This window comes from Antechinus flavipes, chromosome 2, assembly GCF_016432865.1.
Source record: "Antechinus flavipes isolate AdamAnt ecotype Samford, QLD, Australia chromosome 2, AdamAnt_v2, whole genome shotgun sequence".
NCBI lineage: Eukaryota > Metazoa > Chordata > Mammalia > Dasyuromorphia > Dasyuridae > Antechinus > Antechinus flavipes.
This window is the reverse complement of record NC_067399.1, coordinates 101,683,209-101,928,339: the sequence shown is the minus strand read 5'-3', so window position 1 is coordinate 101,928,339 and position 245,131 is coordinate 101,683,209. Positions and strand designations below refer to the sequence as shown.

At 34.6% G+C, this 245,131-nt stretch overlaps 3 protein-coding genes across 6 annotated transcripts; 1 reads left to right on the top strand and 2 right to left on the bottom strand.

The window, feature by feature from the left end:
• Window positions 1–39,083: 39,083 nt before the first annotated feature.
• On the bottom strand, window positions 39,084–76,558 carry ERLEC1 (endoplasmic reticulum lectin 1). Of its 3 annotated transcripts, none has more exons than XM_051975264.1 (14): window positions 76,213–76,555; window positions 69,505–69,609; window positions 69,085–69,165; window positions 66,297–66,374; window positions 65,616–65,679; window positions 64,938–64,984; window positions 59,639–59,862; window positions 59,413–59,542; window positions 55,712–55,873; window positions 54,688–54,747; window positions 49,991–50,115; window positions 47,077–47,154; window positions 45,346–45,421; window positions 39,084–39,716 (listed from the first exon to the last, which is right to left on the bottom strand). In XM_051975264.1, exons 1-14 carry the CDS (start codon window positions 76,456–76,458, stop codon window positions 39,645–39,647), a joined length of 1,548 nt encoding a protein of 515 aa, XP_051831224.1. In that variant the 5' UTR covers window positions 76,459–76,555; the 3' UTR covers window positions 39,084–39,644. The 3 variants fall into 3 exon arrangements, with proteins under 3 accessions (XP_051831224.1, XP_051831226.1, XP_051831225.1); XM_051975266.1 differs by lacking the exon at window positions 76,213–76,555 and adding an exon at window positions 70,053–70,109; XM_051975265.1 differs by lacking the exon at window positions 47,077–47,154 and having other exon boundaries at window positions 76,213–76,558.
• Window positions 76,559–76,666: 108 nt separating this feature from the next.
• On the top strand, window positions 76,667–172,820 carry ASB3 (ankyrin repeat and SOCS box containing 3). The gene is made up of 10 exons (XM_051975263.1): window positions 76,667–76,838; window positions 110,277–110,486; window positions 119,874–120,032; window positions 136,150–136,262; window positions 136,862–136,997; window positions 141,163–141,340; window positions 145,177–145,374; window positions 155,153–155,410; window positions 166,047–166,180; window positions 170,866–172,820. The coding sequence occupies exons 2-10, from the start codon at window positions 110,291–110,293 to the stop codon at window positions 171,069–171,071; spliced, it is 1,578 nt and encodes a 525-aa protein (XP_051831223.1). The 5' UTR covers window positions 76,667–76,838; window positions 110,277–110,290; the 3' UTR covers window positions 171,072–172,820.
• On the bottom strand, window positions 81,496–95,698 carry CHAC2 (ChaC glutathione specific gamma-glutamylcyclotransferase 2). Of its 2 annotated transcripts, XM_051975267.1 has the most exons (3): window positions 95,472–95,697; window positions 88,036–88,071; window positions 81,496–85,697 (listed from the first exon to the last, which is right to left on the bottom strand). In XM_051975267.1, exons 1-3 carry the CDS (start codon window positions 95,604–95,606, stop codon window positions 85,314–85,316), a joined length of 555 nt encoding a protein of 184 aa, XP_051831227.1. In that variant the 5' UTR covers window positions 95,607–95,697; the 3' UTR covers window positions 81,496–85,313. The 2 variants fall into 2 exon arrangements, with proteins under 2 accessions (XP_051831227.1, XP_051831228.1); XM_051975268.1 differs by lacking the exon at window positions 88,036–88,071 and having other exon boundaries at window positions 95,472–95,698.
• Window positions 172,821–245,131: the final 72,311 nt, after the last annotated feature.

Here is a 245,131-nt window from a genome sequence, read left to right as displayed (position 1 = left end):
GGATGAGATTTCTGAGCAGATTATGCAGTTAGACCAAAGCAGGCAAACCCCAAACTTTTAGAGGCCTGATATCAACTGCAAGATCCTTTTAAATATGCTGAAATACTAATTAAGGACCTGGGGTAACAGGAATGGAGAAACAGATCAGAGAGACTGCCAGTCCCAAGACAGGTATCTGATTTTTGGTTGTTTCTAAAAAAATAATCCCCAAAACTGAGTCTGCCAGGGCAATTCCAACAGAATAAGGGATTTCAAAGTTAAAGCATAACTAGCAAATCATAGTCCAGTAAATTTAAGCAAGGAGTAAAAAATGAAAAGGACTGTTTAAAGGACTTCCAATTAAATCTGAAATAGTAGGATAAGGGGTAGGGCAGAAGTGCCTAAGAAAATACACCAGTTTCCCCAATTTCTTATTTTTTCATGCCTTTTTTTTTTCTCAGAAAGGAATTATCAAATAACCATCCCACATATAAATCATATACATATGCACATACATAACAGACTAAAAGTCCTTCAAACATAACAGCAATAGTTATATAAGTTAACAATTTCCATCCCAAGTCTTAAACACAGTAATACAGTTAAAATTTTAACAATTCAACCACTTTCCCACTCCCCCATATCAGTCTAAATTACATCAGAAAAAGGGGCGATAATTCTCAAAAGCTGCTTCCTGCTGAAAATGGACAAAGATGCTCAGTCCAGGGAGGGGGATGGGTGTGTGCTGATAATTAAAGCTTGATCTAGGTCCCAGAAGCAAGTCAATATATCTGTAATTTGAGCAAATCTAGAAATAAAAACAAAACTAACAAAGAAAAGTTAGAACGGTCTGAGATAGAAAGACTGGTCCACAAGAACTGCTACAAGATGTGATTTCTCATTAGTTATAAACCTTAAAAAAATTTGAATATCCAGACACAATATCTAGTAACCGATAAATGACCAGACTAAATACTTATTTGCTCAAGTATTTAGAATGTAATAGGATAACCAGATTGGAAACAGCAAGGTATGACATAATTGAATTAACAATTTCTTATTGACCATTACTCTGATTATAGAAATCAGTTACAGGAGGGAAAAAAATGCAGTGACATATTAACTACAAACCCAAGAAATTTTTATATTAATATTTAGCCATTCCCTGGTTGATGACACCCATTAAATCTTTTAGATGCATAGATAGTTTCACCCTTGCAAAACCTTGTGTTCCAAATTTTTTTCTCTGATTCTTTCTCCCATCCCCACTCCTAGAGGGCAAGTAATTTGTTATATGTTCAACATGTGCAATTCCATAATTATACTGCATGATTAAAATCAGATCAAAAAGGAAAAAAGAAAAGAACAAAATGCAAGCAAACAACAATAAAGAAGTGAAAATATTATGTTGTGATCCACACTTGGTCCCCACAGTCTCTCTCTGGGTGTAGATAGCTCTCTTTGACAGTGGACCCCAATTAAAATCAGACTCAGAGTAAGAAAAGCAAAAAAGAGTATTATAATCTCACAAGAAAGGGCAATTCTCAATGGACAAGGTATTAGTAGAGAAGTACAAAGCACAAACTGCAAAACATTATATTGACCAGAAGCACCCTCCCCCTTGTTCTTTTCTCCCATTGTCTAGCAGGGGTCCTCAAACTTTTAAAACAGGGGGCCAGTTCATTGTCCCTCAGACTGTTGGAGAGCCAGACTATAGTTAAAAACAAAAACTTTGTTTTGTGGGCCTTTAAATAAAGAAACTTTATAGCCCTGGCTGAGGGGGATAATCGTCCTCAGTTGCCACATCTGGCCCGGGGTCCATAGTTTGAGGATCTCTGGGGGTCCGGGCTTACATTCCAAATGTAGAACTCTATCCCAGAATCAAAAGGAATAAATTGCCTTTAAAAAAGAGTATTTAAATGCTAATTAAAAGATGGTGGGAAACAAGAGGGGAATGTTCATCCAAGACAATCAAACATCTGCAACTTTTTAGTTGTACCTCAATTTGATGTTGCAAAGTCTCAAGTCACAATTAGGGCATAGGTAGAAGCCATAGCCTTATGAGAGGTCATCACTCAGTTTATCCCAATTTACATCTGGGTCCTTTTCTCTTTATTTATTATCCTTTGAAGACCTCTCACATCATTGTTGATATATTTCCTTAACCATCTGGTTCTCAATCTCCATTCCCTCTGGACCTGTTTTGTCCTTGGTGTCTGCTGGAGTCCATCCTTGTCTAACTGGATTTCCTTCTCCAGGTTGTTCAGTCTTTACCATCCTGACTAATAATTTCTGTACTAACTTTGTGAAAAGCTGTGTCACAAAGTGGAGGCAGGGAGTGGTATGATTCCACTTAAAGCTATCAGCAGGAATCAATGAACTTGTTTCCACCAGCTTCTTCCAGACTAATATCACCAAGAAGGTGATCATGTCTGGTACATGGGCTAGTTTTCTGATGTCTTGGGTAAGTTTCTTCACTACCTGCCCATTATTATAAGCCAATAAATAGTGTAATACTAATCTATACTGGAGTACTGCTTCTCTAGTCTGAGTGGCCTTGCTAACAAGTTTAGTGCTTTTGTGGTCTGGTCAACCATGGTCTGGAGTCTAATAAGCCTGTTCAGACAAATTGGGGTTCTGTATCCCCAATTCCCCATCTGGGACCATCTATCATCAGAACCATTTATGTCCCCAGTAATTAGAGCAGATAATCTTTCACAAATAAATATGCTTATCACAAAAGTCAGCAACAACAAAAATGCTAAAACAAGAAACAAACAGATATCTGCATCTAGCAAGATAGATGCTTAGGCCAAATACTTACTTATTTAGGATATAATGGCCACATATTATCAGATAGGAAACTGCAAGATTTTACATGCTTGTATTGTGCTCATAGCTTCTACTGAATACTTGCCCCGATTATAGAAATTTGCTCTAAAAGGAAAACAGCAGGGACATGATTATAATCAAAGACTGGTCCTTCAGGCCCCAGCCTGAGAGCACATACATGACAGGATAAAGTATCCTTAGTTAATTGTATGCAATAACAATTCCACGTTGTAGCCAGGTGGGTTCTTATTCAAAGGAACACCACTGGGAAACTGAGTCAGAAGGAGACTACCTTAAGCAGAGACCAAGGTTGTCATCCCAACCCTTGACCAGATACTAACCTCTATCAGTAACAATTCAGGATCACATTTCTCTGACTAGCTTGTGGCATATTCCTTTCAGATGGTGGATTATTGGCTTGATGATCCATCAGACAATTACATCTCCAATTCAAAACTCAATCCAAAGAGATTTTATCTCAAATAGCAAGTCTCATTAATCAAAGCTTCAGGTGATTTTAGCTCTCAAGGATCACATATCCTAAATAAGTTTTGACTATAATCTTACATTGATAACAGAGCTTCATCCTAGAAAGTTTACAGCTTATTTTCATATCTAAATAGATGGGTTTTAAATTCAACATTACACAAATCGTTTCAATTTAAGATAGTCAATAACCAATCTATATCAAAACATGTTCAGGTATTTATCATGTTGAAAGGGATAGACATAGACCACTGTTCTCAGAATTTCCCTAAACGATCGAATGACCAATTACAACTTACAGAGAACATAGAATATACTGTCCTAATTTCACAGTAAAGAACCCTATCAGAATTGACATTAATTTCTTTATCCTAAAAATGTTCATTCAACTTCCTCTGATCAAGGAGTCCCTATAAAGTTTTCTGGAAATATAAATGACAAGTACAACACCATTATTGTTAAAATTCCTCTAAGCACAAACATTCCACTCTCACCAAAATATTCTTAATTGTAGAGGCAATTTTAAAGATTATAAATTGTCCTTAACAGTCTATTCTGGATGTTTCTCCATAGGTCCTGTAAGCCTGCTATTCTCAGACTGCAGTCTCAGTCATCTGTAATGGGTTCTTCCCACTCTGCATCTTCCAGGATTTTCCTGGAATTGCAGACTCCAAAAATGTGGCTTGGGTTAGCAATCTGTTATGGGCCAGAACTTGAAACAAGGTTCTAAGTGGAATTGAGGAGACAATGGTTAAATCTAGTTTAGCATTATTTTAATCCTACAACAAATAATGGTTTTCTAGGGATATAATGATTGATTTATACTCAGTGTGGGATAGATAAGGAGGAGCTGTCAGGGCCAAAAAAGACAAGCACACTAGAAGCTCTTAGAGGCTGAGACAGATTCATTTCATCTTTTACCTTTGTGGTGGCTGGAGACTGCAACACAAACCTTTGGATTTGGAGAGATTCAGGAAGCTAGAGGCAGAAGCAGAAAAGACAAAGGACTGGTGGCAGGAGCTCAAGCTCTCAGAACCAAGGAGACAGGCCTCTAAGAAAGCTAATGGAGCCCCAGGAAAGGAGAAAAGACTTGGAAAGAGATAATAAAGGACTTGGACTTTAACCCCTGGCTGCACTTGTGGTGATTACTGAACTGAAATGAAGGCTGCTCACGGAGACCCCAAGGAAACCGAACAAAAGAGAACATTACAGCAATCCTGAGTTCCTAAGGGCTAAAATGGATGAGCCAGTATATAATTCCTTAAAAATTTATCCTTTGTTTCAAAAGAGGGTCTTTCCTTTCCCTCATATCCCTGAAATGAAATAAATCAATCTCATATGGGGAAAGTCCCAGATCACTTCTGGGGAACAGTTCTAATTCTTTAACAAAGCAATAAACAAACATTTGGTCCAAAGCAATTTAGTCTCTAACATCAATTTAGTAAACTGTTTCTTAAGGATATGATTCATTCTTTCCACTTTCCCTGATGAGGGCAGATACCCAAGTATATGGAATTGCCACTCAATTAGTAATCCCTCTCCATTATTTCTTATAAAACCTTAGAAATAAAATACGTTCCTTTATCGGAATCAATAGTCTCTACCAATTCATACTTAGGTACAATTTGTTCTAATGTTATTCCACTAACTCCTCTTAAAGCAACAGAGCCCAGGGGAAAGCTTCTGCCCATCCCCTCTGGTGTCATTTCATTAAAATCTAACCAATGCTTGTTTCTTGTTATGCATTTGCTTTTGTAATGTGGATAATATAGAAATGTTTTGCATGATTACACATATATAATCTACATATTATACCTTACCTCTCAAGAAAGGGGGAGGGAAGGAAGGAAGGGAAAGAGGAAGAATATTTGGAATTAAATTAAAACATTGTTAAAATAAAAAAAAAACTAACCAAATATTTTGAGTGCAGGCTCTCTCCCTCCAGAGGGACACCTTCTCAATACCTTCTTATTTATCTTTAGACATACTGTATACTTTTCTGATACAATTTGTTCTGCATTACACATGTCCCTATACACCATATTTTCTTGCTTTTATTTCTTTCTTAAAGGGAGAAAAGCAAGACAAACCTTAATATTAATATTCTAAATAGCTTTGGGCCAGATTTCACAAAATTTATACCACAAATCCAGCTGGGCTGGCAAAATGATAAAGCAGCTCATACAATTTTTACAAATTACCCAATATACAATTTAGAAAACAGCATAGTATAATTAGGAGATACAAACATGTGACCTCTTTAGATAAGTTACCAGAGAACTTTGTTAATGTCTCATATAATTTTAGAATCAGAATTCCAATTTAAATACACAAAATTTAAGGTGGCAGAAAACTGTCCTTTCAAGTCTATCTACAAAGGTTTAAGAAATTGGCGGACTTTAAGACTCTGGGAGAGAGGGTCAGAGAAATTTGGATCCAGTTGTCTGGCTGCAGGTCTATGGCCCAGTGACTAGCCCACCTCCATGCAACAAATGCCAAGGGGGCATGTTGAAGATCTTGGTGTACCAGCACAAACCCCAGAAGAATCCAAGCCATTGAGGGACACCAGCCTAGCCAGGATAGATTCCACAAACCTGAGAAGGTTGGAAAATCGCAGAGGGAACAGTTTTTCCCTTCTGCAGTTTTTCTGTAAACCTCAAGCTCTGGTGCTCAGAAGGTTTTTAATCACGTAAATCAGGCTTAAATCTGTCTCTGTCTCTGTCTCTATCTGTCTCTCTGTCTCTCTGTCTCTCTCTGTGTCTCTGTCTCTCTCTCTCTCTCTCATACACACACACACACACACACACACACACACACACACACACACACATACACACATACACACACACACACAGATACCTATTTATCACCTGTCCATCTCATCTAACCATCTGATGGGATTCTGATTAGCCTGACTATTGCCCCAACAACCTGTCTCCTCGCCCCCCAGCCCAAACCCCAAAGAATTCTTTAATCACTCACTGACAAGTGATACAGGTTAACATGATCTGTAACTACTAATCATCTCATTTAGATATACTAGACATATCACAGAAATCAGCCAATAAAAAAATAGGACCAACCCATTTCCATGCTACTTAACATGCTACTTGTTCAACAAGGGCATTTCTGCAATGTGACAGAAAACTGTGCACTAAAGATCAAGATGGCCTCTGTACTCCCTCTCAGCAGGGTCCCATTCCCTAGCAATTCCCCCTTTTTAATCTTTTAGATAAAAAGTTCTTTTTTGAGCTGCAACCTCCAAAAGGATGATGGAGAAAGATCTATAAAAGCATCCTAATATTACAGGGCAAAACCAAAGCAGTAACAACATAACAACACACAGGGCAATCCATGATTGTAATCTAAACCAATATATGATTTTTTCAGTAGTTTTGTCTGGATTCAAATCTTCATGAGATTTTCCCTTGGTAGATAGATTCCTAAGTATGTTATACTATCAGTAGTTTGTGTCAGCCCTCTTTGTAGTGGCCAGAAACTGGAAGCTGAGTGGATGCCCATCAATTGGAGAATGGCTGAATAAATTGTAGTATATGAATATTATGGAATATTATTGTTTGGTAAGAAATGACCAACAGGATGATTTCAAAAAGGCCTGGAGAGACTTACACAAACTGATGCTGAGTGAAACGAGCAGGCCAGGAGATCATTATATACTTCAATAACAATACTACATGATGATCAGTTCTGATGGACCTGGCCATCTTCAGTAATGAGATGAACCAAATCAGTTCCAATCAAGCAATAATGAACTGAACCACCTATACCCAGCGAAAGAACTCTGGGAGATGACTAAGAACCATTACATTGAATTCCCAATCCCTCTATTTTTGCACACCTGCATTTTGGATTTCCTTCACAGACTAACTGTACGATATTTCAGAATCCAATTCTTTTTGTACAGCAAAATAACGGTTTGGCCATGTATACTTATTGTGTATCCAATTTATACTTTAATATATTTAACATCTACTGGTCATCCTGCCATCTGGGGGAGGGGATGGAGGGAAGGAGGGGAAAAATTGGAACAAGAGGTTTGGCAATTGTCAGTGCTGTAAAGTTACCCATTCATATAACCTGTAAATAAAAGGCTATTAAAATAAAAAAAAAATTACAACACCTCTTAAAAAAAAATCTTCATGAGAAGCTTTCTCTATGTCAGATGCTAATAAACTTTCTATGTCACCTTCAATTGTGTTGAGAAATAAACCATTCAAATGCCTCTTGATACTGTCCCAATCATAATTTTGTACAGCAAAGGGTTACACAAACCTTTGTATATCTATAGTCACATTGTAATTGAGTCTAGAGTTTCAATAACTCTACTGCTCCTATTTGTAATGATACTTCCCTTAAGTTTTGTATTATCTGACACAATTGTTCATCTAGTTCCTCTATAATCTCCCCACGTGAACACATATTTCCCTCCCAGACAAGCCTCAATGTAGACCTGGTATTCAATTCTCGTGCCTTTTGTCCAAGAACCAGGGCCCAAGATGTTTTCCATGTGCCAAACTGCCGGCCCAATTCTGGAGTGACAAGAATGTGTCCCATGGAGGTTTGTGCTTTATAAGGGGCCAACATGATGACCCCTTTATGTGGACACACTGCAACCCTCCCACGTGGGTGAGGGTGTTGCTATGACAGGGTGTCCTCTGTGTGCCCAATATGTTTCGCACATTATCCCCAACCCCCATGAGATAACCCTAGGCCATGATGAGTCCATAACCTACCTTTTGGCCTCTGTTACCAGTCCTGATTGTGTGTAACACAAATCCATATATATAGAGAAAGTACCTTGCTAGTGGTCTTGGAGGTATGTCTTCTCCTCCTTTTTGACAGTTTCCTCTTCCTTCTTTTTCTCTTCTGGTTTATGGACAACTTTGAGATGTCTAATGGAAATCCACTGCTGAGCTACAAGCATATCTTGGCCCCCACATTAGCACTCTACAGGGTCCCTCCCATCCTTCAGGACCCTTTTTCGTTATCATGGCCTCATTCTTAGGGGGCCTTCTTAATGAAGATGGAATGTTGTCTTTTATTAATTCTCTGTCTATGTTCACCAGGGATTATTTCATAGCTTAAATCATTTGAATCAAATTTTTAGTAATTTGTTGTGTGCACTGCTTTATCTATATCTTTTTAAGTGACCTTACCTCCTTCTCCCTCTTTTTTTTTTTTTTTTTTTTTTGATGATTCTCTTCAGGGTCTGATTAGTCCTTTCTACAATTGTCCTGTGGGGTTGTAAGGAATCCCAAAATATGATGTATGTAGAATTCCTGTAAGAACTGTTTTAATATTTTTGAGGTATATGGAGGTCCAGTATCAGTGTTGATGGTGTGTGGGATACCCATAGAGGCAAAACAGTGAAATAAGTTATTTATTACATGTAAAGCAGCTTCCTCTTGTTGAGAGGATGCAGCTACAAAGCCTGAATAAGTGTCAGCTGTAAAACGAATGCATGCTTTTCCCATCTGTGTAACATCCTTTTGCCAAAAGTCATTTGGCCCGTCAGCTCTGGGATTAGTTCCCATCCCTACAGGTCTTTGAGAATAGGGTACAAGCTACACATCCTTTTACTATGCTTATATAATTGCATACAGCTCATTTTATTGTGCAGAGGTATAAGGTGTAGTAAATACATTAGAGATGCTCAATTGTGGGGAATATATGGCTGCTTTATGCAGCTTGGTGGTATCAGTGAATACATTAGGATGTGTTTTTGTTTTTGTGGGATATATCCATTGCCACTGTTCATAGAAATGCCACTGGCCTACTTTTACCTCTCCTAACCCTAACAAAATGGGCCAGGTTTCCTGAGTAGCTGTTAAACAATCTTAATCTATCCTTGTCTATGTTAACCCATATGATTCCTGTTTCTCCTATCAATTGGATAATTCTGAGCAATATTTTCCTTGCTATTTCATCCGTCATGCCCAAATATGGTTCTAGTGACCTTTTTGTCTTTGAGATATATAGAGAACTGACTCAAATTTACAAGAAATTAAGCCATTCTCCAATTGATAAATGGTCAAAGGATATGAACAGACAATTTTCAGAGGATGAAATTGAAACTATTACCACTCATATGAAAGAGTGCTCCAAATCATTATTGATCAGAGAAATGCAAATTAAGACAACTCTGAGATGCCACTACACACCTGTCAGATTGGCTAAGATGACAGGAAAAAATAATGATGAATGTTGGAGGGGATGCGGGAAAACTGGGACACTGATGCATTGTTGGTGGAGTTGTGAACAAATCCAACCATTCTGGAGAGCAATCTGAAATTATGCCCAAAAAATTATCAAATTGTGCATACCCTTTGATCCAGCAGTGTTTCTATTGGGCTTATATCCCAAAGAAATATTAAAGAAAGGAAAGGGACCTGTATGTGCCAAAATGTTTGTAGCAGCCCTGTTTGTAGTGGCTAGAAACTGGAAAATGAATGGATGCCCATCAATTGGAGAATGGCTGGGTAAATTGTGGCATATGAATGTTATGGAATATTATTGTTCTGTAAGAAATGACCAGCAGGATGGATACAGAGAGGACTGGAGAGACTTACATGAACTGATGCTAAGTGAAATGAGCAGAACCAGGAGATCATTATACACTTCGACAACGATATTGTATGAGGACATATTTTGATGGAAGTGGATTTCTTTGACAAAGAGACCTAACTGAGTTTCATTTGATAAATGACGGACAAAAGCAGCTACACCCAAAGAAAGAACACTGGGAAACGAATGTGAACTATCTGCAATTTTGTTTTTCTTCCCTTGTTATTTATACCTTCTGAATCCAATTCTCCCTGTGCAACAAGAGAACTGTTCGGTTCTGCAAACATATATTGTATCTAGGATATACTGCAACATATCCAACATATAAAGGACTGCTTGCCATCTAGGGGAGGGGGTGGAGGGAGGGAGGGGAAAAAAATCGGAACAGAAATGAGTGCAAGGGATAATGTTGTAAAAAAAAATTACCCTGGCATGGATTCTGTCAATATAAAGTAATTATTAAATAAAAATTAAAAAAAAAGAGATATATAGCCATTCATAAATGCCATTCTTTTGATGATCACTCCTATGGATCATACAGAGCTAAAATAACAGAGCCATGTAGCCTTTGTTTGTGGAAGCGCCCTCTGAGTGCTTGCTTTTGCTGTTATTTGTATTATCTGCTTTATACTATCAAGGGCTCCAGGAGTCCATGTCCTGCTGGAATCTAACCAAGGATCTCCCTCAAGCATTTTATACCATTGGTGTATGGTAAGGCTATTTTTCATACCTTGTGGCAATACCTTTCACTGAAATCGCTTCACAGGTCCTTGAAAATTATATGTTGGTACTGAGAAAGCAAATTTATCCCTGTCCTCAGGGTGAAGGGGGATAGAGTAAAAGTAATCCTTAGCATCCATAAGGGCCATTCCTTGGGGATCATATTTGGGGATAGCAAACCTGCCTGTAAAGAACCCATGTCTTCCAGGATTGAGTTTACTTCTCTCAAATCTGTTAACATTCTCCATTTACCAGATTTTTCTTTATAACAAATACATGGGAGTTCCATGGGCTGTTTGTTTCTTCAATGTCTCCTAATTCTAATTGTTGTACTAATTGATGTAAAGAGGCTGTTTTTTGCTTTGGTCAGGGACCATTGCTCCACTTGTACCGGTGTGTTGATAGTCCAAGTCATTTTTGGAGTGGTGGAAGCTGCAGCAACAATCACCCGTTCTAAAAATCTGTGGTGGTTTTCATCCCTAATTGATGTAAAATATCCCTACCCCATAAGTTAATATGTAAGTCATCTGTTATTAAGGGGAAAATGGTTCCCATCTTTCTGTCTTTTTGCCAATTTACAGGTTCAGTGAACATCAAAGCCTCCTTATTGCCTCCTATTCCTGCCACTAAGTTGCTCAAAGTCTAAGTTCATCTTTGCTCCTGGAGCAACCTGAGCAATAGTCAACCATGTTTGTTCTAAAAATTCTGTCATCCAGATTTCATTCTTAGATTTTACATTAGGCGAGCCTTTGAAATTCTGTAAATCCAGATAGACACAAGAGTAAGTCAGGTTGGCCCACCAGAGGTGGTGGAGGCAGGGGAGGCCATTCATTATCATCTTCTTCAGGAAAGAGACATTTACTGCTAAGAAATGGGCCTGTCTATGCTCTGACTGTAAATTTCCTGACCTCCTTTTCTGATTCTGATTTCAGACTTTGTTTAATGAGATTACATATGGTAAAATGCCTTTTTTGTATTTCTCTTGGGCATTGCTTATCATAAATGGTGAGCTGATTATCCATCTCTCACAATTATAACAGCCTTCCTCAGGTAACCATGGAGGAACTTTGTAAGCAATGTCCAGGAATTTCCTAATGTCTTCTAACTGAACTGTGCATCCCTGCTCTTTTATACATTTATATATAGTTCTGACATATGCTTCCCTGCCTGAAGGGAGCAGGGTGCCTACTTTCTGCCCCATTAGGTTACTCAACCATCTCCACCACTCTGTACCTGGTCCAGAACCAGCGCAGCTCGGTGGGCTCTCCCTCTGGAGTCCTCTTGGAGGTTGTCTTGACCATGTGGCAGTGCTTGCCCGCGCAGTGGTTGCTCCAGCAAAAGATTTACAGGCATTGATGGAAAGTGAAATGAGCAGAACCATCACATTATACACAGTAACAACAAGACTGTATAATGATCAATTGTGAATGACGTGGCTATTCTCAACAGTACAATCACTCAAGATAATTACAAAGGACTCATATTGAAAAATACTATCCACTTCCAGAGAAAAAACTAATGGAGTCCAAATACAGATTGAAGTATGCTAATTTCATTGTATTTTTTCCTTCTTTCCCCTTTATTTCTGTGTCTTCTTTCACAGTCTGACTAATATGGAAATATGTTTTACATTAGTGCACATGTACATCCTATATCAATTGCCTACTGTCTCCAGGAGGGGAGAGATGAAGGAAAGAGGGAAAAATTTGGAACTCAAAATTTTATTTAAATGTTAAAAATTGCCTTTTCATGTAATGTCTTACATGCCTTTGCACATATGATAATGAATAGCCAGAAAAGATGAGTGTATTAGCACCATATTTACCCCCACTGATGAAATATTCCTTAAAGAAAACCCCAGATTCTCCTCTGTTCTTTCCCAAATAAACAGTTCTCAATGTGTGTCATAAATCACCTTTCCCTCTTCCATAAACATACTGTTTCTGATAAATTGGACTAATGAAAGGAATCATATCCATCCATGTTAGTCTTCCCCCTTGGACAATGACAATGTGGATTCCTTTTGAACAAGACGGGTACACTCAAATTCTATGATTTTGTGATTCCAATCATTATCAGGATATTCAAATTAAATTCATAGTTGTGCTATGATACATCTCTGGCTAGTGGTATCCAATTCAGCATTTGTCAGGATAACGTTCTGGTTGGTTTTCTGTCGGTCTTTGGACCAGCCTTCATTTCAGCAGAGTAATCACCACCAGAATAGCCAAAGTCCAAAAATCTTTATCGTCTCCTTCACAGTCTGTCTCCTTGCTGGGGCCTGGGCCACCTTTCTGAAAGTCCTCCGGAATGTGTCTTGGTTTCTGTGGGAGAGGGAGGAAGACCACCATGGTCTCTGCCTTGAAGTCTGTCTCAGTTCAGGAGCTTGTGCTACAACCTGTCTTCCTCAAGTCTTTCCCGTCCTATTCGATCCCCCTCTAGGTCTGACTCTGACCTTCTTAAATACTCTATTACAATTAAATCCACTCATCAGACTGTGTATAAGCCAATCTATATCACTAGGGAACCATTATTTGTAGTAAGATTAAATCAATCATATTGAACTTGGAGAACTATTAATCGCCATGCTAAACTAGATAAACATTGTCTTATCAATTCCATTGAGTTAACACCTTGTTGAAATCAATCATACAGAGTTTCAGCCCTCTGCATGTCAGAACATGTCAGTAGATTGATTTCCATCCAGATTTTAGAATTGAGCTAGCTACGGGGTACAGTGTTGAGTTGGAATCAGGAATGTTGAATTAGAATCACAAAGACCTCAGTTCAAATCATGTCTCTGACATGATTGTATTAGTTGTATTCTCCTGGATAAGTCAACTAATTTCTCTCAGTTTCAATTACCTCAATTATAAAATAAAGACAATATTATCTACCTCACATAATTGTTGTCTTGCATAAAGTATTTTGCAAACCTAAAAGTGATATATAAATGCTATCTATTATTATACACATAGTCTTGAAAATGTTCAGTAATAGCCCATCAAGCCCATTTAATTTGTGAATGGGATGATGATTTCACTGTCAGTGCTGCAGTACTAGCAAATATAAGAGAGGTTTCTAGATTAAAATCAGTGTTCAACTTGTCATTGTTCAGGATGCTTCATTTTAGGAAGGATATTGATAAACTGGAGGGCATTCAAGGGGAATACTTTCTAAAGGAGAACAACTAATATGGTTAATGTCCTGAAACTCATATGAGAATCATTTGAAGGCACTGGATTAGCCTAGAGATAAGAAAATTTGAGTAGATAGATGTGATAGCCTTACACTATTTGAGGGATAACATATGAAAGTAGAAATTTGTTCTTTTTGAAATCAGAAAGCAGAAGTAGGAGCAATGGATGAAATATACGGAGACATTTGAGTTTGAGATAAGGAAAAGCTTCCTAAAAATCAAAACTATTCAAAAATGGAATGGTCTGCCTTCAGAGTTGGTAGCTTTCCTCTCGTTGCAGATTTTAAAACAGACGAGACAAAAGATATGTTGACCAATAAATATGGGTTGGATTATATGATATCCTAACTTCAACTCCTATGAAAGTTAGGGTAGGTTTTCTTTTAAAAATAGTGAATCCATTTTCATGATGTAGTTGCCTCAGGGGAGAAAAGACTCTGGCTAGCATCACTTCCTAAATTCTAGATGCTCTTTAATCTTAGCTGGTGGAAATGATGGACTGTTTAAGCAAAGGAGCTTTACTTAGCAAAATTTTCAATCCTTATTAAATATCCTTCCAATATGGCTAAGTAGATATCATCTTGTTAATACTTGAATGACCTGTGAATGTCACATTTTGTTCTGATATTGAACTTAAAGGACCAGGGGACTGGTTTGAGTAAGTTCCTGTGCAGAACAGTGAGTGCAGTCATACAGGATTGGAACATTAATAAGCTTGTTGAATGCAGGATGAACAATGCTGAGAAAATTGAATTAGGATTGGCTTTCTTGCTTCTGGTAGTGCTTTTGATGATGTTTCTGAATATGATGATTGTGAGGGGCCCCCATCTTTTCCTAGGAGATTAGATAATACACTGCCTGTGGCCATTCAGCAAAAGATAATTGTGGTAAAATATCTTTGAGGTCCTTGGCTGTGATGTACTTGGGTCTTCCACTCTAGTAATTTAAACTTTCTTCATATTCTATTAGGAGATCTCCTTAGAATCCAATTTACTCTCAAAGCAGCCTGAGGGGATTTAACTTCAAGAAAAAGATTTTCACAAAATCTTATTGGGGTGAAGGAAGAGGGACAAGTGAAGGAAAGAGATTTTCTCACTTCTAAAGGACAAATTTAGAAGAAAAATGTGTGTTCTACCCTTGTTAGAAATGGATGCTTTAAATTGCCAATAGTAGTCATCACCCAATGGCTTGTCACTTAATGTTGTTTGCCTCAATTCCTGGTCTGTAAAATGAACTGGAGAAGGAAATTGCAAACCACTGCAGTATCTTTGCCAAGAAAACCCCAAATGTGGTCACAGAGAGTCGAACATGACTGAAATGACTCAATAACTGCAATAAGTGAGAAAGAATACACACAGACAGATCCTTGGAATTTCAAAATTGTCTAATAAATATAATAAAGAAACTGTTTTGAGATTTGCTTGTTTTTTTATTTGATATTTGTGTGACATGGACAACTGTGCTGAGGACAGGCAGAGGTATTGCATGTTTTGCATAACATTTTTAATTTTCATTCTTGAGAACTGAGAACTGGAAACTAACTATCTGGAAGTTCTATTGAGGATCCTCTTAGGAGTTCGGGTGCACTTTTGCTCACTCTAGCAGGAAGGTACTGCTTGAGCATAGCAAAGTGAGTACATGTTCTGGCCCGGTGCATGGAATACTCTGCTTTTTGTTTTGCTTTTTTGTTTTGCCTTGTGTCTTTCCCAGAGCACAGATAGCAGTATTATGAGTTCAAGATGTCGTGAGCTCCTGGGACCCTGAGGAGAGGATGACTAGAAATTTCCTGCATTTTGAAGGAATGACTATTGAGAGGATGGATACGTCAAATTGATGAGGTTTAGATTTGAGGAACCTAAATGAAATTAGGGTTTCTGGTGATCAGGGAGTTAAATGAGGTCTAGTGGCGGCACAAGGGTAGGGAGTTCTGGGATTCCTTTCTGGCAGTGCAGTTCTCTGTAAAGGAATTTACAGACTCCAAAACCCAGATTGATAAAAGAGGTTTATTATGGGGATTGGAAGTAACATTAAAGTCTGGTTAAGGAAAGAGGTGAGAGTAAAGAGAAGAGGGCCCTGGAAAAGAATATTCCAGTGGGCAGAAGCTCCTTGGGGAGCCAAACATGGTATGGCTGGCATGTTTGGAACCTCTGCAAAGAGAGGGTTTTAGTTTGGCTCTTTTATAATAGGAGGCTTTGGCTACAAGCTGAAGGGGGCTAGTGGGTAGAGTCCCAAGTTGGCTTCTAGCTGGGTTTCAGCTTCGAGCTGGAATTTGAATTGAATTCAATGGGTTTCAGGACTGAGCTGACCCCACCCAGATAACAAAGATGAAACTGAGTTGAAGGAGATTTTTCTCTTTTAAGGATTTTCAGAGTTTTGGGGTCCCCTCTTCAAAATCCTAACATGATCAGCCAGAATCCTTTTCTTAGAGTTTCCTGATCCATTTCATATGGTAGGTTTTTTTTTTAGACTTCTTGAGTATGGAAGGTGATTAACCAATGACAGCTCTAAAGTTATACAAGTGGTGAAATGTCTTGTAGGAGATATTAAGACTTTACCAACAAAGAACTGAGTGTGTTAGGTCCCAGCTCTTACTTCCATTCAGGTTAGGTTTGCTTCTTTTTTAAGGTATTGAGACCACTTATAAGATTTGGCTGATTCAGATTATTGACATTACTTCCTGGTCAGCTGAGTACACAACAGTCATGAAGAGCTCCTGATATTCTCTGTGCTTAACACTTGGAAAATACAGACATGGGCAACTCAGCTGAATAAACTTCTTGTTGTTCAATCATTTCAAACTCTGTGATCCCATCTGGGGTCTTCTTGGTAAAGATATTGGAGAGGTTTTCCATTTCCTTCTCCAGCTCACCTTACAGATGGGGAAACTGAGGCAAGCAGGGTTAAGTGACTTGCTCAGGGTCATATACCTGGTCATCTGCAGGGTCATTTTGATGGGGGTGAACCCTGAAACTCTCCTCTGACAGAGACCCACCTTCAGGGCAGGTAAGTGGTTTCATTAAGATTAGCCCAGGACCACTCACTCCCAGTAGCTGGAACTCCTAGTTATTGAGTGGTTATTGAGTATTGAGTACTCCTAAGGTAAGTACTTTCTTTTCAACTGGAAATCTAGGCCTGGGGGCATTGACAACATTGAAGGAATCTCATTCAATGGAAGCCCTACCCACAAACTGCCAATAAAAGACAATTCTGAACCCCAAATCTTTGCAGAAGTCCAAAGTAGGATTCTGCTTGCCAATAAAGCTCCCTTCTTGGCCAGGCTGCCTGCCAGGACTCTTGCCCGCTGTGAAGAGACCCTCTTTTCAATGATAATCTTTTTTTATTTCTCTGACAGGACCTTGCCATTCAGAAGTCTGTCTTCCTAGCAAAGCTGGCTTCTCAGTGCCAATAAACTTCCCTTTTGCCAATCAGACTTTTTAGGTTTGTGAATTCTTTCACATTGGACCTGCATCGACCAGAGGAGATTCCCACAACTCTCTGCACCGCCACTAACCGCATCAATCTCATAAGTGTCCAAGGCTGGTTTTGATTATAGGTGTTCATGACTCCAGGGCCAGTGCTCTACCCACTGCACTACCTGAGGTGTTCTCAGTGCCTAGTTTTATTGAATATCCCTGTCCTGCTATGACTAAATATTTTGTTACTTATTGATTTCTGAAGTTCTCATTAATATAAGAAGACACTGCTCTGAGTCAGGTCCCAGGTGATTGGAAGGTTATCATTGTCCTCTCCAACTCTGATATTTGCTGATTCTTTCCATTCATTTAAATTAAGCAAATAGATTAACATGGGGGATTGGGAAAGTACCTTGATTTGCTAGACTGTGGCAACTTACATGGAGCTAAATATGTACTCTGATTTCTTTCTATGGATTATATTCCTAGCTGAAGGACGTTCCTGGGACAACATAGAGACTTATTATTATTCTGGCTTCTGTGACTGGGGAATTTATTAAAGATGATTGATTACTGATCCTGGAAGAACCAATTCCTTGGTAGACTATGAGGGACTCTGACTCTTTGGGACACTTAAGTCAAAAAGCATTTATTATAAATGCCTATTATGTGCTAAGTACTATATCAAGATCTGGGGATGCAAAAAAAAAAAAAAAAAGCACAGGATAGCCCCTTTTTCAAGGAACTTACAATGTAGAGAGGGAGAGAACTTGCAAACAATTAATATATAAACAAGCTACAGACAGAATAAATTGAAAATAATCCACAGAGAGAAGGCACTAGCATTAAAGGGGAATTAGGAAAAGTTTCCTGTGGAAGGTAGGATTTTAGATGAGACTTAAAGCAAGCCAGAAAAAAAACAGAAGACAGAGATGAAGAAGGAAAGAATTCCAGGTGCAGTGATGGAGTTGAAGGATCACAGGCAATGAAAATTCCTGGGGTCTAGAGATGAAGTGTCTTATTCAAGGCATAAAAAGGATCCTTGGATCACAAAGTATGTGGTGGAATAAGGTATAAGAAGACCAGAAAGATAAGAATGGATCAATTATGAAGGACTTTAAAAGTTAAGCAGATTTTATTTTTGATTCTGTAATTGAAATTGGAGATAATGGAAGATGGTGGGGAGTGGAGATGGAACAAGTGCAAGTTGACTTGCACTGAACATCATTTTGACAGTTGAGTGGAGGATGGATTAGAGTGGGCAGAGACTTAAGGCACAGACACCATCCACAAAACATTGCAATAGTCTATATATGCGGTATGAGTAGCTTCACTAGCTTGATAGCAGTGTCAGAGAGGAAGGAGATATGGAAGAAAAGCTATGAAAATTAAATTGACAAAGATTAGATATGGAGGGATGAGAGTATGGATTCAAGGATGACACCTTGGTTGGAAGCCTGGATGACTAAGAAGATGGGGGAACCCTTAATAATAATAGAAAAATATTTCATAAAGTGGTAATTATCCAAAACAACCTGGTACTGGCTAAGAAATAGAGTTGTGGATCAGTGGAATAGATTAGGTACAAATTACATCATAGGATATGACAATATTAATCTAGTATGATAAATCCAGAGATTCAAAAATGCAGATACATAGCAAAAGTAAAAGTGAAATGTCTGTTCTGAGGTTCCACGGACCAAAACATTGTTTTCTAGATCCCAGATCACAAATCATCCATTTAAGAAAATTAAAAATATATAAGCATACCTAAAAAATATTGCAAGTTCAGTTCTAGACCATTGCAATAAAATAAATATTGCAATGTCATGTCACACAATTTTTTTCTTAATGAATAAAAAAATTACATTTACACTATATAGTCTACAATTTACAAATGTAATCTATTAAGTGTTCAAACGCATTATGTCTAAAAAACACCAAAATACTTAATTAGAAATGTGTTATTGCAAATATATGTGTGTGTGTGTGTGTGTGTGTGTGTGTGTGTGTGTGTGTGTGCTAACCATCATCTGAGCCTTTTGCAAATCAATCTTTTTGCTAGTGGTGGGTCTTTCCCCCATGTTGATGGCTGTTGAGTGATTATGGTGGTGGTTGCTGAAGCTTGAGATAGCTGTGGTAATTTCTTAAGATAAGAAAATAATGAATTAATTGACTCTTTTCCTTTCACTTGAAAACTTAAAAGCCATTGTAGAGTTATTAATTGACCTAATTTCAATATTGTTGTGTCTCAGAGAATAAGGAGGCCCAAAGAAAGGGACTAAGACTAAAGCTGCTGATCAGTGGAACAATCAGAACACACACAACATTTATCAATTAATTCTACTGTCTTATATGGGCATGGTTCATGACGCCCTCCAAAATTACATCAAAGATAGGAATCTTTAATTGATGATCATCAATTACTCTAACAAATATAATAATAATGTAAAAGTTTGGAATATTGTAAGAATTACAAAAATGAGATACAGAGACATGATTTGAACACATGTTGTTGGAAAAATGATGCCAGTAGAGTTGCACAAGGCTGTCACTAATTTTCAATTTGTTAAAAAAAAAAATGCAATAAAGCAAAGTACAATGAGATGAGGTATACCTGTATTCAAGTACTTGTTCAATTCCCTCCTCCCTTCTCTAAAAGCCGTGCCCAAGATGGTTAAGAAGTTCAAACTAGGCATGATGGTGGACATCTATAATTTTTATTATCAGGAAGACCTAGCCCAAGGCTGGTGGATATTGTTCTTTTGCTCTTTTTCATGTAGTTACTACTACACACTAACCTACCTTCTCCACACATTAAATAGAAGCCTTTCTTTTTAGTAACTTTGCATAACTGAGCAAAACAAATCAACATATTGGCCACGACTGAGAATGTGTGTCTGATTCTGTACTGGTAGTCTATCACCTTTCTGTTAACATATGGGAGACATGGTTTGTTATTAGTCTTTGGAAGGCATGATTTAGCTCTATAAATTTTCCAATAATTAGCCTAGCTTGTTATTTGTTTCATAATTTGTATTGTAATAAAAATACAATTACAATTGGATTAATTTATCCAACCACAAACCCCTGAAAAGTTTTTTTTTCAAAGTTCATACTTTGAATGAGTTTAATTGATTAATTGATAATTTTATTAAAGCACAAAGAATCTAATACTTGAGGATGAGTCATGACAATTGTTTAAATAAACATTTTAAATAGACAGATCTGGTGATATATTTCTATGTAGACAATCAAGAACTAGTTGATACATGATCTTTTATTTAATTGATCAATTTAGAAGTTTTTTGCTTGTATTCAAGAGGCAAAAATTCCTGTATAAACTTTGCTCTCTTAAAAATAGATACATCTTTTCTCATTGTATGTTTTTAGGATCAAAAGTACAGTGCCTAAAACATATACACACAGAGCTATAATTCTTAGTTTCACTCTTGTCACATATGTAAATGAATTTGGTTCATTTTCTTCATTTCCTAACAAATGGATCAATGGTGTCTTTTAGGACAAACTCTCAGATGGTTCAAGAATAGATTCTGTGTTTCTCTGAGTTCCATTTTAAGTAAGTTTCCTTTCTCAATCCTTGCCTGAACCTTCAGCTTTCTGTAGCATGCTAATGAGCAGGGAAATCTTCCAAATGACCCCCTCATGAAGGAGTCTTTATTTTCATTCAAGTCCTTATGTTCAGCAAAATACAACTCATTCTGATGCCAATAGTACTTTTTACCAAACTGGGCTAGAAAAAGAAAAGATTTACTGGCTATCTTCCAGATAAATAATAAAATTTAAAAATTAAAAAAAGCTCTCTGAATAGCAAATGGCCTAACTTGGAATCTGCTTAAAGTTCTTCAGTTCTAACATCTACACTTTTAAATATATTTTATATTATCAAAGTTTTATAGAAATGAAGTTAGCATTAGTAAAATAAGTCAGGGCAATTGTGAATACTTGTTTTATATACTGTAAAGAAATAGCAAATGGGAGATCATTATTTTACATAGCTGCAATATTAGGACATGAGAATCACAGAATTTTAATTGGCAATATTTTCTTTTTAACCTGGGAGGTCTGGTATTAGGTTATGATATTTCTGTGAATTTTCATTTTGGGATTGTTTTCAGTGAATGATGTTGGATTCTTTCTGCTTCTATTTTACCTTCTTATTCTAGAATATTAGGGCAGTTTTATTCAGCTTTTTAAATTAAAATATGATATCTAAGCTCATTTAAAATTTGATTTTAAAAGTTTTTTTTTTTTATTTTTTTTTTTACCATGGCTTTCAGGTTTCAATAATTTTTAAATGATCTCTCCTGGATCTATTTTTTCAGGTCAGTTATTTTTTAAATAAAATTGTTCATATTTTCTTCTATTTTTCATTCTTTTGATTTTCTTTTATTGCTTCTTGATATCTCATGGAATCATTAGCTTTCTCTTGTCCAAATCTATGTTTCAAGGGATTATTTTCTTCAGAATTCATTTTCTTTCAGTGTGCTTTTCAACTTCCTTTTCTATTTGATAAATTCTATTCTTTAAGAAGTTCTTCAGAGAATTTTTATACTTCTTTTTCCATTTGATCAATTCTGCTTTTTAAGGAGTTTTATTCTTCAATAGTTTTTTTGTGCTTCTTTTACCACTTGATCTATTCTCTTTTTAAAGATGTCTTCAGTATTTTTGGTGTGTGCTTCTTTTATCAAGCTATTGATTCTTCTTTCATAATTATCTTTCATAACTCTCATTTCTTTTCCCAATTTTTCTATACCTCTCTTATTTGAATCTTAAAATCTCTTCCAGGAATTTAATTTTTTTTTTTTAATCTCTTCCAGGAATTCTTTTTGGGCCGGAGAGCAATTCACATTTTCCTTTGAGGCTTTAGATATAACTGTTTTGACTTCATTGTTTACTTCTAAGTTTTGATTTCCATCTTCCCCATACCACATTAACTTTCTATAGTCAGACTCTTCATTTGCTCATTTTCCCATCCTATTTCTTAATTTTTAACTTTATTTTAAAATTGGGCTCTGCTCCTGAGATATAAGGAATATTGCCCCAAACTGGTTTTTCATGCTGCTGTTTTCAGCTCTGGGAGTCTGTAAGTTTTCAGTTCTTTTGTGGTGGCTAGGAGAAATGTGGTTACTGTTCTCACCTGTGCTCTTATGTGTAAGAGACTACAAGCATTCTTCTTTGCCTTCTGAACTAGGTAGTCCCGTTAGTGTTTCTTATTGCCCTGGAACTTGACCTAGAACTATATGTGGGAAATGCAACAGAGACCCGCACCCAGTGCTGGCAGATGGTCCCCTGTAATCTTCTTGTGACCAGTTATCTGACCACTTTACCATCTGTGGTAAAATTCCTGAGAATTTTAGGAGCAAACACTGATTCAGTCATTCTCAAGACCCGTTGCTGGTTTTCTGGTATATGGCTTGTAGTTCACTCACACCCTAATGAATCAGACCTTTCCTGACGATCTTCTAAGTTGTCTTGGGCTGGAAAATCATTTCACTTCCTCTTTTTGTCAGTATTCATTTTGAAGCACTATTTCAGAATTGTTTGGAGAGGGATTTAGGAGAATTCAGGCAATTCCCAATATTTATTCTGCCATTTTGGCTCTGACTCCTCATTCTTAAAATGAGGCAAAAATAAAGTTTGCCACATGATTGACTCTTTCATGAAAGATTTCTCTGTATCATGTGATGCTTTTGATAGCATTTTATCCACAGTAGAGCTTGCAAAATTGGAGTCAATCCTCTCAAACTCTGCAATTAAATTTATGTAATATTTTTTGGCTTTTTTTTTTTTTTTTAATCTCTGGGAATAGAGAACCTGGGATAGAGGGAGAGAGATTGAGAAATGATTGCTCAGTGAAGTAGTCAGAATACACACAACATTTATTAAGTTCACTGTCTTATATGGGTGCAGTTTGTGATACCCCAAATAATTGTAATAAATTATAATAAATACAACATCAAAGATCACTAATCACAGGTCCCCATAACAGATTGTAATCATAATGAAAAAATTTTAAATATTGTAAAGATTATCAAAATATGGCACAGAGACATGTGAGCATATGCTTTTGGAAAAATGGTGCTGATAGACCAGGAAAGGCACAGGATTGCCGCAGATCTTCAATTTGTAAAACAAAAACCAAAAAACAACAAATCCCCAAACCTCCACAGTAGCTGTGAAATGCAATGAATTAAGGTATGTCTGTGTACTGAACATTGAATACTTTCCCATTCTCCCTTCTTGGTTAGATTAAAAAACTAGGCTGGAAGTAACTTACCTTGGGGCAACAAAACAAAATGAAAATAAGGGGGAATATTTAAATATGAAAGTGTATGGGGCTGTGAAGACATTATGGTGGTGATTATTTATAAAATGTCAAAAGATTTTGATGTGGGAAAAACTCTGACCCTTTTTTCCCCCCTGAAATTGGGATTGAGTGACTTGCTCAGGATCACACAGCTAGGAAGTGTTAAGTGTCTGAGGCTGAATTTTGAATTCAGGTCCTCCTGATGTCAGGGTCAGTGCTCTATCCACTGCACCAATTAACTGTGCTCCCTCTTTTTAAAAGATGATCAGGCTCTCCTAGGACTGACCCTTTTAGGAATGTATGGGTCCAGAGCTGAGAAGGTGAGTAATGATCACTAGCATTTATACAGCATTTTTAGGTTTAAAAAGCACATTACAAACATCTCATCTGATATATATAACAATCCTGGAAAGTAGGTGCTATTGATGAGGGGAGCCCCCAAACTTTCTCTCACTCTCTCTCCTGGACTTTGGGGAGAAAGCTTGTGTACCCCCCTGGAGAAGCTCTCTCCTGAGAGACCTCTCCCAGGGAATCAAGAAAAAGTGATTCTATTATCTGGGTGAGACTGGTTGAGTCCAGGACCATTGAATTGGAGATTAGCCCAGAGACACCTATTCAATTCCAAGATTCTCTATTCTGATTCCAGCTCAAACTGCACCCAGCCTCGATAAAGAACTGCTAACCGAGGTTTTTATTATAAAAAGAGCCAACTCTGTAAGGAATGACCAGCAGGATGAATACAGAGAGGCTTGGAGAGACCTACATGGACTGATACTGAGTGAGATGAGCAGAACCAGGAGATCATTATACACTTCGACAACGATATTGTATGAGGATGTATTCTGATGGAAGTGGATTTCTCTGACAAAGAGACTTAACTGAGTTTCATTGGAGAAATGATGGACAGAAACAGCTACACCCAAAGAAGGAATACTGGGAAATGAATGTGAACTATTTGCATTTTTGATTTTCTTCCCGAGTTATTTTTACCTTCTGAATCCAATTCTCCCTGTGCAACAAGAGAACTGTTTGGTTCTGCAAATATGTATTGTATCTAGGATATACTGCAACATATTTAACATATCTAGGACTGCTTGCCATCCTGTGGGGGGGGGGGGGAGGAGGAGGGAGGGGAAAAAACGAAACATAAGTGATTGCAAGGGATAATGTCGTGTAAAAATTATCCTGGCATGGATTCTGTCAATACAAAGTTATTATTAAATAAAATAAAATTAAAAAAAAATAAAAAATAAAAAGAGCCAACTTGGGGCTCAGTCTTTGCAGAGGGTTTAACATGCCAAGCCAAGGACTCTCTCTCTCTCTGGCATAGCAGCAACCCTCTGCCCACTGAAATGAAATTCTCTTCCAGAGCTACCCTCTCTTTATCTTTCTCACCTACTTCCCTAACAAGACTCTGTCAGGATTTCTCTGTTAGAAACTTTACTTTTCTGTTGGGCCCTTGCCACCAAGGTATTCAGTCTTTCTATTCATGCATAGCAAAGGCTGACTTCCCATGCAATAATAAATTTTTTTTTACCAGTCTAGTTTTTCGGGTTCATAAATTCCTTTACGAAGGACCTCTGTGCCGCTAGAAGGGGTTCCCACAACTCCCTGCTATGTGCTAAATCCTAGGGGAACCTAGGGGAGCCAAACCTCTTCATTTGGTTCCCTGAACCCCAAACCTGCCACTAACCTCATCACTATTATTATGCCCATTTTACAAAGAAGAAGATATAAGTTATACAAATGTTAAATTGAGATTGGGAAAGAGACCCCAAAAGTTTGAGGAAACAGAGCAGTGTCGGGAGGTGTCTCAAAAGAATTTGCACACTTGGAGCAGATAGGTGGTGCAGTAGATAGAGCACCAGCCCTGAAGTCAGGGGGACCTGAGTTCAAATGTAGTCTCAGACACTTAATGCGTCCTACCTGTGTGACCCTGGGCAAGTCACTTAACCCCAATTACCTCAGCAAAAAAAAAAAAAAAAAGAATTTGCACACTTGATCCCATTTCCTGGTCAATGAGCAAATTTATTGTAATTGTAACACCATTTTAAGTTGTCTAAATTCCAAAAGAATTTAGGAAAGAAACAGAAGCAAAGAGACACATTTATCTACCGTGTTTCCCCGATAATAAGACACTGTCTTATTATTTTTTTGGACAGAAAAACCCCAGAGGGCTTATTTTCAGGGGAGGGCTTATTTTAATGAACATTGACAGCAATTTTAATAAATAGGTAAATGTGAACAAAAAAAAGTACCTTTATTCAATAATGATCATGTCATCTTCTTCAACAACATCGTCATAAGTGTCCATACCCTGAATTCCATCCTGGATGTCTTGCGCCTCTATTTCCTTCAGAAGAAGTGGGCCCAATCTGTCATGTCCAGCAATATAGCTCTCTTTAAATGAACATGTCTTGTCCAGGTAACCTGCTCGTAGTGCCTTGGCGACACAGCTGTCAGTCATTTTATCCCATGACTTCTTCACCCAAGTCATGACTTCTTGCAGACAGGGCTTCACAAAGTTTCCACGCTGATTTCTTTCCATTCTATTTTCAATGTAGTCATTGACTTCCATGTGCAAATGGTCCTTGAATGGCTTGTTTATTGCAATATCAAGGATCTGGAGATAGGCAGTCATTCCTGCAGGAATCATTACTTGATCTATTCTTCTCTCTGCAAGGAAGTTCTTCCTTTCTTTAGCGCAGTGAGTGCTGGCTGAGTTCTTCTTTTATCCTCCATCATGCTCCCTGAGTGCTCCTATCCTCCATGATGCCCCCTGAGTGCTCCTTCTATCCTCCATGATGCCCCCTGAGTTCTTCTTTTATCCTCCATCATGCCCCCTCACTCCCGCTTACATACCGGGTTTTTATGTTGTCCTGCCTCAGCTCTCCTTCGCGGCACTGATCTCAATGGCGCCAGCAAGCAAATCACTGGGGAAGAACAGGATGACGCGCTCACTGCTGCAGCTCTGATTGGATGCAGCTCGGAGCTCGGCGTGCGTTTCACCCGGGGGAAAGGGGGGACAGTGCATACAGAGGGTACCGTAATGTAGCGTGTAGCACAGGGAATCACCTTCACTACAGTAGCAATCTCAATAGGGCTTATTTTCGGGCTTATTTTAGAGGAAACTTACACAGTAAGGGGAGGGCTTATTTTCGGGATAGGTCTTATTATCGGGGAAACACGGTAGTTGTTCATGGTATAGATAAGCTAATTTTATGGCCTTAAGGAATGGTCTCTGGAATTTGGTTTTCACTGACCAGCAAATTATCACTATTGTCTCAGGAGCCTGATCCATGGGACCATTCCCGAGACCAGAAGACTTCAGAGTCAGAGTGTTATTCTTATATTGGGTGTGGGAGTTTCCTGAGGTAGACTCCAAAGCCAGAGGGCTTAGAATTACTGACTTATTGATAGAACAGAACTCTCTAAGATCAGGGGATCTAAAAATCATTGCTGTCTCCCCTAGAAGCTGTATTCCATCAAAGCGACTTGCCCAGCCACAACAGCTAATATCTAGAGATCTAATCTGAACCCAGATCCTCCCACCTCCAAATCCAGCAGTCTCCATTAATTGCCACCCTAGCTGTCCCTGTCCTTCCCATTTCCTCCACAGCAGAGGTTCCTAAATGTCTATATTTAAACAATATGATGCAAACTATGAGTGAGAACAATAGCCTTATAGAGAAGGAAATGCTTTATGGGGCTAAAGGAACTGGAGCTGGAAAGTTTGAATGGATTTGGAGAAAGGGGAATAAAGAAGGGACTACAAGGAAGACCTGATTAGAAGGGAGGGTTTGCCCTGAGGAGGAGTAATCCAGGACAAGGAATAGAGTGGGAACTGATTACAGGATGTCCCAATTACATACAATTTTTATTAACACTTTCCACATATTTTCTTTGAATCTCAATTATTCTGAGTACAACTTTATCATTCCTAGAATCATGGAATCTCTGAATTAGAAAATGCCTGAAATCATCAAGCCCAACTTAAATAAATAAATAGATAAATGAATGAACACATTAAAAACAACAATAACAAACACTTTGGTAAAAATCTCACTGCTTCTGATGACAAAATGGTCAGCTTTTAGACAACTTGAATTGTTGGATAGTTTACCTATACGTTTAGTTGAAATCGACCTCTTTCCCACTTTTCCCTTATTGCTCTGAGTTGTCATTCAGAATAAGTGTTGTTCCCTCTTCTACAAGGGAATTACTGTGTAGAGCAAAGACCATTTGCTCAAATAAATCAGGAGATTTCAAGGTAGAAGTAGAAAGAAATTTTATTACGATCTTTCTAGAAAGAACATCTCCCACAAGCAATTAGACAAGGAGAGACAAGGTACAGTAAACAGATAATAACTATATAGAGGTCTGGGGTAACACTCCCTATAAGCTAGATCTTTGCCCTGATTAGCCAGAACAAATGACCTCACATCCTGTCATAAATGAGGAAAAACATCTAACCCAACCACATTTTTAGGATTACTAAATTATATGAGAGTTTCAGTGCCAAGGTGAGACTAAAGTCTCACAAAGAAAGGGACTATCTGATTCCATTCTTTGGAAATCATGTGATTTCTGGAGAAAGAAACCTGGCCCTGGCGCACAGTCGACCTTCACTCAGCTTTCAGAACACTGTCTCCATCTTGTGAGACAGCTTTTACAATTCACGTCATTCATTGCAAATAAGTTTAAAAAATTCCAAACTCTTATTACCTTCCTAGGTCCTCTTCCCAAGTTAAACATTAGCTTTCTTAGGTGCTTTCCATCTGCTGATTCATGGTGAGTTAGTAGTCCAGAAAATCCCCGTTTTTTTTTTTTTATGAATTTTTATCCATCTATTCCCTTTTCATCTTGTACTTACGAAATTCATTTTTTTGACCTCTACTGTAAGATTTCACCCTTATTCCTATTGTGTTTTTTAGCTTATTGAATTCAGCCTAGTGTTTTGGGCCAGAGGTATCAAATTTTTAGCCTGCTGACCACTTGAAGTTTTATGAATGATCACCATATAGTATCTTAAATTATTGAAGGCAAGGCAAAAACAAAACAAAACAAAAAACGAGTGAAATGTACTTCAATTGTAACAAGTCAATATAGGAATTTTAAAATTTTTAATTTTTATCAATATTTCATCTAGAACTGTCAGCAAGGGAAAACATCACACAGTAAGATGTACTGGGAAAAACCATTCAGAAGTGTTCAAACTTTCAGCCTGCTAGAAGGTCAGTACCTGGTTATGACAGACCCCCCAGTTTAGGTAGAATGCCCCTTAGGAGCCAAATCAGATACCCTCTAACAACTGGACCCTAACCTTTGTGATTCCCATATATAGTATGTGGAAAGTGTAGGTAAATGCTCATATATAGATGCTTATTTCTTATATCGGGAATGGAAAAACGTGATGTGAAAGGAAATGTACCTGAGGTACAGAATAGACAAAGAATTTATAGGATGAATTTCTAAAGCCTTGAGTCATGGGGAAAATTGTTATTTTGAAGAAATTAGAGAGACAGAGACTTTACAGTGACCACAAAACTAAATATGTCATCTCGCAATTGGCTAAGATCCAATTTTGTATCTTGAAGATTAAGTGAAAGTATTATCTTTCAATTTTTTGTTGATGATATTGAAAGGATTTTTTTCCTTTTTTTTTAAACAACATTTTTAAAAATTACATGTAAAAATAGTTTCAACATTCATTTTTAAAATAAGATTTTGTATCCAAATTTTTCTCCTTTCCTTTTCCTCCTTCCCAAGAAGGTAAACAATCTGTATCCAAATTTTTCTCCCTCCTTCCTTTTCCTATCTCCTCCCCAAGAAGGTAAGCAATCCGATATAGGTTATACATATGCAATAATTTAAAACATTTCTACATTAGTCATGTTATAAAAGAAGAAAAGAACAAAAGGGAAAAAGCACACAAAAGAAATGAAAATAGTATGCTTCCATCTGCATTCAGACTCCATAATCCTTTCTCTGGATGTAGATAGCATTTCTATTAAGAATCTTTTGAAAGTGCCTTGGATCATTATATCGCTGAGAAAAGCTAAGTCTATCATAATTGATCATTGCACAATGTTGCTATTACTGTGTATGATCTCCTGGTTCTGCTCATTTCACTCAGCATTAGTTCATGCAAGTCTTTCCAGGTTTTTTTTTCCTTCGAAAGCATCCTGCTCATCATTTCTTATAGCACAATAGTATTCTATTACATTCATATAATTTATTCTGCTGGTCCCTATTGATGGGTGTTCCCTAAACTTCCAATTCTTTGTCAACACAAAAAGAAGAGCTCTAACAATTTTTGTATATGTAAATCTATCCCTTTTTTTGTAATCTCTTACCTAGACCTAGTAAAAGATTTTTTTGTTTTGTTTTGTTTTTTGCTGAGGCAATTGGGGTTAAATGACTTGCTCAGGGTCACACAGCTAGGAAGTGTGAAGTGTGAAGAGTCTGATGTCAAATTTGAACTCAGGTCCTCCTGACTTCAGAGTCAGGATAGAATCTATCCATTCAACCGCCTAGCTATCCCCTTGCCCCCAGGAGTAGTTTTGCTGAATTAAAGGGTATGTTCAGTTTGATTGTCCTTTGGGTATGGTGTTGAAAGAATTTCTGATAGTCTGCTACAAAAAATTTTCTGGTGTGTCGTCATTTTTTGGTAACAATGAAACTGAAAACATGATTGCTTTCCTGGGTAGTCCTCTCTGCCCTCCCTCTGTCATAGCCATTCCAGATAACAAAGAGCATTTTCAAAGACAAAAAAAGAGGGGGGAAATCAGCATGGCTGATCATTATAGCAAAAAAGTCTAAAAAATGTAATGTACAACATCTGTGCATTTCCCACCTTTGCAAAAAGGATGAGATGGGGATGTTTTTCATCTTACTTCTTTTGAACCATGCTTTGTAGAACCACAAAAAAATAAAAAAGTGAATGTTACAAAAGTTGTATCAATTCATGATGACCTTTCCATGCTTGTATTCATTACATAGACTACTTATAGCATAATATATTTCTTTTTTTTCTTTCTTTTTCTTTTTTTTTTGCTGAGCAATTGGGGTTAAGTGACTTGCCCAGGATCACACAGGAAGTATTAAGTGTCTGAGACCAGATTTGAACTAAGGTCCTCCTGACTTCAGGGCTGGTGCTCTATCTACTGGGTCACCTAACTGCCCCTAGCATAATCTATTTCATTATATTTATTTTCACACAACCCCAGTTGATGAGCATTTATTTTGTCTCCAATTTTAAAAGTGTTGCTATAAAAATTTGGGGGTATATGAAAACTTTTTTTCTTATTATTTCTTCTTAATGGTTTTCTTTGGGCATTTGCCTAATTATGGAACTTAGGTCAAAGGCTATACACATGTTAGTATCATTATGTACTATCCAAGAGTTTAAGTACTGTATATTTATTTTTTATTCCATTCAATAATCTAAAATGCAAGTTTAGGTCATGTAACTTTGGAAGGGAGATAAGATTTCATGGTTCAGTAAGGGTTGAACCATTTTGATTAAATTATAGAATAAGTTATGATAATCTTCACCTCCAGGCAGGAAGGGTCTGAGAGCAATAGGGACAAATGAAATCGTACAGAAAGGAGTCTACAAATTGCAATATGTGTGAAAGAGACTGAAAAAGCTTGGGATTTAAACAACTTTATCTTGGAGTGCCACCTGGTGGCTTCTGCAGATATTGCAACTGCTCAAAACCACTGCTCTTTTTGTTGTTCTATCATTTCTGTCTCTACGACTCTTTGTGACCTTTTTGGGATTTTCTCGGTAAAGACACTGCGTGGTTTTGCTATTTCCTTCTCCATCTCACTTTACAGACAGGTGATAGGGTTAAGTGACTTGCCCAAGATTTCACAGCTAATAAGTATTTGAGGTCAAATTTGAAGTCTTCAAGATGAATCTTTCTAACTTGAGGTTTGGAAGTTTATCCACTTTGCTACCTAGCTGTCCACCCGAGTAGATTAGGGGAAATACTTGCCTTGTTGTACTTGTGCGGAAGCAAAAAGGTTTTATAAAGGTTCCTATGATCTAAAATTGCGCAGGGAGAAAATAACTCAAGAAGAAAGAGAAGCTCTCAATTTAAATAGAGAAACCTAGTAAGATAAAGATAAGATAATCATCTAGTAAGATAAAGCAGAATTATCTAAACCTAGGTAAGTGGAATTTGCTCATTATAAATCAACAGTGTGATATCATAGCCAAAAAAAAAAAAAAAAAAAGTAATCTTAATCTCTATTAAGCAAGGAATAGTGTGCCTTGTGATAATACTAATAAACTTTACCCTGTCAGATCAGGAGGGATATTGATTAGCTGGAGAGCATTCAAAGAAGGGATTCTAAAATAGTGAAGGACTTCCAAGATAATGCCAAATGATGAATGGGATATTTAGCTTGGAGGACTAGGAGAAATATTAAGAAATAGCAAAGCTGCAGATTTCTGTCCAATATAAGGAAAAATTTCCTATCAAAGAATGGAACAAAGTTATGTGGCCAGATGTCCTTTCCAATTCAGATTATGAGATACCTTCTTGGAACTTTTGTGTGTGTGTGTGTGTGTGTGTGTGTGACAATCCTTTACAAAGAATTCTGCCTTAATTACTGTCATAATTAGAAAAATTCCAAAGTTCAAAACTTTGACAGAAGCAGCTTGCCAACTCAATTAAAAATAGCCTTTTAATTTAATTTTTAAAATGAGGCTGATCATTTGAAAGTAGAGATTAAATGTGGCATAGTTAATAACTGGAAAGCTTGAATAGTCCTAGTTTTCAGATTATGTGCATGTAATGATTTGGTCCTGAATTCTCAATTCAATTCAGTGAACATTTATTGTTTACTCTATGTCAGATACTGAATTAAAAAGAGTACCCACTTTCAAGGAGTTCACAATCTAATGGGGGAGACAATATATAAACATATATATGCAAGATAGACAAATTATATACAAGATAAATAGAAATAATTAAAAGAGAAAGTACTGGAATTAAAATTGGGTAGGGAAGGTTTCCTGCTTAAATTTCTGGTTTAGTGAAAGGGAAGCTAAAGTAGCCTAGTACTTAAACTGGATTAAAGAGACTGACATCTTGATAAACTACTTCCTGGTTCTTCAGAAGTATTTTTTTTTTTTTTAAATAGAAGATAAATATTCTTTCTACTTTAAATTATGTCAGTGTTACAAAACTGAATCTGAAAACTTTTATCTTAAAAAATTTTAATGGTGCTCCCATCTTCTCTCTACAGTAGAGACCAATTATTGTCTCTGATTTCCATATGTAACTATGTAGAGAAGTGAAATCAGAATTTGGAACACCAATTCTTGGCTGTTGGTCAAGTTGTTAGAACACTTCATCCTCACTATGACCTTGATCCCTCACTTCTGTCTGGGCCGTCTCTGTTCTAACCCCTCTTTTTTTCTCTCCATCTTGACTGATTGGTGAACCATTTACACTGTCCTCTCTTGAGCCCCTACCATAATATGTCCAGCCTAGCCTTAGCCTTGGATCACTACCACCGTTTGCCAGCTTTTGCCTCTGCACAGGTACTGCTGAACAAAGGTAGAGAAAAACAACAGTTGTGACTGGGTCCACTACAAATTTATTAACTCAACTGTGCCCTGCTGCTAGGCAATGCTTTTTCACAGACTTTGTCAACTAACTTCTGTTAACCATGCTCCATAGCAGCTTTCAAAAGTCTACTCTCAGCCTCTCAGCCCAGAATCTTGCCTCATTTTTACGGGAAAAAAAAAAAAAAATGAGGTTATTGACTTTGAATTCCCCTTTGTCTTCTCTTTCTGATTTTTTTTTCTCTTTCTGATTTTCTATCACTCGGGTGCCTTGTCTTAGCCCCTCAAATAATCTCATTCCATCTTGTCTTCTCCAACACATTGCCACATCTGTCATTCCCATTCTTTCACTTATTTTTGATCTTTCCCTATTGACTCATTTCCTAGTACTTACAAACATTCTCATGTCTTGAAAAAAAACCCATCCTTGATCCTTTCTTCTTTTTTGTCATTTGTAATTAAAGCTCTACAATAGGTATTCCACTTTCTCTCCTCTCATTCTCTTCTTAACCCCTTACAACATCGTTTCTGACCTTATCCTACTGAAACTCTCTAAAATTACTAATGATCTCTGCTGAATCCAGTGCTCTTTCCTCAATTCTCACTCTCCTTGACTTTTTTGTTACAGCCTTTGATACTGTTGATCACTCTCTTCCTTGACATTCTTTTGGGTTTTCAAGAAAACACTTCTTCCTAATTTTCCTCCTACCTATGAGACAGCAATTCTGTCTCCATTCCTGGATCCTTCTCCAGATCATTACCTAATTGTAGGTGTCTTTCAGAGGTCTGCCCTGGGTCTCTTTTTTTTCTTCCCATATACTAATTTCATGGGTGATCTCATCAGTTTTCATGGATTTGATGACTATTTCTATATTCTCCAATCCATCTTTCTGGCCCAAATCTCTCTGCTGACCTCCAATCCTTCATTTCTAACTCCCTTTCAGATACCTTCCTCAAACTGGATGAGCAGTAAACATTTGAGTCCAAAACAGAACTCATTATTTTTCCTCCTAAATCCTCCCTTCCCATCAATTCTACCTTTTCTATTTTTGAGGCAGCAATAGTCCCTCAGATCTAAGTTGTTAAAACCCACCCATTCCCAAATACTTGTCCACATCCAAACACCTATCTTTGGAGTATCTCCTGAACCTAACCCTTCTCTTCTGACACGACTGGTACGCAGCCTCCTCACCCTGATTATTGCCAGAGAGCCGGCGGGGAGGTACCAGCCTCAAGTCTCCCCATTCCAATCTGTTCTCCATAAACTCCAGCGGCCTCCTTGCCAACTTCAGGACAAATACAGAGTCCTCTGTTGGATGTCCAACAGCTTTCATGACTCAGTGCCTCCTCCTCAGTCTTCCTACACCTTACTTTCCAACATACACTCCTTGACCCAGTGGCACTGGGCTCCTGGCTAGTCTATGAACAAGATGGTTCCAGCATTTCTACCCTGCCTGGAACACTTTCTTTTCTTCTCTGACTACTGACTGCCTTGGCTTCCATTTGTCTCAATTAAAATCCCACCTCCTATGGGAAGCCTTTGCCAACTCCTAATTCCAGCACTTTTCCTGTTATTTCCTACTTGGCCCATACATGGCTTGCTTCATATTTGTTACCTTACCGGCAGGTACAATCTTTCGTCTCTTTTTGTATTCCTGGCACTTAGCATAGTGCCTGGCACATGTTTATGGAATAGAACTTAATTCATGTGTTATTTTTCTCTGTTTAATTCTAAGCTCTTCTGGGTTAGATTTTGTTACTCTCAGGTCAATGGTTTTGAGCACATTGGTGTGGGACAGATACACTTTAAAGATTGAAACAATATAAAGCAACTGCTAACTGGTTGTAAAGGTTCTGAAGTAGAGACTTCTCTTGGAGGCAGCAATCACCAATATCAAACAGCAACAAAAACCTCCAAAAAACCATGTTGTTGCTTGCTCTTCATAAATATTGCCATATATTTTCTAATAAATGATCAATGTGGCTTCTTGAAAAGCTAAAACATTTGCAGATGATATGATGGTATACCCAGAGAACCCCAAAGCTTCTACTAAAAAGCTATTAGAAATAATTCATAATTTTAGCAAAATAGCAGGATACACAATAAATCCCCATAAATCCTCAGCATTTTTATACATCACCAACAAAATCCAACAGCAAGAGATACAAAGAGAAATTCCATTTAAAATAACTGTTGATAGCATAAAATATTTGGGAATCTATCTACCAAAGGAAAGTCAGGAATATATGAGCAAAATTACAAAAAAGTTTCCACACAAATAAAGTCAGACTTAAATAATTGGAAAAATATTAAGTGCTCTTGGATAGGCCGAGCGAATATAATAAAGATGACAATACTCCCTAAACTAATCTATTTATTTAGTGCTATACCAATCAGACTTCCAAGAAAATATTTTAATGATCTATGGATCATATGGAACAATAAATAGTCGAGACTCTCAAGGGAATTAATGAAAAAAAACATCAAATGAAGGTGGCCTAGCTGTACCTGATCTAAAATTATATTATAAAGCAGCAGTCACCAAAAACATTTGGTATTGGCTAAGAAATAGATTAGTGGATCAGTGGAAAAGGCTAGGTTCACAAGACAGAATAGTCAACTATAGCAATCTAGTGTTTGACAAACCCAAAGATCCTAACTTTTGGGATAAGAATTTATTATTTGATAAAAACTGCTGGGATAACTGGAAATTAGTATGGCAGAAATTAGGCAAGGACCCACACTTAACACCATAAACCAAGATAAGATCAAAATGGGTCCATGACCTAGGCATAAAGAACGAGATTATAAATAAATTAGAGGAACATAGGATAGTTTATCTCTCAGACTTGTGGAGAAGAAAGAAATTTGTGACCAAAGATGAATTAGAGACCATTACTGATCACAAAATAGAAAATTTTGATTATATCAAATTAAAAAGCCTTTGTACAAACAAAACTAATGCAAACAAGATTAGAAGGGAAGCAACAAACTGGGAAAACATCTTCACAGTTAAAGGTTCTGATAAAGGCCTCATTTCCAAAATATATAGAGAACTGACTCAAATTTATAAGAAATCAAGCCATTCTCCAATTGATAAATGGTCAAAGGATATGAACAGACAATTTTCAGAGGATGAAATTGAAACTATTACCACTCACATGAAAGAGTGCTCCAAATCATTATTGATCAGAGAAATGCAAATTAAGACAACTCTGAGATACCACTACACACCTGTCAGATTGGCTAAGATGACAGGAAAAAATAATGATGAATGTTGGAGGGGATGCGGGAAAACTGGGACACTAATGCATTGTTGGTGGAGTTGTGAACGAATCCAACCATTCTGGAGAGCAATCTGGAATTATGCCCAAAAAATTATCAAATTGTGCATACCCTTTGATCCAGCAGTGTTTCTACTGGGCTTATACCCCAAAGAGATACTAAAGAAGGGAAAGGGACCTGTATGTGCCAATATGTTTGTGGCAGCCCTGTTTGTAGTGGCTAGAAACTGAAAACTGAATGGATGCCCATCAATTGGAGAATGTTTGGGTAAATTGTGGTATATGAATGTTATGGAATATTATTGCTCTGTAAGAAATGACCAGCAGGATGAATACAGAGAGGACTGGCGAGACTTACATGAACTGATGCTAAGTGAAATGAGCATAACCAGGAAATCATTATGTACCTCAACAACGATACTGTATGAGGATGTATTCTGATGGAAGTGGATTTCTTTGACAAAGAGACCTGAGTTTCAATTGATAAATGATGGACAGAAGCAGCTACACCCAAAGAAAGAACACTGGGAAACGAATGCGAACTATTTGCATTTTTGTTTTTCTTCCCGGGTTATTTTTACCTTCTGAATCCAATTCTCCCTGTGCAACAAGAGAACTGTTCGGTTCTGCAAACATATATTGTATCTAGGATATACTGCAACATATCTAACATATATAGGACTGCTTGCCATCTAGGGGAGGGGGTGGAAGGAGGGAGGGGAAAAATCAGAACAGAAGCGAGTGCAAGGGATAATGTTGTAAAAAAAATTACCCTGGCATGGATTCTGTCAATATAAAGTTATTATAAAAAAAAAAAAGCTAAAATATTTTTCCTGCTAATATTGGAGTTTCCAACTTTTTATGGGAAGAAAAGTGATTTCTTTTCCCCCAAGCCTTGAGATAATCTATGTGTGTATGTATGTGTTGCTAAGGATGTTACCAGTTAAGCTTTTAAAAGTTATTGGTTGGAAATCCCTAATTTAGCAAAATCTCAGAACTAAAAGGGAACTCAAGATCTTTTCCTATCTTCTATCAGGATAAGAGCCAATAGCTGAGAAAGATATTTATATCTGTTTTAAAGCCAGTCTTTTGGTGGCCTATTCCAACCTACTTCTGATCTTTAATGACAATTATGATAACACCTCACAACAATCCTGAGGCAGGTTGTTAAGTTCATCATTCTCATTATATAGGTGAGAAAAATGAGCCTCAAAAAGTTGAGGCTGACCCATATTCACACAGGTACTAAGTGAAACGGGATCATAGACATAGCATTTGAATATTTAAGTAATACTTCATGTTAACCTTACAACAAATTTGGAAGGTAGGTGCTGTTATTGTGCCCATTTTACAAATGAGGTAAATGAAGCAAAATAGAAGTTAAATGACTTGCTGAGGTTCACAGAGCTAGTGAGGTGGATTTGAACCCAGGCCTTCTTGACTTGAACATCTAGGACTTTAGCCACTGCACCACCATGCTATGATCTTTTTCCCATGCCACACTGCTGCTTATGAGTTGAAGGTCCCTCCCAGTTTCAAAGTTTTGATTCTAGCTACATAATTCCTTATAGAAGTCCATGTTTATTCATAACAAGAAAACTAGTCTGAGGCAGAATTCTAAATTGCTGTTTCCATTAGTTTTCTCTTTTTCAGGTTATGCTTTAATTCCTTTAACTTTGCCGGTCATTTATTTCTCCATCTCCTTATCATTCTGGCCTCTTTTCTTACCACATGTATACTTCAACAAAGTTCTTTAAATGGTTTCATTTTAACAGCAAAGGTCAGTTTTAGGCCAATATGAATTTAACAGATCCCAGAAAAGCTAAAATAATAAAAAAAAAAGCTGTGATTTCAATTAAAGTGGCTAAAAATTAAATACCTAAATATTGCATAATCTACACTATTAAAAAAAACTAGATGCTATTGTTATTAATCTAGCTCATTAAAATGGTTCCATCAGCTCAGAGCTGGATTGAGTTGGTGTACAAATTAAAATTCTGGCTCTACTGCTTAACTGTTTAAATGTTTAAATGAGGGGATTGGTAATCCCAAGAATCTGAAGTTCCTATCAGCCCTAAATCTATGATCCTATCATCTCACTTCAAGCAAGACACTCAAATGTTACTAAACTGTTTAAACCTCATTATTTTCCGGAAAATATTATTTTAAAATACTAAGACACATTTGTGAATGGTTCTTTGACAAGAACTGAGGAAAGTAGGAAAATAAGTGAATTTCCTATCACTTTTTTTCCACTTATTTCTGACACAGATAGTAAAAGGAATACATCTAAGACATATGAAACTTGTGAAAACAGAAGTAAAGCAATGGAGAATCTCAGTTCTGAATAATTTAGCACTAACTACATGATTTTTGCTGATTGCAAACATTTTATTTAGAAATAAAAGTGCAGTGGCCCTGGAGAAGGTCTAGGTTCAAATCTTGCTTGTGTTGTGTCCTACTTTTGTGGCCTTCCACAAATTATTCCACCTCCCTAAACCACGGTGTCTTAAGTCTAAAACAAGGGGCTTGGACTAGAAAGTGTCTGAAATCCCTTCTGGCTTTACAGCTATGGTCCCACGACAAGAAAATATACAGCTTATAATCATCAAGTACAAGAAAGTCAGAATAAAGTACATTTAGATTAAAACAATAGGAAATACAGCAGAATCCTTGAAAGTGTATGATTTATATTAGAACATGTAATTTGAAGGGGAGAACCAACCACACTAATACACATCTTAAAAATAAGCAATAATTGGTCACAGAAAGCAATGACCTTTTGCAAATCAATATTTTTTGAAGATGATCAAAGGAGGTAAAGTTATCTTTAGTCACAGTGTTCATTTCTGTAACCAGAGCAGGCATCAATAAAATCAGCTTGATTAATCAGTTTAAAAACTTGCTTGGAGCAAAGGTTATGACACTTGGTTAACTTTCTTGGGTAAAATTTATTTTTGAAACCTATTACCTCAGAGAGGGAAAAAACACTTATTTTACAAAACTTCTAATTCACTCACAAATGAATAAGTAAGACAAAACTGTCTGCTTTAAAAGTTTATCAATAACCTCTTATATACACATATATATTCACAAAGTGGTTTAAAGAGTCCCCAAACAGTCCTTCTGTCAAGCTCCATTGGCTGAGAACTCTAATGAGGTCATTGGCCATGGAAAATAGAAATACAGGTGGGCGTTAGTGCTCTTCATTCTTTTGGCTTCACTGATCTTTTAACTGGGGATAGAAAGGAGTCCATTTTCATCAGCTGTATCCAAAATTTTACAGATTACTGGAGATTCTACCTAAAGAACAAAAATAAAGTATTTTTAGTCAATATGCTCTTTAAGACAAAGGGATGGAAACTGTTTCACTGGTCTGGTTCAACAATTCAGTAAAATATTTTTTAATACTACTAATATTCTTTTAAAATTATTAAAACTTGTTTCAACATATCATACAAGTCTCCAGTTGATTCCCAATGAATTTTACCCTTAAACAATTTAAATAACACAAAAAAGTTGAAAATGATAGTATACACAACTTTAAATAGTTCTGTTTGTTAAAAAGATGAACGTCTTACGATCACACAATATTCCAAAATAGTCATATACCATAATTTGTTCAGATATTCCTCAATTTGCAAGCATGATTTATTTCCATGTTTTGCTTTTACAAAGTGTACTATTCTGAATATCTTTGTATCAGTAGGAGTTTTCTTATCAATAATCTCCTTAGGGTATGAACCTAATATTGCCACTACTAGTTCAAAGGTTATCAGCAATTGCAGTTTATTTCACCTGCTGTTTGCTATTGTAGGGGATCCTGCCAACACTTCCATAGGAAAAAACAATAAGCAAAAGCTTTCTGTCTCTGGTTACCTCTCAGCTAAGTGTTATCTTGCTTGATTAGAATTCAAATACCTTGAGGCTAACACTGTCTCTTTTCTTCATATTTCTACTACTAGCACTTAGCATAGTTCCTAGCATATATCAAGTACCTAATAAATGCTCACTTATTCATTCTTTTATTTACAATTTTAAATTGTATTCCTAGTGGTTAAAAAGAGTTACTAGCTTGAAAGTTAGGTGTCATCCTTGATTCCTCACTTTCATTTGTCATATCCACTCAGTGATAAAGCCTTGTTGTTTCTACCTTTGTAGCCATCTTTAATATATGCTCCATTTCTATGTATCAAACCTTTTCCCACACCAAGCCATCCTTCACTCAGCTGTAAAATTAATCCTGACCATTTCATTCTTCTCTTATTCAGTCAATTTCAGTGGCTCTCTATTTTGTCCAGGATCAAATCTAAAGTCATTCATCAGCTTTGCAAATTCTGTGCTGCCTGGCTCTTTCCTACTTTTCCAGTTTCATGGCTTATTTCCTCCCTCTTCCTGCCCTCCTTTTCTAAGGTGCTAGCTTCCTTGTTCTGTTCCTCATGCAAAGACTCCATTCTCCCAACTGGAAGGGTTTTCACTGGTTGAATCTCACACGTGGACTGTTTGCCCTCCTCATCTCCGCTGCCTGCCTTGCCTGTATTCCTTTACATTTTAGCTTAAATGGTCTACTAACATCTTTTCCCAGTCCTACTTAACATCACTGCCTTACCTCTGAGACTAACTCTACATCTCCCCCTCACTTCCCATTTTATGTTTTTTGCATGCAGGTCTTTGTCCATCATCTCCTCTATTAGACCCCAGAGTTCCTTGACACCTGGGACTGACTGGATTTGCTTTTGCTGGCACTTAGCACAATGCCTGGCTCATAGTAGGTGCTTAACAAATGTTAGCTAATTTCATCTCCTGTTAAAATTGTTATTAATATTATTTTTTGCTAATTGTTCTCCTAATTTTAAATCATTTTTGTATTGTATTTCTTCTTAGAATGCAATTTAGGTATAGCCACCCCCACCCCATTCACTAGAGTTACTACTGCTCTATAGTTCTCTCTCTGCTTTATTCTTCCCAGATTTGGGAATGAGGCCCATACAAAGATTTGAGTCTCAGAGTGCCTTCTTTTTCCATATTCAAAAATAAATTATAGGGGCAGCTAGATGGCACAGTGATTAGAATATCTGCCCTGAAGTCAGGAGGACCTGAGTTCAAATCTGGTTCAGACACTTAACACTTCCTACCTGTGTGACCCTGGGCAAGTCGCTTAACCCCAAATGCACCTCAGGGGGAAAAATTATACAGAAGGGCTATTTGTCTTTTTAAGATGTTTGCCAGTAAGATATGAAAATCAAGAAGATGCCCATTAATTGGGGAACATCTGAACAAGCTCTGGTATATGATTGTTGTAGAATGTTGCTGTGCTATTAAAAATGACAAGCAGGATGACTTCAGAAAAATCTGGAAAAATTTACATGAATTGACTGATGCAAAATAAAGTGAACAGAACCAGGAGAACATTATGCATAGCAACGACAATACTGTGTAATTGGCAATACAATGATATAAGACAATTCTAAAGAACTAAAGGTGAGTATGCTGTCTACTTCCAGAGAAAGAACTGTATCATCTGAATATAGATTGAAGCATGCAATCTTTCTTTTTATGTTTTTTGTTGTCTTGTACAAAATGACTAATGTGAAAATATTACATGAGTGCACATGTATAACCTATACTGGATTGCTTACCTTCTCAGGAAGAAGAGAGGGGAAGGAAGAAAGGAAGAATAGAATTAATAACTCAAAACTTAATAAAACCCTCAAATGTTAAAAACATTATTTTAACATGCAAAAAGGGGGAAAATAAACTATTATTTTAAAAAATTAAATATTTGCCAGAAGTCATTTGCAAATGAGGATCTGGAATTTGGAGGCCCGTGGGAGTTCACTAATTGGCTTACTACCTAATTTATTGCCATGATTTTGTAGAAACTCATACATTTTGTGTAAGATTTTTTTTTCCAGTTTTTTGGAAAATTACTTCTCTTGGTACATACTGCTACTTTTCATTTTGATAATGTTGATAATTTTGAGTTTGGTAAATTCTTTTTCTCTTTATAAACCAATATATCAAATGGTTTTTGAAGTCTTAAAAAAAATCTCACTGCTTTATTAGTTTAATTTGTTTATCTTATTTTTAATTTTCAAAATGTCTTCTGTTCTTTTTTGGAATAAAATTATGAAATTCAAGAGTAGAAGAAACATATATTACAAATTCTAAACATGGCTTTGATAATAAATGAACTTAGATATTTATTGCTTTGGTTTTCTAATTATATAGCAAAGTCAATGTATCTCTTAAGGCTGTTGCAGGGATCATGTACGATACTTTTCTATTTTTATTTCTTATTCTCAATAAGGAAAATAAGGGGAATTTTTAGATGTCAAGGGGATAAATGGACAAGAAAATGATTATCTTTTCTACTATAGGTGTTCTAAGAATCAGTACTGCAAAGTTTGCCCAATTCTTTCTGCTATGAAGGAGAATTATAAATGTAATTACGAACTGCCTACTGAATCCATGTTTGCAATATCTCTCTTATATATGCCCTTATCCCTCGAACACACTTACCACTCTGGTACAAATTTTTAATAACTTATATTTGTGGCAAGGAACTGGAAACTGAGTGGATGACTATCAGTTGGAGAATGGCTGAATAAGTTATGGTATATGAATGTTATGGAATATTATTGTTCTATAAGAAACGATCAGCAGAATGATTTCAGAGAGCCCTAGAGAGACTTACAGGAACTGATGCTAAGTGAAGTGAGTAGAACCAAAAGAATACTATACACAGCAACAATGAGATTATGTGATGATCAACTCTGATGGACTTGGCTCTTTTCAACAATGAGGTAATTCAGGCCAGTTCCCATAGACTTGTGATGAAGAGAGTCATCTGCACCCAGAGAGAGAGAGAACTGTGGGGACTGAGTGTGGATCACAATATAGTTTTTTTCACCTTTTTTGTTATTGTTGTTTTTTTCCCCCTCATTTTTTTTGATCTGATTTTTCTTGTGCAGCATGATAATTGTGGAAATATGTACAGAAGAACTGCACATGTTTAACGTATTGGATTACTTGCTGTCTAGGTGAGGGGGAAGAAGGGAGAAAGATATGAAACACAAGATTTTGCAAGTGTGAATACTGAAAACTATTTTTGCATGTATTTTGAAAAATAAAAAAAAGCATTTATTAGAAATAAAAAAAAGAGACAAAGAAGTCAGTGAGATAAAGAGACAGAGAGACAAAGAGACTGAGAGAGAATGTGTATACCAGTGTGATGGATTTGCTTCTCTCTAAGTCATGGCCCCAGAGTGAACTCCTAATTTTATCTGCACTACCTTGAATTATATCTTATTGTTCACAAATGAGAGTTATGGAGAGAGGCAATGACAGGAGCACAATAGCACAATTACTGCCCAGTCAATCAAAACAGAGGCCCTATTGATGGTAGGTTAATGGAATCAAATCACTTCTTTAGATTATGGGTTCCTTTTTTCTTTATAAAGGGGATCTATTTTCTTTTTAAAAATAGAACTGTAGTTTAGCATAATTGTTTTTCATTTGTATTCCTACATATTTGGTTTCATCCAATTAAAAAAAAATATTATGCAAAAGGGAAAAACAAAAAAATTCATGCCCGGACTATTAATAGCCTGATGGTGGGTCTGTCTACCTCAAGTCTCTTCCCATTCCAATCTATTTTGCATTTAGCCACTAAGGTGATTTTCCTAAAGCAGAGCTCTGACCATGTTACCCTCAATTTAATAAATTCCAGTGGCTCTTTATTATCTCCAGAATCATACAAAATGCTCTGCTTGGCATTTAAAGCCTTTCATAACTCAGCCCACTCCTACTTTTCCAGGCTTCTTACATCTGACTCCCTACCACATAAACTCTGATTCAGTGACAGTGACCCCTCTGGGTTCTATGAACTGTTTCACGAACAAGGTGTCTCTCTTTCAGCTCCTGGCATGTTCATTGGCTGTTCCCCATGTTTGGAATTTTCTCCCTCCTTATCTCCTCACTTTTGGCTTCACTGACTTCAAATCCGAACCAAAATCCCATCTTTTATAGGAAGATTCTCAATCCCTCAATTTTAGTGCCTTCCTTTTAAAAATTATTTTCATTTAACTTGCATATGTTTGTCTATGTTATTTTGCTTGTTATCTCCTCCAAAAGGACAGGGAATGTCGTCAGCCTTTATTATTGTTATTTTTTTAATCTTCAAAAGTGAATAAACTGTGGTGCTTGAATGTTTACTGGTGTAATGTTTACTTCTTGAGAATAGGGACTATTACCCTCCATCTCTCTTTCCCCCTTCCCCTGATTTCTTTTCAGAGAAAGGAAAGTTAAAGTAATTTTAGAAGGGTTTCCTATTTAGAATGGGATATAGATATGAGCGAGTATTTTTAAAATTGCGCTGATTTTGGGGAAAAACTGACAGTTAGCTGGTGCTCTAAGTGGAATGGTGGGCTTCTAATTAAATAATCCTGAATTCCTTTCTTAGAATAAAGTAGCTATATAATCCTGGTAAATTACTTAACCTTTCAGATTCAATCAATTAATCAACCAACATTTATTAAGTGCCTATTGTATACTAGTCTCTGCACTCAACAAGCTTGCAGTCTAATGGGGGGGGGGGACAACATGCAAACAAATATAAAACAAGCTATTGTCAGTATAAACAGGAAGTAATTAACAGAGGGAAGAGGCAAGAATTAAGGGAGTTGGGGAAGACTTCTTGTTAAAAAAAGTAGGCAGAGCAGAAGAGAGAATGAACATTCCAGGTATGGAGAAAGCTGGAGAAATTTGTACAATGAGGGAGCCTCTAAGATCTTTTAAGACTGTTATTCTATGAAAAGTTTCTTTTGGAATGAAAATATAGTCTAGATGCTCCTTGTGTAGACAGCCCAAAGATTTGATTTAGATTCTAGACTTGATCCAAGATTGAATTCATGACATCTGTTATACTTACCCCAAGAATGTACTGGCAGGAATGAGGCTCTAACATATATACAGTAACAGCATGAGGTGATTCTGATTCTTTACATCTAAAATAAACACATACAAAATATACTATAAACTATACATTTATGCTTGTTTTAAGCTATAAAATAAACCACAGAGGCAGGTAGGTGGCACAATGGATAGAGCACTAGCCTTTAAGTCAGGAGGACCTGAGTTCAAATTTGGCCTCAGACACTTAACATTTTGTATCTATGTGTCCCTGGGCAAATCACTTAATCCCAATTGCCTCAAAAAAAACCCAAACCAAACCAAACCAAACCCCTCAAAAGGGTTTTAAATTAGGGGGAAAAAAAAAAGGAATGATCTTTCATTTCCAAAATATATAGAGAATTGACTCTAATTTATAAGATATCAAGCCATTCTCCAATTGATAAATGGTCAAAGGATATGAACAGACAATTCTCAGATGAAGAAATTGAAACTATTTCTAGCCATATGAAAAGATGCTCCAAGTCATTATTAATCAGAGAAATGCAAATTAAGACAACTCTGAGATACCACTACACACCTGCCAGATTGGCTAGAATGATAGGGAAAGATAATGCGGAATGTTAGAGGGGATGTGGGAAACAGGGACATTAATACATTGTTGGTGGAATTGTGAATATATCCAACCATTCTGGAGAGTATTTGGACTATGCTCAAAAAGTTATCAAACTGTGCATACCCTTTGATCCAGCAGTGTTTCTACTGGGCTTATATCCCAAAGAGATTTTAAAGAAGGGAAAGAGACCTGTATGTGCCAAAATGTTTGTGGCAGCCCTGTTTGTAGTGGCCAGAAACTGGAAATTGAATGGATGCTCATCAATTGGAGAATGGCTGAATAAATTGTGGTATATGAATGTTATGGAATATTATTGTTCTGTAAGGAATGACCAGGAGGATGATTTCAGAAAGGCCTGGAGAGACTTACATGAACTGATGCTGAGTGAAAATGAGCAGGACCAGGAGATCATTATATACTTCAACAACAATACTATATGATGATCAATTCTGATGGACGTGGCCATCTTCAACAATGGAATCTTCAGTTCCAATAAAGCAGTAATGAATTGTACCAGCTACACCCAGCAAAAGAACTCTGGGAGATGACTACGAACCACTACATAGCATTTCCAATCCCTCTATTTTTGTCCGCCTACATTTTTTATTTCCTTCACAGGCTAATCGTACCCTATTTCAAAGTCCAACTCTTTTTGTACAGCAAATTAACTGTTTGGACATGTATAGATATGTTGTATCTAACTTATACTTTAACATATTTAACATGTATTGGTCAACCTGCCATCTGGGGGAGGGGTGGGGGGAAGGAGGGGAAAAATTGGAACAAAAGGTTTGGCAATTGTCAATGCTATAAAATTATCCATGCATATAACTTGTAACTAAAAAAATATTAAAAAGAAAAAAAAAAATATATATATATGTGAAGGGGGGGATAGCTAAGTAGTGCAGTGGATAGAGCACCAGTACTGAAATCAGGAGGAACCGAGTTCAAATCTGGACTCACTTAACACTTCTTAGCTGTGTGACCCTGGGCAAGTCACATAATCCCAATTGCCTCAGGGGGATACACACACACACACACACACACACACACACACGTGTATGTGTGTGTGTGTGTGTGTGTGTGTGTGTGTGTATAAAAAAATATGGAGGATGACTCAAATGTTAGACTTACTTTAGTTTTACAGTGACGTGTCTTGGTTTGTCAGTTAAATCACAAATATCTCCATTCCCATAAAAATGTGATACCATCCTACCAATAGAGAAGAAAACAAGTGTTGTTAAAGTGAAGGAAAGGAGGACAGTTTTGAACTAGTATAATATTTAGCTTACAAAGTATATTTTAAAAGAAAAAGACTGCCTTATAAAGTGGATTTTAAAAGAAAAAATTAGCATTAGACCAGATTTTTCTGAATTTATCCATTTTGTCATTTCTTAAGGCACAATAACATTCCTTATATATTTTTATCATAACTTGTCTAGCTATTTTCCAATTGATGGGCACTTCCTTAGTTTTCAGTACTTTTCTATACTAAAAATAACTGCTTTACAGAACCAGATCACTGTACATGGCAACATCAATTATTATGCAATGATCAATTGTGATGAACGTGACTCCTTCCAATAATGAGATGATTGAATCGCCCAATTCCAATGATCTTGTGACAAAGAGAGCCATCTACATCCAGAGAGAGGACTGGGGAACTGAGTGTGGATCACAACATAACATTCTCACTCTTTTTAATGTTGTTCGCTTGCATTTTGTTTTCTTACTCATTTTCTTTGCTTTTTGATCTGATTTGTCTTGTGCAATGAGAGAATCATATAAATATAGACATATTGAATTTAAAATCTATTTTAACATGTATAACATATATTGGATTGCTTACCATCTAGGGGAAGGGGTGAGCGAAAGGAGGGGAAAATTCTGAAACAAGGCTGTGCAAGGTTCAATGCTGAAAAAATTATCTGTGCATATGTTTTGAAAATAAAAAACTTTAAACAAAGAAAAAAAGTACTGCTACAAATATTTTTGTACATAGGATTCCTTTTCCATTTTCTTAGGTGTGACCCGGGCAAGTCACTTGAACTCTCCCAGTCTCAGTTTCTGCATCTAAAAAATGGGGATAACAATAGTATCTACCTCACAGGCTTGATGTGAGGATCAAATGAAATATAACTGTAAAGTACTTTACAAATCTAAAAGTACATGAGAAGAGAAAGAGAAATAGTTCCATTCAAAGTGACTACAGATGTACAAATATATGGGAGTCTACCTACAGTGAATCATCTTCAACCTTTGTGCTGGCTGGAGGCTGAAGTACAAACCTTTAGATTCAGAGACATTTGGGAGGAGCTAGAGGCAGAAGCTGGCAGAGGCAAAGGACTAGCAGCAGGAGCTCTTGCCACCAAGGAGAGAGATAGGCCTCTAAGAAAACTAATCAGGCCCAAGGAAGGAGACAAGACTTTGAAAGAGACAATAAAGGATTTTGACTTTAATACCTGCCTGCATTTGGGCTAAGTACACTGAACTGAAACGAAGGCTGTTCCCAGAAGCCCCCCAAGAAACCTGCTCCTAGAGAACATTACACTTTAGAGAAGAACATTACACCCAGCTGTGCACTAACAATCCCCTGGGTATGTTATATGTGTTTTTAGAAAATGTCTGAAGAATGAACTGATCTCCAGTCTTCTTGACTCCAAATCTAGTGTCCTGCTATGCCACCTAAATATACAAAAAGGCTAATGATACTTGTGGGTTTACTTTATATTCTGTTACTTTACAGAAGTTACTTTTTCATTCTGGGGGTGGTTAAATCTCTAGGATTTTCTAAGTAAACCATTGTTTCTGTAAAAATCCTAATTTTTTTCTTCTCTGTTCTCTCAATTTTTTTCTTATGCTATTGGCAGACCTAGTAATTCTATATCAAGTAACTAAATGGTGATAATGGACTTTCTTGCTTTATACCTGATCTTACTGGAAGGGCCACCAGTGTTTCTGCATTGTATTTTAAATAAACATGACTTTTTAAAAAAATAAATATGACTTAGTAATAAAAAGTTCATTTATTTTCAAAGCATTATGGGGCAAAATGCTGAGTTTGAAAAGCTGAACAATCAATGTTCAAATTCTGTCTCTCCAAATAACTAACTACCTGTGACCCTGGACAAGTCATTTAACTTCTCTAGGCAGCTAGGTGACATGGGGATCAAGGGCTGGGCTGGAGCCAGAAAGAGCCGAGTTCAAATCCAGCCTCAGACACTTACTGTGTTAGCCTGGACAAGTCACTTAACCCTGTTTGCTTCAGTTTCCTCATCTGCAAAATGGGGATAATAATAGCACTGATTTACCAGGGTTGTTGTGAGGATCAAAGAAGACAGAAGTTGAAAAAACTTAGCATAACACAAAATAACTAATATAAATTTTAACTGTTATTCTTGCTACTGTTGTTTAATTCACAAAAAAAAGTTTAAGATCTCATATCCTGTTTTTGTTAATTTATATAATATCCTTTTAAAACTTTATTAAGTTTACTTACCAGCTCAAGTTAGACAACAACTTACAATTCAAATCATACATCCATATGAAAAAGAAAAAACAAAAAGGTTTATACTATTATACTTATGACTAAAAAGCCAGATTTCTAACAAGCTAGAAAATGTAGCACTTTCAGAAACCAGAGACTTTCAATCTAATCAACTCCTAGAGCCTAAGAGGCAAAAAAAAGAAAATGCAGTAAAAAAAATTCGATTTCTGCCATATTGTAGCTGGAGACCAACGGGAAGAACAAGTTATGAAATTTGATGATCAAGGGAGATCAGTTAAGGTATAGGACACCCCTATTAAAAGAGGAAAACGTATGGGACCCTCACTATAACACTGCTATTAAGCAGAGAAGTCTTCTGGACACAGTTTAAAGGAATATAGTTAGGAGACACCAGGGCAGCCACATATTAGTCTGTGTTTTGGAGATTCTAATATAACATAAAATCCTAAGTGAGAAATTAGAAATCTTGAGGTTGCAAATGAAAACATTCCTACTTTCAACATCAACCTCTGATTTTCCTTTTTTCTTCTTTGAATTTACCTAACTATTTGTGTACCGTCGTCTCGGAGAAGAAAAGCTCTAGCAGTGTTCTTCTTTGCCCATTCAATATGCTCTTCTTTGTTCCATGTTCCCACAATCACAGATGTTTTTCCACTTTCCTTATCCTAGAATATGGAAAAATGCTTATGATAGGTTTTACATTTGGAAATATCACATTTATATTGATGAGTTGTATCCTTTTTTTCTTACTGGCTTTGATCATTAGTCCTATATTGACAACTATCTATTGAATAAATCCATCAGAGAGCCATTCCTAAAACTTAATACATCCAAAATTTACCATCTTTATTCTGAATTAAATGCCCTTTTCAAATTATTTTTTCATTAATGGTATTACCAGTCTGCTAGTCATCCAGACTATAAACAATTCTCTGACTTCTTGGATACTATCTTCTTCGATGTTTACTAGTATTGTCACTTACTTTGAAACATCATCTCTAAAATCTGCCTCTCCCTCTCCAGTTTTATTGATATGTAAGAAATTGTAATGAAGTGGGGGGAAGCACTGACTTAGGACAATTCACTAAATCCACTAAATGTGTAGCTTCGGGGATATCACTTTACCTATTGGAACAATCTACTTTAAAGTACAGTTTTCAGAGTCCAATGATAGATACAATTAATGTAAAGAGCTCAGTATAAGTACAACTGATTTGAGAATAGTAATTATCTCCTAAGTGGCCCCTCTTCCTTCCAATCCTCCTGTAGATACAATCACAGAATTTTGGAGTTGGAAGGGACCCGAGTGATGTTAAGAGGTCCCCTGAACTTGTCTTCTTGAGTTCCTATATTTTCCAGAAACATTGGTCCTAGAATATGCAGGAGGCCCTGAATGTGTCAAAGACAAAGTCTGCTCTGAGCTGACAAACCCTGTTATTTGCACCCCTCTTGAGATTTCCTTTAAGTCCTTGGGAGTCAAATCAGTTAGAAAGGTTCAGTATGAACCAGACTAAGAAACTTTATGCAGCTGGGATCTTTGTAGATAAGCAAACCATTCTAGCTCCATAGTCTAGTAGTTCCCAAGGGAAAGAATATGACTTTTGCCATAGCCTTTTTCTTCTCTTTTGGGAACGGATTAATCTTTTCCCCACTCCTACTGCTCTTTTCCTCTTCTCATGTCACTTCCATTTAGGAAGAGACTGATGATCTTTTTTATCCCTTTGTTGTAATTTCATAAATAAGCAAGCTTCTGTTTGGACTATGAACCCCTTGCATCTGTATAGGAATTCTACATTCATGTTTATTTCTCTTGTAATAAATCCAGTTGTATGAATGTCTCACAAACTTTTGAGACACACACAGATAAACACACACACAATTAACTAATAGTAGCCAATAGTACAATCCAGATCTAAATAAGAAGCACTCCACTATATACCTAACATGGTCATTCAACACTGACAATCCCAAATGAAGGGGTCGTCCATTAATTCCTGAGGCAGCCTATTTCGCTTTTGGCTATTTAGAATTGTTTGGATACAAAAATATTTACATTGCCAATCTAATATTCTTAAGGTACTTGATTTTATCATGCTGCTTTTCTAGTTAAACATCTTCAATAGTTTTCTAATTCCTAAAGAACAAAGTCCAAATTCCTCAGCCTAAAATTCAAGGCCCTTTATAACTTGGCCCTTTGTAACCTGATATCAGCCAACTTTCCCACTATTATCAACTATTCCTTCAGATACCAGCCAAACTAGTTTCCATATCATTCACTAAACAAATCATACTCATTTGTAACATCAAGTCTTTACTCATATCATTTGCCTTACTCTGGATACCCTTTGTCAAAGTCTTCTTATTTAAATTCTATCTATCCTTGACTTTTTAGCTCTCATCCCATCTCTTCTATAATTCCATGCCTAATTGATCCAATCCACTTTTATATCTCATTCTCTAAACTTTGCTATTATTGTTGATATCACTTTTTGTCACTTAAAGGCTCAATACTCATTAAATACAACTTTGTATTATTTTAGTGCTTTAATCAGCACACACTTGCTAATTTGATGAATAACTCAATAAAAAATAGTAGGTCAATGTTTTATTTGTCTGGGATGGTTTAAATATGGGCCTCTTTAAAGTTAAGGGGATAAGGAATAGGTGGCCTCTATCTCCCCTTCCAAACAAAAAGTTATTCTGAATTTAATATTAAAAAGAGGACTGTACATGAAACTGCAGATCTTCATTATGTACAGCTTGCTTTTCTTAGAAAATATATAATAAACTCACTCTGTAGCCTTCAAAGTCTGTCTATGTTTCTTTCTGGCTTTTGTTCTGCTTTTTTTTTTTTTTTAAGATACTTCAATGAGTCTATGATTTTTCTTCTCTGCTTTTCTCCTTTCATTCCTACCGTAACCATATAATCCCTTGTTCACCCACTCCTCTTCATATAGGATGGGGGAAGGGAATGGATCTTCCTAAAAATTTTAAGACACCTTGCCTAAGCTAGGAAAAGAGCAGACCTAAACTCTAAAAATCCTTCTCCTTCAACCCTGCCTCTGTGAGAGACTGCCCCAGGGAATCAGATAAAGTGGTTTACCTAGGTGGGGCTGGTTGAGTCTAAAGCTAAAGAATTCCAACCCTATTCAAATGTAGATCTTCCATTAAATTCAACTCAAGCAGTACTCAGCCCCATCAAGAGCAACTCCCAGCTGTAGCCAACTAGAGCTGTCCCAGCCCCCACTAAGACATTCAAGATAAAAGAACCAAACTAAAACTCTCTCTTTGCTGAGGTTCCAAACATGCCAGCTCCATGCTTGGGATGCCAAGGAGCCTCGGTCCACTGGAATATTCTTTCCAGTGCCACCCTCTCTTTAACCTCACCTATTTTCCTTAACCAGACTTTATGCCTCTCTGTCAGGATTTATAACTTCACTTCCAATGCCCATAATAAATCTCTTATCAATTTAGGTTTTTGGGTCTACAAATTCTTTTACAGAGAACCTCTGGACCGCCAGAAGGACGTCCTCAAAACTCCCTATCCTTAGGGTTGCAGCAGACCCAAACCTCTCCATTTGGTTCCCTGAACCCCCGGACCTGCCACTAGACCATGTCATTTAACTCTGTGACCACCAGAAATCCTAATCTCACTTTGGTTCCCTAAATCTAAACCTTATCAATTCCACATAAAATTGTTTTTTATCATTAGAGAAGTATTTTCTTCCCTTATCCACACTTTCCTGGATTAATTTAAAAAAAAAAAACTTTTTTATCTTAGTAATACCACAAAAGCCCCAGAAGAGGAAAATACTATATAACACAGAAAAGGTTGAAACATAAAAAGCTGCCATCTTGAATGAAATTTATTTCCCCTGAATACTTACCCCCTAGTTCCTTCTCTCAAATTCCAATGGTTACTTACTGACTATGGGATAAAAATATAAACTCCTCTGTTTAACTTTTAAATCCCTTCACAATCCAGCCCCAATCTATCTTTTTTATCCTCATTATCCATTTATCCTCTATGGTTCTGGCAAGTTATTCTACTCTCTGTGCTTGCACCTCATAAACACTTATAAATATTCTATCAATCAATCAATCTATTTTTCTATTTTGTATTCCCTGATGTAATATAATATAAGCTTTTTGAACAAAGTAATTTTTTTTTTTGGTCATTGTATCTTCAATACTTAATATACTTGGCACAGTGGGTGCTTAACAAAATATAAAATACAATAGAAGGGATAATAACTAATTTAAAAACTTTTCACTTTTTTCAAATGAAATAATGTATATAAAACAATAGCAATTTTAATGGTTTACAAATATAATTATAGTCCAACTATAGTAATTATTGGTATCATGACTTTAATGAATATGATGGCTCTATTTTCAGAGTAAATAGCTTGGTTACCCAGATTAATTAACTATGCTGACATTTTAGCTTCCTATTTCATCTGTTTGCAAAGAGTGTTTACAAATTTACCTCTTTTGGGCCTCATAACAACAGTTAAAGCTAGCTATAATAGCTAACATTTATACAATGCTTACTTATATGCAAAGTCCTGTACTAAGTGCCTACAATTATTATTTCATTTGATCTTTAACATAACATAATAACATAATCCTGAACAGTAGATGCTATTATTATCCACATTTTAAAGATGAGAAAACTAAGGCAAAAAGAGGTTAAGTGGCTTGCCCAAAGTTAAACAGCCAGTAACTATCTATGGCTGCTTTTTGCAAGTGTGATGCAGGTCTTTCTGCCTCTAGGCTTGGTGCTCTATCCACAGTCCCACCTACCTGCCCTTATATGTAAGATGGGTATTATCATTTTTATTTTGTTACTAAGCAAACTAAGCTTAGAGAGAGTGACTTGCCCTTGTCATGTATCCAATCAGAAGCAAAATTTGAAGCCAAGTCCTCTTGGTTCCAACTCCATCCCTTTATCCATTACAATTCAATGCTCAATGGATGATAGTAAGCTTAGACACCAGGTAAACATAAAATTTTCATTCTCACACATAAAATCAATTTTATATGCTTATAGTGATAAATGATGCTAAGAACAAATTTTAAAGTAACTGGCTCAAAATTAAAAGCCAGACCTTCATCTTTCAGACTTTATAGATGATCTAATCAGCTTTTTCCAATGATATCAATTGTTTCATAAAATTAATAAACAAGCAAAAACTCTTTATCTGTGGTATAATAATATAAATACTATTCCATACCTCATGGTATTGATGCACATGTTTTCCATAGCAAAATTCGTATTTCCACCAACCTACACCCTAAGAGATAGTTAAAAAAAAAAAAAAAGTTAATAACAATTCCAAGGTTCTCTCAGTATAGCTGAGAGACAGAATGAAATCAATTCTACTTACACTGTAGAAGAGATGTTCAACAAAATGTTTTTCCATTATGGAAATATGACAATAAAGGATGTGAACACAGACAAGAATATAGTTCATGAAGGAAATATCGACAATATTAAACCAGAATGCATCTTCCTTGTTTTCTTCTCATTTTTAAGTCATTGTGTCAGCAGGAATAAATATAAATAAAATGATTCTATTTTAATCATTAAGTACAAATTAATTTAGGCAATAAATTGGCCTATTTTAGGAAAATAAGTTTAAAAAAGTTAAAATTTTTCACCTTAGTGTACTTTAATGTCTTTTATAGATTTAAAATCAGAGACAATATCAGAGTCTAATAAAATTTACTGCACTTAGGTATAGCTGTTAGTCTGAGCTTTTCCCAGCCCCTTCCCCCCTCTACTGGCCCAGGACACACTGTAGGCTAAGGGGTAGTGGTGGGTGACATGGAGTTTTGGGCTTTATGCCAGGGTTCAAAAAAAGGGTCACCCAGGAGGGCAACAGTTAGTTATGTTTACTTAGTCCTGATTCCCTACTCAAAAATCAGAATTCAAATAAATCTCACAATTTAAATTAAGACAAAAAAAAAACTGATTTGTCAATCATGAAAATTGTTCTGGTTCATATGCAATTTTTCAAAGTAAATGATTTTTGTTTAAGATGAGAGTTAACACACGAATTGACAAAGTATAACATATTTAGGTTACATTGTGGTTATTAGCCAATTTTAATTGAAAAATTCTGGTTGGAAGTTTCTCAGAAAATTCTAAGTTTCCTAAAGACACACAAATATTTCAATTTTTAATCCTGTCAATGTATAGTTAGCAAGTTCTTAGAAAAATTAAATTATTAATTTAAGAGTTTATTCATTCCTCACCCCATGAAAACAGTAAGAACCCCTAAGAAATTCCTTTATAAGTTGGTCATCAGTCAGTTTGGAGATGTGTGTTGTTCCAACAGTGAGAAGTTGATGAGTGCCAAGAGCAACTGGTTTTGGAACGGGGGTTAATTTGTCTTCTTTAGTTGAATGCACTTCTTCCTAAAATTAAGCACATGAATCTTTAAAGGTTCTCAATATACACTTTAAAAATATTACACTGATGCCTTATGCTCCCCTTAACCTCCACAAAGAACTGTCACTCCCCAAATATCATGGCCTCTCAAAGAATCCTCCAGCATAAAGAAGTGTAGGTAAACAAAATCAACTTAAACAATGGTCTTATCTGATAATACATTGCTTATTCTAGACCAGCAACTACCACCTTCTCACTCCCCCTTCAGAGTAATTGGTTCAAGTTTTATTGGATTTATTTATAAGAGATCTTTGTAGTCAGCATCATGAGATAGGCACCAAGGCAAGCAGGCAATACCCATGGTATGGATTCATGTTTTACTGAAATTGTTTAAGCAGTGCTTAGGTTGAAACATTCAAGATATGAGGATATATAAATAGTCAACCAAAATGAAGGTGGATGCTAGCTACACATCATTCTTTTAAAAAATTTTTTTGTCATTTTTAAAATATCACCAAAGTACCTTTTTATTCCTTCTTATTCTCCTCTCAAAGAGCCATCCCTATGACAAACAGTATTTTTTAAAGAAGAAAAAAAAAAAGTGGGCAAAACTGACCAATACATTAAAACGTTAAAAAATATGCGAAATGTTTAACACCCATGACCCTCCCACCTCCATGAAGGGAGAGAGGTTCACCAATTTCTTTCTGGAAGGAAAAAAATATTACCACTAGTCCTACAGTCAAGATTGGTCACTGCTTTGATTTCAAATCTAATGTCTTTTACTACTATTTTCTTTATATATATATATATGCACATGCACATATGCACACGCACACACAATCTTATACAAATACTCTTAGAGAAACACCATGGTACAGTGGGAAAAGAATTTAATTAGAATACTTGGATTCATTTCCTGTCTTTGCCATGTATTCCTTTTGTGACCTTAGCCAAATAACTCAATCTTCTGGGTTTTGGCAGCCTCATTTGCAAAATGAAAATTTAGCTAGCTGTTAAAGTCCCATCAAATTCTAAGTATAAGATGTCATGATCTTGTTGGCTATTTATTTTGTTATTTTCTCAATGATAATTGCATCTCTGAAAAATAATTTAGAAATAAGAGATAGAGGCAAAGAAAAATATTGACACGAAGATTCAAGAGTATTAAAAAAAAAAAAAGAAATCAAATCATTACAGTGATTTGGTTTAAAAAATATTTTTAGAATCTATTCTCTACTTTCCATTTGCAGCTCTGTTTGGTTTGAACTTCTCAGAACATTTAGTCTTAGTTTAAGGTACTCCCTTCCACCTCCCCAGCTTTTCAGCTTCCTTTTGTGTGCTGTCTTCCCCCATTAGATTATAAGCTCCTTGAGGGCAGAGACAGTCTTTTTCTTATTTGTATCTGCAGTATTTGTACAATTCTTGGCACATGGTATTTAAAGCTGAATTTTTATTTTTACTATCAATCTTGTAACTCTGTCATTACCATCTATTTAGATTATAACTGCTTTCCAATTGGTCTTCTGTACTCAACTTTCACTTCTCTTCATTTGCTCTTCATATACCAGATCAATTTTCCTTATGTACAGATTTGATCATGTCAATGATTTGTTTATAATCTTTCAATGTTTTCTAGAACATGAACAAGGATCACTATTGCTCCTTTTGTACAGAAGACAAATTTTAAAATTTTCAAGGAAAACAAGAGTTTTAAACTTGTATTTCTGTAATAATATTTTCACTTTCATAAACTTAAATGTCAAGACCATTTTGTTATTACTAAATATATATGATGTATATTGCCAAATAGCATATAAAAAAAACCTCAAGATGCAAACATAAAACACATTTTTTGCTGAAGGGAAAAAAAGGATAAGAAAAATTGATAGTGGGAGGGAGACTGAGGGAACCTGAATTTTAATTATGTAGATTTAAAGCATGAAGCTGAAAATGAACTTTACCTATTAAAAGTTAGGAAAAGCCATGTATAAACTATACTTATAAAAAATGTCAATAATTCAAGTCAGTTTTAACTATTCATGAAACCTAGAACGCTACTCAACAAATATTCATACTGAGGATTTGTGAAATGTTATAAATGCTAGAAAAAATATTTTCAAAACATTTCCTTGCAAACTTAGTTTTCTGAAATGCAAAGTTTACAATATCAATGCTGCTACTTCCTTGAAAAACACAAGAATACTGTATTTTATTCAGCTATCTTAGTCGAAGTCACCTACTAGTATTAGTAATAATAATAATTACTATATAGTCTATACATGAAGCTAGACAATATCTAATTTAACCTCCCAATTTACATGTAAAGAAATTAAATTCCAGGGGGGGATAGGTCCCAAGGTCACAAAGATAGACGCAGCAAAGCTGGAATTCAACTATATGACTTTTTCAATCTAAATCTAGTACTCTTTCTACTACAGCATACTGGCTGCAGTACTAAGAACATTATCAAGAAAATAGGTTAGGATTTCATTTGAAATGGAAATGTTTAATATAATGTTTCAAAGAATCTATATATTAGATAATACAATTTTTTTTTTCCTCCTTCCATAGTGACACTGTTGGTTACTAGATAAAGAAAGAATAAGTACATTTTCTTTCAAGTTATTTTAGTGTGTGTAAATGATATTTTAATGATTTGTTAAAATCCATCAAATGCTAAGATCAGAAAGCATAGTGAAGCTAAAAATGGAACTGAACTAAATAGGATGTTTGTAAAATTCAAAATACCTTTTAAAGCTCTGTAGTAGTAGAGGAAAGGTAGAAATGAATGGAATATGCAAACAAACCTGAACTCAACAAAAAATTTAACATGTAAGAGCCATCATCAAAGACTGATTTCAAGGTATTCAATAAAGACAAACTATGTTTTATATTTGGAAATATAAACCATATCTTTCAAGACTGTCATTAGTAATTGGGAAGTCCAAAAGAAAGATTGGGGTAGAGCTGAATATGACGTGATTACAAAAAACAAAACTGGGTAGTAAAAGGTAAAAACAGTAATTATATTATAAGAATGAGATACAAGAGAAGAAGTGATATGGAAGAAGAAGGCTGGTAGTTCTGAAATCCTACTTACATAATAAGTAAGATGGGTTAAAGAAGAAACTATACATATATATGGGGGAGGGGAGGAAGGAAGAGGTTAAGAGTAGAATTAAAATAGCAGGGATAGGAAATGAGATATATATGCTTTCTTGAAATGGAAATTTATTGTTACATATTTTGAATCCTCTCATATATTCTGCTTGTACATGACAATTCACTAATCACTAATTCCAAATCACTAATAATAAAATATATGAAAGCTAAAAAACTTTGAGGTTTCAACTTATAGACCAAAAAAAAAAAAAAAAAAAAAGAATGAAATAAAAGGGGGAGGGGGTTGAAATAAGAAAAATAAAAATAAAAAATTAAAATTTCTTTTTAGAAGTCATATAGTTTAGGTCATCAAAGAGAATGAATCATGGTCATATTAAGACAATACTACAAAGCATGGAATAAAACAGCATTAAGTTAACACCAACAGACATTTTTATACCTCTTTAGTTTTTCTAAAAGGGATCTTCATTACTTCTTGTTGTTGCTCCAACTTTACCAGATTGTGAGGCTTAAGGGGTGATCCTGGGAGTGATTGGCAAAATATGTCATTCACTGGGGAAGATCTGAATCTATTCAAACAAGTACAAGGGCATAATAAGCTACATAATAAGTACAAAGAGCAGAGTAAATATTTGGGATTGATGGATGCAATGCTAATACCTTACCTATATTTAGGATGACTGCATAGGAGAGGTGTCAATATGACAACTTCATATTCACAAGTAGTAACTTCAGCTACTGAAAGAATTTCATGTTTTGCCTCAGGATGACAGATATACATCACAGTACTTGATCTCGGGAGGTTTTGTCTCAAACTACAAGGGGTGCCATTTCCCATCCCCACAGGATAGTAGGGAGTCATCTGACCTTCAATATTTTTAGTAGGAATCTTAAAAACAAAAGGAAAAACCCCACCACAAAAGACATTTCTCATAAACTTAAAATAGATGTATAATCTTAAGAGTTCACAAACACATTTTTCAAGCTCTCTTCCAGCTAATTTTTAAATTTATATATCCTTATACAGATAAATATGAATACTGCCAAAGCAAGTTTTACCTGGAATAATGAAATTACCTTAATTGTAATGTTGAATAATTACTTTATTTATAATGTTTAATGTCAAAATGAGTCTGTTTTTAAAGGTACATAATATGCTTGATTATTTTAACTATTTTCCAAATCCCTGCTCTAACCCAAAACTCAGAACATGTGCACATATACAGAATATAAGAAAATGCTAATCAATACATACTATGCTCATTTCCTCTCCCCCCCTTTTCTTCTTTTTCCCCCTCTCTTGTGGTTTTCCCTATTCTGATTTTTTTCTCCCAACATTATTCATGAGGAAATATGTAAAAAAAAGAATGCAGGTGTACAACCAAAAAAAAAAAGTTTTTTTTTTTTTTACATTAACTGGGGAAAATAAAAATTTAAAGAATAATTAAAAAAAAAAAAAAAGAAAATGCCTAACATACATGAAGTATATGTTAAATCTAAGCCATTGGTCATGTTAGGGAAGAACTCGCAATTTCATTTATACTCCTGTTTTCATTTTTATAGTCTATATATTTCATGAAAAATTTCTGTATTTTAAAAGTGTTTATTATATATAAAGTAAACTTTTTTTAAGACAGCCATAGCATGGTAGGGAGAAAGGTTTGGTCTTGAAGTAAGGACGTCTCAGGTTCTGGTCCTATCTCAGAAACAAACTGACCATGTGACCATGATCAAGTCATTTAATTCCTTAGTGTCCCAAGCAATGTTTTAAGATTATTAGTTTCATAACAGTTTCTTATTTGCATAGGTAGATGGATTTTCCTTATCAGGCATTTTCTACAATTCCAACTATAGAATTGCACAGAATGAAATAAATGGATAAGCATACATACACGTGTGTCTTTTTATATTAAGAGAAGTATTATGGTATATAAATAATGGTCTTGAGGCAGAAGTGTATCTGTGAATCTTACTGTGTGTTTTTTTAGATAAGTTATTGAATTTCTGAATCATATAAACTTACTGAAATTGAAAATATTTATTTTTTGAAAAATGTGTTATTTTTAACATTTAAAAAAAAAATGAGCTCTAAATTCTCTTCCTCCTTCTAGCTCCTTTCCAACATACTTTAACAGCAGGCAATATATCAATTATATAAGTGAAATCATGCAAAATATATTTCATATTAATCAAGTTGCTAAAAAAAATCAAGAATAAAGAAAACAAATAAATTATATTCCATTCTTATACACAGAAGTTAATAGTTTTTGCTCTGGAAGTGGACAGCATTTTTCATCATGATCCTTCACTGTTTTGAACCTTTTCATTGATCACGGTGTCTTTCACAATTGATCATTGTTACATTATTGCTGTTACTGTGTATGCTGATCTGATTTTGTATTCACTTCATCTTTGTTAGTTCATATAAGTCTTCCTAAGATTTTTGAGATCATTCCTCTTGTCATTTCTTATAAGCACAATGGTATCCAATCATAATCAAATACCACAACTTGTTTAGTCATTCCCCAATTGATGTGGATTTCCTCAATGAACAATTCTTTGCCACCACAAAAAAAAAAAAAAAAAAAAAAAAAAACCAAACCAAAAAAACAAAAAACTGCTATAAATAATTTTGTACAGATAGGTCCCTTTCCCTTTTCTTTGATTTCTTTGGGATACAGAATTAGTAGCGGTATTGCTGGGTCAAAGAGTATGCACTTTTACAGTTTTTCAGACATAGTTTCAAATTCTCCAGAATGATTGGATCGGTTTACAACTCCATCAACAATTCATTAATATACATATTTTCCCAAGTTCCCTCCAGGACTTGTCATTTCTTATGTAAGATGATAACTCAGAACTGCTTTAATTTGAATTTCTCTAATTAGTGATGATTTAATTTTTTAAAATATAACATAAATGACTGATTTCTTTACTGGTAACTACTTTTTCACATTCAATGACCATTTATCAACTGGGGAACTGCTCCTTTTATAAATTTGATTCAGTTCTCAATATATGTGAGAAATGAAGGCTTTGTGAAAGAAACTTGCTGCAAAACTTTTAAACATTCCTTTACTGTTTGTGGTATCCTTTTAGCAAAATGTTTCCTTGATCATCTCTTTTAATTAGGTCTATTTTTGCTTTTGTTTTGTCTAAGTTCATGACTGCTACCCCTGCTTTTTTTTTTTTCAACTTTAGCTGAAGCATAATAGATTCTGTTCTAGCCCCTTAACTTTAACTCTTTATTGTTTGTTTTTCTGTTTCAAATGTGTCTCAATGTATTTTTGGATCCTAATCAATTTTGCAATCTGCTTCTATTTTATGGATAAATTCTTCTTTTCCCTTCTTCCATTTACCAGTGAACCTAACTCTCCCCCCATTTTTTAGAACAATCAAACACAATTAAATCACTCTTCTCTTTGTAAATGTAGACTCTTCCTAACTGTCCTAATAATGATAGCATTCTTAGGAGTAATATTTATTATCTTTTCACATAGGAATATAAAAGTTTAGCCATATTAAGTCTCTTATGATTTTTCTTTCATGTTTACTTTTTTAGATTTTTCTAATGTCTTTTTGTCTAAATGTCAGATTTTCTTTTCAGTTTTGATCTTTTCATCAGGAATGTTTGAAAGTTCTCTATTTCATTACATATCCATTTTTTTTCCCTTGAAGGATATTGTTCAGTTTTACTGGGTAGGTAATTCTTGGTTGTAATCCTTGCTCCTTTGTCTTTTGGAATATCATATTCTAAACCCTCTGTTCCTTTACTGTGGAACCTGCTAAATCTTGTGTTATCCTAACTGTGGCTTCAAGACATTTAAATTATTTCTTTCTAGCAATTTGCAAAACTTTCTCCTTGATCTGGGAGCTCTTACCTTTAGTTACGATATTCCTGAAAGTTTTCACCTTGGAATCTGTTTCAGGTGATCCACAGAATCTTTCACTTGCTCTTTTACCCTTTGGATTCATGCTATCACAGCAGTTTTCCTTGAGAAATTCTTGAAATATGATGTCTAGGGTTTTTTTTTTTTTGGATTATAACTTTCATATAGTCCAATAATTCTTAAATTTTCTTTCTTTATTTCCCAAGTCAATTGTTTTTCTGATGAGGCATTTCATATTTTCTTCTATTTCTTTGTTTTATTCTTTCTTGATATCTTATGGTATCCTTTGTTTCCACTTGTTCAATTCTAATTTTAAGTAATAATTAAGTAATTAAGTAAGTAATTCTTCAGTGAGTTTTTTGTAACTCTTGTTCTATTTGGCTAATTCTGCTTTTTAAAAAGTTCTTTTCTTCAGTAAACTTTTGTACTTCTTTTCCAGTTAGCCTATTCTGCCATTTAAGGAGGTCTGTTCTTCAATGAATTTTTATGCTTCTTTTATCATTTGACTAATTTTGTTTTTTAAGTCGCTATTTTCTTTCTCTCTGTCTCTGTCTCTCTCTTTTTTTTTTGGTCTCACCAATCTGTAATTTCTCTTTTCATAATTTTCTTGAATCACTCATTTCTGTTCCCAATTTTTCCTTTCAGTTTTATCTCTTTAACACTTCAGGACTGCGTGTTCAGCTTGTGTCCAATTACCATTTTGAAGCTTTATTTGTAGTTGTTTTTATACTGTTGTCACCTTGTGAGTTGGTCTTTCCTGCCCACTGTAGTAACTTTTATGATAAAGTTCTTTGCTCATTTTTTTTTCAGATTTTAATGTTAATTGAATGCTGTTTATATTGGGGTGTGGAACCACTGTCCCACTATTTAGGCCTGTGTTCTGCCATTTTCAGTACTAGTTCTAGAGGTATGCAAGTTTTTGGTGATTATAAAGTAGTATCATCCAAGGAGTTGTGGTTACTGCTTTCCACGTCTATGTAACTAGGAGGGGTTTTTATTCTTCTGTAGCTACAGCTGCTAGAGCTTTTCTTAGCCTTTGAACTCCAACCAGGTCCCTTGTTCCCTTATAACTAACTATCCACAAGAATTCCTCTCTCCCTTGGACCTATTACTCAAAATGCTATTTTGGCAAACAGCATTGCCAAACAGTGCCAGGGGTTGTACCCAAGGCCAGTAAAAGGTCCCATGTAATCTCTTTCTGATGAATTTTCCAATCCCCTTACTGTCTTTGGGCTGAGCTGAAGCTTCTATTGCCACCATCATTTTCAAGACCCACACTCAGCCAGACCTTGCTGTGGTATCAAAAGCTCTTCTAACTTCCCAAGTTGTCTTATGTGGAAAAACATCTTACCTCAATTTTCCTTTGGCTCTGTTGCTCCAAAATTTGATTTGATGCAGTAAGTTATTTGGAGGAAAATATTGGGAGTTTGGCTGGGTTGCTGCCTCCACTCTGCCACCAAACAGTGGGATAGTAAGGAGCTACCCCAGTCCCAAAAATGCCCCTGCCCTTTATTTTAAAGTATTCAATACTTATGGGCCTATTATTTCACAGACTCCGGCCCATCCATGCTTATCCCATTTTGTGCAACTGTTGACTATGTCTTTCTATAAGATTTCCTTATCCTTAAAATGGGAATAATTTTGATATTTGAACTCTCTTCCCTATACAATTATCATGAGGAAAGTGGTCCATGTGATTATTTTAAAATAGCAATAAAGGGGCAGCTAGGTGGTACAAAGGATAGAGCACCAGCCCTGAAGTCAGGAAGACCTGAGTTCAAATCTGGTCTCATATACTTAACACTTCCTAGCTGTGTGACCCTGGGCAAGTCACTTAACCCTAATTGCCTCAGCAAAAACAAACAAACAAAACATAAAACAACAACAACAAAAAATTAACAATAAATTCAATATGAAGACATAAGTCAATGGTTTATATTGTTTTCAGTAATAGTCACAGAAGATATTGCCCTCTTCTAAATATTGGTATGAGAAATATTGTGTAAATCATATTCTTAAATTAGTAGCCTCACTATCAATGAGTAGCAAGAATGAAACAATATTTTTCACTTGCCTCCTTTGAATTCTCTTTGGAATTTTCATTTTCCTTTTCTTCTTTTTCTATGGAGCAATGTAAGAATGAATGAAGTAAGTGCAGCAACTTATAATGTAGTTTATAAATGATACAAAATTTTCAATTAAGTTAGAAACCGAAAATTTGAAATAAATGAATTCTTCCAAACTTCAATGAAGGCTTCCATTTAAATATTTCTGAAAGAAAATTTTAATATAGGACATATATATGTGAGTTTTACTTTTATTGGCTAACATATAGTAATTTTTTTACTTCCTTGAAAAATTCTGTATTTTAAAAAACACTGTCATATAAGACAGCTTTTTGTCTTCAGATGGAAAAATATTGTTTTCACCTATTCAGACTAAAATGAAAATTGATCTTTTGAAATGTTCTGGGTTTCTTCTCCTCTGAATAAAACATTTATTATAAAGAACTTGGCTAAGTTAATTCACAAACTTTCTTCACAATATTTAATACGTGGAGGAAAAAAAAAATCAATATTTACCAAAACAAAATAAAAAAGAAAATGACTTAAGAAATAATTTATAATAATTTTGGGTTTTAGCACTTTCATAATTCAGAGTTTCTAAGATCATCCTAGAAATAATTTCTATTAGAACATATATTTTAAGATAAATTAAAATCTTACTATTAGATTATCATGTAATGACAAACCTGCTTCAGTTAATGTGCTCTTTTTCATCCTGTTCCCAAGGAAGTATTCCTGAATATTTATTTTCTGTATTTAAAAACAAAATTAAAAAAAAAAAAATAAACATTTCTGTACCTAATGAATTAACAAGGATTGTCCTCTCCATCCTTAAACTCCATTTTGGCTATACCATACCCTGCTCATCTTCAATCTGGGTCATCCTATAATCCTTACCATTTGATTTCTACTCCTACTCTCAAATCAATGGATACTGTCATGTAGAAGGGTTAATTAATTTTTTTGTTTGGTTCCAGAAAGAACTGGGACGAACAGATTAAAGTTACTAAGACACATAGAGCTATCTTAGGAAGCAGTGGTTTCTCCTCAATGGAGGTCTTTAGACAAAGGCTGGTGTCATTAGGTACACTGTAGTAAAAATTCTTTTTCAGGTATATGTTGGACTAGAAGGTTACAGGTTCCTTTTAACTTATTTCTGAGAAGCTTTACTATAGGTAATAGCTGAGACAAGGTTTGGAGAAAGGCATGGTATTGTTTCTACACTCAAAGTACTTATAGCTTAGAAGGTGGTTTTGGCACATATTTAAAATATGATAATTGCTTTTGAGAGATTCAAAACGAGAGACTGACATTCCAATTTCATTACCAAAATATGATAGTTTTATCATGCTTTAAGAAAAACATACCTGACCAGTTTCTTTTTCTTCATGATACTGCCGAATGTGTTTTCCATGACATACTTCATAAGTCCAGTAAGATTCAATCTTCAAAAAACATAAAAAAATCCAACATATTTTTAAATTTCTGAAAATTGAAATCTTCTGAATTCCAATTGATACTGAGGAATTTATCAGATGGATAGCTGATGAGTTGGCAACAATATTAATAGTATTTTATTTTTTACAATAACATGGAAAGACAAATTTCCACATTCATTAAAATTTTTTTCCCCAAATGTTGATTCCAACTGTGATTTGAATTCCAAATGTGATATAGAGCATTTTTTCATACGACTACAGATAATTTTGATATCTTCATCAAAAACTCCCTATTTACATCCCTTGACCATTTATCAGTTGTGAAATGACTTGTATTCCTATAAATTTGACTCATTTCTCCATATAGAGATCTAAAATTGCTATTCTCTCTTCATCTTTACTTCTTTTCATTATTTCTCTCAGTATTCTAGATCTTTTGTTTTCCAAATGATTTTTGTTGTATTCAGTGTTATTCTCTATTATGTATGTTATCAATCTCTGTGAACTATTTTCGCACTAAAAGTGTAAAAGAATTTTGGTATATTGGTATGCCTTAGCCATTAACACTATATGTTCCTCCACTATGTAGATTATTCTTTTGTTCTTTAAGAAGAGCTGTGTAAATGAATCTTTTGTATGCTTTGGGAGGCTGATCCCCAGATATTATTTGGAATGGGATTTGTTTCTTTACTGCATCTTATGTTTTGTTTTGTTTTTTGAAGACTAATTTTATACCTGTTACTTTACTGAAGTTATTAATTTCCTCAATTAATATCTTTGCTGATTCCCTGGGGTTTGAGAAATGAGGTCTCTATCTGAAATACTTGCTGTGAAAATTGTTTCCCAGCTTTCTGCCTTTGTTCTAATCTTGGTTGCACTGGTTTTGTCTGTACAAAAACTTTTAAATTAAATATAATCATCATCACTCATTTTATATCCCATAATGCTTTCTTATTTTATCCTAAATTCTTCCCTTTTCCATAGATCTGACAGATAAACTATTCCTTGTGCTTCCAATTTGCTTGTGGTATAAAGGTATTCTGATTATGCTTTATGTCTAAATCATGTGCCCATTTTGACCTTATCTTGGTATCCAGTGTTAAGATGTTTATATTTAGTTTTTGCCATACTGTCTTTTAGTTTTCCTGGGAATTTTTTGCTAAATAGTGAGTTCTTGTTCCAGAAATTGTAATCTTTGAGTTTACGAAACATTAGAGCACTATGGTTATTTACTACTGTGTCTTGTGTACCTAATCTATTCCACTGATCCACCACTCAGTTCTTAGCTAGTACCAGATAGTTTTGATCATTACTGCTTTATAAAAGAATTCTGACATCTAATATGGCTAGGATGGCAACAATTTAAATAAAAGGTAAGTGATTGTTTCCGAAAAATATGACAGCTCTACTGATTTCTAAAGTAAGAATTCTTTTTTTTTTTTAAACATGAACTGTTACTGAAGTTTTGAGAGAAAAAGAGATCAGCTTGCACATTGTGTAACATGTCCCAGAAGAATCAAACTATCACCTAGTTTAGAAATAATTTTTTTAGCAATTAAAAATATATTACAAAGCACTTCTTAGGGAATACTCTACTTTAAGAAGTGAAATAATATGCAAATGTAAACCCAATTTGAAGATATAAACTAAAATATACTCAAGAAATAAATCAAAGTTTTTTTTTTAAGTTTGAAATTTACCTATAAGTAATATATAATTTTGCATAATATTCATTGCGTGCAATAGATAAAAATATTTCTAGATTTTACATATTATACACTTAAGTGTGTTTCTGAAAGTTTCAGAATCCCTGGCTTCCTTTAAGTACCAACTAAAATCCCATCTTCTATAGGAAGCCTTCCCCAATCCCTCTTTTAAATTAAATTTCCTTTTAAAAAGGAAAGCCTTCCTTTTTAGAACTTTCCTATTAAATCTATATGTGGCTTGCTTTGAATATGTTTGTTTGTATGTTGTTTCCCCATTAGACTGCAGTCCTTGAACACTGTCTTTTTGTATCCCCAACACTTAGTGACTGGTATAAAATGACTGATTAATAAATATTTACTGACTGACTGAACTCATGTAAATAAGCAACTTATTAAATTTCTGGTTATTTAGAATCAGAGCTGATTTCTAACAGTGCAGTACAACAAATATTAAAGTAGGAATAAACAAAGAACTATTTTTGAAAACTTAATTATTTTTAACATTATGCAAAATAAAGTTAAACGGAGAAATATGTGATGGGTAAATAGGTAGCAGCATATTATTATATCCTATAATATGATCATAAGAAATGATATAAGGTAGTAGTGTTAAATTAGAATAGAAAAAGAGTTGCATGTTGTCTTAGAAAACCACAAATTAATATTATCTATGTTGTATTTTAAAACAAAATTTCATTAACCATTTCCCAGTTGTATTTTAATCTAGTTTGGACTTACCAGGGAGTTTTAGCACACTAAGTTTGAACCATATAGTTAGTCATATATAGTAAGAGTAGTATCTAATAGATGGATGAGTCTTGCTCTAATGTTAAGCAATCTAAAGGAATGGCTTTAGAACACTGAGTAGATTCTCTATGGTGGATTTATGAGAGGACAGGAACAAGCATCAAACTTATGGTACAAATCTGTACCAATTTATACACACACTGATTAGATCATGGATCTACTGAAATTTTGAAATAAAGGTCAAATGTACACAAAATACATACCCTGTATGAACAGCTGCTTTGTTTAAACAGTGGTTCCAATAATTCACCTGGAGAAGGGCCTTTATAATCCTTCTCTTCTTCCTGTAAGAATTAAGATTCTAAGTTTTCTGTATTAAAGGATAGAAAGAGAAGGGAGAAGAATATTTTAGGTGCATGGGTTGGCTGTGGGTGGGGGGGAGGAAGGGAGGGAAAACAAGAAAAAGCAGAGAAGCAAGAAATATTTACATCAGATTTTTTAGTGATCTTTAATTAAAAAAAAAAAAAAAAGAACAAACACATATTTAAAATTATGTCCTGTTTTGGAAACTTTATTTTAAGGTTTAGTCCCTTGATTGCTATTTATAACTGGGCATTAATTCTTCCAAAGAAGAACTTTAATGTATATGTTGCATTACTGTCAATACAGTTATCAGTACTTACCTCATCTCCACTTGCTACAAGGGGAAGTATGCATTTATATTTTTCTTTATCTGCTGTTGTCATAATGACATAATTATCTTCTTTATAGAAAACACCAGCAGAAGGCTAGAAATATACAAAAACATGTAGACATTAGTTTAACTTCTTAAATGTATTAAACAAAATATATTAACAATTGTAGTTTATTCAAATTGTTCTTTACTATATATGTTCTTTACTGTATATGTTCTTTACTATTTGTAAGGGAAATAATATTTCCTACTGATAGGAAAATAATAAAAAAATAATATTTACTACTGATACAATGAGAGGAGGATAACTAAAATACTGAATGGCAGAACTGGAATTTTAAAAGATCTTTTGGGCTGGAATAATGTGCTAAGAGAAATGGTAGAATAAGTCCTAGATTTGGAGTCAGAGGCTCTGGATAAATCCCAGCTTTGCTGTTTACTAGTTGTATGACTTTGGAGAAGACTCTTAACATTTCTAGGACATGTCAACAAGGAATCACAACTTCACAAAACTTATGTGAAAACCAGATTTCTTACAAGTGAAATGAACTTGCATGTGGAACCCAAAAAGTTCACCATCCATACAGAAGTTTGCATATTTATGACAACAAGGCAAAAGAAGCAGAAGATACCAGAAATCTCCACCTAAAGGGAAATAACATCCATTAGGAAGAAAGTGCAGTAAAGGTAGGAAAAGGACAAAACTGCTCCCCATACAGAAGGAGTAGGGCTAAGGCAAAAACTGCATTTTTTTTTTTTTGGGGGGGGGGGGAACGACTGCTAATCTAAGAAGATAGGATGATCTGCTTATAAACATGGATCTCAGCTGTAGAACCAATTTCTCAGGTTAAGTACATGCTGACTGGTACCTATCTTGACTCCCAAGGACACCCAGGGAGTCCAGATTAAGATGTAAACAATACATTATGTCAGTTTGGGAGTGGGACTTCATTCTCAATACATTCAGGATCTCTTGCACACCATGGATCCAGTGTTTCTAGAAAATATGGTAACTCAAAAGGATGAGTTCAAGGGACCTTTAACAATCCTTGTCATCCAAAACAAAAAAGGTGAGAGTGGGTGGTTTGGAATACATAACATCTGATGTTCTTTTCCAATTCTAAATCTACAATCTCAAAAATCAAGGGATAAATATGAATCTGAGATATAGGTTCAAAATATAAATTACACAAGCAACAGAATGGGGGAGAATCAGTTTGATAATTTTCAAGTAAAATAAAAACTTGGAGGCTCTGGTTTCTAACTCAAAATGTGTTAATGGTATTATTGCTGCTGACAATATGACCCTGAAACCAACTTAACCCATTTTTCTTGAGTTGCTATACTTTCTAGAAATATATCTGAGATTTAGAATAAGTCAATGATGAAGTCTCCCAGTCCCCAGCTGATATATACATAACATTCAACCCTAACAGAACACTGTGTGCCCTTAAAACTGAGTCAGCTATAAACCTGGTTCTAGCCAGTCTATCTCAGAGTGATAAACTGTGCAGTTAAGACCCTTTCAGATAAGCAGATCATGCTCCCTAGGAGGGGGGGGGAGGCAGCTGGTGTCCCTTTTACTCGCTTGCTTTCCCTCCCCTTCTCAAATGAGGGGACTTCTCTTCATTCTTCCCATGAAACCTCTTTTTGCTGTAACCCTTAGATACCCAAGGCTTTGTCTGTATTGTTGGGCTCCCCAGAGACTCCATCATGCATGTTTTATGCTACCTCTTGTAATTAAAAAAAAAATAGCTATTCAAGTCTTGGAATTGTAACTAGTGGTTGACATTGCCATAAAAGCTAATGCAAACTTAGGCTACATTAATAAAATTCATACAGTATATTATAGGCTGCAATACACAATGTAAACTTTTCATTTGAGCTTTACAACTAATTATCATGTGAATTTGTAGGGCAAGTATTATTAGTCCATTTTCCAGATGAGAAAAGTGTAGCTAAAACAGATTAAGCAGTTTGCTCTAGATGGGATTTAAATTTTAAGTGTTCTTGTCTTCAAGGTCAAGTCTTTATTCAGTCACAATATCATAGAGCCTATTCCAAGGCAAGTACAGTATTCAAATTAGGGCATCTACAAATATTATGTGGTCAGATATATGAAATATTGGGTTTGATTTAGCAATACAGAGTACCTGATCTAGAATCAGTTGACCTGGGCTGAAATGCCACTTTTGATACATTAGCTATGAGAACATTTAATCTCCTTGAACCTAAATTTTCTTATTTGTAAAATGAGAACAAATGCTTGCTCCATTTGGGGCAAATTTTTTTACTCAGGTTTTGTCAAGAAAACCCCAAAAAGGCATCACAAAAGTTGTACATGAATGAACTGAACCAGCTACACCCAGTGAAAGAACTCTGGGAAATGACTATGAACTACTACATAGAATTCCTAATCCCTCTATTTTTGTACACCTGCATTTCTGATTTCCTTCACAGGCTAATTGTATACTATTTCAAGGTCCGATTCTTTTTGTACAGCAAAATAACTGTTTGGACATGTATACACATATTGTATTTAACTTATACTTTAACAATTGTCAATGCTGAAAAATTACCCATGCATATATCTTGTAAATAAAAAGCTATAATAAAAAAAAAAGTTGCACATGACTGAAAAAGATACTACTTATCATTTCAAGGAAAACTCCATTTATTCCTATAGTTTCATGTTTTTGACAGAAATGGGTGCTGTACCTTGTCAAATACTTTTTCTGCATCAATTGATCATATTGATAATGAAGTAATAAAAATCACTAATGTTTTTTATTTTCCCAATACTAAATTAGCTCTACATTCCTAGTATGAATCTAGCCTGGTCAGAGTGTATAATCTTTGTGATTATAAATCTCATTATCCTGCAAGATTGAATCTGCCTCATGAATACCTTTTGCCCTGATTGCACTCTATGATTAGAAGTCAGGGCCACAAATAATTTTATCCTTCTTCCCCTTTTAAAGTGTGAGTGTGTGTGTGTGTGTGTGTTGTCTTCTCCTATTAATTGCTAAACTACTTGGGAGCAGGGATTACCTTTGTTTTTATTTGTATTTGTATCCCCTAGAACTTATCAAAGTGCCTGGACTGTAGTAGATGCTCAATAAATTGGTTTATTAGCTGGTTGCTACAGTCTCTGTTAATATTCTATTTAAATTTTTTTTGCATTAATATTTATTAGCGATATTGGTCTATAGCTTGCTTTCATTGTTTTGACTCTTCTTGATTTAAATATGTGTCACAGAAGGAATTTGGTAGGGTTCCTTCTTTTCTTATTTTTTTCCTAGAGATTATTTTAAAAATTAATTTGCTAAATAAATGATTAAGGGAATTAATTAAAGATAGATCACCTCATTGACTAGCACTAGATCTTTTTGCCATATCTACTCCTCTGCCCTATCTTTTGCAGTTGTCCAATATCAGTTATAAACAGGGCGTAAAAATTATTGCTTTGAAAAAATGTACTAATACTGCATTTAGGAACACAGAAAAATAGATCTGGAACTAAAAGAGACCTAGAGTTGATCTGGTCCAAGTCTATCATTTTATAGGTGAGGAAAATCAATGAGATGAAATGATGTATCTAAGATTAAACAAGTGTTAAGTGATAGGACTTTTGTCTATAAATCCAGCCTTCTCTGAAAAACCCGAAGAACAGAGTTAGAATTCTATAAAGAATGTGAGACAGAACTAGAAGTCCTGGTCTAGGGCTTATTACTACTATTAATACAACTACTGTGTGATGTTGGGGAGGCCATTTTATTTCTTTGGGTCTCATGAAAAAATGAAGGGGATGGACAAAATTTCCAATGGCAAGACTGAAAATAAAGGAAGGATTGACACAGAAAAAAAGCACAAAAAGTAGAGAAACATTTTTGAATTTACATTAGATGACAGATATAAGATTGAAGACATAATTGAATTTTCTCTTGGTCTGACCCAATACAACAACAATCTTCAAGTAATCAAAGTTGCTGGAAATCCAAAGGGCAGTGGAAATGGCTATAGCATATTTCCAACAGTGATTTCTGTGCATGAAGGGGGGAAAGGGAGAGCATAACAGCTGATTAAACAAACAAATGTTAAGCCTACTCTGTGAAAGGCATTGGGAATACAAACAAGAAAAATAGTCCCTGGGCTCTCAGGAAATGAATGATTGTTTTTAAATCAAAAGAACGTGGGCTGGTTAAATAGCAAAGTAACATATGGACAGGACTGTGCTGTAATATGAAGAAAGAAATTTTTGAAAACAATCTAGAGCAAGGCCTTCACAATACTGGCTCCACTTTGTGTGGGGCATCTATAGAACAGAAATAAGAAATGCACAGGATGAGGAGCTGTAGATGATGTATGAGTAATACACACTGATGAAGGGGATACCTACAATGATGAAATTATGGATGCGTTAAAGCACTGGCTTAATACCAATATGTCTTCATGTGTCACTAACACTATAATAGGGAAATTCTCATAGTAGAAAAAATTTATTCCTCAGATAACCAAGATCCACAATGTGGAGTGTGGTATGTACAATATAGTTTGAATCAGGAATAAACATTAAAAGCAGGGATAAGCAAAGTACTACATCTTTCATTCCAGGACCACCACAGATAACAAATTTAATAGAGGTTAATCCCAGATTGATCACAGAGTAATAAATGTTCAACTGTACAATTCAAAACTAAATGGGAACCTAACCTTCTTAGGTTGGAGAAGTCTGTATATTGATGAATTCACATTGGAGAACTGAAAATTTCCCCCCTCTACTAACACAATCTCCTGCTTTAGACTTTCATAGTATTTATGAATGTTTAGATCCTTCTTCATTCAGTTAAACAAAAATAGCTTTTAGTCATCCCCAGGGTTAGGATGTGAAATGTTAAAAGATACGCCTTAGACTTAGATGAAAGCTTAGCACTCATCTAATCCAATGCCTTATTTTTAGATAAGAAAATAGTACCTCTAAAAGGTGAAGTGATGATCCAAATTCACAGTGCCAAACTGAGAGCAGGTCATTGAGCTCCTGATCCCTGATCTAGTTTTAAAAAAATAAATTGTGCTGTCTCTATATATGTTGCTTCTTAGGGTCATTATGACTAGAGAGTGAGGATGGTAGACATAGTCCTATTGAATTCTTCAAAACAACTCTGCAGGAAGAAATCTCATTCTAGAATTTATAGTGTTTATTTGTAAAAGACAGAATTTTTCTAATTCTGTTGAGAGCCTAACAACCTTCTAGTCACTCAATTTTACAATACTAGTGTCATTCTAGAGTTTTTCTTCTTCACTTCTTGATATCCAACTAAATAGCTGCTAATTTTTTCAATCATTTCTCTGTATCTCTCTCAATCTGCTCTCTTCTCCCCATTCATAAGGCCAACCTATCATTTCAGATATCAAGACATCTCTCATCTGAATAAGTCTCCTCAATGGACTGCCAACATTTCTAATTTATCCTCTACAGAGCTGCCAAAATCATCTTAACATTCAAATCTGATCATGTAATTCCATTACTCAACAAACTTCAGTTGTTCTCTCTTAGCTCTAGAAAAAAATTCAAACTCCTTAGATGGACATCAATGCCTAATTTAATTTCAGTCTACTTTTTGCAGCTTACTGAACATTATTTCTTCATGGAACTTCATTTTAGACAAACTAGTCTATCTGTTGTTCTCTTTGACATAGGACATTATCTCCTATCTCCCTACTCACCTTCTCTTTGCCCAGACTTCACTCCAGGCTAAAATGTTTGTTTTCTTCATCACTACCTGAAAATTCCCAGCTTCCTTCGAATCTCAGTTCATGTACTATCCCCTACCTAATTCTAGTTCCTGCCTTCTGTTAATTTATCTCCAGTTTACCCTGAAAGTTTCCCCAAGTACATGATGAACTCCTGGAGAGTGGGAACTGGTTTTGTTTTATGGTTGGAGGTATTTTTTTTTTTTTTTGGCTATCCTTTGTATCCCTAGCACCTAAAACAGTGCCTGGAGCATAGAAACTTAATAAAAGCTTATTGAAGCCAGGCAGATTCCCCCCAAATTATCCCGTATCTATTACATACCGAATCCTCTCCCCCTCCCTCCATGACATCTATCTCCATGAAGGCAAAAGTTGGTTTTTATTTTAAATTTATCTCCAGCAACTAGCTCAGATCTTAGCATGCAGAAGTTTAAAAGGAACTTGCTGCATTGACTTGGAAAGGAAAACTGTCTTTGAGGGTCTTTGAGAAGGCCTGGTGGCATGTAAGGATGAAGGAGAGAAAGGTGGTTGAAGGAATAGCTGTTGGCTACTATCCAAGGAGAAGACCGACGTGATGCACGCATACCATACGTATATGTACGTGAAATGAATGTGTGTGTATGTGTCCCACATCAATGAGCTTTGGGACTCAGGTTACGTTAATATTTGTGTATGTATATGCATGAAGATTTGTGTAGATACACATATATTCGTACACACTTTTTTTGGAGGGAGGTGCCTAGGAACGCTTCCCCGGAGAAAGTGGAAGAGTCGTGGCTGGGCAGCCAAGCTCCGTGTCCCCGGCGGCGGGTGTGTGCACGCCTGTCAAGAGGTCACAGAAAACCCGTGCCTAGTTAAAGTGAAAAAGCACTTGCTAGCTCGGGGGCGCGGGGTTGGGGGGACGCTCGGGGGCCACCGTGGGGGGGCCGGCGCGGGCACTGACCAGAGTGAATTCGGTGCCGGGCCAGTTGACTCGGAAGGGGATGTCGTCACTGAGCGGAGGGAGCACTCGACCGCCCCCGGACGCCTCCAGGAGCCCACAGAGGACCAGCAGCACCGGTGCGCCCGGGACCAGCCTCCGTCCGCCACCTCCTCCTTCTTCCATCCTCCTCCGCCTCTTTCTCCAGCCGCCGCCGCCGCCGCCGCCGCCGCCGCCGCCGCCACCGCCGTCGCTGCCTCCTTGGCCCATAGAGAGGAGGCGGAGGCGGCGGGACTAGAGATCGTCCAGCGAACGGGAGTCCCAACCGCCGCCACGTCTCCTTCCGGGGAGCCCCTTGAAACCGCCTCCACCTCTCTCACTTTCGCGTTGTCGTTTCCGGGACAAACGGCCTATCAACATCCGGGTCCGCCTACGGAGGCCGAGATGTAGTAAGTCTCTTCTCCGCCCCCTCATACCCAGAGCTACCTGATCCTGAAGGGTCGTGCTTTCGGTCCTAGGAGGAGGCATCTACTCAGCCAACTACTCGTCCGCTCGCCTGATCCTTGGGGTTGGGACCCTGAGGGCCGAGATTCCAGCCTGGGAGAACCTAGACGACAAGGGAGGAGGCCGCGACTTCGTATTCGCAGCCGGTGAGTCCCGCGGAGTCCCCGGCCGAATTGCAGGCGCTCTCCCGAGGGGCCCCTGCCTTCTCCGCTGTTGTCCCCAACTTCGCTGCAGCCCTCCAGCTTCCCTTTGATTCTATTTTATACTCGGGGGGCTGGGAGAAAGGTTATTACTTGGGGTTTTGATAATTTAGGAAGTTAAGGGAAAGAGTACGTTGACTGTCCCTTCAGGGTTCTCGCCTTGAGGGAAAATCTTTACCTCCTGCGGCGCCTAATGGGATGTATTCGTTGTTGGGCTTGTACCCGAGCATCGTACGCTCCACTTTGCCCTGAATGACTCTTCCAAAGGTTTACCCCTGCCCCATCCTCCTGCCCCTCCTACCCCTTCCCCGTCCCCATGAGTCTTTCCAGTAAATGCGCAGGCTTTATATTCCCGGGTTTGGCAAAATGAATTAGATTTCAATAACTGGCCTACTAGGGTTCGGGAACCAAAATTAAAAGGGTTGGCCTAAATATCGTTAGCTAATGCTGTGGAGAGAGCACCGAGAACCAGGAGGACCTCAATCCAACCTCAGACCCACGATCGCGCTGGGACTTTGGAAAGCATTTACCTGTTGACCATTTCCAATTTATCCTTTATAGAGCTTGTTTGTGTTGTTGCTCTGTTATGTCAAATCCGTTCGATTTTGAGCTCCTTTGAAAGCAGTGAGTGATTTTTTGGCCTTATATTTGTATTACTAGTACTTAACACACTTCTGACACAAATTTATTTTTGTTCATCCATGTTTGATTCTTGGTGACCTCATTTGGGGTTTTCGCGGCAAAGATATTGTGAAGTGGTTTGCCACTTCCTTCTTCACCTCAGAGGAGGAAATAGGTAAATTAGGTTAAGTGACTTACCCGGGATCACACTGCTAATAAGTCTTTAAGGTCACTTTTGAACTCATGTTTTCCTGACTCCAGGTGGGGTGTTCTATCCACTGTGCCATACATAGGGTTTCCTGGGCATATAGGCAGAGCCTGCTTAATAAATATTTCACTTGATTGTTTCTCTGCAACTTTCAGTCATCATTAATGGACTTTCGGAGAGAAGCTGCACAAGTCTATGTGCTCCATTACAACATGTTTTATGTTCATTATTCCTATTCTCTCTATTCTCATTATGAATAAGCATTTATTAAGTGCCGACTATGTTGTAGGAAAACATGTTCTCCTGCCCTCAGGAACTTATAATCTAATTGGGGAGACAGCAAACAAACAAATATATACAAACAATCTATACAGGATAACTAGGAAAAAAATTAAAAGGGGAAAGATAGAGAGGTTGATACAGGCTTCCTGAAGACATCTTTAAGTGTTTCATGTGTGCATATTTTGTACATCCTTGTAACATCCTTGAGTGTTGAGACTGTTGGATTTCTTGGGTGATACTTTTTTGCTCCTTTTCTTACCTTTTCCTTCTTTACTGTGTTGCTATAGTAACTATTTCAGAAATGGTATGGCCAATTCTTTTTACCCTAGATAAGTATATTTAATAGATTCTCTTGATTAAATGAATTGTGAGTTATAGTTTTTATAGTGAATCCAATCCCTCAGCAAACATTTATTGAACACTTATAACAACTATTATATTAAGTTTTATGTATTAGAAGGCAAAAAATAGTTCCTGATCTCAAAGAATTCACATTCTAACAGGGGATATATCATGTAAATAAATAGTTACATACAGGAGTTTAAAATTGCACTAAGACCTTTAGGATACTCTGGGTATAGAATAGGCAGAAGACAATCTTAGAGGGGAAGGCCTTATATAAAAGCTGGGATTTGAGCTAAGTCTTGAAGGATGCTAAAGAAGTGGAGGAAAGGAGGGAGAGAATTCTAGGCATGTGGGAAAGCTAGGGCCAAGCAGATGGGAGATGGGAGTGTTGTGCTTGAGGAACATATTAAGGCAGTTTAGCCAGATGGTAATAGTAATGGAGGAAAGCAAAGTGTAAGAAGACTGTATTTCCTTAAGTATTCTCATCCTTGCCATGGCCTGTTTGTGTGTGTGTGTGTGTGTGTGTGTGTGTGTGTGTGTATATATACACATATATATATATGTATATGTATATATACAATGTATACATATTGTATATGTAATAATATATATGTCCATATATAATGCATTAGTTATGTTACATATATAAACCCTTTTCTGTTTTTTTTTTTTTTTATGACAGGGAATTTTATGTTAACAGCAAAAAAGCATTTATTAAAAGACTGTCCTGAAATCTGGCAGAAATTAGGTATATACAAAAATAAAACATAATAAATATAAGAAATGCATAATACTCATTTGCATTGCAAACACTTTAAACAGAAAACGGTAACTCATTATACCTTTTACTTTTCTGGGATGTGAAAACATTGTTGCGCCTTTTGAACAATTTACAATGCCCAAATCAGGCCTCAGCCCTGACTGTCAAGGCTTTTTAATTCCTTCAGTTGTAGGATTATCCCATTAATAGTTACCTCCTCAGAAAAACCCTGTACTTGAAAAAAGTACTCATCTCACAGCTGACACCAACAATGGAACAATGGAATTTCCTGGGAAATCTTGAATTTACAGGGGAATTTTCTTCCCTTATTACTCCAGTTTGCTGATAGTATATACCTTATAAAATTATGTATCCTTGTGTATCTATTTGAAACTTATTTTGGTGTGATGTGTTGATTATTTGTATAAAGCCAATTTCTCTCAAGATTTCTTTCTGATTTTCCCAACAGTTTTTGTTAAAATACTTATTTCAGTTATTGGGGTATTTATGCTCCTATGATCATTTGTTTCTGTAGGGGTTGTATTTTTAATATGTTCTACTAACTACCTTTTCTGGTTTTTTAACCAATACCTGCATTGGAGTATTCTTTGAAATCTTTGAGATTGTTAGGCCCTTTTTCTTCCACAATTTGTTTTAAAATTTTTGATCTTTTGTTTCTCCAGGTATGTTTTATTATTTTCCTAGCTCCATAAAAAAAGGATTTATTAGTTTATTAAGAATAATTAATTTAGATAATATTATTATTATAATTATATTGGTATAACCCACCCATGAACAATTGGTATTTATCTAGTTATTTAGATTTTTTTTCTGTAAAATATTTTGTTATTATATTCATATGGGTCCTGTATGTATATTAGTGGACTCCCAGATATTTATATTTTCCTCTCCTTATTTTAAATGGAATTTTGTTTTGTTGGTGGTATGCTGAAAGACTAATAACTGATTTGTTTTTATTTTGTATCCTTAACTTTATTGGTTATTGTTTCAGTTAATTTTTAGTTGACAGTTCCTGCCCTCAGAAGCTCAAAATCTTTTTATTTTTTATTTTTTAATTTTTTATTTTATAATAACTTTTTATTGACAGAACCCATGCCTGGATAATTTTTTTTACAACATTATCCCTTGCATTCACTTCTGTTCCGATTTTTCCCCTCCCTCCTTCCACCCCCTCCCCTAGATGGCAGGCAGTCCTATATATGTTAAATATGTTGCAGTATATCCTAGATACAATATATGTGTGTAGAACCGAACAGTTCTCTTGTTGCACTGGGAGAATTGGATTCAGAAGGTAAAAATAACCTGGGAAGAAAAACAAAAATGCAAATACATTCATTTCCCAGTGTTCTTTCTTTGGGTGTAGCTGCTTCTGTCCATCATTGATCAATTGAAACTGAGTTAGGTCTCTTTGTCAAGGAAATCCACTTCCATCAGAATACATCTTCATACAGTATCATTGTTGAAGTATATAATGATCTCCTGGTTCTGCTCATTTCACTTAGCATCAGTTCATGTAAGTCTCTCCAAGCCTCTCTGTATTCATCCTGCTGGTCATTTCTTACAGAACAATAATATTCCATAACATTCATATCCCACAATTTACCCAGCCATTCTCCAATTGATGGGCATCCATTCAATTTCCAGTTTCTAGCCACTACAAACAGAGCTGCCACAAACATTTTGGCACATACAGGTAGGTCCCTTTCTGTTCTTTAGTATTTCTTTGAGATATAAGCCCAGAAGTAACACTGCTGGATCAAAGGATATGCACAGTTTGATAACTTTTTGGGCATAATTCCAGATTGGGGAGTTCAAAATCTAATGGAGGAGATAGCAAACAAACTGAATCCATCAGAAAGTAGTTTTTCCTTTGTGTTTTCTTATTCCTTTGGATTTTTTTTTTTTTTTGTTAAATTATTGCTATAGTTAGCATTTCTAGAACTATTTATAGATGTCTCCACTTTTTGACCTCACTCTTGAATCTAGTTTCTAATCTCTTTAATCTGGCAAAACTGGAATGAAATTATTAGTTAATTGTCAAATTCAGTGACTTTTTAAAAAATCCTTATTTTTCTTAATTGCTAATAGCTTTTGGCATTGTTCTCTTTCTTCCTTGATATTCTTTTCTTTCTAGGTTTTTTTGGATACCATTTATTCCTGATCCTCCTACCTATCAAACTACCATTTCTGAATCTCCCTTGCTGGATCCTTATCCAATCATACCCTCTAATTATAAGTATCCCAAAGAGTTCTGAGCCCTCATCTTTCCTCCTTTTCCACTTGGTGATCTTAATGGATCTGTCAGTCTAATTTGGTCTCTAATTCGGGGTGCTAGACTTGAACAAAGCAGACTAGAAACAGAAGAGCCAAGAATCAAATAGAAGTTTAATTTCAAAGTGTGGAAAACAGCCTGCAAGCAAGAATACATGTATCAGAGGGCCCTCTTCAATTCCTCTTTAGTGTGGGGAGCTCTCATACCAAAGGCTGTGCACTGAGCCTTAACCTTGACAATAAGGGTGATAGCATCAGCATGACAAGTTTGATTCATAGCAGGGCTTCATGACCCGAAAAAGTTCTGGGATTTTGTTGTGGCTGAGATGATCCTGTGTGGGATAGGTGCTAGATCCCCTTTCCCAAATTAACTAATCAGAGACATCTTCAGGTACAAAGAGAAAGCATTTATTTAGTCTCTGCAGGGAGAGGCCCAGACACACACTTGGGAGCCATCCCAGCTCCTGCCATGTGCTCCTTAATCTGATCAGCTTCTGACTTGTCCAAGATTTAAAAAGCAAAAGATCCGAGCCTTTTCTTTGGATAGAATAGAAGAATGTAGCCATCCTTGACCAGTGTTGTTTGCTTCCTGTGGATCAGGTTACTTCCTGTAGGTTTGAGGGTCTGACTCCCTGCAAGTCCAGGGTTCAAAACATGAGAATAGGGATCAGGTGATAGTCTCAATACTGAGAAAGCTTTATCCAATCAGTCCCATTCAATCCAGAGGGTGAGTGCAAAGGATTGTTATTACGTCAAGTTCAGGGCACAGCCTGCTTGCTGGGCCTTAGCTCTGGAAAACAGGGTGTATCCTAGTATCTTGAAAGATCCCATAGATCTGTCTGCCGACTTGATTCCATTCTCCATTTAGCCACCAAAGTGATTTTCCTAAAGTACAAGTGACTATTATTTCCTCACTTTCTGTGAGTTGTAGTGGTTCTCATACCTTCCAAGATAAAATACAAAATCATCTTTTGGTTTTCAAATCCTTATATAACTTAGACCCTGCCTACTTTTCTAGTTTTATTACACCATTCAGTGCCACTGGCCTCCTTGCTGTTCCACAAAAGGAAAAAATACAAACTATCTTTTGAGGAAAACTATCTTTTGATTCCAGGCATTTTCCTCTGGCTGTCCCTTTTACCTGGAATGTTCTTCTTCCTCTTTATCTCCTGCCTTTCCTGGCTTCCTTCATTATCTAATTAAAATTCCAGCTTCTATAGGAACTTTCCTAACCCTTTTTAATTCTAGCACCTTCCTTCCTTTAAATTTTTTCCTGTTTATCCTGTATATTGCTTGTTAGTCCATATTTGTTTACTTGCTATTTCCCCCATTAGATTGTGGGTTTTTTGAGAGCAAAGATAATCATAGCATTTTAGAGATAAACTTAAGTTGAATCAAATTTAAGATAATATAATGGGCCCAGCTGTATTATCTTGTTTATAACCAATTTAAAATAGCATGTTATTTAGTTAGCAATTTTAATAAACTGCATAAATTGAACCTTGGAGGTTACCAGTGATTTATTAATTGCCAAATCTAATGCCTGTGGCCAGTTTTCATTTCTTTTTTACCTCACTACATCCTTTGACATTGTTATCAACCTCTTTTCTTTGAGCCCTCTTCCTCTAAGTTTCTATGATATTACTCTATCCTGATTATCTTCCTGCCTTTCTCATTGTTCCTTCTTAGTCTTTTGTGCTGGATCTTCAGCTGGATCATGACTATTAAAAGTGAGCAACTCCCAGACCTCTGCAGAGCATTCTTTTCTTTCTATGCTATTCCACTTGGAGATCTCATTAGCTCCCATGGTTTCAATTGTGATGTCTATGCTGATGATTTCCAGATCTATTTGTCCAGCCTTAATCTTTTTTTTCCTACCTTTATATTTCTAACTTGTTATCTTGTGGAAATCTTAAATTCAACATGTCTAAAACTGAACTCATTTCTCCACCAAGCTCTCCTTAGAACTTCCCTATTCTTGAGAGTACGCTTGAGAGTAAAGGGAGAGTATCACCCTTTTTAAGTTCAGTTTTATCTAGTCTTTTTTCTTCTTCTTTTTTTTTATTCTGGCGCAATTGGGATTAAGTGACTTGTCCAGGGTCACACAGTAAGTATTAAGTGTCTGGAGACCAGATTTGAACTCAGGTCCTCCTGACTTCATGGCTGGTGCTCTCCACTGTGCCATCTAGCTGCCCCTGGCCTTATCTAATCTTATTACTCCACTGGAGGGAAAAAGGGGAAATACACATTTCTGCTTGTTCTCCCCTTTCTTCCTGTTATTATGTACTATAATATTGTTCCTGGCCAAGCCTCAAATGGCCAGTGTTTAAGTTTTCATTGAATCTTTTTGGTTAGGCCATAAAACTTGAGGATTTTCCCTTTTCAGATTTATTTATTTGACTAGGTGAAAGAAGCCTTTCTTTACTTCCTACTTAGCTGGAATCACTGAATGGATGTGGTCTCAGTCAAACCTGTTGGAAAACCTTAGCTTAAAAAAAGCCAAAATTGCCCCCAGGGCTATCTCCAGTTGTCCTGATCTATATTTGGCCTCTGGAGGGGGAAGTTAGGCACTTGACCTTGCATAGCCCTCCCTCACTTGAATCCAATCCTCTTGCATGTCATAGTATCACTTGGGAAGTGGTATGGTAGACTGGGCCTGGAATTGGGAAGACCCGAATTGAGTTCAAACATGACCCTATTCACCTATTGTACTTGTGACCCTAGGTCTTTATTTAACACTATTTACTCTCAGTTTCCTCATCGTCAAATGAGCTGGAAAAGGAAATGGCAAAGCACTCCAATATCTTTGTCAAGAAAACCCCAAATGGCATCATGAAGAGTTGGATATGGCTAAAAAAAGACTTGAACAATTGTTCCCTTTTGCAGTCTGGTGAAGCTTAGGAATCCTTTCTTAGAATATTTTTTAATGCTTAAAATACATGAGATTATAAAGGAAATCAATCATATATAGTTATCAAAATATTAAAGCAAGTTCACAGATCCCAAATAAAGAATTTCAGTATTAACTGATCTCTTTAAAGGCCACTAGTATCTTTAAATCTTTGATCCTTGGTATTTCAAGGTTATTGAATTATGTTCTGTAGTAATTATATATATATACAAAATAAGTGCTATTCAAGAAGATAAAGTAAAATACAACATTCATAGGAAAATTTTTACATTAAAATGTTATCTTAAGTTTAAAAGGATTGATAAACATTGAAAAATAAAAAAGTTAAGGATTTAGGACTGAAATTTTAGTGTTTATTAAAATACATATATTACAATCACATGCTAATATAAGTTTTTGGATTTTTAACCATGGTTTGTTATAGAATTAATTTTACAAGCACAGATACATGCTACAGAATTTCAGGTTTCAGTTTGGTTCACCAGTAACTTCAAAATGATATTTTACTGGCAGATTGGTAGATTTAGAGATTATTTTCCACATTTGATGGTCTAGAGTACAATATAGTTGTTCTCCTAAAATAGATTTCTAGTGCTTGTCTCAAAGGACAAAGTTACTGAGCATTTTATGCATCCACCTTAGTGAGGGAGAAGATCTGATATCAGAAAACTACTTTTTAAGATTAAAACAGGCAAGAGTTATTTCATTTTTCTTCTACTTATCATCAAATTAGTAATTTGTTTAACATTCTCAAAACAGGATGCATAAAGATTTCTTTACCTGTATATTTCTAAACCAAGGATATATTGGATGTTACTTAAATGTGATTTAGCTTGGGAATTTAAAAAATGCTTGAATACAAATGTATATGTAGATTTTCCAGTGCAGATTACAAATAGCAAACTATGTTATTTTGAATACACCATTAAAAAAAAGATAATGATATTTAGGGGAAGTCATTTCCCTGAAGATACAGTGTTTATTTTGAAAATCGATGATTATCTATATGCAATTGAGATTCTGTTTTTGTTCAGAAAGTTCTTTTACTAATTTTTCCAAGGAGAAGAGATGCTCATCTGCATCTTCTGGCACAAGATTCCTAATGGAATTTGCAAGTTCAAAAAGATACTCAGTATTTCTTCCACTAGGACCAACTGCGTTTAAAATCTGTTCAGCAATGTCTTCCAGAGGGGCTGGACCAAGATAATTAGGGTTATCACAAGTTCCAATATATAATAATACACTGAATGGTTTCATGGTATGATCTTTTGGGTAGAAAATGACTGTTGTAGTCCTGTAGCCTCCTTTCTCTCTGAAATCCAGATAAGCTTTTACTTCCTCTTCTTTTCCTGCTGGTAGTCGGTATGCAACACCCCATACACAACCCTGCGGAAGAATAAAAGTGGGTAAATTCATCTTATGTTTTAAAAGATGTGTAAAAATATTTGTAAAATATGGGGAAATGTTATATTCAGAGTATTTTTGAAAATATAAAATCAGCATACTGAACTGGCACCTGTAACTTATGTTGTAATTCTCTTTAGCTATTTGTACTACTGGTAAATAAACTATGCTATTATTTGTTTTTTTCTACTCTAATACAGATTTGAAAAAGAGAGTCTAGTCACTTAGCCAGAGTAAGGGATAACCAGAGAACATATTTTATACTGGTGATGTCAAAAGGCACCCAGCATGTTAGTTGGATTCCATTGGTGAATTTACGGCAGGACAAGGACATAAATAGTGCAAGATGAACAGGCATCTAGATATAATCCCAAAATAGTGGTTTCACAGTTTCATTGGAGCATTTTATATTAACTCTTAATTTGTATTAGTAGAACTGAAATTAAAGTGAACACACACACACACACACACACATATATGCAAATATATGTGTATGTGCATGTGTGTATATATGTACACACATTCATACACATGTGGGAATAGAGAATATTTTTCTCTACTATATCACTTCTCAAAAATATAAGAGATTTATACATAACATGGGAGTCAATCACACAATTTTGTGAATTTTTTCTTTTGCTTAAGTTTTTCAAGAGTTCTATGAATTTTTCAATAATAGTGGTTACAAGTGAGGGAAATACCTTAAAAAAAAAGCTGCATCTTATTCTAGAATAGTAGTCATCATAATATTTTCAAATAAAATTGTTTTTGGCAATAAATAATAAAATTGTCTTGTTTTATATCTATTTTTATATAAAGATTAAGGCATAAAAAATAAAAACTAAAATTAAAGCAATATACTTCCAAAATTGGATTTTTATTTCACTGGACATAGAGAAAGCATTATTTTTTCATTTCCTGTATTTATTTAAAGAAAAAGCTAATGCATATATTTATTACTATATAATTTATTAATATGTTTATTAAGAATGTTGTCACAAAAGTGGAAGCTATTTTATAGCTGTAAAGCTAACAGAAAGCCTTTAATCATTAAACTCTGGGTTGCTAATCATTTTAATAGCCAATAAATTGGTTAAAATGGCTTACAAAATCCAATGTCATTGATTAACTGTTTAGTTTGGGATTTATATCTACAATTAAATGTTTTAAGTTTTTATGAAAAAAAAATTCCTCAGAAAAGCATTTCCTAGTTCACATTATGTACATATCATGAAGCATGATGATACATTTGCTTTACTTGTAGCCATACTTTTATTTTTAACAACACTTTTTCTAAAAATACTATAAATGTGAAGTGCTTAAACTTCTCTACCACTATCTTGAGAGGGTCATAAGCATAATTTTTAATGAACAGAAGAACTTAGAATATATTAGAAAAAAGACTAGTATTTATGTAGCTATACTCTTTAAAAAAGTATTCTTCAACCATCTTTTTTTGGGAAAACTTTTGTGAAATTAACTGTTAATATCCCAAAACTGGTAAGTAAAATATAAATACCCAAGAAATTGAGGAATATGAACCACATAAGCATTTTAGGAATTGTATACAAAAACATTGTTCTTAGTACTGTTAATAAAATTCAATCAATAAAAAAAGTAGAATTGCTGGAGAGGTTATTAAAGTAATTATTATTTTTGCAATTGGGAAATGATTATTAAGATTGCATTAGTTATTAACAATTTGCCATCCATCAGGCAGTTATAATAATAAAAAAGAGCTTTAAACATCAGGAGGCTGGAACTCAATTACTATTTTGTAACAGATATATGGTAATACAGAATATTTAATAAAAAAATCAGCACAGTGACAATGGTAATCAATTTGAGATGTCATATGGCATAATAGGTTGAGGGGCTAGTCTTAGAGACAGAAATACACACATATATTGTCTAGTTGTATGAAATTCCTCATACAAATGATCTAGATCTGTTCCCACCTCCAGAAAAATGTCTTTAACATTGGTTTTGTGAACTGCGTGTCTCCACTTATTTCAAGGACTTTTATAAGATTTTTTCAAAAGCAGTTTTTAAAAAATGTCCCTCATAGTTATTTATTTCATTTTTAAATTTATACCATGTCTGCTTCTATATAGCTCTGTCCCTCTGCAAATCTGAACTCAAACATGGATAATCAAAAAGATGCTTTAACATAAAAAAATTGGGGATCTTAGAACTAAGATAGTTGTGCTTTTTCCTTATATTATGCTATCTCCCTTGTAGAACTTCTTTGGTTGTCTGTTTTGATTGTATACTTCTTATAATTTCACATAGACATCTTTATATAAAAACTGTACCATACCCCAGGATCTTCAACAAGAGTCACAACTCTTCCAGGCTGGAAAAAATTTCAAAAACAAACAAACAAACAAACAAATAAATAAATATATATATATACTTAATGGAACATTAGTATCAACATTAGTATCAACCTGTAGTTAAAATAAAATAAAAATCACTACACACCAAGATAATACAATCATGTTTCAGCAAAGGACTTCATATGTTATAATCTAAAGTGTATTGAATCAGAAAAATATGCTGTTTTCTAAAAAATCATTTCAGTGAAATTACATTGGATATATTTTATACAAATTAAAAACAAGAAAACATGTGGACAGCCAGAGACTACTTCAGAATTAAAGGTGGTAAGAGAAACTGCAAATAAGATAAAATATCTGGTCATTTTCTTGTTACATGAGTTAAAAATATGACATTCCTAGGTACCATTTGACTGCTAGGGAGCACTGATAAAACAAAAGGAACTTTTATTAGAGAACTAGGTAGCCTGTACTTAGTGGTTGTAAATTAATCTCTTCATAAGAGCTGATAGTTAAGTTTAAAGCACTTTACACAATTATCTTATGTGATCCTCACTGTGAGGAAGGTAACTGAAAGTTTTACCATTCTCATTTTACAATTAGAATGATTTGTCAGAGGCAAGACTTGAATCTCACAAGTCTTCCTTGACACCAAGCTGGCCTGGATTTCTTTTAAAAAAGTAAATATTGCTAGCTTTCTGGTATGCCACTTTCATTAATAAAAATTCTGATTTTTAATAACTGTGCTCAGTCATGAGGTTTCTTGGATTCCATTTATTTAGTAAATTTATTTTTTAAAAGCTTATTTTATTATTTACTTATCAGATGAATAATATACTCAATGAGTAGTTGTCTAGTTTTTGGTTTGTGGTCTCTACCGAGAGGGATCCCGCTATCTCTATAGACAGTCTTTAAGGTAGTTTGGACAGTATTAATTTTTACGAAGGTTTTCCTGTTGTTAGATCTAAATTGCCCCTTTGCTCATTATTCATACTTTCTAGGGCGAAAATCATATCTTTGTTCCACAAGACAGTTCTCCAAATCTTTGAACAAAGCTGTCTGTCACCATGAAGTCCCATGGACTTTTACCCTTTGGACTCTGCCTTTTTGGGTGCCTTATCATACTATTAAATTATATTGAACTTGCAATCCACTAAAACCCTTGGATCCTTTTAGAACCCAGGCCTTCTCCATCTTATGTTTTTGGAGTTGATGTTTTATTTTTTGTATTCAGATGCAGATTTATCTTTAATTTAATTTTTCTTGGATGTAGTTCAATGCCGTAGCTCAAAAATGTGTAACACTGGAAGCCTGAAACATTAAAATATAATTGGAAAATAAATTAACAAAATAAAACATAGATAACATTAAACTTTAAACTAAGTCAAAATGTGGCTTAAAGGAATCTTTATGTAAGGATTAGTGGGCCCCATTTCTCTTTGATATAACTATTCAAATATCTTTTTGGATCTTGAATTTGCTGTCTAGGATTAGTTATTCCCCTCATTTTTGTCATTTGCAAATATGATGACACTATCATCTGAACCTTTACTCAAGGAATTGATAAAAATATTAAAGCATAGAGCCAAATAAATCCCTAAGTGTTCCATTAGAGATCTTCCATCATATTGATACTGAGCCATTAATAACCATTCTTTGAATGTGCAATCCAATTGGTTTTAAATCCATTTTACTATATTATCCCATATCTCCCTATCTTTCTACAAGAAGACTATGAGATATTTATCTTTGCTAAAATAGGTAAAGTATATACAACATTGCTAGAATTAGAAGTTAGTTGGGCATAATTAAGAGTGTTCTTTGTAATCACTTCTTCCCAATTTAGATGCCTAGATGCCCAAGTGGAACATTTGTTATTCAGTCTTTTGGGAATGCTTGTATTCTATGTTTTTTTCTAATATTACTGAGAGTGCCTCAACAATCATATCTATCAGGACCTCAAAGATAGAATTAATCTAACCAGGAAATGTGAATGCAAACAAGAGCAGCTATGTACTTATTTACAGTTTCCTTAATTTTCCCTTTTCTTCTATCTTCAGCATTAAGAATTTAGCACCTTTGCCTTATTTTTTATTGTCAGTTATCATACTATCCACACCAAGAGAAGTTCCCATCCCTTTCTTGATTATCTTTTTTCTCCAAATATAACAATAACAAATCTTTTGTTATCTTTAATTGGAAAGCAAGTGCTAATCTGCATGAGTAAAAGTTTACCTCATCCTGGGAACTCTTAATACTGGTGGAATTACATCAGAACCAAAAATTTGCAGGTGAAAACAAATAAGGCACAGCCCTTACTCTTAATGAACTTGGGGAGACAAAAACATATAAGAAATAAATATTAAGTACTAAATTGCATAGTCCTGATTAGAATTACTCTAGGAGTTTATAAAATGATATTGAGTGTTTATGATTAGGATTTCCTAAAGAATTTTCCTTTCCTTATGAACAGACAATTCTCAGATGAAGAAATTAAAACTATTTATAGCCATATGAAAATATGCTCCAAATCATTATTAATCAGAGAAATGCAGATTAAAACAACACTGAGATACCACTACATACCTGTCAGATTGGCTAGAATGACAGGGAAAGATAATGCGGAATGTTGGAGGGGATGTGGGAAAACAGGGATACTGATACATTATTGGTGGAATTGTGAACACATCCAGCCATTCTGGAGAGCAATTTGGAACTATGCTCAAAAAGTTATCAAACTGTGCATACCCTTTGATCCAGCAGTGTTTCTACTGGACTTATACTCCAAAGAGATACTAAAGAAGGGAAAGGGACCTGTGTGTGCCAAAATGTTTGTGGCAGCTCTGTTTGTAGTGGCTAGAAGCTGGAAAATGAATGGATGCCCATCAATTGGAGAATGATTGAGTAAATTGTGGTATATGAATGTTATGGAATATTATTGTTCTGTAAAAAAATGACCAGCAGTATGAATACAGAGAGGACTGGTGAGACTTACATGAACTGATGCTAAGTGAAATGAGCAGAACCAGGAGATCATTATATACCTCAACAACGATACTGTTTGAGGATGTATTCTGATGGAAGTGGATCTCTTCAATAAAGAGAACTAATTCAATTTCAATTGATCAAGGATGGACAGAAGCAGCTACACCCAAAGAAAGAACACTGGGAAATGAATATAAACTGCTTGCATTTTTGTTTTTCTTCCCGGGTTATTTATACCTTCTGAATCCAATTCTCCCTGTGCAACAAGAGAACTGTTCAGTTCTGCACGCATACATTGTATCTAGGATATACTGTAATCTATTCAACATGTAAAGGACTGCTTGCCATCTGAGGGAGGGGGTGGAGGGAAGGAGGGGAAAAATCGGAACAGAAGTGAGTGCAAGGGATAATGTTGTAAAAAATTACCCTGGCATGAGTTCTGTCAATAAAAAGTTATTTAAAAATTAAAAAAAATTTTTTTTTCCTTTCCTGGGCTTCATAAGATATAAAGGATTCAAATAGTCAGTGTTATAAAGGTGTCATTAACTAGAAGAGAGGCATATAAGTAGTATGTCCAGAAAATATCCAGAAAACCAGCCATCCCAGTTTTTAAGACCTTGTTGTCTCCTAGTTTTCCTTCTCCCTATTTGGCCACTGCTTAGTTTTCATAGCTTGATCTTTATTTTTCTCCCATTCCTACCAACTAGGGGTCCACTATGGCTTTGTTCTGGGCCCTTTTCTCTTGGAGATGTAGGACTTCTTAAGAGTTCAATTTTCACTATGTACATGGCTCCTAGATCAAGGATTAAGTTTTAATTATGGATTACTACCTTTCTTTTAGGTATCTATAACTGGGTTTTCAAAGATATCAAACTCAGTCTGTTGAAATGGAATTCATTTTTCCTTTCTCAATCAATTTTTCCCTCAAACTCCCTATTTCTTTTGAGAGTATGTCTACCATTTTTTTGTCCCCCAAGTTCATAACTTCAAGATATGCATCCTCAACTTACAGATACTACTTCCACAACATCTCTCTTGTCCCATACACTTCATTCACATCATCAGTTAACATTTAGTAAGTATCTACTATATACCAGGCATTGTGCTAAGGATAAAAAAAGAAAAAGAAAATCCTTGCCCTTGAGGAGTTTAGTCTAAAGGCATCTACATAATTGGAATTTTAGTATTTAGTCTTTCCTCTTTCCATTTTCTCTCTTCCAATGGCTACCAAAGTTATATTTCCTGAGTAAAAAGTCTGGCTATGTAGAGTAAAAGTCTGACGGTGCCTTTCCACTGCCTGTGAAATTGAGTGGGTCACTATTACTTATGGGATCAAAACCAAAAACCTTTGGCATTAAAAACCCTTCACAAGAATAGCTTCAGCTTATTTTTTCCCCCAAAACTTTTTGCACTTTACTCACTTTTTTCCCACTGTCAAAAATGGTCTGCTTGCTTTTCCATCCCTTACTTCTACCTTATTGGTTAGGACTTGATTCATTTTTTAATCAAATGACTTGCAAGTAGCACTTTGTGGGCTCAAAGTAGTCTTTTTAATAAATGATTGTTGATTGAATTTACATAGGCTGTTGCTTTTGGCTAGTATTCACTCATTTTCTATTTTTTAAAATCTTTAGATTCTTTCTAGGCTCAGCTTTTCTGCTTCTAGTGGGAAATTTCTTTTTCCCTTTATTAAATAGTATACTCTCTTTCCCCAACCCTTTAAGATTGAAAAAGCTATATTCACCCAATGGGAACTCCATTGTTCAGCAAAGCAGCTTTTGAATCATGTGTAAAGGCTGAGATGCAGTCCAAAGAAGTTAAATGGCTAGTGTCAGGTAGCTGATTTGCATCAGTGCTGGGATTAGAATTCTAGTCTAAACTCTAAATCCACTGTTTCTTCCCTTATACTTTTTACTTAATAAACTGCAATATTAATCTTGCTTAACAGTTTTGAAAAAGGGTCTAAGATGATGATCATAGGATTTGAAGAGAGAACGATCATTTAGTCAGTTCTTTCATTTTATGGCAAAGGAAGCTGATGCCCCTTTAAAAACTGGCCTTAGTTAATTATAAATCCAATTATATTCTGATTAATTCATCTCCTGAGGATTGGTCACTAAATGACTTGTTTTTTTCTGTCACTGTTACTCAAGATTTTTTATTACGATATTCACACTCATGAAATCATGTTTTAGGTACAGAAATATAGACCTAGCATTAAAAACATTTTTTTTTTCCTTTGTAAAATGAAAAGGGATAATCTAAAGTTAGATTAAGTTGTCTGGAACCTTGTGGCTTTGCAAAAGGTGGCTTTATTTGACAAAAAAAAATGCTTTGTATTTATAATAGGAACAAAAGGGAATCAATCAGCAAATCCTGCATATTAACTTCTTTCTTTGTTTTACTATTGTATAAAAATAGATAATTTTTTTTAACTGTTTTTAATTATCAAGTCATCTAATTTGTACTTTTTCTTCTATAATGTTCTTGGTGACACTACCAACTTCATTTTTCAAGATTAGTGAAATATATTAGTGCTAGCTAATATGCTAGTGCAAAACAGTATAATCATATGCCTTTTACTATATATATATATATATATATATATAATATGATTTTGTATAATATGTACAATTTTCTCAAGATGTTTTTTCCCCTAAGGATTTTGAAATTAATTTAAATGTGGAAAACTTAAATGTTAAGTAGTTTTGAATAGTTCTCAAAAATCATTATTCCCTGGAATTTCTCATGGTTTATATTTGCACTGGCTCTATCATTTAAATACTATCCTGTTCACAATTTTTAACCCCTCCCTTGGCATATTATTGGCATATTTCTTAAGAAAGAAAATAGCTCCATTAAATTTTAGGTGGAGATTAACCAGTTTTTAATTAATTTTTTGATATCTTTAAATTCTGCCTCCCTACTTCTGATCTGTTATAAATTGTCTTTTCTGCTTTCAGGTTCTGCAGCTTAAGATTAGTTTGAATTCTGTCTGACATTTAATAGTGATGTGATCAAACAAATCAGTAAACTTGGGGCATAAAAAATAGGCAGTAAACAGGTTGTGAGCATCAAAAGAGGTAACATTTGTATATCTAAATTTTAAAATCTTAAACAAGTGTTAGCAACTGCTATTATTCTGGGTAGAGCTATGTTATTTTTCTCCATCCCACTTGTCTATAAATATATATCCTTTAAAAAAAATCCTTTCCCTTCCTTCTTTTGTCTCATTTATCAGATGGATTTAAAAAATAAACTCTGGGCAATGAAAGGTCAATATGAAAAAGATGGTATTCTCTATGTAAGTTGAAATTCCAGCTTTGACACTTACTGGGTAAGTCACTTTCACTTTTCTGAGACTAAATTTTCTAATCTGCAAAATGAGGATGACTCTTGCCCTACATACTTCATGTTTGTGTGCTCAAAGCAAAAAATTAAACCTGAGTAACTGTTATTTTAAGAAAAGTTTCATCTATGTACACATATTTCAGTATTTGAAAGGATAAAAGGGATCAAGAGATCATTAAATTCAGATCGCTATTTTCAAAACTTTATTTTCTTAAAGAATAAAGGATGTAAATCAACACAAGGCTGGTTTAGATAAACAATGGTTAATTCTGTGTATGTTTTATGTATACAAATGAATGCCTATAAAAGGATGATAACAGTTGAGGAAGATAGAGGAAAGGTAAAAGAAACAAAACTTCCTTAATTTAGGATTAGTGAGAAAGTAACAGAAAAAATACACATTGGTAAATAGTGAATCCATATTTATCATCACCAAGTACATTCAGGAAACAACTGTTCAGTTGTGATAACAAAATTGCTTTTCTTTTTATCATTCAGGCAAGTCTAAGTAACTTGAAGAATTTTGGAAAAGTTAATGATTTATTATAACATATATTTGAATTTAAACTATTATTGATTTTAATAGCAGAATGTAGAAATTTCCAGGCCTTTAATTCCTGGAAAGTAAATTGTGTACAAGGTGATTTCAGTGCTGCCAGATTAAAGACACGTGAATTAATCTATTTCTGCTGTTTTGTCTGTTGTGACTTTACCCCACGAGACCTTCTTTTAAGCACCAAAACCTACGTAAATGGGGGGGCTTCTTCCTACATTATAAACCCTACAAATTTTGCCTCTGCTACAAAAACTTCTTTACAAGTGAACCGGTACCCTCTGATAACAGTCAACACTCCCAGTTTTCTTAATGCATTTTGGAGAGTTTGGCTAGGGGTTGGATGAGGAAGATGCAGATAGGACAGAGTAGAATAACATTGTTTTGGCGTCCGAGAAGCCTCAACAGTGAAGAAAGGGGGGGGGGCATATGAGGGGAGGAGGGAAGAAAAAGGAGGGGTGTCACTAGGTGAGAGCCTGGGCTCCGGGTGGAAAGGGGCAGCAGGGAAGGTCGGAGCTGGTTCCTCACCTTGCCAGGAACCCCGCGGTGATCGGTGCTGCCCTGCCAGAAGCGCCGGCTGTAGCCTGTGATGGACCCGACCAGTTTGTCCTGATACGGGAAATCCACTTTCCAGATTAGGGAACCATACCCGAAAATCCACATTTTCCTCTGCACCTTTTTCCTTAACCAGCTGTCTGAACTCCTAGTCTCTCGGAGCCGCTACTAACCGGCTCTCCAGGCGCAGGCGCGACGGCTGCGCAGTAGCCGAGCATGCAAGGGATTCTGGGAGATCTATCCTTAAAACTCTGAGGCTCTTGTTTTCTCAAAGTTTAATTTCTTTTTACTTCTGGAGGAATTGTAACTTTGCTTTTAGTAGAACCATAGTCACTTCAATACTTTTCTATTATTTCTTCGCCATTCCGTTCTGTGTGCTTTTTTTTTGCCCGGAACTACCATGCCCACAATGTCTTTCGAAGTGTGGACTTTTCCCTGCTTCTCCTCCCCCTTCTTTCTAAAGTTGTTTAAGCCCGGAGGGAAGAAGGGAAGGCACTGTTGGGATTGGGCTGAGAGTGGTACCTGCTCTAGGGTTTGAGAATTTGTGTATTGCTCCCGATTTTGGATTTCTGCCCAGGCCACACCTCTCCCGAAGGCAGTTTACAGCAAGTTCTTTTCCCTTTCAGCGTTTCTGTATGTTTAATATTAAAAAAACAGTTTTCTGTTGAGTTTGTTTAGCACCCATAGGTTCTAATCGCCTCCTCCCCCTCTTCTGCGTGGCACTATAAGCTTTACTAATTGGCTTTTCTCCCACCTCCTCCGGGAGAAGTGAAAAAAAGTGAAAAAAAATTCACCTCCAGAGAAAAAACTGATGGAGAAGCATACTTTTATACTTTATTTTTTTTGGTTTCTTTTTGTTTGTTTTTGCTGAATTTTCCTTTACGACAAGGCTAATATGGAAATATTTTTCATAACTGCACGTGTTATTAAATTGCTTGCCTTCTCAAGAAGTGGTTAGGGAAGAAAAGGAAAAAGAATTTGGAATTTACATAAAGAAGAATGTTAGAAATATTACATATAATTGAGAAAAAACATGCTGGGGAGGGAGTTTTATGAAAATGTTTAATTAATCAACTAGTACAAGACCACTTTCACCTTAAAGTCAGGACCAGGAAACCATCCCTTCATAAAAAATTTACAACTAGAATTAAAAATGCAACATTTTAACACTAAAATATTGTAGAGAAGAGGTTTGGACTTGCATTCAAGAAATATAGGCTTAAATTCCAGCTCTGGTATTTATGAACATCAGGATCACAGTTGGCCTCTGGACCATCTTGGACTATAAAACAGAAATAATAAAATATTTTCACTTATAGGATTAACTTTTATATAAACAACTTTAAAATTTGCAAAGGGACTTATATGCATTATGTCATTTAATCTTCAAAGCAATTCTATAGACCCTTCCGGCGTTATCATTTTCATTTTACCCCTAAGGAAAATGAGGCTTTTGGGCACACTGGACTTCTGGCATCTCCACACAAAAGGCAGAGCTCTTTGTTTCCTTTGGGTATATTAATCCAAAAATGTTCTTCTGAATGGTTGGATCACATCATAACTCCACCAACAATGGGAGTATTAGTATCCAATTTTTCTCAACATCTCCAACATTTATCATTTTCCTTTTGTCAGCCAATCTGAAAGATATGAAGTGGTATTTCAGATTGTTTTAATTAGCATTTCTCTAATCATTGGTGATGGAGCATTTTTTCTGTACTATAGATAGCTTTGATTTCCTGAAAGCTGCCTTTTCATATCCTTTAACCATTTCTCAGTGAAGGAATGACTCAGATTCTTATACATTTGATTTATGTTTAACATATTTGAGAAATGAGACCTTTATGAGAGAACTTTGATATAAAATATTTTCCTGTGGTTTCCTGCTTTGTTTTTAATTTTAGCTACATTGGTGGTAGTGGTAATGGTAGTATTTTTTGACAAAAATAGTTTAATGTAATCAAAATTATCCATTTTTCATCCCATAATGCTTTCTTATCTCATTTGGTCATAAATTCTTCCATTATACATAAATTCAATAAATAAAATTTTCCATGCTCCTCTAATTTACTTAAGATGTCACTCTTTATGTTTAAATCATGAACCCATTTTGACCTTATCTTAGTACATAGTGTAAGATGCTGTATTCTGGTTTTCCCAGCAGTTTTTGTTGTATGGTGAGTTCCTGTTGCAGAAATTTGGATCTTTGGTTTTTCCCAGTGCTAGATTACTGTAGTCATTTAGTACTGTTGTATTATGTATCTAATCTGTTCCACTGACCCACTATTCTATTTCTTAGCCAGTACCTGACAGTTTTGATGGTTACCACTTTGTAATACAGTTTGAGATTTAGTATTGCTAGGCCACCTTCCTTCATGTTTCTTTTACTAGATCTACTGTTTTTTACTCATTTATTTGTGTACTTATACTAAATTCCTGTTGAGTATGATAGATTTCTATGTACAATCTCTCTCTGTCTCTCTCCGTCTCTGTCTCTGTCTCTTTCTCTCTTTCCCTGTCTGTGATCTTCTTTTTGAACCAGTTCTGATTGGAGTGAAATTCAAGTGCACACCCAAATTCTCCCTCCCCTTCCACCCCCCTCCCCCCCATCATTTTCCCCTCCACTGTAAAACTCTTTGTCTACCTCTCATGCTGGATAATTTTTCCTTTCCTTCCTTTCCCTTCCTTCTTCTCCCAGTGCATCTCTCTTTCTCGCCAAAAAATTTTTTTTTTTGAAATTATGCCAACATAATTGAGTTACACCAAGCCTTCTGCCTATGTAGACTCAAGTACTGATATAAGGACTTAGGAGTTACATGTATCATCTTCCCGTGTAGGAAAATAGTTTAATTTTATTGAGTCCCTTAATTCCCTTTCATGCTTACTTTTTTATACATCTCTTCAATCTTGTGTTTGAATGTAAGATTCCTATTTATCTGTGTTTTTTTTTTTTAATCAGAAATGCTTAAAAGTTTTCTATTTCATTAAATAACAATTTCTACTTCTGTTAGATTGTACTCAGTTTTACTGGGTAGGTGATTCTTGATTGTACTCCTAGCTCCTCTACCTTCCAGAATATCATATTTCAAGTCCTCCATTTCTTTTCTGCTATATTTTGTGTGATTTTGACTATGGCTCTATGGTGTTTGAATGGTTTCTTTCTGACTGCTTGAATTATTTTCTTTACCTGGGAGCTCTGGAATTTGACTATGATATTCTAGGGAATTTTCATCTTAGGATCTCTTTAAGATGGTGATTGGTAGATTCTTTTAGTTTCTATTTTTCCCTGTGGTTCTAGAATATCAGGGCTAATATTCTGTTAATAATATCTTGAAATAAGATGTCCAGTGTCTTTGATCATGACTTTCAGTTGATTCAATAATCTGTATTCTAGGTCAGTTGTTTTTCTGATGATATACTTTGTTTCTATTTTAATTCTTTTGATTGTTTTATTGTTTCTTGATGTCTTGTGGAGTTATTAGCTTCCATTTCTAATTTTTAAGGATTTTCCCCCCTTATTTTAAAGAGTTATTTTCCTCCCATCCCGTTTGGCTAATTCTTTTTTTTTTTTTCCATCAATGAAGTTTTATACCTGTTTTCTTCCCTTTGGCCAATTTTGTTTTTAAGATTATTTTTTCAGCATTTTTTGTGTTTATTTGATCAAGCCATTGCCATTTCATAATTTTCTTGTGTCACTCTCATCTCTTTCTACAGTTTTGCCTCTGCTACTCTTAATGTGATTTTGAAAACCATTTTTTAAAACTCTTGTCAGAAATTCTTGTTGGACTTGTCTCTGACTCACTTTTTTTTTTTTCTCCCCTTTTAGGCTTTGCTTATAACTATATTGACATCATTGTCTTCTTTTGAGTTTGTAAATTGTTATTATTATTATTTTTTGGTCACTATAGTAGATTTTTGTGTTCAGGTTCTTTGCTCATTTTTTCCAACCTATTTCTTGACTTTGAACTTTAAGTTGGATTCACTTTCTGGGGTGGGATGGGATGGGAGAACATTGTTCTAAGCTTTAAGCTTTTTTATACTGCTATTTTCAAACCTATTTTAAGGATTTGGAAGTTTTTAGTGCTTTCAAGGTAGTGTGGTCATTGTTATTACGCCCCTGGTCTGTACTCTTTTTTCTTATCAAGGAAGGGTCTTTGTTCCTTTGGAATTATAATTGATATTGTTTCTCAGTGCTCCTGTTCCCATGGCATTGGAAGCAAGCAATATACTATTCTTCAGGGTCCTTGCTCCTTTGGGATAGGCAACGTAGTTGCCTATAAAGTGTCATGTCCTGTGCTCAGTGGCAGAAAAGGAGTTCCCTGTAGTTTCTTTCTGAAATTTCCTTTTTGCTATCTCTAACTTGAGAATTTTTGAAGCTGCTGCTTCACTACCATCAAGCTCCACCACTAGTATTGCATCCATGTAGGTTCCCACTCCCTCTTATAACTTCATGTCATCGACCTTTCCTTTTGATCTTCTAAGTTCTCTTGGGCTGAAAGAATATTTCGCTCTGCTTTTGTTGACTCTGTTATTCCAGAATTAGATTTGAAATATTAATTTAAAATTGTTTGGAAGGGAATATTGGGAGAGGTTGATTGTAGTACTTCCTCTACTCTGTCATATTGGCTCTTCCCAAACACTATGTCTTTCCCCTCTCCCCCCAAACACTGTATCTTTTTTTTTTTAAGTGTTTTATTTTTTTTTATTTTTTTCCCTCATAATTATAACTTTTTATTGACAGAACCCATGCCTGGGTAATTTTTTACAACACCCCTTGCACTCACTTCTGTTCCAACTTTTCCCCTTCCTCCCTCCACCCTCTCCCCCAGATGGCAGGCAGTCCTATACATGTTAACTATGTCACAGTATATCCTAGATTATGTGTGCAGAACTGAACAGTTCTCTTGTTGCACAGGAAGAATTGGATTCAGAAGGTAAAAATAACCCGGAAGAAAAACAAAAATGCAAACAATACATTCATTTCCCAGTGTTCTTTCTTTGGGTGTAGGTGCTTCTGTCCATCATTGATCAGTTGAAACTGAGTTAGATCTCTTTGTCAAAGAAATCCACTTCCATCAGAATACATCCTCATATAGTATTGTTGTTGAGGTATATAATGATCTCCTGGTTCTGCTCATTTCACTTAGCATCAGTTCATGTAAGTCTCTCCAAGCCTCTCTGTATTCATCCTGCTGGTCATTTCTTACAGAACAATAATATTCCATAACATTCATATCCCACAATTTACCCAACCATTCTCCAATTGATGGGCATCCATTCATTTTCCAGTTTCTAGCCACTATAAACAGGGCTGCCACAAACATTTTGGCACATACGGGTCCCTTTCCATTCTTTAGTATCTCTTTGGGATATAAGCCCAGTAGTAACACTGCTGGATCAAAAGGTATGTACAGTTTGATAACTTTTTGAGCATAGTTCCAAATCGCTCTGCAGAATGGCTGGATGTATTCACAATTCCACCAAGGGTGTATTAGTGTCCCTGTTTTCCCACATCCCCTCCAACATTCTACATTATCTTTCCCTGTCATTCTAGTCAATCTGATAGGTGTGTAGTGGATAAACACTATATCTTAATGTTACTTATTCTCTTGTTTGACAGATAAAAAATAAATCAGTGAAAAAATATTTATCATATGCCTATTATGTTTCAAGTACAATTCTAGATGCTGTGGACACAAAGATAAAGGAGCAGCAGTTGCTTCCCTCAAGAAGCTTACATTCTGTTGGGGAAGATATCTACAAAGAACTTTTATAATACAACCAAATCTCCTAGAATTACTCAATAAACAAATTTATATTGGTTCACAAAGTTTTACAAATCGCCAAATATAATTGCAAAGCATTGGTAAAAATGAAACCTGTGAATGGTAAGGATCTGCTTTGTTAATTATTTTCCCATTTAAAATCATCTATATAGAGCTAGAATATTTTAGAGTAGAGAGAAAAACCATTAGAAATTGAGTTCTGTTAGCAACAGGAAAAATTTCAGCTTATCACCTTATAGTATAAAACTTTTATTTTTAGTATTTTACTTTTCTTTCCTCTTTACTTGTTCTATATGGTATCACATGTTATAGAAGATACTTCAATTTTATCATTATTTGCTATTGAGAAGAACCAAACATTTTTGTATTTCATAATTTTGTGGAATAATTGATTTCTCAAATTTCTGAAAAAGAAAAAAAAATCAACTTTCTTAAAAGTAGAATGCCAATTGAAACTAATTTACTTATTGTCTAAATTAAAATAACTTATCCCATTCCTACCTATATTTTTGGGATACCAGATATGTAAGGACATCTAGTGATTTTACTAGTCCTCATTGATGTTTTTGAAAAATATTCTTATATAAGAAATGTTATATCTTTAGAGGTATCTTGTAAGAGAAGTTATGATAATATTTCATATATTCAGTAGTTATTGGCTTTTTTCCTTTTTTGAAAATTGATGTTCTTTCAAAAAAATGCTGCTGTTACTTCCCAATGTCTGTCTCCTCACTCCACTCAGAGTAGCGTCCTTTTTTGTAACAGGAGAAAAACAAATCAGCACATTGGCTATGTATGATTATCTGTGTGTTACTTGGAACTTATAAGTCAACATCTAATTATAGAGATTTCAAAAGTCATGACTGGCCACTGATCAGAGTTCTGATGTCTTTGATTATTGTTTTCCTTCATAGTTTTGTGATCATTCTGTAAGTTCTCCTGATTCCACTAATCTTGATATATATATATCATGTAAATCTTCTCAAGTTTAACTAAATTTTTCATCTTTGAAAAGATGGGGTTCAGAGACATTCCATTATATTCATATACAACAGTTAACCAATTGGTGGGTGCTCTTTTGCTTTGTGTTTTTTGGTACTACAAAAAATAGTGATATAAATACTTAGTATTTCTGGGAACTTTTCCTCTGTCTTTGGTCATCTTTGTATTTATTTATAATAATGTGATATTACCAGGAAAGGGCACAGTTCCTAATTATTTTATAGAATGATTGGGTCATCGCCCTAATAATGCATTAATGTTTCTGTTCTTTTTTCAAACCTTTAAACATTTATCATTTTCTATCATTTTTCATATTTTCTAATATGTTGAATGTGAGGTAAAGTCCATGACATTAATTTGTATTTCCCTCTTTTTAGAGATTTAAATAATTTTTTCATATTTGTTGATATTTTGCATTTCTTTTGATTGTTCCTTTCCTTTGACCATGTGTCTTTTGGTGAATGGTTCTTGAAATATGTCAATTTTATATCTATCTTATAGATCAGACCTGCAAAGATAATTTTTTAAAATAGCTTTTTATTTACAAGTTATATGCATGGGTAATTTTACAGCATTGACAATTGCCAAACCTGTTGTTCCACTTTTTCTCCTCCTTCTGCCCATCCTCTCCCCCAGATGGCAGGTTGACCAATACATGTTAAATATGTTAAAGTATAAATTAAATACAATATAAGTATACATGTCTTGATAGTTATTTTGCTGTACAGAACGAATCAGACTTTGAAATAGTGTACTTTTAGCTTGTGAAGGAAATGAAAAATGCAGGCAGACAAAAATATAGGGATTGAGAATTCTATGTTCATAGTCATCTCCCAGAGTTCTGCAAAGATAATTTTTTGAAGATATTTCCCCTTCATCATTTTCCCTTTTTATTCTATTTGAGTTGACTTTATTTAGCAGAAACTTTTTACTTTTATGTAATTGCAATTGCCTGTGTAATCTCATGCTTGCTTCTGATCCTTATTTAGTTAAGGATTCTCCTATTAACCATGAATGAATGAATGAATGAATGAATGAAAAAACACTTATTAAGCAAATAATATGTATAAATCCCTTGAATTGATATTTGATACTTAGGTAAAGAGAGCCACAGAAATTTGTGTTGGGAGGGAGTTTCATATGGTCCAATCTGCACTTTAGGAAAATCATTTTGATAACTATTTGGTCATAGATTGGAGAAGGGAGGTGCTTGAGGCACTTAAAATACCACAATAATCCAGATCAGGGATAGTAAATGAGAAAAGCATTTATTATGTATTTATTTATTGTGCATAAATTATTTCTTTCTTTGAAAGTTTTAACTCCAAGTTACATGATAAGGTGCTCTGGTCTTTTGAGTGCAGCAACACAATGATGGTAATGTATCTTTAATGTAATTTCCACTGATAAAATAATACTGTTTTTTGATGTTGAACCAATGCATAACCAATGATTTGGTGAGAACTTTTCTTTTCTGGATCTAAAGTAACTATGACTAAGATTCTTGAAGAAGCAGTTGCCAGACTATATTATATGGGGTTTACTTCCTGGTTATGGAAATGGAGGGGGGAAGGGGGAGAGCAGACTGGAAAAGGGTCTGGAGGTCTGGTGGAAGCTGTCATTTATAGTGCTCTTGTCTTTGGCCATTAGTTAGCAGTTAGTAATGTTAGAAATGTAGAAGATTGGTTATTTTCCTCTCAGGGATGGCTATAGGGCTTGATTTAGAAATCAGGTCAGTGGTTGGAGAGAAGGTAGTGTGCTTTTATTCCCGGGAATCTTTTGACATCGGGTCCTCAGTTGCCTCCACATTGTGGGAGATGGTGGTGGTGGTTTGACTTGCCTGGTACATGGTACCTTCTGTTTCTTCCCTTAGGGTATCTTATAGCTTTAGATGCCTATCCCTTAGGAGACAGTGACAATTGGTGGAGGTAGCTGGCCCCTCCTGCACAACATGGATAATACCTTCAGTGACTCCCCTAGAAGCTAGAAGACTCCTTTCTCCACAGGGATTTTGTTCATCATTGATGACTGTGGGGCCCAGGCTGAAAGCATTTCCAGGGTCTTGGATTCGGGACCCTGGACTATCTCCATAAAGGTCCCTTGAGTGGTGGTAGTAGTGATTCAACTTGCCTAACATGTGCATCCTATTGTCTCTTTTTCAAGTTGTCTAGTAGCTCTACATTTTTTCTAAGTTCTTCTTGCATAAAGAGCCTTTTAATATTTAGGCCATATATACATTTAGAATTTATTGGTTATAAGATATTGACCCAAACTAAGTGTTTTTGACAGAATGCGGTTCAGTTTTTTAAGTAGTTCTGGTCAAATGAGGAATTGTTTGTTTTGGGATTTAATCAAATCAAGACTTTTGAATTCAGTTGTTTCTGATTCTTACTTGAATATCTGTTCTGTTGATCATTTAAAAATTTTTTTTAACTAATATTGAATCGTTTTGATGATTATTATTTTGAAATGTAGTTTGAAGTCTAGAAGTGATATTTCTCTTCCTCCTTTCCCCCTTTTTTCATATTCTCCTTTGATTTTTGGGATCTCTGGTCCTGCAAGTGTTATTTGTTATCTCTTTTGTCTTATTTTATCTATAAAATAATTCCTTTGTCATTTGTTTTGTATGACACTAAGTCTATAAATTAACTTAAGTACTATCTTTATTATAATAGTGTGGTCCAAACATGATCAAGGAATAGCATTTAAGTATACCTTCATTTTTCTTAAGAATTGCTTGCAATGGTAGTTAGGTAAGACTTGACTTTGGTTTAGTTAACTATCATGGTGCTGATTATATTACACCATTTCAGAGCCTCCTGGAAGAAATCTGTAAACATTCAAAAGAGTTTGGCCTGACCTTCCACAAAGTTAAGACTTAATGAAGAATATCTGTTGTCTAGATTTTAAAATGCAATTGGATGGACAACCATGTTTTAGAGCTTGTCTATTAGTGTGCATACACACACACACACACACACACACACACACACACACTCTTATGGAACAGACAATACAAATAGATAGTGAGTTGGGTCCACAATTAGAGCAATCTTAATGGCCTTTAGGAAATTGCAGAGGTCTTATGGTGAGTTTATTTTTTTTTTTTCCTAGAAAAACGAAGAATCACATTATTAACATTTGTCTAATAGCATCATTTAGATATAAAACATTGAAAATAGTAATCTCCAAAGAATTGAAAGTGAATACCATACAGAGATTAATGGAGAGGTATATGATAGATGTAAGTATGCTGCAACGTATAACCAATGAAGAACTTGAAAGAATAGTAATAAAGGGAAATGTATAATGGAAAATTCTAGTGCATTTCCTCTGTTCATTATTTTCAATTTATCCTGCACATAGCTTGTTTGAACGTAGTTTGTATTTATCTCCCCCATCAGACTGTGAGCTCATTGAGAGCCAGAACTATATCTTACATATCTTTGTATCCCTAGTACTTAGCTGAGTATTTGGCACATCGTAGGTACTTAATAAATATTTAGTGACTAATTGAAAAAGAGGATGGCCTAATCCTGTGTTAATGGCAAGGGATAACATGTGCAGCCCACATGTTCTACTTTTGATGTCAAGAGAAATCAAGAAAGGCTTTCCTGAATTGAATGTATTTATTTAGGAAGAACTTAAGAGAACATGGACAAGTGTTGTGCAGGAAGGACAGGAATGGATAGATTGGAATCTCCCATCATTGCATATTGATGAGGTCACAGTTTTTGTTTTCTCCATGAGGGAAAGAACTATTTGATTTTTCCCCCCCTTTGAACCTCAGTGTCATCATAAATATTGAATTGAAAAGCTTTGTAAGAGGTATGTGGGCACATACAGCAATTAAATTATATATCTGCCAAAGTACAGTATTTTAATTAATTTATTTTAAGGTTATGGATATACATTCATTTTTTAATATATTTCCACATATTGGGAGAGAAAAATCAACAGAAATGAAAATCTACAGGAAAAAAAAACAATGAAAATAGTATGTTTTCATATGCATTCAGGCTCCATAATTCTTTCTCTGAATGTGGATGGCATTTTCCATCCAAAGTTTATTGGAATTGCCTTGGATCACTAAATTGATACTATTCCATTATTTCTACATACCATAACTTATTTAGTCATTTCCTAATTTATGATATCCATTCATTTTCCAATTCTTTGTTACCATAAAAAGAGCTACTACAAACATTTGCACATGTGGCTTCTTTTATCATCCCTTTTCATTGCTGGATCAAAGGGTATGTCCAGGCTTATAGCCCTTTGGACTTTCAAATTGCTCTCCAGAAGGGTTGGGATCAGTACACAATTCCACCAATAATGCATTAGTGTCCCAGTTTTCCCATCTCTCTTCCAACACTTATTATCTTTTCCTGTCATCTTAGCCAATCTGATAGGTCTGAAGTAGTACCTTAAGGTTGTTTTAATTTGCATTTCTTTAATAAATAGTGCTTTAAAGCATTTTTTATATGACTAGATGGCTTTAATTTCTTTCAATTGAAAATTATTCATATCCTTTGACCACTTATCAACTTGGGAATGACTTATATTCTTATACATTTGACTCAGTTCTCACTTAGTTTAGAAATACGGTATTTATCAGGAACATTGGCTATTAAAATAGTTTTCTGCTTCCCTTCTAATCTTGGCTGCATTGGTTTTGTTTGAACAAACTTTTTAAGATTTAATGTAATCAGAATTATCCATTTTGTATCTCATAATGTTTTCTACTTTTTGTTTTGTTAATAAATTTTTTCTTTCTCCAAAGATCTGATGGGTACATTCTCCCTTGCTTTCCTAATTTGCTTATAATGTAACCCTTTGTGCCTAAATCATGTACCCATTTCCACTTTACCTTAGTAATAGGATGTGAGTTGTTGGTCTGTGACTAATTTCTAACATACTTTTTTCCAGTATTCTAAAAATTTTTTATCAGATAGTGAGTTCTTAACCCAGAAACTGGATTCTTTGGATTTATCAAAAAGTAGATTACTATAGTTACTCAAACTATTATTTTAAAATAAGTGTCTTAAGAGATAGAGATATAATAGAATGGTAGGAAGCAGTACAGTGAGCTACCTCTTCAAAAATTCCTCCAAACTTTTAGAAAACGCATTAAGACTGACTCCTGATGAGGCAATCTGAAAAACATCACAGTGAATCCTTTGTTCAGCTCAGCTCAGCATAGACAAACATAAAGGAAATTTGAGGATACTGGGGATAGGTTAAACTAAAGCCCAAAGCCCAGGGAGAGGATGTGCTTCTGGACAAGAGAAGGTCTAAACCTCATACTGGAACTTTACTAAATCCATACCAAAGTACTTCAGTGGGAATGAATATGAATTTCCAGTTCTGGGTCCCAGGTTCATGATGGTTTGAAATGGGAACTCATATAGGGTACTTACATTCTTGAGTAAGAAAGCTGTGTAAGAAAAGGAGGAAATTTAGAATCCAGCAGCAGTAGTGTTGCTTAAACCCAAGGCATAAAATATTATCTACCTAGCTAGCAGAAAAATAACCAAGGCAGAAATCCTTGATTAAAAGGAAGCCTACACTTATGCCATACAAAATCAACAAAGCAGTTTACTTTTGTTCAGATCCAAACCCAGAATGAGAACTTGGAGATTTTAGAGCTGGGAAGGTTGGGGTTTGGATCAATGAAGAAATTAGACTTTGGTCTGAATCTAAACATTTTGGGAGCATTGTAAACATGCCTGTCCCTGAGATCCTGGAATAACACAATACTCAATACTTCAAGAAAGCAGCAAGAAGACTATCCCAGTCCTTCCTTTCCCCTAAAAATCAAATCTGATATGAGGAAATAAGGTGAAAGATTAGGCTAACAAAAAAGGAGAACCCTATTGTAGTAAGTTATTAAAACACTGAGGAGAATGACTCAAAAAATATCTTCAAGCAATGTCTCAAAGAGAAATAAAGCTCAGGTACAAACTTAATTAGAATTCTTTCAAAAAATGATGCAATGTAAAGGATGCTTGCCATCTGGGGGAAGGGGCGGGAGGAGGGAGGGGAAAAAGCAGAACAGAAGTGAGTGCAAGGGATAATGTTGTAAAAAATTATCCTGGCATGGGTTCTGTCAATAAAAAGGTATTTTTAAAAATGATGCAAGAATTAAAAAATTAATTAAAAGCAATTTTATAATTATGAGGGTACTTGAAAAGTTTGGAAAAGAAATAAGACCTACAAAAGAAAGAATTGCATGTGCAATTAATTGCTTGGCACCAGATATACAAAACCTTGTTCAAGCTACAATATAGATGGACTAAATAGAAGTCAGTGACTCCATGAAACAATAAGAAATATTAAAGTCAAAAGGCTAAAAAAATTAAAATAAAATGTAAGATATTTCATAGCAAAAACAATTGATCTGATAAACAGATAAAGGAGAAAAAATTAAGGCATCTTTGGACGATTTGAATGCTATCACCAAAAAAAAAAAAAAAAAAAAAAGAAAGCAAAAAATCTAGATGTGTCTCAAAAAATTTCAAAATTGCTCAGACCTCCTAGTACTAGAGGGCAAAAAATCTAAAGAGAAAGAATCTCTTAGTTATGTCCTAAAAGAAACCTCAAATAAAAACTGTTAGGAACTTTTTAGACATAATCCAGAGCTTCCAGGTGAAAGAAAAAATACTACAAGTAGCCAGAAAGAAAGTAATGAAGAGCCACAATGAAGATCTCATATGATTTAGCATCTATTTCTATAAATGAAAGGAGAACTTGGAATACAGTATTTCAGAAGTCAAATTATATGGTTTTACAACCAAGAATAATGTATCCTGCAAAAATGAGTATAATGCTATAGGGGTAAAACTTCTTTGATGAAAAAAACCCAGAGCTTTGGAGAAATTTTGAAGTTCATCATAGAAGTGAAGAGAAAAATGAATGAACAATGAGAAAAGGACTAAACAAGGATAAACTGCTTACATTCAGATATGAGGAGATGATACATCTGTCCCCTCTGAACCTTTATATATCATCAGGATTCAGAGGAAGTACAATTAGATACAGTTTGGGAGTAGTGCTCTTATTCTTGATCTGAGGAAAAGAATAGAAAAAGAGGAAAAGGAAGAGGGAATTTGAGGGGGGAATGAAAGGAAGGTTAGGGAAAATTGTCTCATATAATGAAGATGTGTAAGTAGATATCTATACCAATAAGAAAGAGGAATAAGTGACTGACAATTGAATCTTTTATCTTAACTGGTTAAAAGAAGGAAGAATACTCATATACAGTTGGATATAGAAATATATTTTACTCAACAATGATATGAGAGAAAGGGAGAGAGAATTAAAGGGCGATTGATTAAGGAAAAGATTCTAAGCAACACAAATGCCAAATGTGTATAGGAATATTTATAGCTCTTTTTGAAGTGGCTGAGGATGGGAATCTGAGGGAGTAACCATAAATTGAGGAATGGATGAATGAGTTTGGTGTATAAGAGGATTAATGTTGAAACATGCTACCCATCTCCTGATAGAGAAGATTCAGAATTCAGAATTAGAAAAAAATTTTTTAAAGACATGACCAATGTGGAAATTTGCTTTGATTGACTATACATGTTTGTAATGAGTTTTATTTTCTGTTTTTTTTTTTTTTTTTTTTTTTTGGTGTGTTCTTGAGATGGGAAGGAAAAAAGGATGGATCTTTTACTAAGACAAAAGATTTTTAAAGAAACTAAAATAAGTGTTATAATAAAATTTTAATAAACCTTTTGTCTTGAAGGGCTGATTTTTAAAAATTGCCTGTAGCTTAAGCTACAGGCACAAGCTCTAATCTAAATGTAGGCTATTTTCCACCCCTCTTTTTCTTTTATTTATAATGTGTGAAATGCTGGGCTGATCCATTGTGCATTGTCCATTCATTTCTAAGTTAAGTATATTTTCTGTTTCCCATAATGAAATAGACTTGTAAAACTATTGATAACTTATCAATTCTTTTTTCTCCCTTCTTATCTTCTAGATCACTCTGAAGAAATGGATTTTACAGAAGCTTATTCAGATATGTGTTCTGCTGTTGGCCGTGCTGCCAGGGAAGGAAATGTAAAAACTCTAAGAAAACTGCTCAAGAAAGGGTGTAGTGTTGATGTTGCTGACAACAGAGGATGGATGCCAATTCATGAAGCAGCTTATCATAATTCTGTAGAATGTTTGAGGCTGTTAATTCGTTCAGGTAAAGTCAAATTGAGGTATGGATAATTGAATTCACTAAGGTTTTGCCTTATTTTATAGTTCACTGTCACCTTTTATCAGGAGTGTTTTCTTTTTTCTTCTATGCAAAAAAAAAGTCACTGAAGATTTGAAGGTTGGTGAGATCCCTGATTTTCATGCACTAATATTATGCAGAAAAAAATTTATAGAGTGAATTATTCTTTATACACACATATATCTAATTTATTTTTATTGTTTTAATCAAGCAAAATGCTCAAAGGGAGTCAGGTACTTTATTTTATGTTTTAAATATTCATTGGCTTAAAACTCCCATCTTTCCAAAAGAAAAAGGGCAGTGTCCTATTTGAAATAGGAGTTGTGATTGTGCTTGATTTATACTATAACCTTTATCACTTCACAGTTTTCCTTATTTTGGGTAATCTGTCAATTATTTTGATTTTATAACTACATTTTCTTTTGATCCATAACCTAATAAAATAATCTATGACAATAATCATTGTCATAGAAAGATTGGTTGAGAAAGTTGTAGCAATGAGGCACTTAATCACGCTACCAGTTTCTACTGGTTCTGTTTAATATTTTTGTTTCACCTTCCTGTCTTAGGAATTTGAAATTTATCAATTTAACTTTTTGCTTCCATGGAGGGGAAAATATTTTCTGATAGTACACTGTGATAGTGAAGACACATTCTTCTTTTCCTCAGACACTAAGAATTATTTATTAAAAAAACCAAAAAACAAACTTTCTTTTTTACCCAGTAGAACATAGAAAGCATTTCATATGAAATTAAATCTTATTTTACAGTGCATACTTTTAAAAAAAGTACAGTAAATTCTAAATATTACTTTCAAAATTGACCTGCTTGTTTGTGATGCTTCTGTCTGAACTTCTTTTTATTCTCTTGTGCATTAAATTTTTTTTCAATTGCTCTTTTTTTTTTTTTTTAAATCCCTATTGCTAATTCTCTCTCTAGCTCCCTTTGGTTAATTAAAAACTGAAAGAAAAAAGGGAATACCTTGTAAACAATAATGAGAGTTAAGTACAACTAACCTGCACTTGTGACAATGTCCAGAAATATATTTCTTTGTACCTTATGTCCATTATTTTTCTGTTAAGAGATAACATGTTTCATTAAAAAAAACCCTGGAGACATTCATTTCATTAATGAGATTTCTTAAGTCATGCAAAGATGTTTTTCTTTACAGTGTTGTTTTGCTTGTACAGATTGCTTTTAAACATTAGTTTACATTAGCCAGGATTCTCTGAAATTTGTTTTTTTATTTCTTACAGTAAAATTTTTCATTATACTTATATCACAATTTGTTTAGCTATTTCCTAGCTGTCTAAGAACAATCTAAGGCACTCTCTTAGAATTAGTTCTTTTTTTTTTCCTTTCCATTTTAATTCCCATTCAGGATTAGGAATTTTGTTTTTCTTGGGACTATTTCTTTTCTGATAGTATTCTTCCTCTTACCTCTGTTCTCTATATCTGCTTATTTTCCTGTTAAGTTTTATATATTTCTACAATAAACTGTTTTGTATGTTATATGTGTATATGTGCGTGTGCATGCTTGTATATGTATGTGCTGTATGTGAAAGTATATGTGTGTATATATGTGAAGGTATGTGTGTATGTGTACTATATGTGTTAAGGTATGTGTGTATGTGTATGCATGTATGTGTGTGAAGGGGGGTGTGTGTGTGTACATCTCGGTATTTTCCATCCTAAGATTATTGAAATTGTATCATTGTATTGCTGAAAAGAGCCAAGTTTGTCATCATTGATCATTATACAGTCTTGATGTTACTGTGTACAATGATCTCCTGGTTCTGCTCGCTTTATTCAGCATCAGTTCATGTAAGACTTTCTAGGCTTCTCTGAAATCAGGCTGGTATCATTTCTTATTGAACAAAAATAGTCTATTACATTCATATATCAGGTTGACTTCTAATGGAGAAATGATGTGATGCCTTTTAGGAATGAAACCAGACCAGTGACAGGGATGCCTGGAAGGTGACATAAGGTCATAGGATGCAGATTTGGAATAAATTATAGAGACCATCCAATCATTCCTTTTCCTTTATCCTCTGACCCTTCTAGAGTTCTCAGTTTCTTTTCACTAAGTCCCTGAAAAGCAATTAAAATGTTTTTCTTATATTAGTTGATATTTAACACTTCAAGCTATTGTTTCACTAGGTTAACATTTCCTGGGGACACATGAAGTCCAGAATATTTCTGCAAAGTGTATATATAATTTGAATATTGATAAGACAGTTATAAGTGTAACTAGAAATGTGATAATTTATACCAGTAGTTCTTAAACATTTTTAGTACCTACAGAATCCTTAAAAATCAAAATCCAGTAGGAACCATTGCAATAAAATTTCTCAATATGATTTACTTTTAAACATGTTTATTATGAATGATACAAAATAACTTAAGGCTGATTAAAAGGAAACAAAAATTGTTTAATATTAGAACTTTATTCAGCTTACTTCCCAAATCATATAAGCACTAGAAGAATGAACCCCCTTTCATGTTTTTTAAGCCTCCACCTTTTCATTTCATACTTAGAATGCAACAAAAGATCTAAATAAAAATCAGATCGATTTATCTCAACTAAGAATCTTTCATGAGATAAGAAGGATACAGGATATATATCAGGATATGGAAGTTCACCATAAGTCAGTATAGAATTGAAGGTGATCTTCCCCTTCATCGCAGCTCAAAATGGAGAGAGAAAGAGAGAGCGCGCACAAGAGAGGGAGAGGAACAACATAATATTAGATCGTATGATTTCTAATGAAAGATTTGGACTTTCCAAGTTGAGAGAGAGAACAAATAGCTACAATTTGCTGAATTCAGAAAAGGGGATATCCCATTCCCTCAAAGTGTTTGTAAACAATATTAAGAGCATGGAAACAATACAGGGCCAGTTTTCAAATAAGATACATAATATTTGCTTGAGATGTACAATTGTGAGGAAACTTCTTGCATCAGTCTTTGGATCTGACTGACTTTCTGCTTTGTATAACCTAGTAGGTCTTAGGGTGAGGGTTTCTGAATAGCAAGTGGAGGTGGTTCAGTTTCCAAGCCGTGAAGCAGGGTTCATACAATGTAATAAGGTTTTTTCTCAATTCCCACAACTGAATAAACATTTTTCACAAGATAGAATTTCAACTAGACCCATAATTGAATAGAAAAAGAACTGAGTTAAGTCCAGAATTAAGTTGCAAAATAGAATCAGTGTAGTTACCTCAACTCTCACAGTTAACCACTTTTTGGTTTAATCTAATTTCCCCTCATAATTTTCTGAATAATGTTTTTAAATGCAAAAAATAAAGATGTTCAATGGAAATTAACGATATTGAAATATAATTATTAAAAAAAAAAAAAACAAGTTCACAGACTTGTTAAGAGCTCATGCTGTAGAACCTGTAGAGCTAGATCCAGATGCTAAAGAAAAAAACTTTTGGAAGTTCTTCTGAACTTAGGTTCTTCTGAAGATTACGAGCTCCCTGTTTTTACTCTTATCTTTCCAATTTTAAAAGTATACAAGAATTGCAGGGAGAAAAGACTTTATGGTTTCTTTTGATAACTACTTACTTTATGTTCCTTGGTTGTATTGGCAAATATGCTGGCAATAATATTTTTCTAATATTAATATGTCTAGGTGCTCAAAATAATACTTTGTCCATCAGCTTTTTTTCTTCCTGACATGCAAACCCCTAAAATAATGTCTGCCACCAGCTTGTTTTTTCCTTGATAAACCCCAAATAATATTTCCTTCTGATCCCTGATATGCAAATTAGCATATAAGAACCTCATTCTCAGATTGGCATTTGGAACACATCTTCCCCTCCAGCTGGGGCACACAGTTTCTGATGAATGGTACTCTGTCTCTGTGCTCCCTAACTTAGTTGTTCTTATCATAATCTTATATTAGTATGTGTGTGCCAGAGTTGCATATTGGGTCCCTCCTTTTTTTCCCCCACTTCTTTTTCTTTTTCATTACTTGCAATAAATTTTTATTTTATTTTATTTTATTTATTTTTGCTTAGGCAATTGGGGCTAAGTGACTTGTCCAGGGTCATAGAGGTAAGAAGTGTTAAGTGTCTGAGATCAGATTTGAACTCTGGTCCTCCTGACTTCAGGGCTGGTGCTCTATCTGCTGCGCCACCTAGCTGCCCCTACTTGAAATAAATATTAAACATTCTTATTGTTTTGCATTTTATTTTTAGCATTAAGGATTGTTTTCATTGACTTCTGTAGCTAGCTTATGAGCTTCTTCTTAGACATAAGCTGAGTGCCTGGATAAGGACTTAACTTGTTTATAGATGCATCTGTGCAGTGGGAACATGTTACTATTAATCCAGTCGCAGAAAGAAATGATTATTAGAGTGTGATTGGTGCAATCCAAAATAATGAGAAAAAAAGGTTTTGAGCTTCTGAGTATATGTTGATTTATTAAGCAGTGCTTACCAATTGCATAACTAATCAAGACCAGGTGTCTTCAGCTTAGCCCTTGGATAGGGAAACATAGATTTTTTTTTTCTTTATTAAAGCTTTTTATTTTTCAAAACATATGCATGGATAATTCTTTAATATTAGCCTTGCAAAACTTTGTGTTCCAATTTCCTCCCACTTCCTCCATGCCCTCCCCTAGATGGCAAGTAGTCTAGTATATGTTAAACATGGTAGAAATTTATGTTAAATAAAAAAATATGTTACACAATTATCGTGCTGCACAAGAAAAATCAAATCAAACCAATAAAAAAAAAAAAGAGAAGCAAAATAAAATGCAAGCAAACAAAAAAAGAGAGTGAAAATGCTATGTTGTGTTCTACATTCAGTTCCCACAGGCCTCTCTCTGGGTGTATATTACTTTCTTCATCACTAAACAATTGGAACTGGTTTGAATCATCTCATTGTTGAAGAGAGCCATGTCTGTTAGAATTGATCATTGTATAGTCTTGTTGCCATGTATAATGATCTCCTGGTTCTGCTCATTTCACTTTGCATCAGTTCATGTAAGTCTCTCCAGGCCTCTCTGAAATCATCCTGCTGATTGTTTCTTACAGAACAATAATATTCCATAACATTCATAAATTACAACTTATTTAGCCATTCTCCAGTTGATGGGCATCCATTCAGTTTCTAGCCACTTCAAAAAGGGCTGACACAAACATTTTTGCACATGTGGATCCCTTTCTCTCCTTTAAGATCTTTTTGGGATATAAGCCCAGAAGAAATACTGTTGGGTCAAAGGGTATGCGCAGTTTGATAACTTTTTGAGCATAGTTCCAAATTGCTCTCCAGAACTGGATCCATTCACAGTTCCACCAATAATGTATCAGTGTCCCAGTTTTCCCACATCCCCTCCAACATTCGTCATTATCTTTTTCTGTCATCTTAGCCAATCTGAGAGATGTGTAGTGATTATTATTATTATTATTATTATTATTATTATTGATTGTCTTAATTTGCATTTCTCTGATTAGTAGTGATTTAGAGCGCCTTTTCATATGACTAAAAATAGTTTCAATTTCTTCATCTGAAAATTGTCTGTTTATATCCTTTGACCATTTATCAATTGGAGAATGGCTTGAATTCTTTTTTTTTTTTTTCCCAACCAAACCAATTAATTGAATTTGACATTATATACAGTGTTCACACCCATTATTGGAAGTAGGCATTTTCCTATCTTTTCTTTGGAGTTAGTGCTGTTATTCTAACTTTTTATGAATCTACTTAAATAAAAATGGAAATCTTTATAACAAATTATGTACTTTTGAACCTTTTTTAAATAGAGTATAACATAGATGTCTTTTATGATGACTCAGGGACAAAATCATGAGACATTAATTATTATACTTTGCTAAAGATATGGCAATTCGGATATAGGAGTCACTGAAACCTATTTTCTTCAATAACTCCTAGGTGCCAAATTTGCTTTTTAATTTTTGTAATTTTTTTATTATAGCTTTTTATTTAGAAGTTATATGCATGGGTAATTTTATAGCATTGACAATTAATGGCTTGAATTCTTATAAATTTGAGTCAATTCTCTATATATTTTACAAATGAGTCCTTTATCAGAACCTTTGAATGTAAGACTGTATTCCCAGTTTATTGCTTCTTCCCTTTTAATCTTGTCTACATTAATTTTGTTTGTACAAAAACTTTTTAACTTAATATAATCAAAATTATCTATTTTGTGAACAGTAATGATCTTCAGTTCTTTGGTAACAAATTCCTTCCTCCTCCACAGATTTGAGAGGTAAACTATCCTTTGTTCTTCTAATTTATTTATAATATCATTCTTTATATCTAAAATATGAACTAATTTTGACCTAATCTTAGTATACAGTGTTAGGTGTGTGTCAGTGCCTAGTTTCTGCGGTATTAATTAGTTTTCAATTTTCACAGCAGTTTTTGTAAAATAGTGAATTCTGGGGTTTTGGGGTTTGTCAAACACTAGATTACTATAGTTATTTACTATTTTGGGACATAGATTTTGATGCATCAAAAGAAAACAGTATATAAATCAGGTTTCAGGATTAGGTAATCTGATTTCTATTTGTAGGAAGAATAGGGACCTTTGAAGTTGGGAGGGGGAGAATGAACAAGTACAATTCCCTGAAGTCAGGAAAAAAAGGATGTCACAATCTCCTCCCCCAAGGGTTTGTAAACAAAGGGATCGGAAAACTATAATGGATGCTTCTGTGCAGGGTCAGTTTTCAGATAAGACTTTAAGGTTGTTTGAGATGCAACTTGGATCTAATTGGATTTCTGGTCAGCATTATCTTTGTCCTTAGTTAAAGAGTCTCTAAGCAACAGATAAAGGTAATTCAGCTTCCCATTCACTCTAGAATAGATTCAAACAATGCAATGACTTTTCTCACAATTCCCAAAATTGAATAGAAAGGGAACTGAGCTCGCTCCAGAATAGTCACAAGATGAAGTCTTTGGGGTTTACTCAGTTCTCTCAGGTTTTATCGTTTGTCTTTCCAGAGTGACTCCTTTATGTCAGAGGTCTGTCATAAAACAAGTTAGCATTGTCATTTTTATTATATTGCCTCTTTTTAGCTACAAATAATTAATATTCCTCCAGACATTTAGGTTGTATTTGTCATCATAAAGGAGTATTTTATAGTTATATTCGTATAATTTTTGTGTGGGTCTTAAGGAATTCTGTCTTTTCTTATTGGAGTCTATTGGTAATACAAAGAATGCTGATATTTTGTATTAATTTATTTATATCCTCAACTTTGCTAAAGTTTTTATTTAATTCATTTAGTTGATATTGTAGAGTTCTTCCCCCCCCCTCTGCCTGAGGCAATTGGGGTTAAGTGACTTACCCAGGGTCACACAGCTAGGAAATGTTAAGTGTCTGAAGTCAAATTTGAATTCGGGTCCTCCTGACTTAAGGGCTGGTGCTCTATCCACAGCTCACTGCCCCTAGAATTCTTTTAAGTAAATCATCCAATCATCTACAAAATGATAACTTTGTTTCTATGCCTCTGTGTTTTAAATCATTTTCTTTTTATTGTCTCATTGCTGTAGTTAGCAAACAATATATCAGTTAGTGGTATAGTAGTCCTTGTTTTATTCTTCATTTTTTGTAAATAATATATAGTTTATTGTCATAACATATAACACTTGTTCTATGTAGATATATTTTACTATATCAAGGAATGGTCTGTTGGTTCTCTTGTTTTCTAAACAGAATTGGGATTGTAGTTTGTCAAAAGCTGTTTACCCATATTTATTGATAAAATCATCTGATTGTTCTTGTTATTAATGTGGTCTCTTATATTTAGTTCTCCTAATTGAACCAATACTACATTCCTATTGTAAATCTATTTTAGTTATATCATATTTTCATTTTTATATCTTTCTGGAGATTCTTTGCTAATATGTAACTTTAAATTTTTTACATTATTTTTGTTAAGAGAGATTAATCTTTTTTTTTTATTTTCTGTTTTGATTTTCCTTGGCTTAATATGAAGCTCATATTTGTGTAATAGAAGGAATTTGGCAGAATCCCTTCTTTTCCTTTTTTCAGTTTATAATTATTAAAAATAATTATCATTTGAATATTTAATACACTTTGATTATAAATTCATCACATTCCAGGATTTTTTCCTTTGGAATTTTATTTATTATTTGTTCAATTTTTTCCTTCTTTTGAGATTGTTATTTAAATTCTCTTTTTATCTTTTGTCGATCTGGATACTTCTTATTTTTATAAATATTCATCCATTTCATTTATGTTGTGAGTTTTACTGCTATATGATTGGACAAAATAGTTTCTAATGGTTTTCTTTGTTCTTCATTTTTTATGAATTCTTTTTACTTTTTGATTCTGGTAATTTGACAATTAAGACATCACTATTAACTTTATGTAATAATGAAATCAGAAGTTGGATTCTAAGGAATTAAGAGCATAAGGGAAGAGAAGGTGGAGGCATCCTTAAGGAGTTTAACTATTAAGGCAGAAGAGATATAGGGTTATAATTAGTGAGAATAAAAGAATTAATGAGAATTATTTTGAGGATGAAGGTAACATGGGCATATTTGGAAGTAGCCAGTAGAAGGGGAGGGATTAAATGAGTATTCTCAGATAAAGTTAGTATTCTTTGAGTATTCTTTGCTACACCCAGAGAGTCTTTAGAGTTTCAGTACTCAGACATGACCAATCAGACAAGAACTTAGATAACAACTTAGATAACTTTGATTAATAACTTTGTGATAACAAACATCATGTGAATCATAAAATAGGAAGATTTAATCTTGATAAAAGTGCTCACCACTGTAACAAAGATTTAGGAAACAATCCAAGTTGAAGAAATAGTTGTTTCCTGTACTTCAAATGCTTATGATGTTTTGCTGTTCAAATCAAGGCTGGAACATTGCAAGAACCTCTTAAAAGTCAGACATTCATAACCGTCCAGGAGTTGAGATCTGTTGTCTTTTTCAAATAGATAAGATTAAGTCATTGAAGAAAGTCTGTTGCTCAGATTTTGATATATGATTGGATGGCGAACCTTTAGCATTTGATTATGAGTATATTTCTTTGGGACAGATAGTACAAATGTATGTGAAATTGCTTAGTAATGAACAGGAGGTAAACAATTTGCTTTGCCTTACAGAAATTGTAAACCTCCTTTAAAGATCAAGCTTATATAGCAATCAATTATGGCTAATTAATTCCAGTACCATTTAAATTGTTTGCAAAAATTAAAAAAAGAAGGTACTCTTACAATTTCTTTCTATGATACAAATATAGTCTTATAGTCCCTTAGTCCAACTGAAAACAAATCTTTGCTTTGTAAAATTATGGTAACTAGATTTGATATTTTGCCTATTATTTTTTCTTTCCAGATCCATCTGAAAGATACATTAAAATGAAGACCTTTGAAGGTGTTTGTGCATTACATCTTTCAGCAAGTAGAGGATTCTTGATAATAACCAAAATCCTTTTAGAAGCTGGAGCAGATGCAAATGAAACTACTTTAGAAGAAACCACTCCACTATTTTTAGGTATGTAACCTTACAGAAATATAGAAAAAGGAAATATCTTTTCAACTTGATCTAAGCTTAATTGCTTCTATAATGTCACATTTTGCTTATAGGCTGTTTTACTGACTAATGTTTTGATAGCTAATTTTGGTTAAGGTACTATTAATATTTTCTAATTTTTATATGAAAATAGCTGCTTTTAATACCATCTTTAAAGTGTTTCAAATTGGAATGCCTAGTGTGAGTTATAGACACAATCATTTTTTCTTCTGGCATAGTTTAGTGAAACTAAAGTGCTTAATAAATTATTACTCATTCGTTCATTGGTTTGGATTTAATATTGCTTTATATTGAAGTCTATGATCATTTCATGAACTAAACCTTGGAGAGTTTTGAAGATAGACAAACTTAATATAATTTAGCATATATTAAAGAAATTGTGGTTTAACATTGTTAATGCTAATGTGATTTAACATGGTTACCCTTACTACTGAAATGTACAGTTGTCTTATCTATGAAGTGCAGTATTCTGGTTCTTAAATATTTGGAAAATATTTTCTATCAATGATGAAATATAAATGTAGAGGCCAGAATGACTTAGACTTTGAAGTGATTCTAAATTTTTTACATTTATGAAAGGAATCAATGCCATAAATATTTCCAAATGCAGATCATTCTCAGTTATTTTACTTATTGTGGTACAGTTTCATTGGCTGCAATGTTTTGCTTTGGTTAGTAAAAATAATAATAATTTGTATCTTTTGAGCATATTCTAAATGCTGACCAGAGAGAGACAGTACTCTGTATCCACTGGTCACAGGACCAAAAAACACAGGTCTTGGTGTCAGAAGACCTGAAATTAAATTTTAATTTCACTGTTTATGAGCTCTGTGGCCTTGGGCAAGCTGTATAACTTTATCTTTATGTTACTTACGTTACAGGGTTTACTCTTTACAGGGTAGTGAGGAAAGAATTTTCTAAAGCTTAAAGCTCTTTATAATTTTGAGTGGTACTCGAGGGATGCAAACTAATTTTTTTATTTTTCTAGTGATATATATTTCTTTAATACTTTGAGAATCTGTGATTTCATAGATGTGGGTCTTCCCTCTTCTGCAGAGATCGCAATTCTTTAATGCCTTAATAATCAGTTTCTGTGTGATAACTTGTGGTTGAAAAGTTAGTTGCCTTGGCGTAACACTTGTGATGAGTCTTCTGAACTAAACTAAGTTAGCTCTCTAATGTCAGGATTGTTTTCAAAACATTTCCCGTTTAGTGGGGCTGGAGATTATGCTTTGCTTACAGCCTTTGGGAGCTCAGGACTTTTGAGGATGCCATGATGAGGCATCAAAGGACTTTAGGACTTCAGTGGAGGATTATTATTATACTAGGTGGATTATCAAGATGTGGCAATAATATGTAGGTTAGAGGTATCATGGCTCTGGGTATACTTTTGACTTTTGATTTGGCAAGATGTTGAATGAAGGACTAAGGTAAAAGTTGAAAGATCCAGACTCTTCTTCTTGTGCTTCCACAGAGGCAGTGTGGCAATTTTTAGCAAATCATTTAGCTTTTTTGTATTTATTTTGATATATGTAATGGGGGATAATAATCCTTTCCCTCTTCCATCATGTGGGTAAGTCTAAGGAAGAAATAGATGACTTGTATAAAAACGCTTTGCAAATAAAGATGTCCTGAAGTGTACTAGTACACTTTATTTGTTTTATTAAAGGAAAAAATATATCTTAGGGAATTGATTCTTAACCTCAAGTTAGATGCAAAACAACATTGATAAATAGGTGATGCACACTGAACCCTTTGTGACTTCATGGAAAAATTCCATGGGAACTGCTAACTTTACAACTTTGTTTTTTGATGAATTATTCTGTTCACTTTTTGTTTATTCTTAATCTTTTTCTTTGTTCGATATAACCTTCAGTTTTAAGAATAGCAGTTTTATTTAGAGCATTTTGCAAATAGGTATGCATAGTTAACTTCAATATTTAATAAATATAAATTGGTCAGTTATATTTTATCCCACAAAGGTATAGCCTTGAATATAGTCTATAAATAGCCTTAGAAAATCCAAAATAGCTTTGTTCATTCTTATACTTAGTTATTATAATTACAATATTTCCATAGTTGCCTTTCTGTGTAACAATAGTAAATCACTGAAAATATTTCAAATGGTTAAGTTTATATTTAACACTTTTATTTTATTGTTCAATTAACTCTGAAAATTTTTTCATATTGAAATATTAATTCCTCTCATTTTAGGTATTACTAACCAAATTCAGTGAAACCTTACAATAATAATAATATAATGACAATAACTATAATAATAATTGCAAATTGCCTTATGTAGATGATTTGATTTAACATTTGTTAACAACCTTTTGAGATAGGTATTATGTATATTTTACAGATTAGGAAACTGAAGTGCTGCATTGAAATAATTTTTACTTGGACACGTAGTGAAAGAAGTAGGATTTAAACTTGAGGGGTTTTTTGACTTTTAAGTTCAACAATTGCTTTTTCCACTACATATCACATTACTTTCTTTTCAGTATTTTTCTATTTTTCTGCCGTATGTACTAGTATTTTTGTAATACATTGTTTTTACCACCAATTAAATAGTCAGTACATCTTGACTTTAATATCAGAATCTTAAATGTGCTGCATGAGGAAATGTCAATGAAGAAAACAAAATGAGAAGAGCCACTGAACTAAAATAAATATATAAAAAGTAGATCCATTCAGGTTTCACAATTTTTAGGACATTGCAGGATTAACTAAAAGAAGGGACTCTAGATTAAACACAGAAAACAATCTTAGACCTTATCATTACTTAACAAAGGAGTCAGAAAATATTCATAAATACTTTTACATATGTGTATATATGCATACATACACACACACACACACACACACACACACACACACACATATACTCACCTGCTTTCCCATCTCTTCAAAATTTAAAAAAGTCTATTCACGTCATTGAAAGCATCCTTAATGAAAATGTAAGAAAGCAGATATACAGGCTTTCCCAATTAATATATAGGATCTCCTATATATTATTACATATTATGTTAATATGTAACAACATTAATAATTTGGTTTAAATGACCTGATCCTCTGATAGCATAAAGAATGGTATAAAATAGGAAGATATTTGGTTACTAAACATCTGTTACAGAGAATATTAAATTCATAATTCTGATGAAAGAAGCAATCTTTATAGGAAATGAGATCCTCCAGATTTTCTGGTTTGCTAGTGAAGCAATTGTTGATTGAATTAAGCCATGAAATATCACATATCTTCTTAAATGAGGTCCATGATCACTCAAAAGAGTTTAATTTAACTACATAGAAAAAAAAAATTAAGACTATCGTTCAGATTATGCTATATAATTAGGTTGACTACCTGTAAAACTGGTTCATTAACACATACATTAGATAGACACAGCAAATTGCTAAGCCTGGTGAACTAGGCCTGGAATTAAACTGGAGAAGAAGTGGTTAAATTTTTGGGAAATTGTGCAGTGCTTTTAGTGATTCCAAATAAAATGAAACAATCCCAAATGAAATAAAGACCTCCTCTTTTTAATAATAATCATTCTTCTTGTGATCTAGATGTTGTGAGTGGCATAAGTGACAGCCTATATCTCTTGGTATTTACTTAGTCAAGAGAGAGAGAGAGAGAAGAAAACTCTAGCATCTTAGGTGAACCCTGTTTGCAGGATTTATGGGAGAGTGTGCACAAGAGTTGTCTAAGATTAGCAAATATGGATGACTTTTGATTTGAATTGCTGGGGGAAGTGCCTACATTGATGACATCACAGGTTTATTGAAATATTGAAGAAATGGTCACCAAATTAGATTATTACATGGCTGAAAAGGCCTCTGGTACAGGAATCAGAAAATCTAGTTTCTAAGACTAATATTAATACTTAACTAGCTGTGTCCTGAATGAAGGACTCTGGGAATTCAAACTTCAATTTTTTCTGACAAGTTCAGCCATTCCTCTTTGTACTATCTCCTTTATCTGTAGTGTTCTGCTTTTCTGGAATATTGAGTCTTAATATTTTTATAATAAATTATTGTTTTACTATCAATTAAAAGTCAGTTCATCTTTACTAATATCAGGATCAATTAGATGAAGTGAGGTAATACCCTCCTGAGTGTTCATCTTTATATCACCTCTTCCTTGGACTTCATGACAACTCTTCAAGGACAGTTCTTAGCTAATAAGAAGATAGTTTTTAGCTGTTCCTACATATATCATTAGGTATATGTATGAGATCTAGAGATAGCTACTGGACTTGTAATTTTACTTATATAGGGAATTGAAAAAAATAAGGAAACTCTTTTTATCCTTTTCCTGTTCTAGCTAGCCCACTGCTTATGTACTCTGTTCTAGTTTTGGACTTGCCAGGGAGTATTAATTTTCTGAGATTCAGCACTGGTCTGCCTTTAGTTTCTGCCTTTACTCTGGGACTTCTGAGGGAACCTGTATTTGGCCTGTATTTGGCTTTCTTCCTATGTCATCCTGATCAAGCCTCTTGGCTTCTTTGTCTTTCTAGGATGATCTGAGTCAACCCCAAATCCAGACCTTAAGCTTCTGTCTTCACCCCAGGCCTTCAGTACTCTAGAGGGCTGTTTCCAGACCAAATCCACAATGAACTGCCAAGTCCTGCTTCTGTCTGGATTCTTACAGGGTGGTACTTTGCCTTCTGCCTTTTGTGAGTTGGGCCTTCTGAGTCTCATAGGTCTGAACACCACCATCTTTTACAAGGTTGGCCATCAAGGGAAAGCCCATAGCAGTCTAATTATCTCCTTCCCTCGTAGGATTTTTTTTACAGTCTCTGATAATTAATCTAAACTCATTCCTCTGTGGTTAGCGTTTTCCTACCTTCTCATACTCTCCTCATATCAGTGAAACAGAAACCTCTGGCTGATATAAAAATCCTATTCTTTATCTCCTTTTTATTTTTCTTCCTATCTCTTATTATTTATTGTTAAATAATAGCATTTTATTTTCAAAATATCTGTAAAGATAGTTTTCAACATTCACCCTTGCATAACCTTGTATTTCTCCTTCGCCTAGATGGTAAGAAATCCAATATATGTTAAACATGTGCAATCTCCTATACATATTCCCACAGTTATCATGCTGTACAAGACAAATCAGATCAAAAAGGGAAAAAAATGAGAAAGAAAAAAAAAAGCAAGCACACAACAAAAAAGGTGAAAATACTATTTTGTGATTCACACTCAGTCCCCATAAGTTCTCTCTCTGGATCTAGATGTCTCTCTCCATCACAAGTCTGTTGGAACTGGCTGAATTACCTCATTGTTGAAAAGAACCTCATCCATCAGAATTGATCATTGCATAATCTTGTTGATGCTGTGTACAGTGTTCTCCTGGTTCTACTCATTTCATTTAGAATCAGTTTATGTAAGTCTCTCCAGGCCTTTCTGAAGTCATCCTGCTGATTTGTTTTGTATAGGACAATAATATCCCATAATATTCATATATCATGACTTATTCAGCCCTTCTCCAATTGATGGGCATCCACTCAAGTTTCCAATTCCTTGCCACTAAAAAAAAGAGCTGCCACATTTTTGTCAGGTGGGTCTTTTTCATTCCCCATCTCCTACTGCCCATTCCCTTACTCCCATTCCTTCCTGCTGGATGCTCCTAGCATTTTTTTTTTTTTTCTCCCAATTTTTTATTCACTTCTTCCACTGTGTTCTCTGGAAAACCTACTCCAAAGTTAAGAAACTTGCTTTTCCTTTTTCTTTCTTACTCCTTCCAAATAATAGCACTTACTGAAACACAATCCTTTCCCTGATGATATGGCATTCCAGGTTATCCTTTTTAGCACTGATTGGATGACTCCAATCTTTGATTGGAGAATTGGAATATGCCTTTCTTCCTTGCCACTTTCATATTCTACTACCATATCTCAGTAAAACCTCTCCTCCTTGGAGCTTTATTAATTTTGTTTTTATCAGCCAAAAGATTCTTGTGGTTATGATCTATTGACTCCAGAACATTCTTCTTCCTTTTTCCATCAGGTCAAGGCTTGACTCATAATCTTTTTCTCTACCCTTCTGTTTTCATACTGAGAGACTTCAACATACATTTTGATACTTCTCCAAACACCATAACTTACTACTTATTTGATCTAATTATTTCTCATAACTTATTTTCCCACCCCTTTCACCTGTTATCATACTTTTGATCTTGCCATTACTTTCAAGTGTAACACTTGTGTGTTAATGATTTTAGAAATATTTCTTATCTGGTCATAATCTGTATTCCTTATCATGATCAAATTGATTATATATAATCTTTACTAATCACTTAATTTAGCTGTAATAATCAGATTATACCTGTGAGGCCTATTTCTTTCTGCTATAGATTGAATTCTTTATTTTTCTCATAAAGGAGTAATATTTAGGTCTGAGGATTTGTAGAATTTTCTTTAGGCTAAGAGCAAGAAAACTCCCAAGAATAATAGATTTTGGCCTTTTTTCTCCCTGATCCTTTACATAGACACCTGCAGATCAATGAGATTATTCCTGCTCTGTAGAGGCCTGTTTTTATAAAACACTGAATTTAATAGTTGCAGGAAATGACTATCGTTTTAAAACATTTTTTATTGTTGTTCACTTGTTTCAGTCATGTCTGACTCTTCGTGATCCCATTTGGAGTTTTCTTGGTAGAGGTATTGAAGTGGAGAACTTCTCCAGTTTACAGATTAAGATAAATGAACAAACAGGGTTAAGTCACTTGCCTAGCATCATATAGTTAGTCAGTGTATGAGGCCACATTTGAATTCAGGTCCTCCTGACTTCTCACTGTATTGCATGTGAGCAGCAAGAAGAGGCTGAGATCTTTGCTATATTCTTAATTGTAATTTTTATTAGCCAACATAATTTTTTTCACGAAAGCATCTTAAATTATAATTTTAAGTCAGTGTGAAGACATGATTAGTCTTGACAAATACTAAATCTCATATCTTCAGTGAGAGCCTATTTCCATGTCTGAGTACTGTATTCTCCATTTTAATTTATCATAAAAAATTTTAAGTGAACTTATTTTTACTTTGTCTTTCATGGAAAAGCCATTATAGAATCATTCTGATCAAAAACTATGGTTTGATCAGCTTAGGTCTATTTCTACAGTGGCAGGAATGACAAGATAGATGCTTCTGATTCACTGCAAAATGTCCTTCCATATAAAATAATTGACTAACCAGTTCAACCAAATATTGTGATAGGAAGGATACTTTAAGAGTTTTGCTGTTCCCGATTGATGAGGTCCTCCTCAGAACTTCCATTTGAGGAAATAGCCATGCCAACTATTCTCTCTTCAAAACCCAAGTCCTCTCACTCTGCCTTAATGGTTTTCTTAAGAGTAAGTTAATTCTTTCCTCCTGCCCTCGTTTCCCAATTCCCTTTTATGTGTTGTCTTCTCTTCTAATATGTAAGGTCACTGAGGTCAGAGATTGCTTTTTTGCTTGAATTTATATTCCCAGCACTTAGCATAGGGCCTAACACCTAGTAAGCCCTTAATAAATTCTTTAGCTAGCTATCTGTACAGAGAAATGTGACCATATCAAAAAAAAAAAAAAAAAAAAAGTACAAAAGCATTGGTCATAGAATTAATTAGCAAAAATGTGGAAAATTTTTCACTAGTCAAAACCTGACCAGTACAGTCTTATTGTAATAGAATTTCATTTCTAGTTCCACCAGATGTCAGTATGACCCCAGATACTGCAGGAAATTAGAATGGGCTGTGCTCATTCAGGTATGCTTGCTATATAATTTTTTCAAAATGCATTTTTTAGCAGGGATGAAATTGTTGAGTGAAATCTTTTTTCTTTTAAAGTGTTTTATATTATATAAAAAGGAAATACACAGAGATTATACATATAGTTAAAAACCATAGATATGTATAATAACAGACCCATGTATAGTTTAATATATATAAATGGACTCTGTGATCTTTATATATTTCAGAAATTATAATTCTACTTTTAATATCTAGGAGATGTACATCCTGTGGTTATTTTCATACAGTCTCAATGACGAAGGTATTTCTCAATATAATTACTGTCAAAACATGGGCATCAAAAGAAGGAATATTTCTAATGAATAGATTATGAAGCTTGACTTACTGTGATTTATGTTTGATTCTCAAAATAGCTAAAATATTAAACTTTGAGTATTTGGATATTTCAGACATTTTCATAAATGAATGCTGTATTAAAGATTCCTTTTTCTTATTGTATAAAAGAATTAGCAAATTTGTTTTCTTTTAATCATTTACTCTTTCTTTGTGAATAAGTATTTAATGATTAACCAGTAATGAATTTTATTTAGTATTCATTGATTGGAATAAAAATTCATGCCTTAAGTTGGTGGAATTTTTCCCTTATATGAACCTAGTTTTGGGTACTTACTTTTGTGTAATCTTCACATCATATTTTTCAATGATATGACATTTACAATTTGATAAATATTAAGCCCCTCTTTTGTTCTTGGTAGTGTGCTGAGTGCTGGGCATACAAATAAATAAAAGACAATCCATGTTCTCAAGAAGCTTACAATCTAATGGGGAAATATAGTACACAAAAAGAAACAGCAAAGGAGAGGCAGGGCATGGGAGGACTGATGATGATGGTGTCAAAACCAAGGAAGGAAGTTGGTGGCAAATGAAGAGATGGCTGGGATTTTCAGTCCTTTATAAAGGGAGATTTTGGAAGAGTTCTTTGCTTTCCCTCCAGCCCTTCAGCCAAAGGGGCAGAAGCAACTGAATACATTGAAGAGAGGTGTAAGTACCCAAATTGAAGCAATCTCCATGATGATGGTGAGTTTTCTCTTTGAAATCACAGCACACAGCCTTGATTGAATTTGTTTTGCTTAAAAGTTATATTTACTCCCATCTTTAAGATGTAGATTTCTTCTTTTTCACAAATACCTTTGTTGTTTTGGATCTAGTAACTTAATTTACTTCTTTTTTTTTGTCTCTCCTTTTGGAAAATGTATCATTCCCAACTCCTTAGTCTCATTCTCATTCTCCACTCCGTGGTTGTCACGTGCCTTCTACCTTTCTAACATTCATTCTACATTCCCTTTTGTCTCTAATATAGCAACCACTTTGAGGCAGGCCCTTCTCACCTTAGACCTGGACTATCTCAGTAGTCTTCTGTTTGGTCTTTCTGTTTCAAATCTTGCACCACTCCAGTTAATTTTCTATTCAGCTGTCAAATTGATTTTCAAAATCTTATCATACCATCCCTCCCTATTAAGCAAACTCCGATGACTCTTTCTTACCCCCAGGGTCAAGATTGCCTCTTTATAACCTTGCCCTTTTTTGTCTTTCCATTTTACTTCCTTTGCTTACTCTTTGATCTAGTGATCAGTTCCTCAAAGCAAACTCTCATTTTCCAACATCTGCTTTTCCTCAGAGATTGCCCCCAATTTATTCTATATACATGTTGTTTGTATGTAAGTTTTTATTTTTTCCTTTGTTGCAAGTTATTTTCTCCAATCGACTGTGAGCTCCTTAAGAGCAGGAAATATGTTTTGCCATTCTTTGTATCCCCAGACTTCATTCTTGACAACCTCATTTCTTATCTAGCCGTAATCACTGAATAGGAATTGTTTCAGTCAAACTGAGATTGGGGAACAGACTTTAACTTTAAAAAGGCCACTGTATTCAAGGCCATATCCATTTATCCTGATTTTTATTTTGCCACTAGACCTAGATGATTCCAGAGGAGAGAGCGAGGCTGTTAACCTTGCACAACCCTCCTACACTGAAATCCAGTTCTCTTGCAAGTCATGGCATCACTCCCCTCTCCCTCCCAGATGTCATGGTCAAGAACAAGGGGAAAAACAATTGTTCTTGGCATAGTAGGTTCTTAATAAATGCTAGTTGACTATCTCACATAACCTAGTTGAAAGATTCTACACTGTGATTAAACCATTGCAATTATCTTTGATTTGGTTCCCTGACTCTCTTTTTCCTGTCCAGTTCATTCTTCACATAGTTGCCAAAGTAAATTTCATTAAGGGCAGGTATTACCCTGCTATTCACTCCCCAACCCAATAACTCTACTTCCAAGATTAAATACAGAATGCTCATTTTGACTTTTAAAACCTGTCACAGTCCAACCTCAGCTTAGTGCTTCCTGGATAAACTGGTCTTATTGTTCTTTATATATGATATGCCATCTCCTATCTTAGTTGCCTTGTATTGGCTGTCTCCACATGTGGAATCCACTCCATCTCTTACATCAGAAGTGCACTTTCTTCCATGAGATCTTTTTGATCCATATCAGCTGTTGGTTCTCTTTGTCCCCTCTTTATTTTGTACCTATTTCATATCTGTTTTTGTCTGTACTTATATTTGTACAAGCTGGTATGTACCTGGATGGATTGTAAATTTCTCAACTGCATGTACATGCTGTTGCCTTTTTTTCTTAGCACATTAGCATAGTATTTAACAAATAATAGACACAATAAATGCTTATTGATTGATACTGAAGAATTTGTAAATTCTGAAAAAACTACCTCTAAAATACCATAGGATGATATTTTGAAGTGGCTTCCTAACATGAATTATAAATAAAGCCAAAATATTAAGAGAAATAGGTATAAATTAACTAGGACGTGCCTTTGTGTACTTTATTTGCAATGCAGAAGAAATGTATAATATTTAAATGATATTAATATAGAGAATATGAATTGGAAGGAGAGGTGATTGCTGACATCACTTTTTGGGAAAAGGCAACTTTTAGCCTTTGATTCAGCAATTATTTATGCTGAAAAATAGCTCTGTTAGCCTGCCTGAGAGGTCTTTCACCTTTATTCCATCTCTCTGATGAGGACTCAAATAACTAAAAAGCTAGTTGTCATCAGAGACTTTTTCAAGAAAAAAATTTTAGGACATCTGTTGAAGTCAGTATCTATTCATCCCTATTCAGCTACTTGTAGCTATACAGTCAGAATATCACAGTGATTTTTGTTTAGAATAATGACCTTGTCTTTCAAGACAAAGTCAGTTTATGATCTTCATTATGCATTAGGAGCATAGGATAATTTTTTTTTAAATTGGAAAAATTTCTACAAACATGTAGTTTAAAAATTTTTTTTAACCATGTAAAAGTTTATCCCCTGAATGTATGAAAAATTTTGCTAATTAGAACTCCAAATTTGTTGCTTTTGGTTTTATTGTATTATTCTGCACTCCTGTGGTATACACGAATTGTAATAAATTGATACTATAGATGTTTTACATGAAAACTAATAATGTTATACTTTTTCCAAATCATTTTGGAAGAGCAAAGGTTTGATGGCATTATGAACATCTGAAATTAAGCTTTTTATCATTTTGAAAAAATGTATAACTCCAGATTTATCATATTTTAGAGGAAAATGAGAGGGAAATTTTTCTTGCCCAGATATTTTCTGAGTCTTTCATAATTTGAATGTTCTTCAAATTACTAATGTTTGTATTTAATTGAATAGTAAATATCCAGAAACTTTGAGGAAGCAGTGACTCTGTCAACATGCCTTTAGTTTATAGGATTGTAAGAATCAGTCCTAGAAGAAACTTGAGAGATTTAGCTATTCTTATTTATTAATTTTGCTGATTAAGAAACTAAGGCTCAGAGATAGCTAGATGATGAGTAGATAGCCCCCCAGCCCTGAAATCAGGAGAACCTTTTTTTTTTTTTTTTTTAATAACTTTTTATTGACAGAACTTATGCCAGGGTAATTTTTTACAGCATTATCCCTTGCACTCACTTCTATTCCGATTTTTCCCCTCCCTCTTTCCACCCCCTCCCTCAGATGGCAAGCAGTCCTTTACATGTTAAATAGGTTACAGTATATCCTAGATACAATATATGTGTGCAGAACCGAACAGTTCTCTTGTTGCACAGTGAGAATTGGATTCAGAAGGTATAAATAACCCGGGAAGAAAAACAAAAATGCAAGCAGTTTATATTCATTTCCCAGTGTTCTTTCTTTGGGTGTAGCTGCTTCTGTCCATCCTTGATCAATTGAAATTGAATTAGCTCTCTTTATTGAAGAGATCCACTTCCATCAGAATACATCCTCAAACAGTGTCGTTGTTGAGGTATATAATGATCTCCTGGTTCTGCTTATTTCACTTAGCATCAGTTCATGTAAGTCTCGCCAGTCCTCTCTGTATTCATACTGCTGGTCATTTTTTTACAGAACAATAATATTCCATAACATTCATATACCACAATTTACTCAATCATTCTCCAATTGATGGGCATCCATTCATTTTCCAGCTTCTAGCCACTACAAACAGAGCTGCCACAAACATTTTGGCACACACAGGTCCCTTTCCCTTCTTTAGTATCTCTTTAGGGTATAAGCCCAGTAGAAACACTGCTGGATCAAAGAGTATGCACAGTTTGATAACTTTTTGAGCATAGTTCCAAATTGCTCTCCAGAATGGCTGGATGTATTCACAATTCCACCAACAATGTATCAGTGTCCCAGTGTTCCCACATCCTCTCCAACATTCCTCATTATCTTTCCTGTCATTCTAGCCAATCTGACAGGTGTGTAGTGGTATCTCAGAGTTGTCTTAATTTGCATTTCTCTGATTAATAATGATTTGGAGCATATTTTCATATGTCTATAAATAGTTTTAATTTCTTCATCTGAGAATTGTCTGTTCATATCCTTTGACCATTTATCAATTGGAGAATGGCTTGGAAATCAGGAGAACCTGAGCTTAAATATAACTTCAGACACTTAGTACTTCCTAATTGTATGACCCTGGGCAAGTTTTTACAAGGCTTACAGAGTCTATTATTCTTTCCTTTCCATTTTAATGGAATAATTATATTCTCTTATGTCTGTATTCCACAGTTTCTTTAGCCATTTCCCAATTTATACATAACTTTTGATCTCTGATTGGACAGCAGAGCTCTTACACAAGCTTCCATTTAAGGAAGACACTCAAGCCTTTCACCCGCTACATTACTTTAGATCTTTCACTCATATCACTGTGCTGGGTACTTTCTCCTTCTTCCCCTCTTTTTAACTTCCTTTTGTATATTGTTTTCCTACATTAAGTCTTGAAGGCAGGTACTCTCTCTCTCTCTTTTTTTTTTTTTTTTTTTTTGTATCCTTATTGCTTAGGATAGTACCTGAAACGTGGAAGACACTTAATAAATATTTATTGACTGATTGGCTGGTTCATGTGTTATTCTCTAAGTGATCTTAGGTCATACCTTCAATTTATATTTAGTATCTCTTAAGTTCCTTGAGGACTGTAATTTTCTATTTTATTCTGCATTTTTCTACATCATATATTCTGCTTATAGTCTCCAGACTAGCTCCCAGTTACTCTAGCCACAAATACAGTTTTAAAAAATCTGATTTCTATCTAAGGTAGAGTAGAGACAAAGATCTCTAACAAAGAGTTAAGTAGGTTGATAAAATGAAACTGCAGAAATTAGGGTGATTGTAGCAAATATGGAAATCACTAATAACTATGGCAAAGATTGAGATGGAGAGAAAGAATATTGGCCAATTGTTGAAATAAGTGTCAACAAGTATTTATTAAACACTCTGCACCAACCACTTCACTGAGTAAAGGTAAAAACATTTTCTTCCATTGGGGGAGCTTACAAAAGGGTGCATATAGCACATAAATGTCTACAAAATATATATGTATATGCATGTTTTTCCATATACATAATATCTACATGTGCATATAGATATCTTTTTACATATATATTTATATGATTATTTGTATATCTCTAGATAGATAGATGTAGTTATCTTGAAAGTAGTCACAGAGAATAAGGAACTAACAACAAGGTCAAGCCTGAGAATGACATCCTGCAGAAGGTGGTATTTGAGTTGAATTTTGACAGAAATCAAAGAAGTTCAGAGGCAATGGTAAGGAGACATTTCATAGGTGATGGAATCCAATATTTGAGGAACCGCAATTAGATTAGTGTTGGATTATAGCGCAAGAAGACTGGAAATATAGGAAGGGGACAGATTAATGTAGAACTTTCAATGTCAAACAGAGAATATTTGCTCCTGGTGGTAATAGGGAACTACTGGAATTTATTGTATAGTAGGATAATTAAAAAAATTATTTTGACAGCTGAGAGCAGCATGCCACCAACACCCATCATGTAGAAAAGTTGTAAAATTCAAAGTTATAATTTTTAAAGGAAGTGAGGCTGTTGAATGATGGTAGCAGTCTTGAAGTGACAATGGAAAGCTAGATGTATGTGAATTCCTGCTCTTGGTTCTGTGATTCTGGTAGAATGGGAAAATGAATAGCTAGAAAATGAAGAAAATATTAAAAAGATGTGTTGTCTTGTAGGGTGAATGGTTTCAGTTTTGTCATTATTGTTATTTCAAGTTATTGCATGTTTGGTGATGATCAAAACCATTTTGTAAACATTTTGTAACTTAGCTAAGGTTTATCTACTTAAATTCAAATTGGAGAAGTTTTACCGTATTTACATTTGTGTTTAAGTTGCTGCTGTATAATGAATATGTTTCTTGTAAATGTGATTAATTTTAAAGTAGCTTTTGTAGAATTATTTATTTTTATTTTGTAAACGTATCTTTGATCAAATGATTATATTATCAAAACTTTAGTCTTCATGATATTTCATCACTAGCTTTTTCTTCATTAATTAATGACTTGTATTAAAATATAATAATATAAAGAGCTCTCATCAATAAGGCATAAGCCATTAATTCAATCCAGTAATTGGAAATGAATAGAAAATTAAAGAAAATTAGGTTTCAGGGAAAGGAACAAACATAAGATCCTACTCTCTGTATTCCCTTTGATTTTTAAAAGTATTTTAACTGAGAAATGCATACAGGAGAGGAGCTTCACATAAAGAGCTTATTTGGATAGGAGAAAGAAAAGGAAGTCAGCTTATTGGCACGCCCTTTTACCTAACTCTGCCCTGGATATGGCAGCTGTTTGGAGAGACCATGAAGGAATTCTTTGGCAAGAAGCTACTCAATGGAAGACTTTAAAACCAAATTTTCCTAGAGAGGAGTTCCCAGCTCTGAATTTTTGAACCAAGTAGGAATTGGAGTTGAGCATCATTATATACAACATTGATGTAAAGGAACAAACATTGAATTAAGTCTTCATTAATGTTAAACCTATGCCCAAGACATTTCTTTCTTTCTTTCTTTCTTTTTTTTTTTTTTTTTTAACTTTTTATTTTATAATAACTTTTTATTGACAGAATCCATGCCAGGGTAATTTTTTTACAACATTATCCCTTGCACTCGCCGAGCCATTTCTTAATTTTCCAGGAGGAATTTTAAGTCTGAGCACAAGGCGAAGGGAATGATTTTTGGGACATTCTCAAGTTGTATTTGTAACTGTGTCAGCCCTGAGTTGGAAGAAAAACATTTCTTGGTCATGAGTTATAACTATAGAACTACATTTCATTTAAGTTTTATACTTTACAAAGTGCTTTCAAACAGGGCACAGAAACCACTAGCCATGTGACCTTGAGCAAAGCCATGCCTCAGTTTCCTCTTCTATAGATGACTAGAGAATGAAATGGTGAAAGTAATATTTTTGCTAAGAATACTCCATGTATTTTCATGATGAGTCAAAACACACCTGAAAAATAACTGAACAACAAAAATTTTCCAAAATACTGGTAATCTTGATTCTCCTAAATCACTGGTACTAACCTTTCTTCATATTATCTTGTGTTTATGTTTTACATGGATCAGCTAGAAGAATGTAATCTTCTTCAGGGCAGGAACCATTTTTCATTTTGTGTTTTTCAGTGCCTAGCATGGTACCTTAAATATAGTAAGTGTTTATTGGTTATTGTTTAAATGTTGATTTAATTTGAATGTGTATTGAGATTCAAAGTATTTGCCAAATGAATTTGCATCTAGACCACAGAACTACTTGGTGTAATTTAGACACATGATGATGTATTTGAAGTTGTTTGGTAGGTGCAAAAATAATATTGAAGTGAAAAATAAGCCAAAATACCCCAAATCCACCTCAAGTTCTTTAAACATATCTTTTTAATAATGTGATGTCTTTGTTTTTTTGCAGCTGTTGAGAATGGACATGTAGATGTGGTAAAGTTGTTGCTTAGGCATGGAGCAGATGTTAATGGATCCCATTCTATGTGTGGCTGGAATGCCTTACATCAGGCAGCTTTTCAGGTAACCTCTCAAGTTATTATTTCATTATTTCATTTCAATATGTATATTGTATGTTTTACCCTTTTAAGATGACAATTCTGCTCAGTTTTTGTTTTTCATTTGCCTCTGATTTATAATGGGTTAGATTAGTACGGAAAAGGCAGTCTAAATGCTAATGATTATTCTGAATAAAAAACCGATAATGTGAGGTTTGGCTTATAAGAATTATTTCAGCACTTAAAGTATTGATGGCATATTTAAGATGTCATTCTTTAAAATATTTGAAATGTAAGTCAATTGCAATCAGTCATTTTTGTTTGTGAAACTTTTTAGCAGTGGATAGAAAATGAATATTTTTAAATCAGCAAGAGATTTTTGCATTTGCTTCATTTTTAAGATATTAAATTATTTCTATTGATATTTATTTGCCATACTAACTTAAAGTAAAAGATAAAATTAACCCATTTGATTACTTAGCCCTATAAATTTCATTCATTATGCCAGTGCATATGAGTATTTTGTAGTCTACATCTAAGTTTCTGTTATGTTAAAAATGTTTAATTAGAAAACATATCTTTCCCCACTGTTTTACTCATTTTAATTGTGAATCTATGCTTCAGGAATACACTCAGTTAATAAAATTGCTTCTTAAAAAAGGAGCAAACAAGGAATGCCAGGATGACTTTGGGATCACACCTTTATTTGTTGCAGCTCAATATGGAAAGATGGAAAGTTTGAATGTACTTATTTCATCTGGTAAGATTTAGCTATTCAGCCTCTGCATGGTTAAGCTCAAATAATTTAACTTTTTATTCCTAGAACAATATGACTAAATAAATGTGAAATAGACCATAGTTTTTTGATTGTACATATGATGCATAAGAGTAATAACTTTAAAAAAAAGAGTAATGGCTATTTGAATTATGGGCCTATTTATTAAAAAAATTATTGCTAACATTCTGCAGTGCCAACTTTCCAATTTAATCAGTCTGAGCATCACAGATTCTTTCTAAAGCAAGATTGTTAATCTGTTGAGTTGGTGGGCTATTCTTCCTTGAGGAACATATATGTTCCTAATCGACTGGGTGACTGTGTTTACATTTTATTTAATTTTTAGAAACAATTTTGTATTTTGTGCTGTGGTTTGTCTATTTTGTGTAATTGTGTAATTATCTAAAGCAGGGGTGGGACCTTTTTTTTCTGCCAAGGGCCATTTGGATATTTGTAATATCATTTGTGAGCCATACAAAATTATCAACTTATAGAACTCAAGCAATGGGAGATTGTATCTTTCAGCTCATCATTGCCTGCAGTTGGTTTAGCAAATGACTTTGCAGGCTTTATATAGCCTACTGGCTGGATGTTCCCCATGCTGATCTAAAATAATCTTACTATGTTTTTCTAGGACTGTCATCAATTGAAACCAATAGATCTTCCTGTTTTCATTCTGTTTTGCTTTCTCTTTGTATACTGTTATTAATTTCAAAAACCATAAAAAAAATCATGACTTTAATGTGAATAATGTTTTCCCACTATGGGACTTTTTCCTTTACTCACTGCCTGAAATCTTGTCATTGAAATAAACAAGCAAATAACAACATCATTTTCCTTTAGACCTTATTCTTGACTCTTCTAGAATTCAGGCAGTCTTACAGGCAGTTTTTATTTCCCATGTGACATTCTCAAGTCCCATTTATCCTACTTAATTTTATTACCCTTATTATCACTTTTATTTTCTTGTTCCTTGTCCACGAGGTTGTTGTCTTCTCTCTCATAATGAAATTCATGATTTGTTGTTCAGACTTCCAATTTACCTTCATTTTTTTCTTGCTGGCATGATGTTTCTATCTTGGTTTTTAGCATCTCATGGGCAAGTATAAGAAAATGACTTTATTAGAGAAGAAAAGGGCTATACAACAGGATAGTGTCATTTATGCAATATATGTATTGTTAGATAAGAGATTAATTGATTATTTCTGCTCAGTAAAGCTGAAAATACTCCAGAAACAACCCTGGTTAAAAGAAACAGCAACTCTTAAGTACTAATACTCTTTTGTTAACTGAGAGATTTTGGTTTAGGTTCAAAATATTTACTTATTTGGGATTGAGCAAGTTACTTAAGCTTTGACAATTTTCTAGAACTCATCTACTAAGGCACAACAAAGACAGGTTGGAGAATTGGTTTTTCATGGTAGTATTGATTGTATTTTAGTAAAATCTGGAAGAGATGAGGGGAGTATCAACAAAAAGAGAAGTTTGGGTTAGATGATTTTAAGCCATGGAGCACTCAATCCTGTTGGTTGTAATCATGGCATGTATGACATGATTAGGCTTGTGGCAGAGGAAGAAGGAAAAGAATGAATTGGTTGTGAACATTAAAAGGTGGGGGGAAAAGAGAGGTAGTGGGGGAAAGAGTGAGTTGGGAGGGAGGAAGAAACTGTAATGGGGAAGTATTAAGGAGAATAAAGAGAGAATAAAAACATAATCTTAGTAAGGATAATAAAGATATGGTAGGCAAGTGGGGAGAAAGAGGATGATGTGAGATTTCCCAGTATGTTGCATCAATAAGATAACTTTTATAATAAAAAGATGGACATTTATATAGGAAGCAGCTTGTGATAATTAAAAAATACTGCAAAGTTTCCCAGATGCCATTTAGCCTTTTTTCTTCCCATTGAATTCTTAAATAGTTATAATCCACTGTCCTCTTTCAGTGTATATTCCACAAGTAAAAAGGTATTAACTTTGTGGGCTGTTTCTAATTACATATCATAGTGTGGACAATAAGCATTTTTCATCCCTTTGCACTTACTTACTAAATACAGTAGAATAAAAAACCATTGAAATCAGGGATTATCTTAAATTTTTCACATTCTTAGTAGGAATAACAATGCTTCCCACATATTTGTCTGGCATTGACAATAGTTCAACAATAGTTGAAGAAATGTTGATATATTGTTATTTTGTGTTTATTTGTGGTACTCTTACTATTATCATCTATAAATTCACTGGAATGATATAGCTCAATTGGAACTCATACCAAACTTTCTTTGGATTATTTTTCATAATCTTCTGTCCTCCTTTTCTAGTTTTATAAAGTTTTAAAATTTTAAATCATTGTTGGCTTCTGGTTTTATTCATTCTTCTTCTTGGCAAGGAAATCAAATGTTTGCCAGCTAAGGAATTTTTGGTCTCTTCTTTGTGATGATTGTTTTACTTATTAGGAAATCTGAAGTTACCAGAAAATGCTATTAATCATGGTCAGTTTCTTTGCTTTTTACCACTTCCCCACCTTTTAACATTGAATTTGAATAAGTCAGATTGAAAGTGTCATACTTTTCATTGTCATTCTTTGATTTTTTAAAATACAATTGAAATTATACAATATGAATGTCTTTTGTGAAATACAATGAAAAAACACTTTTAAGAATTTATTATGTGCCAGGCATTTTGCTAAGCATTGGGTATTCAGGTAGAAATTTCTCCAATCAGAAAAGCTCCAAAGTGAACTTTATTTTAACCTTTTTTTCTCTGGCTTTTGCTCCTCCTTGAACCTTTCCTTTTGATAAAGAAAAATAGCTAAGTCAAAAACATCCCATCCAATAGCTATGTCCTGATAATCTCACAGCTCTTTGTCATGGACTAGTAGTATGTTTGACCTGTTACACTTATTCTTTTTCATTTCTCAAATTCTTAAATGTTTTATATTTTTTAATATGTTGTCATTTACCCCTTTGTTCATTTTCATTATATGTTTATTTGTTTTGAAGGAGGTTGTTAGATTATTTTCAGAATTTTTGTACTTTGTCATTTTCTGTAGTCTTTTCTTTCTATAGTCATTTTCTATGGTCAATTGGTAAAGCTACAATGAATGATCTTTATAGTTCCACTTATAAATGAAAGGTAGTGTATAAAGAAAAGGTTGGTTTTAGAAATAGGAAAACTTAGGTTCAAGTCCTGCCTTTCATATATGGTGTGTGTGTGTGTGTGTGTGTGTGTGTTTGCATATGTGTCTATATATGTATATGTGTATACATACACATGTCCTAGGTAGTTCTCTAATACATAATGAGTTGCCAGTTTTTGTTAGAGAAGGGAATTTGCATCCAAGGAGTTACCCATACTGACAAAATCACAGCTATGAAACAACAACAATAATAATAAGAGAATTTTGCTGTGTCCTGACCTATTATTTACCACTTTTTAAAAGTGTAGGATTCTTAATCTTGATAAAGAAATCAGAATCATTCCAGCTTTTCAAATTCTTTTTTTGGTGTTTTGGTATCTAGGAGATTTTTTTTCAAGTTTACCTTTTTATATTCAGAAGCCACTTTATGTAGATCTTTCATTTTTCTTTACTCACTTATATCATTGTGTGGGGGAAAAGAAAAAAGTGCATAAAGAATATGTGAACTTGAATTTGAGCCATTCTGTAGATATAATCCACTTATAATATAGCTTATTGTTACCAATTCCAATTGATATGTTTTCAAATTTTATTTTCATGATTTTTAACTGTAGTAATTCATTGCATTTTCAGTGATATGCCTAAAAATTCTTTTAATCATTTGAATCTGTCAGTAGCATTGTTATTAATATTAGAAGATAAACTCCTTCCCTCAAAGTTGATTATCAGCGTGTACTTTTTTGGTGAAATAATTAAAATAGGATGAATTCTTAAATGAAGTTTCTGTTTTAGTGTACATTTGAAATTTTCAGTAAAAGCATGAGCAATTTAAATATCAACAAGTGAGAAAAATAAATATGATTGGACAATAATACCCATGACAAAAGCAGCTGTGCCACTTGTTGAAACTTATGCTTACTACATGAGTATTAATTTAATTTATGTTAGTTGTAATTTTTTGTTGTTGTTTGTATAATTGCTTATTCAGTGTATTTTTTTTTTTTTTAATATCAGGTGCTAATGTCAATTGTCAAGCCATGGACAAAGCTACCCCATTGTTCATTGCTGCACAGGAGGGTCATAAAAACTGTGTGGAACTTTTACTTTCTAAAGGGGCAGATCCCAATCTTTATTGTAATGAGGAGAAATGGCAGTTACCTATTCATGCAGCCGCACAAATGGGCCATGTAAGGTAGGTGCTAAAAAAACTGGTGAAAGTCTCATCATTAGACATTAATAGAGTGAAATTTTTTTTTGCAGTAGTAAAAAGGAGACAAAAAGCATATTGTTTGACTAATGTCATGATTTGTTTCCTTTTAACATGATATAATTGATCTTGGGTGACCAGCTTATTAGCGATAATTGCTTAGCATTACAGTTAGAAAAGATTTTGGTAGAATGTTGTACCATCTGATCATAGTCAAAAGTAGGAAACCTTCTAAGAGTATGCCTATGTATATTAACATGTTCATGTTAGAGAGTAGTGTTTAGCTTTAAATTAAAGATTTTGATTTTCTGCAAAATCACATGTATTCCAACACTGAATAATTTTGAATTATACATCTCAAACTCACTTTGATTTATCATTGCAAGAATGAAAGTCTTTGGTAAATGTTAGTAATAATTTAAATCCAGTTATCCAAAAGCTTTCACTTCACAGTCAGTTTTGCAGATTCATCTCTTGGGCCACATATTCCTTTTTCCTGTTTAAAATTTGGTTTTATTGGTACTATTGAGCAATATTGTATAATAACTATTGCAAGCAGGAAGACATGTTTAACTAAAAAAAAGAGATTAATACGGTTTTCTTTAAAAAATTAGAAAAGCAAGCATAATATTTAAAGATAATACTCAATACACTTAAAAATGATCTCTATGTTAAATTTATAGGAATCAGAGTCAGACTTTGATATATTTTTCATTCATTCTTTTAAAAAATTTAATTTTAATTTTTGATTCCAAATTTTTTACTTATATCCCTTACCGTTTGAGGAGGCAAGAAAAACAGCACTCTTTACAGTAGATGTAGTCATGCAAAACAGATTTCTATGTTAGCTATGTCCAAAAGAAGAAGAAAAGAAAATATACTTCAGTCTGTATTCTGAATCCCATCTATCTTTCTATCATGTTTCTTCATGATTTTTTTGCAATTGTGTTTGGTCATTTATGTTGATCAGATATATTTCAAAGTTGATTATCATTACAGTATTAGTGTCATTGTATAAATAGTTCTCCAGGTTTTGTTCACTTCACATTAGTTTATACAAGATTTCCCAGGTTTTTCTATGACCATTCCCTTCATCATTTCTTACAACACAATAGTATTCCATCATATTCATATGTTCATTTATTCCATAATTTATAAATTAGATATTATCTAATTTATAGCTTTGAATTTTTTGCCATCACAAAAAGAGTTGGTACAATTATTTATATATATATGGGCCCTTTTCTTTTCCTCGTTGGGATATAGACCCACCCACATATATGTGTGTGTGTGTGTGTGTGTGTGTGTGTGTGTATGTGTATATATATATATATAATAGATCACTCTTTAGGGTTTAAACTTAGCGTCAGTATTTCTGGGTCAAAGGATTTTAATAATTTTTTAATAACTCTTTGGGTATATTCCAAATTGATTTCCCGATTTATTAATTGGACCAGTTCATAATGCTAAGAACAGTTCATTAAAATCCTGGTTTTTTCCTAGCTGTTCAGCCTCTGTCATTTCCACTTTTATCAACTTAGTGTCATATTTCAAAGGTAGTATGTCAGAATTGTTTTAATTTGCATTTCTCTAATTATTAGTGATTCAGAATCTTTTTTCTTATAACTATTAGTAGCTTGGATTTCTTCTTCTGGAAACTGTTTATATATCTTCTGATCATTTATCAAGTGGGGAATAGCTCTTATTCATATAAATTGAACTGAGTTCCCTCTACATTTGCTCATTACTCTTAATTTTTACTTATTAGCTTATTCTAACAGGTCTTATATACAAAGGTTTTTCTAATTTAATTTGAATTTTAGAGTGGTATTTCTACTCTGTTGGCTTTTGTCCTCAACTCTAATGATGCATTCTGGCCTTAGGAAATAATTTTTCTCTGAAATTTTATTTTATATGTTTTGTTTTTGAATTAGTTTTCCCATTCAGTTTCAGGTTCTGCTAAGTATCTTCTTCCATTCTTCTTTTACATGGAAGAACAAAGAAAAAAACATTCATCTTTTGCTATCTTTACCTTTATTGATCTCTGTTGTTTTTTGTTTTTGTTTCCTTCGTTTAGTGAAATTTTTAAAGTTTCATAAACTCTAGGGTGTTTTAGAAAATGCATTGAACAAGGAAACTAGAAACTGCATTTTAATACCAGCTTTTATCTTCTTGGTCCCATCCTTAAACTTTTCTTAGACCATTTCCTGATCTCCAAAGTTTTTTCCAGTCCTGAGTCCTTACATATCAGTCAACTTTTACTCATTCTCATTAAAAATGACCTCAGGCATTAGTTTCTAAACTGTCCCAGAATTTTAAGAGAAGATATCCGTTGTACAGGATGGAACATTTTGAATAATAAAAGTGGACCAAAATTTTGAACTGAGAATAAATTGATTCCTTTCATCAATAATTATTTTTCTCTGCTGAAAATAAAAACTCTCTTACTAATTGCCAGTAATCTAAAAACATTTATTAATTCAAAAATACTTTATTTGATATTTGTAAGGAGTAAAAAGGAATTTTAAATTTAATTACATGTTATTACATAGTTATTGTAGTGATATTTTAAATTATTTCCTAGTACTTTAAATGAAAGATTTGAAATGTTTGATATACATTGACTCAAATTTAATTCAAATTTTGTTTTTGTTTTTCGGGAGGAGATGCTAGTGAAAAAGACTTAAAATATTCTACCTTTAAAAGTAAACTATAATTAATTAGATTTAACTTGATACATATTTAAACCTTTGTGTAAGATATATTTTTAAGTAAATGGATATATTTCTTCTTCAAGTAGAATCTTAGCCATTGGAGCAGAAAAGTAATCTAAGAAGTCATTTGGTAATTTTACAGTTACGGAAGCTGAGATAACCAGAGTTTTAAGAGATTTATCCACTATTACATGACTACTAAATTTTTTTTTAATAACTTTTTATTGACAGAACCCATGCCAGGGTAATTTTTTACAACATTATCCCTTGCATTCACTTCTGTTCCGATTTTTCCCCTCCCTCCCTCCACCCCTTCCCTGAGATGGCAAGCAGTCCTTTACATGTTGAATAGGTTACAGTATATCCTAGATACAATATATGTGTGCAGAACCGAACAGTTTTCTTGTTGCACAGGGAGAATTGGATTCAGAAGGTATAAATAACCTGGGAAGAAAAACAAAAATGCAAGCAATTTATATTCATTTCCCAGTGTTCTTTCTTTGGGTGTAGCTGCCTCTGTCCATCCTTGATCAATTGAAACTGAATTAGCTCTCTTTATCGAAGAGATCCACTTCCATCAGAATACATCCTCAAACAGTATCATTGTTGAGGTATGTAATGATCTCCTGGTTCTGCTCATTTCACTTAGCATCAGTTCATGTAAGTCTTGCCAGTCTTCTTTGTATTCATCCTGCTGGTCATTCCTTACAGAACAATAATATTCCATAACATTCATATACCACAATTTACTCAATCATTCTCCAATTGATGGGCATCCATTCATTTTCCAACTTCTAGCCACTACAAACAGGGCTGCCACAAACATTTTGGCACATACAGGTCCCTTTCCCTTCTTTAGTATCTCTTTGGGGTATAAGCCCAGTAGAAACGCTGCTGGATCAAAAGGTATGCATAGTTTGATAACTTTTTGAGCATAGTTCCAAATTGCTCTCCAGAATGGCTGGATGCATTCACAATACATGACTACTAAATAACAGAGTTAGTATGTACAGCAAGGGATAAAGGATGATGCTACTGCTAATGTGTTAGAAGAACACCCATTTCCCTCATTTGCATTAAAATGTTCATGAATTCATATATTTGCAGAATCTTGGACTTGCTAATACCAATTACTGATAGAATTTGTGACACTGGACCGGACAAAGTGAGTCCTGTATACTCAGCAGTATTTGAAGGTCGTGAAGATTGCCTAGAAGTTTTACTTAAAAATGGCTATAGCCCAGATGCTCAACCAGGTCTAGTCTTTGAATGCAGTTCTCCCATGTGCATGGTCTTCCAAAGAGAGTATGTATATTTAATACTTTTTTCCTTATTTTTCCATACTGAGTTGTGTTCCAAAATTATTTTCTTGCTTTCATGATAAAGTTTAATTTTATTGTTTAATAGCTAAATTGTAAAATGATTTTTCATAAAGCATTTTTTTAAGACTATAAAAATGATAATAGTAAATTAACATTTTCAATTCCTACTTTAGATTTGGTTATAGTAAAAATATATCTTCAGTATTAAACTTTAAAAATTACTTAGCTTTGGGTGCTTTTTGTTTAATTTCCTCGTTCTTTAAAACACTACAAAAACTTTAAAAGGATTTTTATCAAGTATATTCAGAAGCAGTGACTGTATTAGGGATCTTTTCTCATGTAAGAGTTATTTTTACAATGTGATTTCATAAATTTGAAAGAAAGCTTTATAATTGAAAAGAATTTTTTTCAACAGTAAAAAAAGATTTTATTGAAACTTCAATAACATGTTCTTATTGTAGCCATTGTAGTCAAGTTGTTTTTAAAATTGTCTTTTACAAAATTTGTTTTGACAGTCTCCCTTAAGCAGAAGCATACAAATAAATGAAATATTTGACTAAATAATAAATGTTGTTAAAGATTTAAATATTAACATTATTTAAACTAAACTTTTGATTGGCCTCTGGCAAGTATTTATCTGTGAAACCAGCTAATGTTTTTTTATTTTTATAACTTTTTATTTACAAGTTATATGCATGGGTAATTTTTCCCCTTTTTCCCCCCATCCCCTCCCCCAGATGGCAGGTTGACCAATACATGTTAAATATATTAAAGTATAAATTAAATACAATATAAGTATACATGTCTAAACAGTTATTTTGCTGTACAAAAAGAATTGGACTTTGAAATAGTGTACTATTAGCCTGTGAAGGAAATCAAAAATGCAGGTGGACAAAAATATAGGGATTGGGAATTCTGTGTAATGGTTCTTAGTCATCTCCCAGAGTTCTTTCGCTGGGTGTAGCTGGTTCAATTCATTACTGCTTTATTGGAACTGATTTGGTTCATCTCATTGCTGGAGATGTCCATCAGAATTGATCATCATATAGTATTTTTATTGAAATATATAATAATGATCTCCTGGTCCTGCTCATTTCACTCAGCATCAGTTCATGTAAGTCTCTCCAGGTCTTTCTGAAATCATCTTGCTGGTCATTTCTTATCGAACAGTAATATTCCATAATATTCGTATACCACAATTTATTCAGCCATTCTCCAATTGATGGGCATCCACTCAATTTTCAGTTTCGAAACCAGCTAATGTTAAATGATAGTATTAAAGCAAAGGACTAGCGAGAATATAAAAAATGTTATTTTTGTTCTGACCTGTGTCTTCTGTGGTCTTTGAAAGTGGCACTAAAGGATGGCTCATTACTGAAATCTTAGCTATCAAATAACTTTTTTTTGGGGGGAGTGGATGGGGTGGAGGAAGACTGACAAAATCATTAGAAGACTACTAAAACAGCAATTCCCAAACTTTTTAAACTTAAGAACTCTTTATATTTTTTTGGCTCCAAATAGCTCTTGGTTATGTGGGTTCTACTTATCAATATTTGCTGTATTAGGAATTCTAAATTTCTTTATCCATTTAAAAATAACAGTAATAACAAACCTATTATGTTAGTCAACTATCATATATTAAGTGCCTGCTTTGCGGTAGGCACTGTGCTAAGTGCCAGGAATATAAGAAAGGCTAAACTTTCTTCCCATCTTGGCTCTTCCTCTCCCCTCTCCAATAAAAAAACAACAAAATCCAAGCAACAACCTCAAAGCAGGCTTTGCTTTCAAGGAGCTCACAGTCTAATGGGGGAGGCAACATGCAAATTATTATGTAAAAACAGATTTTATACAAGGCAATTTGAGGGTTGTCTCAGAGGGAGGGCACTAAGTTTAAGGAGTACTGAGAAAAGCTTCTTGCAGAAGGTGAGATTTTAGCTGAGATTTGCAGGAAACCTGGGAAGCCAGTTGATGAGGAGGGAGAAAGTTCCAGATATATAGAGGATGTACAAAGTGAAAAATGCCTTAAAAGTTGGAATATTGGGTGTCATGTGTGAGGGACCACAAGGAGGCCAGTGTTATTCAGTCAGAGTGTGTGAGTAGTTGTAATGTATAATAAAAAGACTAGAAAAATAGGAAGAGATCCAGTTTATTTTTATTTTTTTTTAAATTTAATTTTTATTTAATAATTACTTTATATTGACACTCGTTTCTGTTCCGATTTTTTTTCCCTCCCTCCCTCCCTCCACCCCCTCCCCTAGATGGCAAGCAGTCCTTTATATGTTGGATATGTTGCAGTATATCCTAGATACAATATATGTTTGCAGAACTGAACAGTTCTCTTGTTGCATAGGGAGAATTGGATTCAGAAGGTATAAATAACCCAGGAAGAAAAACAAAAATGCAGATAGTTCACATTCGTTTCCCAGTGTTCTTTCTTTGGGTGTAGCTGCTTCTGTCCGTCATTTATCAATTGAAACTCAGGTCTCTTTGTCAAAGAAATCCACTTCCATCAAAATATGTCCTCATACAATATCGTTGTCGAAGTGTATAATGATCTCCTGGTTCTGCTCATTTCACTTAGCATCAGTTCATGTAAGTCTCGCCAGTCCTCTCTGTATTCATCCTGCTGGTCATTTCTTACAGAACAATAATATTCCATAACATTCATATACCACAATTTATCCAGCCATTCTCCAATTGATGGGCATCCATTCATTTTCCAGTTTCTAGCCACTACAAACAGGGCTGCTACAAACATTTTGGCACATACAGGTCCCTTTCCCTTCTTTAGTATTTCTTTGGGATATAAGCCCAATAGAGATCCAGTTTATAAAGGGTTTTAAAGACCAAATAGAGGATTTGTATTTGATCTTAGAGGTACTAGCGAGCCACTCAAGTTATTGAATGGTGAGAATAATAGAGTCAGATTTGCTTTTAAGAAGATATTAACAAGGAGCAGCTAGGTGGCACAATGAATAGAGCACCAGTCCTGAAGTCAGGAGGATCTGAGTTTAAATCTGCTCTCAGACACTTAGCACTTCCTAGCTGTGTGATCCTGGGCAAGTCATTTAATCCCAATTGCCTAAGCCCTTCTCCCCCCACCTTTCCCCCTAAAAAGAGTATCCAAAATAGCTTTTTAAATGAAGAATAACATTTCCAAAACATAACAAAATAAGTGAGGAAAGTAGAAATTTTATACATTTTTACTTATTTAATGTCCAATGTAAAGGAAAATAACTGGATTCTTATATTTGCTTCTACAGCCAATATTTTTTGAGTTTTTTGAATGAAGTATATGAACAAAATCTTGACGTCTCATAGACATGTAGTTGGAAAAGGGAAGATTATTTTAATCTCCTTTTCAGGTAATTGTGCATATTCTTTTTGATATAATACCCCAAATTGGACAAATACTGGTTTCTTATAGGTTAGTTGCAATATAGACTCTGAAAATATTTCATTGAGCTTTTTGTGCTCTGTTACATTAAAATAAACCAATGGGTTTATTTTGTCCTTTGAATAAATCTTTTACTCCTTTGGATTTTGTAAACATTGTGCATTGTTATTTGGAAAATAGTAGTTCACTGAGTTATGCAGATATTTCAGATGTTATAATTTTCATTTTATAATTTCAGTAAATTCATTAATATCATCACTGATCTTAAAAGAAAAGCTGTATTGACTCACAGTGGCAGACATAAATTTTCCCAAACTTGTTCAGGATTGTGCCATTCTTTTATTGTTCATCTTCTTTTATCCTTCAATTTTCTAAATTTTGGGTACAACTTGAATTTGTGATTTCATGGCATTGGGGAGAGATCAGGCACACCGTGGTCCTTATGTATTTTTGGCCCCTGAGCTAAAAATGGTTTTTACATTTAAAAATAAGGGTTTATTGCATTTACAAATGTAAAACCAAAATTCACTTATGGACCATACACAAATAGGAATGGACCCAACATAAGTGTAGTTTTCTGACTCCTGGTAGAAAGTGCCCAAATGAGAAGCTTTTTCTATATCCTTGCCATCTTCCTTGTAACTTACAGTCTTAAAAGATTTGGAATAAAATAGTGAGAAATTGTGACTACTTAAGGTCACATAACTTAAATAGTTATTTTTATGAGTTTTCTTTACAATCTTATCCTGTCTTTAGGCAGCTTCCTTTTTTGGATTTCCTCTATTGCAACTGATTCTCTTCGTTTTCTTCCGAATTTCATTTTTGAGAGCTTTTTCTTCTTCAGGTGAAAAGTGAAGGGCTGACTTCTTCTGTAAGAATCCTTGGGATCCTACCATCATTGCTCTGAATTTTCTGAAATGTGTTCTCTCAAATATAGGTTATATGACTATTCCCAGAGTTGTATTTTCTATGTCACAGACTTGAATATGGAGTGGTTAGTATCGGTCTACGTTCCCATAATTTCCAGCGTAGCATCATTTTGTTGGTGACAGATCCCAAATATTTTCTCTTTGTTGATTTGACAACTTTTGAGAGATGAAGTTATCATTAAGGCAGCTAAATTATTGGCTGCTCTGCTTTTGGCAGAAAAAGCTTCAGAATATGTTTGGATGATTTGGAGTCCCCCATCAGTACTATCTCATATATTTGTGCCAGTTTTGTGATATATTTCCAAAATTCTTTATTTCTGCCTCTACTGATATATCTTCATACTTCTCTGTTACACTTATGCCCTACAGTATCTGGATTTTCTCATGACAGTTATTCTTTAATATACAACGATTACATCTTTTCCTACTCTTCACTTTTCCTCACTCTACCTATACTGTTCCTTTTGAATAACTTCTTTGTGTTTACAAATTAACCTATGTGATGTTCTCTGGACATTTATGCTTTTCCACAAATGCTGTCCCTTCTCATTTTTGCTTTTTTGTAACCTCTCTCACTGCAAGGCTAAGCCCAATTGTTATCTCCTCTGAGAGACCTTTTCTGATTCCTCTAGTTGTTAGTTCTTCCCTCCCCAATTTAGGTTTGTCTATATTGTATCCACCCACTAGAATATAAACTCTTTGAGCAGAGGTTATTTTGTTTTGTCTTTGTACTCCCAATGCTTATTGCATCTCTAATAAGAACATATTTAATAGATGCTTGTTGAATTAAAATCTTAAATATTCTAAGCATGAATCTTAGTGATTTTTATGAGGTTAGATTTGCCTCCTTGAATTAGAATCTTTTAAAAAATAATGATAATAATAATTGCTAGCATTTCTATTGTGCCTTCTATGTGTCAGGCACTATGCTAAACTCTTTACAGATATTTCATTTGATTCTCTAGTTTTCTTCCCTTATTAAACTTATCCATCTAATTAATTTAATTTTCCTAGGATTAATGTTCTAAAAGATCTCTCTTGAGTATCCCTATGAAATATGGAGCATCTGAAGCAATGACCTTAATCTTTTTTTTTTTTTTTTTTTTTAATACTTTGAAATACAAAGTGAAATAGTATTCTTCCCACTAATTTACAGATCTGTAGTTCATGATTAATGTTGCTGTAGTCAAATGTTAACAGGTGCAATGGCATGAAGGCAATTTCTTAAGTGAACAGATGAGCAAACTTAACTGGGAATTTTTTTTTTTTAATGAGTCTTGCAATTGGAATTAGTAGAGAAGGTAAAGTCCATGGCCGAATGTGGACATGGAAATTAACTCTGGCAGAATTTGTCAAATTATTTGTTTTTTTCAATCAATTGATCACAATCCCACTTCCCTTAATTCTCTTCTCTGCAACTTTTCCCTTCCCAGAAAATATTGGTTTTATTTTACCATAATCTTGTATGATATATAGCCAGTTAACATCTCATTTTTTATTTTGGTTCAGTTAAACTTTTATTAAGTAGCTGCTATTTGCAAGACATTGTGCTAGGGGCTAGTGATATAAACACAAAAATGAAATAATCCCTGACTTAAGGGTGCTTTCTCCTTTTCTTATTTTCTAACATATATACAAGTAAGGAATTCAAAAGCAATTGCTGCTTTTAAGATTTTAAAAAATATTCTACTAATTTTTTGCCTTCTGTTTTTTTTTTTTTACTTTCTAACATACATTCAAGTAACTAAAAAGAAATTCTACTTTTAAAATGTTTTGTTTTTAAAAATTCTTACTACTTTCTAAATATAATTCTTTAGATTCTTTAAAATTATTTTTAAAAAATTTAACTTTTAATTAAAAGAAGTACTTTCCTTACTTTCTTACATATATACTGACAAAGTTACTAAAAAGCGATTTTAAGAAATTTGTTGGTGTGAGAACAAATGTCATATATGGGGAGTAGCTGATCAAGTAATGTCTAATTTAATATAGTTCAATGAATGACCTGCATTTCAACATCATTTTGGTAATTTTGTATTTTATTTAGTCTTTATTTTACAAAGCTTTTATTAAGTGCTTACTATGTGCCAGGCACTTGCACCAGGCCATTGGGATTCAGTCAAAACAACCTTTTTAACATAAAATACTAAAGATCATGGAATGGAAAAATCTCACTGCAGGAAATCATAGTACCTGGGTCCCTACATTAGCTCTGACAAAGATGATAGTGTCCTTTTTCTTGCTAGATTTGAGTTCCACATCTTTAAAAGTGGAGCATTTTGACTAGGTAAGGGAATAAGCATTTATATAGAATCTATTAAGTGCCAGGCAATATGTTCAGTCCTTTATAATTACCTCATTTGATCTTCACAACAATGCTGGGAAGTAAGTTTTTATTATCCCATTTTGAAGTTGGGGAAATAGAGGCAAACAGATTAAGTGACTTTCTCAGAGTCATATTAGTACAACTAGTAAGTTTCTGAAGCCAATTTTCAGGTCAGGTCTTCCCGACTTCAGGAAGTGCCACCTGGCTGATTAGATGATTCTAAGGTTCCTTCTAGCTCTATATTTTATGATCCATCTAAAATGAACAATTTATCCTTTTTCTATTTCTCATTTAAAAAAAAACCTTTTTAATATTGATTTTTTTTTTTTTTTGGTTAAATAGCATTAAGTGGTTTCTCTCAAAATTCAATGTGTTCTTTCTCTTTGGACACTGTATCTTGAAATGGAAAATATAAACATACAAGTCAGCATATAATTCTGAAAGGAAGATCTATTTATTGTTCCTTTTAAAAACAAACAAAAGAATTCAAAGCTTCTCTTGCCACATTAGCCACATTTTAATTTTATTATCTAATCCTATGTGTTCTCTGAATAACTTATATTATTTTAGTCTCTTTTAGTGAGTTAATTTCATTCTCTGTAAATGTAACTGAAATATTCTTTTAGAGGAGCTCTAGATTTATACCTACTTCAATTAAGTTAATTGGAAAAGTTAATTCTGTAACTTATAGGCCATCATGAAAGATCTATATAATAACACTGATGTTTCATAGGCCTTCAGTGGTGTCATTTTACTAATCATGATGAAAGACAATATGAATATTATAATATATAGTCTGTATAAGAACCAACATGTCAAGTGAATAGATAACTTGTTTCAAAGTTGGGAAGATCTAGGTTCAAGCTTTGCTTTGGACCCATACTAGCTCTGTAACCCTGACCATTCCCCTTAGAAGTGTCTCAGGCAATCTCTAAGACCATTAGTTGCAGAGAAGGTGCCAGTCTGCATTGGTAGAGGACTCCTGATCAAAACTGATTAAATTCAAGTCCAGTTAGAAAAAAAATTGTCTAATGTTTCTCTTATGATTGATTTTTACCAATATGAGTATTTCATGAAGCAATCAGTTTCATAATATTTAAATGAAGGAAATTTATAGAAGTTTATAAAGTTAGGTAGTCACTGCTACATTTACAGTGAGTTGAGCATAAATATATATTACTATCACAGCTTTTAGAAAGGATTAGTTAGTCTTTTTAACCTTGCCACCAGACTCTCAATCCTAGGTAGGTACTGTCCTGGATTTTGAAATAGACTTCTGATTCTGCTTTGCTAAAGTAAATATGCTACTAGATGCTTATTTAGATTGAGTGTATTTCACTTCAGATAAAGGAGTATTTTAGGAAGACCAAAAAACAACGATACCTCAATCTATATCCTTCTGCCACCCAATCCTATTCCTGTCAAGATATTCCTTTGACTTAATTGTTATATAGCTCTTGTTTCTGTGATCAGAGTATATAAATAGTTGTAAATTATGTGAGGCCAGAACTGATTTTTTTTGTGTGTGTCAATTATACATGTGCATAAATGACTCTAATTAATAGTCAAAATAGGCCATATCAGGTCTCAGATCACATATATAGAGTTTTTAGTGAATAACTGACTTGGATTTACAGTTTTGTTTCATAACTATTAGAAAATTTCATTATGGCCTGATTGATTTGACATATTTTTTGATTGACATATTGTTTTAACTCTGGGTAAGATGGAAACCTCGTTAATTGTTTTCAGAATGATTGATCTAGATAGGACAGTTAGCATAGGTATATGATGACAACTATTTAGGAGCTTATTGAGATCCTTTTACTCAATAATCGCTAATCAATCCTAATTCCCAGGTCTGTTCAGAGAACTCTCTGGTAAATATAATATCAAATCTTACCTCTGTTTTGAGGTCTCCAGAGTCCTCTGGCTGCTATCTCATATGGATGCAGTTTGAGCACAACAGGGCACCCGAGAGTTTATGGCAAACAAGCTGAGACTTATTCACGTGGTTTACACCTTATGTATAACCTCCTTCACTCTTAGTACCTCTCCCCAAGCCAAGCTCCAGATGTAAAAGAGAGAGAGAGAGCTTCCTCCTCCGAGCTTATATTAGGTCTGTGAGATCATAGGCACAAGCCGATTGATGATGAAGATTACCTCCTGAATTTGATGGCAGGAGGTCTCACCCATGAAGAAAGTCCCTAAATACTCAACTCCAATCACATTCGGGGACTTTGAGACCATTGGTCTACTCCATCTCAAATGTGCTTGCCTGACCTTTCCAATGGACCGTTATAGGAGCCATATTCTATTGCAGAATTATTCAAATGGAAAACTCTGTGTAATTAAGAAATGGCCACATTATCATTAATTTATAGTAAACATTTAAATGTAAAGTATTTCACTTTAATAATTTCTTTGAGAATGATCAATAGCTAATGACTTGGACTGTGCAATTTAAGCTTTTAAATGAAGAAGAGCACAAATTAGAATTTTGGTGAAGTAGATATAAAAAATTTACATGGATTAGGTGGTTTTTTGAATATAACCATGGGGACTTAGCTGCTTAAAACACTGATTTAAAAGCTGTACAAATAATTCTTAGAATTATAATATTTTATGTGACAGAAGTTCAGTATTTTATATTTACCCACTCCAGGATTTTATGTATAAGAATTAAATTTTATCTGCCTGCTTTGTTTCCTTTTTTAAAGTATTTGAATAATAAAATTAATTTTAAAATTAAAACTATAAATTGATCCTTGGTTCCTGGATTGAAAGTTTTTTCTGCTTAGTTTTCTATTTTGAAATAAAGGAGAGAAGTTGACTCAGGATGTTGGTAAAGGAAATCAGAGTCTTTCAATTTCCTAGTACAAGCCAATTGACCTTTAGAGTTTAGGAATGGAATACTGTTATTCAATAATTAATGAGAGGATTTAAAAAGAGTACCTTTGTTAAGAAAATACTTTATGTTAAAGGAGGAAAAGCATTACCTTTTGCAAAATCTCATAGTTAGAAGACTTAATTTGTTTTTGTCAATGGTAGGTTTTTTCTTCATGTCATTATTATTCTAACTAGATTATCTTCTTTTGTTATGGTGAAGTTCTGGGCACTTCAGAATGGTGGATATTTTTCTGAAATATGGAGTCCAGCTAAATGAAATGCATTTGGCATACTGTCTGAAGTATGAGAAGTTTTCAGTATTTCGGTACTTCTTGAAAAAAGGCTGCCCATTGGGAACATGGAACCATTTGTCTGAATTTATAAAGCATGCAGTTAAAGCACAAGAAAAGTACAAGGAATGGCTGCCATCTCTCCTTTTAGCAGGATTTGACCCTGTCAATCTACTCTGCAGTTATTGGTAAGAAATTCTATAGCACGGACTTCTGGGGAGGAACTGCATTTTATTTCCCCAAAGCTTCAAGGTCATTTAATGTTGGAATTTGATGAAATTAAAAAAGGGACAGGGTGTGTGTGTGTGTATGTGTGTGTATGTGTGTGAATGACCAAGAGTCTCAGTGAAATGCCCATGAAATTTGGGGGAGAGGGTGGTCTGCTGGTAGCTTTAAGCTTGGACTCCTTCCTTGGAAAGGACTTCAGGAGAGGGCATAAGGCTTTGATCTACCATGTTGACCATTTGGAAATCCCTGTCTTATAGTGTCTTACATTTTTGGTACTTAAAGAGGACAAATACCAACCTCTGAAGTAGTTGATTAGAGACAGAATATTGTTATGAGCATTCATTATACTGTGTAGTAATTCAGGGACCACTAAAGTATTTAAGACTTTTTGCACCTACCCTAATGACTTTTTGTACTTCTGTGGTTATGATTCTTTTCTGTCAGTTGTTATTTGTCAAAAGGACTGCTTTTAGCTACATACCCTAGTTTTTGTTTATCCAATTTAAGAATAGTATCATAAACATCTCTGAGGGCATTGGTCTCCAGAATATATTCCTTGGTCCAGATAGGGGGTTAATCATTTGGAGAAGGCAAGCAAATGGGTCTAATTTACTTTAGAACAGTAAGAAGAGGGAAAGGTAGTCTTTTGGAAGAGGCAAGCAATCAACTAATCAGTAATCATTTATTTTGTACCTTCTATATGCCTTGTACTGTTAAGAATTAGGGACAAAAATTAAAAATGTCTTTGTCTTCAAGGAAGTAAATATTCTTTTTTTTTTTTAAAGATTTTTTTTATTATAGCTTTTTATTTACAAGTTATATGCATGGGTAATTTTACAGCATTGACAATTGCCAAACCTTTTGTTCCAATTTTTCCTCTCCTTCCCCCTATTCCCTCCCCCAGATGTCAGGTTGACCAATACATGTTAAATATGTTAAAGTATAAATTAAATACAATATTAGTATACATGTCCAAACAGTTATTTTGCTGTTCAAAAAGAATTGGACTTTGAAATAGTGTACCATTAACCTGTGAAGGAAATAAAAAATGCAGGAAGACAAAGATAGAGGGATTGGGAATTCTATGACGTGGTTCATAGTCCTCTCCCAGAGTTCTTTCCCTGGGTGTAGCTGGTTCAATTCATTACTGCTTTATTGGAACTGTATTGGTTCATCTCATTGTTGAAGTGGGTCACGTCCATCAGAGTTGATCATCATGTAATATTGTTGTTGAAGTGTATAGTGATCACCTGTTCCTACTCATATCACTCAGCGGAAGTAAATATTCTTTTGGAGGGATACAACATATACATAAGTAAACATGAGGTAAATTTTTTTTTTGGTCTTTTTTGTTTTGGAAGGAGTACTGTCAGCTGACAGAATCAGGAAAAGCTTCATGTAGGTATTGATTGAGCGGGTTTTGAAATAAGAACTCTGAGAAGTGGAGGTGAGATGGTAGTATGTTCTAAGTATGGAGGATAGCCAGTAAAAATGTTTCAAGGAGATGCGTTCTGTCAGAGATGAAATATATATGAAGAACAACAAAAAGACCAGTTTGATCAGACCTGAAAGTGAGGAGAGGGGAGTAGGATAATGTGTAATAAGGTTGGAAAGGTAGGTTGGAGCCAGGTGGCAAAAAGCTACCAAATTTAAAGGAATATTTATATTTGATCCTCCAGTCAATAAAGGGTTTATTTAGGTAAGTAGCCTGTTTAGACTCCTAATTTAGGAAAATTACTTTAGCAGCTTTGTGGAGGATGAATTAGAGACGAGAAAAACTTCAAATTGTAGAAGGGTAGCCATATATCGTCTTTTTTTTTTTTTTCTGAGGCAATTGGGATTAAGTGATTTGCCCAGCGCCACACAGCTAAGAAGCCTTAAATATTTGAGATCAGATTTGAACTCAGATCCTCCTGACTTAAAGTCTGGTGCTCTATCTACTGCACCACCTAGTTGCCTCAGCCATATATTATCAAACATCAAAGCTAAATGAAAATATTCTTTTCATATTTTTGTTTTATTTATTGCTAATAATTTAACATGACTGCTATCTTCAGTTATTTAAAAGTCTGAATAGTGGGGATTAAATTGAAGAGGACAGTAGAGGGAAATTGCAAATAGTCTGGACATTAGGAGAAACTATTAGAGCTATCTAAAAGAAGAATAAGCTACCCCAAGGGGTGATTGTTCTTCTTTTTTGGAGATTTTATAAAAGATACTGGATGACCATTTATCAAGGATGTTATAACTGAAATGAATTTCTTTTAAGTATGGTTTGGCCTCTGAACTCCTTTCCAAGTCTTACATTCTTTACTTTTGTGATTCTCTGAATAGGTAGAGAAATTACAAAGACTTCAATAAAAGTCTTTAAATTAAACTAACACATATATTACTTAGGTTTAGATATAATTCTCATCTCCAGAATCCAATTTAACATATGTGCTATAGGTGCCAGACTCCTTATCCTCAACAGGCCTTTATCTTGTGAATGTTTTCAGGATAAGACTCAGATAACAATTTTATTTTCTTCGTTGTATTTCCAGTGCTTAACATGATACATAGCATATAGTAGGCACCTAATAATGAAGTTCTTAAGATCATATAACTCAGGTTGCAAGATACTTCAGTGGTTATGCTTATTGTTTGATTTAATGAAAAGGTGGGAATCAATTAGAATGTGAAAAATATGTTGGAAATTACAATTATCAGTAAGGAATGTGAAAGTCTGACTACTTACTTTTCATGAATATTTTCTTTCAGAAAAGATTCCAAAGATTCTGGACATTGTGAACATCTAATGATGTTACTAAAAAAATAAAACTGATATTTTGACAGGAAGTGACTCATTATTGATTTTTAAGTCTTTCCTAAATCCTCTATTCATGTATAGTTAGACCACTAATGTTTTAGTACAATGAACAGAATTTATGCAAAGTTTGAAGAAAGGATACAATGAAAATAAAACATTATTTTTAAGTAAAACACTTCAGTCTGATATACCTTTACTGGTGAAAAATATAATGGTGCATAAAAGTACATCAATTTGAATTATTAAATTTTATAAAGTTTAACCAATATAAATTAAATTTAGTTTACTCAAATGAGTACACTAAAAGAATATATGAAGAGCAAAGTCATTAAATATTTGACTTTCTTGCCAGACTGGGAAGTATGGTGATAAAGGGCAGTGTCAGTTTAAAATATGCTTCTTTAAAATCTTATGGAGAGGATGATCAATCGATAAGCATGTATTGAGTTCTTTCTGAATGCTAGGCACTGGGAATATAAATTCAAAAAGTGATACAAATTCCAAGCAGCTTATATTATGTAATGGGATGCAATAGATACTGATTTTGAGCAGCAATTTTTTCCAATAGTATTTTATTTTTCCAAATACATGTAAAGATAATTTTCAACATTTATTTTTTTAAAACTTGGTATTCCAAATTTTTCTCCTTCCTTTCCTTATCTCTTCCCTCCCTAAGATGGCAAGCAATCTGATATAGGTTAAACATAAACAGTGCTTTTAAGCATATATCCATATTTGTCATGTGCAAGAAAAATTGAATTAAAAGAGAAAGGACCACAAGAAAGAAAGAAACAAACAACAGTAACAAAAGGTTGAAAATACCATGCTTCAATCTACATTCAGTCTCCATAGTTCTCTCTCTGGATTTGGATGGCATTTTCCACCCCAAGTCTCTTGGAGTTGCATTTAATCACCACATAGTTGAAAAAAATTAAGTTCATCACAGTGGATCATCACATAATCTTGTTACTGTATACAGTGTTGGTTTTGCTCACTTCACTCAGCATGAATTCATGAAAGTCTTTCTAGGCTTTTCTGAAATCTGCCTTGAGCAGCAATTTTTCTTTTCAAACAGAAGGATGGCAAAATTAGTTTAAAGAAAGCTTGTCTAGAAACTCAACTAAGCTAAGTCATTCCAAGGGCGTTTATCTTCATTAATTTTTAAAATGAATTATTCTTTCCATCAAGAATAGTAGTGCCACCATAATTGAACTCTACTATCATGGTCATGACTGGGCTTATCAAGAAGCTAGAAATGGCATTTAAGATAACAAAGATGAGAAAAGAAGACAGCTGATTGAGACCAAGTATACATAGAAGAGAACTGGACTGGAAGTAACACATTTATGAAGTCATTGAAGGATTGTTTTTGAGTTGTCTGAAAAAAAGGTTGAAAAAGAGTAGAAAAAATCACAACTTAAATTTCCCCCTTCCCCCTGCAAAGGCTACTGAAGTAACATTGATAACTATCAGCTAACATGTGCCTATTCATTTATAACAAAATTTTTAGTAAGAATGAGCTACACACATATAAAGGCAATCCTTAATGAGAGTATTAGCAAACTTTTGTTTGCTAATAGTCCACAATAGACTTATATTTTTAACTTTATATAGTTGACTGAAAAGTATAGAAAATACATAATTCCACTGTGTTGTTTTATTGGTTATTGACTATTAAAGAAATTTAGTAAATTTAGTAAAACAAAATGCCACTTTAAAGGCTTCTTTTAAAAAATGTTTCCCATGCATGAATTGAAAATATACAGGATTTTGGGGCAGCTAAGGTGGAACAATAGATAGAGCACCAGCCCTGAAGTCAGGAGGACCTCAGTTCACATCTGGTCTCAGACACTTAGTACTTCCTAGCTGTGTGCCTCTGGGCAAGTCACTTAACCCCAATTGCCTCAGCAAAAAAATCAAAAAAAAAAGTACAGGCTTCCTTGAAGGAAATAACAATAGAAAAAACTCTTATTGATGACCCTGATCATTAACATCAGAAAAAGTATATGGGAGACCTTCATATTTGCCTACAGTATTCACTCCTGGCATTTAGGATATCCACGCTAGATTCAAAATAGAAGAGGTATTTCCTTTAAATGGTGAGGTCCTCTAGATGTATCTGATTGTATATAATACCGTGCTAATTGTACCAAGGTCTGGAACATTGCAGTCTTAATAAGTGAGATTTTTGTAAATCAGGAAAGTTTGGCTTACCTATTTATCTAAGAAAAAACAAATCAGTGTAGAATGCCTATTGTCCAGACTGTGGTTCTAAAAACATGTCTGTGTCTCTCCCATCCTCAACCCCTCCCCCGCCTTAATTTTTTTCCATCTTGATTAACTAGCAATAGTCTTCTATCTTTTTTTTCTTTTTTTGTGATTAAACTCCTCAAGAAAGCTGAAAGCTGTTTACAATGTATACATCCTATTTCTCTCTTCTCTTAGCTCCTTACAATCTAGCTTCTGACCTTGTTATCCCACTGAAACTGGAGTCTCCAAAGTTACCAGTGGTCTTTTAATTGCCAGACAGTGGCCTTTCCTCAATCCTCATCCTCCTTCATGTCTGCAGCCTTTGAAATTGTTGATTGCCCTCTCCCTCTCGTAGGTTTCTGGGACATCAGTTGCTCCAGGGTCTCCTATTTATCTGATTGCTCCTTCTCTGTCTCCTTGTCTGGATCCTTCTTCAGATTACCTTAGGGGCCCCCTTCCTCGAGCTGCTTTTCTCTCAGTTTTCATTTGGCGGTGACATCCCCAGCTCCCATCGATTTGTCATCTCTATAATGACGTTCCCCAAATCTGCCTATCCTATCCTAACCTTTCTGTTGCTTCCAGTCTCACATTTTCAACTACGTTTTAGATATCTCCAAACAGATGCTCAGTAATCATCCAAAGTCCACATGAATAAAACAATTCTCCCTCTTTATCTCCCAGCTTCTTTCTTATTATCAAAGATAACACCTTCCTCCCAGGTTCCTCCTGGGCTCACTACCTAATGTCATCTTCAACTTCTCAATATCTCTTACCCCCTATATATAATGTCATCACAGTCCCTCCTTTAACTCTGTCACCATTCTGATTCTGGCCTTTGTCACCTCATGCTTGCACTATCAAAATTTTGCCTGTGTTAAAGTATCTTTCCCCTCCCTCCACCCAATCTATCCTCCATTCAGTTACAAAGTAAATTTTCTTAAAGTGTAGGTGTGACCATGTTACCTCCCTAATTAATAAACTCCATTGGTTCCCTGTTGCTTCCAAGATCAAATATAAAATCTTCTACTTGGCATTCAAAACTCTTTATGGCCCAGCCCCCTTTTACGGTTTCAATTTCTTACACTTTACTCCTTGCCACATATTGTTCTGTTCAGTGATGCAATCTTCCTTGTTCCTCAAAGATAACACTTGTATCTCTTGGTTTGGGGAATTTTCTCTGGCTCTCTAACATGACTGGGATATTCTTCCTCTTCTTTGTCTACTAACTTCCCTGACTTTTTTTTAAGTCCCAACTAAAATTCCACTTCCTCTGAGAAGCCTTTTTCAACCCTTCTTAATTCTAGTGCCTTCCCTCTGTTGATTATTTCTTCTTTGTTTTTGCTTGCATGTTTTTTCCTCAGTAGATTGTGAGCTCCTTGAGAGCAGGGGTTTTCTTATGCATCTTTTTGTATTTCCAGCACTTAGCACAATGCCAGCCACTTGTCAGGTGCTTAGTAAATGTTTATTAATTAATTGATTAACACCTTTATTATTATGGCACTGTTTTATGTCTATAAGATGTGGAATGCTCCAGTCTCTGAGGAATTAAAATTCCAGCAGTACCAAGAGGACAAGTGAAGATACATAATAAATGTGAGTAGGCTGTAACAAATTATAAACAGGGAATCAAAAAGGAGAAGTAGAATAAAGAATGTCATCAAAGAAATTAAGTAAAAAAGAAGATGATCTATTCTTACGGAGAGAGCAGGGAATAATCGATAGGTTATGGACTCCATAAGTATCCTTGTGATATCAAGGAAAATGAGGATTCCTAGTGGTTTTTATGGATTCCTTTTGGCAAACTCATAAAAGGATACAGACAGGAAAGAGCAGGCATGGATGGATTAAAATTTTTATTCTTGGAGGGAATCTCTGCATTGATTAGATTTTTGATCTGTTTGGGTATTTGAACATTTTATCTCAGTATAGAGGTACATTGTTAGGGAAATATGTTTTTCCAGGTTAATCTGGGGATGAAACCATTGTGAAATTGAGTTTCAAAGGTTGGCTTAAAAATGATCTTTTGAATATCACTGTTCACCATATGTTCCACCATATCTTACCTGGAAAGACTCGAGGGCACATGTTAATAAGAAAGGAGTATTGTTATTTACAAATATGGGAATTTAAAAATCTCAATGAATGACAAATGAAAGTATGACCATAATTATGGTTCTTTTAAGTTAAAAAAAAGTATTGTATCCTTTGTAAAGCACTTACTAAATACTTTTTCCTTTGAAGGCATATTCTGGTTATTCCTTTTTTGCACTATAATGCTGTTGCTGCTGCTTCTAGCTAACATTTATTTAGTGCTTTAAGATTTTCAAAGTTCATTACAAATACTATCTCATTTTATGCTCACAACCCTGGGAATTATATGTTATTATTACCATCATCACTTTACAGATGAGGCAAACGGACTGAGAGTTTAAGTTACTTGCCCAGTCACAGAGCTAATGAATATCTGAGCTTGGATTTGAACTCAGATATTTCTGACTCTAGCTTCCATATTCTCTCACTGTACCAGTTTGAATTTTGCAAATTTTTACACTGTTTGCAATTTTCACTTTAGCATTGAAAATACTAAATATTCAATGAAAATTAGTTTATTATGATATATAATTTAATTGTGGTTAAGCCTGATCATAATATTGTTATGATTTACTATATATTTTTTTTAACAATTTTCCATTCGAAGATCAGAGTATAACTAAAATCAAGACCATTTTATAAAAATCCCCAATATATTAATTGAAAAATATTTGTCCTATAAATTTTCTTTTTGCCTTTATATAATTTGTTTTATACAGTTTTTAAATATATAACTGGGAAAATAATTACCTGCCAAAATATAATCTACAACTTGATACATTTTTTAAAACTTGATTTAATTTTTGCAATTTTTAGTGCAGTACTCATTCTCTCCAACCCTTCCCTCCCCCCATGCAACGGGAGAATAATAGAAAGTGAATGTGCATTTTGTTGACTGTCACTCTTTTATGAGTATATATCTCCTTTTGCATAATGTAATGGTCAGTGTGATTTGGTGGTAATAAAATTTTTAGTGGCATTATAACAATAATAAATATGCTATTCTGTTAATTCAAAGTTATGCAAATGAGTTTGCCTCTTGTGTGTTGTTCAGATAACTGCATAAAAATGTTCTATCACAGTCAGCTATGAACTACATAAAGGAAAAAAAAAGTGAAATTAAATAAGCACTACTGCTAAATAACCTTTAATTCAATCAAAGAATTTCACTTGTTTTTATATATATTTCATCATTGTATTTTCTGATCAGATATGATTTGAATGCGATAGCAGAAAGCTATAGAAAGTTGAAATGTTTTCCAAAATTATAAATGCAACACTTTCTCATTTAGATGTTCTCTTTAGTTCTTTTCTTTGTATATTTTGTTTTGGGGAATTACCATTTATGAGAAATAAATTTAATAATCCTTTACTTAATGATTTTAAGGCAACTTATCTTTAAATTTAGAAATAAGTTGTCTTTAAAATGACAAAAGTTTTATTAGATTTTTTGTTTGTCTTTATTGCCTTAATTCTATTTGCTTTAGCTTTTCGTAGTAAATTTTCAAAGCAAAGTGAAGATTGAATTATCCAGATTATTCAAACAAAGTTGGTAGTTTTTTTTTAATCCATAACTACAAAAATTTACTTCATATGTTTTTTCAAATATTTTGGTAGCAAAAAAAAATTTAATTTTGTCAGAAGTGAGAAATCTTATTTAAATTTGAGCTTTATCCTCCCCCCTCTCCCCCAACAGTTTATTGTGTTTAGAATATAGCTGGAAACCATTTTGAATAGCCATTTTTTATCCATAAGCATAATAATAACAGTAATGAGTACATGGGCCCTGGAGGGCTAAGCAGAAACAGGTCCTTTGGAGAGCTTTTTAGTCCATCTTCCCTATCAGCTCCTGTTTATCTTTCCCTTTTCTGATTGGACATTCACCTTTCATTCCCATCCCATGAAAGAAGAAAGAGAATCCTTGATTGACTCCCTCCCTAGAATCCCTTCTCCGTCTCCCAGTCTCACCTATCTAGAATGGCAGCTCATACCTTTTGGGTAAACAGGGAGTCACCAGCTATAATCTGTTTGGTTAGATGGATCCACCCTCTTGTTACATCCCTCAGGATTCTTGAGGATTGCCATTTGAATTGCAGATGCAATTTAAGGAATTCAAGACCTTAACTAGAAGTTTTCTTATACTCAGTACTGTTTTGGTAGGGCATAAACTGAATTTATACAAATAACCTTCCTATATATAACCAACCATTACTTTCCGCTCAGCAATTTTCCATTAAGCTATTAGCTATTTTCTTACCATATTATATGTGTGTGTGTGTGTGTGTGTGTGTGTGTGTGTATGTGTGTATGCATGTGCATGCTGGAGAACAGATTAAAGGCCCTGATAAGAAGTGGAACTAGCTTTTCTTCTTAGTGTTCTCTTGACCAGAAATCATTGAGGCTGTTGGGCTACTGTATAACAAAGTAATCCTTGGATTCGAGATAGTTTATTTTATGGTCAAATTATTAATTGGAAAATCCATTCATTTGGAAGATACTCTCCTTTATTTCCATTTGTTCCTCAGAGCTGATTTGGGCTGATTTCATGATTAATCAACATGCATCAGGCACAAAGACAACAAAGAAATGGTCCTTCCCATGAAGAAATTATATTTTTTTGGGGGGGAACTGTGCATACGTACAGATGAATAAATAAATACAAAGTAAAGACAAGGCAATGTTTGATAGAAGAGGCACTGACTGCAGGGGGAGTCCAGAAGGACCTGTAATAGCACTTGAGTTGGGCTTTGAAGAACAGTGAAATAAGAAATGCAATGAATGTTTGTGAGCAAGATCAGTAAAACCAGTTTAGTTGGGTCAGAGTGTATGAAGGGAAGAATAGGAAAATGCTTGAAAAGCAGACTGGAGCCAGATTGTAAAAGCCTTTAAATGGCAAAAGAGGAGATAATGGGAAACCAGCAGAGTTTGTAGTGTTACAGGAGAGGGAAGGGATCCTACAGCCAGAGTCAGTAAATGCTTCTGGGTTATCTCCTTTCTGAGATTGGGATGGAAGGTGAATGTACAGTCAGAAAGTGGATCAATTGGAGAAAGCAAAGATTTGAGACGTAGGGACACTGGTTAAAAGACTATTGCAATAGTTCAAATGAGAGGTAATGAAAGTTTGAACTAGAGTGGTGGCTGCGAGAATGTGGAATAGGGAATAAATATGAGATATTGTGGAGGTAGAAATTATAAAATTTGGCATGTTATTAGATTTGTGGAATGTGTGGGAGAGTAACAAGTTGAAGATAATTCTGAAGTTGTAAATCTGAGTAACAAAAGCTGGAAGTTCCCTTCAAAGAAATAAGGAAGTTTGGAGATTGTTAATATTTTTGGATATAAAGGAACTACCAAGGTATGTCACTGCTGCAAAACTTACAGAATGCTTCCAAAATGTATGTCTGACAGTTTTAAGTCAGTGATTGTGCTGATTTCTTGCTATTTAGGATTCACTCAGTCAGTAATGACATCCTCAACTTTAGCTTGGAGTTCACTAATTGGAAGCGGCTTCCTCTTGCTATTGAGAAGATCCTCTCTGCTCATGCAGAAAACTCTTCTTGGGTCCCCTTGAATCATTTTGGTAAGCCATTTGATTTTTATATTCCCTTTTTTCTGGGCCCTGTTCTCTAGGCCATGATTTTAAGTTGGAAACATCTCTGCAAGCTATTGTTGTACGAAGACTGTAAAACAGGGGTCCTCAAACTACGGCCTGTGGGCCAGATGGGGCAGCTGAAGACGATTATCCCCCTCACCCAGGGCTATGAAGTTTATTTATTTAAAGGCCCACAAAACAAAGTTTTTATTTTTATTATAGTCCGGCCCTCCAGCAGTCTGAGAGACAGTGAACTGGCCCCCTATTTAAAAAGTTTGAGGACCCCTGCGTGTAAAACCAAAAAATAAATCAGATGAAAAAATTTTTTTCACCTGGGAAAAACCATAGTTTGCCTTAAGCTAAAATCAGAGTTAGCTTTTCCGAGTTAAAATAACTAACCTTTGAAGTAAAGCAGGTGATCATAACTGATACTTCTATTTACTAATGTCCTCATTTTTGTAGTTTACTCTAATTAAAATATATCCTTAAAAATGTCTGTTAGTAAATGAATTTAAATGGCGATCTGATGAACAATGCATTTAACTTTAATGTTCTAACTTGAGAATGGAGAGAGTTTTATTTATTCTGTAAACTAAAATGACATGTATGTAAAATGTTTTATAATTGTAAAGTGTTAAATTAATGTGAGTTACTATCAATCCATCAACAGACATTTATTAACTACTTCCTATATGTTAGGCACTGTAAGTATAAAAAGCTAGGATACAATGACAAAAGTGAATTAGACCCCAATCTTGGGGACTTATGTCCTAGCTAAGACCACGGTGGAAGAACTAGAAAGGTAGAAAGAGGTTATAGCAAACTAAGCAATTTATATAGAATGTAAAGTCTTAGTGAAGTTCTAAATGACTAAAATTTAAAACTGTACTGGATTTTTTTTGGGGTAACACTCTTATAAATAGATTAAACTATTAAAATTTAAAAGTGTATTAAATTTTTTAGGACTCCTTGTATTCGGTTCCAGAAGTAATAGGAAACGACTCTTAAATAATGGGCATAAAACTCCATGCAAATTGGCAAAATGACCCCAAAAAATGACAACAGTCAGTGTTGGTAAGATTGTAGAAAAATAGGTACAGTAATCCATTGTTGATAGGACTGAGAGATGGTATATATATGTTTGGAATTATGCAAAGTGATCTTTTGAGCCAGAGGCTCCATTATTGGGCTTATACCTCAAGGAAACCATTGATAGGACTTTGGCTCTAATATAATCGCACTTTTTGTTAGAGCTAAAAAAGTAGATGCCCATCAATTAGGGAATAACTAAAAACTTGTTACATGAATGTAATGGAACATTATTAGCTGTAAAAATTATTACTATGCTGTAAAAAAGTGATGAATACAAAGAATCATGGAAAGTTCTGTGTGAACTGATGCAGAGTAAAGTAAACAGTCAAGAAGACAGTGTACACAGTGACTACAACACTATAAAATGAAAATACAATGACTTCTGAAAAAAAATCAAAAGTTAAAATGATCAAATAGGACTTGGAATGAAGAAATATGAAAATACATCCTCAATTCACCCCTTTGCGGAGATGTGAGGTATTACACATCACATATATTTTCTAATTTTTCCAGTGTATTGATTAGTTGTGATGGCTTATTTTTTTCTTCTCTAAAAAAATACTATTTGTATATAGTATAGGATGGTTTTCTGAAAAGGGTAGAGGAAAGGATACATGGGATACTGTGGGTAATGTAAGACAAAAATATCTTTAGAGAATATGTGTAACTGTGTCATACCCTTGCTCCCCCTCCCCAAAAAGAGGAGCAAAGTTTATGTAATCACAATAATCACAAATGATAAAATTATTATACTGCATTAATTCTGTGTTGGTTTGCTAGTACAACAGGATGTCCTAAGTATTTCTTCTGGAGGTGGGCTGGAACTAATTTAGATTTTGTCAGTTATTTGGTATTTTAAAAAAACAGATTAGCAGAACTTATTTTGCTCTCATTTTGAGCTATTTGTTGAAGCTAGTTGAAGAATCTAAAGAGGATTCAATAGGAAAAACCTTAGTGTAAGAAAAATTTATCTAAGATATAATGTCTCAAAAGATCTTGAAGCTATTCATTTTTTGCTCTGAAGTTTAAGCAAGGGTCATGGTAGAAGTTGTGTCCCTTTAATTTTTTGTTTCTGTTTCTTTTTTTGGTATGTGATATATTTTGTCTTTACATTACATCCATTTCTCACATCACTTACTGATAAAATTAAATAAAATTATCAAATATAGATTTATATTTTATAAGATATATACAATATTTTTTCCTAATAGTTCTTTTTCTTATCTCTCAAGAGTAAGGAAAAAATGTTTCCTTGTGTCTCCACTGCTTTTTCCATCACTCAGAATTTACCTTTTTTTTTTCAGTAATCTTTTTCATTTATATTAAGAATCAATATAGTGTAGTGGAGAGAGAGCCTGACATTAGCTGTCTCCTGAGAAGGGCCTTTTTTTCTCTGTCCCTTAATTTCATCCTTTTAAAATTGAAAATAATAATACTTCTAATATTTCCCTCATTTGTAAAGAGATTTCTTTTTTTAAAATTTTAAATTGCACTATAAATAAAATTATTACTATCAGGTTAAATGGAGTGGCTAGATATCCAATAAAGAAAGATAGTAATCTGAAGTCTCTTTTAGTTTTCAAGTACAGTAGTTTCTTTATTTATAATATTATAGTTTTGACTTACACTTATTCTTAATATTGACTGTTTCATGTGATAATATCAGTTATGTACCCTTATCTATAAAGAACAAAAATTTATTCAGTACAGGTAAATAAGGGACAACGGTTTTGGTAACAGGGTCAAAAGGAAGGATATATGTCAAATGGAAAAAATGCAATGTATAAATTAGGAAAGAAATGGAAAAGTTTACTCTTGTGACCTTAACTTATGGCAAGTATTTGCCGATGAAGGCAAAAAACATGAGTGCCTTATCATTAAAATAGAATAAATCCATTCTTTCTCATTTAATTAGACACTTGTTAGAGCTTGGTAGAGTACTAATCATTCTATTTTTAAAAGATTTTGTTTGACTGAGGATTCAAAAGAATTTTTTCTCACAGGCATTTGTCGTCTTTTAAAAATAAAAATATAATTTTAAACTTAAATATAAGCTTAAATTTTAAATACAATATATTAAAAAAGAAATGTAGCCCTCAAATCTCAAGACATTCCATGAGGTATATATGTATGTGCTTTGCCCAAAGGAATGCAAATTTTGATCCCCCAAACCTCACAAGATATCCCAGGCTCCAAGGGCTACACCTCTCCATTTTTTGGTTTATATAATTTATTATAGTTTTTTTTAAAATTTTCAACATTTACTTTTATAAAATTTTGATTTCTTTTTTTTCCCCCTTCTTTTCCCCCTAAAATGGCAAGTAGTAATCTGATATAGGGTTATATATGTATAATCATATTAAATATATTTCACATTAGTCATGTTGGGAAAGAATCAGAACAAAAGGGAAAAACCATGAGAAAGAAAAGTAAAAAAAGTGAAAATAATGTGCTTTCATCAGCATTCAAACTCTATAGTTCTTTCTCTGGCTGCAGTTAGCATTTTCTATCATGTAATCTTTTGGAATTATATTAGATCATTGTATTACTGAGAAGGACAAAATTTATCAAAGTTGATTCTCTACACAATGTTGCTGTTATTGTATACACTTTGTGTGCTGTGTGTGTTGACTTCATTCAGTATTAGTTCACTTAAGTCTGTTGAGGTTTTTCTGAAATCAGTCTGCTCATCATTTTTTATAGAATAATAGTACTCCTTTACATTCATATACCATAGTTTATTCAGCCATTCCCCTATTGATGGGCATCTCATTGATTTCCAGTTCTTTGCCAGCACAAAGAGAGCTGCTATGAACATTTCCACAAACATTATCTTAATCATATTTTTCTTTTTGTTACAATCATGAAATGTACAATTTAACAGATCTTTCTCAGATTCCAGTTTTATCTTTCAATTCAAGAGTATTGATGTAAGAAAATTATTATCTTGTTAATTAGTTATATCGTTATTTAGATCTTTTGTCTTAGATATTCAAGTACAGTTGAATTTTAAAATGTGTAGCTCAAAATGACTGGCAATGTCAAGTTCTTCCTTTTCTTGTTCTGTTAATCTTTACTGTATTTTATAGGGATTTGTGTAAAACTTAATGGATTAACAGACTATATTTTTGATTCACATGAAAGTATGATTGTTTTTCATTTTTATTAGTGTTTATAAATGTTAACTTTCTTGGTAAATACTTTTTCATCTTTAGGAATTCAGTTGCCACTATTAAAAGAAATCATTCCTATTTTGATTGAAATTGTCACACACACGCCCATTAAAAGCAGTTTAAATAGTTGTGCTTAAATTTAAGAGGATATTATTAGGAAAGTGGTTCATTTTATGTGCTTAATTTGCCAGGTTGCCATTTGCTGTGGACAAAAAAAAAAAAAAAAAAAGATGAGGCATTTTTTGATGGTTGTTGTTTGCTTTGTCCATTATTAGAGGTAGTAGAATCATTTCTTTAATTCTCGTTGGTATACCTAACTTTAGAATTTGAGTTCTTAATTAGTGTAATAGTATTGCGTTCTTTAATTTTAATATTTTTTTCTCATCTTAATTTTGCTCATTTCTACAGGTTCTGTTCCTTGTCTGACTCACCTCTGCCGTTTGGAAATTCGATCCATTCTAAAACCTGAACGTCTACGATCTGATAATTTTATCCGTCAATTACCACTTCCCACTAGCCTACATCATTATCTACTCTATGCAGAAGTCTTGAGAATGAATGATGTTCCAGAACTAATACTTACTCAGAATGGAGAGACCATTGAAACCAGTTAATGGCTCATTTATTACTTTGAAGATCAAGAGGAGAGTTGTGAATTTGCTTCCTATGATTGGACTTTAAAGCCAGGAGACTTGAACTGACGTCTGGGGCTTTTCCTTAAGAAACCATCTATTGTGAAGCACTGTTTTGCTACATTGCTGGTTTATATTATAAACCTTAGTATTTGCTATGATATTCATTTTGTTGAACTGTTTCCTCCCTCTTCATTGAAATTCTCAACTTTTTCATTCTTTTAGTGAATTTTGGATCTGGACTATGCTGCTGTTTCTTAACACTAGTGATTCAAAAAGTATGTTTTCATCAATTATTCTGAATTTGCCTAGAACTGGAAACATTTAGTGGAATGTTTGTAGCCTCAGTGGAGCTATTCACAGGAGATGTTGAGTATTTTGTATAGGTTTGCTATAATGTTGATAAAGGAATGAGTTCTTTGTTCTTGTTGTATACTTTTCTCATTTCTTAACCTACTGACTTTTATGAACAATTGATTTTTCATATGTAACCTCAGGGAAGAATTCTTTTCAAAATTATGGAAATTTGTTCATTTCCCCAGTTTCTTAATTCTTTTTATCTCTCTTTTTATCAAAAAGTTCAGTTTTTAAGTTTACAAGGGCAGAGACAGATTTGGATGCAAGCATACTCATTTGAAAAAATAATCAGGTCTGTATTGACACAAGCCTTTAATTTGATTCTGAATAGTAATCAAAATACCCAAGGAATAATTTCCCACTATTTTTAAAGAAATAGTGTCTCTCCTGGTATTTTTCACTTCAGTATTCATGACATATAAAGTTCCTTCTAATTCTGACATTCTGTGATTTATGCTTTAGAATTCAAGCTTAATTCTGGTGTTGTATCAGAGGTTTCTGTTTTGAACCTTGGTAACAGAATGGCAATTCCTTTAACATGTAGTTACACTAATAAGATTATCAAATTACTAAAAATGCACACACACACAGAGTACATATAAAAACCATTCTAGGTTAGTGAGTCACAGAAAAAGTCATTTTCTGTATGTACTAGGTAAGAAGCTGATCACTAGTCACTGGTCACTAAATAGTACTTCTGTGGGCTAGGTGACTTACAGTTAGTCAATATAGAATATTTGTACTGTGACAGAAGTATTTTGACTCTAGAGTTACCAGCAAAAAAATTATAGATATTCTTTGGTGAATTCTGTTGTCATTTACCAGAAATAAGTCAAATCCTTCGTCATTGAGATGATTTAGAACATTATAGATAGGTGTAAGTCAACAACATCCATCTTTGCTGGGGCTTGACTTTTGTTCAGCTGAGGTAATGTGGAGGCTTGAGCAAATAATAGTGATAGTACTTTTTTTTTATGGCCCAAAGAAATAGCCAAAACTTCGTATTTAAAAATATTTGCTGACACAACTGCTGTGGAGGGAATTTGGAACTAAAAGAGACATCTGATCATTGGTTTCATTTGTGGACATGTAAGAAAAATCTGATTTGTGGTGAGGAAAGTGAAAATTGTAGTAAGCAATTGAATTTTAAAAAATAGTTCCTAAATCTTGATCAGACCATCTTCATTGTGTGACAGTAATAATAATTTTTCAAATCTTCTTTGTAATTCTTGAATATTTCTATTTTTACTAAATGATCAGGATAGAGGCAAATATATGTGAATTTTTTTTATTTTTTGCTGTGTCTAAATCTATCTCTGTTTGGTTCTTATTATTCAGATGTATAATAAACAAATCTTTCTATGATTAATCAAATTTGGCTCTTAATGGTTGAGTATCAACATATTGGAAGATATTGTCTAAATCTAGATGATTCTCTTATAAGTCCTTCCATAAAGCATTAGACCTCTGATTCAGCGTTCTAGTTTCTATTCTGGGGCTCTGCACTCCTGATGGGGTGAGAATTCACTATATCTAGTATCTAGACCCATCATACTATATTCTGGCCGACTTCCCTGCCATGCTGCCCTGCCCTGTGTTCTCTTTCTACCTCTTGCTCTGAGAGCAGTAATCAAATCAGTAGTATAATTTCTGGAAAGGATGTGTCAATCAGTTTCAATATAACTCCATTCACTATCCCTGTCAAAAAAAATTCCCTCCCTGGCCACCAACTCCATAATATCTATTGTCTTTTTCTTTTAAAGTGTAAAGTCCTTGAGACCAAAAACTATCTTGCTTTTTCTATTTGTACCCACATCACTTAGCACAGTGCTTGACAGATAGTAAGCCTTTAACAAATTATTTTTTCATTTATTTTATCCACTTAACCTTTGAGATAGATAAATGACATAACATTTTACTCACTTGAATAAAAATATCCTTCCTTGTCCAGGTATTTATATATTTTTATTGTTTTTAAAAACTGAACTTAGTTGGACTTAAGTAATAGATGAGCACATTCAATCAGCTTCAAAAGAAACTATAGGCTTATATATTTGCTTCTTCACAGAAATCATGGTGAGTACAAAGAAAATTGGGAAGGGAGCCTAATTAGAAATTCAACATATTTTGATTTTCTAGTATTTCTTTTTTAAGAATAATTTTATGAGAATCTATATTTGGGGAAAAATCCTGAGCAGACATTTGAAGGTTAGGAAGAATGGTAGAAGATAATGGCAATGGCTAGGTAAGGCTAAAGTTGTTTCTGTTGTCTACTATAAAGTTTTTAAACCTAATGGTTTTTAAAAACTGCAGAATTCCACCAATTATAGTATTTTCATAAAATCTCATGAAGCCAATTTCATCATAAGTAATTGGTTATAAAAATCTTTAATAGAGAAAGTCTTGGCTATTTCAAAAGAGTATACTTTTTCCTAGTATTTTTCCCCTGAGTTTGTAGCATTGGATTATGGTTGCTACAGCTGCTCTTCATCCCTAAAAATTAACATGAAGATACAAATCACTGTCAATAAAAAGTTATAATTAAAAAAAAACTGAAAAGAAAAAAAAAGATACAAATCAGTAAGTAAGAGGTTTGGCTGATGTTTCTAAATGATCTAAGAATAGATTTTTTTCTGAGTTCTACTGGAAGGGAAAGAACTGAAGTCCAGGAAAGGAATGCCATATTCTTTATAAATATGAGTGTTGTTTGATTTTTTTTTTTTTTTGAGCTTACACTCAAATACTCTCAAAGGAAATGTAATGTGAATGATCTAAATATAGTTTGAATTGAAAGTATTAAGTAATATAACAATTTCCTCACATGCTTAATTTAAAAAAAAAATGATTAGCTTTTCTTTCTTGAATAAACTTTTAAGTTTGGTTCTAGCAGGTATATTCCCCTTGTTTCATATTGCATCCATTTTTCTGTTAGTTTGCTTTGAGACTACATTGCTTTTAAGCTTATATAATAGTTTACTCATATAACTGAACAACTATTAAACATGAAATAGACCATCTTATTCAAGATGCCAGAATATAATGCTTATTTTCTTTTCAAGTCTATAAAAATTCTAGTAAGTTTTAGTAAAGCATGTTCTTAATTTGTTTTTGTGTTTTTGGAGCTACAGAGAAATTTACCATTTAATTGCAATGAAAATTTATTACTCCAAACAAGTCAGAACAAAGTCAAATCAGAATTAATAAAACATTGAATTATAAAGTATTTTTAAAGAAATGTACCTCTATTTTCAAGTTTTGAAGTGATCAACAGTGCCATATAATATGGAAGGTCAAGAAGGATGAATCATCACTCAATAATTCTCTCTGGTTTTAAGAGGAATTTTAGCTGAACCTACTGTTAAATTCTGAGTAAGCAGAGTAGAAACAATCAATATTTGTCTCTATTGGTTCTGTAAAGAGTGTAATTCCTATTTTTTAGAGAAAAAAAGGAAAATATCTGGTGCTTTGGGGTCTTTTTGAGTGTAAATGTATCAATGTGCTATTTAAATTTCTGGAATATCTAGCTTGTTACTTTTTCACTGAGTTATTCTGATTTGCCATGTGTGGTCTATATTGTTAATGAAAAAATTTAAAACCCATTTGTGGCAGTGAAGATCGGTGTCCGCAGAATTTTTCAGTCTCTTAGCTTATATTTCATGCATGGCACATTTGAAGTAGAGCAGGTGGTAATTGCCATTGGAGCATTGAGACTTGTGAACAGCATCTGTTTATGTCTCCTTTACCATCTAATGGTTATCATAACCTCCTACTCTCTACTTTCCTATGTGAATGATAAAAGTCCATCATGAGTCATTAAAAGGTGCTAATTTATACCCTACATGTGACTTGATGGAATAAGCTGAGAAGAAAGTTCATCTAGTGATTGGTTAATGACTACATTTGAAGTGAGTGGTTAAAAATAAAAGAAAGGAAAAAATAAATTCTAAGGTTAATATGCATATTTGCATCAAATAATGGGAAGTAAAGGGAATAATCCCAAGTCAGAGTTATAGTTTTAATGGAAGAGTTAGTTAATAAAGCACATTCATTGGCCTTTGTTTTTCAATACTTTCCAAAGCTGTTATTGTAATTTTATTATTTCAGAATGTAAAGAATTTAAATCTAAATCCTTAGATTATCTATAGAGCCTAATTAAACAAATTCTGGGTATGTGCATACTTACATGTATTTATGAAGATTGTGAATTGTATGAATATATAATAATATATATTCATATTTAATTATGTGATATATAATTATATATATATATATCAGCTAGGAAGTAGGCACTTAAAATGTTTGTTGCCTTTTGACAATAGGTGGCACAGTGGGTAGAGCACTGAATATGCTCAGGAAGATATAAATTCAATTGGCCTTCAGATACTCATCAACTGTGTGATCATAGGCAAGTCAGTTAACCTCTGTCTGTCTCAGTTTTCTCAGCTACAAAGTAGGGATCTAACAGTACCTTTTGTTGTTGAGTTGTTTTAGTCTTTTCCAACTCTTCATCATCCCATTTTTGGATTTTCTTGACAAAGGCAGTTTGTATGTGAGGCTAGATTTAAACTTGGGATGATATCTTTACCACCTGCCCCCCAAGATTGTTTTGAGGACCAAATGAGATAATATTTATAAAGGAGTTATCACAATGTCAAGCACATAGTGGCTAATACTTATTTCCTTCCATTCTTATATTTATTTTTAAACACAAAACTCATGCACCAACTCTTAATATAAAATTAATTATGAAATTTAGACGTTTCACAGTGTTGCCCAAGATAGATAAAATATAATCTCAGGTTCCAGGGGGCCTGATATCACCAAAAAAGGATACCTGCCAACTGAGCCAAAACTGTGTGTGTATGTTGGAACATTTTTTTCTTAATTTCTCCCAGAACAGGGTTCTTATAGTTTTTAGGTCTATGAACTTGTATAAGAGAAAAATTACATAATTTTTGCTGACTTTTGATTTTCTTTGTAGGTCTATATATTTTTTTGAATTTAAAAATATTATTATGAGAAGAGGTCCAGAAAAGTCAATATTTAAAAGTTAAGAACCTGTTCTAGATCATTTCTTGAAATTATTGATTCTTATAACTATTTTGAGCTTTCATTCTTACCATCTTCAGTTCTCTAGATACAAAAGACCTAAATGCATGAATTATATCACAGACCATTAAAATTATTTAAAAATAAGATTTTGCTCTGGGGTAAAGTAATATAAGCAAAGTTTTAGTTTAACAAGTGTAACTATAAATATTTTATATGTGATTTATACAAGATGAGGAAGAAACCTTTGAAAAAAAGATTTTCTTTTCCAATATTGATTTTGTAGCAATTTCATTGGGCTGTTTGGAAACAGAATCAATTCTTCATTTCTTTGTTTGCAAAAAATGCAAATAATGTTGTTTCCAAAAACCCTTTGAAAACATAAATGGAATATTTATGGATGATTAGTGTCCTTGGACAATTGTTATGTCAGTTTGTACATTTCTTATCCTTAACTTCCAAAGGATCATTGGAGATAATGATGTGGTTAGTGGCATTGCAGAGCGTTATGGGAACCCCTCTTTGGTCGGCACAGGTCCAACATGAAAGAATCCACAAACCAGAAATATTAAATTGGCAAAAAGAAGTTTATTGGCACTGAGAAGTCAGGTTTTGCTAGGATACTCACTTCTTCAATGGCAAGGTCCTGATAAAGAGATAAAGGTCCTAGCAGGAAATCCTGGCAAAGAGATAAAGAGGGGTTAATGCTAAGAAAAGAAAAGTCTTCACAACGGGCAGGGGTCCTAGCAGGCAGGTATGCCTAAGAGAGGTTCCTTGGCATGGTATGATTCCTGCTTTTAGGCCTCTGCAAAGAAATGAGCCCCAAATTGCCCTTTAATAGGAAATCTGAGACTGAAGTTTCAATTGAATGAAATTTAATGAAATTCCTTCAATGTTGTCATTGTCTCCAGGCCTATGTGCAGTTGAATGAGACCACTTACTGGAAGTGGACCTGAGCCAATTTTCAGCTCAATAGTGATACCAGGTTCAGATCTCCAGCTAAATGAGACCAATTAAGTTCGAGCTAAGTAGGAAGTGGTCCTGGGCCAAACTTAATGAAACTACTTAACTGCCCTGAAGAGCGCAAGAGTTCAAAAAGTCCCCCCAAATTAGGATAGTTTCAGGGTTCCCTCCATCAGTAATAAAGGATATTTCTTTTTTTTTTTCTTTCATAGTTGTTATCTAGCCTTGTTACTTTTTTTTCTTTTTTTATTATTATTATGTTTTATAACTTTTTATTGACAGAACCCATCAGGGTAATTTTTTTACAACATTATCCCTTGCACTCGCTTCTGTTCCGATTTTTCCCCTCCTTCCCTCCCTCTACCTCCTCCCCTAGATGGCAAGCAGTCCTATATATGTTAAATATGTTGCAGTATATCTTAGATACAATATATGTTTGCAGAACCGAACAGTTCTCTTGTTGAACAGGGAGAATTGGATTCAGAAGGTAAAAATAACCTGGGAAGAAAAACAAAAATGCAAATACATTCATTTCCCAGTGTTCTTTCTTTGGGTGTAGCTGCTTCTGTCCATCATTGATCAATTGAAACGGAGTTAGGTCTCTTTGTCAAAGAAATCCACTTCCATCAGACTACATCCTCATACAATATCGTTGTCGAAGTGTGTAATGATCTCCTGGTTCTGCTCATTTCACTCAGCATCAGTTCGTGTAAGTCTCTCCAAGCCTTTCTGTATTCACCCTGCTGGTCATTTCTTACAGAACAATAATATTCCATAACATTCATATACCATAATTTACCCATCCATTCTCCAATTGATGGACATCCATTCAATTTCCAGTTTCTAGCCACTACAAACAGGGCTGCCACAAACATTTTGGCACATACAGGTCCCTTTCCCTTTCTTTAGTATTTCTTTGGGATATAAGCCCAATAGAAACACTGCTGGATCAAAGGGTATGCACAGTTTGATAACTTTTTGGGCATAATTCCAAATTGCTCTCCAGAATGGTTGGATTCATTCCCAACTCCACCAACTCTGGTTTAGGGTTAGAGTTAGGGTTAGGGTTCGGTGCGAATTTAGGGTTTAGGGTTAGGGTTAGGGTTAGGATTAGTGTCCCAGTTTTCCCGCATCCCCTCCAACATTAATTATTATTTTTTCCTGTCATCTTAGCCAATCTGACAGGTGTGTAGTGGTATCTCAGAGTTGTCTTAATTTGCATTTCTCTAATTAATAACGACTTGGAACACTTTCATATGAGTGGTAATAGTTTCAATTTCATCATCTGAAAATTGTCTGTTCATATCCTTTGACCATTTATCAATTGGAGAATGGCTTGATTTCTTATAAATTTGAGTCAATTCTCTATATATTTTGGAAATGAGGCCTTTATCAGAACTTTTAACTGTGAAGATTTCCCAGTTTGTTACTTATCTTCTAATCTTGTTTGCATTAGTTTTGTTTGTACAAAGGCTTTTTAATTTGATATAATCAAAATTTTCTATTTTGTGATCAGTAATGGTCTCTACTTCATCTTTGGTCACAAATTTCTTTCTCCTCCACCAGTCTGAGAGATAAACTATCCTATGTTCCTCTAATTTATTTATAATCTCGTTCTTTATGCCTAGGTCATGGACCCATTTTGATCTTATCTTGGTTTATGGTGTTAAGTGTGGGTCCTTGCCTAATTTCTGCCATACTAATTTCCAGTTATCCCTGCAGTTTTTATCAAATAATGAATTCTTATCCCAAAAGTTAGGATCTTTGGGTTTGTCAAACACTAGATTGCTATAGTTGACTATTCTGTCTTGTGAACCTAACCTATTCCACTGATCAACTAATCTATTTCTTAGCCAATACCAAATGGTTTTGGTGACTGCTGCTTTATAATATAATTTTAGACCAGGTACAGCTAGGCCACCTTCATTTGATTTTTTTTTTCATTAATTCCCTTGAGATTCTCAACTTTTTATTGTTCCATATGAATTTTGTTGTTATTTTTTCTAGATCATTAAAATATTTTCTTGGAAGTCTGATTGGTATAGCACTAAATAAATAGATTAGGGAGTATTGTCAGGATATTTAATTCTTAATAAACATTATAGATTATTTTTCCTCCATATCAAAACTTGTTAGACATTAACACTATATATTGTATAATTAATTTTAAGCCAATTTATTGATTGGTGAATAGGAGATTTATAATTATTATGTTGATCAAGGTGAAATGGATATTTTTATTAGTCAAAATGTAAGAGGAAAATTCATTCTTTCACTGTTTTAATTTGTATACACTTGAATGATACTAGATATCTGTTATGGGCCAGAACTTGAAACAAGGTGCAGAGTCAGTGGAATTGATAGAGACATTGATTATGTACTTAGTACTTACTAGAGTTCTACAAGATTCATACCTTTAAGAGAGCATATATAAGCTAGGAGCCTCAATCAGGATTTAGTCTGGGAAATTCAGAAGCCAGAGAAGGCAGTTGGGGAGAACTAAGAAGACAGAGAAGTGGTGGCAGGCTGTTCTGTGGAGAACACTGAAACCAAGATCTGGAAGGCTTCCAGAAAACTAGCTGAGCCCCAAGTGAAGGAGATAAGACTTTAAAGGAGACAATAAAGGATTTGGATTTTAATACCTGACTGCATTTGGGGTGAAATGAAGGCTGCCCCCAGAAACCCCCCAAGAAACCTGCTCCCAGAGGATATTAAATTTTAGAGAAGAATATTACAGATATGTCAGAGAAGTTGTTTTATGGCAGTTAAAAATATTTCTAATAGAATTGGCTTTGAGAATTTCTTAAGACAGTGGTATTCAACTCCAATAGAAACAGATCTCTACTGTCAGCGTATTGACTTAGAAAACAACAAAGGAATATTATTTATGTTGTGAGGTTTTTTTGGTTTGTTTTTTTACTTTAAACATTTCCCATTTACATTTGAATATGGCTTTGGTCATCACAAATTTTTCTGTCAAAGTCATCACTGGGCAAAAGAGTTTGGTCCTTCTGTTCTAAGATACTACATCTGGCCATGGACCTGGGATTTTGTGTCAGGAGACTTCTTTCTGGGTCTCAAACAATTCATATCTGGAATTCATATTGTCAAAACTGACTTTTAGCATCTCTCACCTTGGCAGGTTCCAATAATTGAGAATTAGGATAGAATATTAACTTATTTCGTGGGTCTTTGATTTTACATTTATATTTTTTAAAACATCTACATTTTCATTTTTCCATTCATTTATACCTTTTGAACATTGTCTTTCTGCACTAATTTACTATCTCCATTTATCATTTTGTATATGTTTTCAAATTTTAATTTTTATTAAAATTCTTATTGATTAAAACTCAGTTCCTTTTAGCTTCAGATCAGGAGCCCTAAGATAATTAAATAATTAGGTTTTTTTGGTATTGAAAATATAGAGAAAAATAGTATGAAATAATCTGGAAATACTGGGTTGTGCTAGCTTTGAATATAAAGTTATGGAAGACTTTGGGACAAAGTCAATTAATAATTACTAAAGTGTTACTATGTGCCAGGCATTATACTTAGCACTGAGCATATAAAGGAAGACAAAAAAAAGTTTTTGCTCTCAAAAATGTATTGTAATGGGAAAGCAACATGCGAATTAGATACCTATTATAACTGCACTTATATGCATAAATACATATCTATATTTATTTGTAGTTGTTGAATTATTTCAGTCATGACTGACTCTTATTGACTCCATTTGGGGTTTTCTTGGCAAAAATAATGGTTTGCCATTTCCTTTTCCAATATATAAATATAGATAATATAAATGGAAGAGTAAACTGATTCTACCCCTTGAACTAAGAGTAGAATCCAAGAAATTGCTCTGAAGGTGGGATTTGAGATGAGTTTTGAAGGAAGCCAGAAAGTACAGGTGAGGAAGGAAAACACTACATATATATGGGACAACCAGTGCAAAATTAGGAGCTGGAGTATTCTGTATGAGAATAAGAAGTCTGGATCATAGAATATGTGATGGGGAGTAAAGTGTAAAGAATAGAAAGGTTGTCTGGCATGAGATAATGACTGGTACAACAGATTAAATGTGTATGGTAAAGTGTCAAAGATGATAATTGGGTTCCTGACGTGGGTAAAGATGGGGGGATGGTGGTGCCCTTGACAGAAATAGGGAAATAGTGTGATCAGATGTGTGGACTATATAAGTGGGCTGCCCATCCAACTATGTTTTGTAACCTAGGTTACAGTGACATATACTATAATTTATGTGCTTTTCTTATTCTCTGACATTTTAAGTCCTTGAAAACAAGGACTTATTTATCTCTTCTCTTGCAACACCTTGTAATGATCTAGGATGGGATCATATATATATATATATATATATATATATATATATATATATATATATATATAGTAGACAATGTTTTTGAATAGAGATGGGATCATATATGATTTGATATATATGTTTTTGAATAGAGATGAATTTAATTTTTAAGCTTAGTACATATAATAAACTATTTGACTCAGGAAAATACAGAATTGTTCCACATATTTCACTTGGAAATTAACTTCTTGAACTGTTTGTTTTGATTTGATAAATGCCTCAGCTTGTGGATGTATGTATGTATGTCTTTTCTATTGTACTCCATGGGAAAATATAACTCAACAATAATTAGGTGCATAAAGGACTAAGACATACAACTGTTAGTGACTTTTAATGGAATGGAAAACTCATTGGAAAATCACTAGGAATTAATGGCCTAAATAATTAGATGAAATTATAACTCCCAGCACAAAGGAATACCATGTTATCTCACTCCCCTACCCCAGAAATTTATTATTTTCTGTATTTTAGAGGGAATCATTTCAGAAGTTGAGTGGTTTTTTTTCCACCTATAAGTATAACTAGTAACCTCTGCATTGCTTTACTAAGTTCTGGGCCACCACCAACTCTCACAATACTAATAATAATGTACCTACTATGTGCTAGTCACTACTAAATGCTTTATAAATAATCAACTCATTTGATCTTCACAAAAACCTTAGAGGCTAAGTGCTATATTCTATCCACATTTTACAATTTAGGAAATTGAGGTAGACAGGTTACATGACTTGCTAAACAGAGGTGTTAAGGGTTAGATTTGATTTCTGGTCTTTCTGCCCCCAAGCCCAGTATTCCATCCACGGTTCTACCCCACTGCCTTTAAATGAGCTAAGTGCGAGCATAACACAACAAAGAAAATGTCAAGTGTAATATCTTTGCATCTAAAAAGTCCATTCAATTAGAATAAAAGTTAGGACAGAACCCATTTAACAAGTAGCATTTTAAAATTCTTCCCTTGCTCAAAGAGAGAGGATCTATCCAATGTATGTCTGAGATGGGCAAATCCATGTATCCAATCAAATTCCTCACCTTTAATCACTGGTTTAAAAAGTTTTCATGGAAATGCATTTCCACTGAGTTAGAAAAAGTCTACTGAAGGCAATATAATGGTGATGAACACATCCTAAATGATTAGAAATTCTGTGATGTAATGGTGACCTCCCTCAAGTTAGCATCATTTCCACTCATCCTTCCATTCTATTTTCATCCCATCTGCCAAATAACCATCACCTTTATGTTACTGAGAATCATATCCAAAACTGAGTCTTCCTCAGTTGTGTTTTTTTTGGGGGTGAGGTAGGCGGTGGGACTGAAATTAAGGACAGTCAAATTATTAACTACTTTATCTTTGGTAGAGAAAGTTCTATCAGATGTTGGGAAAATTGAAACTTTTCATCACTACTGTGCTTCCTTGCCAATCTTGTAATCCATTTCTCCCAGTTAATCAGCTACATGCAGGGGATTCAGATATGTAGTAGTGACTGAAGAATGGACCATGTTCTCTGGAATGGTAGTTTATTAACTACCAAGTAATTCATTTATCCCTTCAGGCTACATATGTAAGTGCCTTATAATAGGTAGAAACTGTGATATAGGTTGAGAGAAGAGAGAATACTCTTGACTGGATTTATCATTCATTAAGTATTTATTTCATCTACCTGGAAAGTAGGTTGCAGTTGAGAGGAAGGAACTAATCAACTATTAAGTACTGACTTGTTTCCTAACACAGTGCTAGGTGTTAGAGATGAGAGCTCTGACTTTGGAGTTCAGAAGACTTTTTTCAATCTTTCCAGTTTTTAGCTACTTGTGTGATCATGAGTAAAACATTTGACCTCAATCTTATTGCTCATTTTTGATTCATGTGAATTCAAGTTTCATATGAAACTTATCCTCCCTCCTCCCCCAACAAACATCAGTTTCTTCTTTTATGGTAAATTAGCAGATATGGTTGGGGAATGTATTCTGGTTAATTTTTAGCAATTTGGTAATTTTTAGAGAATTAGGATACAATAAATTCTAGTTATTAAAACCACATGGGATGTTGAAATATTTTTTCTAAAGCAAAAGTCTGTGTAACTTCTTAGCCCCAAAATATTCAATAACTCCCTATTGTCACTAGGATAAAATGAAAATTTTTCAATCTTTTATTTAAAGCCCTTTACAGGTTTGATCCAGCCTATCGATGTCCTAGTCAACGTGGCCTATTAATTCTTCCCTGAGTTCAATATTCTAACTCCCTTCAGACTGTAACCCATTCCTGGAATATGTGTCTTACCTCTGTCTCTTAAAATCTGTTGAGGCTCAGCTTATGGTCTGGTCTGTTTCCTGCAGAAAGCCTTTCCTGTCAATGTTCTTTCCCTCACTGAAACAATTCAGATAAGATTCACTTATCTGCATACCTGCTAAGGGCTTCTAACCTTTAAAGATCTGTCCTGACTCCAAACTCTGTAGATTCTTGATAATGTCATTTGATAAACGGGGGTAAACTAAGGACTCTTTGACCTTGCCATTCACACAATGAAACCTTAGGACTTCTGGATCTTTATTTACTCTGCACTGAGCTTTCTTGCATGGTTATTTTTCCTAATTAGATGGAGTATGAGTTCAATGAGAGTAAGACCTTTCTCAATTTTTTTCTATTTCTCCACAACTTATCCCAGGGTTTGAGACATAGTAAGTGCTTAATAATTCATTCTTTTGGATCCATTTTCCTTTCCCTCAATTTTTATAGGGCCATTTCTTCTTTGTTCTCTGTCTTCTGGGGCTTCACCTGATGCACAGATTGCTACAAGAGTTCCCTTTTGTCAGTGCTAATGAAGGGAGTCATTGTAGGTGTGAGCTGCTAATTAAAAATTATCTCTTTGCCAGTGCTGTCCATTGACTTCGATAATTAAGAATTGAATGCAAGAGCAAAATAAAACAAATGTAAAAAATTTTAGGATATTTTCTCTACTTGCATCTTGGTATGCTTTGCATAACACTGCTTGAGCCCCTTTGAAGAGTGCCATCCTAAGTTCTCTAGACTTTATCATCTGTCTGAACTTTACAGTCACACTAGCAGGTGCCCAGAGTGGGAGTTAAGTGCTAGAACTGAAAAGGTTCAGTCCTCCTGCATATGGTCTCTGGTCCAGTAGGGAAAGTGGTAGTTTGAAAATTTAAATATTGTTTAAATCTTTGAGTTACTTTATGTAGAGTGCACTATAGGGGAATTAAAATATAATGTCTACTTAAAGATGGTATGAGAGAACTTTTTAAAAACTTCAACTATATGTCATTTTAAAGGGACTGCTAAATGGCACAGTAGATAAGAGCATTCGGTCTGCAGTCAGAACAGAGTTCAAATTTGACTTCAGACACTTGCTAGCTATGTGACCTGGGTAGGTCACTTACACCCTATATAAAACTAGAGAAGGAAATGGCAAACCACCCCAGTATCTTTCCCAAGAAATCCCTATGGACATGTTGGTCCGCAAAGAGTCAGATGTGACTGAGTGAATAACAAAAATAACTCATTTCAATTTTTTCCACTAATTGCATATATATATATATTATATAATCTCTTCCCTTATAAAGAATTGCTATATAGTATTATAAATTCAAGAAAGTACCTATATAGGATGATTTATGGCTTAGAATTAGTCCTAACTAGTCCAACTATAACATGGAAATACCTTTACTGGACAGATCTTTTTGTGATCATATTCACCTTACTAGTTTTTATTTGCTTCTGTGAGTCTGTGTGTATATGGGCATGGGTATAGAAAGTTTGTTTGGAAAGTCAAAGGGCAATATACATTGTAAAGGGCTATCTGTTTTATTAGTGACTAAGGGAGTTTATAGAAATTCATAAAGGACTGGCTCTTGATTGTCTATCTTGTGCTTTTGACCTTGAACATATCACATAATTCACCATCTTCATTTAAAAAATTGGGGCTATGCTGACCTACTTCAGAAGAATGTTGTGAAAGCTAATTAATTGCAAATCACACTGAAAAATGAAGTGCTAGATAAATGATGAAGAATAACATTGACATTTGTTAGGGAGCTTAATCACATATGGTCCTTTCACAATTTTATTTCACGGTTTGCTCTGACCCACTTTTTTTCCATGAATCTTTCCTTTTCCTTGCCAAATATTCATTTAATGTTTTAAAAATCTTCATTTTAGAAATTGAAGAATTGTTGAAGAGGTATAAGGATTTCAATTTTGTTGCAAAAGCAGATAACTACATTTATATAGCATCATGATTAAATGAGAACTGCCCAAGCTTCCATAGTGCCTAGTTTATACCAGTTGGATTAGGGGACTTGCCAAAATCAACTATGACAGCATTTGTTAAGAGCCTACTGTGTGCTTTCCCTTGGCTAAAAGAAAGCTAAACAGGAAGGGAAGAGTTGCACCCCTCTTCCTTCCACTAAGGAACATGATGGAGAAGTCCAGAGGACTGTGTGAGGTTACTTACCTAGACATCTTCAAATAGAGATTCTGGGAAGAGTTCTCTATGCTACAATCAATGGGTTGGAGGTGCCCCAGGAGCAAAAGGTACTAATAGGTTTGAGTTCTCAGAATAAAGTGATTTTATTGAAAGAGGTTATTGGGACATAATAGAAAAATCCAGAGAAGGGAAGGTAGGTAGAAAAAGAACAATTCTGTAATATACAGTATATTGTCATGAGATTTTGTACTTTTATGAAATGAGTGATTAAAAGAATCACTTTTTAATTGCTTACTATTTGTAAAGCACTGAGAATACAAATAGAAAAATAAGATAGCAACTCCTTTTAAGGAGATCATATTCTAATGGGGGAGAAAACATATATGGAAGGTTTCAGTTTACAAGTCAGATGGAAATATCCTATGATCCTTAAGGCACAGTAGCAAAGCAGATGACAGTGCCCTTTCATCAATGTTATTTCTACTGATAAAATCATGTCAGTTCCTGGCATTTGGCAACGTCAAAGGCTTTGGTAGCAAGAACTTTCTTTTCTAGGTCTTCAAGAAATGTGGCTGTAATACTCATGGGAGCAATTGTTCCCTCCTCAGGAATTGTTTCCTAGGGTAAGGTCTGAGGACTCTGCCGGTGGAAGCATTGCTATTCTAAAGGTTCTTGGATCCAGGGTCCTTTTGGAGTTTGAGGAGGAGATGATGGACAAAGTTGTGTTGATGATTTAATTTGCCTGGAATATGTTGTTCCTTGTGTTTTTCCCAGGGCACCTTGCTGCTTCAGTTAAGTTGACTTGAATGCTATGTTGATGGCAATTGTTTGACAGTTGGTAGGGATGACTAAGCTCTATTGGTGTTGCTTCCTTGGATGATGGTCATGAGGATGGTCTGGAAGCAGGACTGGTGGTCTGAGGTGGAGCTCTTTTGCTTCTCTACTTTTTGGTAGTAGTTAGTCACCATCCAGAGCTATCAATATTTTGGTAAGAGTACTTCTTTAACCAATGTAAATCATACTCTTTCTGTTATTACCATCTTATGAAAATTTTCACTTATTTCAAGAACTAATTTACAGAAGAATTATCCAAAGCACTGAATTTCCTTTTAATATCTTAGGAATATCAGTATAGCGCTTAGGCTAACCATCTGTAGTTTTTCTTTCTAACTACATGACCAGGACATTCTTCTTCCTAATACTTGTAATAATAACAATAAAAATAGTAGTTGGACTATTTAAATAAAATTATATGGAGATGAGAAATGAGTGTTTCATGCCTCCTTCTTGCCACAACATAAATACCATCCTTCCCATTCTCTCCTTTTGTACTTTTGCTTTGAACATGGTAATCAAATATTTCTGTTACTTCTGTAAACATATATATCAGTTGACATTTCTATGTATCAGCTTACCCCCACCACAATGATTTGATGATAACTAAAGCACCTAATATGTGCTTAGGATTTTTATAATTATTATCTTATTTTGATCTTTACAACAATATTGTTAAGTAGGTATTATTATCCCTATTTTGCAGATGAGGAAATTGAGGAAAACAAAATTTAAGCGGCTTACTCAGGGTCACACACATACCAGATGTGAAGTCAGATCTTCCTGTCTCGAGGCCTGGCACTCTATCAGCTAAATGACTCTTCTGACCAAAATTCTCTTTTTTAAACACCACTGTCCTGTTTTGTTCCCCACATAAGCTTCTTAAGAGCAAATACTATTTTTATATATTTGAATCCTTAATCACTGACTCAGATATAGTTAAATGCTTAATAAATCCTTTTCATTCGTTCATTCATGAATCAATAATTCTGATTTTTTTTCTCGATCATATTTGGTGAAGAAAGGAATTAATCTATACTCTGGTTATTTTCTCCATGGCCTTCACAATAATAATAACTCAGCCTTTGGTACCTTTTTCTCACCAGTCTTTCTAGTTCTGGAACATTGAATCATGATCAAATAAACTCTGCTGGGTTGTTCCTGGGTAGGATGTGTCAATCTTTTGCTCAGGTATCACTCATGATGGTAACATCTCTAGATCAAAAAGTTCTACCTTGGTTACCATTCCTCCATTTGTATTGTCTGCCCCCATTAGAATGTAAGATCTTTGAGGGTGGAGGACTATTTTTGATCTTATTTTTGTTTTCCTAATGACCCTCTAATTGGAATTATCTTGAGAACTAATTTCTGGGAATCTTTAAAATTTTGTGCCCTTTAGCACAGATTTCTCCTTTATTTATTTAGCTAGGTTCAGGGGCTCCTAATAACTTTGCTTTCTTGGTTGATGGGGTAATATGTTCATAATGCGTCGGTCCCACTGTTATTACTAATAGAAATGGATTATTTAAAAAATGATTTTTCCTTATATATCAATTTGTGCTTCTAGTTTCATCTACAGATATTCTTAGGCCTATCAGGCTTAACTGCATCTCATGTCAAGTTCTCTATAGGCTGAACTTTTCCAGTGTTTTATGACGTAGTATTTGTAATCTTGTGTTATCTTCCCCTTAAAATTTTGCAAATAAATTTATATTCTAAACTAGTGTCACCCTTTGGCAATAAATTTAGGTATCTATTGACCAAGGTGGTTCCTAATCTCTTATTTCCTTTTGATAAGGGTTTGTTTGTTTGTTTGTTTTTGAGGCAATCAGGGTTAAATGACTTAACAGTTACAAAGTGTCCTAAATTGGATTTGAACTCAGGGCCTTGTGACTCCAGATTCTGTGCTCTATTCATAGCCATCTATCTGCTTCTGGAAGTGTTTTGCATAAGCTAAAATTTTCTGAGGGATAGTGAACGTATTTCATACTTGATAACTTGTTTAATCAGGTCCATTTGGAGCTATTGTAATTTCATGCAGTGTCTTCTCATCTTTATGCTTTCTTCAGATTTATTATACACTTTGATCTTTGTTGTAATTCTTTATCTCACGGCATACAGACTGCTGACTTTGAAATGATTGCTATGTCTATAAGCAGTTATTTCCTGTTTGTCAAGATATAGTCGTGTTCAGTTCTTGTTATAGTGTTTCTTGCTGACTGAATCAGCACTTGCTCCTCTTCTTGAAGGAAGGTTTCATGATATCCCAAAGGGAGGTCCATGAGTTCTCATTAGTTGTTGGACAAAACTACAAATGAAGAAGACTAACAGTTAAAATAGTGCTTATGGATTATCTAAGAACTGTATTATTTTTAGAACCTTCTGACATCCTTCCACTACTTTGTCACTATAGAAGTAGAAAGAAGCCCCACAGAACCAAGGACTAATTTTGCATTTTTTCCCCTGTTTCATTGGTCATTTACTATAGATGCTGATCAGACAAATATTCCTAAAATACCTTATATCTTATCTCTTCTGCTAAAAATCCTTCATCTTGCTTTTCTAATCTGCTTTTCTTACTATTCCCCTACTTGACCCTGAACATGCCTTATAAAATTGCTCCCATTATTTCCATATCTTATCACTTTTCCTCTTTGCCTTTATTAAATACTGTCAATCCTTCAAAGTTCATCTTGGGTCTGATGATTCCTCTGAAATCTATCTTGATATCTGAACCTCATATCTTTTCCTTCTGAATTCCCACAGTATTTATTGTGCACATCCTCATATGGCACATAACTATTACCTTGCAACTTTTTCTATTTATATATATATATATATATATATATATATATATATATAAATATATATATATATATATATATATATATATATATATATATATCCAATTTTTCTAAATAAGCTTTAAAATCCTTGAAGTTATACAATATATTTTCAGTTTATCTGTATTTCCTAAAGCACCTGGACATAGTTGGCATGGATTTGTGGAATGACTAAAATAATTTCATTTTAAAAGATTTATTTAACACAATTCTAAAAGACCAATATTAGATATTGATGGAAATTAGATGTTTAAAGTGGAGTCAGTGTCCTATTGGATCTTAAAAACTAGCACTGAAGAGGGATGTGGTTAATGGGTAATCATGTGAACAGATTTCTTTTTCCTCCATAGAATAACCTTTACAATTTTTCTTATGCTATATTATGTGATATTAAGTGGCAAGAAGTTATAAATATTATTATTTTTTCCAATGAATAACTCAAATGAAATTAAAATGCAAATTTTGAAGTGTTCATTGTGAAAGGAGTCAAAATTTCATGTCTTTAAGGATATTTATTGCATTTCTCTTTTACTAGTATAAACCATTCATTCATTCAGTGAGTATTTATTAAATGCCTATTATGTGGCCATCACTGTTGCAGGTTTAGGGAACACAAAATCAAAAACAAAACAATTTATGATCTCAAGGAATTTACATATTGTGATGAGAAAAAAAATAGGCAGTATACAAACACAGACAGATAAATATTTATACCACACATACAGGTAAGTACTTGATATGTACGTGGATAAAAACAAAGTTATTTCTAAATGATGAAAATAAAGATGGAGAATATTATTGTTTGTCTTTAGTTTTCAAAGAGGATCAATAACACCACAGAGATGATGTCTTGACTTGTGGGTGAATTGGATTTAAGTGAGGCAGAGTGGCTCAAAGTGGTCAGTTGTATTCTCTCTTCCTAAGTCATTGAAGTCCAGTGGCAGGACAAAAGTCAACAACTAGAAATGACCCTGGATGCAGTACAAGATCTAAACACTCCTCAGCACCTGCTTCAGCTGCTTTAAAGACTTTTGGAGCAAATTATTCTCGTGTGCCCATTCCACCAGGAAAAGTCTTCATCTGCTTGGAGTAGGTATCCCCATAACTCATCTACAGGCTTGAGGTTTGTCAGTTATTCTTAGGCCCTTATTGACTGATTGGATGAAAGCATGAAAGAAAATCTAAATATCTCAATCCATTTATCATTTAAATGAAAAGTGATGGTATTACTAACATTATAAAATTAAATTTTAATAGCAACAAGTTCACTTTAATTCACTTAGGGAAATGAGTTGCCAACGCAAATTAGTCAAATTTCTTGAAATTTCAATTCAATTCAACAATCCAATTCTAATCAATTTAAAAGCAAATTTTAAAAACACTACGCTAGGCATTAAGACTAAGATATATATTATATATAAGATATTACTATATATTACATATAATTATTAAAACTAAACTATATAAAATATATGACTAAGACATATATAAGATTATATATTACATATATGTACATATACATATATATAATCAAGTCCTTACAATATAGCAAGGACATAAAATACGTATACAAATAACTACAAATTGAAATGGAAAGAGTGCATAGGAGGGTCAAACAGAGTCATGAACATTGTGGGGAGAGAGTGACATAAATCAAAAGAAAGGTAAGAATATAAGAAAAAAGCCTTGATTTCAAGGAGCAAAGTTATCAACCTCTCAAGTCCTCAAGTGGATTTGAATTCCTCCTGGAGACATCCTGAACTGAATGAGAGGATATCAGTATTTTTTTTTTTTCCTTCATCTCTCTGGCTTCCTTATGTCCGTAGTCAAGAATTCTGGCTAGAATTGATATGACTACTACTTATAAGGAGAATATAAAGTCTATATAGATAATTTTTTTAAAAGCCCACTATATATATATTATTCATGATTGAATTAATATTATAATCACTATTTATAATTCAGTACATGATTTTTTCTGAAGGATGTTCATTTAAAAAATTTTATGAGTGCAAATCCAAGCTGTTCCTGCTGTCCATACTTTATATGTGTGGACATGACTTTCCTCTAAACAGATATTTTCCTTTACAGGTTTTTTAAACTCATACTGAAAATGTGTTTGAAACTTGGAGGAAAGAAATATGCTGGAAGCATAGGAGAAAAACAGGCTTTAAAAATATGATTATCGAATAAAATATTTAAATTCTGAAAATTTGGCCTTGCAATGACTTTTCATAGAATCTTAGAATCTCAGAGTTTAGAAGGGTCTTCAGAGGTTTTTAGTATAGTCCAATTTTATTGCTCTGGGCTAAAAGCAAGAACATTCTGGCCCATACATTTGGCAACTAGTTGTCCAATTTGTAGAATTATTTGGAAAAATGTATATTGAAAAGTCATTCTGCCTAGAACTGCTATTGATGAGAATACCAGGTTTGTCAGCCTGGCTAATTTGATATGCACTAACAGTAAGGCAGCTCTCAAATAAAATATATATTTTTCATTAGCTAATAGTCTATAACTGTTTTATCTGTGACCATACATTTTTAATGTAAGATCAATTAAAAATTTTTTTTTTACAACCAGAGGCCACTTTGAAAAAAATCAGGTGCTGCTAATTTATATGAATTTACATGCCATCTATGCCTCAGTCTTCAGAAGTCAGTTTTAACAAGACCCTAGCTGGAAAGGAATGTAGCTAGTGTTCTATTTACTTTCCTTCACAATCACATATACACTTGTTTCTTAGCATATATATGTAGTTCTGAAGAAAGCCCACAGTAACCTGTTCTTAAAACAGCTTGGTAGACAAATAAGTATATTCACTAATTTTAGGGAAGATGCCCCTCAGAACATAATTAAATTTGATCTTTCTCACTTGAAGTAGAATGAATAATTCATGAAACTTAGGCATAATCAGGTTTCTTGCTTTGTGAAAATCTAAGTTGTATTACAGAGGTTAACTTAAAAAAATTTTTTAAAAGGAAAAGCACATATGGGACTGGCACCAGGATATGGGTTGCCTTGGATACCACTATAAAGGAGTACAAGGGTTCAAATGTCACTATATTCCTTTATAATGCTCTTTTAAGTACTTAATTGGCTATGCTTATTTGGCCAAAATTCTTCTTCCCCTCCCCTTTTTTTTTTTGAGGAGAAGGGAAGGAAGAGATTGATATTTTTTATTTCAATATGTGAAAGGGGGACTTGATTGCTTTTGATAGTGTAGAACACACTAAAATGGGACTTGCAATTTTTTGGGCTCTCCTTAAGTGGATTGTGGTATTACTCCAAATTTGTCAGTGATATTTTAATCGCTAAATCCAATAACCTTTTCTCAGTACTCATCCTTCTTTACCTTTCTACATATAGCATCTGACTCTCTTAATCAATCACCCTCTCCTGGAAGCTTTTTTTTTTTTTTTTGACATTGCTGACCCCTCCTTTTGCATCATCTTTTCTCATTCATTTCCAACTTCTGCCCATAAACTGGTGATATGTGTGACAGCACTGACCTTCTTCCTCTTTACTCTCTCTCTCTCTCTCCTCTCTACACTCTCTTGGTGAATTTAGCAATTCCTGTGGCTTCAACTAGCTCTATGCAAATGATTCCCAAACCTCCTGTATTCTATGAATGATATGGTGTAATGTTTGGGCTAGCTTTCTGGAGGTCTTCCAGAAGGGCCTTGGTCTAGCAGGATAGTCACCATGAGGATGGACAAGAATAGAGTTCAAAGTCTTTATTGTCTTCTTCACAATCTGTGTCTATCATAGTCTGACCCAATCTCCTCCAGCAGTCTAATAGTCTGACAGTCTCAACCAATCTCAGTCTGAGTCTGAATTTGTCCCTAGTTTTTTACTCTATTACAATTACATCATTACAGTATACTGAGTATAAGCCAATCTAGAGTGATTATATCATTATATCAAATTAGAGTGATTGTATCATTATATCATTCTAGATATATGTGAACTAGAGAACCATTATCTCATCAATTCCACTGAGTTAACACCTTGTTTCAAGCATATTTCTCCAGAGTTCCTGCTCTCTACAATATAGTCTATCAATGAATGGAGGACAGAGTATGAAATAGAGCTGGAAAAGTAGATTGGGGTCAGATTGTGGAAGTTCATTAATGCTAGATTAAAGAGTTGTGTGATTCAAAGTGGTTCCTTCTAGAAAAGAGGTTGTACATATGGCTTCAAATGGACTTGGGATCATCCTGGAGGCATCTTGAATGAGAGGGTATCAGGATTTTTGTTTATTGTCTTTCTAGCTCTCTATGTATCTACCTCAAAATTCTGAAGAAAATCTTCCTGAAACAAAGCTTAGATATAGCTTATATCTATGATCCCTTCCAGGAGAGATACTTAATATACACAGTTGGTATGAAATAGAATTCATTATTTCCTCACCTGCAAAGAAATGCTTAAAACACAACGTGCTTATAAACACACATTAACAAAACCTAAAACAAAATAACAACTTATAACAATGATTATACTTTTTGAACTTTAGAAAATAGAAATTTTACTTTTGGGCCTGCCTGACTAAGCTATTCACCAAGTCTAGATGCTAAGCCAGCCAAATACAAGACTTGAGGTTTCTTAGTAATTTTGGGTTTAGTATCTTTTTAGATTGTCATCCAAAGTTGTCATCTCCCCCAAGAAATAGTTTAGTTACAGGGAATATATCCGTCTGAAGATGTGGTACCTGTTCAAAGGCCCAGGGACTCTCAATTCACTAAATAGCCACCGTGGATGGAAAAATATCTCAAGATCATTATTTGATCACTTCTATTCAGAAAATAAACACAAAACCAGAAAAGACAGTCAGAAGCCTGAAGTAGATAAACATAACTTGCACAGATTCAGAGATAATCTTCATTCCAAATGTTCTAAAAGACTATTTGGGACCAATATATGGGAGAGCCATCTGAACTTATATTGAATTGATCAGCTGAACACATTGTATCCTAATGTTATTGGTGGTCTTAGAAAATGAAAGACAAATTGGTTCAACATTGGTTCAATTTAATCTTATGCTCTTTTACTTAAATACTTTTACTTCATTTTACTTAATTCATATAATTTTTTCAGATAACCTTTCTAAAGTTGTTTTTATATAGTTCCTTTATTCCCTAAGCAAGTTAATGCCTAACAATTTTACACATTATAATTTTTATAATTTTTGAAAGGAATATTTCTTTTAATATTTTCTTTAGATTTTTGGTAATATATAGAGGTAATAATGAGTTTGGAGATTCACATTCTCTCCTACTATCTTTCAAAATTATATAAATTAACTTTTTTGTTCAGATTTTTATATTTTACCAAATTATGTGCAGGTTGAGCTATTTGATCTCTCTTTTGCTAATGCTTAGTCTCTCTCTCTCTTTTAAAAACTTTCCTTATTTCTATAATTAAAATTATAAAATTATGTCAAATAGCAATGGCCAGAGTGAAAAATACTTTTTTGCTCTCATAGTCAGAAAATCATGAATTTTTAAAATCTATTAACTTGAATAATAAATTTTTTTTCTGAGAGGTAGCATAGTGAAACAGGCAGAAGCTCTCCTTGCAGAAAAGAAGACATGGTTTTAAATCTTGCCTTTGACATATACTGTCTGTATGACTCTGGCCAAATCATTTCACTTTGGAATAAGAACTCAATATTTGACAAAAACTCCTGGGAAAGTTGGAAACGAGTGTGGCAGAAGTTAGGCATCGAGTCACACCCAACACTGTATACCACTATAAGGTCAAAATGGGTTCATGATTTAGACATAAAGAATGATATTATAAACAAAGAAGAACATAGGATAGTTTACCTCTCAGACCTGTGAAGAAGGAAGGAATTTGTGTCCAAAGAACTGGAACTCATAATTGAATACCAGATAGATAATTTTGATTTTATTAAGTTAAAAAGTTTATGTATAAACAAAATTAATGCAGACAAGATTAGAAAGGAAGCAATAAACTGGGAAAATATTTTTACATTCAAGGGATATGATAAAGGCCTCATTCCTAAAATATATAGAGAATAGACTAAAATTTATAAGAATTCAAGCCATTCTCCAATTGATAAATGGTCAAAGGATATGACAATTTTTAGATGAAGAAATTGAAACCATTTCTTGTCATATGCTCTAAATCATTATTGATCAAAGAAATGCAAATTAAGACATTTGTGCGATACCACCACATACCTCTCAGATTGGCTAACAGGACAGGAAAAGATAACGATAAATGTTGGAGGGGATGTAGGAAAACTGGGTCACTGATATATTGGTAGTGGAACGTGAAGGGATCCATCAACCATTCTGGAGATCAATTTGGAACTGTGCTCAGAAAGTTATCAAACTGTGCACACTCTTTGATCTAGCAGTGTTTCTCCTGGGCTTATATCCCAAAGAGATCTTAAAGGTGGGAAAGGGACTCACATGTGCAAAAATGTTTGTGGCAGCCCTTTTTGTAGGGGCAAGAAACTGGAAACTGAGTGGATGCCCATCAGTTGGAAAATGGCTGAATAAGTTGTGGTATATGAATGTTATAGAATATTATTGTTCTATAAGAAATGATCAGCAGGATGATTGCAGATAGGCCTGGAGAGACTTTCTGATGCTAAGTGAAATGAGCAAAACCAGGAGATTGTTATATATGGCAACAACAAGATTATATGATGATCAATTCTGATGGATGTGACTTTTCAATAATGAGATGATTTAAGCCAGTTCTACTGATCTTGTGATGATGAGAACCATCTACACCCAGAGAGAGGACTGTGGGAACTGAGAGTGGATTACAACATAGCATTTTCACTCTTTTTAGTGTGGTTTGCTTGAATTTTATTTTCTTTCTCATTTTTTTTTTTACTTTTTTATCTAATTTTTTCTTGTGCAACAAGATAAATATATAAATATGTATATATCTATATTGGATTTAACATATATTTTTACCATGTTTAATATATATTGGATTACATGCAGTCTAGAGGAGGGGATGAGGGGAAAAGGGAGGAATAAAGTTTTTCTTTCTTTCTTTCCTTTTTTATAACTTTTTATTGACAGAGCACATGCCTGGGTAATTTTTTTTACAACATTATCCCTTGCACTCACTTCTGTTCCGATTTTCCCCCTCCTTCCTTTCACCCCCTCCCTCAGATGGCAAGCAGTCCTATACAAGTTAAATCTAGATAAAATATATGTGTGCAGAACCAAACAGTTCTCTTGTTGCACAGGAAGAATTGGATTCAGAAGGTAAAAATAACCTGGGAAGAAAGACAAAAATGCAAACAGTTTACATTCATTTCCCAGTGTTCTTTCTTTAGGTGTAGCTGCTTCTGTCCATCCTTGATCAATTGAAACTGAGTTAGATCTTCTCTTTGTCAAAGAAATCCACTTCCATCAGAATACATCCTCATACAGTATCGTTGTTGAGGTATATAATGATCTCCTGGTTCTGCTCATTTCACTCAGCATCAATTCATGTAAGTCTCGCCAGTTCTCTCTGTATTCATCCTGCTGGTCATTTCTTACAGAACAATGATATTCCATAACATTCATATACCAAAATTTACCCAACTATTCTCCAATTGATGGGCATCCATTCATTTTCCAGTTTCTAGCCACTACAAACAGGGCTGCCACAAACATTTTGGCACATACAGGTCCCTTTCCCTTCTTTAGTATTTCTTTGGGGTATAAGCCCAGTAGAAACACTGCTGGATCAAAGAGTATGCACAGTTTGATAACTTTTTGAGCACAGTTCCAAATTGCTCTCCAGAATGGCTGGATGTGTTCACAATTCCACCAACAACGTATCAGTGTCCCTGTTTTCCCACATCCCTTCCAACATTCTGCATTATCTTTCCCTGTCATTCTAGCCAATCTGACAGGTGTGTAGTGGTATCTCAGAGTTGTCTTAATTCGCATTTCTCTGATTAATAATGACTTGGAGCATATTTTCATATGGCTAGCAATAGTAGGAATAAGGTTTTTCAAGAGTCAATGTTGAAAAATTATCTCTGCATACGTTTTGAAAATAAATAAACAAATAAAAAAGACAAAAAATAAAGATGGTTTGCTAAGATACAGTCTAAAAAACCCCAAACTTTATTAGTAAGATAAGTTTCCATATTCTGAATCCAAAAAATAATACATATACACAAAACTCCAACAATTTTTTAAAAATCATGGTGATAAAAAGGGACCAGATCAATGATTTAAAATCTTATTTAGGAAAAATATTTTATCTCCTAAAATTTTAAGTCTTTTAAAACATAAATGGATGCTTTACTTTTCTAAACCTTTTTTTCCTGAACTTAATAACATAATAAAATTAAAAATAATTTTTCCTTTCTTATATGCTTCATTATATTGTTTTTTAATGTTAAGCCATAAGAAGAAAGTATTGAATTTTTTTATAGCCCAATGAAATAGATGATACACACACACACACACACACACACATATTAAAGGAATTAAAAGAAGAAAATAAATAAAAATATATTGAGATTACCACATATAAATGGGGAATGGACCAGAAAGTCCTAAGTTCAAAGTTAGCCTCAGATACTAACTAACAGTATATGAATGATTATTTCCTTCTTTTCCTTATCCTTCTTCTCACAAGGTTCTGAAAAGCCATACCAGTAGAGGGTATACATTTGCAGGATCTACCATGCTCTAAAGGCTTAAAGTATGGTCTTTGCAACAAATGAATCTATTTCCTTGGGACAAGTTCCAACTATCTGCTTCTTAATTCATGTGCCCTGGAACTATATCCCATAATGTCTCACTTGCTGATGTACTTAATCTTACCATTATATCCTAACAACAGCAACAGCAACAGCAACAATAAGAGCAATTGATGCTTAATTAACAAACTTCCTTATATATTAACTTTTTTCTTTTATTTTCCTTTTGAGCATCTTTTTCCAGTACTTCCTGAGAACTTCCTCCCTTCCAATAACCCTACTTCCTTGGTTATTATTTCCAACATTGACTATATTTTCTCTTGTAACCTTGAGTCACTACTTTTGATGTCATTAAGTTTGAGTAATGCTCCCAATGACATTTCTAGTCCCTCCCTCTGTTACCATCATTTCTCCTTCTAGGTTCCTACTATTCAAATTTATAATCCCAAATCCTTATGGTTTTCCATTCATATATTGTATTTTTTTTTTTTTAGTATATAAAGAGTCATTCTTTGCCTTATTTCTCACCATCCTTAATGATTGAATGGGCATTGCCTCAGTCAAACTGAGACCTGGAAAAGATATTAGCTTAAAAAAGTTGATCCAGGTCCATCTCCAGCCATTCTGATTTATATCTTGCCACTAGATCCTAGATGGATGGCTCTGAAGGAGAATGTGAGGTTAGTAACTTTGTATTGTATTCCCTCACTTAAATCCAATTCAGTTGAATATCATGGCACCATCTCTCTATGGTCATGATTCTCTTCAGAAAGAACAAAGAACATCAACTGTTCAAATTTATCACCCAATATAGATCTTGTGTTGGCTGTTATCTACCAATGCTAAGGACAATATTTTTCTTTTCTTAATAAGTTTAATGCCTAGTTAGTTGATTTTTTTTCCCATCCCAACTAGTGCTTTTATAGTAAAGTTCATTTCTATACATATGCTGCTGGACAAAGCTGAAGGAAATCAAGAAAAATCATATCAATTCAGCCCATGACATATTTATCATCTCATATCACTACATCAAATGAATTGTTTTTACTCCTCCCTAATAGTTTCTCTATCCCACTCACAACAACTATTCTAAACCTTTTCACTTCTCCTCAAGCTTTCCATGGCACCCACTTCACCAACCCTCTTAGCTCAGGATTCCCCCTCAAACTTCACTGAAATAACTATAACTGAAAAATGTCTTCCATTCTCCTAGTCTCATATCCTGTTGACATCATTTCCTACTGCTTCTTTATCTCTACTTGCTGATGAAGAATTTTAATCAAGCCATCTATATGTACCATGTACTATCCAATCCTGCCTTTTCCAGCAGATTATATCCCTCCTAATTTCTTTCTTTCATATCTTCAATATTTACTATTAGCTCTTTCAAAATTGCCAACAAATACACCCATGTCTTTTCCATGCTTGACATTTTTACTTATTTTTTTTTTTTACCATTCTTGTTAATAATTACCCTATATCTTTGCTGCTCATCTTAACTAATTTCTTTTAAGAAGTCATCTGTACTTGTTTCTTCCACTTCATTGTCTCTTGCCAATTTTATTTTATTTTCAATAACAACTTCTCTCCACTTCTACAAACTTTATTGAGAAGGAAACAAAAGCAAAATCCATTATAAACACACATGCATATAGTCAAGCAAAAATTTTTTTCACATTATCCATGGACAAAAGAAAAAAAAAGAAAAAGGGAAAGAAAATATATTTCAGCCTGCATTCTGAGTCCATTCTACTTCTTGATCTGAAAGTTGATAGCACCTTATATCATCAGTCTTTTGGAACAGTGATTAATCATAAGTTTTTTAGAACTATATATTTTTACAACATTGTATAAATTGTATGAAGTGTTAATACTGCATTACTCCATACAACTCTTCCCAGATTTTTCTGAAGCCATCCCCATCATCACTTCTTATAACACACTAATATTCTATTGCATTCATTCTCAGGCATTTCCCAAATGACTGGCATTTATTTTTTCCTTCAAAGGTCCTTTATTAAATGTACTTTTTATGGTTGGAAAAAGATGAATTTAGTATTTTTGATTTTCTGCATTTCTTTGTGAGATTTTTATTTTATAATACATGTTTTGTTGTTGTGTGAAAGTACCATTTGCAATTGAGAAACGGGTATTCAATATTCTCCAGAGGTTTATCATATTTAACTTTTCTAAAATTATGTTAATTTCATTATCTTCTTTTTTTCTTATTTTACATTAAGATTTATGTAGAGTCAAGAAGGGTAAATTGAGATTCCCCCATTAACATAATTTGATTCTCTTTTTCTCTTTATAGATCATTTAACTTTATTTTCAAGAATTTAGATGCTATGCCATTTAGTGCATTTATATTTATATATATTTATACATATATTATATATAGTGTTATTATTAATTCATTGTCTATGATATCTTTCAGCAGAATGCAATTTTCCTGTTTATTTTAATTAGATCTATTTTTATTTTCACTTATCTAATTTCATGATTACTACCCTTGCCTTTTTAATTTCAATTTAAACACAAATTCTGCTCCAACTTCTTATCTTAACTTATAAACTACATGAATTTTACTCTAGTAGTTTCTTTTTTGGTCCTTCATAATATTTGTTAACTACTGTCACATTTATGCCAGAAAAGTGTAAAATTGGGATAGCATTCTTTTCAAAAAGATTTTTGGCTTTACCTTATAATCTTCAGGATTTAGAAAGACAGTTGCCTTCTTCACTTCTAAATATCTGGGCTACTTGACAGGCTGCTCTCCTTAGGAGATTATCACAGTGTGTTCTGTACAGCTAATGTCCACACCAGGTCAACACATAGACACCAAATAAAACTTACTTCCAATGGTTTGACAAAGTTTTGACAACTTAGTTTTAGTTTCTAATCAAACCTCTTCTATTTTATAGATGAGTCCATTCCATTTATATTCACAATTATGGTTACTATTTGTGTTTCCATCCATTCTCTTATCTTTCTACTCCCATTCTCAACTTTCTCTTATTTAGCATTTTTTTCCCTTACTGCTGCCTTTCTTAATCTACCATTTCTCTTATTTCCTTTTCCTTTCTCTAAGTTCCTTTCTCTATTATTTCTCTGCTAGGTAAGATAAATTTCTAAACCCAATTGTTTGTGTATACTTATTCTTTCCTATTTTAACCAGTTCATGAGAATGAGCTTTAAACATCAGACACTTTTCCCCTTCACTGTCCTCTTCATTATATAAATTATTCCTATGAGGTCCATATATGTGAGATAACTTTTTAATTCTTTCTCTTCCTTTCCTCTCTCTCAATGTGTTCCTCTTTCTTACCTTTTCATCTTATTTTGAATCACTCAAATATAATAGAATCATATCCAGACCATCTGTCTAATTAGACTTCCTCGAAGACCTTGTTAATGATAATATTCTCAGGAGTTACATATATATGTAATGTAATAATGTAAACAATTTAACCTTGTTTAATTCCTTATTTTTCCTCACTCATGTTTACCTTTTTATACTTCCTATGTTTGAATGTTCAGTTTTCTATTCAGCTCTCATGTTTTCATGAAGGATACTTAGATGTCCTCTATTTCATTAAAAAATCTGTTCTCCCTTATTTTCCAGGTAGAATATTATTTATTGTAAATCTAGATCTTTTTGGCTACTCTCTTATTTCTTTATAATTTTGGCTGCTAAATTGTTCCTCCGGGATATTGAAATTCTTTCTTTCTGACTGCTTGTAGCATTTTCTCCTTGATCTTAGAGGTCTGGATTTTTGACTATACATTTCTAGGAATTTTCTTTTGGGGGTTTCTTTTGGGTAGTGATTAATGGATTCTTTCAGTTTTTACTTTGCCTTCTGGTTTGAAGATATCTGTGCAGTTTTCTTTTATGATTTCTTGAAACATGGTGTCTAGGTTATTTTTCTGTTCATGACTTTTAGGTAGACCAATGTTCTTATCCTTTCTTTAATTCTTCTAGGAATTTTTGTTGAGTTTGTGTCCAAGCTGCATTTTTCTTGGATGCTTCTCTCATGTTTTCCTTACTCTAGCCAGCATCCTCTATACTGCTTCACTTTGCTGCTTCTAGAATATATCTGTATATCTAGCCCTATTCTCTCTCCTAAGCTCCAGTATTTTGAGAATATTATTCTTCTTCACCAAGATATACAATCTTGTCTTTTTTGAATCTTCTAATTCACTTTACATATCCTGCATAATTTTCAATATTATCATTTCTATTTTCACAATATGCCTCATATATGTCCTCTTCTCTCCAGTCACACAGCAACTATGTGATTCAGATCTTCTTTGGTGATAAATTCCTTCCTCTTCCACAGGTTTGAGAGGTAGACTATCCTCTCATTCTTTTTTTTTTTTCTGAGGCAATTGGGGTTAAATGACTTGCCCAGGGTCACACAGCTAGGAAGTGTTAGTGTCTGAGGCCAGATTTGAACTCAGGTCCTTCTGACTTCAGGGCTGGTGCTTTATCCATTGTGCCACCTAGCTGCCCCTATCCTCTCATTCTTTATGCCTAGGTCATGGACCCATTTTGACCTTATCTTGGTGTATGGTGTAAAGTGTGGGTCAATGTCTAGTTTCTGCTATACTAGTTTCCAATTTTCCCAGCAATTTTTGTCAAACACTGAGTTCTTATCCCAAAAACTGGGGTCTTTGGGTTTGTCAAACACTAGATTATTAAAGTTATTGACTGTTTTGTCCTTTGAACCTAACTTATTCCACTGATCAACTAGTCTATTTTTTAGCCAATACCAGATGGTTTTAGTAACCACTGCTTTATAATATAATTTTAGATCTGGTACAGCTAGGCCACCTTCATTTGATTTTTTTTCATTAATTCCCTTGAAATTCTTGACCTTTTGTTTTTCCATATGAACTTCGTTGTTATTTTTTCTAAGTCATTAAAATAGTTTTTTGGGAGTCTGATTGGTATAGTGCTAAATAAATAGATTAGTTTAGGCAGTACTGTCATCTTTATTATATTTGCTCGCCCAATCCAAGAGCATTTAATATTTTTCCAGTTGGTTAGATCAGACTTAATTTGTGTAGAAAGTGTTTTGTAGTTTTGCTCATAAAGTTTCTGATTTTTCCCTTGGCAGATAGATTCCTAAGTATTTTATACTATCAGTAGTTACTTTAAATGGAATTTCTCTTTGTAACTTTGACTGTTGGATTTTGTTAATGATATATAGGAATGCTGATGACTTATGTGGGTTTATTTTGTATCCTACGACTTTGCTAAAGATGTGGATTATTTCTAATAACTTTTTAGTAGAATCTCTGGGGTTCTCTAAGTATACCATCATATCATCAGTAAAGAGTGATAATTTTGTTTCCTCTTTACCTGCTCTAATTCCACAAAGGGCAAATCAACTCCCATTGATCTTTTTGAAATTCTAAATTTTCATTCAATTCAGAAATCTTGGCCTGATCAGCTCAGGATGTCCCAACCCCCCATCAAGAGCTACCCATATAACAGGTTTCCTTAAACTTACTCCTTGCAGAGGCCCAAGCAGTTTCCTAGGACTCTGCCTGCTGAAAAGGTATTCTCTTCTCAGTGTCAGATTCCATTTCTCTAATAGGACTTTGCCACTATAGTAGTCAATCTCTTAGCAAAGTGGTTTCTATCCATCAGTAAACTTTCATTTTTACCAATTAATATTTCAGGATTAGTGAATTCTTTCACTTTGAACCTGAGGACCAACCAAAAGGGGATTTTAACAATTCTCTTATTGCCACTAACCTCATCACCACTGGGAATTGAGGGGATACAAACTTTATCATTTTGGTTCCTGAGAATTGGGAAAACTCTGAAATCTGGAAAAGGTAAAAAACCATTTTTTTCTATGCTATTGCTAAGATACTCAAACACCTGGGTAGGTTTGGGTCATCAGGAGCCCCAGGTTTGAGCAGAATTCTTTTGGGGGATGCTTCATTGAAATTCCTGTGTTCTGACAAAAGTAGCACTTTGTCAATCTCTCCCTTTCTAAGACGTCTAGAGATGGATGAGGAGCTATAGAATTGGGGAACCTAAGGTTTTTTCCTGGCAAAATGAGACAAAAAAACCCCTGCTTCTAAAAATCCTTCCTTAAGCAGAAACCAATTCAGCTTGGGAAAAAAAATTCCTAAACTGGAAAGCTTAACATGCTTAGATTTGCTGAAAGGGAATCAGACTCCCTCCATCCAGCCCCTCTAAAGACAAAGGAGCCTTCCTTTGCATCTCAGTGTACTTCTAAATCCCTTTTTCTCTCACCTGAGCTGAATCCTGGTACTTCTAGTTTTTTCCAGGATTCTGATTTTAAGCTCTGCCCTGGAGACACTCCAAGAGGAAGTGCCTTTTTCAAAGCTGAACTCCCTCACCCCCCTACTCCGAGGAGAAACCTGGCCATTACTCTGGAGATCCCACCCAACTTTTTCAGGGGTCTAAGGCCAACACCCTCTTTGATTTGTCCTGGGGACATACACGGAGAAATCTGGAGAAGCCAATTTTGAGCCCTCAAGCTTCTCCCACTCCACTGTTACATACAATTGGAGGCTTTAGCTGAGGAGAGAGGTCAGGGAATTAAAGTGAGATTTAGAGGCATGTCTCTACTCTTGGTTGCTACCCCTTGGGAGCTACAGAAACCCGAGTTTTCCTGAGTTCAATCAGGAAGAGCACTGGAGAGATTACCCACAGGGGTTGAGCCGTCTTCCCAATGTCCTGCCCTCCGGCAGGAGTTTGAAGCTTGGTCAAACTCTCCCTCCCTCCAGTTCCAATATGGCATCAACAGCAGAATCTTCGCTATTCCTGGAAGTGGGTAAGAACATTGCATTTCTTTCTCCTTCATTCTCGCTCAGCAGCTCTGGTCTCTCTTCTCTCTCCCCCCATAGAGTGGGGATTACAGAGGAACCCAAGACTTGTCTCAGACCTCTCCTCTATCTTGGTGGCTTGTTAAACTGTCATTTAATTCTCCTATTCTGCTCCCTTATTGGGGTACTATTTAGTATTGGGGTACTAAATCTCACTATTTAAGTGAGACTGGGGACTCAGTCTTATCTTTTCAGACCTCCAGAAAAATTTTTTCAGCCACAAATTTTTAGCAGACCTTGAGAAGTTTACAGCAGTCCTGACAAGCAGGACCATGTCCATCCCAGATTCCTTGTCCATCTCTGAAAGGCACCGCAGCTTCTAGCCTTCTCAGAAAGCATGCTTATCCTGTACATTTTAAAACTGGACTTGGTTTCCCTGGTCTGGCCATCCTGCCTTAGAGCAGTGACTGCCACAGCCCTTTTAATTGAAGAAGCCTCAAAACTAACTTTTTCATGGCCTTTAGAGGTTTTAACTCCTGAGCATTTTAGAAGACAAAAGACATCAGTGGCTTGGTGGGAGACCTAATGGATATCAGGGTCTCCTACCTGATCTGACTCTCTGGGTTCGTCACACTCTTGACTCTGCTCCCCTTGCTCCCTGAAAATGGGGATACAAAGGCAGCTATTCCATGGTGACTCTCACTGGCAGCCTAGAAGCTAAATTATTGCCTCCTTGGATCTCTGCCCTAACCAGAGCTTTGGAATGGGGAAGGAAATGAGAGTGGACACTTATACTGATTCCACTCCTAATAAACATGCAGAAGTCCTGCAGCTGTTGCAAACTGTCCATGAAATCCCTCAACTTTCTGAAAAAAACCCTTGCAGAAGAAAGAAAATACATCCCTGGTTTCACCAGGCCTGCCCAATTTGTGCCGAAGTGAATCCTGAGGGAGGTGTTATAACCCCCTCCCTCCTGAAGCCAGTCCCCACATATCCAGATGGAGAATTCTGGGGATTCCAAACTGCTTTTGGTTTTTTGCTAACACTTCTGAAAGCCTCAGGGCACTTGCTAAGCTCTTTGCAGAGAGAGATAAGCAGTCCTGCTTTTCTTCACAGTTATTTCAGAATTTTCCTTTCTGGGGAAAGGAGGGTGGAATGGACCTGTGTCCTTTCCCTCACTTTCACTCTACTACCTAACTTTCTCACTCCAAAGATGAGAACTTTTTGCTCCTAACATTTTCTCTCCCATTTTTCTTGATTGGCATTCTATGTTCCTTCCAGTAATTACCTCCTTAATTACTTTCAGCTAGGGAGCTTTGTTGGCAGTGGGGGCATTCAGTATTGTTAGGTGGGTTATCAGCATTCTTAAGGTACTCCAAAGATGGGATCTGATGCATTTTTTGCAAAAGGCCCCATTCCCAAACATCACCATCTCAATCCTGGATGACACCCCACTATTAATCTACTCTTAGTATTTGTTTCTTCTAGGCTTCAAGCTGTGAATTTTCAACTGCCCTCTAGCCTGCAAAATGGGACAGACTGGGACAGACTGGGACAACACTCCTTAGATGCCCTGCTGCTGTCTTCAGATCTCACACCTCCCCTCCTGGCTTGAATCCCCTCAGCGTCTCTACGATCCTTGTTAGCTTGAAGTAGCCACATGAAGTTTGAGATCTTTGCCCTTTTCCTCAAATGAATTTGGCTGCTTGCAGGAAGGGTGAAGGGGAAGGGAAACTGTTCCCTTTAAAATTAAATTGTCCCCTTTTTTATCTGAGAGATCAGGATCTCCCAGGCTCCAAAGAGTTTGGAGAGAGGGCCCATCCTCCAAGGATAAGAGAAGTAACACTATTCAAGGACAAATCAACTCTCATTGATCTTTTTGAAATTATAAATTCTTATTCAATTGAGAAATCCTGGTCTGATCAGCTCAGGCTATCCTAGCCCCCCACCAAGAGCTACCCATATAACAGGTTTCCTTAAACTCACTCCTTGCAGAAAGTTCTGAGCAGCATGCTAGGACCCTGCCTGCTGAGAAGGCATTTTCTTCTCAGTGACAGACTCCATTTCCCTAATAGGACTTTGCCACTATAGAAGTCAGTCTCTTAGCAAACTGGTTTCTATCCAACAATAAACTTTCATTTTTGCCATTAATATTTTGGGATAAGTGAATTCTTTCACTTTGAACCTGCTGGCCGACCAAAAGGGGATTTTAATAATTCTCTTATTGCCATTAACTCATCACCCCTAGGAACTGAGGGGATACAAACCTCATCAAAATGACCCTGAATAATATGCATGGAGAAAATATTTAGGTTTTATAATATAGATCATAGATACAGAGCTGGAAGGAAACATTTAGTTTAGTGCCTTTATTTTATAGGTGATGAAATTGAGGAAATTGTTCAAGCTTACACAAATAGTAATTAATAGAGCTGGGTTTTGAACCCTCCTCTTACCCCAAATGGTGACTCACTCAGTGAATAGAGAGCTGGGCCTGAAATCAGGAAGACCTGAGTTCAAATTTGGCCTCAGAGACTGGCTATGTGACTTTGGAAAGTTATTTTATTTTTTAGAGTGTCACTGAAGATCCATTAGTTTTAAAAATTTTTGAGTTCAAGATTCTCTCCCTTATCCCCACTCACAATTAAGAAACCACTTGTGAAGTTATGCAAAACATTTCTATAAAAGTCAAGTTGTGAAAAAACACATAAATTTCCCACTTTAATGGAGATAAAAACCCTCAAAAGAACTATTTTCTTTTAAAAAGAGAAACAGAGAGAGAGAAAGAGAGAATGCTTCAATCTGTATTCAGATACAATCAGTTTCTTTGCAGGGTTTTTTCTTCGTAAGTCCTTCAGAGAGGTCATGGATGATTGTATTACTGAAAATAGAAGTTCATTCTTAGCTGGTCATCCCAGAACACTGCTATTACTTTGTATACAGTACATTTCATTTTGCTTAAGTTCATAGAAGATTTTTTTTTTCCTGAGAGCATCCTGCTCATTATTTCCCATAGAACAATAATATTCTATCATAAACACACACCCTAGTTTATTGAGCCACCCAATTGGTGGGCATACTCTCAATTTCTAATTTTTCTGGGTAAGTTATTTTAACAGTGCTGTAATGTATACTTAAAATATTAGGTGGAAATTTCTGTGTTATCCACTTCAGAACTTTTAATAATATTTGTCTACTGAACTTCTACTGTTTATGAATACTTTGTTTTGTTTTTTGGATTGAAAGTCTTAAACATAAGTTTTATGGAAGCAGGTGAAATTTAGAAAAAGTGAATTTGAGTATTTTGTTCATTTGAGTATTTGTTCATTGATGTAGAGGATAATTTGCTGTATGATATTTGGATATTGTTTAGTTACTAGACTTCGAGTGAAGGAAAGGTTGGATTACCAATGAGAATTCTAAAGAATTGAGTGACCTGTGAACTTTTGAGGAAGTCTCATAAGCTAACTAATCAATTAAATATTTATTAAATACCTATTGTATGCTAGATACTAGTAGGTGCTTGGGGATATAGATACAAAAATGAGACAATTGTGTCCTCAAGGAATTTACCATCAGCTAATGGAAAGGTTTTACAATAGTTTTTGAAGAGAAATTGCCTGGATACAACAAGATTAAATATTTGAACTCATTCAATAAAATTAATTCCTTCAAATCTTAGACTTTGTATTAACATTTCAGCAACAGAACAGTTTTCTTACATCTTTAAACATTACATTAGTCTATCATTTTTTTGGGGAGTAATTAATCGCAAGATGGCAAATCCTGTTCAAGGTAATTCAAATGCAGCAGCAAACTTTTATACAAGATTCACAAGATGTATTTTGGGATAGTAGATACAAGCAACAAAATAACAACAAACCTTATCGTTTTCATTCTCTGCTTAAATCTTTGTGAGTCTCTTGGATCTGTAATCCACTTTATTTTTTCATATCTCCTTTTGGGGCTACTCTTTATGACCTCAAATAAAGTCCTATCATTTGTTATGCCCTTGACATATTATAGGAGAGCAGGAAGGAGACTCAAGGCTAAAGACTTAAAAGTTGTTCACAGTGCCTCATGAGTGCTTTATAAAACAAAGGTGTTCAAGTATTGGCTGGACAACTTAATAACAGAACCTTCTATTATAAAACACCAGATTTGAACCTTGAGATTCAATCAATCAATAAACAATCATTAAGTGTCTATTATATATCAGGCATTGTTATAAGTGCTGGAAAATAAAAATGGCAAAAGACAGTTCCTAATTTCAAGAAATTTATAGTTCAATGAGGCAGACAACATGCCAAAAATCTAAGATATATCTGTACATTTATATCTATATCTATATCTGTCTGTCTGTCTATTTATTTATCAGATATATTGAAGATAACCAAATTGGTGACACAAGAATTAGAGAAAATTGGGAAAGACTTTCATAGAACAGGGGTAGGGAACCCTTTTTTTCTGCCAAGGAACATTTGGATATTTATAGTATCATTTGCAGGCCATACAAAATAATCATTTTACAAAATTCAAGCAGAGGGAAGTTGTTGTACCTAGCTTTCCAACTCATCATTATCTGTTGTTGCCAATGAAGGAGACAACATGCAAAAAACCCAAGATATGGGGGCAACTAGGTGGCACAGTGGATAGAGCACCAGCCCTGAAGTCAGGAGAGATCTGAGGTCAAATCTGGCCTCAGACATTTAACACTTCCTAGCTGTGTGACCCTGGGCAAGTCACTTAACCCCAATTGCCTCAGCAAAAAACCAAAACAAAACAAAAGAAAAATCCCAACAAACCCACCCTTCAAAAAAACCCAAGATATATATGTTTGTATACATATATCTGCCTGTCTGTCTATCTATCTATCTATCTATCTATCTATCTATCTATCTATCTATCCATCTATTAGATAAATTGGAGATAACCAAATTGGAGACACTAGAATTGGGGAAAATTGGGAAAGGCTTTCTGTAGAACAGGGGTAGAGAACCTTTTTTTACTGCCAAGGACCATTTGGATATTTATAATATAATTTGCAAACCATACAAAATTATCAGTTTCTAAAATTCAAGCAGAGGACAGTTGTTGGTACTTAACTTTCAACTCATCATTATTTGCTGTTGATTTGAGGAAAGTCAGAAAAGTCAGGAGGCAGAGATGGAGGAGAGAATTCCAAATATAAGGGAAAGCTAATGGAAATGCCTGGAATGATATCTCACGTGAGGAATAGTAAAGAGGCTCCTCATGGAAGAGTACATGTGGTAAGGTTTAAGATATAAGAAGACTAGAAAAGTGAGGAGGATATATATGACTTTGAATGTCAAAAGGAAGATTTTGTATTTGATTCTGAAGTTATATCAGAGTGGGGAGGTATTAGGATCTCTTGAGAAGGGAGAGCCATGATTAGATCCATACTTTAGGCAGCTGAGTGGAAAATGGACTGGAGTAGAAAGACATGTGTCAGGGAGATCAAGCAGCAGGCTATTGCATCAGTCCAGGGATGAAGCAATGGGGAGGAATTAACTATAAAAAGAAATTAACTATAAAAAGAAGAGACATGGGGCCATAGCTAGTGAAGATGGATAGATCAAGGGAGGGTTTTTTTTTTTTTGAGGTTGGGAGAGATGCAGGCATGTTTGCAGGCAGTTGGTTGGTTGGTTGTTGTCCTTCGTTTTTGAAGGGGACCAAAATGACATTACTGTGTTAGAGTTGAGTTACAGTGTGTCCAACTATGGCTGATCAGACCAGTACAAGCTTGGAATGCTCTGCCCCAGGTCGGACACAAATAGTCCCTCTGAACATTTGGGGTGGATTCTCTAACTTGGTGCATCTCACATTTCTTTTGATCTATTTCAATTTTGCTTTGCTCATAGAGCACAGCTCCTTCTCTGATGGGGGCACACCATGTTGCCAGTCTTGTGCCAGTGTATCCCATGTCATACAGTTGATTCTAAAGTTCTTACAAGAGACCTTAAGAGTGTCCTTGTATTGCTTTTTTCTGGCCACCTTGTGAGCACTTGTCCATTAAATAATTTTTTTTTTGGCAAGTCTAATTTGGTATTCAAACAGTGTGGCCAGCCCCAACGAAGGTGTACATTCTGCAGCAGAGTTGGAATGCCGGGAGTTTAGTTTAAGAAAGGACTTCAGTATCTGAAATCTTTTACTGCCAGATAATCTTCAGAATCTTCCTGAGACAATTCAAATGGAAGTTTCCGTTTCCTGGCATGATGGTGGTACACTGTCCAGGTTTCATCCACATGCAGCAATGAGGTCGGCACAGGGGCTTTGTAGACCTTGTTTGGTAGTCAGTCTAATACCTCACCTCTCCCATGCTTTCCTCTCTCTTTGAAGGTAGTTGGAAAGCTGCTAGCAGGCAGAGAGAGATTAAAGATAAATGAAAGGATGGGGATGATAAGAGAAAGCAACCTGCTTGCTGGAGGGGACGAATAGGATCTTGTGAATGCAAAGGAGTTTGTCTTGGCAAGGAAAAGGGTCACTTCATTGTGTGGGACTGCAGTGAAGACTTATATAGTGACTGAAGATATATGAGTAATGTTAAATGAGGAGGAAAAAAGAAGTTCTAAGTGAACAGCCTCAGTTTTTCCAGTAAAATATGACATAAGATTCTCATTGGAGAAGGTAGGTAAAAAAGGAGAAAAGAGAAGTTTGAGAAGAGATGAAAGAGTATGAAAAAAGTTACTGTGGGTGAGTATGACAGAAAGCTAATTAGAGAAGGATTAAAAAGATTGCCCTGATGCAGTGAGGGCCCAGTTGAGATAGACTACATTTCATAAATTTATGTTAGATGCTGTAAGCATGGCTTCCAGATTTCCTCTAGATTTTGATTTCCATAAAATTCACAGAGCTTGTTTATGAATCTACTAACACTTCCTACATACAGTTTCTAAAAGATTTTTAAAAATCAGGTATTCAGATGGCATGTAAACCTGAATGGAGATTAGAGTAGATTTCATATTATCTTTATGTAATCATTGTAAAAATGATAAAAAAGCCACTTGACTTCCAGAGAGAGTGGAGGCAGATATAGGTTCTATGAAAGGAAGGGCAAGGGAATTTTTTTTTTGTCAGCTTGGACTACAATTAACCAGGATCCTTACATGGATCTTGTACATTACTTGTACATTACAAGCATTGATCATAAACTCAGATGGAGGTAAACAGTGATAATCATTAAGGAAAAGTTATTATATGTCACATTTTATGATACTTTATGGTTTACAAAGTACTTTTCTCATAATAATCTTATGATAGTTAAAAGATTATGAATAGAAGATATGAATGAACTAAATAAGATCTTTGCTGTTTTGAAAATATATACCTGAGGTTCCACAGATACTTTTTTTCTCTGTATATTTGTTTTTTCCTGTCATATCTCCTGTCCTTTAAAGGTAGACAGGTAGCAGAATGCTAATAGACTGGGCATTGGACTCAGAATCAGGAAGGTCTGGGTTAAAACATTTGGCAAGTAATTTACTTCCTCTGTGCTTCAGTTCCCTTATTTGTAAAATTAGGGGATTGGACTCAATGTCCTCTTAAAATCCCTTCAGGATCCAAAGCTAAGATTCTCTTTTCTTTGCACTGTGCTTCTTTGCACTGTTTTAAGTGCTCCTCAATATTGAGTTTTAGAACTATGACAGACTTTAAATATAATTTGTCATAATTCATTTTACAGATGAGAAAGCTAAGTCCCCAAGGGTTAAATGACTTTATCAAGTTCATTCAGCTAATAAATGGCAGAGTCAGAATTCAAATTCAGGTCATCTATTCCTTAACTCAGTTATTGCTGAATGCCTTCTGAGACTACTTCTTCCCACTCAAAACCTGATCATGGCGGTAGTCACAAACCTTGCTAAGTATTACAAATTCAAATCACAAAATTTTAAATATCATCCTTTACTTTATTATAACTAGGACAAATCCTGGGCCTGGAAAATCTTGTTACAGGCCTTCTGACCAATTTTTCTCATCAGGATGACGTTCATCTGAAAGAATGGATGAATGAGCTACCTTTGGAAGTTATGATTTGTTTAGAGGTTATGGTGTGACTATTATCTCTACTTTGAGCATGGAAATGTTTTCTTCCTTTCCCATAATTGGTCATACAATGATAACATAATTTTTTTTTTACTTGAATTATATGTAAATCTAAACATCATTCTATTAGTTGCTGCTTTTTTTATCCTGACTGGGATATGGGAATGGAGCCTACCTTACTTTTGTATTTGTATCCCCAGCAGCTAATATTTACACAACATCCATTATGTGCCAGGCACTGTGCTTAGCTTTTTATAATTATTATTTAATTTATCTTCATAATAATAGTGGGACATGGGAAACTAAGATAGAGGTTAAGTGACCCATCCAAGGTCATGGGCAAAGAATTTGATTCTAAATTTGAACTCAGGTCTTTATGAATTTGGGTCTAGTGCTATATCTATCATACCTCCCAGCTACTTTGTAACAGGAAGTTAATAAAGACTTTTTGGTTAATTAATTGACTAATTCCCTTTACCTCTTGAATGATTCAACCTTCACTCAGTTTCCTTTTGGAATAAGGAGTTAAAAAGTTGAGTGGGCATATATGTTGTTCATTTTTGTCCAATTCTTTGTGACTCTGTTGACCATATTATCTGTAGTTTTTTTTTTTTTTTTTTGGCAAAGATACTGGAATGCCATTTCTCCCATGGATTAAGGCAGACAGAAGTTAAGTGAGTTTTGCTCAGGGGTCACATGACTAGTGTGTCTGAGGCCAAATATTAACTCAGGTTTTCTTGTTTATAGGCCTATTGTTCTATCCACTAATCCATTTAGCTGCCTCTATTAGATATCTGATTTCTTGTAAATTTAATGGAAATTAAGGAAAAAGTCAGTGGCTTAAAGCACTTTGCAAGTGATAAGGAGATTTGGGTAAGTTGGAAGACCGAATAATGACTGGCATGTGATTTATGTGACTTTTGAATTTGATAAATTCAGATTTTTGGTTTTTTTCTTCTGTTTATTATATGTTTGAACTTTTGTAGTCTGAAACTTAGGATTTGCTTCTTCCTAGCTATCCTGTCATGGACTTTGTAAATTCCAGTGTTCTTCTTTCCATCTCTGACCCTACTTTCTATCCATGGATCTTTTCCAGTTGTTAATCTGTCTACAATTTTTTAGAATTATATTATGGTACCACATTCCTGACCACTGTCTGAGCTTACACTCTGTAATAACTTTCTCCATATCTCCATATCCCCTTTTCAGGCGGTGGAGAAGGTTCATTCAGCACCATGGACATTTCCTAGTCACAGTCCCCACCTAACTCAGGCCAGATGGACCAATTTAATCCCATTGCCATGCCAGAAAGTATATTAACTTTAAACTTGGGAAAACTTGGGAAAACTTAGCAGCTGTCAGAACTCCAGTAGAAATAAGACTGTGCTGGGAGTGAATTAGGGTGGCCACCTGGCATGAAAAAAATGTCTACCTGTGCTTCTTGAATGAGTTAAGGGGTATGAGTAACTCCTGAGAAGTTCCCCAGATGAATAACTGATATTTCTGGAATCAATGCCCAGTGAAACTAATTTTTTGACATTCAGCCTTGGGAATTTCTCTTTGAGCATTTTCAGAGTAGCCTTTTTAATGATCTGATGGGTTAGGCTGTCTCTTGGCCCACATTCTGCCTGACAAATGATACCTTTCCCTTACCTCTCCTTAGAAGACTCTGAATATTTCCCAAAGGATTTATATTTTCAAGTGTACTTCCCACAAAAACCACTCATCCACAAAAATAGAATTAAAATTACAGCAAGAGAGGGGTTACATTATAAATCAATCATTCAACAAACATTTATCAAATTCTTACTATGTTCTAGGCATTAGGCTAGATAGAGAGGATGCAAATATAAGAAAAATATAGCTTTACATCACAGGGAATATGCCAGCAATTTCTTGCTGCTGATGGATGGAATGAATGAGACCCAATATATTAATTTATAGAAAGTTTAGCTGAAATGGTTCTGAATATACCTTTGCTTTCCATGTTTCCAGTAAAAGCACTGTAATTCTTCCATTCACTACAGGAACCATCTTCCATATTTCACTCTTATATACCTTCTATGTTATTATTCAGTAGTTTCAGTCATGTCTGACTTCTTGACGCCATTTGTGATTTTCTTGGTAAAGTCACTGGAGTGGTTTGCCATTTATTTCTTCAGCTCATTTTACAAATGAAGAACTTGAGGTAAAAAGGGTTAAGTGTCTTGCCCTGGGTTACATAGGTAGTATGTGTCTAAGGTCAACTTTAAGCTCCGGTCTTCCTGACTTCAGGCCCAGTACACTGCATATGCACTATTTACATCATGACTTGAGTGTAAATCTGCATCTTTCGTACAAAAAAATCTGGACAATTTGTCATATCATTTAGAAGGGAATACTGTAGGTAGAAATAATGAAATTAGAAGGAAAATTAGCTTTAAGTGTAAAGATAACCCAGTCTGGGGCATGTCGAAATTATAAACATGTTGGGACATTTATGTATAATTGCCCTGTAGGCAGTGAGAGCTATATTCTAGATCAAAGAAGATATCTGAATTGAAGACTTGGATTTGGGAGTTATCTTCATTGAGGTGGTAGTTGAATCCATGAGAATGAATGAATTGCCAAGAGAGAGAGAGAGAGCACATAGGAAGAAAAGGACCAAAGATAGCCTGGGAGGAAGACTTACAAGGACAAAAAGGAAGTAAATAGAGGTGTAAAGTAGGGCAACTAGGTGACATGATGGATAGAATACCAATCTAAGAATCAGAAAAAAGAAGGGATGGTAAGATCATAAATTTAGAACTGGAAAAAAGCCTAGAGTTCATTTAGCCCAACATTCTTATTATATACATTAGTAAATTCATGTCCACAGAGATTAAATTACTTGCCTAAAATCATCCAGGTAGTAAGTAGTAGAGATGAATTGAAATTCAGATCCTCTGACTCAAAATCCAACTCCTCATTCTAGCACACTGTTCAATGAGTCCTGGGCACAAAAGGTCTGAAGAATGTATAGGAGGGGTTTAGGAAACTTATATTGGATCATATGTCTTAAATTCTGGGCCTTTGATTGCAAGTGTGAAGATGACCAGCAGTACACAAATGTAGTTAATTCTATTGGTAGAGTAGCTTGGCATAATAGAAGAACCCAGAAAGTTTATTTTTCTAATCTGGCACTTACTTAATATGTGTAACCATGGCAAAGTCACTTCATCCTTTGAGGTTCAGCTTTCTGACATAAAATGAGTATAATAATCCTGAAAATTTCCATCCACAGTTCTACGGAGAGATTCAAATAGTGTAAAGTAAACCATTTTGCAAACTTTGCCACCCTATATAAATGTTATTAGTATGACTGTCTCTAGGTTGCTTGGTCTTCCCTGTCCATTGCAGAGTTCTGCTTTATGACTCAAACTCTCCTTTCTCATTGGACTTCACTCTGATTTTCATCCTTAGTTCTTTTCTGTATCTGGTATTTGCTACAAATGTTGATTTTATAGTAACACAAAATGCAATGAGACATCATTTACTGAAAAACACTAAATGCTCCCTTAGTGGTTTCAGAGTCGATTCATCTCCCAAAGTACCTAATGTACTCCCAAGAAGGAAATTATACTCTGGTGAAATTTGGCTCACCATTATAAAGTATATTAAACATCCTGGGGTGGTGTATTGTGCTCAAAATGCAAGAAAATTTAGCTATTTAGTCCACTTGAAGAGAGAGAGAGAAGACTTTTTCCTCTTTCAGATTTATTTTACATAATCATATAGCTTGGGATTGTGGCTGTATAGCTGGAGCTTAAATCAGAACTCTGTATTTTTCTTAAACTCAGATTTAGTAATGACTTTTTTGAATGGGTGTAGAGAAAAGAGCTTTAGAACCATGGGACCATGAGGATAGTGGAGAGAAAATTGGCTCTGAAATCAGAAGGTATGAATATTGAGTCCTGGCTTCTCTATTTACTAGCTATGTGAACTTGGGAAAGTAATTTAATTATGACCATTTCTTCTTCTACAAAATGAAACTAATAATACTGGAATTACCTATATCTCAGGGATTGTAAGGAAAGCAGTTTAAAAAAAGTCTCAAGAACTATTGGAATGTTAGTATGTTTTTCTTAATTGTCAATCCTCATCATCATAGTATCCACCAGCCCCTTGGGTACATAAGCAAGAAAGTCCATATATTTTTGAATGTGGTTTAGTTACCACAAATGATAGTCTAGGAGTTTTTAAATTCATCTGTCTATACTTTTCAGTCACTGGGATGGATCTGAGCAGAGAATGCTCAATTTTGGCATAAACATCATTAGAAAATTGAAGCTCTTGATTGTGGGATCAGATAATTGGACTATTGTTATAGTAGCATATCCCATCAATGTGATAACTCTCCTTTAAAATGAGTTCCAGATCACAACTAATATTAAAGAAGGAACTGTGGTCTTAGATTGTTATATTAAAATTTAATCATTTTCTCATCACTCTCATCTCTGATTTCCATGCATATGAAAAGGCTATGAAAGCAATAAGTTGCTTTAAATGCATATGCTCCCTTCCCTGTCCTGGCCCTCTGTTCCCTTGAAACATGTTTTATTTAAAGACTAAATGCCAAGTTGAGATTAATATAAGAAGTATTAAAGTTCATTGTGGGTAGTACTAATAAATATCATGCTAGTCATGAGTCAGTAGTTGACCCTGTAAAAACAGACACATTTCAAATGCATATGTGAGGGAATTTTATTTCTTACTTTTTTTTGTGCACTAACTTATTTTAGTTCTCCTATCCACCTAAGATTGTTCAGATTTCTCTTTGTGTGTCTTTGTGTTTTGGTTTGAAAGGGTTTTCTGAGCTTCTAGGTATTTTTTAAAGCTATTCTCAGTTGACTGTAACTAAAGGAGACAGAATACCTTTTCCCCTATTGGTAGAACAGCATACTTTAAATCTCCATCCTCCTTATTGGTGGTCTTCTTTTAAGGGTTCTCTGGGCCTCATGGTAATTATTGGGGTCTAGATCCTATAATGAGGGCAATCAGAAGTGAAAAGATAAATGAAAAGGGCTAGTATTATCACCCTCTCTCCACAAAGGACTCAGTAGAAAATGCTGACCAAGTATGTGGGGGAACACTGTATGAACACATTTGGAAGAAATGAATGTAATTAGGCTGTTTGAAATCAGGTGGATACCTGGTATAAAGAAGAAGAGTGATGGATGTGGAGTCAGAATACCTTCCTCTTTCACTTACTACCTAATTGATCTTGGCCAAGGGCCTAAGACCATTTGCTGGAGAGATGGGGAGATGTAGGTGAGATTAGTATACCAAGAAGAAATTTAGAAAAAATATTACTAAAGATTATTAAATGTTGAGCAAGAAAACTGAATTTTAAAAAGTCATTGCTATTGATGGAAAGTAGGAGGTTCAGAAGAAAAAGATATATTTAGAAAGTGAACAATTGATTAAGAAAATTGTAAATACAGGAATGATTAACTGTAGACCAAGGATGGAATTGTTCTAATGAGCTATGGTAAAATTTTATTTGTCTGGAGTCTTAGAAATGCAATTAATAGGGATTTAAATCGAAAAGCTGAGTATCAGAAGAGAATTGCTAAGTAGATCTACCAAGCCTATTACCATAGAATATAATAGCTATAATAGGAAGATGAATAGAAAAATAGAAGATCAGTAATTCAGAAGAGATAATATCCAAGAGAAAGTCACCTGCAGTCTCAGATATCTATATACAAATACAGAAAGAATGGACAAAAATGCAAAGCTAAAATTTTGATTTTCTTTCAGAAAATCATTCAGAAATGAATCATTTCTGCATTAGGGATGATGTGATTACACAGACTTGAAGCACTAACATGTCTTTCTTGTCTCTTGAGATATAGAGAGGTCAGTTCATGTGGAATTGCTATTCCTGAGGATTGGCAAAATTCCCATTGCCTTCCATCATGCTTTTGGTAGCAACAGAGTTGCTACCTGGCAAATGCAGAAGCAGAGGGGAGCAGGATTCACTTTTAGCTAATTTTATCTTTATAGTTTTATTATAAATAAGATAGCCTTATAATCTACAAGTGTTTCATTGTGAGTGAATATATATGGGATTTTATCAGTGTAGAAAGCTCCCCATAAAGTATTCCCTTTGTAAATGCTGATTGGTCCATATCTTGTTGCTTAGAGTCTTAGACTATTATCTGGGGTATGAAAAGTTCTCAAAAATAATATTCTAAAGATACAAGAAGAAAGTATTTCAAAGAGGTGGAAAAGAAAAGACCTGCATAAAGAGTCCAATGGGATTGCACAGGGAATTTATTGACCAGCTTAGATTTTATAAAAATGTATACAGAATATGGAAGTCTCCCTTCATTTTGTATAGTCTGGTATATATTCTTCTCCCAGTGTGCCTCTTTTTCTCATTACTTAATTAAAAATATATCATCCCATTATAATCATTCCTCTTCCTCACTCCCTTTTTCAAAAAGATACCATCCCATCGTAGTCAACTCACACTTGTGTCCTTTCTTTGTATAAATACTTCTTCTAACTGCCCTAATAATTATAAAGTTCTTAGGAGTTACAAATATCATATTCCTATCTATGAATGTAAACAATTTTAACTTTATTGAATCATTTATGATTTCCCTTTTCTGTTTATCTTTTTATTTTTTTTTTAAGTCTCATATTTGAAAATCAAATTTTCTACTCAACTTTGATCAGTATTTGCCTGAGGAATGATTGAAAGTCTGCTATTTCATTAAATATCCATCTTTCCCCCCGAAATTTTTCTGTGTAGGTAATTCTTGGTTGTAATCCTGGCTTCTTTGCTCTCCAGAATATCACCTTCTAAGCCCTCTAATCCTTTAATATAGAAGCTGTTAAAACTTATGTAATTCTGACAGTGGCCCCACTGTGTCTGAATTATTTGTTTCTGGTTGCTTGCAATATTTTTTCCTTGACCTAGGAACTCTGGAATTTGGTTATAACATTCCTGGGAGTTTCCATTCTAGGATCTCTTTCAAAAGATGATGAGTGGGTATTTCAATTTTTATTTTATTTGTTGTTTCTAGGACATCAGGGCAATTTTCCTTGATAAATTTCTTGAAATATGATGTCTTGGCTTTTTTAAAAAAAATCATGGTTTTCAGATAGCCCAATAATTTTTAAAATATCTCTCTTGAATCTAATTTTCAAGAGAGTTGTTTTCCAATGAGATATTTCACATTTTCTTCTATTTTTTTATTCTTCTAATTTGCTTTTTTATATTTTAAGGAGTCATCAGTTTCCTTTTGCCCGATTCGAATTTTTAAGGAATGATTTTCTTAAGCTAATTGTTATGCCTCTTTTCTCATTTAGCCTTTTCTGTTTTTTAGATAGTTCTTCAATATTTTTTGTGTCTCCTTTACCAAATTGTTGATTCTTTTGTCATGACTTTTGTTTTTCACTCTCATTTCTACCTCTCTTATTTGATTTTTAAAATCCTTTTTGAGTTCTTCAGAGAATTCTTTTTGGTCCTGAGACCAATTCATATTTTTCCAGGTTTTTCATGTTGCTTTTTTTCAGAGGTAGGTTTGGGGATCTGGAAGTTTTCAGTTCTTCAAAAGTATGACCCCTTATAAGAGGTATGGTCACTGTTCTTCTGGCATGGGCTATGATCTGTGAATGATGACACGCATTCTTTTTTTTGTCCTGGAATTGAGACTATGGTCCCAATCTTTCCTGAAGCTACAGGCTCTATTGTGCTAGTGTTCTTCATTGTCCTGGGACAGTGACTTGGAAATACATATGAATAATGCAAGCATCCTATCCCCACTGCTAGCAAAAGGTCTTCTGTAATCTTCTTCTGACCAGTTGTCCTTATAGCCTGTGGAGTGAGACCTTGGGAAGTTGCTACTACTGATTCAATCACTCCCAAGACCTGCTCTTGGCTTGCTGGATTGGCTTGCATTGGGCTTTACTTTACTCTTACCCCAGTGAGACAGACCTTTTCTGCACACCTCTTAAGTTTGCTTGGGATAGAAATTTTTTTGCTCCAATTGCTTTGTCTTTTTGTTGGGTTCTGCTACTCCAAAATTAATCTTGAGACGTGATTTTCAAATTGTTGGGAGACAGATTAGAAAGATTTGGTGGAACCTTTATCCACCATCTTGGCTCTTCCAGGATAATGTTAAGGCGCTTACATTATAATAGGGGAAGATAACACATAAAGAGGAGCTAGAGTTGGAAAAAGGAGAATTGGTGGGAGGAGGAGGAAAAGGAAGCCCCAGGAAAAGGCAGCATGGTTTTGAAATGGTTAAGATGTCTTTAGTCTATATCATTATTCTTTAACTGAGATAACTAAGTGGAAGAGTGAATAGAAGACTGGACCTGGAGTTCGACAAATATGAGTTGAATTCTACCCTTAGATTCTTAGTAGTTGTGTGAGCTGATCAAGTGACTTAATCTCTATTTGTTTCAGTTTCCTCAACTATAAAATAGAGATAATAAAAGCATCTAGTTCATAGGTTGTTTTAAGGATGAAATGCCATAGTATCTGTAAAGTGCTTACTTAGGTCTATACTTGCTACATGACTGGTCCTTGTAAGGCATGTTATTGAGGCTCTTTATTACTCTTTTTTCTTTTCTTTTCTTTTTTTTATGAACAAGATGACTTTTATTTCCATACTTAATGGAAATTATACCATTATTTAAGAACATTTGAAAAATCTTGAAATAATTTAAACTAAAGGCACAGAAGAACAAAAATATCTTAACTATACTCTTTTTCATAGTAACTATTGTCTAGCTATTCAATCCCATTCTGTACTTATAAACTTGATTTTTTGAACCCAAGTGTAAAATGTTTTCCCTCCTCCACTAATGCAATCTTTTTTCAAATTAGTCCATAGTTTCCTGAGATTACTATGTAATATGTCTGTATTTAAAGAACTATGCAATGTGATATCAGTCTAAAAGCACTATATCATATGACATCTGTCTGAGAAAAATGATATTAGCTTCAAAGCATCTGTAAATTTGGAAAATTTTATATCATTCAACTTGTTGCCCATGGTCAAAGTCTGATCCCTGTAATACTGTGTTGGAGTTTTCCTACCAAAATGGCAGAAATCCTTTAATCTTCTTATTTAATCACTTTAAAATCCACTTAAATGTATTACGATCTAGCCTACATCTATCCAATTTGTCTACAAAGACAGCATGACAAACTTGATGAAAATGCTTTACTGAGGTCTAAATATACTTTGTCTTTAGTGTCTTCTGTAACCATCATATGATGACCGAGCTAGCACCCAGGACACCCCAGAATCAGCTGGAGACAGGATAAGCAAAAGTCCTTAGTCTTTATTTTTGGTCTTTAGACGCAGGATTGAACAGGATGGAAATAGAATCTCTGTAACCGCCTTCTCCCTTGTCTACCGCCAAAGTGTGTCTCTGGCTAGTTTTACTCCACCCCCTAGTCCCTCCTACAATCTTCTGTATACACCAATCATTGAGCCAGCACAGGATACTAGGAAGGACCATTTTCCAAGCATATGCCCATAGAGTATTGTCCAATTGGTAGTTAGCCTCAAGTGCTCGGCAGTTCTGATCTCAGTGCATTAACTCAATAGTTTCAGCCCTCTACACCATCAGGTTATAAAAAAGAAAAAAAGAAATAAGATTATTTTGGAATAATTTATTCTTTATGAAACCATACCAGATCTTAGTGATGCTGTTTTTGATATGCAGCATCTTCCCAATGCATGCAAATCTTTCTTCCTAGCATGGATTTGACTCTCTCCTAGAAACATATTTAATTATTATTAATAGTTAGGACCTGGAGATCAGTTAGCCCCTTCCTGTATCAAGTAGTCATAAATGGTTCCTTAATAGCCCTCTATAATTTGTCTAGGAATCAAATTCAAGCTTGTAGGCCAATCATCTGAATATTCTACCTGCTTCTTTTTTTTCAAAACCAAAACATTTGGCCTTTCTAGTCATTTGACACTTACCTCATTCTACATAATTTTGAAATATACTTGACATCAAATCAGCTATCCTACTGTTTTTTTTAAAAATATGCCTTTAGTATAGTTCACTTGGCCCTGAACTCATTGATGACAAGTAGGTGCTTTCTATTTTCTCTTTATGTAAGTTATCTTGTATTTCAACTGCCTTTTAACCATTTGTTCTATCCTTTTCCATCTAAGGATAATGTTCATTGTATACAAAAACATAAGGAAAATGAGAATTGGATAATTCTGCCTTTTCACTGTTACTTATGATCAGAGTCTCATCAAACTGGAACAGCAATCTTCTCCTTTTTAAAAAATTCCTTTTTGCTCCCAACACATCTCAAAAATCCCATTTTGTTGTCTTTAGAATTCATCACTAGCCTCAGCTCATTTGAGAGTTAGTGCTGCTCTAGCTATTTTTACAGCTCTGCATCTATATTCAGCTTCAGTTCCCTGCCCTTGTTTTCCATGTTCCAAGCATGTCTTAAAATCTAAGTTGGGCAATGGCTGCAATAGTATAAAACAGAAAAGGCAGTTTGACTCTGATGATTCGTAATGAACCATCTCAGTCATAGAGAAATGATAGGAAAATATACCTTTTTCCTTTCTGTAGATGGTTAGAGAATATGGATTTAAAATCTGGTGAATATGCTGTCAGTCAGCCATGGATGCTGTGACTGATTGGCTCTCCCTAATTGTTTTCCTTTGTTACATGAAAGGATTCAATTAGTAGAGTAGTTAAGGGGAAAAGTGACTGGTATAAAAACAAAAGGCAAGAACAAAAAACATCTAAGCTTGGTGAGTTTCTTATGCATTCCTGTTCCTCTATTTCAATGGTGCCCTCTTTCCTTCCTCACTGGGATCATTTGTGTGGATGTCAGAGTTGGACTAAGCTAAAGGACATTTGGGCAGTGACCCATAGTATAAAGTGGGTTTCTCAGAATGAAGGGAAGGCAAAGGAAGCATTATTGGCTAATTTTGTTGTTCTCTTACCCCTAAATCAACCCTATCTTGGCAATGTCATGCAGAATTCCACTGATTCCTGGCAGGCCTACTATTCTGTTCAGTGGGAATTTGCCCATATTACTGGGCAGAAGTAATCTGCCTCTAGCTGTACCATTTTATTATTTGGAATTACAGGGGAGGGAAAAGATGCTGCTTTTATATCCTGCAGCTTCTTAGCACTTCCAAATCTTTTCTCTCAGCATGGCATCCTCACTCCCCACTTTGAATATATTTGGTCATTAGTGTCAGGAGAGAGGCACTGAGGATTTATTTAACTTTTAGCAGTCAGAATGAGGAAAGATACGTCCTGTTGGCCAAATCTAAGGTACTCTGGGGTTTCCAAGTATAAGCTACATTTGAATGGTGTTTAGAATCTGATTCCAAATTTGATCTCTGATTCAAAATTGGGCCTTAGAAATCCCTTTGGGGAAACCACAGGAACTGTTAAGGAAAAATTTAGAATATTACAGGGGCCAGCATGTGCTTTTATTGTTTTGACCTCATGCACAGTGCCATGTTGGTAGGCTATGAATGGTATTGACAATTAACCCCATGTTCCACATAATGTATTTGTATGAATAATTATTCCTTTCCCTCTAGTGATGGTCCTTCCAGTTCATTTACTCAACAGTAGTGTTTCTGATTCTGCCTTGTTTCCTTTTTCAGTCTCTGGGATTTTGCTATTACGTTACTTGATCCTATTAGTTTCACTGCTTCTGCTGTTCACGCTTCTATAACTGCATCTACATTTTTGTCTCCAGTCCCAGGCCGATTTCAAGTAATATCATCAAGTATTATGACTTTAGGAAGAAAAAAAAACCAAAACAGGAGAAGTCTCAAGTAAACTGAGTGTCAAAAGGAGAATGATACAGCATCTGAGCTATCAGAAGATTCCATAACTTAGACCTTGCCTGCTACAAAATTTATATAATACTGTATTCATGCATGGATTTCTTTCCCTTGTATTTTTTTTTAACCTGCCTTTCTGCCATTTGTGACTAGAAGGGCAAATGGTGCTCTAGTCTTCAATGCTGCAATAATTCTCCATTTTTAGAGAAATGTTACTTGATAATTGTTGCCGTATATCTGTTTTAGGGATATAATTCCTGAAAAAAAAAAGAAATAATTCAAGTATATATAGTATCAAACCAATTCTGTGAATGAATTAGTATACCTCAATGAACAGAACAGTCATTTTTTTTGGTTAAATGCAGCACAATTTATCACTTTGTTGGGATCAATAAACATTGATGTGTTAATATACTCTGAAGATAGCAGCCATTAATTAAATAAACAATTAGGTTAGGGATAGACATATTATCATATACATAATTTATATTGCACATATACAGAGAAGAGAGTTCCACACTGAAGTCTAGTACTGTAAGCCTTAATAAAAAATATTCAAAGCAAAAACTTTTATGATTAGAGCTGGTGCTTTTTTTTCCTATTAAACTTTTGGAAAAGGCTGACCAATGAGGGTTGTGCAGGATTCTGTCTATTGCATATTCATGTGCAGGCTTGGTAAATCTTTATCCAAGCTGGTAATGAAAAGCCCTGTTTTCTGCTTCAGATCATGTACAGGCCTCTATCTGATGACTTTTTCCTATTGGCTTACTATGTGGTGATGAAAAGCATTCTAACTAAATGATGAGCTAAATGTGCATACAGAAGGCTTGAATAGATAAAATCTCTTTTTCTCCTACCTACTCTTCTCTCTTTCCTCTCTCCCTCCTTCCCTCTAACTCTCCTTTTTTTCTCTCCCTCTTTTTTCTCTCTTTCTTCTTCTCCCTCTCCCCTCCCTATCTTCCTCTCTCTATGCTATTCTGTCTCCCTCCCTACTTCTCTCTGTCACTCTTTTCCTTTCCCACTCTGTCTCCCTCCTCCCCATCCCCTACTCCAACATAGTTAGAGGGAGTAAGGAAGAGTAAGCTCTGAGTGAGGAGCTGGGCTAGCTGCTTCAGCTGCCTTTCCCCCCCCCCCACCTGGCTTGCCACATTGTCATCAATGCATAGCACTTCTGCTTCTTTTATGTTTTTTTTCTGACCTAAGGTGACTGAATATTGAAGATGGACCAGACCAAGTCATAGTTTTGTAACAACACTTTGTAAGATTTGAAAAGCCACCAGGAAAGCTCCAGGAATTATAGTCCACAGTAGTACCAACAACTCTAAAAGTGAAGCCTGGAGAAGAGCCTTTCTTTAAAAATTTTTAAGTAGTATTTTTACAGAAGAACCTATTCTGAAGGAAAAACTTTCAGAACCCAACCCAGCACCTGGATCAGCCTCATCAATGAGTCACCAAATCCTACAAATTACAGATTAGCTTGCCCACTCAGAAATGACCTCATTAGGAAAAATGTTTGTAATGACCACTTTGAGTTTGAGCCCTAGGACCTGAGGTTAAGAAGAGTTTGCTCCAAGTTTGAGAGTTTTTGTACTTTGGGTGTTGTTTCTCAGTAAATATCCTTTCATAAAAATGAATTAATATTGATTAGGGTTTCATTGATATCAAGGAAATGTTAGCTAGTTAATTGATATTGGAGGAGTAAGCACTGGGTTAATTGAAAAATCAACCGACAATTGTTATTGGCAAGATGGTAACTGGTCAAATTGATATTGAGATGATAAGTGGAAGAATGACATGAGGGGATTTATCAGATGAGGGAATCATGAATAATGGCATTAGAAAAATGACATGACTTTTCAAGATTATCACTAGAACTCTGAGGGAGACATGTTTTTTTTTTTTTTTTTCTGAGGCAATTGGGGTTAGGTGACTATACAGCTAGGAAATGTTAAAGGGAGACATGCTTTAAGGACCCTACTTGATAGTTATAGTGGGGAGTTTGGGAAAGTGAGCCCTTGAGCATGGGAGCAAGAACTTTCTTCAATATTATATATTTGTCTGAGAACATTGAAGACAAGCTAAAAAATTAGAACAAGCTGAATCAGAGATAGAAGCATCTTTTCCTCTTTATAATCGGAGACTTGCTGCTAAGCTTTTGTTTTGGCATGTGTAATCTGGGATAAATATCCCTATTATTGCTGGTTACTCCTTGTTTGTGCTATATGGTAATCACTGAATAGATAAAACTATTAATTTATATAGTTTCACTTTTTTTTTTACCAAAATATTTTTTTTAGTTCTATGAATGTTTATTTTAAAAATAACAATAGCCTATTATTTTTCAAAAGACATGCAAAGATAATTTTCAACATTCACCCTTGCCATTGGTTTCACCTATAAACTGCTGCTTAGACATCTTGAACTGGATATCCATTAGATATTTTAAACTCATCCTGTCCAATTCTAAACTCATTATCTTTCCTCTAAAACTCTCTCCTTCCCCACTAAATTCCATTTTACTGTCACCCCATCTCTTATGCTTTTAATCTACACTATCATCTGTTATATTTGACTCTCCACTATTTCTCATTTATCATATCTCAGTTTCTGTGAAAATCTGTTGATTTCACCTTTGCAGCATCTCTTGAATATGTTCCCTTCTCTCCTGACAATTGCCAAACATAGAAAGATGACTACCAAATGTGATAGCAGGTTAGAACATAAAGTCATCTGTAAAATTTTATGAAGAAGAATCATGGACATTTATGAGTATTATCTACTCATAAAGAAGAGAGCCAGTTTAAAGAAAGCTTAGAGAGATAGTCAACTAAGCAAAATCTTCCCAAGGGCATTCAAGAATGAAAAAGTAAAAAAGGAATATGAGGAGAGGAAAAATGGAAAACGTGTACAAAACTTAATACACTGGGATACCAAGGTTGAGATGGAGATTCTTATATCTTCTGCCCAAGCCCCCTTCTTAGTGGTTTGGCGTTTCCTCTTTGTTGTCAGACAAATCTCTCAATTTTGAAATGACTTACTATTTTATAGATGACCTAAAAGGTATGATCAAATTCCCACAATCAATCTGAATATACTTCCTCAGCAATGTGACCAGTTCATCCAATGGTTTTCAAATTCATATGACTTCGTCAAAGGTCTTTTTTTTTAAATAGTTTTTTATTTTTCAAAATACATGTAAAGATAGTTTTCAATATTCATTCTTTTTCTGAGGCAGTTGGAGTTAAGTGACTTGTCCAGGGTCACACAGCTAGGAAGTATTAAGTATCTGAGGTCAGATTTGAATTCAGGTTCTCCTGACTTCAGGGATGGTGCTTTATCTACTGTGCCACCTAGCTGACCTTCAACATTCATTTTTGCAAAATCTTGTGTTCCAAATTTTTCTTCCTTTTTTCCTCCCTCCCTTGTCCCCTAGACAGCAAGTCATCCAATATAGGTTAAACACATGCAATATTTCTAAACATATTTCCACATTTATTACGCTGCAAAAGAAAAATCAGACCAAAAGGGGGAAAATGAGAAAAAAAAGGAAGTAGACAACAACAAAAACAACAACAACAACAAAGATGAAAATACTATGTTGTGAGTAGTCTGCACATCCTCTCTCTGGTTACAGATGTTTCTCTCCATCACAAGACTATTGGAATTGACCTGAATCACCTCATTATTGAAAAGAGCCATGTCCATCACAGTTGATCATCACATAATCTTGTGGTAGTGTTGTACAATAATCTCTTGTTTCTACTCATTTCACTTAACATCAGTTTTATGTAAGTCTCTCCAGGTCTGTCTGAAATCATCTTGCTGATCATTTCTTATAGAACAATAATATTCCTTAACATTCAGATACCATAACTTATTCATCCATTCTCCAACTGATGGGCATCCACTTAGTTTCCATTTCCTTGCCCCTACAAAAAAGGCTACTACAAATATTTTTGCACATGTGCATTGTGTGTGCATTTTGCACATTTCCCCCTTTTTTGTGATCTCTTTGGGATACAGATCTAGTAGAAACACTGCTGGATCAAAGGGTATCGATAGTTAGAATCCTAGTGATAACTCAATGGAGATGTTATGGGCCAGAACTTGAAACAAGGTGTTAACTCATTAGAGTTGATAGAAACAATGCTTAAGTTAACACCTTTGAGAGTTCACACGTTAGTTCATACATCAGTTCACATGTTTAGGGAGATTTCAGGGTTCAATATGAGATATCCAAATTCATACCTCCCATAATTCCACTCTCAAAGGAGGAGTCAATCTTTGAGTTTACACCTCTAAAAGAGAATAAAAACAGCTGAGCTCAATCAAGAGAGTTCAGTTGAAAAGATTGAGAGGGGAGCGTCAGTTGGAGATTGAGAAGCCACGAGTCCGAGTTGAGCTAGAGGCAGAAGCTGGAAGAGCTAAAAGACAAGCTGCAAGAGCTCTTGGAACCAAGGAGGGAGATAGGCCTCTAAGAAAGCTACCCAGGCCCAAGGAAAGAGACAAGACTTGGAAGGAGAAAATAAACGTTTGTATTTTATCAGCTGGCTGCATTTGAGGTGATTATTACATGGAACCGAAACTAAGGGTGCCTCCAGAAAACCTTCCCAAGAAACCTGCTCCCAGGGAACCATCATATATTATAGAAAAGAAGAAGAACACTACAGGACATGCACATGTTGATATTTTTTTTGGCATAATTACAAAATGCTCTCCAGAATGATCAGTTCACAACTCCACAACAATGTATTAGTGTCCTAGTTTTGTCATATCCTCTTCAATATTTATCATTATCTTTTTCTGTCATCTTAGCCAATCTGAGAGGTATAAAGTGGTATCTCAGAGCTGTCTTAATTTGAATTTCTCTAATCAATAGTGATTTAGAGCATTTTTTATATGGCTAGAAATGTCTTTAATTTCTTTGTCTGAAAATTGTCTGTTCATATCTTTTGAGTATTTATCAATTGGGGAATGGCTTTATTCTTATAAATTTGAATCAATTCTGCATATATTTTAGAAATGAGGTCTTTATCAGAAACTCTGGATGTAAGTTCCCTTTCCCCCAGTTTTCCGCTTCTCAGTGATCTTCTCATATTTATTCTAAAACATATACTTACAGATTCAATACTGAAGTGTTTTTACCTAGATTAGGTATAGCCTCTTGACAAGTATTTTAAATTGGGATGGTGATTGTAGAGTTGAACTCATCCTATACATGTGTAAAATCTGAATAATAACAGGAAAAGGTATATGAAAGGAGGTTGGTCTGGTAGTGGGTGATAACTTTGATAAGTGAAAAAGTATAGCTTTTTTAGGTAGCTAATGATTTTGGGAAAGTCTGTCTTGGCCCCAGTTTTTTTGTCTATAAAATGAGGGTGCTAGACTAGAAGATTGATGTTCCAGCTGTAAGTCTATGATCTTTTGAATATTTTCATCAATGGCTTAGATGAAATCACAGACGGCACACTTGTCACATTTTCAGAGGAGACAAAACTTGGAGAAATATCAAAACTGAATGACAAAATCAGAATCTAAAAAGGTTGGAGCCATGGGCTAAAGATAACAAAATAAAACTGAATAAAGATAGGTTTAAAATTTTACACTTGGATTAACAAAATCATCTCTATGATCATGGGATGAGGGAGATGTGGTTAGAAAGCAGTTAATATAAACAAAAACCTAAGGGCCCCAGTGAACAGGAAGCTTGATATGAATCAGCTGCTTGATATGATAGCCAAAAAGCTAAAGTGATTTTCACCTGCACTAAAAGAAGTATAGTATCTAGAAATAGGCAGGTGATGGACCCATTATAATCTCCCTGCTCAGATGACATCTGAATTCTCATATCCAATATTGGGAACATATTTTAGAAGAAATACTGATAAGTGGTAATATTTATAGAGGGAGATAACCATTATGGTGAAAGTACTAGAAACTGGCATTTGGATATTCCTTAAACTATTTAGGGATATTTAGCCTGAAGAAATGAAGACTTGAGCTAAACATGATAAATATTTGAAGATTTTTTTTTTCCATGTGGAAAATGGGTTAGGATTACTCTGCTTGGTCTTAAGGAACAGTACTCACCCCACTGGGTAGAAGTCTTAAAAGGATTCAGATTTTAGGCTCATAACTTATAGAACAGCTTCCTAACAATTAGCACAATGGCTGCCTTGAGGGGAACAAAGGCGTGGTGATGTTTTGTTAGGGATTTTGTAGGCAGGAATCCTGATTTTGGTAGACATAAAACTGTCAGATGATCAGAACAATTTCTGTCTTTTAATCAATGATTCTCCTGTTCCCATAGTTAGAAAGGTATGACTCCTATATGCTTGAAGCAGAGAGATCTGAAGAATGTAAGGAATCTTTTGGTCCCATAGTGAAACCCCTTTGGGACTCATTTTCTCACAATAGATTAATTTTCTCACAGCTAATTTTCCAGGGTCCCATTAAAGAAAAGAGGGATCTTTGTTTTAGTAGGTGCTGCCATTGGCTACCTGCTAGCAATCAAAAACTTGAATTTAAATACAATGGTTCTCTTAGCAATCTTTTAGCAATGTGCACCTTTTACAAGTTGCCATTGAAATACCTGCTTTCTGAAAGAGCTCCTATCCTTTTTTTTTGTAGAAAATTAACTTTGTGACACTAGGTGTCACTGTTGATTATGAGGAGTTGGGCTCGGCTAGTTTCCCTTCAAATAGGAATAGGGTTTAAATCACCAGCTCATCCCTAGCTTGAGCGAAGACTTTCCCTTGTAGTCACTCTTCTGCCTTTTTCTTGGTTAAGAGCAGAAAAGGAAACGTACCCTTAGCCCCAATCTCTCAGCTGCATGGAGGCTCAATTCACTTCTTTCGTCTATGGAAAATCGAAGTGAATGCCTAAATTTAGGTTCAAGTTTCCATTTGTGAGAGTTATAGAATCTTTCATAAAAGTAGCTTGGTAAATCTATAGGAAATGTATAAGCCTCCTACCCAGTAGAAGTGAGAATTCCTGCTAGTACACTTAGTGACTGACTGACTTGTCTCTTTGAACTCTCATAATGTATAACATAAAAGTTATACATACACATAAATGTACATCATTATTGAAAAAAAAAAATGTGTGGTACACATATATAAACATACACACACTCACAGAGCTAAGCCAGTGTACAGAAATGTTTTAGCTCATAAACAGACTTAATTAATCACAAACCAATGTTTGTTAATAGACAAACAAGCAGAAAGGGAAGAGGACCAGCAGTTAGCAGAAAGCAACAATTCAGTTCCTCCCCATTCTCCATCCAATCTGATTCATCTGTAGTCTCATACTGGCACACTGGAGGACATTTTCTATAGCTTTCCAATAAATGTTGTTAATTTCCCCACCACTCTTGGGGTTGAAGAGTGATGTTGAAGGGGATGTTTGCCGGCACTATTGTCAGTTCTCCACAATCTCAGCCACCGGGGTGGGGAGGGTGGGGTGAGGGTGGGTGGACAGACACATCTACCATGCTTTCAAGCTTTCTCATGGCTTTTGCTTCCTTTTATCAATCTCCATTTTCCTGTCTTTACTTGCAGTGCATATAGGATGAATCCTCAGGCAGCATAGATCACAAAGACCAAGCTGTTTAGTGGCCCCTTGATGGTCCTTTTGTGTGTGTGTGTATGTGTGCAAAAGAATCAGCTTTTTGCGGACTTATTAAATCTTTGAAGAATTCTTAATCAAAAAATTTGACAAGATCTTTCTGAAATGAAAAGAGATGTCAAAAATGCTCAATTGGACATTTAGATTCATGGAATATTACAGCCAGAAGGGGCATTAAAAGGTCTTTGCAGCTCTGAGATTCATGGTCATCTATCTGATGTCCTCATCCAGGTTTTAAAAATGGAGATCCAGAAAAGTGAAAGGCCTTGCTCAGTCAATGGCAAATTAGTTAGTCATATATTCTCTAAAGCTATGTTACAGAGAAAATTCTTTCCCTTCTTCAGTCCTTTCCTATATAGCTGTTACAATGATTTTCCTAGAGCATAGATTTGACTGGGTCATTCACCTTTTAAATCAGCTCCAGAAATTACCTTTTTTTCCTATAATCAAGTATAAACTCCTTTGGCTTTTACAGTTATTTATGGTCTGGTTCTAACTTATCTTTCTAGCCCCTTTGTATTTTCTGCATTTCCAAACTAGCTTTCTCTTTGTTCTTCATCTTTGACCTTCACATTCCTGTGTCTGTGACATTGTCATCATTCCTAGAATATACCCTTTCCTTACTTCTGCTTCTTAGAATTCCTAATTTTCATCAAAGCTTAGCTTCTATATGAAGCCTTTTCTGATTCTCCCCAATGGGATCCCCCAGATGCTAGTGTCTCCCCCATAATAATGTATTTATTTGATTTATTTTTATATATGTATATAATACACACACATACACACAAACACATATACACTCTTCCCCATTAGAATGTAAGCTCCTTGAGTATAATGAAGTATGAAAGCATTTTTATCTTTGTAATCTCCTAGAAGAATACCTGAAACACTAGTACTTGCTAAATATTTGCTGATCGATTGATGTAGCAGTGACATGTCAAAAATATAACTGGCATAACTGTGACCAAATGTCAAACATGTATTTGTAGGTTGAAATATATATGAACCAGGAAACTCTACTTGGCTCTGAAACAACTTCTACCCCCCAAAAATAAAACATAAAACTTCTTAAAGGCTCCCACACTAGTGAGGAAATAAGGAATTCCTAGGAAAATTCAAATAACTTTGGGTAAATACTTATTTAAATGCCTTAAGATTTCTTGCAGCCCTTTAGATAAAGGTATTCTTTCTGGCTCTAGCATAAGGCTGACATTTTCCTTCATGTGGAATCTGTCTCCTGGTTCTGGAGTTTGAATTCAGTTAATGAAAATTGCCTAACAGATGGTGCTGCTGGATTTGCCCTGGCCAAAGGGCACTGCCATTCATTTTTCCTCCCCATAGAGAAGGAACCTTCAACTGGACATCCGCTTCCTGACATAATCTCTGCATACAGGCTGGGTACACTTGGTAGGAGTCCAACATAGTTCTTCTAGGAGTTGAAATCCACTGGACAAACATTGGGAAATGGAGATGGGCAGCAGGGTAAGGGACATCCCTTGACTTTTCTTGGGTTCTTGCTACATGAACTCAAAGAACCTTGTACTTTATTGACTATGAAATATCAAAGAGACACTTATTCTTATTGTATAGAACCAAAGATCTTGAGCTCTAGGGGCGCTTTAGTGCTTGAGAGATGAAGGAATTATCTGAGGAAGAAATTTTAGCCTAAGACTTGGTATTGTTTCACTGCTTAGGCAGGGGTATCTAACTGCACAGTTCATCTCAATTTTTTTTTGTTTTGTTTTCAAGAGCAAACTCAGAAATCTTATCTCTTGAAAATGAGGAGCTTTGGAGCTCAGAAGAGCTATTGATGATTGATATTGTCATGGAATCCTACAGAGATGGCTGGGTTGCATAGTGTTTAAATTTGGGGTCAGAAAGAACTGAACTTGACTACCATCCCAAATAATTAACTATGTGGTTTTGGGCAAATGAGTTTTGGAGACCTCAAGGGAATCAAGGACACTTATCTAGCCTAATTTAACAGGGGCTAGAGAAAGTGATGTACAAACTGGGCATTATTTTGACCTAGAATTGGGAAGATATTACAGAAGATTAGTCTATCTAATATGGGCTAACATGCTATTTTCATGGGTAATGAATGAACCCGTATTACTAGATAGTACTCACCAGTAGAGAATCTGTAATATAGTTTTTATATATAACTTGAAGAAGGGAAGCTAGGTTGTATAATGCATAGAACATCAGCCCTGGAATCAAGAGGATCTGAGTTCAAATCTAGCCTCAGATACTTACTTACTAGTTGTATAACCCTGAACAAGTTGTTTAACTCTGGTTGTCTCAATTTCTCATCTGTAAAAATGAACTGGAGAACATTTAACATTGTACACCAAGAGAAAATCAAAATGGGTTCATGATCTAGGCATAAAGAATGAAATTATAAATAAATTAGAAGAATATAGGATAGTTTACCTCTCATAGTGTGGAGGAGGAAAGAATTTGTGACCAAAGAAGAACTAGAGATCATTCTTGATCACAAAATAAAAAAAATTGATTACATCAAGTTAACAAGCTTTTGTAAAAAAAAAAAAAAATTGCCTCAGCAAAAAAAAAAAAAAAAAAAAAAAAATTCCAAAAATGAACTGGAGAAGGAAACGGTATTATTGCCAAGAAAACCCTAATAGGGTCACAGAGAGTTGGATATAACTGAAACAACAGTAACATATAACTTTAATTCATATTATGCATTACAATGAACATATTTATCCTTACCATGCACCCTGAATATGTGATTTAGCATTACATATTTGTATGATGCCTACATATTTGGCTGTCTGTGTGCCACCCTAACAATGTGATCCTATGATTTGCATATAATAACATGTAAATAGATAATACATATCTATTCTACTGCATGCAACTTTAATGTACATTATATACTTGTTTAAGATTTATATTTTGAATTCTTCCTGAAACCAACCACAGATGTGCTCAGTAGGTACACTTTTCAAATCACTTTGCCTTCTGGTCCCAAACCCCTTTTTCTTCTAGGAGAAATGGTTCCATTCACTGATCTATCTTTCAGGAATTGATCTGAAAATGCATCTCTTTTGATGTTTGTGGCTTATTCTGAGGAGATATCTTGGGGATATACAAAGATATATTTAATTGTTCTACTCTTATTTTATGTCTATCACTGACATTCTTATTTCCTGACCAACTATATCAATATTAAAAGACCAAGGGACTATCTTGGCATTATTGTAACACTGATGACATCCATACTAATATCAGTCTCACGATCATTAGGAACAGCCTAGTCTGTTACAAGAGTTCCACAGATGTTACTTTTTGGCTAATGTTTTCTACAACTGGATCTCCAAATGTCACACAATATTAGAGGCTTCTTTCTCCTCCTATTGAGATAGTAAATAAATTCACCTTGGTTCCATGTACATCCTCAGTCACCAAATTGGCTACTTACCATATGATCTGCTAACACTGAAATACCTTTAGAAATTAGAATTTAGGTGAATGTTGAAAGCTATCTTTGCATATATTTTGAAAATAAAAAGCTATTATTAAAAAAAAAAGAAATCAGCCTTTATATCCTCAAGGAGTCCATGAATTTAAAGGTAGATCCTGTGAAGTTTTTGTCAATTTTCTAAATTTCTTAATATTAATCCTCTGCTGCTCCTTTATCATTTTCTTGGCATTGTCTATTCAAGACTAAAAGGAATCAATTCAATATGCATAAGAAGGCTCCCTGAAAAACACAGTACTTTTCCACATGTAGTTCCTTGTTACTGAATCAGTTAACTGACAAGTCTATTCCTCATCTCCCTCCTGCCTATCCAACTCCAGCTTGCCATTTTTAGTCTCTGAGGAGGTATGGCTGTGTATTACCAACTGCTGAGAAGGACATTGGTACTAGTAAATTAATGTCTGAGAAGGGAGTATTCTTCACCTCAGTAGACTTTTTGCATCATATTTGGTTCATTGCATTCTCTCCAGCAGGGCTTTACAATTATCCACTAATTTCTATTTAGTACAGGAATTAGTAATTAATTTTAAGTATGTCTTTTACCTCTTATCTCTCTGTGTAGTCTTCATCTACCCTGGAGGAGGGCCTAGGCCCAGGCCTTGCATGTGTCCTCAATAAACTGAGGATGGGCATGGTAATAGCAGGGAGAAACAGGAAGGACTGTGGGTATCACAGACACAGATATTTGTAAATAATAATAAATTGTCTGGTGAAAAAAAATTCTAGATCCCTGTATATCTAGAAATGCCCCACAATTTATGGTAAATCTAGTGCTATGACTACCTGGCCTTCTTTCCTGTTTGGTTTCCTTAATAGTTTATATTTCCTCTGAAGAACCACAATAAAATCCCTACAATATTCTCATTTTTATATTCAGTTGTTATATGTTAACAGTCCTTGATAAGAGTTGGTCAAGTCCTACCCTTAAGCACTAGTTCTCCAATATCTGAGCAGATATTTTGATCAGTCTCTCTAGTATATGAGTATACCATATAAAATAACAGTTCAACAGTGTCACAGCCACAAGTGATGAAATGACACTTAAACTTACAATGGCACTGAGGTTGCTTGAATCAACTTGTTTGGCTTAGAAATAGAATTTACAATGGAAAATTGCTGTCAAATTATAGCCTTGAGGGAGAAAAAAAATTATTTGGTTCTTGCAATGCTAACACTCTGCTTTAGCTTGATTCAAGAATCCTCCATAACTTATTCATAAACATCCATGGACAACCTCAAAAATATTCTTTCCTCTCCTAGACAGGGACTGGATCTGTGATTTCTTGGGTACAAGAGGACTCCCATATGAGGAAACTCCCTGTACTAATGCAAACTGGTTATTTCTATAAATTAGAATTCTGTGATAGTTTTTGAAAGTTGCTTAATAAAGCATTGAGAGGCCACTTTACTTTTACAGTCACATAGCCAGTACATGTTAAAGATAGGTCTGGCTTGGAGGCTAGCTTTTTACTAATCATCATTTGACTACTAGCTCTTTGAGAACAGAGACTGTCTTTTACTTTTGAATCAGAATTTCAGTGTCTGGCTCTTAATAGATAATTAATGTTGGCTGATTGATTGAAATGTAACCCAGGCTCTAGAGTTTCCACTGAATCTGAAGTGGTTAGATCTTCCAGTTTACCTGTACAAGTTTTAAATTGAAATCATAGGTCATAGGCTTTAGGCCAGAGAAGCACCTTGGAGAACTTCTGGGCCAAAGTATTCATTTATAGATACTCAATTTTTTTTTTTGTAGCTAAGTACTGAAATAAAAGCTTCTGATGAATTGAAGTGCTTTTCATTCTACAACACTGTCTCTCAAATAGGGAAATGATGTCACCAGCTGTATTTTGGCAACTGTGGGAATGATAGCCTAGGATTAGGGAGTCCAGTCAAGAGACAAATCCATTGGTCCTGGTGAGAGATGAAGAAGCACTGAACTATGGTGATGACAGTGAATAGAAAGAGGAAAGAGGCAAAAGGTGGGATGGAGATAAAATTCACATGAATTTAAAAATGATTGGATGTTGTGGGTAATAGAAAGGGAAGAAGAGTCAATTGCAATTCTAAGGTTTTGATTGTGAGGTGATTGGGAGATTAGTGATATCATCAAGAGTAGAATCAAGGTTTAGGAGTGTAGGTACTAAGTACTGCTTTGGACATATTGTGTTTGAAATACTGATGGAACATCCTGGTGGAATTAGTACCAGGCAGTTGGAAATGTAGGACTATAGTTCAGAGGAAGAATTAGGCTGTCGGGATAGATTTTTGGAGTCATCTGCATAATGAATGAATCACATAGCTTTAAGATTTCCCACACTTAATCTGAATGCCCAAACCCATGAGATCTTTGGGAGCACTGGAGCATATTCTTATGCATTTGTCTTTTTTACATATTGTTCCCTGCTGCAGGCCACCCTCTTATTTGCTTGGAGGAAAGGAACTATTTTATTTTTGATCTTGTATTTCCAGAGCCTAATTCCTTGCTTTATACATTTTGGGGGGAATTTGATCTGGATCTATGATTTCATTGATATAAAGAAATTGAGGAAGAAATTACCTCTATTGTAGATTGTCAGCTATTATATAGCTTATGTCAAAATCAAGTCTTGAATCTATGTCTTCCAGATTTTGAGGATGGCTTTCTATTCAATATTCCAAACTGCCTTGTATATAGTAATACTTAATAAATGCTTGTTGAATTGAATGATTGATTTAATGTGTCACCCCCATTGTTTGTGTGGGGAACGACTGCAGGAGCAAACATTTATTAAATGCCTACTATGTACCAGGCACCGTACTAGGTGCTTTACAAATGTTATCTCATTCAATCCTCATTACAACCTGTGAGATGTGTACTTTGTGATTTTACAGTTGAGGAAACTGAGGTAGAGAGAGATTAATGAGTTGTCTATGGTCAAATAGCTTATAAATATAGCTGGATTTGAACTCTAGTCCTTCTGATTCCAGGTCTAGTGTTCTATCTCCTGTACCAGTGAGCTGCTCTGGTTATTTACATTTTAATTAATCCAAAGGAGTACATTTCAAGTACTTAAACATTTCAATGTTTAAGCATTGTGGAACAGGTGAAAGAAACATTTTTGGGAATTCTGGACCTTTCCCAGCATCCCTCAAATCATTTCAATCAGCTTCTAATGGGCAGACACTTAACAAATTGCATTCTTCCAACAATATCATTCTGTTCTTTTTTTAAGGTAGATTTTGAGATGCTTTTAGGAAGCCTTGTAATAGCCAACATTCATTGGATTGGGAGGTTATATTAATATAACTCGTAGGGGTTGTATTAATATTCTTGAATGGGCAGCTTCTATTGCCTTTGAGAAAGTACTGGTAGGTTCAGTTGTATACATTTGACTGTTAGGACTTGAAAAAACATAAGAATCATCCCTAGGACTGAGCTGTCCTGATGGGTGAGAGAGTGGATGAATACTGGCCCCAAAACTATCTATTTTGGACTTATTGACATCTGCTCTGCTATTGTTTTCGTCTCCCAATTTGAAAAGGCTAGAGTTAAGGTTAGGATTAGGGCTTGGGGTTAAGTTTAGGGTTAATAGATAATGTCCTTCTATCTGGGATAAATTAATCCAGTCATCACTAGTAGCTGAGCTGTTCTGAGTGAATAAAAATTATTTTCCTCATTATTGGTTTGTTATTATTATTGTTAATTCATTTCAGTCATGTCTGACTCTTCATGACCCCAGAAAATGTTTTCTTGGCAAAGTTACTGGAGTAGGTTTGTCATTTCCTTCTTCAGCTCATTTTACAGATGAAGAACAGAGCAGAGTTAAATGATTTATTCAGATTCACACAGATAGTAAGTGTTTGAGGCTGAATTTTAACTTATAAATATGAATCTTGATTCTAAGCCCAGTGCTCTTAGCTACTGCATTACCTGGCTGCCTCTCCCTACAGTTAGTGTTCTCTAAATCAGGTTGCTCTTCTATTTGCCAAACATCTTGCTGTGGTCCTTCTCCTCTTCTGCTTTCTGTTTTTCTGCTTCTTACACTACAAACAGTAATCAAATCAATACCAACATTATTCTTGGAAAAGGGCATAATGATAAACTGTCTTATGATTACTTACCACTTCTATAACTCCCTAGACAAAATTCTCTTCTCTGGATCAATACTCAGCTCAAATCTTAACTTTCCGCAAAAAGGCCTTCCCTTGTCTCCTTATTTGCTAGCACCTTTCCCCTGGGATCATCTTTTATGTACTCTGTATATATCTTGTATATACCTTACATGTTGCCTCCATCATTAGAATATATGTTCCTTGAGGACAGAAACTATTTTTACCTTTCTTCATATGTTCAACCCCAAGCATAGTATTTAGCATATAATAAGCATTTAAAAAAGTTGTTGATGGACTGAACCTCCCCTATAAGTATTATCTTCCCCTCCCCATCTAGAATGTATGCTCTTTGAAAGTAAGGGTCTGTCTTCCATTATTTATAGCTTCAGCACCTAGGACAGTTCTTTTTTTCCCCCTAGGACAGTTCTTAATAAATACCTTTTCCATTCATTTATTCACATCTGGCATATATTTGAATATGGGGAGAACATGGGGGTCATGAAGCTTGGCCCTCCTTTAATGGCATAAACTGTGTCTCTTCAGAATGGTAGCTCTCATTTTGCAAGAGCTTATTTTAGGACTTTAAAAGCATGAATTTCAGGATACTCCTGCTCAAAAGTTTCTTTAATTTGTTATGCTTCCTTTTATGCCTAGAACTGCATTTTTAATATCATGGCAGATGGTGTTTAAACACTCAGGAATTTTACACCCACAGTTCCCTTGGTGTACTGGTGGGGCATGTCTTCAGATCAGAGCTTTTCTTCTTTCTGATTATAGCATATTGCAGGGTTTTCATCAACTCGTTTGGTGGATTTCAATGCCTTACTTCTCTCCTTTTCTCTCTTCCCTCATCTCTAACCACATGCCCTACAGTAAAATTTTTAGAGCTCTCATTTTTCCTATCTGATAGGTGTTTCTTTTCTTTTCTTCCAAGGAACGTTTTCTGCATTTTTGAATGGTGACTTAGTGAGAGGAACATAAATTTAAATTGTATGGCACAATGGAAAAAAATGTGAAATTTAGCACTAGAGGCCATGGACTCATATCTTAGCTGTACCTGATTGCCACAGAGAGTGCCACCACTCTTAGTGATGGAGGTGACATTTGGGTTGAAGATGTTGAATTTCAACAGGCAGATATACAGCTGCAGAGGCAAGCACTCTAATGCTTGTATATAACTTGTGTATACGAAAATGTTGTAAACAAGGGCTCAGAGGTTGGAAAACACAGGACATTTCAGAAGATCAGTAACCTATGTGTTTTGGGGGAAAAAAATCTTTTAACTTCCCCGGGTCTCAGTTTTTTCATCTGTAAAATAGGTAGTTTGGATTAGATCAGGGATTCTTTACATTTTTTTTTTTTTTTGTGTGTGTGTGTCTTGGGTACCATTAGTAGGCTGATGAAGACTATGAACCATGTCTCAGAATAATATTTTTAAATGGAAAAATAAAATTTATAGGATTACAAAGCCAATTTTATTGAAATAGTTATAAAATATTAAAAATTATAGTTCAAAAGCTTTTGAATCAGATAAATGTACTTTGAAACTCCTCTTGGCTCTAAATCTGTGACACTATGCATAATTTAATGTTGTGCATGTTTATGTGAGGGGGGATCAACTTGCACGAAACTATAGTTGTTTTAGGGTAGAAATGAATCTTTAAGATAGAAAAAGAAACATTTTGTTTTTTGAAAAAAAGCCTGTATAGTATGACTTTAAGTCAGATTGTAAAGTACCAAGATTTCAGATCAAATTGTTTAATTCAATGAAGAAAGATGTCTAACATTTCTGAGACTTTTTTTTTTTTTAAGATTTTTTTCTCCATCTTTCTTTCTCTTGGTTTCCAGATGCAAGGGTTAATTACAGGCCCAATCCCACTACTGATCAGCACAAGTGTTTGCACTTGCTGTATTTCTGACCTCTATTTCTGCTTCTTCCTGTAATTAGGAACTTTGGTTATGCTCTTTCTCTGGAGGCTCACCTTGTTAATGCTGAACTTAGTGTCAACACTTTGTCAGCTTTGTCCAATGTGATGAAAAACTTCTAACCTCAAGAGATCTGCCAGCTTCATCCTCCCTGTTCCCTAGAGGCATATGTGTCCACCTCCACCATTCCTGAATATTTTGTGTATTTTTTAAAAAAATCATTAAACTGTACTTAAGGTATCAATCAAGGAATTACTCAATATTCATTGAGATTCTATATGCTCAGCCACGTGGTGGATTCAGAAGTGACACAAGGTATGTTTCTTGCCTTTTGGGAGATACATGCTAGATACATGCTAGAAGAACAAACAATTAAGAAATAATAAAGTGCCAAAGTATATGATACAGACTTTAAATTCAATCAATCATTCTTTCAAGAAACATTTATTGAAATATTTTATGGGAATGACATTATACGGGTCCATAGAAAATAGAAGGCAGAAAATGAATGTCATTAATCTTGCCTTCAAGTATCTTATAGTCTAGGGTGGGAGATTAGACAAGGACATGGATAAATAGAATTCAAAGGAAAGTGTGAAACACACTTAGCTAGCGCCAAACCAAGTGCTAAGAGAGTTTTGGGGAAGGAGAAATCACTTCCATTTAGGAGAATAAGTACACTCTCAGTGGTGGAGGTGACATTTGAGTTGAAGATGTTGAATTTCAACAGGCAGATATACAGCTGCAGAGGCAAGCACTCTAATGCTTGTATATAACTTGTGTATACGAAAATGTTGTAAACAAGGGCTCAGAGGTTGGAAAACACAGGACATGTCAGAAGATCAGTAAGTAGTTCAGATTTCTTGGTGTATAGGATGCACGAAGGGAAGTAGAACAGACAAGATTGGAAATTGCAGTAAAAGACAGATAATGGAGAATGATCGTTAGAAACTTCAAGAAAGAGAAAATGAGATGGATGATATGAATCGGAAAAGACTTCAGGAAGGATACCGGGCTTGAGATTGTTTCCCTGCAGGGCAAATAGGGTTGAGATAACAGATAGGAAGGAGTGAATACATTCTGAAACCATTCATTTCTTCTGTCTTCTAACTATCCATATACAGCTTCTTTTCTTTTAGCCTAATGATGTGGCAACAACAACACTATTTGTTTCTTTCTTGTTGCAATTGCACATGGCTCTCTTCTTTCCAATCACAGATGACCCTGTAAACTCAACAAAGAGGGAATTGAAAAGATGTCTCTTCTCTCCCAAGCTTTTAGGTGTTACCTCCCATTTAACATTTGATCTTACTGAAAAAACTATCTTCTGAGAAGGGTGACCTGCCCACCCTATTAACAATCTCTAATAGAGACAACTAGACAGTTAGAGCTGCTTTTAAGACCTGGAGGAAGTAGTCCTTTGGTTAAAACCCACTGGACACTTAAAATCATGCCAGCTCAAAATCCCTGCCAGCAGGGAGGGAGCCTCCATAGTTTTCCCAAGTGCCCTGAATTATGAGGATAGGCCATTAGGCTAGCACTGAAGACAGCCAGCTGGTGCACGGGGGTTGGGAAGCTGCCACATTTTTCAACCTTGAAGTTCTCCTTTCTCTTTAACACAGGCAGGAAATGAAAGCCCAAGCCTGAGATGTGTTTTTGTCAGAATTTGTATTGATGAACAAGTTCCCAATGGCTCTATAAAACCTACATTTGATAGATTTGAACAAAAAGAAAATGGAAAAGGTCTATTCTTTTTCTGACAGTGTTTTCAAATGAATCTGAGAACCCTATTTCTAGCTTCAGTGGTTTAAACAAACAAAACATAACCAAAAAAGTTAACTTAAATCAGAGGTAATTGCAATAGCTTTCTTTGCAGTTAGTTTGCAAAAAAACATGAAGTTATGCCTTGTACGTAGTAAGCACTCAGTAAATCTTGGCTGATTTGAAGATAGACATAGAAACATACCATAATTAACGAACCCGTACCTGTGGCTTGCTCTCCCATCTTCCTTTCTTCCATTCCCTAGCCCCTTCTTTCCTAAATCTATAGCCAAACAGCTTATTGCATATTGGGAGAAAAAAATAAGAGCCCTGCTGTGTTTATTTTGTTTTATTTGTTCTGGATTAAGAGTTAAAACATTTCAATAGATGAGCTGTATCAAGGGCTTTTAGTCTCATATTGTGAACTGGGTCGGTATGCACAGTTCATTCTATTAAAAAATGAAACTTGTAAATGTAAATTAAAATGCATTGTCTGGATCACTCAGAGGGGACCTTTGAAATGCCCAGGAATAAAATGCTGCATAGATTTCTTGTTAGCTAGAGAAATGTTTTAGCAGCAACTTTTCTTAAATCTTCAAGAAAAAACTGAGATGTTTCACCCCCAGAATGGCAAGGTGGGTGCTTGGTATCAGGGACATTTATCGCTTATGGCCAGGAATGCCATTCTGCAATCTGTCTCAGGTTCCAGTGGGAGCTACCTATGGATTAAAAGATTGGGAAACTAAGGTCTAGATGACAAGGGGCTTAGGGAAATAATGTGGAAATGAAGTATTTTCAATTCTTTCCCTTTCATCTTGACACACCACAGGAAATGTGAAAAATGAGAGATGTAAACATCTTTC

Excerpts from the sequence above, each read along its gene's own strand:
- CHAC2 (XM_051975267.1), bottom strand. The coding sequence starts at position 95,606 with ATGTGGATTTTCGGGTATGGTTCCCTAATCTGGAAAGTGGATTTCCCG. Across the intron at positions 88,072-95,471 it reads ACCGCGGGGTTCCTGGCAAG|CCTGGAAGAGTTGTGACTCT; the intron begins GTGAGGAACCAG and ends AATTTTTTCCAG. Across the intron at positions 85,698-88,035 it reads CTCTTGTTGAAGATCCTGGG|GGTTGTGTATGGGGTGTTGC; the intron begins GTATGGTACAGT and ends ATTCTTCCGCAG.
- ASB3 (XM_051975263.1), top strand. The coding sequence starts at position 110,291 with ATGGATTTTACAGAAGCTTATTCAGATATGTGTTCTGCTGTTGGCCGT. Across the intron at positions 110,487-119,873 it reads GAGGCTGTTAATTCGTTCAG|ATCCATCTGAAAGATACATT; the intron begins GTAAAGTCAAAT and ends TTTTCTTTCCAG. Across the intron at positions 155,411-166,046 it reads AATCTACTCTGCAGTTATTG|GATTCACTCAGTCAGTAATG; the intron begins GTAAGAAATTCT and ends CTTGCTATTTAG.
- ERLEC1 (XM_051975264.1), bottom strand. The coding sequence starts at position 76,458 with ATGGGCCAAGGAGGCAGCGACGGCGGTGGCGGCGGCGGCGGCGGCGGC. Across the intron at positions 69,166-69,504 it reads TTGTAGCAAGTGGAGATGAG|GAAGAAGAGAAGGATTATAA; the intron begins GTAAGTACTGAT and ends TAATTCTTACAG. Across the intron at positions 50,116-54,687 it reads ATGTGCATCAATACCATGAG|GATAAGGAAAGTGGAAAAAC; the intron begins GTATGGAATAGT and ends TCCATATTCTAG.